Source organism: Mauremys mutica, chromosome 1, assembly GCF_020497125.1.
Source record: "Mauremys mutica isolate MM-2020 ecotype Southern chromosome 1, ASM2049712v1, whole genome shotgun sequence".
Lineage (NCBI taxonomy): Eukaryota > Metazoa > Chordata > Testudines > Geoemydidae > Mauremys > Mauremys mutica.
Genome location: NC_059072.1, coordinates 67702431 through 67959696, shown reverse-complemented (window position 1 = coordinate 67959696; position 257266 = coordinate 67702431). Strand labels below are relative to the sequence as shown.

The window sequence follows — 257266 nt, the reverse complement described above, 5'->3', positions numbered from 1 at the left end:
GTTTTTTTTGGAATAATATTTAGTTTCAGGGCTTATTTATAGCAAAAGTTAAAAACCATCCTGCCAAAGGGAAGAGAACAAACTTTAAAGGTAGGGCTACTTTTCCCAGAGAGCTGGATCTAAAGCTGTCCAAATCTCAGGGGTTTCCCTTTGTGCGGGTTTGCACAAACCATTGCATTATACATAGGTTCACACCTCCAAGCATAACTTTTGAATTAACTCAGTCATCTACAATTTTACTTAAACACACACGCTTCACTGAAACCCTTGACAAACCTAGAGTTTCAGTTTTGTAAGAAAACTGATATCCAATAAGGTGTTGCATAAGTTTTGAATGTGTGCGCAAACATTTCACACAGCCCAACCCTGAATCCTCCAAATTATTCTCCTATAGATACCAATAAAGCAATATCTAACAGCAGACTTCAGATAAAGTTATCAAACATTAACAGGATGCAATAGTCTAAATTTGATTTCAGTAACTGCATAACAAGTCTGAAATACAGGGGAACAAACCCTATTAAAATAGAAAATGGAGGGGAAAAAAAGTGTTGCCTGGGGACTTCTAGAGAACCTCAACCTACTTCCCATTTATGGAAAATAAAGTATCAAAGGAGAGAATGATCGAACGGAGATGGGAACAAAGTAATCAATATCAGATTAATAGGGTGGGAAAACCTGCAATATATTGCATTTAATTCTGAAGTACTATTCAAGTCCCATGAACTCTGGGCCCAACTTGGATCACAAGTTCCTACCGGTACTTTGTATGATCCCCAGCATGAGGAGGTGATTGTCACTTTTCAGCTCAGTAAAGCAGACTTGCCACCACAATCTGCTGCAAGCTGAAGCTGTCAGGAGTCAAAGAAGTCCCGGTTTGCCCTGCATAGGTTTCTCCATTTTGGAGGGATAGCTCAGTGATTTGAGCATTGGCCTGCTAAACCCAGGGTTGTGAGTTCAGTCCTTGAGGGGCCCACTTAGGGATCTGGGGCAAGAATCAGTACTTGGTCCTGCTAGTGGAGGCAGGGGGCTGGACTCGATGACCTTTCGAGGTCCCTTCCAGTTCTATGATATATATCTCTATATATAAAAATCTATGTTTAGAGTGAGTCACAATAGTATTTGTGCGCTGTTTCCCATTGGAAGTTACTATCTACACATATTTAGACTGGATAAAGGATGTGTTAGAAGTGATATGAGAACACAGGACATAAAATGGTTGTATCTCAAAACAAATCTAGACATAAAAGAAACCTTAGGTAAGTCTATGTTTAGATTTAGAACATGAAAATACAGTCATCTTGGGGAGCTTGGACTTTAAAGAGATACAACTAAAGCCAGCTGAACTCTCCAGAAAACTCTGCCCCCAAAGAAACCAAATTAAAAAGTACTTTTCCCACCAAAATTTCAGTCCCCTATAAACATTAGTCAGCAAGTCCCTTCTTCAAAAGCTCATGGAAAGAGATTGACCTCCAGGGAATACTGCAAAAAAACTTTACAGTTAAGTAGCTGGCATGCCCAGACCACAGCCTATCATGCTGACCAATATTAAGTCGCTGTTTCCTTGAGCTCCTTTGTCTGTCTGTATCCACCTTTGGCCTCTTGTCTTATAGTTAGATTTAGACTCATAGGGGTGTGAACAGTATGTGTGTGTGTTTATACAAATACCAAGCACAACATAATCCTGGCCCACGACTGGGGCCCTTGGTATTACCACAAGTTAAGATGTATCTAATGATAATCTGCTATATACATTAGTTATCTTTACATTTATCTCCTTTTCTGATGTGTGGAAGATCTGCTACTATTAAATTATGCAATTTGACAAACAAGTCTTGTCTTTATTGGAACTTGACATCCAAACATTATCAAGACTGAGATGTTATTCCACTGTTCACACCACTGATAAAGAGAGTCCTTATTAAGATCTGTAAAATACTAAATTTGCCATGATTTACATAATCAGCATTTGAAGTTGTGATTTGAATAAGTTGGTACCACTATTTTTAGAGCATTAATCTACCTCAAAAAGTAGGTTGAGGCAGGCTTTTTAAAATCAACTATTTTTGTGACTCAGTGTTCAAAGGAAAGAATGAGAGATACTCACCAAGTAGAATTAAAAACAAAACTTTGCTTCTGAGCAATACAAGCAGTTATGTGCCAAAAAAGAAAAAAGGGTAAGCACTATTAGCATGGGATATTTTGAAGAGAATAACTAAGTTCCCTTTTCTTCATGTGACAACTGCCATCTTCTAATTGGTGAAAAAGGGAAAGGGGGCGGGGCAGAAAAACACAACCTCCGGCCCCAGCTAACATGCTCCTCCTTCGTAAAAGGCAATATATAAATGTATTTATATATTGAACTAGCTTAAAATTTGAAAAAAGCTCAGGAGTACAGGTAGGGCATACTGCTTAGCCACTTCTTAAGTACTACTTTTTATATCCTTTACTTAAAAAAGCACTTGCCTTAAATAAAGGTACAGCAAAATGCCTGTAGTATATACTTTTATGAAACAGCTCCGAGATGGACAATACCTAAACATATAAGAAAAAAAGTACAAGAATTAAGTATATTTTTAAAGGAAATATTTCTTTTGAAGCTTTATTACTTATCTGTATGTACTCTCATCTAAAGATAATTTATGAATGATAAAAAAATCACTTTGGGATATTCACGATTTTCTCCTAATATAACAAACTATATATTTAGTTTTCATGACAAATCTCAAAGGGACATGGCTTCCTTGCAAATCAAGCACCACTGGATCAATCTCTGGGCAAGATGCTTAAGGAGGTCTAATTGTATATTCAGTTGATATCCATCACTGGCAATCTTGTTGCGCCATCAAAGTTCGAGATACTCATGTGCTCACCGGCCATGTAGTGAATTCCTTGGTACACACGCTTTGAAATTCATTACTCTTCCATTCTAATACCACCTCGGTATCAAGAAAGCGGCTGAAATCAAGCCAGTCCTGCTGGAGGTGACTGCTGGGTTTGGCTTGAAATATCTTCATTTTGAGTCTTATCCTGCCACTTGACATAAAGTAGTGTTCTTATGGCTTCCTCAGCACCCACAATTCATTTCTGTATAAGAGAGTTGCTTTAACTGTGGCTCTATAGATCCATAGCTTCCCCACAAGCCTGATGTCATAACCTTCCCACAGAGGTGCATATGTGCACATATACAGTACATATACATATATATGTGCATATATAGCAAATTTCTGTAACAACCTCTCATGGAACTTGCTCTCTACATTGTGGTCTGCCATTTTGGCAGAAGGACAGGTATCCACAGGATACCCAAGCTAAGGTCCTGTACCACCACAATGGCTGTGGTCTTCGGCATCACCCCAGGCAGCTGCAATGCTAGTTCCCGGGACAAGACAGAACTCAGTGGAAAAGTCTCATCTGTGGGACAGTGTTCACTAGTAAGACATTTCTATGTTTGATTGTTAGTAATACAAAGTGGTGATTATTATTCTTAAAGTAAAACTTACCTGAATAGTGTGTGTGTTCCATCAAAAACTGGTCCATTTCAATTACTCAGATGTTCTACAAAAATAGACCAATCAACATCAACCAAAACACAATCCTCAATTATTTAAAAATGAAAAGATGGTTAATTCACAGAACTAGTTCTTGCATAAGGCACTCTTATTAACTGATTGAAAACTTACCATCACAATTAAAAGACTTGTGGTGAAGTTTTCATTAGTAATAGATGGGTATTTGCAATTAATTAAGCAGCCATAAGAACCAGTGTTGTCCCTCACCACCACAAGAATGTCTTAGAAAAACATATTAATTAAGCTGGATACATTTTTTGGCATTATATTCAGTATAAATCTAAATTTTGAAGTCTAGTTTTAAAATTGGCAAAGCTTTTATAGATGGTCTTGCTGTTCTTGTAAAATATTTCTGAAATCTTCCAAGGGAAGGTTTCTTAAGGCATTTGGTAAAATGTGGTCCAGTGTGACTCCTGGCAAAATATTATTTGTTTCCAAGTTTTTGATGAGGCAAGTCATTTCTATCCATCTTTGTGTGGCTCTATGTTCTTTTTGAATGCAGTTCTTCATTCTTCTTCTCAAGCTTGCTATCTCCTTTTCTAACTTAATTATCCTTTTCTTGGCTTCCATGGGGCTTCTGAAAGCATAACTGTGTTCAAGTTGTACTTGTCTACAGCTAATGTTTGTTTTGAAGTTAGATACCCCTTCTGGGGTATAAACATCTTTCTTCTTCAGATTTCTTGACATAGGTTTCTGTAAATAAAATGACAGGAAAGGAAATAAAACCTACATTTATCATGGCATTATGCAAGTTTATAAAATGCCAAACTTCAAATTAATCTAATCTGTACTTACTACATTTCTAGAAATTAAAATATAAGGAGTCTGTACATTGTGTGTAAATATGTATTATTGCATTTGTAATACCTCCCCCTCCCCCATAAATGTTTAGAAGGTATCCCATTGCCTACTCCTGCTAATCTAATAAAGCAGGATGTTAGGGAAAGACAGATCCTGATCATTTACATAGATCCACAATGTGCAAGATGAGAATAGGAAAAACAGTTCTTTTGGAAATGGAGCGAATGGAAAAATTAAGAAAAAAGAATACAAAAGTTATACAATTTTTTCAGTTCCAAAATAGTTTATTGTAGCTTTTTTCCCTGTGTGAATAAATAACTGATTGCAATTAAACCTTTAAATAAATTTAGGCTGTGAAAAAGCAGTAAGCAAGAGTAACTAGTAATGCATAAATAAATCATATAATAGTTTTGATTTCTGAAAAATAAATTAAGCCTCACTTGACTAGATTTTAAGTTTTATTTGCTGATGTCAAGCAGCTATGACTAGGATTTATAAACAAACAAGAGAAAAAATGAGCCAGACTACTTTCCATTTAGGTGATGCTACAATACCAAATACCACACATCAGTTTTTATACTTGCAATACAAACCATAAGACCAGTCCTCACAACTGAAATGTTATGTTTCAGTAAGACTTAATTCTAGATTGCTTGTTTTCATTTAAGGAGTAAACAAATTATAATCATGTTTTCAGATGTAAGTATACAAAACTGATGGCAGTTTTATAATTTGAGGCATAGAAATGATGGACAAGCTATTTCAACCAAAAGTTCAAAGTATGCCACAAGTTTTGTGCTCCTTATTTCTGGGTACACAACCTGATACACTAAGGGCTTGTTCACATGGAGCCTTAGGCCTGATCTACACTGGGGGTGGGTGTGTAAATCAATCTAAGTTACGCAACTTCAGCTACATGAATAACGTAGCTGAAGTCGATGTACTTAGATCGACTTACCATGGTGTCTTCACCGCTGTGAGCTGACTGCTGCCACTCCCCCGTCGACTCCGCTTGCGCCTCTCGCGGCCGTGTAGTACAGAAGTTGACAGGAGAGCGCTCGGGGATTTATCACGTCTAGTCTAGAAGCGATAAATCAATCGACCCCTGCTGGATCAATTGCTGCCCGCCAATCCAGCAGGCAGTGTAGACCAGTGGTTGTCAAACTAGGGCTGCCGCTTGTTCAGGGAAAGCCCCTGGCGGGCAAGGCCAGTTTCTTTATCTGCCGCGTCCGCAGGTTCGACCGATCGCGGCTCCCACTGGCTGTGGTTTGCCGCTCCAGGCCAATGGGGGCTGCAGCAAGCTAGGATATAAATATACAGTGCATTAATGTGCCACACACTGAATGACTGTGTGGATCCCACTACAATGCACTAAAAATCCCATAGTGCTTTGACCCACTGCTGTGTTCACAGCTTAGTGGATAGAAGATTAGCATGCTGTAGTTTTATATATCAGCTTGCCATGCACCAAGTCTCTGTGTGGACAGCACTTACGGTCTAACTCTTCAGAAAGCATAATTCCAACTGAAGTCATGAAAACTGGAGATGCTTAACATCTCTGAAAAACTGCCCCCCCAAGTGTCTCAAGTAGGGCACTCAGTCACTGAAGCATTCAATATTAGTGGATATTTTGTAAATTTTGACCCTTAATCTCTTTGCCTCAGCTCTTCACCTGTGCTTTCACAATGCTTTCCTACATCACCTGGTGTTGTGAAATACCATTTGTGAGGCACAAGAACACTAAGTGAGGTGTGAAACAGGAGATTAAATTAAAAATTCCTATCTCAGTACACCATATGAAAGGTGTAAACAAAGCATGGGGCCCCACAATGCAAATGAAGAACGAACAGCTGCCTCATTCACAAAACCGTTATCCTGTGCACTGAATGAGGAAGAGGTCCTGGGGGGGGGGGGGGGTGGGGGAGGGAGAGGAGGGAGGGAGTATGTTATCACTTAAAGATATCATCATGCATATGCACAAATTGCATAGGAACTTTAATTCTGAAAAAATTTCTCAGCATCTCACCTTTCAACCTTAACAGTTCTTTTAATAGTTATTTTGTATGGAATTTATACTGCTTTGGTGCCCCAATCAAAACTGAGGCATAATATTTTAGCACTGTAATATCACAGAAGTGACATGATCTTTGTTTAAAAGAGCTTAGTCTAATCACAGACAAGATGCAGAAAATGAATAGGAACGAAGTGGGAGGCAGGAAGCAGGCAACAGTAAAAAGATAGTGAACCTTTGTAACTGCACAATGTTCCCCATTTTTATTCACAGTAATTGACAAACAGGTGCCATTTCTTACAAATTCATTTTTCAGAACAGAACTATACTAAGTCTGCAGTAACTAGGTACATTTAAAACACACAGTATTGTTATTAATTTTGAGCCAACTGTCCAATTTCTTCCATGCTAAGGCATTTTCCTCATGAACCTGAATATGACCTGTAATAATTGCTGTATCAGGAATACCTAAACCTTAACAGAAAAAAAAATATCACCAGGACTATGAGAGAAGCAATACTTTTCACAGTTTACATATTTTAAAAAATGTGGACAGGCCTCCATAGAATTCCTCCTATTATATGTTAATTTTAGGAATCTACACTGATTTTTTAAACAAATCTAGTGATCTCTGCTCATTAGTAAAATAAAGCAGATTTTTTAGGACAGTTTAGAGAGACTTTTCTACATAGTAGCTGTTGGCTGCAGATGTATGCAGATTTGTTGTCATCCCTTAATAAGAAAAATATTTCCACAAATGTGTGCTGCTGAAGTGGTATTTGCACAAATTTGAATATGTAGGCAACATTCAGGAAGCAGAACACAGAACAGCTCCTGGCTTCAGCACTCTAAGACCTGTGCTTTCTTATAGTTTAAACCATTCCATTTGCACTTCATTGAGAATTTCTTCAGTGTCAAAAACAAAAGGGATTTTGCAAAACAGAAAAACGTCCTTTACTTTTATATGCTTCAGCAGCAACCACAGTACTCTTTCAAAGGCACACAGCCAAATGCAGCTCAGAGAAGCTCTCTTACCCTGCAGCTTCAAATTTAAGCCACTAAGATGAGCTATAATAGCTACTATGAAACAGAGATTAGAGATGTTCTTCATCTGTTAGTTTCCCCTTTTTATGTATGAATTTCTCAATCAATTTCTCTCAGATGGAAAAAAAATACCACCAAAATAAAATACCGTATAATACAATTAAAAAAAACATTTCAATCCCTCCTGTACTTCACCACCTTTCTGTCATCAAATGCATGAGATCACATTTTGTTTTCAAAACTGATGTTAGTGTTTGTTACTTTTCAGAGTAGCAGCTCATTCTAAAGGCCAATTACTGATGAATAAACTGCGTCTTTGCTGAATAACACAGCAATAAGTAATTAGAACAGACCAAATAATCTGTTTTCGACAGTGCAAACAGCTCAGATACTGAGTGTAGCATCAACTGTAATCCCAACCTTTTATTGTCATTTCAATCTCCTACTTCTACAATCCCTCAGCCATGACCACAGCATCTAGTGTAGGGTGACCAGACAGCAAATGTGAAAAATCGGGACGGGGGTGGGAGGTAATAGGAGCCTATATAAGAAAGACCCAAAAACCGTGACTGTCCCTATAAAATTGGGACATCTGGTCACCCTAATCTAGTGCCATCTTTAAATTGCTAAGAAACAGCAGTTGTTCATGGTTTTCAAACACCATGGGCAAAAACATTGTAGACTGTCAGAGCAAAGGTGGATAAAACGAATTAATTAGTGTTTTAAATTAAACACAGGGCTTTATTTAAAATTCATTTGAAATTGACAACCTATTTTCAAGCCTACATGTACTTTAATCTATTAAAATAATTTAAAAACAAAAAAATTATATTAAGCAATCCATGTTTGCTGCTGAAGTTTTAAAGAAAGTCACACCACTGAAATGGTGGAAGCCACTGGCTAAGCACCTGGAACCACTGGTTGTTGAAGTGTTAAAACAACTTCTTACAGAAATAGCCTCTTTTGCAGGTGCAGAGAGAATATTTTCTTCAATTCAGTTTATTCAACTAGTTCAGTTCAATGTCTTGTGCACTCAAAGTTGAGACACTGACTAGGAGTTGAAAAAAGAAAGCAGGAAAGCTTGTTTTCCAATCTATAAATAAATACTAGGAGCACAGGTGCTGATTCCATAGGTGCTACAGGGCTCAAGTACCCACAGAAAAAATAGGGGGTGCTCAGCACCTGCCGGCCGAGCGGCTGTTTGGCATGGGGGGAGGGTGTCGGGAGTGGGAAGCAGCGGAGTGAGGGTAGGGCCTCAGGGAAATGGTAGAACAGGGGCAGGAGTGGAGCACCCACTGAGAAAAATAAGTCAGTGCCTCTGATTGGGAGAGAAAGAGAGATCTGCTAGTTCTAAAATCTTGAAGGACATAGTAACCAGAAACAATCAGTTCAATTGACTATCTACATATTACACTTCCATTGATTAATAACTCAATTTTAAATGCAAAATATTTCTATAAACTTCTTGATACACTTTTTGTCTTATGTATCCAGCACTTTTAAGGTAGGTTTTATTTAATATTAAAGAAGCCCTTATAATGCTGTTTTTTCACTTTTAATTAGATTTGAATTTCTATTCAAATAAAACTTGGCAAATCACAAGTAAAAAAATCATCATCTAGTAAATAAGAAATGCATCATTCACAATTTTATAACATAATAAAAAAAGTAAAACTTCAGAATCCAAATAAATGTAAGTTAAACTATCTCAAACATATCCACCTGGTTAGCAAAAAAAGTACCACCAAATTTAATATGAAGGCTATTTAGTTGCAAATCAATGTTTTAATGGTTCCAAACCAATGAGAATCAACCTTCCTTTAGAAAAATAACTAGAAAGCACAAATACAAAATATATTAAAATTGCTTATTTAAATCAAGGTTTCCTGCTTGCTGATTTAAATCATTATTAGTATAGATCATTTAAATAAAATCACCATGGTCTGTGCTAGTATAAGTTGCAAGTGAGAGAGTTACAAAACTGCTTGCCTGGTAACAATAGTAAAGCAAGTGATGCTGAAGGAAGGAAGGAAGAAAAGGACTGGGGCATACTAGTGAACATGCTGAATTGCCAATGGAAGAAACTTCTCTGGAATCACATTTCTTCAAAAGTTTAAATATTTCTATTCTAGTAATTTAGGAATATTTTGTACCACATACCACTGTTAAATGACTAAATTGAGGGCATCTCTGGGATGAGTTTTGGGCAGCAATACATTTATAGTTGTGTGTGTTTATAAAGGGACACAATCTCCATTTAAAAAAAACAACAAAAGATTAAAAAAAGTAATTTCACATACTAATCATACTCGTTACCCTACCAACACTGGTGATTTTATAAGCACATTTTTCCATTTAAAAATATCTGATGGGTGTAGAAGATATGCTATAGTGTTATGACTGTAAAATAAGAACAAACTGTTTAAGTAACCTTTTGTTTGAGTTTATTGTCTTTAAATTTATGTACAATTTTGTATGGGATGGTCACTTGTGTGTATGTTTTTTTTTTTTTAAACTGAAAAAATGCAGAAGACTTCAGAGAGTGACATACATTCCAATAACCTACCCTGAGTTTTAGATGAGCAGGGAAATCAAAAATTGTAGGAACAGCATCCATTCTAAGTCGTCTAGTTTGTCCAGTTAGGTCAAAACAGGAGGATTCAAAATGCTTTGAGCAAAGAAAAGTGTGTTTGCCTGGCACAAAATTATTGCGTTTTACAAGACGTATCCATTCCTTTCTTCTCTTGGGATCCAAAGGAAATCTAAGAGAAAAGACAAGAGAAATAATTAGCTAAGATATCATTAGTATTATTTATACAAGAATTATTTGGGGGAAGTTCTAGGCCTGTGTTATACAAGAAGTCAGAAAACAAGAAGTAGAGGGTGCAGCCCAGTTGGTGCAGTGGAAGTAAGTTGGTGCAGCGACAGCTGGGCCAGGAACCAGAGCTGGAGTCAAGAGAGGGGTTGGACCAAGCCAAGAATAGGGCTGGGAGCTAAGATGGAACAAGGGCAGGGCTGGAGCAGACTGAAGCCTGTAAAGTCTGTCACTCTATCAAGTAGTGGTGTTCCAAGCCATAAAGTCATGCTGGGCTGACCAAGCTGCTGTGTCTCCTGTGAGGCTGGTATATGCTGAGAGTCACCAGACCAGCTCCTGGCTTGTGGAATGGCTGCGCTGAGCAGAGGAATGACTCACCCCTGCATATGGCTTAATGAGGCTCTAGTTCACAGATGGCTCATTACCTCACCGTCAGTCCCTTCTGGTCTTAAAATCTATCAAGTCTTTTTTTACTTTGATTGCAGACAAATAATAATAATAAAGGGGGGAGGAGGAGGAACTTGGGCAAAAAACACAAACCAAATCCACTTTGGGGATTCCGAGTGCTATTGTAATATAAACATAAAATAATAAAGTAAATTAAGTTTGTGTTTTGTTCAAAGAAACCCACTGCAATTCATCTTTACAAGGAATATAAAATGACAATGTTTCCCTCAAGTTTTAGTGTGACCTGACAGGTCTGTGCATAGAAGTTAGCTTTCACATACTAAGTCCAAAAAACACAAGTGACTGAACTAAGATTTAAATATGACTGATAAAGGAGTTTTTAAAATGGGGTTTGTGCCCCCCCTTTTTTTGCTTCGATGTATAAAGTCTAAAAGGTTCGATTGTCAAATGTTCAAATTTGTGTTTTAGCACAAAATTACCAGAAATAATATCGGACCTTCCACAGTGTGGCTAAAGGGCTGCTTGAGAGTCTTAGAGGGGCATACTGAGAGTTCACCCCTTGTCTGAAGAGGTTAGGTTGCTGGTTCTTTAACAAAGGCAATCTTTCTCCCAGCTGTTAATTGGACATTAGAGTTTAGAAGATGTCAAAAGAAACAAATGGCAGCTTTAGACAGGACTGACTAACCATTTCTTCCCTTCTCAAATGCTCAACTTTCATTCTTGTTATAGGGCAGATCTGAATTTCAAGGACAAAAAACCTGACCAACCCTTTGAGATCTTGGTTCGAGGCTACGCGCCTATAACACTAGTTACCCGGAATTCGCTTCTTTGAAGGGGTCATTTGACTGGCTCGGAACTCCGTGAGCGCTCCACAGCGCAGGAGAAACTACACCAGCACCAGAGCGACGGCCCGGAAGGGGCTGAACCACGTCTACACGGGTGACTGGTGTGGGGAGTTCTTCGACCGCAGCTCACACCCCCTCGGCTCGCGCAGACAGGGGGCCGCCCCGCGCGGCAGCGGCGCGTTATAGCCCGCTCTCAGGGCGCCGGAAGGAGCGCTGGTTAGAAAGCCGAAGGCGCGAACACAAACCCGGCTTCCCCGGGGGCAGAGAACCGCCCGGAGAGCCGGGCCTAACCCTCCCCTAGCCCAGCCCAGCCCGGGCGGTACCGGTGGAAGCTGACGTTGACGCTCTTGTTGTAAACGGCGGCGCAGCCCGCCGCCGCGCAGCTGGTCGGCATCTCCTCCTGCGGGCGGCACACGGGGCGGTCTGGGGAGACTCGCTCTTTCCCTTTAATAAGATGGCGGCGTCCCGGCTGCTCCATCCAGCCCCTTCACCAACATGGCGGGAGACGCCGCCGCCCCTGGAGACCGTTATCCACCCCCGCCCCATTGCAGGACAGCCGGGCTCGACTCGCTGCCGGCTCGCCCCTCTGTAACGGACGCTCCTCGTCTGCTGGTCAGAACTACAGCTCCCATGACACAGCGCGCGGCCCTTCTCTATGACGCAACCTACCATGGCTTCCCTCCCCTCCAGAGGGGGGTTATTAGTTCTCGCGAGACTACAGCTGGCGGGGGGGATCCTGGAGACAGACGTGGTGGGGAAGTTTTGGGGCTGGGCTACTCTGGAATCGAAAGCGCCTGTACCGCTACGAGCCGCTCCCTGCTTCTCCGGAGCGCCTGGATCGGGCCCATGGCGGCGGCGGCCACAGCCCCTGCCGAGGCGGCGCCGCTGGAGCCTAGCGGTCTGTCCCCGAAGGAGGAGGGGGAGCTGGAGGACGGCGAGATCAGCGACGATGACAATAACGGCTCCGAGCCCGCCAGCGGCCTCATCAGCACCAGGCCCTACTCGAGGCGCAGGCCGCCTCCCGGCCTCCGCGGCGGCGCCTCCCTCTCCTCCTCGCGCCGCTTCCCCCGCTCGCGGCACCAACCGCCCCCGGAGCTCGGCCACCTGCACGGCCACGGCGGCTACCGGCCCAAGGAGTCGTTCCGCTCTCACCCGCCGCCGCCGCTGCCTTCGTCGCGGATGCCTCCGGGCTCCCACTCCCACTCCGACTCTGGCCCCAGGCTCTCGTTCTGGGAGCGCAGCCACAACGCGCTGGACCGGTTCCGCTTCCGAGGCAGGCCTTTCCGCGGCGGGGGCCGCTGGGGCAGGAGCCGGGGTGGGGGAGATCGGGGAAGCAACCCCCCCGGAAGGCCGCCGGGGGGCGGGAGCGGACCCGGATTCAGCTGCAGCCAGGGCTGGAGGGAGCCCTCCCCTCGGAAGTGTATCCTTGTGCGGGACAGCAAGTAGTGGTGGTGGGGGGAGAAAGGGCCTCTTCCCACTGCTCGGGACGGGCCTGGCCGTGTCCCTTGTTTCCCGACAGCGATGTGTGGCTGGGACCCGGCTGTGGGGAAGGGGAATGGCTCATCACTCAGGTCCTAGCTACAAGGCCTCTCATAAGAGCCTCGAACGGCATAACACCCTGAGCACGCTCCCATCCATATCTTGGGGTTGTGCCTCAGGGTCGCATTCCCCAGGGTGCATGAAGAGGGGTTGGTGTGAAGCTGGGTCACTGATCCTGATGGGTTGTGTTAGACGCGAAGCCTGAAAGCTGATGCAAAACTCAGTGGGCTAGGTTCCATGCATCCTTGTCCTCCCCAGACTGACAGGAGACCTGCAAAGCCCCAGGGAAGGGAGCCTTAACCTAAATACTTAGACTAATTATCTGAGCAGTAAAATTCTAAAGTTGCTAATTTTGCCTCTTGGGCAGTGATGAGTTCAGTACATCTCCCAGTCTGCTTTCAGCATTGTCAACTGTAGTGCAGACTTGTGACTTCTTCGAACTTGGTTGTTGCTGTGCTTTGCTTTAATTCTACTTTCATTGGGAGATGTATGCATAGCACATATATCAAGCCCAGTTTTGTCTGATATGGCCATTTGAAGCAGAGTCCTGTTCGCTCTAGAATACAAAGCCATACAAGCTGTGACTGTTGGATACAGTTGCATGATCAGATGTTAAATAGTGTTGGTCAGACAGTCTGGACAAAGCCTTAATGGTTCTTCCTATGGCAGGTGAAATGGTAAAACCAGTGAGGAAGGTTCTCTCACCTTAAGTTAGTTAGGTCTTTGTCCTGGTCTACAGTGGGAAAACCACGCATCGGTGGAGGGTCAGGAATGGGTGCATTGAATTGGTGTGCTTTCAAAAACTTTTACACTCTTTATGATGAAGAAACTAATGATACTTTATTTTTTGAAAGAAATAACAATTGAGAAGATCCTAGCCCTGCTTTACTGGATTTTAGACTGAATTTATTGGTAAACATTACACAGGAGGAGCTAATGTCACTGCTGCTTAATGAACTGAGATTTTTGAAATATCATTTATAGGCTCTAAACTAGAAATAGGATTTCAAAATGAAATGCTTAATCATTTTTTGCGCTTACCCCAACTTTTGTCACCTGCCACAGTTGATATTACAACACTCTAAAATAGTGCAGCTACCTGTACTACTGTTGGTATTAGTGGAGTGAGGACTTCTGGACACATGCCTTCAGCAGCACCCTTCACTTCCCTGCTAAGAGCATGATGTGATTGTCTACACTGCAAGTGGACAGATGCAAAAAATAGTTGTGTGGATGTTGCAGCCCTGGAATAGGCTTGGGCCAGCCACCTGAGCTCAGGACAGATGCAAAAAATAGTTGTGTGGATGTTGCAGCCCTGGAATAGGCTTGGGCCAGCCACCTGAGCTCAGACCCAGGTGTGAGCCTCTGCCCATGCCACAATGTCCACACAGCTATTTTTAGTATGCTAGTGTGAGTCTGCCTGTCTGGGAGGTTTGCTCCAAGGTTCAGGGTAGATATACACATATGGGCTCTGGAGCCCTCTTTGGAATTTCCAGTGGCAAGTAGCCCTTTGAGAAGTCTTTAATATGTGTGATCTCTGACAGGGAGAAGTGATATCCCCCACTTATGGAACCAGGACTTTGCATACATGGCTCCAGCAGCCCCTCCTTTTTGAATAGCACCAGGAAATATTTCTTAATGTCTCAAGAGCCTCAGTGATGTCAGTAGTCTGGATTGTGAACTCTTGTGTAGAGTATGGAGATTAATTGTTGGGTGTGGAAGAAATCCCCATCTGAGTTACACCTAACCTTTAGAGGGGAATACATGTGGGAGTCTAAATTCCTGTTACAGATAAGTACTTCAATTTTGTCTTCAGTACTCCTCCCATTTTTCTTTGGCTTTAACTTTTAGTTCAGCGTGTAAATGTTGTAACTGATGTTCAGTCACAGTATTTTTTATCAATTCCTTACATCTTTAACCAATTCTTGATTTAGTCCTAAGGGGAGCACAGGATCTGGTTCAAGAGGTGAATATAGCCAGACCACTCACTAATCATGACCATAATGTAGAGGGGAGGGATAGCTCCAGTGGTTTGAGCATGGGCCTGCTAAACCCAGGGTTGTGAGTTCAATTCTTGAAGGGGCCACCTAGAGTTCTGTGGCAAAATCAGTACTTGGTCTTGCTAGTGAAGGCAGGAGGCTGAACTTGACTCAATGACCTTTCAGGGTCCCTTCCAGTTCTATGAGATAGGTATATCTCCATATATTATATTAATGTAATTAAATTTAGCATCCTTTTAAGGGTAAAAATGCTAAAGAAACCCACCACAGTGGCATTTAACTTCAAAAGGGAAACTACACAAAAAGGAGGAGGATAGCTAAACAGAAATTTAAAATGAATAGTCTCAAGGGTGAAATGCCTGTAGACTAAATGGAGACTATTTAAAAAACACTGTAATAGAAGCTCAAACTAAATATATACCTCCAATAAAGAAAAGTAAGAGAATCCCCCCCCCAAAAGCCCCCATAGCTAAACAGCAGAGTAAAAGAGGTGATTAGAGTCAAAAAGGCATTCTTTAAAAGGTGGAAGTCAGATCCTAGTGAGGAAAATAGAAAGGAACATGAACTCTGTCAAGTGCAAAGGTATAATAAGGTTAGGCCAAGAAAGAATTATAAGAGCAACTAGCTAATGACACAAAAACTAACAGCAACTTTTTTTTTTTTAAGTACCTGAAGCAGGAAGCATGCCAACCCGTCACTGGGGCTGCTGGCCAGTCTGGTGCTAGAGGAGCACTCAAAGACAAATCATTGCGGAGAAGCTGAATGAAGTCTTTGCATCAGTCTTGGCTGTAGAGAATGTGGGGAAGATCCCCACACCTGAGCCATTCTTTTTAGATGACAAATCTGAGGAATTGTCTCGGATTGAGGCATCAGTAGAGGAGGTTTTGGAACAAACTGATAAAGAATAAGTAGTCACCAGGACTCAAATGGTATTAACCCAAGAGTGCTGAAGAAACTCAAATTTGAAATTGCACAAGTACTAACTGGTATGTAAACTATCATGTAAAGCAGCCTCTGTACACACAGATGACTGGAGAACAGCTAATGTAATGCTGATTTAAAAAAAGAAGGCTTCAGAGGTGATCTTGATAATTACAGGCTGGTAAGCCTAGCTATAGTAAAGAACAGAATTGTCGGGCGCATAGACAAACACAATATGTTGGGGGAAGTCAACACAGCTTTTGTAAAGAGAAATCATGCCTCCCCAAATCTATTAGAATTCTTGGAGGATATCAGCAAGCATGTGGATACAGTGTATTTGGACTTTCAGAAAGCCTTTGGCAAGGTCCCACACCAGAAGCTCTTAAGCACAATAAGCAGTCATGGGATAAGAGGAAGGTCCGCTCATGGATCAGTAATTGGTTAAAAGAAAAGAAACAAAGGGTAGGAATAAATGGCCAGTCTTCACCATGGAGAGAGGTGAACAATGGGGTACCCCAAAAATCTGTGCTGGAACCAGTGCTTTTGAACATATTCGTAAATGATCTGGAAAAGGAGATAAACAATGGGTTGGCAAAGTTTGCATATGATACAAAATTACTCAAGATGTTTAAGTCCAAAGCAGAATTACAGAGGGATCTTACTAAAGTGGGTGACTGGGCAACAAAATGTCAGATAAAATTCAATGTTGATAAGTGCAAATTAGGCACATTGGAAAAAACAGTCCCAACTGTACATACAAAATGATGGGGTCTAAATTAGCTGTTACCACTCAGAGATGTTGGAGTCACTGCGGATAGTTCTCTGAAAACATCCACTCAATTTACAGCAATAATTAAAGCTAACAATATTAGGAACTGCTAGGAAAGGGATAGAAAATATAATGCCACTTTATAAATCCATGCTACACCCACACCTCAAATACTGTGTGCAGTTCTGTCACCCCATCTCAACAAAGATATGTTAAATTGGAACTGATGCAGAGAAGGGCAACAAAAATGATTAGGAGTATGGAACAACTACCAAACGAGATATTAAAAAGACTGGGACCATTCATTTTAGAAAAGAGACTACTTAAGGGGGAATATGGAGACAGCTAAAAAATCATGAATCGTCTAGAGAAGTGTTATTTACCCCTTCACATAACACACGGACTTGGGGGTTACCCAATGAAATGAACAGGCAGCAGGTCTAAAACAAATAGAGTACGGTACTTAACTTAGCACACTGTCAACCTGTGGAGCTCACTGCCATGTGATGATGTGAAGGCCAAAAGTTTAACTGGGTTCAAAACTCAGATAAGTTCGTGGAGGATAGGCCCATTAGTGGGTATTAGCCAAGGTGGTCAGGGTCAGAATCCCATGCTCTCGGTGTCCCTAAATCTCCAACTGCTATAAGCTGGGAGTGGATGATGGAGTGTATCAGTCAAGATTGCCCTGTTTTTTTCATTCCTTCTGAAGCATCTGGTTCTGGTCGCTGACAGAAAACAAGATATTGGGCTAGATGGGCCATTGGTCCTACCCAGTATGATTGATCTTATATTTTGTACATTGTTTTTTTTTTTTGGCTGAAATTTCAAATCTGTAGGTTAAATGGGGAGATAAGTTTCAAACTCTTTCTGTTGTTTGTTTTTCATCAGTCTTTAGTTGCTGAATTGAGGATTTCTTTAACCTGCCTGGCTCTTCTGCTCTGAATGAAGGTTTTGCAAAATGTTTTGAAGGATAACAGCTGTAGCCTGTTTATTTTTTTTTATCTCCACGTATTTGTATCTGTGTTTCCTGTCCTTAATCTAGTCTCCTATATGATATTTGTGTAAATGTTTTAAATTGTATTTTTAAGAATTCCTCACCACTTCCACTCTTGAGACACATTAGGGCATTTCCACTACCATTTTTTACCTATTCTTCAAAAAAACAAAACAAAACATGCTCTCTAATCCTCTTAGTGTTCCTCACCTTTAGGCCATCCCACAGGAGAGAAGAGCAATAGATACAGAATAATACATTAAGCAGACTTAAAAAAAAAATACATAAAGATACTTTAGAAAAAAACCAAACTTTAGGATTGTCTGCTAATGCCCCCCCCCCCAATTACCAGTGTAAGGGGCATTTTTACTTTTTACCTTTGCAATGTTTATCAATTTGCAAATATCTCACCTATGGTGGTTTGGGATTATCCATTACAGAATTCTGAAGTAGTTCTGATTTCTTATTAATATATATTTACAGGGCTTCTACAAATCATAATAGGCACTTTTGAATATACTATCTTAGTTTTTTGGTTTTGTTTTGTACGCTGTTCATCCTGGTTGATCATTATGCTGAGGCTCGACATGTTATGGCAATAGTAAATATTTTGCTAGAATAATCTAAGCAGTTTTTGGAGGATGTTTTTTAAAGATATTCAAACCTCTCTCAGAGATGAACATACTGATATGTTCAGGTCACTCGTGCCCACATGGTCATGAGGGTGGCTTTGCTTTGAAATGCTGTGTGGATAATTATGGTTCTGTATCTGAATACACAGCATGTTTAAATTCACAGATTACAGAAATTTCATTGTGCTTTAATTTTAGCTCTGTTGTTAGTACACATCAGCCCTAGTGGAAAAGTATCTTAAATTATCATAATGTTCACCTGTTGCACAAGGAGCAAGGCTGACTTATTATCAGGTTAAAATAGTTTTTTTGCTGTATAAATATAACTTTTGGAGAATTGAGGTGTTTAGTCTAATGCAGAGTCCAACAGAAGAGTTATTAAATAGCTATGTTAGCATTCTAAAGTTTAGACTAGAGTAAAAGAAGTTCTAATATAGACGTTTTATTAAACTCAAAATGCTAGAGGGTCTTCTGCTGTCTTTGGTTCACGCTTAACTGTGCCAAAAAGTTTTGGTTTAAATTTAGAAGAACTCGTGTTTATTTGGATAAGAAACAATGATAGGCACTTAGTTTGGCTATAACCTGTCCAAAGAGATGTAATTTCTGGGTCCTGGTTTCATGTAAACAATAAAGCACAAGGAATATCTTGAGTGCCTTCAGCAGTCTGTAAATGTACCAATAGCGTGTATTACACGCTATTGGTACAACGGTGTATTAGAAGGCTGTTTAGATTATTAGTAGCAGTAATAATATAATCTGGTTCTCTATATCGGATTTCAAATAGCTTTTCAAAGAAGGCAAGTACTTTGATTTCTTAATAAATATATTTACATGACTTCTTCAAATCATAATAGGCACTTTTAGTATATACAATCTTAATGTTAATAATCATTACTATAAAAATCTTCCATGTGTCACTATGGCAGGAAATGCAGTCTTTAATAAGATAAGATAATTCTGCATTCTTGTAGAATTGTGTATGTGCACTCAAGGCCTGATCCATGAAAGTCAGCAGGAGTCTTTCCATTATCTGCTCTGGGCTGTGCGTCAGGCCCCTGTTGCCAAGCCATAACCCTAAAGAAAAGCGGTGTCCATTGGGAATGCATGCACAACCCCTTGTGAACCAAAAGGTTTGGTCCTGAGCAGTGGCTCCAAAGCACACTAGTGTATTCCTGACTGTTCTAATGATAGCTCCTGGAGTCCTTGGCTCCTTGTGCACTTTTCTTAGTTGTTGGTGGTAATTATCCGTGGCTTTAGCTCAGATGTTGGGACACGGTTGCTACAGATTTTAACTGTGCTGTGGCTTGGTCTCAGTATTTTATGGGTGGGTAAACTGTGTCAGAAGGAAGTTAAGTAACTTATTCAAGACCACATAGAGAGAGTCAGTGGCTGAGTCATACTTCTGTCAGAGAAGTCTGACGCTCACTAATTTGCTTTGAGCAAGTCTAACCACCAGGTGAGCTCCTCCCTATCAGCCTCCACCATTGCAGTTCCAGTGAGTTGGAAGTTGTCGGTGGAGAGGAAGGAGACTTGCTGAGCAATTCCTTGAGCTGTAAGAGTAAACAGAAGTCTTAAAAAATGAAACTCAAAGGGTGGGATTTTTCTACATTTGAGAACAGTTGTAAAGTATCCTATAAAAGAAATGTGAATTAATGAAATTGAGCAGGAAGATGCTACTTGACAGTGCGTAAGTGTGATTACTATGTAAACTTTATATTCTGTTCTTAAGACTAATGTATAAAATATGCATATTGTTACGTGTTTGACAAATTAAGTTCTGTTTCTGAAAATGGGGAGGAGAGTTCAATATGAAGTTATAATACAAAATTACTTTAGTGGGAGAATACATTTTAATTTGTTACATATTGTTGCTTAATCATCATTGATTGTATTTTCATATTAAGGGCAGAAATGGATTCAATTTAGTTTTCTTAATAAATAAATCAGCCAAAACTTTTGGAAGATCCCCATCTAGAAAACAGAACTACTCATCTAAAAATGAAAACTGTGTGGAAGAAAGCTTTGAGGATCTTCTTCTGAAATACAAGCAGATTCAGCTTGAGCTTGAATATATTAATAAAGATGAAAAACTGGCTCTGAATAACAGAGAAGAAACTGTGCACCAAGATGATGCTAAAACAGCAAACGCTGAGGACCAAATAGCTGTAGAAAATGTCAGTATTACAAAAGAAGCTATAAAAGAAGTGTCTCCTGAGGAGAAAAATCAGGTTATAGCCTTTCAGGCATTTGAACTGAAACCTCTCAGGCAAAAACTGTCTACTCCAGCTGAGAGGAACAGATTGAAAAAAACTAAAGATGGAACAAAACAGCTGTCACAAAAATCTGAACTCACAGAATCCAGTCAAGGTAACTATCGAACATTCCTGTCCGCATTAACCTGTTAAAGCAAGCATCTTTGTGATTCTACTAGATATTTGGGAAAGTTGTGCCTCTTTGAAACTTGATATTGTTAAAAGAGAGTGGTTTTGCATCAAGTAACTTATTTTAAATTTGGAACTTGTCTTGAAGTATAACATCTTCAACATTTAATTAAAAGATTGATCCAAAATATAAAATAAATTATAAATATTTTCACAACATTTTCTAACTTGAATGTAAATAACTTCTTTGTAGAGAGAGTAGGGCAGGAGAACAACATTAGAATATTTCCCTTCTGTTATATTTGGGTTTTCAACACTATATTAGTGCTTGAGACTCAGAAAGTGAAATTGATGAATCACTAGTTGTCTAATCAGCCTTCTTCCCCTATCCACATTAACTAACTATAGAAAGGAAACAAATAGCACATAAAACTGAAATTGTTTGGATTTTAATAACAATTTATTGTTATAATAGCCTAAGGAAACACTTTTTAAAAAAATATAGTTTTATTACTATGGTAACATCACCTGAAGGCCAAACATGGATGTCATACTTGGTGGCTCCTGACTGTGGCATCCTAAATAAAAGGCTCTGAGTGATTAAATTTATGCTATTTAGTGCTGGTCTTTTTAACTGAAAAATGGTAATTTAATTTTGACAAGCTCAAAATTGATTACTGTTGTAACATGTGCTATCTTTATTTAAAAAAACAAAAACAAAAAAAAGCCCTTTGAAAACGAGAGCTGTGGCAGCCTTAAATTTCACTGGAAGCATTGCTGTTAACAGTGTAAAAGAATAGGTGGAATAACTAGTGCGAAGAGCCAATTTACTGCTTTTGAAATGTAGTTCGTTTTCTTGAGGATTTTTTTTTTTTAATGCTAAATTGACAGCCTGAGGCATCATGCTCATAATTGGAATCTTGGGCTTTCATTTAATCATCTCCTCTTCTATTTTCCTTCTCTTTTCCTTATTGGCTTCCTTCTTGTGAGACTAGAATGTGCAATGGCAAAACTGTCTCTGTTAAAGCTAACAAATTTATTTGAGCATAAGCTTTCGTGGGCTACAGCCCACTTCATCGGATGCATAGATATCTTCTTGCTGTATGTTCCAGTCTATGCATCCGATGAAGTGGGCTGTAGCACACGAAAGCTTATGCTCAGATAAATTTGTTAGTCTCTAAAGTGCCACAAGTACTCCTGTTCTTTTTGTGGCTACAGACTAAGACGGCTGCTACTCTGAAATCTCTTAAAGCTGAAAGGGGAGGATTGAAATTTAGTGACAATCATATATACTCTAGGGTGAGAGGTTTTATCTCTTAAGTGTTTCTTGTAGTGTAATAAATGTTACTTGTTCCTGCCCGGAAGAACTTAAGTTGTAATATAAAACAAAACACACGGTAAGAGTTCAGGTAAGGAAAAGAAGTGGAGAAATCATTAGGGGAAAGAGGTAGGGAAGATTTGTATAAGAAGTGGGTTTGAAAGAGGGCCAGATAGAAGCATGATGAACAGAAGTGGGAGGATGTTCTAAACTGTAGACACAGCACAGAAGAAAGCATGAATCTGAGGAGATACAAAGCATCAGAGCATGAGAAATGTAAGACAAAGGCATTTAGAGTTAAGATGATTAGCTTGAGCATGATACAACAGGAGATAAGAAGCCAGTAAAGGAAGGGAATGAGAGAATAAGTGGTTAAGGAAAATGGTTTTACCTGTAGTACTTTAGATAATCTGGACAGGGGAAGGTGAAAGGTACGGAAGCCCAAAAGATTATTACAGTAATCAATGTAAAATGATAAAGGTGTGGATGTGACTTTAATACCAGGCTTACAGGAGCAGTCGTATATTCGTGATAGAGCAAGAACCAGTATAATATAGGACGAGTGAATAAGTAGAGAAAGGAATAAAACTGACACACCTGTGAGTCGGGGGAATAAAAAGGAGCTATTTAAAAACAAAACACCACCCCCAACCCCCAAATTCATAAAAATAAGAACTTAAACACAAGATGAATTAACTCTGTATTGCAGGACATAGGGCTGGAAGGGATCTCCTGCTTTGAGTCCAGTCCTCTGCGGTAACAGACAACTCCATATATCATTCGTTCATAAACTTACCAAGCTCCAGCTTAAAACTAAGTAGGTTGCTTGTCCACACTATTCCTATTGTAAGGTTGTTCCAGAATCTCTTCTGATGGTTAGAAGTGTTCTAACTTTCAGTTTAAATTTATTCCTGGCCAGTTTATACCCATTTGTTCTTGTGCCAACTTGTCCTTGAGCTTAAATAGCTCTTCTTCCTCCCTCATGTTTACCCCTCTGTTCTCCATAAATACACCAATCATATCCCCTCTTAGCCTTTTTTTGCTATTGGACATGCTAGTGGTAAAATGAATGCTGTAATCCTTGGATGCACAATTTATTTTTAATTCGTGTTTAGTACCTAACATGGTAGAAGCTAACCCCATTACATAAAAAATATTAAAAGTAGACAGTTTACATAAGCCACTGTTAAATTATACTTGCATGACCAGTACCACAAGTATCTCCAGTATGCCTTTGAAGGTCAAATGATAATACACAATCCAAATTAATAAGCACAATGCATAGTAATTAACCAGAAACAAAACAGAATAAATGGGCTTTGCACCACGCCCTGAGACTTATCAGAACTTGGATTCTGGTGGACACTCAAGGGAACACATTGTAAAAGCAGAGCGTTCAGCTAAGAGCCCTGTCACTAATCTTAGTTTTATCCCAGGATCTGATAGCAAGAGCATCCCAAGTGATTTCAACAACTGTAAATTGATCTCAAGTGAGGTAGGTATTTGTAAGATAAATGAGTGTATATTATTCAGGGCTGCATGCAGTGCATAGGGGATTATAAGAAAACGTCCTGTATCACAGGGTATTTATATCAAATGCGAATCCAAGGCCCTTATGGGTGCATTATAGCTGAAGAGCTATTTTAGGGCTTGTCTACACTTAAAACACCACTGGGGCACAGCTTCAGCCTTCAGTGTAGACAATACCTATGCCGATGGGAGGGCTTCAGTCAGTGTAGGTAACCTGTATCACCAAGAGCTAGTAACTAGGTTGACTGGAGAATTCTCTATCAACATGAGGGGGTTGGGTTGGTTTAACTGCATTGTGGATTTTTCATACTCCGAATAATGTAATTATACCGACCTAATTTCCTTGTGTAAATCAGGCCTTAATTCTAAAACAAAGTTTTAATGCTAATTTTAACTGTCCTCCTTTTACTCAGGTGAAGGCTCTATATCTTCCTCTCTGTGGAATACCCTAAGGTGCTGTTTGTAGCCCTATTCTGTTAACCATATATTTTTACCATATGACTGTTAGCTGTGTGATATGCGTTAGTCTTGGTCCATCTCTGGGGAAAAGCAGGTCTACACTACAGCGGGGATCGACGCTCTGAGATCGATCCACCGGCAGTCGATTTAGTGAGTCTAGTAAAGACTTAACAAATCGACTGCAGATCGCTCTCCGGTTGACCCCTATATTCTACCCCCGACAAGAAGAGTAAGGTAAATTGATGGGAGATTTTCTCCCGTCGACCCCTCCCCCCCCCCCGCAGCGTAGACCCTGCGGTAACTCGACCTAAGGTACATTGTCTCCAGCTACGTTATTCACATAGCTGGAGTTGCGTAGCATAGGTTGACTTACCGCAGTAGTGTAGACATAGCCTTAGGGAGCATGTGTTCCACATTGTAGAAACTCCTATCGCCACAACTAGCACTAGTTGCACCTTTTCTCACCTTGAATTCATGGATTGAAGGGGCATGGAGAGAAACTCTAAAGTTCAGTGTTGAGGCATGTGGTATTAGGAAAAATACTTGTACATGTTCTGTGGCTAACTAGGCTATAGTTTGGAGGTGAAAAGGATGGAAGTGCAGATTGAGAAATTTATTGGATTTATTAATAGCATCAGCTATATTTTAGTGGTGTCTACTGTTGCCTTTATGCTTCAGGGCTTATTAGCGTTTTAATGTAAAAGTTTATAACTCAGCTATGCTGTTAGCTTTCTTTGCATACCAAGCTTCACTTAGCATAAAGTTTTAACCCAAGAATCAGTACTGCAATCCTTTTGTGCTCTCACCCCCCACGACAAGAGAAGCTTGTTCAGTTAATTTTTTAAATCTTTAAAATGGTTTCAGATGCTTTTACAATGTCTTCCATGTGCTTTTATTTAACACTTTTATGGTCTGTTGGTCTGGCTTGTGTAACAAGCTTTTGAAATATTTAAGAAGAAAATGAAGGTAAAGCATTGCTGGCATCATCCCATTTCCCCTTGTTCTCATATGTTTGGTTTTTTTGTTGTTGTTGTTTTTGAAGCGCACGGCAAGCAGGGAGATCTCCAGGGTGAGCTATATACCATTTGTATCTTTTAAAATTTCTATTTTATGTTTTGAGATTGCATTTGCCTTGTATCTACTTTTCTTGATATTTAGGAAGAGTCTTCTGCTAGGACTTTGGGAACAGGGAGAAAAGTGGGTTGTCAGTTTCTCTTTTCCTAGTTTGGCATGTGGGCAGGGACACACTCTAAGAGGGTTTTTTATATGGAGAAGAGAGCATCTTGGACAGGGGTTCTCAAACTGGGGGTCGGGACCCCTCGGGTTGCAAGGTCATTATGGGGGGGCGGGGTTGTGAACTGTCAACCTCCATCCCAAACCCCACTTGCCACCAGCATTTATAATGGTGTTAAATTAAACACACTTTTAAATATATTTATTGGGAGGGGGGTCACACTCAGAGGCTTGTGATGTGAAAGGGATTGCCAGTAAAAAAGTTCGAGACCCACTGATCTTGGAGAATGATCCATCCGCTGTTGTTGTTTTTCCCCTCCCATTTGATGGCGATGTGACTGGTGGGCAGTCAAGCATATCTGCAGGGTAGAGTTCAGCTGGTGAGTTTTACTACATACCAGGCCAGTGATAACCTTAAAACTGGTTTCGCTGGAGGTGGAGAAGGTGCACCAGTGTTCTTCTCCAGCTTTGAGTTTTCAGCTTAATCCTGCAAGGTTCTGAGCAGCTACTGGGAGGTACTGAGCTTCTTTAATTCCAGTGGAGATGAGTGCTCAGTGATGTACTGAGCCGGTGGGCAGGTCTACACTACGGCAGGGATTGACGCTCTGAGATTGATCCACGGGCGGTCAATTTAGCTGGTCTAGTAAAGACTTGCCAAATCGACTGCAGATTGCTCTCCAGTTGACCCCTGTATTCTACCCCTGATGAGACGAGTAAGGTAAGTTGACGGGAGATTTTCTCCCAGTCACCCCCGCAGTGTAGAACCTGCGGTAACTTGACTTAAAGTACGTCGACTCCAGCTACGTTAATCATGTAGCTGGAGTTGCATAGGTCCAGCTAGGTCGACTTACAGCGGTAGTGTAGACATAGCCTGTCTTTTGGCAAACACTGCTTTCATCCTCTTTATGGGATAAACAGAGGGAAGACTGTTCCATAGAAGCAGAAAGAAAAACATAGGGGAAAAATACCTTAGATGGAAAACTATTAAAAGAGCGAAGATCCAGTCTGTACTGTCAGGGTGTTACTTCTCAAAGCAAGATCAAAGTACATATCTGCAGCAATTTTATTTTTAATATACTAATGTATTAACACCTCAATGATATTAATAAACTATCTTGGGTTCAGTTCTGCACATTGTTTTAGTGTAGTTCTGTTAAGTGAACTGAAGCTTTGCCATGTTTATAAAAATGGGTTATTTTGTTTTAAAGGAGTAGAAGAGAAAGAACAAACATTAGTACGAAAGCTTAGCACTTCAGATGCTACGTCTGAAAAGGTAAGAGTGTTCTGGCTGAAATCATCTTGTATTTTGTGGCATGATCTTCTGGTTCTTTTCTTCTCTGTTGTAAAGTCAAGCCACACGTTAGGAATAGGTAGCATAAATCCTCAAAGACCATGATGAAATCTGGAGTGGGATTTTAAGCTTGCCTCTATAGAAATCTAATTGCGCATTCAAGTCTTTTTGTGCGAAAAATGACTTTTGTGAACTTAATTAATGACAAATTTAATGACTTTTCAATTATGCTCTCCCCTCTTTTTCTCCCATCCTCAAAGAAGCTACTGGATGAGGAGGAAGAGATGTCTGAATTGCAGCTTAGACTTCTTGCACTTCAGTCTGCCAGTAAGAAATGGCAGCAGAAAGAACAGCAGGTGATGAAGGAAAGCAAGGAAAAACTAACAAAGACTAAAACTGTTCAGCAAAAAGTCAAAGCCAGTACAAAACCACATTCAACCAAAAAAACCAGCACTGCAGGTAATATGCTTAACATTATTAAAATGATTAGCAGTAGTCGTCCATCTGAAATCTAAAATGTAATCTGCTTTGTAAGGCTTATACTAATACCAAATCTTCACCACCATATTGCACTCACTAAGACCGTTCATTCTCAAAACTTTTAGGGTTTCTGCAAAATGTAACCTTTTGGGGACTTGTGTTGGATATGTATGGAGGTTTTTAAAGAAATGAGGTGCAATTACCTGTATATATTTTTATTTAAAGCTAAGCAAGCTTTGAGGAAACAGCAAACAAAGGCATGGAAAAAAATGCAGCAGCAAAAGGAACAAGAAAGACGTCAAAAAGAAGAGGAGCAGAGGAAACAGGAGGAGGAGGAGGAGAGAAGAAAAAGAGAAGAGGAAATCCGAAAAATCCGGGACCTTTCAAATCAAGAAGAGCAGTACAACCGGTTCATGAAGCTTGTTGGGGGAAAGAGGAGATCAAGAAGCAAGGTAGTGATTTGTATTCAGGTGTTATATTTGAGATCCTTGATTGATGCATACTTTCTTTTTCAAACTCTCAGAGAAACAGAATAGTTTAGTGGTTACAACATACAATTTGGAGCCAGAAGTTTGTGTTTTAATCCCAGATCTGACTGTTTTTCCTCTTCTTCTGTTTTTGGTTATGTCTCAATCTCTCTACATAGATTTATCCACCTGAAAATTAGTAATCAGTAATTGTTGTTCTCATAAGAGTGTTGTGAGCGTAAAATGCATGAAAGATGTTAAACACTCTGTAAAGAAGTATAAACCAATTAGTAGTCAGTCCTGTTCTAGGAGGTGTAAAGCCAGGATACTGCTTTTTACTAGGTTTTGCAGTGGTTCTGGAAATTAAGTTCAGTGCGGTAGCACTCCCCAAAAGTGCTCATTTTAAGACAAATCATGTTATACTGCAGAAGTGAACCAACAATATATATTGCCTATCAAGAAACAAAGTCTGTTCACTGGCAAAAAGCATCATTGATTTAGAGTTAGGATTGCTTAGTTTTGCTTTTCTAGAATGTGGAGTATCACTAAACTTAAATTTGAAAATCAGGAAATAATTATATTTTGCACCCAACCTTAATTCTGTCATCCTGGAGCTGGCAATAGGCACTGGCACCAAATCAAACTTGACCCTGTCACTAACAAAATTTGTGTGGCCTTGTCTCCAAACCAATTCTTTAGCCTCATTCCTCTCATTTAGGTGTAGCTGCAGTGCCCCAAGTAATAGTTGCAGCAAGCTGCCAGTTTTCTGAGAGGTGAAGCTGCAACTAGAGGAATGAGGGATCCCTGTGTTTTGAGCTTGTTGCACAGAAGGTCCTGTTAGATAGTCGCGAAGGCCATTCCTGGTTTTATAATGTAACAATGTTTGAAAGAGTTCTAGAAAGAACTTTAGAGTTTGAGGGCCACTAGAATGGCTACCGTTGTCCGACAGTCCACTAAGTCTGTCAAGAATATAGAGGGATAGTAATATTTCACCCCATTTTAACACACTTTTGCATATTCTTAGTGCTCACCAGCACTCCATATCTGCATTGGCATTCACACATCATGCATCCTCTCTGCCTTCTGTCCTGCACTGTTGCTCTAGGAGTTCTAGCACTGAGGTGTGCCAACAGGCTGCACTATGTGGCTCATTTTGGAGTAACCAAAGGTGATGTCCCACAGGGAATCCTTAAGACAAGGATAAACAGCTATCAACATCTGTCAAGTCTTTAGGGGCTTGCCTGGAATAGGCAAAGTGGTCAAGAATAGTAAGTCAGGCTTAGCCCATTCTAACCTCAGCCTTTATCCTAGTCAAGATAAGGCTTGGGAGTTCCCCATATGCTATCCTTGTTCATTTTTCCCCTGCTGTCCTGTATGTGCTCAGGAAGGATATAGTTATATGATCTTTAACTGGGACAGGTTAGCATATTGCTCATGGGGCAGAGATAAGATTTGGAGGGAGGGGGATGGGAAACAACCTTAACTCTGCATTTCCTTGTTTTCAGAAATTCAAATTTAGCTCTTCCCTCCATGTTCTGTGAGGCACAAGGCAGTGCTAGACAACTTTAGTTAATAAAGGTTTTGGCATTGAATTTCCCTTGTTTGAGGAAATGATGGTAAAGAGGGGGCATGACTGAGGGGCACCTCTGATGGGGGCCATAGATGGACTTCCTAAATACATCACACTGCTGCTCAGCTACTAGCTTTGCTTTCCTTCTTGCTCCTTCATGCCACTCGTAGGGCTGTGTCTGAGGAACCTCTTGAGCAAATGATTCCAAATTGGTACCACAAAGTACCCCATGTTGTGGTATACCACTGTTCATGACAACCTCCTTTATGTACATGGATTTTAGAGTACTTTGAAAAGCGGGCTTTTAAACACAGAGCTCTATTTAAGCAGACCTATGACCAGACCAGTCACTGCTGTTCCTCCTTAATGCTGCTAGCACTTGAAGCAGAACGTCCGAAAACAAGCCCTTGGGCACAAGCAGAAAGTAGTCTGAAATTTATCTCAGAAATCTACCAAAAGCAGCACTTGAACTCAGTTTTTGTGGGGAGAAAAAGGAGAATGTGTGCTCAGGTTCAAGATAGTCTGTTCCTGTAAGCAAGCAAGTGATTGATGTAGGCTGAGCTCCTCTGCATAGTTGGTCAAATGAGGCATCTGGTGTACCAGTCTCGTGCATATGCAAATCACTTTCTCTCATGTGCCTGTCACAGTTCTTTTTTTGTGGGAGTTCTGTCTCTGGAACCCTTTGGCTGAATGACCCAGAATTTACAAAACTAACTCTGGCTCTGCGGCTTAGCAATTTTCAAGACAAATTCAGTATGCATGTGGATTTTTTTTTTTAAGAGCTCTGTGAAGGTTGAAAGCTTTGTTGAACCTTTTACAATAAAGTTGCTGAGTGCTCTTCCATAATAACTGTGTATTTAGTTTTCTTAGTCATTACTTGGCTATTTTGAAAAAAGAGATTTGCTTTTCAGCAGAAACTTTAGTAATTACTGTGATGTATTGGCAGGAGCAATAGAGTTCTGAAATAGAAATTATTTATAACACCATTTCTTTCAGAAACGCTTTATTCAAGCGTGCCCAAACTTTTAACACTGGCTAATTGTCAGGAGCTTGATTGTCTGTTATAAGTTTATTTTGGGTTTGATAATTGGATGTTTGCTTGTGTAATCTCTTGTAGAATCTGCTGTTATATTCAGAGAAAACAGCATTCAAAACCTCTAGCTGATCTCAATCTCTTCTCTACATAGAGAAGAAAGCTGTAGTTTGACTTCTTAAGCCACAGTTGACCCCCCCCCCCCTTTTTTGCCTCCTTTCTTTGCTGGGTAGAACTTGATGGAAAAATGAGTGAGGGGACAGGTGGTGGCAGTGTTAAAACAACTTTTAAAAAATGCAAATGCTGTAAGACATGCTAAATTAAAGCACTTTTTTTGTATGCTTAGTCTTCAGATACAGACTTGAGACGGTCTTTAGATAAGCAATCTACTGAGAGCGGAGGAGGGATTTATCAATATGACAACTATGATGAAGTTGCCATGGATACAGACAGTGAAACTAACTCACCAGGTAAGATTAACTTTCAATTTCTGAAATGGTTGAAAAGTATAATGATGAAAAATGGTTGGAATATTACTTTAGTGATATAAGAAATATGAAACGGACAATCTCTGTCCTCTCTGTCTTCATTTTGTAGACTGAAGTTGAATGGGTAATAATTGAGGCTAAGGTGTTTTTTGTCACAGATATTTTTAGTAAAAGTCACAGGTCACAGGCAATAATGAAAAATTTAATGGAAATCCGTGACCTGTTCCTGACTTTTACTAAAAATCTCCATAACAAAATGGTGAGCCTGGGCATCTGCTGGTGAGCTGAGAGCTCCAGGAGCCTCCATCACCCGTGGGGGCTCGGAACTCCAGGGTCCCCCTTCTCTGATGGCTCAGAGCTGCAGGGATTGTCGTGTCGTTGTCGTCCCTCCTCCCTGGCCCCAGAGCAGCCAAGATTTCACCACCACCACCTGGGCCAGTCAGGAGCTGTGGGTGTGTGTGTGTCTGCATGCCATTCATGGGGACTGGAAGCTGTGGGGGGGGCGGCCAGAGTACCCCGCAGCTCCCTGCTTCCACGGGCGGCAGGCGACCCTGCAGCTCCCAGCTGGCGCTGGCTGAAGTAATTGAGGTCTTTTGGAAGTCACGGATTCCCTGACTAAATCACAGCCTTTGTAATAATGTCCTGTGGGTTTGAGAACCATGTCATTTAAGAGGAACTAATTCTGTCCTGTTTTAAATCTGATTCTTTTTTATATAGCTTTGTATTCCCTAGGGATCCTCAAAAGTGCTTACACTTTTTTCTTTTTTTCTTTTTTTTTCTCCTTCTCAGCAAACTTCCTTGCCCTCTGGCCTTTGTTCCCAAACTTTCTCACTAGCTGCCTCTTAATTATTTTGCTGCCTGGTTTTCAGAAGGACCATAGAACATACTGTTTCCAGGCATGCAAATTATGTGACTTCTTCATATGGAAGGGTGGGGCCTCTGAGGCTCTGGATCTACATGTCCCAGTATTCAATATTCCTTGAGTTTCTTCCCTATCTGGTGCTGAAGCCTTCATGCATGTTGCATCTCCTTACTGCTGGTTGCCAGATCAGTTGGAATCTCTGTCCTGGGGCATGTAGTTTCAGAAAGCATGCATTTGTGAGTTGAAATCAAACTGAACAGCAAAGATGGGTTTCACTTAGAGTAATGTTGTCTTTGAATATTTGAATACAAATTATAAAGTTAATACCCCGTTCCTACCTTTTTTTTTTTTTTTTTTTTTTAATTAAGTAGTTCTGTGTGCCTTTTGTTTGAGTATATACTCCTCTTTTGATCTGGTCTCACCTACCAAAGTTGAGATATAAATTAGCATCTTGCCTGTTTCCTCACTTTGCTTTATGGTCATGATTTCAAATGTGATTCAGTATTTTTAGTGGGTTAATTAAAGCATAACATGATTTAGAGTCATGTTTGGTAACTAGCAACAATAACTTACCATTCTTATTTCTTGAATTTAAATGTATCTCTCTTCATTGCAGCTTCTTCTCCAGTGCAGCCTCCTTTCTTTGAGTGTCCGGTGGAATATTTTCCTCCTCCAGCACCACCAATTTCCTTGCCTCTGCCACCCCAGGTTACAGTAAATAATTTTAATTCATTTATTTCTTTTAATTTTTTCAGTTTTAATATATATTTTAGTTCTGTGCCTTTAAAGAAACACTGTCTTGGAACCCTACATTTTATGTTGCATTAAAATATGTGAGAATTTCCTAATAACTTCTAAGAAGTTTGCATCAAGTAGTTCTTCCCAGGCCCTTCTGTGGTACCATTGTACCTCTGTATCTTTATGCTGATCTATTGTTCCCCCTCTTGTGTTGGGGTGACTATACAGAAGACCTCCCTTTCCAGAGATCAACAAAACCAGACCATTCTTTCAGTCTTTTTTGGGCTCACCTGTCTTTCCACCTTCTTTGCTGCTGGAGTTCTAATCAGTTCCTTCTCCTCTTGCATCACCACTTCCAAGTGTGTAGCTGAAGGGTAGGGCAACCTAGTCCCCATTTCCCTCTTGGGCTCCGGTACCCCGGCCCTATATACAAAATGTCTGTCCTCTCTAGCCTCAGTATTCCCCACCCAGGGGCTAACACCTATTTTTGCTGTGTTGTAGGCCCCTTATACACCCAGTACCAGTCTCAATTAGACTCTGGTTGCCTTCTCACCCAGGAATTTGCCAGCAGCCTGCTATTCTCTGTCTTCTCTCTTCCCACTGAACACTTGGAGCTTTCATATCCTTCTTTGTGCCTAGTTGGTGCTCCTTCTTGGGATTAAAAACTCTGAATTCTTAACCTTAAAGGGCATTGTAATAAAGCTGAAGGGACAAACCCTAAAAAGGCCACTGTTTTAGCACTTATTCTTGTCATTACCTACCGTATTTTCCGGCGTATAAGGCGACTGGGCGTATAAGATGACCCCCTAATTTTACAGTTAAAACATAGGTTTTGGCCTATACTCGCCGTATAAGACTACCCCCCCTTCCGAGGGGGGGAGCCCAGAGCCTTTTAAATCCCAGCTGCGGCCGGGAATCAGAGGGCTTTGGGCTGCCCGCTGTTTATACCCGGCGTATAAGACGACCCCCGATTTTTGGGGGTTGTTTTTTAGTATAAAAAGTCGTCTTATACACCGGAAAATACGGTACCTCCTTTTTTGTAAATAGGAGTGATTTAACTCCAGCCTTTGATGTCCCTGTCTAAATCACTGCTATTTGAATTGTAATATCAAACCATGACTTAATCAGTTTAGTTCATGTCCTTTGTGTCTTTGGAATAATTTAGCAATGAAAGGTTTAGTTAATGCTATTTAGTTTTCAAATTCTGTTTTTCTTTTTGTAATGCATCTCAGACCGTGCAGCCGTTGAGCCAACTTTATGTGGAGGACATTTCTTGTGTTTCTCTGGAGCCTCCTCCACCTCTCCCACCTCTTCCACCTGAGGAACCCGAACAGCCACCCAAACCTCCATTTGCAGATGAGGAAGAAGAAGAAGAAATGCTGCTACGAGAAGAGCTACTCAAGTCTCTAGCTAACAAACGAGCTTTCAAATCAGAGGTAGTCCTGTAGTTTTGTGAATATAGTCTCTAGATGGCAATCTTGAGCTAACTTAAAGGTGACCTCCAAAAGGTGGAAAATATAGGACAGGTTTTTTTGCTGCTTTATGGCTATATAAAACAATCCTGAATGAGTTTTAAATAAAATCTGCTTGGTTTACATTACAAATTACAGGTCTTGTCCAACCTGTTTTTGCTGGAGGACCGGTGGGGTTATAACATTTCAAGGGACTAAAGTTTGAACAGTTGAAAGGGATTTTATTCACTGTTAAACTGTTTGTTTGCTTAATACCTATTTAACAAACTATTGGAAGGAATTTCTTTTTGTTAAAGATTCAAACACTACTTACCCTGTCATTTGAAGGCTGAGAGAGCTCTTGCTTCACTTTAGTCCTCCAGCAAATATGAAATGGACAGGACTTGACATTTCTAGTATTTCTGAGGTAAAAAACAAACAGAACTTATCCCCACCCCTCCCCGTGTTTTGTAATGAAAATTAAATTAAACTACCTATATGACATCATAAAAGAGGCTACAAACATATTTCCTTTGCAGATCACCTGTAAACGAGAGCAGGACCATTCTTGCCTAATATACTTTTTGGTGTCACTGTAACTACACAAGTGGCGATAGGTATATAACTTTGATCAGAAAATTGAAATATGTTCTGGTGGCATAGCATCTCTGTTATAAAAGTTTAGAGAGATGGCATAGGCACTAACATGCAAATATTTTTCAGTTGTTTTTCACATACAGCTGTACACCTTTTGAAACACTTTTGATATAGTATACTGTTTTCCCCCTCTTCCCCCCTTTTTATTTCCTTATGTAGGAAACATCAAGTAATAGTGGTCCGCCTTCACCTCCAGTTCCAAATAATTCCCAGCCTGTGCCAAGAAGCAATCTATCAGCAGTCAGTATTAATACTGTATCCCAGCCTCGGGTACAGAACACAAAGTTTGTTAGAGTACCACGACCTCCACGAGCAGTAATCACAGTAAGGAAATAACTTCAGTTTTCTTTTAATAAGACCATCTTATGAACTAGTCTTAACTCATATGGTAAGTTAGAAGTAAAGAATCTTCTTTGTGTTAGAGCAGTGATTAGGAACCTGTGGCATGTTGGACCATTCTCTTTCCCTTCCTTGCAATGAAATATTTAATTCTCTTGTACATCTAAGAATTTATGGCTTCTCTGAGCTGGGAGAAGATGCAGTGGCCCATCTTAAATAACCTTTTAAAATGAGCTAAAGTTTTTCCCATTTTAGGTTGGGGGGGGGGGGGGAGAATCTTGAGAAGATAAGATGCATGAAGCAAGCAGCAAATGTAATTTCATACATTTTTAGCAGTCTAGTGCAAAATGGTTTAGCTGTCATTTAAACATTGTTTAAATTGCCTTAGGTTACCTTTCACTAGGAATTTCAGACACTGAAGATTACCCTTTCCCACTTTTAGCATTCAGCGTCTTATAGATTCAAAGCACTGTATGAGCATTTGAGGCATGGTCACAGTTCACTGAGTCTGTGAGACAGACTGTTTTAAATACAGTCCAGTTATTTGGTTTCGTATTATCTTACACGAAGTTGAAGATGAGGGGAGATTTTACAGGTAGAAGATGCTTGGAGGTAGAAAATTTAAAAAAACAAAACAGTGAAACCAGCATTTTTAAGATGGAGGGGAATTAATGAGGTATAAGATGATTAGCACTAAGTGGTCGAGGTAGTTCTATTCTGACAGTTGACTTATCTGGTATTTGATTATCAGACTCCATGCTAGATATATGGTGTTTTTTTAATCCTGTTTTAATGGCTCTGAGACGTGGGTTCAGATCAAGTCAGCATCTGATTTGTGGTGTCCATCATCTCTCTGAAGCACCGTTGAAGTGTTTCACTGCCTCCATATTGTTTTGTAAGGAGAAGAGAGGACAGTATGGTCGAAAGATAGAAGGGGGCTGACTACACTAATGTCATTTTGGTCAGAATTTATCAGAGCTTCTCAGTCTTCTGATGTAACCTCGCGTGTGCATCACTCTCGTTGTTAGCTGTATTTACTTAAAAAAATCTTATGATATCCTACTCTTTCTGATATCTTTAGAGGGGACAAGATCATATTTCCCCCCGTCTTCTGGCAAACGTTCTTTCCATCTCCTTAATCCTCGGTGTCAGCTGGCTACTTCTAACCTAATTTCAAACAATACAAGAGTAATTTGAGATACAAAGGACTCCTGGCCTTTGTGGCACATTATACTTGTGTTAATCAGTTGGCAGTTGCATGTGTTCTGTAAACTGTTCTTTTGGTAATTTTTTATTTAAATCTTGTCTGAATCACTTTATCAACTATTAGAGGATTTTGAAGGAGTTCTTTGTCCTATTGTCTTGAATTTCTCCTGGATCAGATTTAATTCAACTGTTATGGTACAGAAACACAAAGAAAAATTGTACTAGTTAATTGGAGATGAATTGCAATATTTAGCCTTTTTAATTGCAAGATCACTTTTATCAGCTGTGATGATGGGCAGTTTTTAAAGGGTTGAGCAAGTCCTGATAAGTTTTTCTGTATACTCTAGTTAATGATTATTAGCTTAGTTATTTTTTACATTAATTAAAAAATGATGGATGATATGTTTGTATATGATTAGCCTTGCTCATTTTTAACAACTTTTCATTTTGCATAGCCATTCTAATCAAGTGTTTTTGAGTTTTGAATCAGCATAGTGATAGAAAAGTCACTCAATTTTCAAGCTTGTTAAAAGCCATTACTTATTGTGAATGCGGTAGCTTAATGTCTAGAACAGGAATATTTTCCTGTGTGCATTAAAGGAGGTGTGGCCAGACTAAGGCCTCATCTACTCTTAAAACTTACACTGGCATAGCTATGTCAGTCAGAGTGTGGGGGGAAAAAAATACATAACTATGCTGACAAAACCCCCAGTGTAGCTGGAGCTATGATGACGAAGAATAGATAATGTCATTCAGGGAGGTGGTGGTCCTAAATCAGCAGAAAAACTCCTTCTGTTGGCGTACGCTATGGCTACAATAGGAGGCTGTGCCTGCATGGCATCTCCCAGTAGTGTAGATGTACTGTATATGGGATAGATGCTCTGTAGTGTAGACACAGCTGTAGATACCTGCAGCAGATCACTTGCATAGCTGCTTCTCTCCCCTCTACCCACAATAACTGTCAATTCTCGTCACTCTGTTAGGGCCAATTTGTGTGGTGTTTGTGTTTTAATTTTGGCTTGTGATATTCAGGATTTTTTTTTATTATTCTTTGAGTTCCTGAAATCATGAGACTGTTTTCTTTTTAAAAAGTAAGCTTCTAGCCCTCATGGTTGTAGAGAAAAGTTTGAAAATGTGTACACTGTGTTCCCTGAAGGTTCAAAACACAGAAGGAACTAAACATTTAATTTAAAAATAATAATCTAAATCATGATTTTTTTTGTGTGCCTGACTCATGGTTTTTGAACGCTTGCGGTTGGCAGTGCTGCACCATGTGCTGGAACAATGTGTACATGATCCTAACATTACTGCTGGGAGTGGTGGTGAAGGGAGAAGACAAACTGCTAATTTGTTCCACCCTCCTGCAGCCCTGGAAAGCTACATAAGATTACACTCCTCCCTATGCATGTTTCCACTTGCATTGAGAAGAATAGTAGAGTGAAAGTGACAAAGTTACCGTCTTTTGCTCAGCTGCTCAAATTCGTGTTATTGCAGAAGTGGTATATGTAGGAAAATGAAGTAATACAGGCTGCTTCTTTGGGATTTGTAAAATATTGAAGGGACACTGCCCTGAGGTAGAGGGTAAACATTGCTCTGTAGCTGTCTAGTCTTGACTGACATTTAATCATGCCTGTGTTAGGAGGAAGGGAGAGAATCCACTGGAGAGTGAAGTTGCCTATAACTGTACATGCGAAAGTCTTATAATTATTTGATCCACTCAGTCTTGAGTACCTTGTCTGAGTATGTGGGACTGGGACTAGAAAGATCACTGCATAGTGCCAGCACAGACTTCCTTTGTAGCTTGCTGTTTTCTTTGCCTCTATTCTCAATCTGTAAAATTAAGATACTTTCCACTTCACATAACTGTTGTGAGAATGAATCTTTTAAATACTCAGGCACTTGGAAGGGGCTCTCACTAGAAGGGCTCCCATTACCAGAACTTGCAAGTCCCTCAGTATTTAAAGGCTTTATTCTCACAGGTGTGTGTGTGTGTACATACATACTAGAACCGATCCAGAATATAACTGGAGCAGGGTTAAAAGTGTTCACATAAAGCCTATGCTATAATGCATCTGTTTTTACTTCTTTTGCTAGTAGGTATAAAAATAAATACTTTGTCTCTGCAGCTTCCCAAGCATAAGTCAGTAGTGGTGACACTGAACGATTCAGATGATAGCGAATCTGATGGAGAGCCATCTAATTCGACTAATAGTGTATTTGGAGGACTAGAATCCATGATCAAAGAAGCAAGAAGAACTGCAGAGGTAAATGATATATCTATCTATAAAGCTTAATTTTAGCACTTTTTAACCTCAGAATTCACAGCAAACCTTCAAGCAAGGGTCTAGAGATACAGGGCTGTGTCAAAAACAGAAGAATATTGAGTGCGTTTCTATGGTACTGTGCCTGGGCTAGTAATTGTTCATTGTGTTGCAAGAATGATGTAAACTCCCTTTTGTTTTAGTTAAAAATAACCTCAGGATAAAATTTGAAGGTGTACTAAAATGCTTGATTGAAAAATAAAACCCAAACACAGAACTCTAGGTTGTGGCAGGTAAGAAAGGGGGCCGCTAATTAACTATATTTGGCTTTAAAAACTTTTTACTCACTGTGTAATCTGTTAATGACCACATCTTAAAGCTTTAAACATAAAGAAAAAATGTAATTGCCCCTTAAATATAATATGGCTTCTGCAAACATTTGCATTTAATTTGGTGTTTGGGGAGGTGTAATATTGGCATATTTTGATTAAGCTGTCTTTATATAACAGGCCTCAAAACCCAAAGCACCTCCAAAATCAGAAAAAGAAAATGATCCTATGAGAACCCCAGAGGCCTTACCAGAAGATAAGAAGATTGAATATCGACTCTTAAAAGAAGAAATTGCCAGGTGCGTTGGAGTTTCAGTGTAACAGCACAGCTTTGAAGAACCTATATTTTGCTTTTAAGCCATATCAGTAACCAGTCCTTTTAATTTTGACAAAAAGATGTTAAATTAAAGATGAGTAGAATTAATGTGAAGTGCTTCCTTAGATTGTAAAAATAAATTGGCTTTTTTTAGATTCTATTTAGTAAGATTATTCAGTATGTGAAATGCTTGGAAACAATTCCAACTACAAAAATCTACCTCTTACTTGAAATATAGCCATATTACTTTCCGTAAAGTGCTGCTACTAATTTGTGTTCTGGGAGTATATGCAGTCAGAAGACATAATATGTAGCTAGTTGCAATTGCTGGATATTCCATATGTTTTTTGTTTTTTAATATGTCTGTTTTAGTCGAGAGAAGCAGCGCTTAATTAAATCTGATCCACTGAAGAACAATTCATCTCCTGCAAACTCTGATGGTGAACTTGATGGGGTTGGTAGAATAGCAATAGTTACAAAACAAGTTACAGAAGCAGAAGCAAAACTTAAGAAGCACAAGTAAGTTCTTCAGTATGATGTAAACCACACTGAACTTGTTGTTTAGGGGGAATGAAAGGTTAAAATGTTCAGGAATGTGTAACTTCAATACAATAGGGCTGGATTATCCACTGCTTTGCACCTTATGTTGTCACTTATTGCTTTATAAAATGAGTGTGATGATGTAATGCCACCATCAGGGTACCCTACTGCCCTCTTTCCTTCTCTCCCATCTTTGTCATTTGAAACTTTGGTTGTAGGCCCCCAACTGAATTGCTCTGGATTTAGAGTCAAGTTGTAGTACAAGTACTATTTTTCCCTTTCCTGCCCTTCCTGCCAGGTCTAAGTGCTGCTCTTTCTGAAGCAGCAGCTTCTTGTCTTTAGGCAACCTCTGTTGCCCAAGTGTGCATCTTCTTGCCCTCCACTAAAGTATACACCTGCCTGAGAAGAGGGCTATGCTGCGGAAACTGGAGCAGAATTTTTGGCACCCTTAAACATCTAAAATTACCCATAAAATATTTTTAAGATTTGCCATTTTCTCATCTGATTACCATATTTAAAGTGATGTCATTGACGGACTAAATCTGCCCATTCAGTGTATCCGTCCTAGATTACCCAGCTGTAATGCACATGCTTGCCTGTTTCATGGGATGTTATATACTTAATGTTTGCAGAATAGTTTGAGTTAATTTAATGAAAGGTGCTATGAAAGTGGTTGGTTGGCTGCTGCAACAGGTTAAGAAGTTTGGGGTTCAAAGTGGTAGTCTGTAATTCTGTGCCATCTTGGTCTTTGGAAAAATGTGATTTATTAAACCAACTTTTTAATTTTTAGACTTCTGTTAATGAAGGATGAATCTGTTTTGAAACATCTCCTGCAGCAAGAAGCAAAGAAGAGAGAATCGGTTCGAATTGCTGAAAATAAGATTGCTAAACTTGCTGAGCAACTGCAAGCAACTGAAAAGATTCTGGATGTTAATAGGGTGTTTTTGAAGAAGCTTCAGGAACAAGTAGGTTTGAACTGTCAGGAAAAAAAAATTGTTCAATTTATTTTCTATCACTATATGAACTTTCACATTTTTGGAGTTGTGTAAATTCAGTTCTTGGAAGTATGTGGCTTTATTTGTACTGTGCAACATATTAATTCACTTAGCTGTGTCTAAATTTTGTCAAATCAAACTTTTTATTGGTAATAAAAGGTAAAGGTAATAATTGGAGATATACCAATCTCCTAGAACTGGAAGGGACCTTGAAAGGTCATTGAGTCCAGCCACCTGCCTTCACTAGCAGGACCAATTTTTTGCCCCAGATCCCTAAGTGGCCTCCTCAAGGATTGAACTCACAACCCTGGGTTTAGCAGGCCAATGCTCAAACCACTGAGCTATCCCTCCCCCCATACCACTGAGCTATCCCTCCCCCCATAGAAAGTGCATGTTTTCTTGAAGAGCTAAAATATTTTTTTCTCTTCAGATTCACAAAGTCCAACAACGAGTTACAGTGAAGAAAGCTCTGGCATTAAAATATGGAGAAGAGCTTGCTCGAGCAAAAGCAGTGGCAAGTAAAGAAATTGGAAAACGAAAACTGGAACAAGATCACCTCAGAGTAAGTCAGTCGCATAAACTTGCACCTTTCTTTAGTCAAAAAGCAATAATAACTTTGTTTAGCTAACTTCAGTCCAGAATTTTCAAATAGAAGTTCAAGTGGGAAAGTATTTTAAAAGGTGAACTCTGAAGAAAAATCAAGTTTTTTCCATATACATCTCCTATGTTGTAATATATAAGCAGTCTGAAAGTTTGTTCCAGAAGTCTTCTCTGTTGGATTTTTACGTTGGAAGTGTTAGGGTTTTACTTCCATCTCTTTGCTGGAGAAAATGAATAGTGCTGTAATAAGACTCTGGCCTGAGCTCTATGGGGAAGGATTCCTGCATGTTGGTGACGTCACTATTCAGCTCCTTCAAAGATTTTGCCCAAGCCATCCAGCTGAGACAAGTAAGTGAGGATCTGATATTACTAATCTGAAAAACAAGCTGGGGAAGGCAATTTGGAAGAAAAACAAAGCTCTGAGACAATTTTGAGGCAGTTTTTTGTAAGTTATATTTTTTCTTTGTTTTCCCTTTTTTATATGTATTTGCTTTGCATTTTACATTTAAACTTTGGTAACCCAAATTTGTGTGCTAAAGATTTATAGAGTGGTGTAGACTAATTTAATAGAAAAACCAGCAAACATTCCAGTGGAATTGTGGCAAATTATGTTGTGGTTTTCCTGCTGTTTTTGTTTAAATTTTCAGGCAAGAGTTTAAAATATGTACTTCTAAGCTGAGTCAAATGTTTTACCCTGTTTCATTACCCTCCTGTCAATATTTCAGTAATGCAAAGAGATATTAAGGGATTTTTTTTCTTTGTAGCCAAACAAAATGTTGAAATTGGATCATTCCCCTGCATCAAGTCCAAAAAAACATTCAGCAGAATTGATTGCATTGGAGAAGAAACGACTACAGCAACTGGAGTATGAGTATGCCCTAAAGATTCAGAAACTTAAAGAGGCCCGTGCACTTCAAATCAGGGAACAACCAAATATTACTCCAAATGCAGAAGAGGAATCTGAATTTGTATTACCTCAGCCATCACTTCATGACCTTACACAAGACAAACTGACCCTAGACAGTGAAGAAAACTATTTTGATGATGAAATTTTGTCTAACTCAAACAGAGAACGAAGGAGATCTTTCAGAGAATCCAGTTCTTTTACTAAACCTAATCTTAAGCACATGGACACCCCCAAACAAGAAATAAACAAACTTTCTAAAAAAGCAGTGGAGGAACCTGAACTTTTTCTTGGGTTGAATATTGATGAACTGAAAAAACTTCATGCTAAAGCTGACAGCTTGAAAGAGCTGCTTATAAAAAGTACTGTCGTTATGACCTCTAAGGAAGAGTTTTTATGTGGTCAGGTAAACTTGTGCTTCAACTCCTTTTTTAATACTTAACTTGTAATTACATCATGGTTGTTTGCTTTTTTTTTATGAAGACTAGGTTTTTGCTATATTATAGTTCTTTAAATATATATTTGTTTCCTAGGAAATTTTGGTGGATATGGATATTGTTACGGCACAAAGTAAACAAACTGATGTGAGACCATTTCCATTTGGGCCATATCATAGTCCCCTTCTAGTTTTTAAATCCTACAGGTATGAAGACTATATTATCTGTATGTGTGGCTTCTTTGTTTATGGAATATTTTAATTGCTTTCAGTGCTGTCTCTATTTCTTCTTACAAGTTCTATAACACCAAAGGTAGATTTGGCTTAAGGACAGCTTTTGTAACCTTAGTTTGGGATTCTATTCTTTGGAAGATTTGACATTTTAAAGTTCTGTGTGTGATAGGTTTTACGTGTCATGCTTAAAAGTTTAACTTTCTTTAACCAAAATTCATCTTAAAATTTATTTTTCTGCTTCAAACAAACAGGAAATTTATCTCTAGAGACTTAATTATTCCTTCATTCATTACCTATAGGGCCCCATTTTGGTGCAGCAAGATAGACCTAAAAGTCATTGGACCTCAGTTCCATAAAGTGAATTCTGTGCTAGATTTAAGCAAATTCTAAAAATAGAGGATTACATTGAATTAAATACAAAAATTAACACCATCAGTGCAGTGCTCCTTGTATTTGTTTTATATTAGCTCTTATATTACACTGCCCCTAAATTTACAATGTGCTGTAGATTTTTTTGTATTACAGCATTGTAATACAGTGGGAAGGCAGAAGCTGAAGGATAACATTCTTACAGGAACAGCTTTGCTATGCTTTCAATATGGTACAGACTATCCTGATTCCCTTACCATACTAGAAATTGACAAACTTAAAATGCTGTCATAGTTTAGCATTAAATTTTATATTAAAGGAAAAACCACCAAAACCATCTGGCTATTAAGACTCAGCTCATACTGAGTTTCTGTGCACCTGTTCTTGAGGCTCTCTGATATTGAGCTTTTAGTACTATGACTTCTGAGGTTATTTAATCCTTAGCAATCTGCTTTACAGCGCTGCTTGATGCCAATTAAGTAAGTGCAAGAGCACAGGTCTCCAGGTTTGCATTAGATCTTAACTCTAATATGTAACTCTCCCTACAGTGTGTGCATTAATTCCCCATGTGCATGTAATGAGGTTTGGTGACTGAAGGGAGAGCAGGATATTGGAGTAGAAATCTATGTGGACTGAGAGAACTGTGCTTCTGTGTTGCCTTTAGTAGGTCAGCTGTATTTCTACTCTAGTCAGCCTTTCAGAAATGCAAGATACTTCCGGAAGCAAAATACAATTCCTTTTTAAAAAGTTATATTTAAAACCACTTTTCTGTTTGTCTACCAGGGATTCACATACTTTTTTTTTCCCTTTAGGTTTAGTCCCTATTTTCGAACCAAGGAAAAGCTTTACCTCAGTTCAGTATCCTATAGCAATATGATTGAGCCAAAACAGTGTTTCTGCCGTTTTGATTTAACAGGCACATGTAATGATGATGATTGTCAGTGGTGAGTCCTTTTCAACTTTGTGCATTTGTACCAAATCAGAGGTTGCAGAGGTTACTGCTGCCAAGAGATGAAAATAGACATGTCTGATTTTTAACGAAGTCTGTCTGCATGATGTACTATAGCCTTCCATTCTAAATCTTGTCTCATTAAATACTTGCCTGCGTAAGTTCACTTGGCAGGAAGAAAATCAGTGTGCCAATTCCAGTCCTGGAGGGAGATCTCTTATGTCTAAATTTGGAAAAAGAAAGATTGCTTGAGTTTTTGAGGATTTTGTTCACCATTATGTCAGATCCTGCAGGGTGTTTTTTAGGTTCTTTTGTATCGAGGTGGGAACTCTCTTATATCATAATTACAGCAGGGTTTTTTATTACCTGATGTAACAATGGATGAGGAAACATACATTTAGCACACTATAAATAAATTAGTAACATCTATAGCGTATAGGTGTATTATGGAATTATTTAATAAAAGATCCTATTGTAATGCAAGAGATCAGTTTAAAACTGCTTTGGAAGAACTGCATTAACATCTGTATAATTTGAAGGCATATCACTAACTGATGTTACCCGTTATATTAACAATGGCCTGTTCATTAGTGAGCTGTTACTTGCCTACCATGCCTCTTGAACCATTGCAACCTCTCAAATGATGAGGTTGATCTGACTTGACCAAAAAAAAAAAAAAAGGAAGTGAAGTATTGATTCACTGACTTGGGGTATATAATCTGTAACCAATAGCAACTAGATTATTTCTGAGAGGAACTCTCCTACCAATACACAAGGGCATGAGACACCCAACTCCCGTTATCTTTTGGAGGAACATCATATGAGCAAACCTAGCTATTTTATGTTAGATTTGTTCTCCTTTACCAGAAGTAGTGCACATCTATTTCTTGTACGGTGTGGTGAGACTATACCCAGGATACCTAAATTGGTCTACACAAACATGCACTGAAATAACAAAATCAGTTTTAATTGGCACCTTTTTGTTACGTCAGTGCAAGTGTGTATTTTGAAGTGTGGTCACACACAGACTTGTACTGAAATATCAAAAGAGGTGAATTAAAACCATGTTAATTATTTTATTGCAAGTTTGTGTTTAGGCAAGGCCTAAAAGCATACTTGTTGATTAGTAGAAATTTCAGGGCACCTTACACATTGTGCTCCATAGACATCTTTTAATTTTAATTTTTTTGTTTGTTTTGTCTGCTTTAGTGAGGTTTAAGTAATGCTTGCTGATTGTGGCCCTGATATTAAATATTTACTTTGGTGATATTTTGTTGTCTGAGAATCCTTTTTTCAGTCTAACTTTTCTCTTTTTTTAGGCAGCACATGAAAGACTGCACTCTTAACCGAAAGCAACTGTTTCAGGACATTCTTTCTTACAATTTAACTTTGATTGGCTGTTCAGAGAAAAGCACTGATGAGGAAATCGGCATTGCAACAGGTTTTTAAGTTTGTTTCCTACTGAATGTAAAACGGGGCATTTTTTTCCCCCAAAGGATAACTTTTATTTTCATTGGAAGTTCTAGAATTAAAGAATCATTACAGTCTTTCTAGTGGTCATTGTAAAATGTGGAAAGCCATTTTTGAGTCAGTCAGTCCATAGTAAATTTCTCAGTAGTAGACAGTAACTCCTGCATTCAGGAAAAACTCCTTCTTTATTCAGGAGAAAACGCTCCCTAATTTCACTGGGCATTTCACTCAAACAAGAAATGAAGGAGACAAGATCTCATGGGTGGGGAGCAGAAACCTTTACCTTCCTTGATGGGATGTTGTGCTTATTAATGGAACTAGGTATAGTGTGAATAGGCACCAGGAAAGCTTCTTCCACAATCAAGACACTTAATCATATTCTAATCTATTCTTGGGGCTAGATTTAATGATGATTATTTTGAGCCAAAGTGTACATATTCTCCTGGGATATAGGATGAGACAAACTCTTCTCTAGAGATCAGTCCTATTTAAGCCCAGATCTCTAGAGACAAGACTGATGATTATGTAACTTTGCCACTTACCCATCCAACTTTAACCTATTTAAAATATTCTAAATATTAATGTTTTTAAACTTAATGGTGTATTGATGTACACATTTTTTTAAATTGAAAAATGAAGCAAGATTTCTTAATTCCTGTACTATGCTCTCTATTGATACTTCTGTTTTGCCATGCCAAAAAGCTCGAGATAAACTGTTGGTTTTAAAAAGTCTATATGATCTATATCATTCTGCTACTAACAGACTGTTGAGCCTGATGCCATTTTTTAAAATCTAGATACGGTTTTGGAGAATGTCTTGTGAAATTATGCAAATTTGAGGAATGGTCTAGGGTTCAGTAGAGAAATTGATTTCTTAAACATCATTATGATTCTAAAAAAGTATCTTTTTTTACTACAACCATGTTGGATTGTTATAAATGAATTTTTAAAAACCTAATGTACTTTTCATCATATAGGATGACTATATTTCATTCATTTTGGATAGTGGATGTGTACTGTCAGTTTCATTTTTCCAGTTCTCTTAACCAAATGCAAGGGGAAGAGCTTAAATCAGGATCTAAAGACCTAGGGAAAGTGGTGAAGTTCCTTCCCCCTCCCTCAGATGTCTCTTCTGCATCTTTGAGGAGTAATGGGATGAAAGTAACACAAGAAAGTCAGACTAAAAAAATCAGAAAGAAATTTGTTTGAGAGATGTAATCCGTAGTAGTGGCTTAGAAAGCACATATGGAAACCCTCTTTTTTTAAGGATATTTACATGCAGATTAGGCCAAAGCACTAGAAAATGTACTGCAGGAATAATCTCGGGGGTGGATAAAATGGCCTGATATATCTTTTCCGAATTCTGACTTCTATATCCAGCCACACTTCATAAGCATATTAACTTGAAATGATCAGCTCTGAAATAGTGGTGGTGGTATTTATATTGTCATTATGCTTTCTGCTGAGATTATCTCTTATGTTTTAATATTTCATAAATGGCACACATCTATTTATAGCTCTATCTAGTTAAGTTATAATCTTGGTCTCATTTTAGAAAAATATGTCGAAAAACTTTTTGGTGTAAACAGAGATCGAATGTCAGTGGATCAGATGGCTGTTCTTCTTGTTAGCAATATCAATGAGAGTAAAGGTCACAGTAAGTAGCTTGTTTGATATTTTAAAAAAAACAGTCTGTATTATAGTGTTAACACTGTGTATGAGCTTGACAAATTTTTACGATAATATTGTAAAGAGAAGATCTGCTTACTCTATTTAAGTTCATTGCACTGAAACATATGGTTATGGTCTTCTGTCTTTAAGCGACTTTTGTTATAGGGTAAAAATTTCAAAAGTGACTTGTGCACTCAGGAACCGAAGTCTCATTGAAAGTCAATGGAATCTATACTTCTAAGTCACTTAAAATGCTTCTGACAATTTTACCTAAAATGACTAACTTTGAACAAAAATACATTGGTTTGTGGATGCAAAAGCAAACAGTTTCTGCGTTCTGGTTGGTTACAGCACCTCCATTTACAACTTGGAAAGACAAAAGGAAATGGAGACCTAAGTACTGGAGAAAACCTGTTTTAGATAGTAGTAGCAGCAGTGAGGAAGAACAATCTTTGGGACCTATTAAATACGGTAAGGCAAAATTGTGCTGTGCATTAGAAATAACTAATGGGGGCGGGAGGGAGGGAAGTTGCAAGCACTGATTCAGATAAAGCATACATTTGCTTCAATATATGACCCATTTATATACTCCATGCATAAGCTTCTTGACTACCTTCTCTTCATTTGCCTGTTCTTTATTCAAGGATGATTAAATCTATGTATGTCCATTTAAAAAATGAATAATTTAAAGGCTTAGTGGGAGCTCTTATTCCCTTCTCTTGAAAGGACCTTGCTAGAATGTTCTGGAGCATCTGAGATTGGAGAGATTTTCCCACATGATTTGTGCAGATGGCACAAACCCCCACAGAGTGAATCCTACAAGAAGGATCTTCAGAGAATCAGACTTGTTTTGTGATGAACTTTCTCCTATGAGCCCTGCCTCACTCACTGCTGCCCTATAAATTATTCCTAACCAGTCTGATCCTGCAAAAGCAGCCCTCTACACTTGCCTTTTTCCAGTTTTCACATTGGAACTAAAGCCAGTTTTCTGTGCCATACTTATTGCTTCTTTCCGTCTTTACGGAGACAGTACCTTTACCTTTCTCTATATGTGGTGGGTGGCTATTGTATTTGAAAGGTATCCTGACAATTACTTGGGAAGTCTGTTTGATGGTGTTTTCACTCATCTTAAATATACGATTAGTTAGTTCAATTTCCACTGTGAAAGGTAATCTGCATGCTGAACAGACACACTTTATTCTTGCAGCCAATCCTGTAGAACACAAAACAAATGTTCGAGCTCTGGATGCTGTTGTGACTCCAGATGATGTCAGATATTTCACAAATGAGACTGATGACATTTCTAATCTGGAGGCGAGTGTACTTGAAAACCCCTGTGATGTACAGCTTTGGATTAAACTTGCATACAAGTACTTGAGTCAAAGTGAAGGGTAGGTTCTTATCTATATGCAAACAAATCTGTTGCCCTTTTTTTTTTTTGTTTGATGCTTTTCACCTGTGCTACTGTAATCAGGTTTCCTTCCTGGTGTCAAAGGACCCTTTGTTTCTTTGACAAAGCCACAAATACCTTATTGCTTAAAAGCAGTTAGAAAAAACTTCAGATTAGATCTCTTGCTGTACACAGTCCCAGTGCATGAGTAATAAATTATATTTGCGTGTTAACTCCAGACAGGTTTTATTTCAGAGTGGAAGTAGTTGAAATGAGAATTAGTAAAGCAGTAATTGCTTTAAAAAACGAACAGTTTATAAGATAACAGTGGAATAAATTTGTCCAGTTCTGTGAATTTTTACATCAAGGTAAGTATAATAGAGGGAAACACTGATTTTAAGTCTGCCTTTTAGAATGTTTGGGATGGCATTCTAAGACAACTTGTACTCAAGGTGCCTTAAGATGATTCACTAGAGTAAGAACTGCCAGGTGTTTTGCAGTTTTTAATCTATGTGGGAAAATGGTAACCTAACTCCAGTGTGTATTTCATGTAGTAATTTTCTTGCCTTTGGAATTCTTAGTACAGTAGCTACTAGATCATAAGCCGGTTCGTTTATAAGCCAACATGCCCCCTTCCCCAAGATGGATAAGTAAAAATGGAAAATTTTTATAACCCGTTCATAAGCCAACCCTGTAATTCAGGGGTCAGCAAACTTTGGCTCCCGGGACATCAGGATAAGCCGCTGGTGGGCCGAGATGGTTTGTTTTACCTTGAGCGTCCGCAGACACGGAGGTAAACCTAAGTAAACAAAGTGTCCCGGCATGTCAGCTGCTTACCCTGACGGGCCAGGACAGCAACTGGTGGGGAAATTTTGGGGGCAGGGAGAAGCTGGGAGTCAGGGGAGTAACTTCTGTGACCAACCCCCACATGACCCCACCCCTAGCCCGGGACCCCCACACTCTCCCCATCCCATTCCTTCTCACCTTATCTGGGGAGGGCTGGGGGAGGATGTCTCTGGCCTGGCTGGAACTGTTTGGGCAGACCTGGTGGAGCGGCCGCAGCCTGCTCAGGCAGGTCAGACTGGGTGGCGTGGCTGCAGCTGCTTCGGAGGCTGAGGGGAGAGTATCGTGGCCAGAAGTGGAGAGACTCTGACCCCGTCTCTTCCCTTCTGGCTGTGCTGCCTCTCCTTGCTCTCTTTGTTGGGGGGAGGGGCTGTGTCCCACCACTCCCTCTCTATACCTGTTCGTAAGCTGACCCCCTTCTCTGGTGCTTCCCTTTTTTACTAAAAAAATTCGGCTTATGAACGAATATATACGGTAACTATGTTTTTCCGTTTTTTCCTTAACTGATTAGAATTAGAGAATCAACATATTTTTGTTTTATGGTCAAAGCATTCCAGTAGCAACTTGGTCACTTATGGTTGAGTAGGCTGTTTCATTCTAAATTTCTTAAATCATAAACTGTTCTGGAATGGGATTGTCTCTTCATGTGTGTTTGTGTAAGCCATAATAAAAGAGACCCTCATCCTGACTCTGGCCTCTGGCCACTACTGCACTATAAATATTTAATAAGCTTCCCTTCTCAGAAGCTTTTTCAGAAATATCCTTCAGGATGAAATGTTCTGTCTAAATGAGAATTATTTTGGCAATCATGGACAAAATTTAACTCTTCATTCCTTAGCATCAGCACATGAATATACCTCTTCCTCCACATTTAAAGAAAAATGTTGATTTTTGAGCTCAAAAATTTCAATTTTGGTATTTGTGTAATCTTCAGTGAGGAATTTATGCCTTATCAATTTGGGAGCCAGTAATTCCTTGTAATGAAGTGAAAATAGCATCATGTGCAATATGTAACTTAACAAATTAAGTAAGTAGTGTAATTATCAAGATATGTGCAAGCTTGCACATGTATGGATGTATATTTCAAATAGCATGCATATTCTAGTGTATGAACATTCGAGTTTTTGCATATTTCCTTGAAAAATCAAGTTGAAATTCAGCGCAAAAAAGTTAATTTAAACAAATCAAGAAATTTAGTCTTCTTCAAAAATTAACATTTAGATAATCACAACAACTGCAGTTCAGCCCCACCTACTGTATTGTGTGGGTTTGTGTTATATATACTTTGGCGTAACCTAACCACTCACTGAGTTCATTTAAAAACTCCCCAGGCACATCCCAGCAGTGGAGTTATTACTGTTGGAATCGTAACTTTTTGAATTTCGTTAACTTGTTAATGCTAAGATGGAGAATTTTAACAAGCTTCTGTATTGACTGTAATTGCAATATGAACAGTGGGTACAAAGATCCACAACCTTTGTATCAGTTGTTGCCAAACTGAGAGATTCATGGGGGAGCCATGAGCATTTGGGGAAATTTTTTTAATTAGTATGCTCCCTCCCCAATTCACTGACTATTAAACGAGGCTTTAAAAATCACCTTCATCTTATCTATTGGTGTACATTAGTGGTTTTCAACTTGTGATCCATGGACCACTAGGGGTCCGCAAACTGTCTAAGATTTCCAAATCAATAAAATCCCTGGCAGTGCTGCTTCCATTCGCTTCCAGTTATTTTTGTGATTCTGGGTTTTCAGGAATGATTTCTGTGAGAACTAAATATGGAAATCATTTAAATTTGGAAAACTACTTGTATCTGGTGTCTGTCTGACAGCAACACTGCACAGCCCCTATGCAGTTTTAAACAGGCCCATTCTTCTCACTAAAATCTTAGGCTATGTCCTAACATGCAAAAAATCCATATGTTCACATTATAGTTCTAAAAACCCGGATTGAATTAGATAATTTAAACAAACGTTATGAAATTGAGTAAAGTTGCACAACTGTCCAAATTCTAGTGTCCCTCTTGAATCTGGTGTCCTAAGTTGGTGGTGGTGGTTGTATTGTTTAAAGGAGGGGTATGTGGTTGAGGGAAAGCCGCTCCTCCCTCCCCCCAGTTCTTAAGTCTATGTAAGGGAACCACAGTACGAAGTTTGCGGACCACAGCTCTATACTACCAAGGATTCACTGATAACTTGCTAGGGCCAGAGAGCTGACCAAACTATCATATACATGGAATTTTAATCCGAAATTGTTTAGTTACATTGTAGAGCACTCTAAATATATGCTACATTCCTTAAAAACATGGACACAAGTTGTTTTGAGGGCTGCAGGGGAAGGAGTACCAGTGGGCGGGATGGAACTTCCTTCTCTGAAACAACTCTCCTGATGATCTGGCTGTTAAAAGGTGAACAGGCCCATTATGACTTGTGAATATATGTCCATTAGCTGATTTGCAACGTTTTTGATTTGTTGAGATACACAGTAGAAAGTCTGTTTGCATATAAGTAATTTCGGAGGTTTGTATACATGACCCAAAGCACACACAAGGTGTTTTAATCTTATTTTGAATCTCATGCATAAACGCAATCATTTAGATCTGTGTAAAATAATTCCTAAACACATCCTTCCCTCAAATAGAATAAATATGGCTAGCCTGAGAAGCTCTCTGTAGTTTTATGGAAGTTACTTGGTGTTTATAAACTGCGATCCACATATGCAGTCCATCACTTGATTGGCAGTTCTGCCCAGAACTACACTTTTGTGTTACTTAAATGTGGTGAGTACACCTCTACCCCGATATAACGTGACCCAATATAACACGAATGCGGATATAATGCGGTAAAGCAGTGCTCCGGGGGGTAGCAGGGGACATGGGCACTCAGGCGGATCAAAGCAAGTTGGATATAACGTGGTTTCACCTGTAACGTGGTAAGATTTTTTTTGGCTCCTGAGAACAGCGTTATAGAGGGGTAGAGGTGTAGTTAATTACCCCCAAAAGAGGGGGGGGGGAAGTTGCAGCCTAAAACTGGGCAAGAGTAAAAGAGTGAAATAACATGACATGCATTCTAGTCTGCAGTAAAGAGTAACATCCCACATGTGCTCTATGTAACAGGTAAAATCTTGCCAACGAGTGAAATCCAACTTCTTGCTTTAGAAACATTTCAAAAGTTAAATACTTTTTTTTCTTTAGCTGCTTTCTGGGTCAGAGGGTGGGAGACTTCAGGCCATGGCTACCCCCTGTTCAAGTTAACCACATCCTGTTAACTGGCACCTTCTTCCAGGGAGCTGATACTCCTGTCCTTTTGTAGATTATGTGATAATAGTATGCAGTTCATACTATTGAATATGAAATATGAAAAAAAAGTGTGGTCCTTCTGCAGCCCTCCATTTTATAATGACAAGAAGCATTTAAAACACTTTAAGAAATTCTTATTTCTGTTCAGTTGACATGCCTCCCTCTGAAATGATCCATTTCCATGTTCCATCTCAAATGGGCTCTAAAAGTTACTAAGTGCACTCTTCACTTTAAGAAACATTGAGATGTAATATATTGGCCCAATTTTTTCCTTCACAGTTCATCCTCTGAGTGCTTGGATTCTGCTTTAAATGTTCTGGCTCGAGCACTAGAAAACAACAAAGAGAACCCTGAAACCTGGTGTCATTACCTCAAGCTATTCTCAAAAAGAGGAACCAAGGAAGAAGTGCAGGAGATGTGCGAGACAGCAGTAGAGTATGCGCCTACTTACCAAATCTGGTGGACGGTAAGAAACAAAATAACACAATGTACTTCAAGCACCTATATATAATATAGTGCAAAAATATACAAATACTATACGTAAGCAGTGAATTTTAGTGTGCAACAGGGAGAATATATCTTTTTTTTTTTTTTTTTCACCTGTGCTAACCAAGCTGATATGTTAGCTTTTAAAAAAGATCTAATATACTAATAAAAAGCAAGGGAATTCACAGTTAAGTTTAAAGTGCTGTCCTTAGCAGGGTCCAATTCCTGTTACACTTGATTTGATGATCAAATTTATCTAAAGCAAGGTGTTACATTTCCCTAGGTACAAAGGTGTGGTGGTGGTGGGTTTTTTTTGTTTGTTTGGTTTTTTTAAAAGGTGTAAACCTCAATTTAACTTGAAATTTCTTTGCCTTTTGTGAATATTGATTTTCAATAACATTTGAATTGAGGTAATATCTAAAAACACCGTAAATAAAAAAGGAGCATTGCATTTGAACCCTAACAGTTTGCTAGTAGTTGTTCATGTGAATAAAATATAAGTGATTTATATAGCTTTTAGCCTTAGTAACTGTACTGAAGTTTTCCCCCTAATAATTATTTGTGTGAAATATTTCTATATAGTTTTTGAACCTGGAAAACTCTTTCGATGGAAAGGACTACGTATGTGGGAGAATGCTGCAGTTCCTAATGGAAAGTACAGAGGGTGAAGAAAACTCTGATCTCCTGTCCTTTCAGCTGCTGGAGACCCTGCTGTACAGAGTTCACTTAAGCATGTTTACAGGAAGACATCAAAATGCTCTTGCTCTACTTCAGGTGACTATCAAGTTACACACATTTTAAACCCTATTATACTGGATGCTTAAATACTAATTATGGTGGAGTTTTTTTGTTTTTTTTCATTTAAGTGCCCAAACAATTGCCTTTTTCCTTACTTCTTTGTGGTGTCTGGAATTGGAACTACTAGAATTCTAGGCGAGTTATCCCATTTATCGGCAGAAAGTTAATACAATTGGAGGGATGCTTTTGTGCATGTGTTAATAAGGCAGATTTTGAAAGTTTTAAAAATTTATCAAAAAGTTGTTGAGGAGAATTCCCTCTTGATTGCATGAATTGTTGCTAAAAGCCTGTCTTAAAAAAAAAAAAAGTTTATTGAATTTTTATCTTACAACTTGGAACATGTATTGCAAAGCAGCAACATTCCACAGCTTGTGAGATATCTCTATTCATTATCCTAATTTAATAGTCCAAGGCCCTTTCAAGGCAATCTAATGTTGGTGATTTCATATCAACTTTTACAAAACATTTTAAATACTGTGTTTAATATTTGAACCATTGTAAAATTTTGGGGGGTACTTTAATTTCTTGGGGTGGGGGAATTATTTATCTGTCCTTCGTTCCTTTTCCTTTACATCATCCTTTGAAAACATTATGCCTGCGTGTGATTTTTGTTTTCTTTTCACTTTTCATAAGCAATAGAGGAGTTAGTGGTCCTTTTCCATGGCTGCAAAAATCACAGCAATGACAGGGCTCTGCTACTTATTTGTGAAATGTAGAAAGATGTTCTGATCATTACTAGGTATGACCTGCTAGCAGTTGGAAGTGGGAAACAAAACTTTGATGTCTGCGCCTAGCAAAAGGAGCTATAATAGCTGCATACTTCAGTGTTTCATGCCTACCAGCAAGGGGATTATCTTAGTCATGTGGGCGTTTTAAATTTGTTTTGTAATGCTTTTTCCTAACCTACCAGTTTAGGTAAGTCTTTTATGTCTTGGGGCTAGTCTGCCCTAAATATTATTCTAAACATGATATTGTATGGCTCTATTTGTTGTGCGTCATTGATTCCAGAGCACGTGTACTGCATTCACACACACAAATTTTTGTCAAACTGCCAGTCATCACAAACTTTATTTCTGATGTGCCAGTCCTACTGGACTATTTTCAGTCTTGCATATAGCACTAGTAGCAGAGCCTGAAGGCGCACTACGGCTCTTAGTGACATCTGTGCAAATCTGTTTTCAGGAATATAGATAAGATAGAATACGTGCAGGGAGAAGAGATGCTGAGTATGAAGTCCATTTTGTGTGGTCACGTCTCTGAGTAAGACAGGTCTTTGTCATTGTCGTCCTCTAATCCCGTAGTATTATGCTATTCAAGGGCCATATCACGTTTGCTTTATGTGTACTTTGGCTGCTTGCATGAGTAAGGAGACTAGGTATTGGCTCCAGGTCTGTCTTTGGGATGCCTTTCTGTCATCATGAGAGCCTTTGAGAACATAGAAACTTCACATTTCCTCATTGTTTCACTCATTTTCAGATCTTAAAATATACTACTCTCCTATGTAGAGCATATCAGTTAAAAATATAATCCCGTTTGTCTTTTACCTTTACAGAATGCTTTAAAATCTGCTAATGAAAAGATAATAGCAGAACGCCTCACCATAAGTGACCGCTGCTTGGCTTGGCTAGCTTATATACATCTAATTGAATTCAGTGTTCTCCCTGTCAAGTTTTATGATCCTGCTAATGCCAACCCTTCGAGGATAATGAACAAAGAACCGTTTTTAATACCATGGCAAACAGTTGAAGATGTGAAGACCAATCCTGATATGTTGTTAGCTGTGTTTGAAGGTAAGTTGTGGGTTGTTTTTTTTTTTTTTTTTTAAGACAAGTGAGTTATTTAGTACATAACTTTGCAGATGCACTGCTGCTGTCCTCATTCAAATGGGCAATGCCTCTCATCTGTGGAACTCAGGATGGGAAGGAAAAGGTTTAAACTCTGATTAAACCACTTGCTCGTTAGTGGTACAAATTATTGACGTATGAAGGAGACACACTAGCTTTTGTCTTTTTGGGGGACACATCCTCTGGAGTTGGCAAGATTTAATTCTAGCAACCTGTTTTTAAAAAAACAAACACACAAAAAACAACCTCCTCCTCTCTTTGGGAATCCTGATGCTCCCAGTTAAGCCTCCTATGGTGAAGTCATGGCTTCAGGAGGAGTGGGAAGTGAAACCTCAGTTTGAGTCCAACTCAAAGCCCCATGGACTAATAGATCCAGGGTTGGTGGCTTGCAACAGGGTGCATAGATCACACTTTGAGGTTCTGGAAAAGCTGCCGATTGCTAGGCTAGGAAGGATTAGCTTTTTATTGGTAAATATCTGTAAACTTGATTTCACTGTACATACAGCAACACAAAAATGTTTCCATTGATAAAGAACAAAATTTATGGGGCAAAGTGAGAAAATGCTGCTTGAGAACTTATTGTAGTTGGATTTAAGGATTTTTATTTTTTTATTTTTAAAAATATTTTGATGTGATGACAATTTATGTTTTATGGTTATAAAGCTTTAACTTTTCGAATCTCAACATCTACTGTCATTAAATAATTCTGACCCCTCCCCATAACTTCCCACAACTGTGAACATTTAAATAAAAAATCCTTAAAAATAAGCATCAATTTTTTTTCCCCGGTCAAAATTATTTTTTTAAATAAAAGTCAAATTCTACCAAGGCTACCTATAGCGTGTCTTGGACTTGACTTGGTACTTGAAGGTCTTCTCGGCAATTGTGGTGGGGGTAGGGAGTGAGGGAGAGGAAGTCAGCTAGAGAGGTGCTGCACCAAGGGATTCGAGCCTCAATGCTCTAATGATTCTTCAGCTCGGGAGAGGTGGGAGGCCAGCCAAAAGTTGAAATGAAGTCCCTGTTGCATAAAAACTAATTAAAGAAAAAAGTTATAAAACAAAGTGTTTGGGAGAGATTGAACCACTTGCTTGTGCTGCTGCTGAATTTCTGGTATCCTGAAGTGCAGGGAGGGACTTAATCCTGGAGCCTCCACTAAGAACATGGCAGCCCATCTGAATTCCAGAGGTGGGAAAATTACCAGAAAATTATTAGGTACGAAAGTCTTCATTCTTGAATTACATGTTAACTGTCTGAAAACAACTTTTCCAAAGGTCACGTTTCCTTTTCCTAATTCATAGGTAAAAATCAACTTAAATATGTGTTGTATAGATTTGTGTAAAACTTAGCTTATTTAAATCTGTGTTTAAGCTTATATTTACAGGCTTGATTTTAAACTTTTTTTTTTTTTTGTCTTTTTAGATGCAGTACAAACATGTACTGATGAAAATCTTGGAGCTGATGAAAGAATAGCTATCTGCCTTCCACTTTATAGAAACATGATTGCTTTGCAGCAGCTACTGGAAAGGTAAGAACAGGTTACCAGACAGAACACTTGTATAAGGATGTTCAATTCAGCACTTCCTTTTTTTAAACTTCTAACTGTTTTATTTAAGGTGGGAGGCTGCTCTAGAACTGTGTAGCTCGTTGCTGGAGCTATGCCCTATCAACTGTCAGTTGCTGGAAGCGCTGGTTACTTTATACTTGCGGATGGAACAGAATGACAAAGCCTGTGCTGTGTGGCTTACAGCATTTGAGAAAAATCCTCAAAATGCACAGGTTTTTTATCATATGTGCAAATTCCTCATCTCCCAGGTAAAAAACACCCTCATTAGTTTTGTGGCTTGTGTGCTCTCTAAAATGAGTATATATGTACCTTGCAACATGTAGTTAGTAATAATACTTAGCACTCTTGTAGTACTTTCAATCTTCAAAGCACTTAACAAAATGTAACTAACACTTGCAAAATACCTGTGATGTGTCATCCTCATTTTATAGTTAGGGAAATAGGAGCCGGGAAATGGAGTAACTTGTGCAAGGCAATAGGAAGAATTGATGTGAGAATCGGGTTCAGAACTTGAGTAACTGACACCCAGTCCTGTGTCCAAACCACATCCTTGTGCAAGAAGAGTAGAAGATGTCACAATGTAAACACTTTAGTGCATTATTGCCTCTCTTCCTGCTACCCGCCCTTTGATATAATTTAATTATATTGCTCCTTGAAAGATTCAAGGGAAAGTACTCCTTTAAGAAATAGTTTAATGTATTTTTTAACTTTTATGTGCTGTAGGTTGCGAGAAGTCTTACATAATGTCTAATTTACTTTTAAAACAGAAAAGGGCAGACAGTATTCCTCCATTGTTGCAAGAATTTGTCGCAGCCTTCTTTGAGAATGTATGTCAGGAACACAGTCCCATGGATCTGTTACGGTAGGATTGGAGAAGGCATTATTTAGTTCATACTGGTATAATTATGGTGTCATAATAAATTGTAAAGCATCTGATTTTATTAAAATTGCAAAACTATCAGCAGGACTCCTTCCTACAAAAGTAAGGCAATCTAGAGTTGTTAAAACTCCATTTTTAATTTGCATTGTGTCTGTGTTTTGCAATCCATTAGATTGTGCACTGTTCTAAGGTTTGCACTCTCCTTATTTTGACCATGTCATTTCTGCTGATTTAATCTGAGCAGTGCAAGGCAGTTTACAGTTAAATTGGTCTTAGTTTATTTTAACACCTTGCTGGTGTTTTCATTTCCTTGCTTTTTGGGATGAGGAATAGAAATATGTTGAATATTTAGGCCAAAATTTTTTACGCCGTGTGCCTAAAATTACACTCCTAAATCTATATTTAGGTACCCGCATAAAGCCCTAATCCAGTTATGCATATAACTTTAAGCACAAGAGTAGCTCCATTCAAATCAGATAAACTTGAATTTCACTTTTTTATATACTGTCAGCTTAATGGTGGTAATGCAATTTTTATTTTTTCCGCAAGCTGATCAAAGGTAGATAATTTTCAGTTGTAAAGGGTTGATGTACATATAATGTGAAAAAGGAAACATATGTTTGCATCAAGAACAGATGTAAAAAAGCTCAGTGTTTGCAGTTTTTATATAGTCTAGTATCTTTCTTGGTGCAGAATAAAAAGAAAAAAGGAGGACTTTTTAAAATAGGCTTATCAAATCTAAACGGCTAAGTAATATTTTTAGAAAGCTGATGCTAGGTACACCTTATCTATTTTGAATGTGAGATGTTAACTGTATTTCTAAAGTATATCAGTAAATATTTGTCTGGCCAGGATTATTTCTATTTATAGAAGCAGTTCATGTTCAAGAATTTGCATATTTTTGTTTTAGGTATCTCTTGAATTTTCCAATGCCGATTGAATTTACATCACCTTTGTATAAAGGACATCTTACAGATGATATTTTAAACCAGCAAGTCCCATTTTTGTGGCAGATCTACTGGTGAGAATTTTTATAGCCTCTGAGAAATGAACACTGGGTCTGAGAAAACAGTGGATTTTCTAATTTGAGTACGTTTTAACATATTTAAGTGTGTATTACATTGGATTCTTTGTGAATGACTAATCCACCAGTCCTTCTAGATGCTTCCCTGGCTGCTGCAGAACAGAGATGGATTTATGGAGCTATAAATGAGGATGTCATCAAAGGCTCACGCTTGGCAAAAGTTCCAGAGGTTCTGTCCTTGCTGAGCCAGGACAGTGGCTGTGGCTTATCTCTACCCAAATTGCCAGTGGCTTTTTTTTCTTAAACTTTTCTTCTTTTCTCTCTTTCGTCTATCTCTACTTCTCTTTTCTAGGTTTTTCCCATTTCTCTATTTTGCCTTTGCTTAGTTCTTCAGCATTCCACCCTCGTTGGCCCAGTCTTCCTACAGTAAAGACATGCATGTTCTAAAAGCTGAGACTTCCCAGAGACGGACCTCTTCTCAACAAGGGAAAATGCCACAGTCATGATTTTCCTCAAGAAGAAAGCGATGTGTAAAGATGTACAGATCCCAGTCACGCACTTACTTTTTCTGCTGTTCCCTCTGAAAGCAAGGATATTCAAGATTTGCCAGGAGAAGATACTAGTTGTCAGAGTAACACCCAAAATGCCAAAGAGGACCCTTCTTTTAGTATAGGCAGTGTCATTGGGATATTATCTTGTGCTGTCATGTAAGAAGCCTACTTCATGGTCTGGTTTTATGCCATCTCCATGATTGACTGCATGGCTTTTTGAATAGAGAGGCTGAGCCAGGAATAACTCTCCAAATTAATGCTTACTTATTTGGTGGAAGGTTTCTTTGAAGACAGCAAAGCTAAAAACCCTCCTCTCGAAACGTACATCTGCTGTTTTACCTAGCTGCATTTGTTGCATTGTTTCAGATTAGATGGTAAACTGTTGGGAGAAGGAACTTTTCATCTCTCTCAGTATTTAGTACAATGAGGCCTCCATGATACAAATAATAAATAACGTGCAAAAAAAAACAGTGTGTCAGGTTACAACTAATATGCACCAGGATTCAATATATCCTGAAGTTTATTCAGGACAACACAGCCCCTTTGGCACTGGGAAAAAGTATACTGAAGATTCATCAAGCACCTATGGATAACTTGCTGTCTGGACAGCGAGCTTATTCTTGCATTCCACATGTATGTTTTTAGCTTCTTGAATCATAAAAACAATCCATGCCTGGCAAGATTAGGAAACACCCATTTTAGAAACCTTGTACATCATGTAGTCACAGACTATCCATTCATGAGTCTGTATCTTATTTCCTATCCATGATCGATGTTTCTGAGAATAATAATTTCAGCAAGGAGAATCATTGAGCTTTATCAGCCTTCTTGATAAAGTTGAGCAGTACAGCATCTTTAGCTATGCCCTGCTGAGCAGTGAAGACAAATCTTCAAAAGGATGGATGGACTCAGGAAGTCAGCAGGTGCCTCTCTTTCCTTTTCAGGTGCAAAGGACAGATATTTCAAAGTTCATCTTGCCGGGTTCATTGCTGTCTTATACAATCACACAAAATGGAAATACCAAAACCTGAAAGGATCAAGGAGCAACAACATTTACTTGGAAGGAGCATGTGACTTTTGTGACTAGTGACATGGTTGGGCATTTGTTCACACCTTCTCCAAGAACTATACACAGAGCCTTTGGTTATCCGCTGTGCTGCCTTTGACATCGGCAGTCTCCATGCAGTGGCAGAGGGCTCATTTAGCTATCTAGCTATATTTCATTTCTATACTTTTATTTTTATTTATTTATTTATTCAGAGTCTGGATGCATTTTTTTTCTTATAACCTACTTAGCCAAAGACTTCTTCTTTGCAAACTCCTAGCTAAACCCTTAAGTATAGATTGGTGGATGAGTGTCTGGCAGAAATGTCTCATCTGTTAATCTCTATTCTTGGAAAAGTTCTGTCCATCAGTCTAATCCTCCCCTTCTTCCGGGAGCAGAAAAACAATATTAAATGTTTATTGAGCCATTGTTTGTCATTATTTTTTTTTCTTGCTCTTCTTGGGGGAGGGTGTCAATATATTTGCTGTTTACCATTTCCCCCTCAGTTTTGTTTCTGAACCTTTAGTGTTTAACTAGCAATCATAGTCTGATATTCTCAAGTGTACATTTAATTATGCCTTTTGGAATTTTATTGTTCTGGAGCTTTCCAGAGGGAAGCTCTGGTCACCTGTCTCCAGTCTGCAGCAGTCAGAGAACACACTTGTGTAAGGATTGGCAGAAAGAAAGGTACTTTTCAAGAGTAGAAATGTACAGGTAAGAGAAACTTTTAATCTTTATTTAAATGCATTATAAATACCTATTTAGTTTACTCATTAACTGCTGTAAGATTAGTCATTTTATAAATTATGACTGATAAAATTGAAATTGGGCTTATTTTAGCAGCATTAATGATTTCACTTCTGCCTTTGTGAAATGTTAAACTCTGCATTGTCCTTATCTTCTTTTATTTAATATACAAGGTAAGAGCAAACCCACTAAGGCATAATGTTGTTTTTTAACTTTTAAAACAAACAGTTTATGCCAGTCTCTTCATGCAAGTGTTGGTGAAGCATTGGATGCTTATGAAGCAGCTCTAGGAGCAGTGATGCAACAGGAAACGGTGCAGAACATTTGGATGGAGTAAGTTTAAATGAAGGGGGGAAAGCCACCTAATTTCACAGTTGTAAAACTAAGGCCTTTGGAAGTGTCAATTTGGTTTTCTTTTGTTTTGTTTTTTTGCAGTTACCTTGTTTTTCTCAATAGCAAAGTTGTTGGATCCAACAATAAAGTTCAAGAATTCAAGCTTTTTACTGATCTAGTGAACAGATGTCTACTTACAGTCCCCACCCGATACCCTATTCCTTTTAGCACTGCTGATTACTGGACCAATTATGAGTTTCATAATAGGGTAAGAATTTTCAGTAACCAATTGTATGTTAAATGTGTATTGCTAATGACCTGTTAGTAAATTACTTAAGAACATTTGTTGCATTAGAGCATCCCAAGCTTATATTTTCTCATAGCATTTCCCAGTTTCTTTAAAAATGTGAATTTAGGGAGGACAGTGAATAAGCAGTGAACAAGGGAGACTGTTCTGAGCATAGAAGGCATAAAGATTAAATGGAAAAAAATGTTTGGAAGAGTAGTAGGAGAAGGAAGAAATTAGAACAGAAATATTGTTGGTAACAAGATTATATGCGTTCTTAAAGGTGAGGCTGAGCTGGAATTAAATGCAGTGAGACACAAAAAGTGAAGAGATTGAAGGAAGAAGTTGCTCTACACCAGCAAGACAGCAATATCACATCAGCAAAGAAATTTTTAAATAAATTGGGGAGATGAGAAGAGGATAAGACTAAAGAGAAAGTTATAGTAGTTAAGGCAAGATTTGATTGGAGTGGATATGTGTGTTTGCAGAGAGGAAAAAGGGTTTTTTTGTTTGTTTTGGTCATGAGAGGAAGGAGAGACTTCATGGTGTACAGTGGAAAAAGACAGCAAACCTCTTTGTAGAGATAGTGGGAGATGGGAAGGGTACTGGAGTTGGGCCTTTTTTTAAGAGGGTGGTTCAGCAAAATTAGGAGGTATAGAGCATTTTGGAGGGTGTGTGGAGTGGCAACAAGACATCCAAGATGGGATAAATGAGTGTGAAGAGGTAGTTTTGGGAATTATCTACGTAGAGGTGGTAGCTAAAATTTATGGGAGTGGATAAGGTCCAAGTGTAAAAGGAGGAACCAGTGCAAAATCTCAAGGGATAGCAACAAAAAAGGAGAGAGTAAGAGTCCCTGAAATATGCTTAAGGAATGATCAGCAAGATAGAAGAACCAGGAGCACTCAGATGGCAATTCTACCTAAGTAACTATCTGAAATGCTTCCTTCAGAACTGTTCCAGGACAGAACAAATGATTTAATGGTGTACTGCAGGGGTGGTCAGCCTGAGCCTGAGAAGGAGCCAGAATTTACCAGTGTACATTGCCAAAGAGCCACAGTAATACGTCAGCAGCCCCCCATCAGCTCTTTTTCTCTTCTCCCCCCCCCCTTCCAGCGCCTCCCTCCCACTCAGCGCTTCCTCTCCCTCCCCACACCTCCCGATCAGCTGTTTTGTGGCATGCAGGAGGCTCGGAGGGGGAGGGGGAGGAGCGAAGGCATGGCAGGGGAGGGGTCAGGAAGGGGTGGAGTGGGTGCAGGGCCTCTGGCAGAGCCAGGGGTTGAGCAGTGAGCACCCCCCAGCATATTGGAAAGTTGGCGCCTGTAGCTCCAGCCCTGGAGTCGGTGCCTATACAAGGAGCCTCATATTAACTTCTGAAGAGCCTCATGTGGCTCCAGAGCCACAGGTTGGCCACCCCTGGTGTACTGCATTAGGGCATGCATGTCTATGAAGTGAAAGTATACGGAATTTTTGGCTGACTAACACTATATACTAATGTATAACTTACTATCTAGTAATTAAACAATTCCATGCCATCTCCTTCCTCGTGCAGTAAGAGATTTCGTATGTTTACTTGGCTAGTGTAAATTGGCATAGTTCACTGACTTCAACAGGACTTTGACTAATTACACCAGCTGAGTATATGGCCTTAGTGTTTAGTTGTAGAACACCCTGTGCTGTTGCTGTGAAGGACATTGAGAAAATTGTTCAAAACTTGTATTTATACAAGTATCAGAGGGGTAGCCGTGTTAGTCTGGATCTGTAAAAGCAGCAAAGAATCCTGTGGCACCTTATAGACTAACAGATGTTTTGCAGCATGAGCTTTCGTGGGTGAATACCCACTTTGTCGGATGCATCCGACTTGCATCCGACGAAGTGGGTATTCACCCACGAAAGCTCATGCTGCAAAACGTCTGTTAGTCTATAAGGTGCCACAGGATTCTTTGCTGTATTTATACAGTTATGACAGAAGATGCTAAATTTGAATGGAAATCCTTCTGGATGGGTGTGTCTTTATCCTCTTTCCCAGTTAGTGTTATATACATATGGTAAAAATTTCAAAAATGCCAGAGTAATGTAGCTGCTTTTGAAAATTGTACCCATGAAGTTAAAGCTGAAAGAATCCTCATCTTGAGCATCAGCTATTTGAGTTTTATTAAGTTTTTACAATAGTAATTGTGACTTTGCTAATCTGAGGACCAAATTTCTTTCTGGAGGCTGGGTGAAGCTTTACTCTAATGGACTTGAAATTTTGTTCAGTTTAATTTTTAAATTTCTAGGCAAAATATAGTAATTGTATCTCTCAAATAAACAGTTACTTTTAAGATTAAACTTCATGCTTAAGATTCATGTTCCAATAATTATATTTCTTATCAAAATTACAGGCAACTAGAATTCATACCCTTTTAAATTGGATTCACTTTTATCTTGAAATTTTACAGGTAATTTTCTTTTATTTGAGCTGTGTTCCAAAGTCTCAACATTCCAAAACCTTGGAACGGTTTTGTTCTTCTATGCCTACCAATCCTGGACTTGCACTAAGGTAGGAAAATAAACTTAAGGGTGTATATTGCTAGCCAGTTCTATCTCTCTTAAGATTACTTCACATGGTTGTAGTTGGGAATTCAATGTATTTAAAAAACAAACAAAAAAACCCCAAAACTTGGAAAAAAGTTCTTTGTATAAAAGTCTAGCAAAAGCAGAGGTATATCCATGTATCGGCCAGAATACAAGTAAAACTTCTCTAAAATAAATCCTTGGTATGAACATCTTTTAATATAATAGAAGAGAGAGAATAAAGACAAGTGTTGTGGTGACCAGTGAATGTAGGAGTTTGAAAAGGGGACAAGTTGTTAAACTGCAAGTACTCCTTTGCTGCTTCCTACCGAAGAACACCCTGGCATTTTGGCATCTTACCAGTTGTTTCCCAATGCCCGACAGAATTCTGTTCCGTCTACAGAAGGGCTAAAAAGTGACTTGCAAGAATTATTGGTAACTTTCATAGTGCTATCTGGGGTGTGTGGTCAGAAGGCTAGAAGCTCCAGACTCTTTTGATTTGGGGTGAGTAGAGAAACACTAGGGAAGAGTTTAAAAAAAAATTTAAGGCATACAATCACTGTCTATTCAAAATATTCAACAGAGGACAAAGAATATGTAGATACACCTCTACCCCGATAGAACACGGTAAAGCAGCAGGGAGCCCCAGGCCTTTTAAAGTGCCACCCGAGCCCCACTGCTTTACTGCGTTTATATCCGAATTCGTGTGGAGCCCTGCGCCCTTTAAATCACCGCCTGAGCCCTGCGGCTAGAGCTCCAGCGGTGATTTAAAGTGCCTGGGGCTCCGGCCACTACAGGGAGCCCCAAGCCCTTTAAATCCCTGTCCGAGCCCCGCTGCCGGAGCTCCGGCAGTGATTTAAAGGGACCGGGGATCCCCGCAGCGGCTGGAGCCCTGGGCCCTTTAAATCGCCGCCGGTCCAGTCCAGACCAAACCCGATATAACGCGGTCTCACCTATAAGGCAGTGAGATTTTTTTGGCTCCCGAGGACTGCGTTATATCAGGGTAGAGGTGTATGTTAGTGCGCTAGGGCTAGTTTGAACCTTAACTTAAAATTTGTTCAGATTTTATTTTTTTTAAATAATTAAAGAATTTGTCTTTAATTTCTTCTTTCCTGTTTATAAGAATTTTCAGTTCATGCAACAGATGGGAATGATTCATATTTATAAAATGTTTCAAAATGCATATTTACTCAGACTGGGCATAGCTCTAAAGAAGACATTATTATTTGTCATGTACATCTATAGCTCAAATGGTCAGCTTCTTATTTTTATAGACTGAGAAATCCCAGAGATCTCCCTTTTCCTTGTTATGGATCAGTGGCCTGAAATCTTTTTTAATATTTTTTTAAATGACACACAAGATTGAATGGCTGTATTTATTTATTTTTTTCAGCGAAGAAATAAATTCCTCACCAAAACCTGTTTATAATGGTGCTGCTAGGTTGCACTTACTAGAAATGTTTGCTACCTATGTAGAACTTGTGTCCTCTGCTAGGAATATCTGTATTTACAGACTGGATATAGAGAGATCTGATTTCATGCTGTTAGTTCCTAGACATGTGAACATATAAAACTGTAGCACCATTTGGAGCTCTTTAGCATACCACTCTTCTTGGAGATGTATACCCACCTCACACATGCTGAAGAGTAGAATTTTGACCTCTGACCTCACAGTGCACCAAGAGCATGCTTTATGTATCTCTGACCACACACTTTGTTGTGATTCCCTAAACGTTTGCCTCCAATAACTTTTTTTCACCTGACCTAAAAATTGGTGGTGTCACTATGCACATAATTGCATCATACCTTATATCAACGTGGTTGTATCTTTAATATATTTTTTTTATTCCTTATGATCAGAGCTGTACTTATTTCCCTTGAATGTCCTTTACAGGCTGCTTCAACAACTTTGGGAAGAGAACAATGTTCAGATACTGAAACTGCAAGCCAAGATGTTTACATATAATATCCCAACATGCCTGGCCATCTGGAAAATGTAATGCAACAATCATAAACCTGTTTTCATAGATATTACTTTTGTTTATAAGGTTTGCATCACAAAGGTAAATCTGAAATGTCCTTCAAATTGGATTTATACTGGAAGGCTTTTTTTCATTATTTTTAAAATTCCAACATTTGGTTGAGACAAGCAGAGGTATTGATAGTTTGAATGTAAAATGAGTCATTTAGTTTCCATGTAGAAAAATATATAGGCAATTATTGTTTGGATAAATATAGAAAATGTATTTTAATTATTAAATTATTGACTTCTGTCTCCTCCTCCTCTCTACCCTCCCTTTTATATATCACAATAGCAATAATCTCCATTATCCAGTGATGCTCAACTGATCATTTTCTTCAGTGTTTGTTCATAATGGGGAACCACTGAAATGTCTTGCTCATGTAAGGTTGTTTTAAAAAATGGCTACTTTTTTTTTTTCCTTTTCACTATAGATTATCATCATTGGAAGTTAGTCTGTTACTTTCAGGGTGTTTGTAATCCCATCCCACAATCAATATTCTGCCAATAATGGCATTTAATTCCATGCATGGATAAACTATTTTTGTGTATTTCTTTTTCTCAGAGCCATTGCTGCTGAGTGCTTTCTAAAGGGACAGAGAGAGGTAAGTCAACATTGCCACTGATCATTTCAACAAAGTTTCATAGAATATTCTATCGGTGTACCTGGCTGCACCCAGAGCATAGTTCATTATATAAAATTAAGATTTTGGGGTAGTTGAAATGTTTTGGGCATAAACCAGAAACAGATACTTCAAATACAAGCAATCTTTTTGGCAGTTCATTTTGTCAACATATTATACTCTTGGGATGGGTGTGTATTGTTATGCCATCAACTGGTTCTTTGGTCTATAGACAGTTAGGGTATATCTACACTATAATTAAAAACCCACAGCTAGCCAGTGCCAGCTTACTGGGGCTTTGGCTAAGGGGCTGTTTAATTGCAATGTAGATGTTCAGGTTTGGGATGGAGCCTGGGCTCTAGGACCCTGGAAGATGGAAGGGTTTGAAAGCGAGCCCAAATGTCTACACTGGAATAAAACAGCCCCTTAGCCTGAGCCCTGCGAGCCAGAGTCAGCTGGCGTGGGCTAGCTACAGGTATCTAATTGCAGTGTAGACATACCCGTATAGACCTGGTTAAAGTTTCTGGGTCTGCTAACCAAAGGCCAGGAGGTCTGTGGTCCCCCTGCAGTTCCCTGTTTTTTTGATTTTCAATATCCCCTGTGGATGTAATGCCACATCTGATCAAAAAATTATCACATTACATCCAAACATACTGAGAAAGGCCATCAGCTTTTGTAGGCTTGCTATATGGTTTGCCAAAAATACTTTTTAATAGTCCAGTAGCACTGCTCATGCACCCTCCCCAGCATCTCATTACAGCAGCTCTCAAAGAGAATGGAACTTCAGATGGGACACAGACAGAATTGATCCTGCTGTCGTTGCTGTTGCCCCCAACAAAAAACTATTTGGCCATGGAAAGATGCACTGTGTTGGAGGACCAGGAAGCCATGAGTTCTAGACTTACGTTTCTTCTAACTGGTGCTAATTTTGTACTCTTCAGAACTTTTTATTGAGCAAGACCTCACAGGTTACACAAACTGGGAATAGAACTCAGATCTCTAATACTGCAGACTGAATCGCAGCCGCTTAGCAAGATTGGCACTCTTTCTGAAAGACAAATATTTCTCCTTGGGTATGCTGTCTGTAAAACAGAACTGCTTCTGCATATGTAAACCCAAGGTTTCATTCTGTTATGTCATAATCCTGAGTTTGTCCTCTGAGGATAACAGCAGTTTCCTACTTCCAGCTATCATGTTGGTATTTCTTTCATTGAAGTTGTTTGTGCAGCCTTGCCAAGGGTTTGGGGTTCAGCATAGGCATAGGGATTGAATGGCATAGGGATTGTTAATTGCACATAATAGAATTTGGTTTTGCCTCTTTTTAAAAAAAAAATACTGGGAAATATATAGGAAAAGCCTATGTTAAATAGTCATTTAGGCTGTAAAGTCAAGCACTTAATTCTGGTTTTTCCAAACTTTTAGGGTTGCTCAGGCAACTTTAATTCCTGCCTCCTTACACGCGTTATGATGCAGTCTTTAATGGCATGGTCACAGCCTATCTTTGTTCCACAGGACCCTGTCTCATTCAGTTTACAAGATGGACAGTTCTCAGGGCGTGAATCAAGGTTGCACAGTGAAATAAGACAGTAGGACTCCTGCCTCACTCACACTAGAACTTCAAAAATATGTAGGAAAGGAGGCAGGGTTCTGCAGGAAGAGCAAGGATAGGCTTGGAGTTAAGACAGTTGAATGCCACCTAGGTGAATGCTTTGTCCCACCTTTGCTTCTGCAACAAATTTCTGATTTGCCCAACATCACATAGACCGCTAAGTATTTGTTGCTTTCTGGGTGCTTGGCTTAAGACATTTGGCTCCTGAATTTCAGAAATGCTGAGCACTTGTAACTGCAACTGAAGTCATTGAGACCTGTGAATGCTCAGTACCTCTGGCAGTAAAACAGGATAGTCTAGACTAGAGGAATGAGCAGAGGGTTGGGAATTGGGAGGTACTGAATTCTAAATCTGGTTCTGACACTGATTTCCTCTGACATGGCACTTAGACAGACAAAGAATCCCTACCCATGAAATGGGAATGTTTATCCATCTGCCTCCCAGGGTTGTTCTGAGGATTAATGTCTGTACCGTGATTTGAAAATTGCCTGCTCTAAAAGTGCAACATAATCTCAAGAAATGGATTAGGTGTTTCAGTTTGAGGCTCAGTCACTCAGACACCCCAAATTGGTGGGGACTTTCATAAACGTTGCCTTAATCTCCCTGTTCCTCCATTTCCTATCTATAAAATGGGAATAATAATATTCTTTGTCACAGGGGAGTTGTGAAAGTGAATGCATTAATGTTTGAGACCGAGATAATATAATGATGAATGCCATACACAAAAGTCCATGAGGCAGTTAATTCTGTATGCAGTGCTGGATTTGGAGGGTATGTAGTAAGCAAGACACGGGGCCACACATTGAATGATGAGGAGAAAAAGATATTGAACATCTGCTTCATTCCCTGAGCATCATGCCTCCTGTGAAATGACAGGCAGGGGTTTTACGGAAAAAATAGCATTTAATCATGTAATTAATCATACTAATGCGCACTCAAGGGTCAGAATTAAAGCACAGGCAGGCTTAAATCTGGCATTTCCTAACTTCTGACTGCTTGAGTTTGCAACCTACGTTTTCTTATAAGATTGTTTTTTGTATGCAGAAATCTTATTAAGACAGTTCTATGTGCTTTAAATGTTTGTATTTTCTGAATACATTGAGTAGCATTATTTTGGTATTTGTTTTTATTTTACAGGTCCATCATTTATATCAGAGAGCCTTTCAGAAGTTACCTCTATGTGCAACACTGTGGAAAGATGTAATGTTTTCTCCTTATGTTTCACTTTGAGGTTTCATATAAATTTTCTGCATATCCCATATCCATAGATGTGGTGATGCTCAAGCTCTGGCTAAATCTTATATCTGCTTCCCCATCTCTTACAGCAACTCTTGTTTGAAGCATCAGGAGGAGGTAAAACTGATAACCTGAGAAAACTAGTTTCCAAGTGCCAAGAGGTTGGAGTCAGCCTAGATGAGCTTTTAAATTTAAACACTTACAGAACAGAAAGCAAGAATCACTGAACGCTGGGTGCAGTCAGTCCTAAGTCCTATTAAATGCCAAAATCATTTGAATGATTCTTCAGGCTGATCCATGCCTAAGCTCTGTGTCAGGCAGATGAGCATTGCTGAGCATATCAAGTCTCCAATCTGCTTTCCTTGAACCTGGAAACAATTAACATGACCCTCCTCTCTCTGGATAATTGAACTCCCTGCTTGGCCTGCTTCTGGGCCCTGCCAGAATCTCATAACATCATGTACGTAAGTATAGTTAATCAAAATGACAGACTTTTTTTTTATGTTTTCCTTTTATTTTCCTTTTTCTTTATCTTGTGCTGTTCCTGATTCACTTGACACTCTCGCTGATGCCTGAGAGATCTGTGTTTGGGGTTAAGTACTGGACTGTGTTTACAGTAAAAAGCAAGCAGTCCACTTTGGCTTTTTCCTTTTTTTAAACCTTTTTGAGATTTTTTTCATTACAGGATTTAAAACAAAAGCAGCCGCTCTTAAGGAAAGCGTAACTGCCAGGGCCACAAGTATGCTTCTTGCACTTGAAGGCTCTAAGAGGGTTGTTTACTGCCCTTTCTGCATTCTGGACTCATGGCAGAGACTATTAAACTTGAAGATTAAAGAAACTATTGCAAATGCCAGTGCATCAGAAATAAGAGTGGTCAATTATTATGTGCAATTTTTTTGTAAAGAAATTTTAATTTATAATAAAGTTTAACAGTTTAAAGAACAGTTAATATTGAACTGTTTTGTATTAAGATACTACTCTGTAGTATTAGTTGTTTATACAAAGATATTTTGAATATAAGTTAACTTTTAAGAAAGCTGTTGTCTTTATTATTTGTTCTCTATTAATCACGTGAAAATGGGATTGAGATAGTCACAGTTATTCTGACTCGGAAATATTTTTCATATCCACAAAAGGTCTTTCCTCCTTCTGCCACAAGTACAAACACTTTGTCATGTTTTGACAGTCACCACTGACAGCACTTACTCCAGCCTGGGAAAGTACAAGATATTGCGTATAGAAACTGGCATTTTAAAATTCCATCATTCTACCCTTCAATGATATGGGACATGGAGAAAGGGCCTCCTAACATACACTACAACATGGGATATTTTTGCCAGTCCAGTGAACTGACAAGCATTTGCTGGAACTGGTTGGTCATGTGGTACTAGCTCCCTCCCTTGTATCCATGTGCCAAATCAAATTACACAGCTCTATACTTTTATAGGTGTGTCTAAACTGTGGCTCGTGAGCTGCATGTGGCTCTTTCACAGTTAAAGTGCGCCTTGTGGAGCCCTGCTCACACCTCCCCATTCTTCCCCTACCAGACTGGGGGGAGGAGGGGACACACAACATGGGGGGGGGGGGGGAAAGGGAAAAGGAGTGTAATGGCTTTAGCCTCGTGGGGGTGCATTGTGGCAGAAGCCCCACACCCTGGCAGGTGCCAGCCCGTGGGGAAGGTTGTGAGTTCTTGCGACTCTCAAACTTCTGAAGATTATTTTATGTGGCTGAGGGTCAATAAGATTGGCTACTCCTGTACTATTACCTTTCCATATAAATAATTTATACAGGTGCCACAGAGATGATTTGATCGCAGATGGGAGGGTAGGTAATCCTCAAATTTGGAAATGAGGCGAGGTGGTTCATGACGTCAGTTCATTAACAATTATTTTTTCTTGAAATTTGTGATTCTTGGATCGCCGAGGTAATCTTGCCTTAAGTGGAAAAAATGCTGGTCCTAAGCCAGGGCAACAGGAAAAGATTGTGTTCCTTCACATACTTACACACCTGATTTGTAGAAACAAGTAAAACTTCAAATAATTGCCCATTCATAAACACTGGTTATTGCATTTATTATTTTGGCAAGGCAGCATCAGAAAAAAAATCTAACAATAAATCCAATCCAATCTATTTTCATTAGACACAGTCAGAAGTGCTCAAAACTTTTTAGTTTTGAATGAATCTGATGTAGACAACACAATATAGGAAATTAAAATACAATCAATATTTTGTTCTGTTCAAAATATAAAAAGCCTCAGTATGAAAGTTTAACGTGTGCTACATAAGTATTTTTCCAAAATGCATTTTAAACTTCATTAATGAATGATAGCATCCATGGCATTTCTATGTATGCCCTATTTCAGGGAAACACTACCAGTGGGGGAATTCTGCGCCAAAAATTAAATTCTGTGCACAATATTTTAAAATTCTGCCTAGTTTTTGTCAAAATAACACACTATAATCACGCTGGTTTCAATTATTTAGATAATTTTATTTAAACTACAATACAATGGATGGAGAATGGGAGTGGGGAACACTGGAGGATATCCCCAACCTCCCTTGCCTAATAGTAATGTAGCTAGGCTTGACCCTTTATTTCTAGTTATTAGTCAACAAATATATGCAGCCATATATATGCTTAGTGTTACATCAGAGGCAACTGAAGAGCAAACGAGGGCCGGCCGGGGAATCAAACTCACAATTTATATTGGCTATTGACCATCTCCAGAAAGGTCAGTAGCAAACAGTTCATGGAGCACATTTTGGTACATTTTTTCAGTCCAAAAATTTAGACCAGTTCTAATGACTAAAGCACCATAAGCATTTATAAGGCCATACTCTCCTTTACACCATTCTGGCCATGTAAAGGAGACTTAACATTTTTACACCCGTGTTGTACTCCTGGGGGAATTCACAAAGACAATGGGAACAATACATTAAGCAGGTAGGCTGCTACATTTGGCTCTGTCTGAGGGGACAACCTGCACCATGCCTACCTTCTCAGGCACGCCCTGAAGCCCTGCCCCTTCATGCCGAGTGTGCCACAATAGCAAGAGGGTTTGTGTGTGTGTGTGTGTGCGTGTGTGAGAGAGAGAGAGAGAGAGACACACACACACGACTGCCCACGCCTTCACATACTGGTGGTGGTGATTTACGTCTCTATTGGCTGCTCCGGGTGCCTGAGTCGACCTGCCTGTCCTGCTGGGGAGGGGCGTGACTGCTCTTGGGGGGCTTCCCTTTATTCCCCCCTCAGAAGTCATTTTTCTGTGGGGAAACAAAGAAATCTGTGGGGGACATGAACATTTGTATCAATACATAATTCAGCACAATGCCGCTACTCTCTAATCTTATTAAAAGTATTGTTCATTACTATGAAAGTTAGCGATTTTGGACTACCTGAGTGCTCATGTTCTTAGGCATGACAGATACTTATTGTCCGTGTTTTGTTACCTTTTTGATATCACTGTTCTGTATCTGTGTAGCAGAAAGCCATTTGGCTCACTCTGAGTCCAAAGACCCCTTTTTAAGTTTTAAATCTTCCTCAGGAAAGATGTACTCTGCCTTAAAGGTTTCTTTATATAGTTGGAGATAGGCTGCTTAAAGTTGACTGACTGTCTCCCTTCTGGTCGTCTGTAATTTTTATTATTTTAATTTATAGTGGTGGTGTATAAATTGCATCTTGGCCCAGTTCTAGTTGGCTGAACACACCTGTTACTTTAATTTTAATGAGAATTACTTGCTTAGAGAAGCAATGACAAGGAAGATGGATACCTTTTTAGAGCAGCACAAGCTCATGTGAATTTTCTCTGGCCAGGCTCAAAGAAAAATGCATTGGGTGGTGGTGGAGAATTTCTCTCACTCTTGAAGGCTGCAATGTTTTCATTAGAAATTGAAATTCTAATGTCTTGTCCTGCTATATACATTAGTGTACTAAATAAAAAGTACCATTCAAACAATCACATTTAAGATCTAGTACTAGCTGATTTTAGTACTGCATTTTTCTCTTTTATGCACTATTTCATATTTGTAAGGGAAATATGAAAGGGTTGGTTAACTTCATAAAAGGACATCCTCTTTGCAACATCTCCTCCTCCCCCCCCATTTTAAAACAATCACTTCAAATCATGGATTTATATGGCTGGATCATGAGAAAACCAAACTACTCAAAATACACATTTTATTTATAGAAGCAATTTAAATTGAATAGGTCTAGTGTGTGTCCTGCTTCTTCCAACACAGTATGTCTTATAGTGCCTGTACTATAGTTGAAGCTGTGTTAAAATAGCTTGTACTGGAGCAGTACTAACAGTTAGTGAAGCACAGTGTATGCTGTGATTTCAGTATAACAGAGGGTTTAGAGATGTTATACTGTTAGTGACCCCTTTATAATGTGGGTAAGCATGGTCTCTACTATGACTTCTGTAGCAAGGACTATTAAACATGATTCTAGCTAACATTGTTTTATCTCTGGTGTAAACAGGATCTAATTAGGCTCTTAAAATATACTACCTGAGTGAGTGAGATCTAATAACTACTGGGAATGGTCAAATGAATTAGAGAAACTTAATTTTACTTTAACAGGAATATATGTTGCTTAAGATGTCTACCCTTGCCTGCCAGCTGCATGGTCCATGTGTAAAAGTGACTGAAGGCTGATGGTGGTTGTACTAAGTGATTCCATTACATTTAGGCTGAAAAAGTTATAAAACAGCATTTCCTATGAAAGAACACGGTTCAGTCTGCCACCACTGGGAGAGCTGTTCTTCTATCAAAAACATATGCACCAATCACTGGACAGGACCTGCATCTCAGTCTCCTTCCTCTCCAAAAGGAAGGCTCCTGTCTGTCTTACCACTATTTTTATTGAAGACTTAAGGGAAGAGAGAGAAAACATTCTGGTTGTGGAGGTGGCATACTGCTCTACTTGCCTCCTTATACTAGGTAACCTTACCTGTGCTATACTGAAGGCTCCCAGCCAGGTTCTGCTAGAGCTAGGTTCTTCCTGCACCACCCAGAAAGGTAAAGCTTGTACCACATCAAAGAAACAGGAGGGGGGAGTGGAGGGTTCTTTAGATCAGACTATATAACTCTCTTGAGGTAGATTGCTCAATGGCCTTTGGAGGGGAAGAAGAGTCCAAGGCTACCTCCTAAATAGACCTTCAGCCAATATTTACACAGCTGCTCCTGACACAGTCTCTGTTCCATTAGATAATATCACACCTTTTTGAATCTGTTCCCTAAAGATAGGGCGATTAGCTAGTATGCTCTGCTGGAACAGTCTCAGGAACCTAGCAGCCACGGGGGGAAGCCTCTTAACTCCCCTTCCTGAAGCAGGCCAAGTTTCCCTCTTACACTTACACTGTTTATCATGAATGCTTTCCAAACTTTTGTAACGCACACAATTTATGCAGCATTTTACAAAATAGAATGAGACATGTTCCCTATCGAAGAAGTTACTATTTAGGATGAGATAAAGAACAAGTGCAGTGCTTGCTGGTGTCAAGGAGGGTGTGGATGTAGGAGACTATTTCAGGGATAAGGAGCAGTATAAGCAATGTTGGGAAGGTGAGAGGAGATGAAACTGATAGTGGGGGAGAAGCATAAAACAAATTGGAGCACAAAAGTGCAATCTGTTTTTGAACGAGGGAGGAGCTTGTATTCAACCTGGGGATATAGGAAGTGAAGGAGTGTAAGGGGCATGATGCTGATTGGGATAGATGGGAAAGCAGAGCATTACAGTAACTGAGGTGAAAATGGTTTTAACAATGAGCCCCTCTGGTTCCACTAGTGTAGTTTTCAAACTTTTTTTCTGGCAACTCAATTGAAAATTGTTGATGCCCGTGACCCAATGGAGCTGGGGATGAGGAGTTTGGGGTGTAGGAAGGGCTCAGGGCTGGGGCACAGAGTTGGGGTGAGGGCTGTGGGTGCAGGCTTGGGGGGGCAGAGATTAGGGGTTTGGGGTGCAGGAAAGGGCTCCAGGTTTGGGGAGGCTCAGGGCTGGGGCAGAATTTGGGGTGTGGGCTTACCTCAGGCAGCTCCCGGTCAGTGGCACAGCAGGGGTGCTAAGGCAGACTTCCTGCCTGTCTTGGTACTGCAGAGCTTGCTGTACCCCGGAAGCGGCCAGCAGCAGGTCTGGCTTCTAGCCGGAGGCGCACAAGTGGCTCTGCGTGGCTCTTGCCCGCAGGCACTACCCTCCCCAGCTCCTATTGGCCAGTTCCCGGCCAATGGGAGTGCAAAGCCAGTGCTTGGGGTGGGGGCAGTGTGTAGAGTCCTGTGGCCCCACCACCTAGGAGCCGGATGTGCTGCTGGCCACTTCCGGGATGCAGCGCAATGTCAGAACAGGTAGGGACTAGCCTGCCTTAGCCGGGCAGCACCGCCGACGGGACTTTTAACAGCCCGCTTGGTGGTGCTGACCAGAGCTGCTGTGACCCAGTGCCTTCCATTCCGTGACCCAGTACTGGGTTGTGACCCACAGTTTGAAAACCACTGCACTAGTGAGCTTCAAGGATGCTTATCAGGGCCTCCTATGGCCCCATGGGAGGCCTTAAGAGGCTTATGGCTGCTTCCTCTCCTTCAATTTCATCCCCATCCCTTTATGATTCTCATGCTGCCCCACCCCCTGTCCTTTTTTTAAGATGGGAGGAGGGGTCTTGAATCCACATGGCCCTGCTCACCTCACCTCCCCTTAACAGGACAAAACATGATTGTTAGGGGCTCACAAGCTTTTTAAGGCCTATGTTAGGTTGAGGACTCCTACTGACTTTGGGTCCTCAATGAGACCATGGCCCAGGAGAGTGGTGGTAGCCACCAGTTAGCAGCCCCCATGGTGAGTCTTAGGAGACTAAGTGTCACTGAGCATTTTGCCCTGATGTAGGCTTACAGGAAAGGGACAAAGGGAAACTTGATTGCCCCATGCCTTTTCTCTTGCTTCCCCGACCCCGTCCCCTGATGATCTCAGGTCTGCACAAAAAGGGCTACCTTTTCTGCAGCCCAGCATCTCCCACAGTTCTGACAGACAGGTTCTTCTTGCCTTTCCATTGCAGCATAGCCTGTGCTGGATACACACTCTTGTCTGTGTTCAACCTCAACGTTTGCTCTCATGGCAGCAATAAGTGTTGCCGTACTTAGTTACTTTCCTTTGCCAGATTTGTTTTCATTTGCATTTTTGGTAGTAGCCAAAGTTATGGCTGAGGGGTGAAAACATTATCTAAAGTTGTATCTATTTTTCTCTTCCAGCTTTGGATTGGATAACTGGCAGCATGCTGGCCTTAGCCACCCATATCTGCTCCTGCAGTACCTCTTGTCTGGGACTCCTCTGCCTGCCCTTTTCCCTAAGCAATGACAGAGCTGTCATGCAAGTACTGGGCTAAATCAAAGCAATATTCTGTAAGCAAGGCAGCATTTATAGGCTGTACAGGAGGCAAATTATGCCCTGCCTGTTCACAGCCTCATGACCCTTACCCTGCCACGGCAGGGCGCTCAGAAGCCACATCTAAAAGGGGAAAAGGCTGTCAATAAAAATGGCTGCAAGAGACCCTCCCCCACTTTGGCCACAACCATGCATGGACCTTGCAAAACAGCCAAAAAAGCACAGGAAACACAAAAGGGAAAGAAAATAAAAAGATATTTCTCCTTGGACTCAGAGTCCACATCCTCTGAGGATGGTGAGCTTTCTGCTTCAGACTCAGAGCAGAACAAAGACAAAAAGCAGCAAAAGTTTTCCCCCCTCCTGCCACATTTGATATTGTGGAGGAAACTGGCATCTACCTTGCAGCTCCATCCAGGTGGGGTCTTAGCCAACTCCCACCCTTCCTTTGAGGAAGAGAGTGGGGAGGAATGGGAATATCCTAACAAAGGAAAGTGTATAAATACACAGCTAAAATGCAAGGGGCAAAAAATGCCATCGCAGAAATTCCAAAGGTGGATTGTGTGGTGGGGTGTCATTAGCAAAGGGCATGATAATCTTATCAAAAAGAGCTTTCTTAAAGAGATAGCAGATAGAAAGGTGGAAGCCCTCAAAGATTTTGAAGCTTCCTCCGCCACTTTGTGTCCCTAGGTACTAGCTCCTTTTCATGAGTCACAATGTTATGGTTGGATGACCACAAGGCCCAGGATGACAAGGACCATCCAAGCCTCCAGTCTATCCTTTAGAAAATACCCTAATAACAGCTTTCGTTACAGATGCCTGAGGCTTTGGCTACACTTGCACTTCAAAGCGCTGCCGCAGCAGCGCTTTGAAGCGCTAAGTGTAGTCAAAGCACTAGTGCTGGGAGAGAGCTCTCCCAGCGCTGTCCGTACTCCACCTCCCTGTGGGGAATAACGTACAGCGCTGGGAGCCGCGCTCCCAGCGCTGGGGCTTTGACCACACTGGCGCTTTGCAGCGCCGCAATTTGCAGCGCTGGAGAGGGTGTGTTTTCACACCCTGCTGCAGCGCTGCAAATTTGCAAGTGTAGCCAAGGCCTCAGTGGAAATGATGAGATTCTTGGCCAGTGCAATGACATGCAGCTCAGCAGCCAGGCAGTGTATCTACCAATGCCCTTTGGGCATCGCTTTGGTTGCCCACTCCAAACCCTGTGCTGATCAATATTCAGAGGTGCTCTCCTGTTTGGAGAGTGCGATAAGATAGTGGCAGATAGTAGTGCACCCAGACCAAAGCAATCCTACCTGTCTCCAAACAGTGCCTCAAGAAGGGACTACTAGGCCAACAACAGGCAAAAACATAGGAACCTACTCTGTGGCTGCTCCAGAGCTCAAGCATTCACAGAGGCCAGATTAATCTTTTGTGGGCCCCAGCACCCAGATTGTGGCCCTATCCCCAGTTCTGCCCCAAGTCCCCACCCCTGCTCGGCCTCTTCCCCCAGAGGCCTTGCCTGCGCACTGCCCCAAGGCTTGCCTACCTGCCGCTCCGCCTCAAGGCCACACCGGCTTTTTGCACAGGGAATAGGGGGCAGAGAGGAACAAGCACCCACAGCCAGAAAAAAAATTATTTTGTCCATCCTCAACACAGAAGTACCAAAGGAAAGCAGACCAGTATGTCAGGGGAAATCCTGGATGTATGGATCAGGCAGCACCCCTCCTCCAGCACCCCTCCCTGCAGCCGGAGCCCTGAGACCTCTGCCCCCCGCCCCACCCGGAGGAGCCCCGAGCACATCCCCCTCTCAGCCAGAGACCAGAGACCCCCCAGAGACAAAGCCCTGAGCCTGGAGGAGCCCCAGTCCAGTTGAAGCCCTGAGACCCACCCCCCACAGACACACCTTCCTGGAGGAGCCCCAGGCCAGCGCACTGTGCCTTCCCTCACCAGACCCAAAACTTCCCTGGGGCAAGACACTTTTGCTATGCCCCATGCAGGTTCCGAGGTGGCTGAGGAGGTGGTATTTGCTACTCAGCCTCCTGGGTTCCTAAATAATCTCTCTGGAGTCCAGGGAGATTATTGATGAACCCGGGCAGCTGAATAGCACATAGCACCTCCTCAGCCACCCTGGAACCTGCATGGGGCATAATAAAACAAAACTTGCCCCCTAAACTCTGCAACCAGAGATCCGGTGGCTGCGGCAGGAGCCTCCCCGCAGTGAGCCTCCCCTGGCCTATTATACCTGTTGCTCATGGCTGGAAGGGACCTCGAGAAATCATGCAGTCCAGCCCCCTGCACTGAGGCAGGAACAAGCATAGGCGGCAGGTTTGTATAATTTTTGGTGGTGCCCAAAATGGTGGTGCCCCCCCACTCCTGCCCTGTAGGCCGGTATAAAATGAAGCTACAATGTGTCGGCACCACAAGATTACAAGGGTCAATTAAAAGTGGAAAGTCAGAAGCAGCACTTGCCTGCTTCAATATACGGTATTATATTTTGTTGCACCTGTTGTGACAAAGTGAGAATGTTCTTAATGATTTCTCTGAATACTGTGTGGATGCCTCAGTTTCCCCTGCAAGGTGCCAACTGAAGGTATTGGAGACAAAGAGATCAGGTGGCCTCCTTGTCCAGAAGAGACACAAAGGCCAGAGAAGGGAGTGTCAGTTTGGAGCTGGCTGGGAAATGGGGAGAGGCCCAGAACTTGGGTCTAGGCTCCCCACCCTCCAAGATGGTCCTGACTGAGGGGTCCTGTTTTCTGTACCTACAAGCTCTGTTTTAGACTGTGATCCTGTCGTCTAATAAACCTTCTGTTTTACCATCTGGCTGAGAGTCATGTCTAACTGCAGAGTTGGGGTGCAGGGACCTCTGGTTGCCCCAGGACCTGCCTGGGCAGACTCGCTGCGGAAAGTGCACCGTGTGGAGGGGCATGCTGAATGCACCGAGGTCAGACCCAGGAAGGTGTAAGCTTCTTGCCCTGGCGACAGTCTGCTCAGAGAGAGGAGGCTCCCCCAGAGTCCTGACTGGCTTTGTATGGAGTAGTTCCAAAGCATCCCAGCATCCCCTTCCACACCATGCGCTTCCCGGAAGTCCGCACAGGCACTGACACTCCCTCCTCTGGCCTTTGTCTCTTTTCCAGGCATTAGGAGGCCACCTGATCTCTTTGTTCTCCAACATCTTCAGTTGGCACCTTGCAGGAGAGCGGCCCAGGCCATCAGTTGCCCGGAGACAGGGTTTCGGCCATTCTCTGTGCAGACGGCATCACACTGGCACTCTAGGGCTCTACAACAATCACACACCCTTATCCCACCATCTAGATCCTTGAGAAATGCATAGGGGAAACTGAGGCACCCACACAGTATTCAGAGAAAACATTAAGAACATTCCCACTTTGTAACACCTATATACTTTAAAGGGTGTAAAATAATCAAGTATTGTGCTAAACACAATGATACTCCAAACTGACCACCAAATTTAAGTTGCACGTTTTTCCCCTCAAGTGAGGGCTCTGGGGTGGGGCTGGGGATGAGGGGTTCACAGTTCAGGAGGATGCTCAGGGTTGGGGTGCTGGAGGCGCAGGCTCTGGGGTGGGGCAGGGCTGGGGATAAGGAACTTGGGATGCAGACAGGCTACCCCAGGGCTAGGGCCAGAGAGGACCCCCCCACCTTACTGGCAGCAGCAAGCTCCAGGGGAGGGACCCCTCCTCTCCCCCCTCCCCCCGGCAGCACACTCACTCTGCACCACAGTCACTGCACATGCTCCTAGGGACTCTCTCAGGTCCAGAAAGCCCACTCGCCTCCCCTATGGTGGGTACCGGGGGGTGGAGGGGGTTGCCATCACTTGTGGCCTCCCCTGCTGCTGCCTGGGGGTGCCGGGATGGCGGGGGGAGAGAGCTCCCAAGCACATGTGTGCCTCCTTCCCCCTCCTCTCTCCCTCTTCCTCTCCCCCGGTGCTCCAAGAGGCTGCCTGCCACTGATCTCTATAGCCTTAGGCAGAAGCAGCACAAACAAGAGAGCGAGGCACTGGCTGTTTTCTTTCAGGCAGGGAAGTTCCAAGGCGGGGGGCAGGGCCAGCTCCAGGCAGGGCCAGGGGAGAAACCAAGCTCCAAATATTGGTGGAGCACAGCCCTCAGCCTTGAATATTCCTGGTGCTTGAGCACCTTGAGCCCATATAACCTGCCGCCCCTGGGAACAAGCATACCTAGACTATCCTTGACAGGTGTTTATCTGTGCTCTTCTTGATCGCCAATGATGGAGATTCCACAACCTATTCCAGTACTTAACCTTTCAAACTATAAGGACAGTTTTCCTCATGCCTAACCTAAATCTCCCTTGCTGCAGATTAAAACCATTACATCTTGTCCTACCTTCAATGAAGATGGAGAACAATTGTTCACCATCCTCTCTGTAACAGCCCTTGACATATATGAATTGTTGTTAGTCTCTCAGTGCTCTTTTCTGAAAACTAAAGATGCCCAGGTTTTTTAAGGTGAGATTTTTTATAAACCTTTTATCATTTTTGCTAAACCGCTTCTAAATTTTCTAAACCCTTTATCATTTTTTGCTATTTTTGCTGCTTTTCTCTGGACTCTCTTCAATTTGTCCATATCTTTCCTAAAGTATGGCACCCAAAACTGGACATGCTATTCCAGCTAAGGCCTTGCCAGTGCCAAGTAGAGTAACAATTATCTCCTCTATCTTACATATGACACTCCTGTTAATATACCCCAGAATAGCATTAGCCTTTTTTCCAGCCGAGCCACATTGTTGGCTCATATTCAATTTGTGGTCCACTGAATTCCCCCCCCCAGCTCTTTTTCAGAAGTATGATTGTCTAGCCAGTTATTTCCCATTTTGTAGATGTGCATTTGATTTTTCCTAAGTGCAGTACTTTGCACTCATCTTTATTGAATTTCATCTTAAATACAGATCAATTCTCCAGTGAATCAAGGTATTTTTGAATTCTAATCCTGACCTGCAAAGTGCTTGCAACCCCTCCCAGCTTGATGTAATCTGCAAATGCTTTGATCATACTCTCCACTCCATTAGCCAAATCTTTAATGAAAATATTGAATAGTACCAGACTCAGGACAAGCCCTAGGGGGACCCCACTCGATATATCCTCCCAGTTTGACCACAAGCTATTGATACCTACTCTGAGTTTTTCAACCAGTTATGCATCCACCTTATAGTAATTTCATCGCAATCACATAGCCCTCTGCTGATGAGACTGTCATGTGGGATGGTGTCAGTAGCCTTGCTAAAATCAAGATATGTCTACAGCAGAGGTCGGCAACCTTTCAGAAGTGGTGTGCCGAGTCTTCATTTATTCACTCTAATTTAAGGTTTCGTGTGCCAGTAATACATTTTAACGTTTTTAGAAGGTCTCTTTCTATAAGTCTATAATATATAACTAAACTATTGTTGTATGTAAAGTAAATAAGGTTTTTGAAACGTTTAAGAAGCTTCATTTAAAATTAAATTAAAATGCAGAGCCCTCTGGAGCGGTGGCCAGGACCCAGGCAGTGTGAGTGCCACCGAAAATCAGCTTGTGTGCCGCCTTCGGCACGCGTGCCATAGGTTTCCTACGCCTGGTCTATAGCTTCCCCCATATCCACTAGGTTGTAATCCTATCAAATAAGGTTGGTTTGGCATGATTTGTTCTTGGCAAATTTATGTTGGCTATTCTTTATCAATCTATTATCCTCTGGTTGCTTACAGATTGGTTGGTTGACAATTTGTTCCAGTATCTTTCCAGGAATTGAAATTAGGCTGACTGAGCTGTGATTCCCCGAGTCCTCTTTGTTCCCCCTTTTAAAGAGAAGTACTAATCTTACTCTTCTCTAGTCCTCTGAAACCTCACCTGTCTTCCATGAGTTCTCAAAGATTATTACTAATGGATTTGAGTGCGCTTCAGGTAATTCCTTACATACATCCGGGTGAATTTTGTCAGACCTTGCCAACTCGAATATATCTAACTTATTTAAATAATCTTTATGTTCTTCTGTCTTGTATTTCTTCCCCCTTGTTGCTAATACTAATTGTGTTGAGCATCTGGTCAGAATTTACGTTTTTAGTGAAGACTGAAGCAAAATAAGTATTAAATACCTCAGCCGTTGTAGTATTGTCTGTTATTACCTCCTCTTCCCTGCTAAGCAGTGCCTTTGTCTAATATGTGCCTTTGTCTTTCTCTTGCGCCTGACATAGTTATAGACCTTCTTTTTATTGCCTTCTATGTCCCTTGTTAGGTATAATTCATTTTGTGCCTCAGTGTAACAGGGTCAGCATCCACCTCTTGTGAGCATCCCCCTGGTCAAGTGCATGTACCTGCAGTTTCTCAGTTTGCAGTAATGGGGTAGCATCCACCTCTCGTGAGCCCCCCCTCAAACTGATGGCTTCTTCAATGGGTCTGCAGTGACTCAGCCTTTCGTCACACACACTGTCTGTACATAAAACAGAACAAACAAACCCGTCTCAGGGTATACAGTGTTTACCTTCCGCCAAGGCTTCCTCCCTGGAGACACTGCCTGCTATAACAGTCCAACAGGGCCTATTGCAGTACCCTCCATTGGTGTGTCCTTTTCAGTATCCCCCCACCTCCCCACGCCCCTGGGGTTCAATCTTTAACCAGACCAACAGGGCCCATCACAGGACCCTCACTTGATCTGGCTAGGTTCTGGGCTCAGCTCTTGCTCGGTCCCCTCAACCAGCCTGGAGATCCTTCTTAACTCCCCTGATCTTCAGCTGCCCTCCCTGGGCTCAGCCCTGCCCACACTGAGCTATCCATGGTCCTGCCGCTCTTCCAGCCAACCAGGAACCCAGTCCTCTCTCTTCCAGCTTCAGGCAGCAACTTACTGCTCTCTCGCTGCTGCGTCTTTTTATATAGCCCTCCTGGCCTCTCATTAGCTGCTCTAGCAGTCCATCTAGGCTGCCTGGAGGACTTCTCCTCTGCTCTTTTCTGAGGTCAGGTGAGGCTGGGCCACGAAGCCTCCTCTATGGGCCTTTACCTAGCAGTTCTCTGAGTGTCTTAAAGACTTCTTTTTTAAAGTCCATTGTCCTTATTTGTCTGCCCTCACTCCTTCCGTTCCTTAGAATCATGACATTTATCATTTCACAGTCACTTTTACCCAAGTAGTGAATTTCAGTTACTCCCTTGAACTTAGGGCTCCCCTCCTATTCCATCTTCATCCAATCACCCACCTCGAGCAACCCTATTAACCCCAAACTGATGCTCAATGAGATCTCACACCTCCGGGATGGAGAAGGAATAGAATGATTTCCTCATAAGAAAGGGCTAAACTCCATATTCTTCATCATCCATAAGCATACGGGAGGGGTGTGTGTGTCTATGTCAGAGCCATCCTGGACTTCACAACAAATGGATGAAGAAAACAAGATTTCAGATGGAGACCCTGGACTCTGTGTAGCCTCTGTATCCTAAGGGGATTTCCTTACCTCAGCCTTACCTCAGTGACCTAGCAGTTTTTATCTACATATTCCCATACATCCATGTCATCATCATCTACTGATATTTGCATATGGCACGATGTGCTACCAGTACAAAACTCCTGTTCTTTGGCCTTTCAATCAGCTCCCAGAATCTTTACAATGTTTTGATTAAAGTCCCCAACCAAGAAAAAAAACAAAACAAAACAAAAACCAACCTGCGCACAGTGTCACAATGCAGACACAGGGGTTGCTTCAAACATACAGGTTAGTAGTAAATACCAATAAAAACCTCCCTAAGCTAAAAGTATGGCCTGTGATGAACTATATAACTGACTAGGAGAACATGATCAGGCAGAGCAGGAATTTGAACCACCGCCTCTGGGCTGTTGGCTTTTTTGGGAGGGTGATTTCTCTCTGCTTTGCTGAAAAAAATTTCAAAAAGTGTCAGCTTCGTTCTAATGTTGAACAAAAACAATTGTCAAAACCTTGAATTTTTTCATGAAACGGACTTCCTGTTTTCTGGCCATCCCTAGTGACAAGCCTTCCTAGTAGCTGGCTTATACTTTGTTGTGTATATTGGTAAGAAATAACATTTGTTTACTGACTAAAGTATACCACCTACTGTCTAAGATTAGCAAGGCTGATATTTAAGTAGCAAATTCCTGTGTTTGTTTTCTAAACACCAATAGTCTGTATTTAACTATTTGAGGGCACCAAGCCCTATGGCCTTATTATTGGGCATCTGAACATGACCAGCTCGCCCAGCCACACCAGGTCACTGCATGAAATGAATGTTCCTGATATGATATACAGCAGTGAAATTGTTGCTATTGAAGACTTCATAATGGATTTCTCTGTGTTGGTGCTGGAAAGTCATGTCTTGCCTAGCAACTATTTTAGAAAGGACAACTTTCCCTGCTCTGTGGTGTGGCAGGAGTTGGGGGTGTCTAGGGCTAGGACTGAAGGAATTTGCAGGGGAAAAAGGCAGGATTCTTGAGGAGCAGAGAAGCCAATCAGCTGACTGGCCCCAGCAAAACTGGACTAGGAGAGCAATTTGGTCAGAGGGCATGGGTTGGAAAGATCACAAGAGTTGAGCCGATGGGCTGACCTGGTTGAAGGGAGCAGATTGGCAGGCCTGGAAAAGAATAAAGTGGACAAAAAGGCCTTTTTGTTATTTAATTCTGAGTACTGGAGACCTGACAAGATGGTAAAGTCTGATCAGCTTTGCTGGATGTAATGGCTGACTCACAAGGCTATGTAAATGCATTGCCACTGATTTCCAGAAATCCTCATGTCACTTTTAGGTGCGGAAGGGTCAGTTAGGCTTCCAAGTCAGGATTCAATTGAACTGAACGTAAGCACACTTGTCTTGGTAGTTTGCGCGGCAAAACAGCGCATTGGCTGTGTTATTTGTGTAATGAGGAGCACCAGATATGTCTCTTCCTTTAAATAATACTTAAATTCCAGACAACAAACATTGCAGAAAAATTCTAACTCCTCAGATTTTCTGTGCCAGAAGATCCTGTTGTCCCCAGTGACTAGATAAGCCAGCTGGCATTTCTCTAGCTATCTATAAGGTAACTTATCTAAAGTAATGATTCCAAGGAACCCAAGATCAAAATTTGGCCTTAACAGGGTTGTAGACTTTAACTGCTACTTTTTCATTACCTTATATAATAAATTCATATAATGAAATTTGTTGCTGCTGTAAGTCATTTTAACTGTCTTACCTGACTACTTGGTAATAAAGTGGTATGCGTCTTGTAACTGAAAATGAGCCTTGTTAAGTTGCTGGCAATGAATTATCTGTGAGACTGTTTGCTTTCAGTTAAAGGGAGCATAAAACCTAATCATGAAATTGTCAGTGCTGCACCTGGAGGCCTGGAAGAAGTAACTTCATTGTGGCCCTTGCAAAGAGTTGGCTTAGTACCAGCAAAATGTGAATTTATGGTAAGGATGGGTGCCTAGTGCAGCAGATGACAACATTCTTGAGTGAATTGCTCAGCTTCAAGGTGCGTGAGCTGAGCAAATTGCTACATTTTCCATGTGAAGGCCACTGCATCTAGGAGTAGAGCCCTGCATGGATACAAAATTTGTATCCATATCCGATCCGCAAACATGGTCCGTGGATATCCGCAGATTTGCAGGGCTCTATCTCTGAGGAGGGCAATCTCTCCACTTCGGCATGGAGTTCCCTGCTGACTTTTAGGCAGTATCCTCTTCCTCTGACACATGTAATGAGTTTGTCATGCCTTCATATTCTCTCTCTTGCCCTTTTGCAACCAGGCTGACATAATTTAGCTAATGAGAAAGCTGGGTGGGTGGACACTTGGGGAACTTCCAAGAGAACATCTCAAGGGAATAGCCAGTTTCTTCCCTTGGACTAGACCAGGAAACTGTGCAGGGTTGGTATTTTGGAGGAAGTGAGTTAGTTATGTAGGGGCCATACTTTCTTCAATCCCTTCCTCATCTCCAGCCACCAGAAGTCTCCTGCAGCATGTCTACCTTTCCTGTGAGCTCTCACCACTCCCACTACTGAGGCTCCTCTGCCACCCTGTTCAAGCTCTCAGCAAACTTCCTCTTCTAATTAAAAAGACAGCAATGTTAGTGCAGCCGTCACCATCCTGAGTGACTTGGCTACAGCAGGAATGTCATAGGCAAAGGGCCACCACCAGCACCCATATTGGTCACATGTCTGTAGGGGCAGCTCTGTAAGACAAAGCTCTTTGTCTTGGTGGCTCCTGTCAGGGCAGCTAGGAAGAGGAGATGAGAAGTCTTCACCAGCTGCTGAATTCCCCTGCTAGACAGCTTGTTATGGTTTTAAAGACACAGCATCAACAATTTGTACTACTGTAGGAATAATGCCATAGTCTCTTGGGCCTGGATGTGGTAGAGTCAGTGGACTAGACCACATAGCTGGACCCAGGAGGTGGAGGCTGTAGACCGAAAGAGCTACTCAACCCATAGAGAGAGAGTGCTAACACATTCTATGTCAAAAGAGCTCCCAGAACAGGGAAAAGCTAGGGCTAAGCACCCATTATATGGATTAGGGCCTTAGGTCCCATACATTAGGTTTGGAACAGCTTTTCATAACTGCTTTAGTGTAGCAGAGCACTGGGGTTGGCCAGCTAGTGTGGGCTTTCCCCAATGTGTTTTTTTCCCCCAGTTGGTAGCCTGCCATGGAGGGTCTCACATGGAGTTCTTGTACACCATTGCAGTTCAGTTCCCATCAATCCACCCAGGCTGTGATGTCAACACATATTGCATTAATGAGTATCTCCTGTACTGAAGGTGCCCCCCCCTTTCACTTCTTAATTATCCCTAAGGCTCTGGGTATAACTTTGCTCCATCTTTGGTTAAAGGCCACTTCAATTAGGCTTTTAAGTGATTGATTTCAATAAAGAGGGGAAAACAAACCAAAAGTTTTAAGATTGGGTTATTGAGATCCCTACAGTTTGGGTGTCTAATGGTAGCTGAAGGTCTTTCCTTGAATTATATGGTTCCTTCAGGACACTCCTGTGTAGGCTACTGAATGGCAGGATGCTCGTGAAGGCCGGTCTAGCTCACAAGGGAGGCAGTAGATTATATAAAATCCAACATAGACCCTACTGCTATAAATTCTCTCTAAAGGAGAGGTACAGTTATTTCTTCCAGCCATTTGTCTTTCTGCTTGATAGAAAGGCCTATTCACATTCATTAAAGCATTTTTCAACCATGCAGCTGGCCTTTCAGCTCCAGCAAAATGTCGTCAAATCTTCTGCTGAACTACCAGAGACATTTGTGACAAACTTTGGAAGTGGTGCAAAGCCAAACACTGACTATGGGTATGCAAATGTTTACTCAGTCCTGCAAAGGACGTCCATTTCCCATTTCGCATCAGCAGCAAAAATGCTGTTCTAGGGTCTGACTATTTTTCCCATTTGGTGGAAGGCAAAGGGTATCAGGCTGTTGCAATAAGGGCAGGGGGGAGTACAAGACAGTGCTCATACAGCATGCTCATACTAGCCCTATCAGTAGAGTAGCCTTGGCCGTAATACTAGAAAGATCCGGTCCAGTGTTTTTGTAGTTGTAATATGCCATTGTAACCTGATCAAAAAGCTGTCAAACTCTCTGGTGGTGGTGTGTGTGTGGGGGGAATGGGAGAATTGCAGTATAAATAGCATAACTTTGGATTTGTAATTACCTTACAGGAGCGGGAAAATGACTACTGGAATTAATCCAAAATGTAAACAGCCAACATATTTGTTTGCAGTTATCACAGGAGTGAGGCAATGACTATAAAATTCAAACAGACACATACAATGCATGTTTACATCCTTTATTCAGGAAACTTCTCTAAGAGCACTATGTTCAGTAGTTTTTGAAGGCCTTGTGCCAGGGCTTATCAGATCAACTGAGATCAAAGTTTAGGTTAGATTATTGTATTTGTACATCTTTCTGGTTTTTTCATCCCCTCGGATTAAATCTTCCACAGGCTTTACTTTGTGAACTAGAGTAGTGAAAAACATTTATTTCAGTTTGGTTTACTCTGACCAATTGGAAAGAGGGGTGGAGTGTGCAGAGAGGGGGCCTGATTCTGATCTAAATTACATAGGTGTAAATCCAAAGTAATTCCACTGAATTCAGTGAATAAGCAGTAAAGTTTCTTGGTTTACAACATAAATAAGATCAGAATTTGTGCACATGTATTTGGTTAGCGGATTGAGCATGGGATTTGGGGTCAGCAAACCTTGATTCTATTCCCACCGCTCCTGCTGACTTTCCATGTGACCTTGTACAAGTGATATTAGCCTCTCTGTGTTAACCCATCAGAAACCTAGGAATGAGAATATGTACTCACCAAAGTAAAATGCTTTGAGGTCTATGGGTGAAAAGTGCTAAGTGTTGTTATTGGATTTTAGCCTTCCTGACTCTTACCTCCTATTCAAAGCAACTGTCACCTCTTTTGCTCCAGGGACTCTGAAACTGTCAGATATCAAATTAAACTTCAGCCATTTCAGAACTGTATTGATCAAAGAAGAAATGCACAAGCAGCTTTGTGGAGTGAGGGAGAAGGTATTTACCTAGTGAACAATCTATTTTATCATGTGGCTAAGACAAACTGATGGAAACAGCAAATCCTCACCAAGGACCAGGTTCAACAGAGCACTTAACCATGTGCTTAACTTTCAGCATAGGCTTAAATCCTATTTACTTGAATGGACCATAAGCATGTGCTTAAGTGCTTTGATGAAGAGGGATGGTTTGCTGCGTTGGGCCCCAAAAAGGAAAGCCAAAAATGGTTCATAATAACATTAAAGTATAGAGGGCCAGGTGGCGGCTCATGACTGGTCAAATAATGACTTCTTCCAGCCCGCCTAATTGGCCATGACCTTAGAATTACCTCTGTGGATTTCAAAAGCATGGCCATTGCAATATAAAGACAAGGTAAGAATGCTACATTTCTAATCAGAAGTCTGGTAATACTCCCTCACAAGTGCCCTCTTATGTCTGTCATCTGTCTTGCAAATTCTGTTTCTGGTCATATTACACCCCAAAAGTCCCACATGGGCAAATTCTCTCTTAATGACACCTCCCCCAACCACCCCCCAAAACCAAACCAGAAAACCAAACAAAAATCCCATGTTCCCTTTCACTTATTATAAGGTCAGTAAACTACTTTTGTAAAAGTCTCATTTCATGTAAAAAGTTCTTTATTCATTAATTAAGTTGTGATGGTTTAATTTTAGAAAGGGTCCGTCTTCCAGATTCCACTGATCGCTGGCTAGGATCAGCATGGGCTGGGCTAAACTCTTGAGTCATAAATATGAAACTTTTAAATTTCTTCCTTATGACAAAGGTATTCAGGAGGGAAAACCTGAATGACATGAAAGTAGAAGTTTGCCAGGGAGCTCATGGGGTGAACTAGAGCTGAACAATCTTTTTCTAATTATCCTAATAAAGCGGCATTATCAGGCACTCTCAGTATTCCATTGGGAAAGAAAGTTATGTTAATAGAAAACAATGATATTTGATCTTCCGTACGTCAAAGCACTTTTATGACTCTGCTCTCTTTATGAAAGCTTTGTGGTGTAAAAATGTTAGTTTGTGGACAATGTATCTGTTGTTACTTATATCTTTTTAAAAAAAATCCTCTAGTGTATTTTATGAGGTTCTGGGTTTGACAAGATATGCTTTATTCTATCAAAATTTAACAGCTTTTTTAAACTTTATAGTTCATTTCTTTCTAGAAATACCAGAGATTCTGTGGGGGGAAAAGGCCTCTGTACCACTTTATCCCTTATGTGATGCGGGATGAAGGGCTTTGCACATGCCCTTTCCAGTGGAGTGAATTTCACCCTGTATGAATTCTATGTATTCTTCTTCTTCTTGTCTTTTAATTAGGATCAGTTGTCTTTTGTTTTATACTTAAATGGTAAGCTCTCTAGGGGCAGGGACTGTCTTTTTGTCCTGTGTTTGTACAGCAAGTAGCACAACCGTGTGCTGGAGAAGTGAGAGAGCCTTTAAAAATTGGAAGTCAAATCCTACTGAGGAAAACAGAAAAGAGCATAAACTCTGGCAAGTCAAGTGTAACAGCATAATTAGGCAGGCCAAAGAAGAATTTGAAGAGCAACTAGCAAAAGACAAAAACTAAACTACACAGCAATTTTTTTAAGTACATCAAAACCAGGAAGCCTGCCAATCAGTGGGACCACTGGATGATCAAGGTGCTAAAGGAGGACTCTAGGAAGATAAGGCCATAGCAGAGAAGCTAAATGAATTCTTTGCATTGGTCTTTGGCTCATGTGTGGGAATCTCCCTCACATCAACATTCTTTTTAGGATGGACCCATGCATCCGAAGAAGTGGGTATTCACCCACGAAAGCTCATGCTCCAAAACATCTGTTAGTTTATAAGGTGCCACAGGCCTCTGCCTCTTTTTAGGTGACAACTCTGAGGAACTGTCCCAGATTGAGGTGCCAATAAATGAGGTTAGGAACAAACTGATAAATTAAACACTAGTGAGTCACCAGGACCAGATGGTATTCAAATATGAAATTGCAGAATTACTAGCTTTGGCATGTAAGCTATTGCTTAACTCAGCCTCTGTACCAGTTGACTGGAGGATAACCAATGTAACATTGATTTTTGAAAAAGGCTCCAGGGGTAATTGCTGCAATTACAATACAGTAAACCTAACTTCAGTACTAGGCAAATTGGTTGAAACTATAGTAAAGAACAAGCTCATCAGATACATAGTTGAACACAATACATTGGGGAAGAGTCAACATGGTTTTTATAAAGGGAAATCATGTCTCACCAATTATAATTCTTTGAGGGGGGTCAGCAAACATGTGGACAAGGGTTATCCAGTGGATATAGTGTACTTGGACTTTCAGAAAGCCATTGATAAGGACCCACACCAAAAGCTCTGAAGCAAAGTAAGCAGTTATGGGATAAGAGGGAAGGTCCTCTTATGGATCAATAACTGGTTAAAAAGATAGGAAACAAAGGATCGGAATAATCAGTTTTCACAATGAAGAGGGAATAAATAATGGGTTTCCCCAAGGACCTCCTCTACTGGGACCAGTGCTGTTCAACAGAGTCATAAATGCTCTGGAAAAGGAAATAAACAGTGGTATGGCAAAGTATACTGACCATACAAAATTACTCAAAATAGGTAAGTTCAAAGTTGACTGCAAACAGTTACAAAGGGATCTCACAAAACTGGGTGACTTGGCAACAGAATGGCAGATTAAATTCATTGCTGATAATTAAAGCCTGGTCTACACTAGGCGTTTAAATCGGTTTTAGGAGCGTAAAACCGATTTAACGCCACAACTGTCCACACTAGGAGGCACCTTATATCGATTTTAATGACTCTTTAAACCGGTTTCTGTACTCCTCCCTAACGAGAGGAGTAATGCTAGTATTGGTATTACCATATAGGATTAGGGTTAGTGTGGCCGCTGATCGACGGTATTGGCCTCCGGGCGGTATCCCACAGTGCACCAGTGACCGCTCTGGACAGCATTCTGAACTCGGATGCACTGGCCAGGTAGACAGGAAAAGCCCCGCGAAGTTTTGAAATTCATTTCCTGCTTCCCCAGCGTGGAGATCTCATCAGCACAGATGACCACGCACAGCTCATCAGCACAGTTAACAATGCAGTCTCCTGAGAATCGTAAAAGAGCCCCAGCATGGACTGCATGGGAGGTAATGGATCTGATCGCTATCTGGGGAGAGGATTCAGTGCTAACAGAACTGCGTTCCAAAAGACGAAATGAAAAAGTATTTGAAAGAATTTCTAAGGCTATGACGGATAAAGGCCACAGCAGGGACTCAGTGCAGTGCAGAGTGAAAGTTAAGGAGCTCAGACAAGCCTACCAGAAAACCAAAGAAGCAAACGGAAGGTCCGGGGCAGGTTGAAAAACATGCCGCTTCTATGCTGAGCTGCATGCAATTTTAGGGGGCTGCGCCACAAGTACCCCACCCCTGATCGTGGATTCCGAGGTGGGGGTTGTAATCTCTGCCATGGCTGAGGATTATGCAGAAGGGGAAGATAAAGAAGAGGAGGAAGACCTAGCAGAGAGCACACAGCACTCCGTGAGCCCCAGCAGCCAGGAGCTTTTTCTCACCCTGACGGAATTACCGTCCTCCCAGCCCTCACAAGCCACTATCCCAGACAATGACGCCATGGAAGGGAGCTCTGGTGAGTGTACCTTTGCAAATAGCAAACATTGTTTTTTAAGCAAGCCTTTTTTAATGATTGATTTGCCCCCAGGACATTTGCCCTGGGATGCATTCGCAGACAGTATAGTTACTTAGAAAAGTTTGTTAACATGTCCGGGGATTGAGAGGAAATCCTCCAGGGACATCTCGATGAAGCGCTCCTGTAGGTACTCCAGAAGCCTTTGCAGAAGGTTTCTGGGCAAGGCAGCCTTGTTCCACCCACCATGGTAGGACACTTTACCACGCCATGCATGTAGCAAGTAATCAGGTATCATTGCGTGGCAAAGCATAGCAGCGTATGGTCCCGGTGACTGCTGGCATTCAAGAAGCATCCGTGGCCGAAAGACAGTGGCTTACCATGGCCGCATGCAAGCTGAATTCTGATGCCTGGACCTGTGTCTGTGAGATCTGTAACTCCAGAGCTGCAAGCACTCACTATTAAGATGAAAAATGCGACCTTGTAGGGAAATCACATGTGCTAGGTGAATAGTGCTGTTCACTGTGAAAGAGTATAACCATTGTTCTGTAAAATGTATCTTTCTAAATATTTATCTCCCTCATGCAGCTGCAAATTTTTCAACCATCCCTCCTCCATCCCAAAGGCTAGCACAGATAAGGCGGAGGAAAAAGAAGACGCGAGATGAGATGTTCTCGGATATTATGGAAGTTACACGCAATGAAAGAGCTCATCTGAATGAGTGGAAGGACGTGGTATCAAATTACAGGAAAGAGGCCAGTGAACGTGAGGACAGGAGGGATGAACGTGAGGACAGGAGGGACAACCGAGATGAGAGGTGGCGGCAGGAAGACCGGCAGGAAAATCAGCGGTGGCGGCAGGAAGATCAGCGGTGGCGGGATGCAACTCTGGGGCTGCTGCGTGATCAAACTGACATGCTCCGGCATCTTGTGGAGCTTCAGGAACGGCAGCAGGATCACAGAGTGCCGCTGCAGCCCCTGTATAACCACCCTCAACCCTCACCATGTTCCACATCCTCCTCACCCAGACGTGTAAGAACGCGTGGGGGGAGGCTCCGTGCACCCGCCCACTCCACCCCCGTGGACAGCCCAACCAGAAGGATGTCGTTACTGTGAATTTTTTTAAATGGCCTTCTCCATCCCTCCTATCCTCCTCCCAAACCACACCCTTACTTCTCTCCCTCTTTTTATAATGAATCAATAAAGAATTCATGCTTTTTAAATGAGAGTGACTTTATTTGCATAAGTAAGCTGTACTCGAAGGGGGAGGGGGAGTTGCTTACAGGGACTGAGTCAATCAAGGGGGTTGGGTGTTCATCAACAAACACAGCAGTCACACTGTACCCTGGCCATTGATGAAGCTCGTTTTCAAAGTTTCTCTGATGCACACCGCTTCCTGGTGTGCTCTTCTAATCTCCCTGGTGTCTGGCTGCGCGTAATCAGCAGCCAGGTGATTTGCCTCAGCCTCCCACCCCGCCATAAAGGTCTCCCCCTTACTCTCACAGAGATTGTGGAGAATACAGCAAGCAGTAATAACATAGGGGACATTGGTTTGGCTGAGGTCTGAGCGAGTCAGTAATGTCCGCCAGCGCGCCTTTAAACGGCCAAATGCACATTCCACCACCATTCTGCACTTGCTCAGCCTGTAATTGAACAGATCCTGACCACTGTCCAGGCTGCCTGTGTATGGCTTCATGAGCCATGGCATCAAGGGGTAGGCTGGGTCCCCCAGGATAACGACAGGCATTTCAACATCCCCAACTGTTATTTTCTGGTCTGGGAAGTAATTCCCTTGCTGCAGCCGTTTAAACAGAGTAGTGCTTCTGAAGACGCGAGCGTCATGAACCCTCCCTGGCCATCCCACGTGGATGTTTGTGAAACGTCCCTTGTGATCTACCAGTGCTTGCAGCACCATTGAAAAGTACCCCTTCCGGTTTACGTACTGAGTGCCCTGGCGCTGCGGTGCCAAGATAGGGATATGGGTTCCATCTATCGCCCACCCCCCACAGTTAGGGAATCCCAGTGCAGCAAAGCCATTCACTATGGCCTGCACGTTTCCCAGAGTCACAACCTTTCGTAGCAGCAGCTTAGTGATTGCTTTGGCTACTTGCATCACAGCAGCCCCCACAGTAGATTTTCCAACTCCAAATTGATTCCCGACTGACCGGTAGCTGTCTGGCGTTGCAAGCTTCCACAGGGCTATCGCCACTCGCTTCTCTACTGTGAGGGCTGCTCTCATCTTGGTATTATGGCGTTTCAGGGCAGGGGCAAGCAAGTCACAAAGTTCCATGAAAGTGCCCTTACGCATGCGAAAGTTTCGCAGCCACTGGGAATCGTCCCACACCTGCAACACAATGTGGTCCCACCAGTCAGTGCTTGTTTCCCGGGCCCAAAATCGGCATTCAATGGATAGAATCTGCCCCATTACCATCAGGATCTCCAAAGCGCAGGGGCCTGCGGTTTGAGAGAATTCTGTGTCTACGTCCTCATCACTGTCATCGCCGCGCTGCCGTATCCGCCTCCTCCTCGCCTCGGATTGAAGGTCCTGGTTCACCATAGACTGCACGAGAGTGCGCAAGGTGTTTAAAACATTCACGATTGCGGTATTGAGCTGAGCAGGGTCCATGCTTGCTGTGCTATGGCATCTGCACAGTTCACCAAGCAAAAAAGGCGCGAAACGGTTGTCTGCTGCTCAGGGAGGGAGGGGTGAGGCTGTACCCAGAACCACCCGCGACAATGATTTTTGCCCCATCAGGCACTGGGATCTCAACCCGGAAATGCCAAGGGGCGGGGGAGGCTGCGGGAACTATGGGATAGCTACGGGATAGCTACCCACAGTGCAACGCTCCAGAAATCGACGCTAGCCTCGGACCATGGACGCACACCACCGATTTAATGTGTTTAGTGTGGCCGCGCGCACTCGATTTTATAAAATCTGTTTTACAAAACCGGTTTATGCAAATTCGGAATAGTCCCGTAGTGTAGACGTACCCTAAGACTACAATTTGGTCATGGAGGTTGCAGAAGTTACAGAATTCGTGACTTCCGCAGACCTCCATGACTTCAGCCCTCAGCAGCTGGGAGCTGCACTGTACTCTCACCTCCCATGGTGGCCAGAAGCTGTGGGGGCCCTGCTACCCGGAGTGGTAGAGGTCCCCCGCAGCTCCCCAGTCCCCGTGTGTGCAGGGCGGAATCCCCTGGAGCTCCCCAGATGCCACCGCTGGTGGTGGAGGAGGAATCCCCCACAGCTTCCAGATTTCTAGCCTCCGTGGGGTGCGGAATCCCCTGGAGCTCCCCAGTCCCTGTGGGCATTGGGGGATACCTGGCAGCTCCCCAGCTGCTGTGGGCAGGGGGGAGAATCCCCCACAGTTCCCCAGTCCTTGTGGATGTGGAGGACCCCTGCAGCTCCCTAGCTGCTGCAAGCTTCACAGCAACCTCTGCAGCCCCCGGGTGAGGGATCCCCCACAGCTCCCCAGCCACCACAGGCGGGGGTCCCTCCCAGCTCCCAGCCACAGCAGGGCAGGGTGCTCGACCCTCCTCCTTCCCCATTTTGTCATGCACAGTTTTAGTAAAAGTCAGGGACAGATCACGGCTTTTGTGAATTTTTGTTAATTGCCTGTGACCCATCTGTGGCTTTTACTAAAAATAACCATGACAAAATTTTGTAGCCTTATTGATAAGTGAACAGTAATGCACAATGGAAAACAATCCCAGCTACACATACAGAATAATGTATTAGTTGTTACCACTCAAGGAGATCTTGGAGTCACTGTGGATAATTTGCTGAAAACAGAGTGTTAGGAACCATTAGGAAAGGGATAGATAATAAGACAGAAAATATCATAATGCCACTATATAAATCCATGGTACCTTGAATACTGGCTGCTCCCCTCAAAAAAAAGATATTAGAATTGGTAAAAGTACAGAGAAGGGCATGGGACAACTTCCAAATGAGGAGATTTAAAAAACTGGGACTGTTCAGCTTAGAAAAGATGACCCAGGGGCAAGTTCATGGTGGATTGGTCCATCAACTGCTGTTAGCCAAGATGGTCAGGGGTGCAACACCAGACTCTACGTATCGCTAATCCTCTGGTTACCAGAAGCTGGAACTGGTGACAGGCTACAGATGAAGCATCTGGCCCAGCCACTGCTGGAAGACAGGATACTGGGCTAGACAGATCGTTGTTCTGACCCAGTATGGTCATTCTTCTGGTACCAAGCTCATGGCAGACAAAGAGGAACTTGCTACTGTCATAAGGTCTTCAGAGCCTGGAACTAGTGGTTTTGTGTGTTTGTAAAGTGGTATACAAAGCAGTGGTGCTAAATAATAATTCTGTTTCAGTAGGACAGGGTTTAAGCTTGTTTCTGAACCAAATGTTAGCCAATTTATAGCAGTGAAAAGGAGGAGATTAGGGAAATCTATTTCTGTGTGCCCCAGATTTTATATTTTAGCTACTATATTGGTGTAGACTGAAGCTGAGAGAATAGCATGTGGAATTTATTTCTGAATTCTGAGTTGTTTTTCAGCTCATCCAGTTCCCATCCCTTCTCACTACATTTGTGTAAGGGGGATTCTCTTTGCATAAATTCTTCATGTCATAGAAGATTAGGGTTGGAAGGGACCTCAGAAGGTCTTCTAGTCCAACCCGCTGCTCAAAGCAGGACCAATCCCCAGACAGATTTTTACCCCAGTTCCCTAAATGGCCCCCTCAAGGATTGAACTCACAACCCTCGGTTTAGCAGGCCAATGCTCACACCACTGAGCTATCCCTCCCCTATGCTAACAAGAATATTGAAATGTGAATTTTCTTTGTGCTGGAAGTGCATGCCCTCTGTTCACAGAGCTTTGGTCATCCGGGCAGGGAGCAGAAACATATGATTTAGCGACCAATCACACACCAGGAATAAAGACTAATCAAAGATATAGTTAAAGCAAATACTTCCTGAAAAACCCAGAGACCGTAATATGGTTGCATAAAGTATTTGAACCTTTATGAATGATGAATACATTTGTAAAAAATCAAACTATGTTTGCACATGCAACTCAAACAGAAAAAAGGATACATTTTTCAGTGAGAGTTCTCTCAGTTCTAGTTCAAACATGTTACTTATTTTATCTGTTCTTTTGGACATGAATGTGTAAAATTACAGAAATTAGAGAAAAGCCAGACTAGATCATCCAACCTCACCACTTATCAATGCAGGACTGTTCCCTGCTGTCAGTCCAGTACAGCATTAGACAATGCATTGTCAGCTTAGTTTCAAATATGCTTAGCTTGGATACTTCCCTGGGAAAACTGTTTCACAGCCTAACAGATCTCATTATCAGAAAGTGATTCTGCTATTTAGATTGAATAGGCAATGGGTTAATTTCATCCTACTGCTCCTGTCACTTATGGTCTCTCCTTGCTGTTTACACCTTTAAAGCATTTGCAGAAGGTTATTGTGTTCCCTCTTAATCCATTGCTGATACATATTTAGTACATTTGATGTTTCTTCACAAGTTAGTCCCTCTGAACTCCTGATCCTGGTTGTTGCTGTTCTCTGAACTTCCACTAATTTGGCGCTCTCTTTCACATAATGAGGTGTCCCAAAACGAATGCAATATTGCAGAGGCACTCACAAAAGAGCCATATCATAGTCCCGCAATGAACAATTATCACTTAAGTTCCTATATGGTACCCAGTATTATAGAACAACTCATATCCAGAATGTAACTATGCCTGCAGCCTCAAAATTTCAAAGGCCCTTACTTTTTTGGCCAATACTTTAGTGCATTATGAATGAATGCATATCTAACTCGGTGTCTTCACTATCAGTTTTACCTCTTTCAGAGATACCGTTTCCAGGTTTCTCCATTCAACAGAGTGTCTGCGCTTTGCATTACTTTTCCCACCCCCGATGCATTTATTTGCATTTTCCTTAAAAGAATCTCTCTGTTATTTTCTGGCAATACTTGTAATCTTACTATGTTCTTTTGCATATCATTTCCCTTGCTGAAGTTCTCCAAGGCTACAAACTATGGACTGCTTAGCCTGCTTGTCAAATAATGAATGGAGATTTTAAATGAGAGGATGTAACCTGTATCCTTGCAATACTCCCTTAATTACCTCCCCTAATACATAGGGTGCTGGTGCTAGGGGTGCTGCCGTGCCCCTGGCTTGAAGTGGTTTCCATTCTATAGAAGGTTTACAATGGCTCTCAGCACCCCCCTATAAATTGTTCCAGCTCCCCTGTCCTAATAGGCATTTTAATATGGCTCAATGTAAATGTATACATCTAAGAACAAAGAACGCAGGCCATACTTACATGGTGGGGGACTATCTTGGCAAGCAGTGACTCTGAAAAAGAATTGAGTGTCGTGGTGGATATCGTCAGAACATGAGCTCCCAGTGACAAAAAGAGCTAATGGGATCCTCGGATTTGTAAACAGGGTATTCTCAAGCAGCAATAGAGAAGTTATTTTACCTCTGTATTTAGCACAGGGCTGGAAGATACAGTTCCGGTGATCATAATTCAAGGATGTTGGTAGATCGGAGAGGGTTCAGAGAAGAGCCACGAGAATGATTACTGGATTAGAAAACCTGTCTTCTAGTGGTAGACTCCGGGAGCTCCATCTGTTTAGTTTAACAAAGAGAAGGTTAAGGAGTGACTTGGTCACATTCTGTAAGTACCTACATGGTAAACACATTTGATAACGGGCTCTTTAATCTAGCAGAGACAAGAATAACATGGTCCAATGGCTGGAAGATGAAGCTAAATAAATTCAGAGTAGAAACAAGGCGTACATTCTTAACAGTGAGAGTAATTAACCATTGGCAGGGCTGGCTCCAGGCACCAGCATTCCAAGCAGGTGCTTGGGGCGGCAATCTGCAAGGGGTAGCAGTCTGTGTGTTTTTGCCCCCAAGCAGCATGCTGAATTGCTGCCACAGACGGTGGGGGCAGTCCATGTGCCGTTAGGGTGGCACGTGCGTTTCCGTGGCAGCAGCAATTCGGCTGCAGTTTCTATGTTCAGCTATCCCCGGTGGCGCAGCTTCTGTCTTCCGGCTGAAGACAGAAGCTGCTGCCGAATTGCCGCCACCGCGGAAACTCGCGTGCCGCCCTAACGGCGCATGGACTGCCCTCGCCATCTGCGGCAGCAATTCGGCGCGCTGCTTGGGGCAGCAAAAACAGTAGAGCCGGCCCTGACCATTGGAACAATTTACAAAGGGTGGTGGTGAATTCTACAGTGCTGGCAAGTTTTAAATTCAGATTGGATGTTTTTCTAAAAGATGTGCTGTAGAAATATAGGGGAAGTCCGATAGTCTGTGTTATACAGGGGGTCAGACTAGATAATCACAATGGTCCCTTCTAGCCTTGGAATCTATGCATTGGATAAGATGCTGTTCAGGGGCCCTTTTTATGGTCCTTCAGCCAGTTTTCAATCTATGTGATGGTTGTTATCCAATTTGATTAAATTCTGAAAGTCTGATTTTGTAAGATATTCCAACAAATGATTTGCTAACTGCCAATAATATAGCTACCACATTCCGCTCATCCACTACTTTGTAATTCTATCAAAAAACAAGCAAATTTCTCTAGTATAACTTGTCCTTTATAAGCTAATGATGATTACTGTTAATGGCTGTTATCCTCCTAGATGTGGAGTGATTTCTCCCCATATCTCTATTATGTGTTAGATTATGTTTCCATAAGTCTCATCTCTATGCCAGTAAAATAATTTCTGGGATCATGTTTGTTTCCTTGTCTATGAATTTGCCTTTCAAACCTCTTCCTGAGATCTATGTAAGGAGGGAAGCTTCTGGGAATTGATCTCATTCTTTGCTTGCAGAGGGAGGTCACCCTTCTCTGCAGTACCATCTCTTATGCTTGATCCCTATGGAAAGCCCTCTTAGGAGCTGAGGATTCAAAACTGTGCAGGAAATGGGCCAGTGGAAGAGTGGGGCAGAGGGAAAATGCACTATTCCTCCATCTCCCCCCCTGCCCCCAAAGATCTACAGGTACTTGGAACCAGCAGAAAATTAATTTGGCCTAAGCACATATGCTGGAAAAGTCAATGGGACTTTTCTTCAAAAGCACCTAAGTGATTTAGAAGATCCCAGGGGCAAATTCCAAAGGTACAAATGGCTATTGGGTTCCTAACTCCTACTGAGCGCCAATGGGAGTTAGATGCCTAACTGCCATTTATGCCTTTGGAAGTATCACTCACATCCATAGCACTTGATCTCTGTTAGCAGTTTCTCCTTCTCACAGTGCCTCTCTATTGCAAGAAATAGATCCAGGATGGCTTCTCCCAATTGGACACTCTACTCTGAAACATTGAATTGTCTCCCATGTAACTTTCATCTGATCCATGTTTGACTGTCTTTTGTAACCAATAGAGATCTGGGTAGTTAAGGGGGAATTAAAGTACGTATCCTACCTTTTCAAGTCAAGTGCCTCAAGAGTTGCTTCAGGAATATTTCCTGTTCACTCTTCTTTCACATCTAGTAGTCTGTAACAAATGTACACTGACAGTTTTCCCCCATTGTTTCCCTTTAATTGTATCCTTAAAGAATTTCCTTTTTACGCTCCCTATTGTCGTATTACTTATGACATGTAACATCACTTCCTCTATGTTTGTATTTTATACATTGCACCTATCTATATTATCATTCCAATTATGAGAATCATCCCAGCAGGTTTCAGTTGTGCCTATTAGATCACAGCCTCCATCAGTTAGTAATACCGTGCGTTCTTCTTGCTTGTTTCCTATACGTATGTTGGTAGACTCTTCTCATTCTTCATCCTATGTGTCAGAATAACTTTCCATCTTCTGTTTTATGTTGGAAGGATATGCTAGATACTTGAGCTAAGAAATTTCCCATTCTCCTCCTTCCTATCAAATTTAAATTACAACATTAGGAAAAAAGAGCAATAATAAACAGTAGAGTATCCACCGCCCTTACTCTTGCTGCAATGTAGTATTGTGCACAAACTACTCTTTGTACTCCACAAACCACCATCAGTTGAGAACCCCTGGAAAATGTGAACCATTTTCCACATCTTGGCAGCCACCTCTCCCCAACAGCCAGCATTGACACAGAAATTGAATACAGGATCTGCTGTGCCAGCACATCTTTTGGAAGACTACTGAAATGAGTCTTCAATGATAGGGATCTGCAAACAGGCACTAAGATCTTGACTTACAAGGCAGTTGTCATCCCTACCCTTCTCTATGGGTGAGAGAGCTGGGTAACCTACAGATGACATCTCAAGAGGCTAGAGTGGTTCTAGCAGCGCTGCCCCAGGAGGATTCTCAGGATCAGCTGGGAAGACCCAATGTACTAACATCAGCCTTCTCTCTGCAGCCAACATCAGCAGTATAGAAGCACAGGTCATGAAACACCACTCTGCTGGGCTGTGTACATATGCCTGACACTTGACGCCCAAAGCAAGTACTCTTCTCTCAGCTAAGTCAGGGAAGAAGGGATTGTGGAAGGCAGCAGAAGCACTTCAAAGACATACTGAAAGTACATCTTAAAAAGTGAGGCATTAACCCAACAAACTGGGAGGACTCAGTGTGGAACAGAACACAGCGGCACCACACCATACACCAAGCCACAGCTCACTTTGAGGAAAAAAAGACGTGCTCATGAGACAGAGAAACAACAAAGGAGGAAAGAAAGGGCACAACAGTCCAGCCAACAGCTGTGTGTCCTCCAAGATTACACCTGTCACTTCTGTGGGAAAATCTGCAGGGCAAGAATTGGGCTCCTCAGCCACTTAAAAACCCACCAATGAGAACGCCCTTGGCAGACATCATCCTCCCATTGAGGGATAGCCAAAAGAAGAAGATACCTGATACCTTTGAAGGCAATATAAATAAAGGTAAATTAACCAGGGTGTACTAGTGAAAAATAGTTTAATACATCAGAGCCAAGATTTTCAAAGCTGGGTGTCTAAAGTTATGCTATTAACTCTATTTAAGCACCTAAATAAGTGGCATGATTTTCAATAGTACTGAGCAACCCTGCATCCACTGAAGTCACTGATGCATTGTCGCTAGCGGTGTTATCTCCAAAGATGTTCATTTGAAGCACAAACTGAATGTGAAGAGCGAGTGCAAAGACGACTTGAGTGAAGTGAATATGGCTGAAGTGAGCCCCACCTGTTTATACAGCTCTCATTTTCCTTTGCTGACTTCCTAGATATTGAGGCAAAACGTAATGACAGTATTAAGCTCTCTTTAGCTCAGACCACAGACAACTCAAAACTGAAAGCAAACTTCTGGTTTTGATTGTTGTTACATGGATATAGCTGCTTTTTTCCTGTTTTGGGTAAACTATCTTAAAGGATGTTGCATTGTTTGTTGGTAGGCGCTACCTTTAATATAAAGTGCATTGGGTAGAGGAAGTGACCCTGGTTCTGCTGTACCTCTGAAAGCCTTCTGTTCTTGCTGCCATACTGATTAACATGAGGGGGGAAAGGACACAGCGCCAGGCATTCTGACAGAGAGTAAAGGGCATGCAGATAGTTAATTTCTCATCAAACAATACAGATGAAGCCTGTGAGATTCAAGTTCTTTGTGAAATTAATGTTGGACCACTGGGACCTTAATCCCAGTGTGCTGACTGGTTGGCTAGCCATCCTTAAAACTCTCAGCTTGGTGGTGTAAACAACAATAAAAAAGGCATCACCCTCAGAAACAGGAGAACAATTCTGTAAGGAATAGCTTACATGTATAGGGTTACGTTATATTAGCTGCATTAAATTACACGGAAGCTTGGTGATTAAGACTCCAATCGACTTTGCATAGGGGAACCCCACTGGCTGCAGTGGTGCTCTGTTTGGGCTCAGGGATCTGCAAGAGCAGAGCTTAATAGCTAGGGCCCTATCAAATTCATGGTCCATTTTTGTAAATTTCACCATCATAACATTTAAAAATTTTTGAATTTCATGGTTTCAGATATTTAAATCTTAAATTCCATAGCGTTTTAACAATGAATACATATTTTTAAAACAGCAAAATATAAACATGTAAAGTCCTTAAGACTCAGCATTTCTCAAACTGGGGGTCTCAACCAAAAAGGGGGGGTCACAAAGCTATTGTAGTGGGGGTCACGGTATTGCCACCCTTACTTCTATGCTGCCTTCAGAGCTGGGTGGCCGGATAGCTGCAGCTGCTGACCAGGCACCAAGCTCTGAAGGCTGCACCCCCACCAGCAGCAGTGCAGAGGTAAGGGTGGCATGGTATGGTGGCAACAATATTGTCACCCTTACTTCTGCATTGCTGCTCATGGTGGCGCCGCCTTCAGAGCTGGATGCCTGGCAAGCAGCCACTGTGCTCCAGCTGCCCAGCTCTGAAGGATAGGGTAAAAGTACACAAAAGACCAGATTTCATGGGGAGACTAGATTTCATGGTCCATGATGCATTTTTCAGGGCCATGAATTCGGTAGGGCCCTACTAATAGCTAAGCCATCATGAATGGTATCATTTGTACTATTATGCTGGGGATTTGGTGAAACCCTGTTAACCCTGGCGGATGTAATAGCTGCCCTTTATTCAGAATAAATGTAAAAAACAAACAATTAAGCCCCTTTATGAAATAGATAGCTGAAACAATAGAAGCCACCACGCAAAATACAGGGCACATGCAAGTCTACTCAGGAATTTGAGTGATGTGGGCAGAGGGATTTCACTGGGGACTGAGTATTGTTGGATGGAGCTATGTATGTGAGAGAGAAATGGCAAAAACCACAGAATCTCACAAAGAAGGCAGCAAGCAAGCAACAGAGGCAGCCAGAGAAGCACTTGTAACGTGATCCTGAGTGGAGTGGGGGGAGAGCTTTTAGGCAGAGTGCTGGCTGAAAAGAGGCTTGAATCTGTGAGCAAAGAAACTGTCTCTTGTTTGATTCCTTTTGTGTTGAGGGGAATAGGACTTTGTACATTAGCAGGACTAGAACAAAGAAAGAAATACCTGACTCCATTATCAATTTATCACCCTACTGGAAACAGCCAACATTCAGGTCTTGTGGGTTAACTGCTGAGGTCAAAAGGGGAAACAGCATCCTTTAAACCAAGTTTTGGCCAACAAGAAAGTTTGACAGTGTGTAAACTATTTTGGGGAAGTTCTATGGCTTATACAGGAGGTTGGACTAGATCAGAATGTTCTTGTCTGGCCTTTGAATCTATGAATGTATGTATAAAGCAGTGGCAGCAGCATCTCCATATTAAAGTTGTAACTGACCTCCATTAACAGAGCTATCTTTGCCTCCTTACAGCTTTAAGCTGGAAAATAGGTGGGGCCTCAAATTTGCTAGATTTACTCTCAAGGCTTTAGGGAATGTTCCTGCAAAGTTTGAAGAAAAAGAAGTATGACAGTTTGAGCCAGGGATTTTTAAAATTACCCTGATTTGAACTAAGCAGCAAAGAGTCCTGTGGCACTTTATAGACTAACAGATGTTTTGGAGCATGAGCTTTCGTGGGTGAATACCCACTTCGTCGGATGCATGATTTGAACTGTTGGCTTTATCTGTATTTTGGGGCAGGGACTGTCACTGTGTATATAGGGCCTAGCAGAATGGGACAATAACCTGTCTGAGGACTCCAGGTACTATCACAGTATAAATATTATTAATGTTTCCTTGTACTCCTCCATTGGCCTGTCTGTATTCATCTGTTAGAGTGAAAGTCCTTTGGGTGGGGGTGGGGGGCAGGGAGCATCTTTTTGTTCTGTGTTTGTCCAGCCCCAAGCTCAATAGGGCCTTAGTCCATGAGTAGGGCTCCTAGGTGCTGTGATAATAGAAATAATAAACAGGATAATCATTTCCACACTGAGTACCCGACCCTCTCCACCTTCAACAGTTTAGAGACAGACTGTTAAGACCAAAGCAGACTGAAGAACTTCAAAAAGATCTCACAAAACTAAGTGATTGGGCAACAAAATGGCAAATGAAATTTAATGTGGATAAATGTAAAGTAATGCACATTGGAAAAAATAACCCCATCTATACATACAATATGATGGGGGGCTAATGTAGCTACAATGAGTCAGGAAAAAGATCTTGGAGTCATTGTGGATAGTTCTCTGAAGATGTCCACGCAGTGTGCAGAGGCAGTCAAAAAAAGCAAACAGGATGTTAAGAATCATTAAAAAGGGGATAGAGAATAAGACTGAATATCTTATTGCCCTTATATAAAATCAATGGTACGCCCACATCTCAAATACTGCTTACAGATGTGGTCTCCTCATCTCAAAAAAGATATACTGGCACTAGAAAAGGTTCAGAAAAGGGCAACTAAAATGATTAGCAGTTTGGAGAGGGTCCCATATGAGGAAAAATTAAAGAGGCTAGGACTCTTCAGCTTGGAAAAGAGGAGACTAAGGGGGGACATGATAGAGGTATATAAATTCATGAGTGATGTGGAGAAAGTGGATGAGGAAAAGTTATTTACTTATTCCTATAATACAAGAACTAGGGGTCACCAAATGAAATTAATAGGCAGCAGGTTTAAAACAAAGAAAAGGAAGTAGTTCTTCATGCAGCGCACAGTTAACTTGTGAAACTCCTTACCTGAGGAGGTTGTGAAGGCTAGGACTATAACAGCGTTTAAAAGGGAACTGGATAAACTCATGGTGGTTAAGTCCATAAATGGCTATTAGCCAGGATGGGTAAGGAATGGTGTCCCTAGCCTCTGTTTGTCAGAGGGTGGAGATGGATGGCAGGAGAGAGATCACTTGATCATTGCCTGTTAGGTTCACTCCCTCTGGGGCACCTGGCATTTGCCACTGTCGGTAGACAGGATACTGGGCTAGATGGACCTTTGGTCTGACCTGGTACGGCCATTCTTACGTAGACTTAAGCTGAAATTAAAATGGGAGGAAACATCATATAAAAAATTTAACAGACTTTTTTTACACCACTTGTCTTTGAAATGCTAAACTTTTCAGTTTCCCAGCCAGCTGTAGCTGAAATACGATGTATAGCACATAATCTTCAGCAGATTTTCCCCTCATTTGGGAAATGATTTGGCTTGCCTTCCTTTTTGACTCTGCACACATCTTTCCCCATGATGACATTACATATTGGTTTATAAAAGTTCAGACATAGATGTCACGGCGGATCAGCTGTCCCCACAATGCTGTTGCTACCCTTGTGGTTTGCAGTGGGCAGTTTCTTTGTAGAATATTTAATTGAGAGAAATCTGTCAGTATAAAGAGTCTGGGGCCTGGATAGGTAGTTCTGATTAGTATCTGGGAGTCTCCTGAAATCCAATCAGTCCCAACATGTTGCCGTTTGGAGCCTCAAACCTACAAAGGGTTATGCGCCCTTAATATGGGCAGGGTCCTAGTGACACCTCCCCCCCTCCATGAGTAATCAGTTCTTTCCACAGGTATAACCCTTTGTAGATTTGAGGCATGGGACAGTTTCCTGTCACTGTGAAAGGGCCCACTCACCTCACATGGACACCCCTGCCAGCTGGGTGTGTCTCTGCACCTGCACTCCCTCTGCATTGCTGCATACAGTTAACTGTCTCAGACAGGTTTTTCAGAGACTCGGCCCTCTGTATGTGAAACAAACACAAACCAGACCCCTGCTGGAGTAAGTGATCTAATGGGGCCTATCACAGTACCTTGATGACAGTGCTTTCACCTACAGAATGTCCTTAGGCTCAGGTTCTCAATCAGTCCAACAGGACCTATCATAGTATCCTAGTTATTGCCCCTCCTGGGATAGCTTTCAAAGTGTCTCTTAACCCCTCCTGGGCTTGCTCAAGTATTGTTCCCTGCTCTGATATACAGCAGTGCCCTCAGAGTTTCCTCCCCAGAGACACTTCACTTGGTACCCCAGCTGGGACACTATTTAAAGGTCAGTCCCCTTCCATTGGCAACAATGTTCAACAATTACTGACCATCTTCCAGGTTGTCAGCCCACCTCCAGGCTACTCCCTTGCTCAGGGTTTTAGCCACTCCAACTGTACTGACAGTGGGCACACCCAAGTCCCCCCCATTTCAAGTCCCAAACCAGAAATCCTTAAGTAGCAGCCCCTTGCTGCTTCTCTTTAACTATTTGCTACTGTGTTTTCCTGGGCCACTTCCCCAGTACCTTCTTGATGGCCTGACTCCAGCCAGTACCAATCTGTCCAGCCCTACAGCCAGCCAGCCAGCCAGCCAGCAACACCATCCTTACTTCTCCAGTTCCAGCCAACAACTGAGCTATTTTGTCCAGCAGCCTCTTTTTATATGAACCTGCTTGTCACTGATTGGCTGCTTCCCTGTAGCCTCTCTAGGCAGCTTGGAGGATTCACCTCTATTGCTCTTTCCTAGGACAGGGTGTGGTAGGATCTTGAGGCCTTTAGTAAGGCCTCAGGGCCAGTTACAGGCAAATATATCAAAATTTTGAAGTCAACTGATAGTGATCTTGCTGTGTAAGATAACTTAATAAGTATACATCCACCCCAGCACCTTTGTTTGGGTTGGGGTGCTGTGGTTTAGGGGTACATCTACACTGCAGCTGGAGGGATAATTTCTAGCTTAGGTAGCTATATAGGCACTAGCTTTGATGGAGCTAGTGTCCTAAGAAAAGCAGTGTAGGTGCATGGCACTTGCAGCAGCACAGGCTAGCTGACTGAATACATACCTAGTGTCTTAGATGGGATTGTACTCAGGTAGCTAGCCTGTGCCACCATTCCTGATATTTTTAGTCCACTATCTTGATCAAAGCTAGTGTGTGTATACAGGGCCGGCTTTATTAACTGAGGGGCCCAATTCGAATACCCGGCGGTGGTCTGGGGCTTTGGCGGCACTTCGACGGTGGGGGATCCGCTCCGGGTCTTCCATGGCACTGAAGGACCCCCCGCCGCCGAAATGCCACTGAAGACCCCCAGAGCAGACCCCCCAGCCTCTGAAATGCCGCCAAAGACCCCAGAGTGGACCGCCGTCAGGTGAGTAAAGAAAAAAAATTAAAAAGGTGCCTAAGGCACGAGGCCCCGGCGCAGGGCCCTCTTAGGCACGTGGCCCAATTCCTGGGAATCGGGTGAATCGTCCTAAAGCCAGCCCTGTGTGTATAGCTACCCAAACTCAAAAGTACACCTCCTGGCTACAGTGTAGACATACCCTCAGATATGTTCTCACCATTCCAGCAGGGGGCATGAGCTCTTGATTGTCCTCTGTCCCTTTATGTGTTTGCCTACAGACTGATGGTTAAGTGCCAGGAGAAGAGTGGTGAAAGCTCCCTTTGGTTGCAGAGCTCTGCATTGAGCTGATTGATTCTTACCCTGGGATTGCTCACCCATATGAGACTTTGTGCATTTCTTTTACAAAGATGGTGGAAGGGAGAAGGCAGCCCATATCAAAGCTGAGAACACTGCCTTACTAACCAAGGCTACAGCTTAAGTAAGTGAAACTTCTGCTTTTATTAGTGAAACCTCCCCAGTCACTGTGTAACTCTGTTAGGTAGATGGGAGAGGTTCATTTCTAGGGAAAAAGGTCATTTAATTAAATGGAAACACTGCAGATTGTTGCAGGAAAATCTATAGCCAGTCTTGAGAAGGCTGCTGAGATGCAGGGGATCCAATTAAAAACCGTATGGGCAGCTGTCAAAACAATGATTACAGATAAATTCTGACTCCAGAGGAAAACTGAGAAGTTTGAAACTGCCTTCAAGTACTAATTATATAAGAGTCTTGAGAATTCCTAAACTGGTTGGAGAAGCTCCTCAGAACATGTATCCAAATTACATAGTGGAAGTCTTAATATTCACAGATGGACATTTTATCCCTTGTTAGTGAAGGCATATTTTTTGCTTGACAAGTGGAAAGTGTTGCCACCTGTGAAATGATTATATGGGGTTGTTAAGTGGACTCTTAGTCTGTTACTGAGATTTTTTTAGAAATTCTGGCTTTAGGCCAGCTCTCAAGAGGAATACTCTTAATGTTTGTTTTTTCCTGTGACCGAGATTGGATCCTTAGATTATTTTGACAGTGCCACAACAAATTGTTTTATGGGGGAGAAGTGCTCATGTTTCCTCGATCTCTGGAGCCACTGAACCAGAAGACTGTGATTCTCGTTATGTGAACAAGATGTTCTTGATGTTGATACTATGTTTTCTCCCATGTATGCTTCCATCTGTTGGGTACATGAATGCTTCGATTTTATTTATTTTTTTAGCATGGATACATTGGCCTTCTCCTTTAAAAGGAGAGCTAATCTAATGCAGTTTGAGACTGCATCAGTCATTACTATTAGAGATTTGGATCAAATTCCTGAGCTTAGTTTAGATAATATAGAACTAGAGCTGAATTAGCTATTTGTTTTTTGAGATGTACTTCGAGAATGGAGGATTTGTTTCTTGAACCTTTGTGCAGATGATATATGTGTATCACAGAAAGAACTCAGGGTGGTTGTTGCTGTTAGGAGAGATGTTGGCTCGGATCCTCAGCTGGAGTAAATGAGTGCACCTTTATTGAATTTAATGGAGCTATGTCCATTTACATCAGCTGAGGATCTGGGCCATCATTCAACCTGAATGAGGCTGGAAATAGGAACTTGTTTGTTATAGGCCTGGTTTCGTTTGGTTTTTTGTTCTGACTTTTCATGTCCTTTTCACTTTCCTGATCTGAAGACTATATGATTTCTTATAACTGTCAACTATTGATATATTTCTGGCAACATCTACCCTTCAATATAAAATCTTAAACTGATGATTATATGTATGTGCCATACAGCCTTTGTCAGATATTGTTGTCCCAATACGCCAGACAACACAGAGAATATCACTGAACTACTCTCTGACATGTCAAATATTGTAAAGCCAAATGTTCAAAAACAAAAGAGGGATTGTGGATGGTTATAATATTTAGCATTTGCATATGGTTAAGGGCTGTTTCACAGGATAATACATGTAGGCTACTTGGTTGCAGAATTCAGGATGGAAAGGTACTAGTAGGACAGTAGGAACAAAAATGTAACCAGAGCTTGAGATCAGGGCGGGCTGTAACACATCTTGATATGCCAGACTCAGCCTAGGTAAGAGCTATGACTGACTTGTGAGTCCTGTGTTTGGGTTTCAATATTGAATCCCACGGTACTTTTCATGCAACATCTTTCTTGGAGCTTCTCCTAACCCTTTTTGTCCTCTCTATCAATGTCCTTTAGGCTCAGTCCTTGTCCCTCTCCTCCTTTCCCGGCCATGGCTGACTACATCCTCTCTGATGGCTTTCCTTTCCATCTCTGTGCTGACTACCTCACTCTCCTTGTTCAGTCACACATTTGCAACTTTCTCTCAACTCTGCCTGGGTGTCCACCCACCAACTCAAACTTAATACAATCATATTGGGGCTTGAAGTGAGGGAGGCCTGTAGGGGCTACCACTGTATAAATGATTACTAATAATGTGATAAAACTGCAATTCCTCCCTATAATACCCTTTCCTTTGTTAAAACTTTCTTCCTCACTTGATGAGCTGACCATTTTCATCCCCTCTCTAAATCACTATATTGCCTTCCAATCTCCTACATCAAATTCAAACTCCTCAGCCTCACCTAGGGTGACCAGATGTCCCAATTTTATAGGGATAATCCTGATATTCGGGACTTTGTCTTATATGGGTACCTTTTACCCCACATCCTGTCCTGATTTTTTTTACACTTGCTACCTGGTCACCCTAGCCTCACCTTCATACTCTGCACAACTCTGCTTCCACCTATGTCTTGTCCCTCGACGCCCCCTCCTCCTTGGTTCATGCCCTTAGCTCTGCCACCTCAATCCACTTTGTCATGCCTCGGGTTTTTGTCTCCTACAAACAATTCTACCTTTTTCTTGTGCCCCCTCCTTCCTGATCCTGTCCCTCACACAACCTGACTCTCTGCCTTCAAAATCCTCCTCAAGCTTCATTTCTTTGTTAGCTTTCCTGGCCAAACTCACTGACATTATCAACACTAGAGTTACTTTTAATTTTTCTATCATTTATGCCTAGCACCTGCAATTCCAAAATCTGATCTTTGTAGCTGCCTTGCACACGGGCCAAGTGCCTGCCAGAATATTCTCAAGCTCCCTAATTCTATTACTCAGTGTTATGTCTCTTCTGGTATGTTGGCTTCTTCTGTTCCTTCTTGTCTGTCCTCTTTTCGCTCTTCTGTCATTCTCCTTGTATATCTCTTCTTGCTGCCTGTATTCCACTTTTATTCAGTCCAACATCAATACACCTGAGAAGCCAAGTGTACCCAACTATTTGTGAAGTGGTTCCTAGTTAGAGCTTGGTGAATCAATGTACTTTTTGATATCTGCTGGCAGGTCTGAAAAAAAATCATTCGGAGTTGAACTGAAAACAAAAGTTTTTTTTTCTGAATTTTCAGTGAACCAAAAAATTGAAAAAAATGTTGGAATAAATTGAAACTGACTATGAATTGCCACTATCATGAGAATGAACAGTCATTGAGGCAGGGAGGAGAAAAAGGAAGACTCTACAGTCTGGTAGTTAGGGCACTCACCTGGGATGTGGGTGACACAAGTTCAACTCCCTGCCTCACTGTTTGTTTATACAAAGTGGAACAGCTTCAATAGAAGAGACTGTGGGAGCCCCCCCTGCTTCTTATCAGACTATCCCATTGCTTAGGGCATGCTACTGAGAGGCAGGAGATTCCTGTCTCAGATCAGGCAGAGGGGGCAATTGAACCTGGGTCTCCCACATCCTAGGTGAGCACCCTACCCACTCGGCTAAAGGTTGTAAAGGAAGTTTCTACCACCTCCTTTCCCCTCAGCCATTTTGTGAATTCTCCTTGGCTTTTGACAAATGCCTGAAATAAGAATAAAACTCTGGGTCAAAACAAAATGTTTCCTTTTGATATTGCTGATGTTTTCATTTTTCAGTTCCGTCAAAACTTGAAGTTTTGGGCAGCTAAATTATTTGCCAATAATAATAATAAATAATCACCCAACACTGTTCCTAATCACTAGCGTGTGTCCCAGTGCTGGTACATCTTCTGGGGTCCTCCTCCTCCTCAATCAGCCTGACAGTGAATTCAGACGTGCTCTTTATACTGGGCTCTTAGTCCCTGCCACGGTCTCCCTCTTATTCAGTCTTCCGGGCTTTAACCTGCAATGTAACCTGGGCTGCTCAAACCTATGTTTTGTTATTGAAATAGGGGCGGGGTGTGTGTGCATAGTACAGAATAGCTTTGAGCTGTCCCATAGAGAAGAGAATGTAGATATAAGATAGTCAGGGTAAAAGGTTTCTGGCTTCAGCCTGATAGATAAGGGCAAATATTAGGTAAAGAGGCTCGGTCTGTGTTGAAATAAAATACTATTTTAGATTGGTGATGCTCTCCTGGACCCCTAACAAGATAGAAATACCTATAATTTAAGCTCTGGTTAGAACTTCAGGGTATGTCTACACTGCAGTTTTATAGCCCTACAGCCCGAGCCCCATAACCCTGAGACACAATGACACAGGCTAGCTGCGGGAGTTTTACTGCAGTGTAGCTGTACCTCAGAGATCTTATTCTGGTGAACTAGTGCAGACCCTGATTAAATGCCCTTTAGTTTAGTCACACATTTTATTACAAATTACATATATTTGGAACAACCAATAGAAAAGAAAGTACATAATCTATTTACAGTCGCTACACATTTACATATAATATATACAGATGGTGAATTTAGTAAAATATATGAGCAGACAATATAGAAAATATCAGTATGAAACTGTACATGGCTTATTTTCATGCCCTTTAGTGTGGTTGTATTTTATTGTAGCAATAAATACAGTTCTATATTTACAATTTTTTTTAAAAAGCAAATTAATTTTAACAAGTTAAAATATTTGATCAAAATATTTCAAAAATCGCTTATAAAAATAAAAGACCCATAGTAGCCTTTTGTTTTAGACTTTCTGCAAGCTATGAAAGTTCTGATAAAAGTAACTTGAACTAGTCTTTTGAATTATAACATTATTTTGCTTCTCAAACCATTTTACAAACTTTTTAAATATAGCAAGCCAAGGAGAAATTTCACTGACATTAAACAGTGCAGCATAGAGGGACCCCAGTTAAAATAAAGCTAAATAAACATGATAATAAGTATTGTGCAGTGGTTGACTGATACTCTGTTTAATCCAAAGTGGTTTCAGGAATCATTCTCCAGCTGTATACTGTGCTGCTTCAAAAGCCACAAGAGATAGAGGATTAAGATAAAGCTGGCTGCATAGTTACCAGACATAATTTCTGCATTTGTTCATTTTTTTTCCAGGATGCACATGTCAGCCAAAGTCAACCGATGCCATCTGTAACTTCAAAACTAAAAAATATTTTTTCTCCATTCACACTGGCATTTCTAGGTGTGTCCGCAGCTCGCAACAGATTTTCATCATGAAAATCCATCCTTTGGGTGCCAGGAAGGTACATATGTAACATGAAAATCAGAGACCATCTGTAATTGATCATCTTAATTATTTGGGCTCATCTAAACTAGGTAATGTTGTCAAAATGCAGTTTTATCCACCTGGAGAGCAGAGTGGCCTTTAAACTAAGAAGCAGGTACTGGACTATTAAACATTGTTGCTCAGAGAACATTAGAAAAAACCCAACAAAATCTGGATCCATGCATAGCAATGTCCTATTTGATCTGCTCATGAAAGGAAAAGTGACATCTATGAGAAAATGAGATTGAAAGAACTCCCAAATATAGTTAAGTCAAGGTAAGTGCTAGTCTCAGACGGAAACAATGGGAGCCCATTGCCTGGGACTCTTTAAAGTAGAGAGGGCAAATATCAGGGGGCTTTCCTCTCTAATTGTGATGGTTCTGAGATACACAACTTCATAGGCCTTGATTCAGCAAGGGATTCATAGATTCGCAGAATTTAAGACCAGAAGGGACCATTGTGGTCATTTAGTCTGACCTCCTCTGTAGTACATGCCACAAAACCTCCTGAATTAATTCCTGCTTTGAGTCCAATAATTGTAATTGAACTCAACCATCTCTTGTAGCAAATCATCCAATTATCATTTAATGATTTCCATTGATGGAGAATCCACCACAACCCTTGGTAAATTTTCAACACCCTTTTTGAACTGGACACAATATTCCAATATTGGTCACATCAGTGCCAAATACAGAGGTAAGCTAACGTCTCTACTCCTACTTGATCCTCCCTTATTTATACATCCAAGGATTGCATTAGCTCTTTTGGCCACAGATATTTTTATGGTTCTAGTTTCATAATCAATATGTTGTATAGTACCAAGTCAAATGCCTTAAAAGAGTAAGTATATTACATCAACACTATTGTCTTTATCAACCAAACTTGCAAACGCATCAAAAATGGTATCAAATGACTTTGACAAGATCTATCTTCCATAAACTTTGTTGGACTTCAATGGGATTGCTCATGTGCTTTAAGTCAGGCACATGCTTAAATACCTTGCTGAATCAAAGCCATAGACAGGCACTTTTAAAAAACAATCATAGCATTAAAAAAGCCCTGAGGGAACTTGACCAACTCCATCTGGGGAGCAACCTGTTCCTAACATTTTAAATTCTGTACCTCAACAAGCTCAATTAATTAAAACAATGGCGATGCCTCCAAGAAAATTCACCTCTTCAATATACTATTTTTGCTCTTGACTGTCAGATGCCTTTTCTGACTGGCATCTCTTTGAGAGAACAACCGAACCAACTGTATACATGCTAGCAGCTTTCAGGCTTCCTCTTCATCCCAAACAAGATTGGTTTTGAGATTTCCTAAACAGGCTGACAGGGTTCATGTGTTGGGACTTCAGCCTGCTGTGTGTTTTCTTTGTTATTAGCTGGTTTGTTTAGATGTGTGTAACAGTAATCAAGAGCACCTTTGACCCCACTCTCCAGCACGTGTACACACACCCACTCTTACATTTGGGCTTGAAAAATGTGTAAACATACATACAGTTGTTTTTGCCCCTGAAACTAGCGACATGGAACAAATGCTACTGATGAAAGATTACAGCTTTCTGTCGTTTGATAAGGTGATGGCATTAGTGAGTTGCTGGTAGGCACGTCATACGATATGCTGGCACTTGCAAAGGTTACCAGGGCTTGTGTTGAGTCACAGGACTGTTTCTCTACATCGTCTGAATTAACAGAGATCAGACTTGTATGTTTTGATCTGCTCCATAACAAAGTTTGCTTTCTGAGACTTCCCAGATCTTCCTTAAAATGTGGATTGAAGAGGATATAAAGAAGTGGGTTTAGACAGGCGGGCAGTGGGACAATCACTAGGAGTATTGATTTAATCACTTCTGGGCTAATAAAAGTGAGGTTTAGTAAGGAGGAAAAAGATAAGAAGGCCACAGGGCAATAGAGAATGCAATTAGTAAAAAGTAACAATGCTATGTGCTTGATCATAGAACAGTCCCAAATATTGTCTAGTTCGCTCTTCTCCAAACTACAGTACAGTTTTGTATAGGCAACAGTCATCACCAGAAAGCAAAGAGAGTTTAATAAGACCAATGCTACCATGAAGCCCATAGAGCTGAGTTCCCCAAATGGCAAAGGTAAACAGAGCGGAGACACCCCATATTTGCTCTCACTGAGAAATGGTAACACTGCAATTATCAAGGCCAACATAAAGCAAAAGGAAATGGCTATTTTCACACTAGCAAGAGAGGATTTTGTTTTAAACTTTGTAGCATACTTTACAGAGAACCCACGTTCGAGTGCTGCCAGGGTAAGGAGGAAAATGGAAGTCTCTGAAGCAAAAATGGACAGAAGGCCAGTGACTTGGCAACCAACTCCGCTTTCCCACCAAGCACCATATTGAGCAAAGCTGCCAAAGGTTAATGCATCCAGGCTGGCCAATACACCACTGGACAGACCCATTAGCATGTTTACAATGGCTATCAGTCCAATTAGAAGTTTTATAGAGGAAATATACAATGGAGATCTGAAGACTGTTGCAGTTAACAGTGCATTGCAAATAAATGCCAAACCCACTATGGTCCACACTCCAATTCTGATTAGCCAACTACCAAACAGATGGTCACATGGTTTGAAGGGGCCTGCAAGGACAAGAAAGAGAAATGGGAAGAGGAAATATGTGAGAGTGAACAAATAATTTGCAACATTTGAAACCCTGCCTAATTTTCATGTCTCTTCTCACCACAGGGAGAAGGAGCATTCACCTTCTCCAGCACCCACTGCTACGCAGTGGCTTCCAACTTTCTTTTGTTGGTGCTTCCCAACAGGGGCGGCTCCAGGCACCAGCGCTCCAAGCGCATGCCTGGGGTGGCAAGCCACGGGGGGCACCCTGCCGGTCTCTGCGAGGACGGCAGTTAGGCAGCTTTCGGCAGCATGCCTGCGGGAGGACTGCTGGTCCCGCGGATTCAAGGAAAGCTGCTGAATCCGTGGGACCATGGACCTCCCGCAGGCAAGCCACCGAAGGCTGCCTGACGGCCATGCTTGGGGCGGCAAAAAAGCTAGAGCCGCCCCGGCTTCTCAAAAAGACTGGAGGATGGCATTTCCTGTCTCCTCTGTCCATCATGACGCAGAACACTCCGTCCCTTTTTAATGTCCATTCTCTCTCTCTCCCCCTCCCCTGTTTTCTTGGTGTATTTTTTTTTCTTTTCAGTTTTTTTTGCTTTTATTTCCCCCCCACTTCATTTCCTCATGTGAAGAGGAGGCTTCCTGCTGTCTGGGGTGGGAGCTGTGGTGTTCACTAGGGGTCTGTGGGTTTAGGCTACATGTGCTCTTCCTATGAGCTGGGTGTTCTGAGAGTAGCTAGGCTCTGAGAGAAGATAAGCCTGGGGTGCTACCTGGGCCTCCCACTATGTAGAGATAAACTGTGTCCATGGCCAGATACGTTGGGTGCTGGCACTGGAGCAGGGAGAGACTTTCCAGGAGATACCTGCTGCTTTCTATGTAGCAAAGGAAGCATTTAATGGAAGTGTCATCATACAGTGTTTTTCTGTCTCCACTTCTCCTGTCTACAACACCTCAGGTTGGGAAACACTGTTCTAGAGAGGCAATGCTAATATTGAGGAATCATTTGGTAGAGAATGTCTATTCAGGGCAATATAAGTGATATTTGCCTCTGACGCAGACATTAGACCAAACTGCACTATTACAGTAGTTTAAAACTGGAGTAACTCAACTGACTTCAATGGAATTATTCAAGATTTACACTAGAGTGCCTAAGCACAGAACCTGGTCTATCATCATCTTTTTCTTGATGGACACAGAGACCAATGACTTGAGATCACAGATCTGTTATACCAAAGGGAGGGATAAAACTTATCTGAGGAAACAGAGAGAAACTCTTGGTTTAGCAGTCCCAGGAGCCAATGTATAATAGAGATACACTGTTATTGTAGTTAAACAGTTTCACGGGCTTCAATCTTATATTGTAGGCTAATGCAATTCTGTCCCACCAAAATTATTGCAAAATATGGTGCAATTTAATTGAAATGGATCTGAAGTTAATTCTAGGGACAGTTTAGCAGTTCTTTGTTTCAGACCTCAAGGGAAACTTTGTCAGGTCTCCTATTTGCCTGGCAGTTCCATACCTGGAGAGGGTGTGCATTGCACCGAATGATGAGCTTTCAAATCTTCTTCAAAGTCAAGCAGAAAATCCTCAAAGTCATGTTCATCTGTGGGAGAAAATCCCTGAGACTTTAGACTGAGACTAAGTTCCTTAGTGTGAATATAGGGAAATGGCTGTGATGAGTTACTTTAAGGCAGGGGTAGGCAACCTATCGATCGTGTGCCAAAGGCAGCACACGAGCTGATTTCCAGTGGCACTCACATTGCCCGGGTCCTGGTCACCAGTCTGGGCGGTTCTGCATTTTAATTTAATTTAAATGAAGTTTCTTAAACATTGTAAAAACCTTATTTACTTTACATACAACAATAGTTTAGTTATATATTATAGACTTATAGAAAGAGACCTTCTAAAAACGTTAAAATGTATGACTGGCACGCGAAACCTTAAATTAGAGTGAATAAATGAAGATTCGGCACACCACTTCTGAAAGGTTGCCGACCCCTGCTTTAAGGCCTGGTCTTGCTCTCTCTTTGCCTGCAAATTTCCAAGCAATAGCAGACATAGGCCCATTTGGTTTTGTATTACTTGGGGTGGATACATCAAATCACCACTTCTTTGAAAATTATTACAGTTAAAAAGGCATCCCCTTAATTACGTAATTTGCACTAGGATTGCCTGGAAAAATGTTAAATATCAGCTCCAGAGTTATGCCAATTCACTGACAAATAACCCTGGATGTTGTGTTTGTTGTGATCACCCCAACATGTGTCCAATTTGTGCCAGCTTCTGGCTCCATTCTTGTCAGTTTCAGTTCCTGCTGGCTCTAATCCTGGGGGCTTAGGCCTGGTCTACACTAGGACTTTAATTCGAATTTAGCAGCGTTAATTCGAATTAACCGCGCACCCGTCCACACCAGGAAGCCATTTAATTCGACCTAGAGGGCTCTTTAGTTCGAATTCGGTACTCCACCCCGATGAGGGGAGTAGCGCTAAATTCGACATGGCTATGTCGAATTAGGCTAGGTGTGGATGCAAATCGAACTTAGTAGCTCCGGGAGCTATCCCACAGTGCACCACTGTGTTGACGCTCTGGACAGCAGTCCGAGCTCAGATGTTCTGATCAGCCATACAGGAAAAGCCCTGGGAAAATTTGAATTCCTTTTCCTGTCTGCCCAGTTTGAATCTCAATTCCTGGTTGGACATCGGGGCGAGCTCAGCAGCACTGGCAGCGATGCAGAGCTCTCCAGCAGAGGAGTCCATGCAATCTCAGAGTAGAAAGAGGGCCCCAGCATGGACTGACCGGGAAGTCTTGGATCTGATCGCTGTGTGGGGCGATGAGTCTGTGCTTTCGGAGCTGCGCTCCAAAAAACGGAATGCAAAGACCTACGAGAAGGTCTCCAAAGCCATGGCACTCAGAGGATACAGCCGGGATGCAACGCAGTGCCGCGTGAAAATCAAGGACCTGAGACAAGGCTACCAAAAAATCAAAGCGGCAAACGGACGCTCCGGAGCCCAGCCCCAGACATGCCGCTTCTACGAGGCACTGCATGCCATTCTCAGTGGGTCTGCCACCACTGCCCCACCAGTGACCGTGGACTCTGAGGATGGGATAGTGTCGACGGGCAGTTTCTCGGCGATGTTCGCCGATGGGGAAGATGAGGAAGGGTTTGTGGAGGAAGAGGCAGGCGACTGCGCTTACAATACTGCTTTCCCCGACAGCCAGGATCTCTTCATCACCCTCACAGAGATCCCCTACCAACCCTCCCCGGCCGTTAACCCGGACTCTGAATCAGGGGAAGGATCAGTCAGTAAGTGCTATAAACATGTAAACATTTATTTTTTTAAAAACAGGAATAAAAACTATATGAAAAGAAGGTCAATGCATATAGGGATCGAACAGAAATCCTCTTGGGACAGTTCCACGAACCTCTCGGAGAGGTAATCGAAAAGCCTCCTCAGGAGGTTCCTGGGGAAAGGTGCCTTATTGGGTGCTCCGTGGAAGCACACTCTTCCGTGCCAGGCCATCCTGAGGTATAGTGGGAGCATTGCCTCGACCAGCATGGCAGCATAGGGCCCTGGTCTGTGCAGGGATTCACGCAGCATGCGCTCTCTGTTTCTCCTGGTGACCCGCCTCAGGGTGATCTCGCTCGGCGACTGCTGCATCTAATTAGGGGAATTACTTTAATGTTACTATTGTGAATGCTTGACTTTTCCTTTGCATAACAATGACCGTCGTTTAACAGCCACGTGTTGGAGGCTGCAGAGGAAAAGCATACAGGGATCTTTCCCGGGGGCAGCCGCGAGGGGCTGGAACAGGGTCAGACTTTATGCTTTCCAGATTGCCTGCAGCAGGAGGGCACTGCTATCCATTAACTGTTAAGCAGCCTAAAGTTTACGGCTTACCAGGCCTGGCTGCTACACGGATTCTGCTGTCCTGCCCCGCTTGTCCGATCTCCAGTGCAAGACCCCAGGCAATGAAAGCGAATGCCGAAAATTCGAACTTGTCCTGAGAGCACATGAGATTAGGTGCCCTGTATGGTCTTGTTCACAGAAACTGAGTAGACTGTGTTCAGTGTTCGCAAACATGTATCTTTGCAAGGAAATCACTTCCTTTTTCCCATCACACAGCTGCGGCTCTTTCACGAACTGCCCCGGCATCCCCCTCACAGAGGCTGGCGCAGATTAGGCGGCGAAAGAAAAAGACTCGGGACGAGATGTTCGCTGAACTGATGGCCTGCTCCAGAGCCGAGGCGGCCCAGCAGAGCCAGTGGAGGGAGACCCTCTCTCAGCAGCAGCGCTCACACAGCGAACGGGAGGACAGGTGGCGGCAGGAAGACCAGCAGGCGACTCAAACGCTGCTTGGACTAATGAGGGAGCAAACGGACACGCTCCGGCGCCTTGTGGATGTTCTGCAGGACCGCAGGCAGGAGCAGAGAGCCCCCCTGAACTGTATCTGCAACCGCCCTCCCCCGCCACAAAGTCCTGTCCCCCCCTCACCCAAAATCACAAGAAGGAGGGGCGCTAGGGGCTGTGAAAACTGTCACTCCACCCCAGCAGAGCGCTCATGTACCAAACAGCTCTCATTCCCTAAAGTATGAGAATTGCTTCCCTTCCTGGCTCACCCGATCCCAAATCCCAGTTTCATCCCCCAACTGTGTAGTTGAGTATTAAAAATAGTTTGCTGTTCATTACTGTTTCCGTCATGTTTCTTTGCAGAAGACTTTGTGTGAAGGGGGGGGAGGGGTTTGTTAATTGCATAGGACAGCCACCATTAACAGGGTACAGACATGGGGGCAGAATCAACAGCAGGTCACACACAGAGTGGAGTCACTAGGCACCCGGGTCACTCTGCGAGGTGTCTGCTGCCCCAGGTCAGTCTGGGAGGTGTATGTTGCCCCAGGGTCCGAGCGCCTGGCATCCACAAATGGCAAGGCAGGCTGCCCTTACCATGCCCTTCCACCCTAGCCATGAACCTCTCCGATGCCCTGAGCCCCAGCCAGAGCCATCATCCCCCCACACCTACTCACCCTTCCCACACACCCCTCACCCCTTCCTGCAAACCCTCCTGTAACCGTCCTCCCCCCAGAGACCGCTGTAGGAGCAGGAGCCTGTCAGTCCTCGAGTGTAGAAGCGGTCTGTACATCACTGCACACCGTACCCACCACAGTCTGCGTCCCTGTTGGAACCCTTGAACGCGAATTCGTTAGTAAAGAAAACTTTGTTAATTAAAAATGTTCCAATAACTTTATTTTTAAACGTCTGTTGGAAGAGGGGAAACCTGGTGAACGGGGTATGTAACCGCTGAAAAAAGTGAATAGTAACTGAAACAGGGGCAGGTTCAGCTTCTCTGTAAAGAGACTAGACAGTCATAGGTTACCCTGCTCTCTGAGGAACCTAGCTTTCAAAGCCTCCCGGATGCACAGCGCTTCCCGCTGGGCTCTTCTAATCGCACGGGTGTCTGGCTGAGCGTAATCAGCAGCCAGGCGATTTGCCTCAACCTCCCATCCCGCCATAAAGGTCTCCCCCTTGCTCTCACAGAGATTGTGGAGCACACAGCAAGCTGCAATAACAATGGGGATATTGGTTTCGCTGAGATCCGAGCGAGTCAGTAAGCTCCTCCATCTCCCCTTGAGACGTCCGAAAGCACACTCCACCACCATTCTGCACTTGCTCAGCCGGTAGTTGAAGAGCTCCTTGTCACTGTCCAGGGCGCCTGTATAGGGCTTCATGAGCCAGGGCATTAGCGGGTAGGCTGGGTCCCCGAGGATCACTGTAGGCATCTCCACATCCCCAACACTTACTTTGTGGTCCGGGAAGAAACTACCTTCCTGCAGGCGTCTAAACAGACCAGAGTTCCTGAAAACACGCGCGTCATGAACCTTGCCCGGCCACCCGACGTAGATGTTGGTATAACGTCCCCTATGGTCCACCAGTGCTTGCAGCACCATTGAAAAGTAGCCCTTTCGGTTAATATACTGGCTGGCCTGGTGGGCCGGTCCCAGGATAGGGATGTGAGTGCCATCTATAACCCCACCGCAGTTTGGGAATCCCATCGCGGCGAAGCCATCTATGACGACCTGGACGTTTCCCAGGGTCACGACCTTTGAGAGCAGTAGGTCAACGATTGCGTGGGCTACTTGCATCACAGCAACCCCCACGGTAGATTTTCCCACGCCAAAGTGGTTCGCTACTGACCGGTAGCTGTCTGGCGTGGCAAGTTTCCAGAGGGCTATGGCCACTCGCTTCTGCACAGTCAGGGCTGCTCGCATCCGGGTGTCCTGGCGCTTCAGGGCAGGGGCCAGCAAGTCACACAGTTCAAGGAAAGTGCCCTTACGCATCCTGAAGTTTCGCAGCCACTGTGATTCATCCCAGACCTGCAGCACTATGCGGTCCCACCAGTCCGTGCTTGTTTCCCGGGCCCAGAATCGCCGTCCCATAGCATGAACGTGACCCATTACCACCATGATCTCCGCAGCGTGGGATCCCGTGCTTTGTGAGAGGTCTGTGCCACTCTGACACTTCATGTCCTCACCGTGCTGCCGGAGCCTCCTCGCCCGATTTCTCAGCAGCTGACTATGGAAGAGGTGGACGATAAGGTGCGAGGAGTTGACAACGGCCATAAGTGCAGCGATGATCGCAGTGGGCTCCATGCTCGCAGTGCTGTGGCGTCTGCGCTGTCTCTGACCAGAAAAGTGCGGTAACAGATTTCCCGCCGGCGCTTTCAGGGAGAGAGGGCGGGAGTGACGGTTGAATGACGACAGTTACCCAAAACCACCCTCGACACATTTTTCCCCCAGCAGGCATTGGGGGCTCTACCCAGCATTCCAATGGGAAGCGGGGACTGCGGGAACTGTGGGATAGCTGCCCAGAATGCACCGCTTCCAATGTCGACGCTTGCCCCGTTAGTGTGGACTCACAAAGTCGAATTAGTGTCCTTAGTGTGGATACACAAATTCGAATTCATAAGGTCAAATCCACAAATTTGACCTAAGTTAAATCGAACTATTCTTGTAGTGTAGACATACCCTTAGATGAAAAAAGACCTTGTCAGATTTGAGCCTTTTGCTTGCTCACAGGAATGGAGATGGGATGGACATCAGCAGGAGGGTGTAATATGCACACGTGTGTCTGCAGTGACAAACCCAGTGCAGCAGGGGAAGAGGGTACAGTGAGTCTCTAACCCAGGGATTGGCAACCTTTGGCACGCGGCCCATCAGGGAAATCTGCTGGTGGGCCGGGACAGTTTGTTTACCTACAGCGTCCGCAGGTTCGGCCGATCGCAGCTCCCACTGGCCGCGGTTTGCCATTCCAGGCCAATGGGGGCTGCAGGAAGTGGCACGGGCTGAGGGATGTGCTGGCTTATAACAGCCATTTCCCATTTGAACCATGGCCAATGGAGCTGTGGGGGTGGTGCCTGTGGATGGAGGCCGTGCCTCTGCTTAGGAGCCAGAGGGACATATTGCAGCTTCCGGAAGCCGCCCGAAGTAAGTGCCGCCCGGAGACTGCACCTCCTCCCCAACTCCTTGCCTTAGCCTTGAGCCCCCTCCTGCACCCAAACTCCCTCCCAGAACCTGCATCCCATCCTGCATCCCAACCCCCAGCCCTGAGCCCCCCTGTACACAAAATCCCTCCCAGACTCTGCCCCCTCCCTTACCCCAACCACCTGCCCTAGCCCCCTGCTCCCTCCTGCACCTGAAACCCCTCATCCCTGGCCCCACCCCAGATCCCACACCCCCAGCCATGGCCCACACCCCAACCCCCTGCCCCAATCTCCTGCCCCAGCTCAGCCTCCCAGAGCCCACACCTTGACCCCCCTCCCATGCCCCAACTCTGAGCCCCTTCCTGCACCCCAAATTCCGCATTCCCAGCCCAGAGCCTGCACCCCAAGCTGGAGCCCTCACCCCCCTCACACACATCCCAACCCCTTTCCCCAGCCAGGAGCCCCCTCCCGCACCCTGAACCTCTCCTTTCTGGCCTCACTGCCTACCCTGCACCCCCAGCCCAGAGAGCAGACCTCTTCCCACATCCCAACCCCCTGCCTCAGCCCGGAGCCCCCTCCCACAATCCAAACCCCTCAGCCCCCCCCATTCCTGCACCTGAAACCCCTCATTTCTGGCCCCACCCAGGAGCCTGCACCCCCAGCTCCTCCCACACCCAAACTCTTGTCCCAGCCCAGTGAAAATGAGGGAGTGAGGGAGGGTGGGGGAGAGCGAGTGACAGGGGGATGGAGTGAGCGGGGGTCGGGATTCAGAGAAGGGGTGGGGCAAGGGCGTTTGGTTTTGTGCGATTAGAAAATTGGCAATGGCAACCCTTTCCCACTCCCAAGTATGTACTGCTGCTATGAGCAGGGCTTGGTAGCCCAGAACACATGTTGCTACTTTTAAGGCCAACAGCAACTTGTGACAGTCCAGCTCTGAACCATCTTGCTTTGCAAATGCAGGATATCTATTGTGTAGGATGACAGGCCAGCACCATGTCACCCCCTCTGAATTAAGAGGATGATTTTTGCCTCCAGTGTGAGGCTCCATCTTGACAGTGTCCCCTTAAAAGGATATTATAAACACATTCTTGTTTAGACTTTGAGAGCTACATCTCACCACCATCAAATTCAATGGCAAAATTCCCATTGATTTAAGGGAGGTGTCCTGGGTCCTAAAGTAGGTTCCAAAGCCAGAGTGACATTAAACTACTTACCTTGAATGTGTAACATTCCAGAATCTTTCTTATGCAAATCATCAGCACTGCTGTTCTCCTCTTTGTTCCACTGGCTGGAGATTTTGTAGTGGCTTTCACAAGTTCCAAATGCACAGCACTGGTAAGCATAAGGCATTTCTATGACCCTGCACATTAACAAACAAAATATGCAGTTACACTGGTTACGGTACTTTACTTAACGTATTATACCTCATCGCTAATGTTAATATTGAGAAAAATGAACTCAGATAACTGTAACTGAAAGGGAAAATAGTCACACATTTAAAAAAAACCAAAACCTTGTTAATGCAGAGTTTGGCATGCATAGTTAAAGTTACAAAATATTAGAAAATGCAAATGGTTCCGAGACCAATTTTAATTCAGACACATTGCACACATCCTATATATTTTGTTATGGAGATTTTACAACATATTCAGTAATATATTAAGCTGTAGATTTAATAAAGCAGGAACAGATGTGCAATGCAGTTGAATGAATGTTGCTGTCAGAACCATATTTTAATGTCCTGACTTCTAGTGATTTGAACTGTTTTAATTCACTGAGTTTTCTCCATGTAGTTTTCTTAGTTTTTTCTTTTAGAGAGAGAGAGATCCAAATACCAGAGCTGAATCCTACCTGCATAACAGGCAAAACCCATATCTCAGTGCACAACCCCCACAAATTTGGGGGAAGTTAAGAGACTGAATTTTGGATGCAGATTAAAATTTCTCCCATCTCCACTGTAAAATAGCTGAAGGGGGTTCCTCTCTGGGCGGAGACCAGGAATGAAGAATTCTAAACTGAATGGTTAATGATTTGGAAAGTTAAGAACATTGTACCATGGAAACTGTTTTGCTACCTTAATTATCATGCACACATCTGCACACTATCGAGGGGCACTGCCATCCATAACACCTTTCAGTGCACTGGTATTCCTGATATTTAACCAGGTTTTAGTCAATGGGTTTTTCATTCTTTTTACTGTTATACAAATTCCAGGTCTCTTGTACATTTTGAATTCTATTTTGTTTGGACATTCTAGGGCAAATTCTGAAAGGGGTTGAGAAAAACTGTAGGGCTTATACTGTATGGCCCACAAGTAGATGGATAATCTCTGCTAATTACACTGTTACCTTCTGATAGATAAATATTTGATCCAACTCAGTTTCCAGTTGTAACTGGTAATTAACGCCTAACAATTAATAACAATAAAAACGTATCACTAAAAATTACTCTAATTAAACATAACATAAATGGAAATAAAATGGGTTCATATCAAATTATCAGGTAAATCTTATCAGATTAATCAAACAACTCAACAGAGCAAACAATTCCTATACAAACTCTAAATAGCAATCTGGGGAGGTGGCCATTTACAAAGCGATCAGCCCAAATCATAGGCCTTATGCCAATCAGAGCTAAACTTTCACTCTAGCCAAAGGCTTGGCAAAAAGAGGGGAACAAACCAAACCCCAAGCTAAAGCTAATATTTAAATTACAAATTAAATGCCAACTAATGAGCTACTTGTTCAGATTTCCGTGGTGAGGTGGAAGCAATAGCAATCCTTAAGTCTGTCCCCAATATAAACATTTGCATAAGATATTTTAAAATACTCCGATAAAGTTCAGGATAATAAAGTTTTAATTGAGAACTTTATGTGAAGATAATGATTTCCTACGACTTAAACATAAAATCCCAACTCCATGAAATTTCCAAGTATGTGATCTTTTAAAAAGAGTGAGATTATCCAGTTAATGCTGCTATTAAATGTTTGAGAAATGACTTCCTAGGTGCTGTCCTCAACTAACCTCTGTGGGTTTGAACCACAGATACTTCTACGTGGGCTCATGCATGGGTGCCTGCACACACCCACGCTCTTTCGCTCACTAGCAATCAGTCACCTAGTGGGGTTAAAAAAAGATGCAAGGCTATTGAGTCAGCCCAGAAGTGTCCCTCTGCTGACAAAAAATAGATATGTAAAATAAAAACTCCATCCTTTTGCAAGATGGCTGTTGTGATTCTTGTGGCTTCGTGCAGCTTTGGAAGAGGTTGAGCCTGCTACGGAAAGGATCAGCAGCTGACTAGGACACTTCCTTTATATGCTTGGTGGTGACAAGTCTTCAGATGTTGCTGGATTCCTGCCCCTCTGATGGCCAGTCATGGGGGAAAGACACATAGACCTCAAGCATTGCAATGTTCCATGGCTTCTAAATAAGGTGGCCCAAGCTTTCTCAATTACCACTCTTTAAAGGCATGGCTTCTGTTTCTCATCCACTTTGTAGGTCTTCCCAGAATCCCTTTGGCAAATGTAAACAAGGCCCTATTTTCCAGAGTTACAATGAGTTTAGATTAACTAATCTCATAAAAATGAAGATCTTCCTCTTCCAATAAATGTTAGTCTGGAAAATCCTGTCCATTAAGCAATTTAAAAAGTACATGGCCAGACGGTCACTTAGTAGATCCAAAAATATTTTGTGACACAGCCAGGATCAATTTCTCCTGAGCTAATAGACAGCTTTTCCTGGTCACAAAGGAACCACTGACTTATCACCTTCTAATGAACCTTCTTCCAAAAACCGTCTAAAAAAATTTCAAAGATAACTCAAAAATGCAAAACAAACATAAACATTGGAACTGACCCACATCACACCACACCAAAGATTCAGCTTTATGCTTCACAACAAACACCTGGACCCACTTCCTTTCACTTTAAAGGCAGAATGACTGACTGCTACTTAATGGAGAACATAAATCTCTTTTACATCTTTGGGGTTTAGCTGCTGCTGGCAGTTTAACTTTAAACAGGTAAAAAGCTGGCTGAAGATTAGATTTAAACTGTCAAAATAAAATATTTGACTCTTAAAAATTCACAATTTTAGGTAGAATTTGTATACTGGGCCTATTTTGCTTACTGGATCCATGCCCATGGTAAGCCTCCTTTCCTCTGTGAATGGTTTAAGGAGCAGAGAGTCCTTGCAGGGAGAATTCGAGCTTTTCACATTATAAGGTGGGGGATGGTCCTGGTCAGTGAATAGGAATGGTAAATTGTGAGTAGTCCAGGGGGGATGGCCAGGGAGTTGTGGGTAATGCCAAACCACTGAACCAAACCCCACAGTGACAGAGGGAAGGAGAAGCGGGCAACGTTTGTTTTCTCCCTGCTATAGTGAACTTGGCTAGGTGATAATTGTTGTTGCCATTACTGGAAGTGGAGCTAAGGATTCCACCTCTCAGCCCCAAGATGTTTCTCTATATTCATGAGCAAATGGTCCATTTAGCTGAGCTGTGAGCTCTTTCCACGGATTTGGTCCTTAGCTTTGCAAATGATGTATAACACCGCCATTCAGGAAACTTTGTGCTAGTTCTCTGTTCATGTTCAGTGCTTTGAAGAGTCACTTTAAAGCTCTCTGGTGAAATCCTGGCCCCACTGAAGTCAATGGCAAAACTCCAATGGATTTGAATGGGGCCAGGATTTCACCTCTGTTCTTTACTGGCTGCATGCACCTAACTCCTGTTAATGTCAATCAGAGTTAGATATGTTCACTGAAGGAAGAATAGACCCTTCTGGAACTGTTTTTGCAAAAAAAGGGATTATTTGGCACTCCCTCGTGAGTTTATTTAATTTTCATAGATAATTTAGTTTGTATTTTCAGCAAAGTACTTGATTTTCATTTAGGAGGAGTGCATCATTTCTAATACACAAAACCATATTTAAAATGAATTAAGTACAGTTATGATTTCAATCAGTCCAGCAATCAGCTACATTAAGACCATTCCATGTCCTCTTTCTTATGTCAGCATGTCATGGCATATGCTGCATTTTCATAATAATCACAGGGTAATTCTGAATTAATGCTTCTATTATATTTAAGATATTTTTCAGAAGTTGGTCTGATCATTTTAGAGAGCTTACCTGTCCCTACATGGAGAAAGAGAGAGAATAAACACAAGGAGAGATGTGCATACACAGCACCCACAAAAGCCAGACTGTGGGCCTGCCCCTGCAAGATGCTGAGCACCTCTGTTGAGTTGAGAATAGTCCTGCAAGGTGCACACCCACTCCAGTGGATGTTGAGAGCACTCAGCATCTTTTTAGACCTTCATAGATTTTACAGCCAGAAGGGACCATTAGCTCATCTAGTCTGACCACAGCATAGAATTTCACTCAGTTACCCCTGCATTGAGCCTAATAACTTGTCTTTGACTAAAGCATCTCTTCCAGAAAGACATCTAGGCTTGATCTGAAGACTTCAGGAGATGGGGAATCTGTCATTTCCCTTGGTAGTTTATTCCAATAGTTAAACAGGCCTCACTGATAAAATTGAGCCTAATTTGAAATTTGAATCTCTCTGGTTTCAGCCTCCAGCCACTGGTTCTTGTTATGCCTTTCTCCCTTAGACTAAAAAGCCTTTTAGTACCCCATATTTTCCTCACTTACATATAGTAATCAAGTCACATCTCCATTTTCTTTTTGATAAAATGAAGAGATTGAGTTCAAGTCTCCCCATGTAAGGCATTTTCTCCAGCCCTGGGATCATTTTTGTGTTTCTCTTCTGCTCCCTCTTCAATTTTTAAACAATTTGTAAAATATGGACACCAGAATTGTACACAGTATTCTAGTATCAGTCTCACCAATGCCGTATACAGAGGTAAAATCACCTCCTTACTCCTACTGTCTTGTTTATATATCTAAGAATCACATTAGCCCTTTTTGCTATAGCATCATGCTAGGAGCCTATCTTGATCTGCTCATCCACTATGACCCCTAAATCCTTTCCAGAGTCCCTGCTTTCCAAGATATAGTCCCCCTCCTGGAGGATGAAAATTTTGAAGGATGAATATAGTGATGACCTAACAACATACATGCTATTCAATGATTTCATTAAAGAAGAAATGGGACTCTGTATTGCAAATATTCACAGGTGTATAAAATAATAATAATTTATACTTAGTACCATTCATCTGAGGATATCAAAAAACTTGAACATGAAGCAATTAGGCCTCAATCCTGCCAATACTTACATACATGCTTACATTTATTAAGTTCATTGAATAGTCCCAAATATAAGTACCCATGGTAGTAAAGTTAAGCAGGTGTGTAGGTTTTTTCAGGATCGAGCCATTGGCTTACAACATCCCTGTGTATATAATAATTATTACAGATGGGTAAACTGAGGCACAGAGTGAGTTAGGGCCTAATCCTAATCAAAATGAAGTCAGTGGCAAAATTCCCATTAACTTCAAAGGTACAGGATCACACTGTATGTGACTTACAGAGCTGTGAATAATCACTAAAAACCACTTATTTCCTATATCACACAGTGTCCAGTCGAAAATATTCTACCAGAATTAAGGGGCTGAACAACAACAACAAATTACTTATTTGAACTTTAAGATTTAACCAAATGATCTGGGAGCAAACTGTTTATTGTTGCTTTAAGTGAGTATTGTCAAGTATTTTGGTACATTACAGAGCATATTTTCTCCTTAGCATCTACTTAGTTCCTATTAAATTTAATGGGAGTTATGTAACCACAGTCAGTGGAAGACGAGCATTAAACTGCTAGCAATATAATTTTAACAGCTTTTGAAATGTATCACCAGGAAGCAGATGTGGATCATACTAAGCAGCTACTGGGGTTAATATTTCAAAGCCCATTGTAGTTTCTTCAGTTAAAAGTGAGTATAATAAAAGGAGTCTATCATATTTTTATCATATTTGTTTTAGTTTTAATACAGCAGATCAAAGTCTTCCAGTATGAAGCAATGTACATTACACAGTGACACACCTTATATTGCACATGAACACAAATGTGGCTTATTAGTCTTAATGACATACTCACTTGAGTTCTGGAAAATTTTCAGATGATATCAAACTTTGTAGGTCATGATTTCCTGTTAATTTTAAATGAGTTAAACCATGTAGCCCAGTCACAGGAAAAGAAGACAAAAGGTTGGATGACAGATCCCTGCATAATAGCAAATAAAAATCAGCTTACAGAGTTTTTTTTTCAGCACTAGAATTTTTTTTAAATCAATTAATTTAACCTCACCAAAGATTATTAAACCAAATAGGGCCACAGTCTGCAGAGAAAATCTGCAGCATTTTCACAAATATACACCCATTTTCCCAGCAGAATACGTGGCTGGACCATGGTAGCATTTTGCTCAGTAGTACCCGCTGTGGGTTAATTATTACCAAGATCTGACTCTGTGCACTCATGGCACCAGTTTTAAAGAACAGGTAATCAATTAAAAATGAATCAACTGTTCTCTGGAACTGTACATTGCCAAGTGAGAGCTAGTTCCCAACTAGAACTAAAGGGAACTCTTTTTAACCCCTTTGAACAGGACCGACTGGTTACTAGGGATTATGAGAACACACGTACTTTTTCTTTAAAACCAAACCAAGCCATCGGAGATTCTAGGTAGAAGCTCCACATGAAGCAGAGAGCGAGTATGAGCTTTAGCAAGAACACTATTTTCTTTCTTCTAATAAACTACCTTGTTCTGTGTTAGAAAGTGAACCTGTGATTATTTACCATTGTCACATGAAAGAAGCTGTCTGGCAGCGATACCATAGACACGGTGTAGTACAGCCATGCGATAGTGCTACTGCAAGGTGCAGTACCTGCTGGTGCCACGGGGGAACTCTTGGTGTGGCTGGAGGACTTAGTGGTTGTAGTACAACTGCTGGCCTGGGGAGATGGCTGTCAGCAAGGCTTCAGGCTGCAGAAAGGAGCCCATCAGTGTAGGGATTTCAACAGCTAATTCAGGTTATCCCCACAGAGGCAAGTTCTGTGGATTTCAGCACCTATACCAGCCCCATTCTGTCCCTGCTGCCTCTGCCCCTGCTTCTCCAGATCTAGCAATAGATGGGGATGGGTTTTGAGCGACAGTGAGTGAGACCAGTGAGATGGAGAGTGGTCTCTGTGGAGCCGGGGTGTGTATGTCTGTTGAGGCTGAGGCAAGTCGGGTGGGGGACAGGTTTGGAGCTACAGTGGGGAGTTCTGAGAGAGTGGTACGCCTGGGGAGGAGGAATGAGACCTGCAGGAGGTCTGAGTTGTGGGAAAGTTGGGGAGGACAGTGTGTGAATGTGAGGGAGTCTCAGCCGAGTGGGGTTAGGTGAGAGGATGGTGGAAGGGGGCTTCTGGGACGAGGGGGTGGGGTTAGAGAAAGAAACTGCGGGGCCTTGAAGAGAGGGGTTCTGAACTGAAGGGGGATGATTGGGGTTGGCAGAGTTGACTGTGGATAAGTGAAGTAATGTGGGGGTGAGTGGCTTGGGTAAGAAAGTAGGGAGGGTAGTAGCTGAACTGGAGTCAGAGAAGAGGCTGTGACTGCCCTTCATGGTACTGTGTCACAGATCTTCCTTTTTCTTCCCATTTTTCCACCATCCTCATTCATTCCCCCACAAATGTCCCTGTTTTTTTTAATTTGGACAACAGGCAGGAAGAAGAGTGGTGGGTCAGAAGCTCATGTAACTGCCGCCACTTTCAAGGATACACAGAATTGTTACTGTCCAGGTGGCTGTTTACTGGAATGTTAGTGGAGATGAGTGGCTCAGACAGAAGTACTGGGTACATGTTTAGCAATATGGGAGATGCCAGCAGCAACATATTTAAATACCAGGGGTGAAATCCTGGTTTTAGTCAAGTGAATGGCAAAACTTTAATTGACTTCAGTAGGGTCAGGATTTCGCGCCAAGTCTTCTGCTACTATTGAACCTCCATCTGACTGTGTTAAAGGACATTTTTCTCTAAGCCTCTCTGATTGTTTGGCAATGTACTGGCTAAAATTACTCAGTGGGATCCCTGATCCATTTCTCAGGCCTTGATCACGCTCTCTTGCCTGGGAAACCCTTAATTGCCAGTGAAAGAGATATATGTGGGATTCTCCTTCCAGAGACTTGTCTCCCAGTCATTCCATTGGGAAAGGAAGCTTTGTCCACCCACAAAAACGATGGAGGGGATTGCCTGTAAAAGCAGTGGATCCTGGGAAACCCATGTGAGGCAGCCTTACGGAGGTGCAAGCACTTTGTCCCCAGTGCCCCTCTTTATCTCGGCTCCTGGGCAGTGTGGCTCCAATGTGGCCATGCTACTAGCACTTCCCTGGCGACCCATTGCCCTGGGGAGTCTCCTCAAAGAAGTATTCCAGGTGCAGTGGGAGGCAGGTGAAAGTTAATAAAGACTTGGAACTAATTGTGAGCGAGGACTGCAATCTGATGCTTAGACCACTAAGCTATTCTGGTGACAGTTACTAATAAAGCATACTTTTGCATCACATTAATATTGCTGAAACAAAGTTAGAACAGTTAATAAGACAGTGCCCTGTTTAACTGTGATTCAAATTCCTTATTCCTGATGCTGCAAATATTCTAAAAATAACTGAAAACACTGCTGGTCTCAGCTACAAGGGATAAAACCACTAGCACACTGAAAAAAAAGAAAAGAAAAGTGGGGCATGCCGACATGCTCCAAACACCCAGCATCATTAGGGCTAGATAGTTTTCATGTACAGTCATGAGTGGAAGTTATTTCCTATAAGATTTATGTGAATGGGGGAGATGTGAAAAAGCAAAAATCTAGAGAGAGTGTTCAATAGCCCAGAACGATTAGGCCTAGAGTCACAGTCTGTAGAACCAGAATTTCTGCTGACCAGGCCCCCAAATTATAAATAGTGCATGCCTTTGCAACAAAAACTATGACAAAAATTACTTAAATAAGTAAATACTCACAGTTTGATCAGGGATGGTAAAGAGGAGAATGCGCTGGGGTGAATAACTGCAATTTTGTTCCAAGCTAAATCCCTACAAGAAAAGTGAGTAGAGAATTACATACCCGCTGGATGTATTTGAAAGATTTCAGGCACTTGATTAGGATTCCTAAATATCAAAAAGGTATATGTTACATCCAAATACTTTCAATAGGTTGCTATATTTATTGGGATCATGTATATCTTATAGCGAAATGTCTTTCATCCTGTTTTAAATGTGTTAGAGTCAATTAATTATGAAAATAACACCAGTTTCAAAATGGGCTAATTGCAATCTATATTATAAACAATCTATGGGCTTGATCTTGCAAACATTTACATGAATGATCTGTGCTCAGAACACCACTCCTAATGACTTCAGTGGGAGTGCTCATGTGAGGAAGGACTACTTATGTGACTGAGAATTTGCAGGATTGGGATCAATTTTTTAATACTGTCTTCCATAGGAAAAAAACCACACAGCTTTCTACAGTTGACTGTTGTGTATACATGCAAATAGGTACTAGACCTGACTCAGTACTTTCCCACATCTTCAGAAATGTTTAAGAGTAGCAGCTATTACAGCTATACATTTACAGCTGTGAATTCATTGCTGGAAATGCTCAACTTCAAAATGTTTATTTTACTTTGGCAAATATAACTTAGTGAGCTGAATGATCAAAGTAGAACAATGGAAACAAATGTTTAGGGGCAGGTACTGTGAAAGTGCAAGCTCCTATGTTTCTGAGAACCAAGGTAAATAGCTATGATGGCTGTACTCACAAAGAGCGCAGGGCAACCAGCTGCTGAAATGTGTCGGCCTTGATTTCATAGATTTCATTATGATGTAAGTCACTACAATGGAAATAAGACACTCATTGGCTTCAAAGAACATAACATTTGGAGAATTTTAGACAGTGTTTATGTGTGTTATGGATCCAGATTTTAAATCAGAAGACACACATGTTGAGGCTATGTCAGACATCACCAAATGTGTCAGCAGTAACTGAATTAATGACCTCCAAGCTACTTTGTGTATTTAGATTTACCTTTATAGGCATTTTATGGTTTTTTGCATACTTACATTTTCTGAAGTTTTTTGCAAGCAGTAAAACAGGGTAAATCTTGTAGCAGATTGTAAGACAGATCTCTGCAATAGAGAGGGTATTAAAGAGGTAAAGCTCTATGGTGCTGTGATAAAAAATTAGCATTTTTCCCATTTGCTATATTTGAGGATTCCCTGGCTCAAATGTAAACTTCTGAGTCTTTCAGAGTAGAGATATTGGAAGTACATTTATCTATATTACTGGATTTAGATCACAGACTGAAATGTTCACCAATATTTAACTCTTATACTTATTTTAATTAGTTAAAATAATCTACTAAATGAGACTATTTAGATTTTGACAGAGAAGACCCTAAACTTTCTAGTTATAATCATACTGAAATTTAATCAGCTTTCCAGACTACATTTTAAATTAAATAATCTTGCCTGTGACCCTTAGAGCTGCTATATCTTTAGCTGAGGGAAGTGGTTTAAAAAAAAAAAAAGAGAGAGAGAGAGAGAGAACTAACTTTGAAATCAATCACTACAAAGAAAAAAAAAGCTGAAAAAACTTGAGCCAAAACTCAACAAATTACAGAATAACTGAAACATCTGGACTGATTTATAGTATAATATAACTAATCAAAAACAAGCCAGGGTAATTTGCAGAAATTGTAAAAAGAAGAAAGAAAGAGTAATAGAGCCTCATCCTGTACTCCTTTGCTCAGGGGAAACACACATCAACCTCAGTAGCAGTTTCACCTGTGTAAAGAGTATGGGACTGGACCTATAGGTAGATACAAAACATGTCCTTTGTCTCTGTTTTCTAACCCCAACCCTAACAATTAATGCAGTAATACATTTTTATGTCTGAGTCTAATTTTTAAAAATTGGGTCATCTCTATGCAATTGCAAATCTGTTTTGCTTTCTTAAAAGACATTTTAATTCTGTTTGCACTTGTTTTGAAGATGGAATTTCAACTATTCATTCTACGCTTGCTTTGTAAAAACAAGTTAAGTATAATGACAGCATACTTTTGGTTTAGTATCTTACTCTTTACTTTGTGCAGAGGCTACCATAAGTGTATGCATTCTGTTCTTGCGGGGAAGACAGCCTGAACATGCCCTGTTGACAGATCCTTTATTGTGCTAGTCACATATGCCAGAGGATGATTCAGGTGGGTTGAAGGCTTCTAAACTAATGTGAAGAACAAATGTTGGTATGGAAAAGTAATCTGTGCTTATGTATGTAAACATTATGCCTATGCTACCATATATTCACTTCAGTTTTCTCCTCTTAGAAGGACACTTGTCCTCTTAAAAGAGCACTTGTCAACTTGAATTTTTAAAAATAACTGAAAACATTCCAGTTTTGGATGGAGCACCACAAAACTGTTTCTGAAAAGTCTTTTAAAATATTTATAAGGGTTTTTCTGTTCCTTTGCTGACATTTATAAGGGTCTTTTCAGCAAGGGAGAAACTGATGAAGGTCATGATCCTGCACAGGTTTAGGTGTATTTTTAATTTTCTGCACTGTGATTAGTCCTATTGAGGCCAATCCTCTCAGTGTGGTAAGTTAAAGACGTGCATACGTCTTTGCAGAATCAGGGCCTAACTGATTATACAGCAAAAATAATGAAACTGACTACACACAAATTGCTGTTGAATGCAAAATAAATAAAAGAAAAGAGTGTTCCCCCACCCTCAACACCTTTCAATTATAGTAATCTGAGTAATACTTCTAACTACAAAAGTCACACAATTTTCAGACAGAAATTTTAAAGCATTTTTTTCAATGATTATCAATTTAAATATCACAGTTGCATGAAATTTTGGGTTTTATTTTTTTTAATCTATTTAAATTGTCATAGTTACAGGAAATTATGGGAATCTCAGACAATAATTATTTAATGACAGCCTCTAAAAAATTCACAAGCAGCATTTTTCTCATTTTGCCTATCTGTAAATTTTGATCATCAGTGGAAATATTTTTTTTCAGTTGCATGAAAATTGATTTTTCCTGACACTTATTGATAAAAATTGAATCCTTTCAAGCTTATTTAGAGGTTAGTATGAGCCATACATTGACTGCAATCTATGTACAAAATTTCCATTATCATCAGTGCAAGCTCTGTGTTTGGGCCTTAATGTTCTGGAAATGAATTTTATAGTCCATTAACTGAAAGTAATTTTTCTGGAAATGTTCATGAAATCCACAGTGGTACTCAAATAATGTGTTATTATTAGTGCTAGTTCACTGTTGGCCAAAAGAACTAATACCAAATACATTCATAGTGATGTAATACTTAAAGTGCTGTTGGCCAATTCACAAAGAAGTAGACAGATTACTTTTGTTAGTGATTAAGCTTACTCTGTGGTATACTTGCATGATAAAATAACATATTGGTTTATTAGTATAAAAATTATGCCCCCACATAGCCCAAGAACAGACTGCTTCAAATTTCAGTCAAATAGATATGCCTGGTAGAGAAATAAACTCAAGAGATGTACGTAATAAAGACGCATATCTGCAGTCCTTACTCATGTATCTCTCTCTTTCACTTCAGTGGGATATCTGCTTGAGTAATGAATCCAAGATTGGACCATTCTAAAGGAATCTATCATAGAAGAAATAATAAATGCAAATCAAGTCTCAAATCTGTCCTGGATGTCCCCTCTTTTGATGTTTTTAAGGAGTATCATGAGTTGTTTTATGCTTTCCTAAAAATGTATGATATAAAAAATGTTTGTCTCTTTCCTTCATGTAAGGGAAATCCTGATTGACATGTAGATTGTGGGTTACCTGGGGAAGGGACTGTCATCTTTTTACATGTCTGTAGATTATCCAGCACAATTCTACCAGTGGTACCATGCAACTGCTAGTTAATCAAAAGTGGATTGTTCCAATATCACAAATCATTTAATTCAGCCCTTACACTCCTGCTTTAACATGGTGTTATCACCCTTACTGAAACGTACAGCACTTGAAGATTAGGTAGCTGATCACAAGCTACTTTGGGAAGAGAGGTGACTTGTGCTCCTGTAAGTGTCCTGTAAAAGTAAACAATACAAAGATTATTTTATTTTACTTAATGCTTACAAAATAAATACGTAATATAAGGATAGATCCTTAAAACAAGTCAAAATCTAAAAAGTATTACTGGGTTGAGTGGGGGTATTTGTCTAACACTTACAAACTTTCCAGACTTGTAGTTCCAGTCAGATCAGGAAACTCAGTTATTTGTGAAGCACTATTTAAAGTCCTAGAGTTAAAAACACAGTATCATTATTGAAAGGAAAGCACAGTACAATTTTAGAAGTGAAATAGTTATTCAAAGACAAAGAGATTTTAAAGAAGTAAAAACATACAGGGTTCTGAGTTCTGGTAAGTGTTGAAAAGCAGACCGTCCCACAAGCTGGATAGGGTTGTCATAGAAATGACTGCAAAAAAAGAAACAGGTATTTTAATATGCAAGATAATACTCTGAATAATTCTAAATAGGCAAAGCACACTACACATGTGGCGGTGAGTTCCATGTGATAAATTGTGTATTTCCTTCAGCTTTGAACATCTCATTTTCATTCTGCCCACTAATCCGTCTTCATCAAGACTATGTTCCAAATACCTAGGTATCTTCTAGCAGCCACCATTTTCTTGGTTTTAAAACTAACCTGCCACAAAAGTGTGTCCTTCTTTATCCCAAATGTAGCATTTGCCTCACAAATTTACACTGGCATGAGGTCCAAGATGACCACTATTCTGTTATGGACCATTGATAGGTTTAAGGTACTAGACTCCTAGAAAAGGGAATTTCATAGAATCGTAGAAATGCAGGGCTGGAAGGGACCTCAAGATGCCATCTAGTCCTTCTCTCCATGCTGAGGCAGGACCAAGTATATCTAGACCATCCCAGACAGGTGTTTGTCTAATCTGTTCTTAAAAACATGTAAATATCTTTTACATAGTCACTACAGAGTTGAGGATTTTCCCAATCATCAGCATCAATATCCTCTATGTTGTTAAGCAGCACCTCAGAGAAAACTTGGCATAGGTCCTCTTCTTTCATGGATTCATCTATAGGGGTTGGAGACCGAATCTTTGGAACAGTCTCTTCTTTGAGAGTTAAATTCAATGCAGCTGAAGGTTTAGGTTGTGCAGTTACATTTGCTGGTTTAGTAGCTCCTTTTGTAGTTTTTACAGGTACTTTGAAGTTCTCTGTTTTCTTGGCTGCATGTGTTCCTCTGGTTGTAACTTTCTTCCCAATCTTTTCCAAAGCAGCCCTTTTGTTAGTCACTTGACTTTTGGCTTTGTTGTTAAGTCCTGTCATAGCATTCTCCACCCCTCTAGTAATCGCAGCGCGCCAGACCAGCGCCATGAGGACGGTAGCTCTTGACTGGTGCTGCACCCCCTGGTTTGAAGTGGTTTCCATCATATACAAAGTTTACAGTTTGGTTCAATGACTCTCAGCACCCCACTGTACAAATTGGTCCAGCACTCCTAACAGGGACTCAGCAACCTCCCTCAGTAACCTGTTACAGGACTTAACTATCTTTACAGTTAGAAAGTTTTTCCTAATATCTAACCTAAATCTCCTTTGCTGCATATTAAGCCTACCTTCAGTGGACATGGAGAACAATTGATCATCGTCCTCTGTAAAACCACCCTTAACAAATTTGAAGACTGTTAGATTCTCCCTCACTCTTCTTTTCTCAAGAGTAAACATGCCCAGTTTTTTTAACCTGTCCTCATAGGTCAGGGTTTCCAAACTTTTTTATCATGTTTGTTACTTCCTTCTAGACTCTCTCCAATTTGTCTACATCTTTCTTAAGGTGCTGAGCCCCAAACTGGCTATAGTACTCCAGCTGAGGCCTCACCAGTACCAACTAGAGCAGAACAATTACCCACTGTCTTATGTACAAAACTCCTGTTACTACACCCTAGAATGATAGTAGCCTTTTTTGCAGCTGCATCACACTGGGGCTCATATTCATTTTGTGATCCACTATAACCTCCAGATCCTCTTCAGCAGTACCACCTCCTAGCCAGTTATTCCCCAGTGTAGTTGTCCACTTGATTTTTCCTTCCTAACTGTACTACTTTGCACTTGCATTTACTGAATTTCATCTTGTTGATTTCAGACCAGTTCTCCAGTTTATCAAGGTCTTTTTGAATTCTGATCCTGTCCCCCCAGGTGCTTGCACTATCTCCCCCCTCCCCAGATGGTGTCAACCACACATTTTATAAATTGGAGAATTGGTAACTATAAGGATAGGTAAGTTGTGGAAAAGGCTTTCAAGGGAGGCTGTGGAATCCCTTTCATTGGAGGTTTTTCAGAACAGATTGTACAAACACTTGTCAGGCATGCTCTGGGGTCCTGCCTTAGGAGAAGGGACTGGAGCTGATGACTTCAAGGTCCCTTCCAGCCCTACATTTCTATGACATTAGAGGCTTTACAAATATATATGATAGTTTTACTTTCCTTTGTGATCTGTGCCATTGGACTCCTGATGCTAAGGGAGCCTGACTTTGCATGTGGAGATGTGATAGACCAATGGCTGGTCTGCTCTCATATAGCAATGAACAGGTTTCCATATCTTTCTATTTCAGAAGTTATGAACTGAAAGAATAACATTCACCCTGTGGAAGTAGAGAAAGAACTGACAGGGATTTGAAGGGGATTTCAAATCCACACAGTCTCCTTATGTGAGCAAGAGTCAGGCTTGCTGCACCCAACCTGAGAGTGAGAACTCTGTTCTTCTCTGACAACCCGCTTCTTGTGTTTGATCTGTGATGGATAGCTGTGTCCAGCTGTAGAAGTTATGAGCCAATATGACCTTCAACTATTCCAGGTATCTTTCATCTTTATAGCTTGTTCAAAGAACTGTTTTAACTGTTGACAAAATTGTCATTTAAAAAAAAAGTACACATGGTCTCAAAAGCTCTGTCCAATAACTTACTAACAAAAGGCATCTCTTAAGATGGAAGGAGGAACCGTTTCTAGTAACAATGACTTAAATGATATTTGGGGCAAATGCAGATAGGTTTTTTCTGGCTTGGTTTTGGAAATGATGTATAGGCAAACACAGGGCGAGACTTCTTATAAATGAGGAAGTGTTTTTGTAAAAAAGTAGAGAGATCTGGGACTTAAATGACAGACTACAGGGCTTAGTGACCTCTTTCTGGTAGTTTGAGCTGTCAGATGAGAGAGGATTCTTTCTGCAATGCTATAATATATCAGTATTCTGCTGGTCCTGATAGAGCTTTCCTTAGTAAGCATCAAGGTGAGTATCTATTTTACTTTTTATTTCACAATTTCTTCTCTTTCTACAGTTGCTAATAAAATCTGTTTTATATTTATTTATCTTGGGTCTCCAGTAACTCCACAGAAGCTTTTTCTCCAGTCTGTCACAGTTTATTAACAAAATATAGTGCAAATAATCCCTAACTAAAGTCCCCAAACATACTCCATATCAACCCCAGTGCACATAGTTCTTATTCTCATCATACCCTAATATCTTCTAGCACAGACAAGCACCTTATCTGTTTTCTTCCAGCCCTCTACCAGGAACAGCCATCCCAGCCCTGCTTTCAGGGCAGAAGCCCTGCTCATCCCATCAAGAATTCCCATGGCCTCTCTACTGTGAATACCCTGGCCAGGGGAGTACCCCTTGCTCCCCTGAGCTCTCTCACATTTCCTTCAGGTTCAGTGCTCCAGCAATGAGATCTCAGTGGGTAAGCCCCTCTGCTACTCCCCCTTTCTTCAGCATTCTCTGGCCCTTGGCTCCAGCTTAGAGCCAGCAGACATTCTCCTCATCTGTCTCTCCTGCCTTCAGTCCTCCAGCCCCTCAGGGATGCTAGCCAACAAACCCATCTTGCTGCTCTCCTACCTTCAGCTTTCACCCAGGAATCATCTTCTATCTCTGGTAGTTCTCATCTCCTACCCTTACCCTGACTGACACCCAGAGTTTCTTTCTAACCAGGCCTCTTATAGCACCCAGGTGCTGACCCACCCTCTTAATTGGCCAGCTGGGAACACCTGGACTGGAAAAGGACACCTGATCCCAGTTTCATTTAATGGGTCAGCTACCCTGTTATAAGAAATAACAGCCTGAGTAGAAGGTCAAGGGCTATGGAAAGTTATGATTTCTCTCTTCAAGTAATGTGTGTGTACTAAGAGAACTGAAAGGTAGGAGATCTAATGCACTCATATTATGTTCCTTTACATTGTAGATGAGTTAGAAAACAACACAGAAATACTGTATTTAATTCCACAATTGATATAAAAAATACCAAAGTAAACTGCTTCCACTTACATGGTTATAAGTGATGGATTACCCACAAATGCATGCTCAGGTATTGATTTGATGTTATTACTATGAAATCCCCTGGGGGAAAAAAACCAATATTTTATACAATAACAAAAAGTGTGACTATAAGACCTGTGATACATTAAAAAAACATTTATTATTTTTGGGCTATTTTCCACAGTAACATAGAACTATTACAATTAATCAAAAACCTCTGTAGCTGCAAGCAACAGTGTCTTCAGCTTTCTAGTCAATGTGGACATCGCAATTAGTTGGATTAAGACTGAAAATGGAAAGCATTTCATTCCAATACTTGTCCCATAGTATCCTTGTTTCTGGGATGATTTAGATTTATGTGACTGTATAGTGTATATATAAATTTACATGTTGTGTTATGACATACCATGCATCAAACCTCCCACACTCCTTTCTTTATTGAAGTATGAGAAGAACAAGCTGTACAATGTACTTACTGCCTTCTAGAAAGGAGACAAATTCTTTGTCTCATAATTAATTATTACATTGTACTCATATGAGTAATTCTGCCATTGTCAAAAACAAACTAAGGTTTCAAAATGAACAATGATGATTTGTGTGAGAAACTTTAGTTCAATCATGAATTATGAAAAGGCTTCTCAGATTAAATTAAAACATTTAGAAAGCCTTGAATTGTTCACAGATGCAAGCACCCTCAGTCATTACTTGTACCAATACCAGATTATCAATTTCACTGAACTAATTGTCTTGCTTGTGTAAAATCTAGAAAATCAAGACTCTATACTCCTTTCTATATACCACATGCAATCAAAAATATGTGCCTGTAAACAGTTGGGCTCTAAGCAACAACCAAAACAAAAGACTATTTAATTCAAAACCAATATATAGGCTGAGTGACCTAGACTCTACCAAGCAGGATTCCCCAGATCAATCCTTTGCTCCCTGCATGGCAGAAGTAGCTGAGGAAATGGCATTACTACCTCCCAGGGAAAATACTAGTCCCTCATCAATATATAGGTATACTTGTGTCTACCTTAACTCGCAGGGAGAACTACAAGGCAACTTTTGAAGCCCCAGTCCTGCAAGCACTTATGTAGGTGCTTAACTTTACTCCTGTGAGTGGTCCCTTTGATGTCAATGGGGCTACTCATGTGCTTAAAGTTAAGTATGCGCATAAGTATTTGCAGGATTGAAGCCTCAATGTTTGATCCTGTTAGGTGCTGAGCACCTTTAAATCAATGGGAGTTGAGGGTATTCAGTAACCACTCAGAGATACGTTGCTGAGCTCTTGGGTCCCAATCCAGCAAAGCACCCAAACACATGCTTAAAGTGAATCAGAGCCTTGGTGCTGTACAATTTCATGCTCCAAACAGGCAGAGACTGAATTTAGGGGACTAAAACACCCTGGCTGAAGCCACACAGTGTGATATTAGGAGATCTGATGCAAAAGAGGCCAAAAATCTGAAGCAAAAAGATGCTACACAACACATATACAGTAAAACCGCCAAGAGCAACCACTCATGGGAGTTAGCAAAAGTGGTCTTTTATCAGAGGTGGTCTCTCTTTAAAGGTTTGCACACCAGATAGCGGTGTTCCATGGCCTCTGTAAGTAGTCACTTGTGACAGGTGGTCTCAGAGGTAGTCATTAAGGCAGGTTTTACTGAAGTTTGTTTCAAATACTTTCTAAGAAATTTATAATTTCAATTTTTTGATGTAGATTTTTATGCCCAGAGAATAATATATTGAAGGGACACCTTGATCATAAAAACTGTGCCCCAGATTCACAAGGCCAGCCAGGATTTGTTCACTGCACATCTGAGTATCACCTTTGTGGCTACCCCATCCTGAAGTCAGCAGATGCCACTCCCCCAGAGCTATTGTATTTTATGTCAAGGGGCCATTATGGCAGCTGGGAATAAGGTAGATTAGTAGCCCATAGCCACAATGCCTTCTCTCTGGCCACGTTCCCTATGCCAGAACTGGAGTGTTGGCATAGAAGCTGCAGCGCTGACCCTACATTGCCTAGGGATTCTGAAGGATTTTCCAAGCAGCTTGTTAAATTGGCTTTATATCTGCTTTGTATGGCAACAGCAACCTGAAGCATTCTAAGGGTATGTCTACACTGCAGTTAGACACCTGTGGCTGGCCCGTGCCAGCTGGCTTGGGCACAGGAGCTGTTTAATTGTGGTGTACATGTTAGGGCTCAGACTGGAGTCTGGATTCTAGGACCCTGCGACGTGGGAGAGTCCTAGCATACAGGCTCCAGCCTGAGCTGGAATGTCTACACCACAGTTAAACAGCCCCTTAGCCCATGCCCTGTGAGCTTCGGTCAGCTGGCACAGGCAAGCCGAGGGTTTTTAATTTCAGTGTAGACATACCCTTAGTGGCCCAGTGAATCTGTGATCATCTATGTTTTAAAAAATGCCTGCTGGTGCTATCTTTAACATCAAAGATCATTCAAACAGAAAGAATTTAAGAAATCTAATTGACTGGTAACTTTCTAGCTGTTTGCTTATTTTGCAATTCGACTAGCTTGCACAATTAATCTAGGCTGGTCAGTTTCACCTTTGATTTTAGTCTGTTTTACAAACCACGTCTACGCTTCCAGAAGTTTTCCAGTTTACAACACTGCACATGAATGTTTACACTGAAAAAAAAACCTGTTTAAAATATGGTTAAAAATGACTCCCCTATTTCCCCATAGTGCATATGAGTGAAAAGAAATTCCTGCTTCTTTTTCCTAGCCCAGGCATTGCGCCTTTTGAAACAAGTCTCACATTTGAAGCTGAAACAGAATTGATAGTGTCCTTTTATTATTATGATATATTGCATTACAAGGGTATAGTTCCAAAAAAGAATGCTCTCTCATAAACTCTTTTCCATACAAAAGAGCATTTGTAACAAGTAAAAGTTATCAAAGGTAAATGTTCTAAATGAAATGCTGAAAATTTCCTTTTATATATGTTGGCATGTTTGCTAACTTTTCCAGGATACAGAAAGTTTTAAAGAGTACTGATAGAAATCATCAGCTTTTCCCAAATAAAAAACATTGTCCAAAGAATCCTCTCTATAAGGTAGAGTTCAATACTTACAGTTCTTTTAAGTTTGTGAGTGTCCTGATAGCAGTGGGGAATTCATCCAGACTGTTGTAATTTAAATCTCTGCATAAAAACAGATCACATAATTTAGGTTATACAATGTTTAAGGGATAACAGAATTTGTTGGGATTTGTAAGGATGTATCACCTTTCATGCATTAAATAAAGAAATAGGTCCAAAGGCTAGGGAATCCTCAAAATGTGATATTTTCTAATAAATACCATCCAATGCGGATCATCATTTTTATTTTTGATCATGGTGCTATTTTTAATTCTTACCAATTTGGAAATGAGAAAATATGGACATTTACAAATGCTACTAAGCCACCTGCTATTTTGTGATCTCTCCTCCCCACCATTCATTTGTAAGCATGAAAGGAAAATCTATCCTTACCTAGGGACAATTTTGCAACTTTTACATATGAAAAATGCCCAAAATATTTCTCTTAAAACTGATTTTTAAAATAAATGCCTGTACTTGTACAGTGAATTGAATCTTACATAGTTCATATGTCGCATTATTTAGGTTCAGTTTGCCTCTTTTCCAACTCCCATGTTTATCATGCTTTCATTTTCTTTTCTGACCTGTTTCTTGGCACAGTATGTGAGAACAAGAAAGATAAATATTCAGGAATAGCAAAGGAGAAATATCAATGGAAAAATAGTTATTGGGCGAAACCCCAGCCCCAATGAAGTCAATGGTAAAACTTCTATTGATTTCAATGGGGCGAGGATTTGACCTATTCTGAGATTTTAAGATTGCAGTAAGGTTGACAATATCAATATGGAGTAAAGGAGAAAGAACAACTCCTTACCACACACAAGTCGTAAAAATAATATTTTATTTAGGTTAGCAACCTGGTACTCCATTTTAAGAACTGCTTGTTAGTGAGACATTTCCTCATTCCAGCACGTTCACTAGCCACATGCTTATTCCTGGCCTGGGAAACCCATCCACATCATCTGATAGAAGAATTTGGCCCAAGTATGCAGTTGAAACTAAAATGAAGAAAGGTCTGTTTTGTCAAACTATGCAGCTCCATGGAGCACCGTAGAAGCTTCTGCTTTGTAGAGAATATATTCTTAACAATTTAAATAAGAGATAATTTGACTAAATTAAATAAAAACAATGATTCACGTTGGACTTTAACAAAATATCATCATCCTTAATAACATAGGCAGGAAACTGCTGTTGGTAGTCAACAGGGCTTTTCTTCCTGTTTGTAAATCCCTTCAGGCCCTGTGCGTTGATTACACAGATAATGAGCATTTGTAATTTGGTTTGGCCCTCTAGCTGAGTTGGATCTGCCCAGACTGGAAAGAGGATAACCCTGTAACACCCAATGCAGCCCAGGCGATTGGCTATCTTGACGCTAGATTCCAAAACAGCCTCCCCACTGATGGTCGTGCCAACCAATGCAATAATAAACATGACTGTGGCAGGTACCATATTCTCCAAGTTCTCCTCCTCCTTTCCAGGGTCAAAGTTGACATTTATATCTTTTCCCTTTCACACCAGCTAGCCAGGGCTGGAAGGATAACTAAAATCTCTGCTTTTTCCCCCCATTTCAGGACAGTTGCATTCTGTTGTGTGTATGTCTTCTTAAAGAACAACCACATTTTCCCTCTTCTGTTCTGGTATTTTATTGAGGGGCTTTCTCTCTATGCACAGTGGGTAAAGGTCAAAGCTGTAACATTGCAGGGTGCTCTTGACAATAGAAGACTCAAGTTCTAGTAGAGAGGATTAGTTTATCTGATCAAAATTTAAACCCTCAATCCTAGTGGAACTGGAAAGTGAGCACTGCATGGTTTTGTGGATTAAAAAGCAAACCAACCACTAGGTTCTGATGATGTTTGTATGACATTTGGTTTATTCATTCTGCCTGTGGCACATAAAAGTCTAGTCTCCTGTGGGCAGGAATGCTTTGGTCCAATTTCAGTTGTTGGGTTTAGTGTGCTGGTGCTGTGTGGTTGTGGTGGCTTGTGATATATACCAGGTCAGATTAGATGATATATTGGTCCCTTCTGGCCTGAAACTCTATGACTTCTGCATCAGCACCAAAGCCGTTGGGCCTCTTGAAGTGCCCTGGTTGGGTAAAGTTGGTTATGATCTGTGGTTATGATCTTGGTTGTGGTATAGGAGAGGGAAGGGAATAGATATGCAAGGATTATTGTCCCTTAGGAATTAGTAGGCCAGGGCTCCAAAGCCAAACAGAGGTGGTGATATCTTTATTTGTGCATGTCTGGAGCAAATTACTTTCCTTTAAACTTTGGAGTTGTTTTCCTGTTTAGTCTTCTTTTCCCAGAATTCTTTTTTTCTTATGTTATTCAGAGAAGCCTTGTGTTCACCTCCTGCACTTTACTGAACTATTGTAGGTGCTAAGGTGACTTTATCCCTATAACACAGAAACTTTTCAAGCGAATCCTTTAAAGACTAACAACTGGAGCAATTTTTAAAAAAGAACATGTTTGTACTTGATGCTACCTGGAGCTTTTCCATTGTTCAAGAGGTCAAAGTATCTGACTGCTTCTGCAACCACACTATGTGGCAGATGCATTCTGCAAACTTAAAAGCTTTTTAGTTACAATGAATTTTTCCTTAACCTCTATGTCAATTAGCTTTGCTGATGAAAGATAAACAAACAAATAGCACTATCAAAGCAAGAATAACTATCCCTGAATAGTCATTTGTTATTTTGCGCCTGGTACAGTTTTAAAATGTCATTAAATAATTTATTAATAGATGCTGCCTACAAAAAAAGCAGTGTAGTTTTATAGTTGAGAAATAGGATCATTGTACGCAATCACTGTGTACTGCAGTCATTGTAAACAATCATCCAGAGCCCGTAGCAATTAAGCAAGCCAAAACGCATGTTTGGCTTTTAGCAATTAAACAAGCCAAAAAGCATGTTTGGTATTTTTATTCTTTCAGAATATTAATGAAAACACTGAAAAAAAGGGGAGGGGGAGGAAACAAATAAGAGGTCAACTCACAAAGTCTCTAGGCTGTGGAGCCCATCAAAGCATTTCTTTCCCAGGGAGTAGATTCTATTGTTATGGAGATGTCTGCAGGGGAACATTAAGAGCACAGTCAGGAAAGCACATTGCACACAGTGGAGTTAAGCAAAACATGTTGATGGTTAAATGAAAAGAAACTTATTTTCAGGCATGCACTGATTATATGCAAGTCATGCTTTTTGCAAGAGCATGTATAGGAGGGCATTTCCCCAACCTCTACCCCCCACTCGCCACCCACCCACCCACGCACCCAGGCTTTGATTTGGTTCCACAGAAAGGTTTTGCTTTTAAACTGCAGAGATTGTGATTCTTTCATTTAATGTATTTGTTTTCTGTCTTCATATTTGTTTTAAAAGTGCCTAGCCTGACGTTCTAATTTTAGACACATGGGGATTAAGTGTTCTGAAACTTTAAAAATAGGGTCAATGGTGATTTTAAAAATATATATTTAAATTAGATACAAGGTCTTAAAGTGTTGTGTGGGTTTTGTTTCTGGGTAGGAGGAGTGGGCAGGATGGGAAGCAGGGAAGTGACATGAGGCCTGAGGAAATGGAGTAAGAAACTGATAAATTCACATGACCAAAAGTCAGAATTTCAGTGTGAGTTAGTAAATATAATTGACCTCACTGATGCTACAGCTTGACTTCCTCTCTGTTAAACTAGAATAATCAACAAATAATTTCCAGTGGTATGTTATGTAATTTATAGGATTTTCAGTTTGACTTTTTTTGGTAGTGATTGGCTTGAAACAAACCTGCAGATCTGAAAGTTTGGGCCATTCAAAATTCGGCTTAGAATTTTGCTGCTTATGCCTATTTCTAAATTTTTAGATCTTAATAGAGAAATTGCTCTGTGTAGCTTATTAACATAGATGGATGTAACTTAGTGTAATTTAAATGCATTTTTTTAAGAGAATGCTTTTCCAGCTGACTTCTCTCTCCTATTTTACCTTCCTCACTCCTCCCTCATGGTATGAGAGAAACTGTGGGAGTTGTACATAAAAGAAGAGAAGGTCTGTGAATGTGAGAGTCAGACACTATTCTCATCCATGTCTTAACTAAAATACTTCTGTATAAAGCAATCAGAAGCTCTCAATAAATTTTTCAGAACCTACACAAACTGTATTCAGCTATTTATCAACTGACTCTAAAAGATAGATTCTGATGTACCAAAAAAAATGTTTTTTTTTCCTTCTCTAGGAAGAAACCTCAATCATTTTGATCTCAAATACTATATTGACCTTTTAGGCTATAGCAGTATGAAGAATTTGCCCCAAAACTCCAATTAGTTTTGCATCTTTAATGACCACAGGTCCAATCCTGCTCCCATTGAAGCCAATGTGAGTTCTCCCACTGACTTAAGATTTCCAGAACTGGAGAGAGGGTAGTAAAATGTGTACAGAACCACACTAAGTGATTTGGAGAGACTGGAACAATGGGTGCTGCAGATAGTTAGGGGTGATTAAATACTAGTAACTCTAAAGTCTTACACCCAGAAACAGGAGATAAACAGCAGATGCAAAATGAGGGGACCTAGCCAAGCAGCAGCACCTATTGCATCAAGTGAAGCTTATTTTCATCAGGTTTCAGAGTAGCAGCCGTGTTAGTCTGTATCCGCAAAAAAAAAACAGGAGTACTTGTGGCACCTTAAAGACTAACAAATTTATTTTAGCATGAGCTTTAGCTCACGAAAGCTCATGCTAAAATAAATTTGTTAGTCTTTAAGGTGCCACAAGTACTCCTGTTCTTATTTTCATCGTCTTCTTAATTGTCCTAATGTTACTGAAGTTTCAGCAGGGAGGTGGAGAAATGAGACTGGGAAGAGTGCTGGGGCATGAGAGCAACTCTACCTTAACAAGTGGTTGACAACATGATGAAAAATAACAGGGATCTGGAAGCTCAGCCAAATGACACATACCCATTCTTTTAAAGGTTAAAATCTAAAAAGGTTAAAGTCTCATACTGAAACTCAATCTGTACCCACCCAGGCAGAGAGCAAAGTCTGTCCACAAGGTGGTAGATGGAATTCCTTCTGCTTACCCTGTATGGCTTGTACCTTGTACAATTGTATTGCTCACGTTCTGCACTTGCTAGAGGTGACAGATCAGCTTTTATGGTTGTGACACTCTGCACTCCATATTTATCATAGTGGTAGGATTATGATGTGATTATGACATAATAATGATGCATCGTGTACCTAATGTGTTATGTGAGGTGTTAATGGAAAATTATGGTTTACTGAATATGATTATCCTATTTGTATGAATGTCTCATGGAGTTATGAATATTGATTGTATCTGTATTTCAGATGTGCTTGCACCTGGGTAACACCCACAAAACTTTACATAAAGCCTAGCCAGCACATCATGAATGGCCTATTCAAGTTGAAAGGCCCATCAAAAAAGACAATGGGACATGGAAGAGGCTTATCCTCACCTGGGGATGCTTCAGTCAGCCTATGGATAATGGCTGCCATGACTCATTGGCGCATGCAAGGGGTCGTGACTAGATCACATGATACTGAACTGCATTTTGGTATCTGTATTTTTCCACAAACTGGGCTGGGAATTTGGCTTGGAATAAGCTATAAAAGGGGGAAATGACATCACCAAGAGGCCTCACTCCCTACACAACAGAACACCTGGAAACACAGACTGAACTGCGGGGAGTGCTGGTCCCAGGCAGGAAAGAAGGAATCTTATCTGTGTATGGAAGCTTGGTGAACTGTTTGTACTAACAGGGTGAGACATTGCTTGATTCAAATCCTAACTAGTGTATAACACTTAGATTGTGTGTGGTTTGCTTGAAGTGTGTGGGGAATCTGCTCAGGAACAGGGGCTGGGGCATTGTTGTCTTCTCCACATCGACGGAGGGACGGACTTAGGGTTACCAGATAGCAATTGTGAAAAACAGGGTGGGGGTGGGGGGTAATAGGCGCCTATATAAGGAAAAGTCCCCCAAAATGGGACTGTCCCTTTAAAAATGGGACATCTGGTCACCCTAGGTGGACTGGGTAAAAAATTTATACTGGTCAGACTTTTGACCAGGGCAAGACGGTACAGCTCTGGGGTTGTAGGTTGTGGAGCTGGGAGGGTGGGGGAGCTCACTGGAGTTGTTCCATTGTCATTTTATGAGTGGCTGAGGAGAAGCCTTCATGTAACTGCAGCTGGGTGTGTCACTGTGAGTACAAGTCCTGGAGAGGACTGTAGCTTGTCACAGCATCACGGGGGGGAGGGGGGGGAGGGGGGAAGAGGGAGCCCAGGCTAGTGAGACAGAGGGCTCAGCGATACCCCAGTTCCAGGTTGTACCCCAGTGGGAGGAACCCATCACAATGGTAGCCTATAATAAAGGGCACTGAAATAATCCAATCATAGTGTCCCAAAGGCTTGCATCATGGCTATCGGATCAGCATGTTAGAATATGTTAAAATATATTTAATATCTTACATGCAATGGCTTCGTGCTGCCTACAAACCATGAATGTCTTTAATAATGACCATGTTTCAGCATATCCTGAAATAATTCCTGAATAATTTTTCTAATAATAGAGCAGAAGTTTTTTCAATTTGGGATAGTCCCAGAAGATCTGAAGATGATTCCTCAGAAACTGGAATTCCTTCCAGGATTTTCTGTGAATTTTGTATCTGTTTTGTTTAGTAATACTGGTAGGGGAACATATCTACTGTTATGTAGATATCTACACAAACTGTCTGTGAAGGGAACTTTCTCAGCTCATACTTGTTAGCATTCTATCCTTCTAGTCCTTTAGAGATTTGAGTTAATTTCCTTTTGCCGCCCTAGCCTCATGTTGTCAATATTGCCCTGTAATCTTAAGTAAAAATGTGTACACATGTAAACAGCCTTCCAGTACTATGATTTTATAAATAATATCTAAGATACAAAAGTCCCATTTTTTTCAACTTATCTCTTCACTGACATTCTGAAGAGAAGTTTATTTGCCACTAATTCTCTGCATCGTTATAAATAAACATATCTGCAAGTTAAATCTTTACATTATGTGGAGTGGAAAGGTCATTTAATAAGGTTGCAAAAATTATAGCTTTAAACACAGTGCAAGAATAAAGGGCAAACTTCAGGTTTATAGCCCAAAATATCAATTTAATGCTAAAACTATAACATAAAACAATAGCCCATATTAACCAACCTCAAGGTTTACAGATCATTTCACATTTTTGGGCAGTCTAGTTTTAAAGTATCTCTTACAAAGCTTAATTTAGACATTGCATCTTGAAATAATTTATTACAAAGAGGCCAAGGTCTTGCAAAAATAATTTTAAAAAATCAGTAAAACTTACAGAACTACCAAACTGGAGAGGTTTCCAAAAGCATAGTCTGGTATGTGATGTATTTTGTTCAGCGCCAGTGTCATTGCCTGAAGTGCTGATAAACTCCTAAAAGCTTGCACAGGAATTTCTGTCAAAGAGTTGTCATCCAGCCACAAGTGTCTAAGAGAGACCAAGCCACTGAAGCAGTTGGGTGGCACGTAGTTGATGTGGTTGGCATCCAGACGTCTAAAAAACCAGAAATTTAGAATACTGAGACTGAGAAAAATGTAATGAATCAACACAAGAGACCTAAAAGGATATTTTCAAGTACAGTATGCTCCAAAGTGGGGGTGGGGGGAGGGTTATCACATCCCCTGTTGGTGCTCTGGAGATATCCACATTTTCTTCTACTTTACGTTCTGGTCCTTGAGGCCCCACACCATGGTCAACAGTCTTATGTGACTCTTTTATGGACTGAAGGGGTCACTTTTGAATGGCGCAGGGCACTCCTCCATGGGCTGAGCAATGAGTTTATTTCTCCTTCTGAGCTCTGTCACCTTAAGGGATTAAAAACTAGGTAAGAAATTCATTCAGAGACTCTTTCGTTATTTTTATGTCTGTGGGTCATGGGATTGCTTCTGCATAACTGAAAGAAGCATTTGACTCTCCATCGTTTTCAGCACCATCTTAGAAGCCTGAAAAGAAAATTTTATTTCTGACTAATTGTATCTATTATATTTTGTGAAATATTGGTTCTTCCTGTGTTTCTAAGGAAGGCTGAAGTTAATGTGTCATTTGCAAGGCAGAGATGACTTCCTTTTATTTTGCACCAGCATTACCAATGAGCTGGTTTCATCCATAGGAAAAACTAAAGCAGTTTGGTTGCTGCAGAACCAACACAGGGAGAACAACTGCACAACAGACTATTTGTTTTTCTCTAGATTCTACAGGCCTCATTGTGATCTCACACTGGTGTAAATCAGGAATAATCAATGCAGTTTCAAGGGTATAAACAGGTCTGAGATAAGAATCAGGCCCTATATAATCAATGGTTTAAAATTATTTTTATTTTGTGCTCCTGGTAGAGCACAATTGAAAGAACACATCAATTTTCTGAAATGTCAGGGAACATATATGTGATCTGTATGCTTATCATAACTCTTCTATGCTTCTACTTACTTCTAATCTGCTTTAATGACTTTGCACACTTGTTTGCACTACAAAAGTAATTATTTAGCCCTTTTGTTCAGGCTGCCAGTTTACAGGATGTTATTAAAAGGAAGCAGTAGTGAATTTTCAAAAGCATGTTTGAAAACATTACAGAACAAACAGATGCACCCTGAGCGTAAGGAGGTAATCCTTCACAACCTGAACTGGGTCCATTTGAGAGAGGGGAATGAATACTCTTTGTGGCAAGCATACTAATCTCTTTAATAAAGTGCTTCCTCATTTACAGTCATGTAAAATGTCGGGTCCATTGTGTCTCCTAGTCCACAGTACTTCTACCTACTGCATGAGAACCAATAATGAATTCTAAGGCTCCGTGCCAGATTGGCAAATAACTGAGACAAGGTCAGTTGGAACAAATTTATAAAGTTCAGTGTCAAAGCCCTTATACAATTAAATTTTCACTATAATAACTGACATGGCAAGCAGCAGAGACAGAGCTTCCAAAATAACTCAAGGGTCTGTCAACAATGGGTGAGGCTGGAAATGTTTAGAAATACCCATGCTGTACCTCCCCCACTCCCGAGGCAACAACATACTTTGCCTGTGTTTTCAAATAAGGTATAATTTGAGTGAATAGGTGGTGTTTCTTTGTGTTGGTTAGAAGTAAATTTCTTGTCTGCATGATGTCTGTATGTAAACTAAGGAGTTATAGTTGCACTAGTTTGACAGTTACACTGATTAAAGAATGGAGGCTTTATTCAATTTAAATCTGTTACTGTATTGCAATTAACATCTTGTCTCATGTGGGGTCTCAGTTTGCAGCACATGTTGACTCCAAAGGGGCTACATGCACAAGGGTTGCAGGATAGAAGTTAGGTATAGTCAGTTGTTTTAGATGATACAGAAACTATGGATGAAATCCTGGCTGCACTGAAGTTAATGGCAATATTTTGATTGATTTCAGTGGGATCAGGATTTCATCTTCCACATATTTTACAGAAAATTTAGAAATTGAGTTAGTTGAAAGTGTAAATTCCCAAATTTAAATGGTATTGTCCCCTGTATGTGTGTGTATGCAGTCATATTTAATTGTGATTCAAAGCTAGGTGAATTTATTGTTTCAATATATGGCAAAGCAAGAAGCTACTATGACTTATACAGTATGTAATGTAGTTGCAGGACTTACAAGTGCTCTTAAAATGTATGACCAACAAATGTTTCTTTGTCATCTAATCATTTTTTTAAATAAATTCCTGAGTACCATTTTCCTACTTGCAGATAATAAAACATTTCATTATGGTTATGTTTCCTGGCATTATATAAATAATTTATACTGATGTATAAAACATTGAGCAAAATCATAGTTTTCAGCCAATTTTTTTACTCGTGTTGATCAAAGTTTTGGCACTTTCAAAACTAAACCCATTAACTCATAAACATGACCTTACTTATAATTTAAAATATATAGTTAACATGTGGGCAGTTTAAAAGATCTATTGTATTCCAAAGAAAGCCAACTTAGGGATACAAAAATATTTGATCTCTTCTGATAGGCAGCCTATAAAATGACATCTAGCATGATATTTATCATGAGCTCGCTTAAAATGTCCAAAGTAAATGCTTAAATTATGCAGAATGTAGTCCACTGTAGTTGTTTGTACTGTATATGCTCTGACCATATGTTTTGCAGCTCATGTAAAGATACTATTCATGAAGAATTCTAAAAGTGGATAAAGTAAAAGAGCTGACTCTCAGATTTAAGAATAAAACACTAATTCCTTCCATAACTATTACTGGTATTCTGGACTATGATCAGCGTATACAGGATCTGGGCTTAGGCATAGTTTGACTACTATATTTTGGGGTGGAAGCTCCAGTCAGGCCAATTGACTGGGGGGGCAAATTCTGTGCCTGCCCAAGGATTGCTGTGGGAGGGGCAATGACTCCCTGGACCCCCCAAACTATGCCCAAGGATCTGGGACAAGATTATAATGGTGTTGGTCCATCACTATAGTTAAGGTTGTGTCACAACTTCTGTTTAAAGGTTGACCTTTCTAAGTCCTCTAAAATAAATATGCTTAATTGGATTCCTTTGAAATTTGATATGCCTCAGAAGAGTGCAACTGAGGGGTAATGACCCAAATTTGGGGTAATTTGAGCTAGGGGTTGTAGAAATACAAGCCCCCCACAAAGTAGCCATTTTTTTCAAAAAGTTTGTGTGGTTTTTGTTTTGTTTTTGCACAGAGATAGAGATCACACTACTGATGTGATTTGGGTCAAAATGGTCTAATTCTGTCAAATTTTACCCAAGATAATGCATGGAACCTATAAATATTTGGGGGACCTAACCTGAGAATGGTATTTAAGAAAATGTACAGTTTTTACAATACACATGTGCCAATGCAGACAAATGGCTAGAGCAGTGTTTCTCAAACTGGGGTCCACAGGTCCCACTGATTAGCTCATTGAGAATGGTATCTAAGAACACGTTCACTTCTTCACTTGCATAAATGTAGAGTCTGGAAGAATCACTGTGCACTCGAGGGGGTTTCTCTGCAGTCACTTTATGGAATTGACAGTACACATACCTTGACCACTGAGGGAAAAGAAATGTGTGATGCCAGGATTGCCAGTGTGTGGACTGTGGGTGATTCTTGCATCACAAGGTTGCAGAAGTTTGTGGGAGAGCCAGGGTCAAACCATGACATGGGGATTGCTGACTATTGACTGATTTGGGTGGAGATAGGTGGCCTGTGTTGGCATCTGAGTTTGCCCACTCTGCAACATCTAACCAGGGATTTAAGCGGCTGTGATCTGCCAGTCATTGTGGTGATTCACTTGGACGGAAATGATCTGGGCCTTAGGCCTAGTGTGCGGCTCATACAATGTACGAGAGCAGATCTGGACCACGTCAGAGATTTGTGTCTAGAAGCTGTGATAGTTTTCTCTTCTTTGGCTGAGTGTCCAAAGAATTGCTACAGTGACAATATGAAAACTATTAATACGTGTTGGAAGAACATAAATTAGGGAATTGGAAGGCTCATAGCTGACCAGAAAATGTGTACTGTATGGCATAGAAACATTACAGGCTGTTCTCAGGGGTACAGCCATTGGACCAGGGTCAGAGGATATTTCTCTTAAACATAAAACTGTCGTTATTGTGGAACAAAAACCCTGTCTGTGATTCTTCTCACTGGCTGTGCCACAAACTGCACATTCCATGTACCCACTAAAGGGACCAACAAAATCAGTTGCTTAATGGAGGTGGTTTTCCACTAAGGTGAAGCAGAACTACATTCAATGCGCCTGGATCTCTGATGCAATGCAATCTGGTCCTACAGTTGGCTGAACCTGCCCAGGGAGCATCCCCTAGAGTAACAGTGATCTTCCCGTGGCATGTAGCCAGCCTAAGGGTGCTCACATCAGTCTCCCTCCCTTCCGCTAGTGCATCAAAGAAAGGAGGGCTGGTTGGGATGGCCCTGTGCTAAGCGGATCCCTGTTTTATTCCAACCTCTTGTGACTGTCTGCAGCCCAGTGTAAGACAGAGTGATCCTTAGGCTGCTCTAACATTGCACTGGGGGGGCCAACCCAGCACAGACATGTGGCAGAATGAGGGGAATGCAAAAGTGATCTTTAAGACAGCTTTGCACGTACACAAATAAGCTTCACCTCATAGACTCATAGACTTTAAGGTCAGAAGGGACTATTATGATCATCTAGTCTGACCTCCTGCACAATGCTGGCCACAGAATCTCACCCACCCACTCCTGTAACAAACCCCTAACCTATGTCTGAGTTATTGAAGTCCTCAAATTGCGGTTTGAAGACCTCAAGCTGCAGAGATTCCTCCAGCAAGTGACCCGTGCCCCACGCTGCAGAGGAAGGCAAAAAACCTCCAGGACCTCTGCCAATCTTCCCTGGAGGAAAATTCCTTCCCGACCCCAAATATGGCAATCAGTTAAACCCTGAGCATGTGGGCAAGACTCGCTAGCCAGCACCAAGGAAAGAATTCTCTGTAGTAACTCAGATCCCACCCATCTAACATCCCATCACAGGCCATTGGGCATATTTACCTGCTAATAATCAAAGATCAATTGCCAAAATTAGGCTATCCCATCATACCATCCCCTCCATAAACTTGTCAAGCTTAGTCTTCAATTCAGCTGCACGCCAGGATCAGGCTCAATGTGAATGTAGACAACTTTTAAGACTGCATGTTTCCTAGGAAGGATGATTACTTTACAAGTTTCACTGATTATTATATAGTGATAATGTGTCATGGTATGATGAGGAATAAAGTTTAATCATCATTAGATTGGGATCCCTCCTGAGTGGCAACATGGGTAGAGCTTTTCGCATGAAAATTTTTCTTGTAGGAAAATGTGGCTTCATCTAAATAAACATTTTCACAAGAAAATGTTTATTTTTGACTAAATTTTCCAGTTTTGCATTTGAAGGAATAAAAAATTGAGTTGATATTTCTAAACAAAATTTCATTTTTTTTCCATTTCAAAATGCCAAATCAAACCTCTTTGGATTTTTTCCGTCTTTAAAATATTTCATTTTTTTTGTTCCAATTCAGAATGGAAACTAATTCTGAAATGTCAAAATATCTGGGGGGATGAAAATTCCATTTCCCATCCAACTCTAGCCACAAATGAATTATAGAAAAAATCCCAGATAATTTCCACTTAAACTTTTATGTGACATCAAACCTGATAATAATGTACCCTGTATATACCAAATAGATAAAAGACAAATAAAAACTATTTAAGAAATGCTTTGGGCAACTTAAAAAAAATCTTATTGAAACCTTACTGGTACTATTTTCATATCCTGCGTCCTGTAAAGTCAGGATGACTTACAACAATAAATTCAGGAGAGAAGTTTGTTCTGTTTAGTATAGGAACTATCTTTTTATCTTGATCCTCCTCCCACTGAAGACAATAGAAAAACTCCTGTTGAATTTTAGGGGAGCAGGAGTAAATGATCCATATTACCGGGAATGTGTTTCTTTGCTTGTTAATGTCCTTTATGAATAGTGAGCTATGGGCAAGAAAGCACTGCCTACTATGTCATTGATTTTTGGCTATTTCCATGGTGGCTGAGCAACCGTAAAGTTACTCATTAATAATGGTGTATAAACATGAGACTAAACAGAGCGTAAAGTTTCATCAAAGTTTCAGAACTTTGTATACAATGCTAAAATAATCAAAAAGTTTCTTCATTATGAATGTAAGATTTTCTTTCCTTTTAATTAATAACATTCATATAAGGAGGTCTGCAAATTCTTTAGTTGCACGTAAACATGTATATTATATCTTGCATTAACATTTGCAGAAACAATTCTTTTCTATTAAAATTTTCCACATCTAAAAATCTCTGGGGCATTAGAACATCTATGCTTATTCAACCCTGTTGAATACCTTTTTGACATCAAGGCAGATGGCAAGAATGGGGATGCCAGAGTCCTGAGCAGTATGCAAACAACTAAGAGCACCAGCTGATGCTCTGTTCTAAAGAAACTTCAGGGTGAATAAGGTAAGATTGCCAGCGTCACTTGTGTGCTGTCTAACACTACAGACAAATATCTTAGTCCTGGCATATCAGTGATAATGTTAGTTACATTTAGCCATGATACTTGAAAACAGATTTTCCTTTCTTGGGTGTAACAGAAATGAATGGCAATCTTATTGTTGGGATTAGTATTTCACATTATTTCCCTTCACTTCATACAGTACTTCAGATGAAAATGATAGTACGCTATAAGGCATGATTCTGTAGAATTCAGATGTGAATCCATTATGACTTGGGCACTTCCAGAATGAAAGTGCTTTGATTAGTTCCTTCAAACCCTCATGTGATACAGAAACACTGTGTTTCACGTAATCATTTGGCTCAAACCTAGGGTAGTTGATGCCTTTAGGAACTGTTGAACTAGTACATCCTCATACTTGACAAGGGAGCTAGAGTCCCTTGTAAAATTGACGAGGATTTTAATATCCTGAGTTTTAAGGATTGTTTTATTTTTATCTTTAATTAAAGAAATAAGGTGTGCATTCTCCATGACAGGTTAACAGTCTTACATTTTTCTCCCCAGATTTTTGTTGTTTAAGGTGAAATAAAGCATATCCTAGTTCTTCAGTATGTACAAACTATTTTGTGCGCTATTGTCAACATCTTATTTTCTAGGATTTTGTATTTTGTAAATATCTTGTGATGCCTGCAAAAATATATATATTTTGCAGGCATCACAAGATATTTACAAAATACAAAATCCTAGAAAATAAGCTCTGTGTGTGTGTGTATAGCATAGCATTTGGGAAAAGTGAATATTATGATGTGAATATTTGTAACTCAAATTTCAAAAGAACTAAGGCTGCTTCCAATAAGAATGAGGCCAAGTAAGAGAGCAAAGCAATGACTCAGAGCTGAATTGGAACCTCAGTGAAATTACAGGAAAACCTTAGTGCTGGTTTGGGATAATCACAATTTAGGCCCTGATCCTGAAAGCTGCTCTGCAGGGACAGCCTTCTGTGCGTCAACAGAACCGCACTGATTTTAGTGAGGCTGCACATGAACAGAGGACTCTGCCTAACGGAGCAGTACTTTTTCCAGCAAAGTAAGTCATAATCAGTTAAAGAATTAATTCATACAGTATGCAAGTACTGTGGACTGTACATTTTTAATCACCTCACTAAATAAAAGTCTATGGTAACTGAAAGATAAAGTGCCACCACCAGCAGGAAAGAAGATCTGCAGACGGCAACCGAGGCAATTCAGAGTTTAAACAGTAACAAATGCCAGTACCATCAGAAGTTGGATGAAAGTGTGGAAGAAATTGTTGCTTGATTCTCCAATACATTCATTCAATTTTGGGGATTAAAACATATCTATACACCAGAGGATGGAGGAAAAGACTGTCCTATAATGTATATTTTTATGCATAAATAAATCAATTGCTATTAAACTGGTGCTATGAGTAAGCAGGGAAAAGTTGTAGCTTTTTGTACTAATAAAATGAATTTAGCATTGTCACATGATCAGCTACACATCCTTTAAGGCAGCAATAGAATTAGCTTGGCTACCCACCCCTAAACATAATATTTTTAGGGTTAAAAAAAAAAAGGGATGAGAGTTGGCACCAACATTCAGCAGTTCACAACTACTCTAGCCTAAGGACTGGGTTAATGAGGCTCACACAAATCATGCCAGACTATAAAGTTAAACATAAATAAATACTAAACCTGGCTATCCTAAAGAAAACTTTGCTTTGGTAAAAGGTTTCTAAGAGCTTTTAACCTTTTAATTACTCTTTTGATAGAACTTCTGTTATTCCAAGGGTTTCAAAAAGTAATTCCTATTGTAAATCAGAAACCAAAGCAAGAGTCACCTTCTGAACAGAAAATTACTACACTCTCTGAAACAAGAAACTGAATCTCCGCACACCTTTATCTGACAGGCACAACCCAGTTGGAACAAACAAAAGAATCATGGTTTTCTTTTCCTCAGAGTTCACTCTTGCCAATGATTTTCTTTCAGCTGATAGTAGCTTTTCTGTACAAGCCCTTATCACTCCATCTTCTGTCTGCTACACAGCTGTTTAAAGTTCTTACTGGCCTCTGTCATTCTTTTTTTATTTTAATTCTGTCACCAGATACCAGTCTTTTACACAGACCACATAACCCTATGGTTTTCTTCTTCAGCTTCTTCCTTCCCACCTCAGGGAAAGACATTCTCAACAAAGAATGAGAGATACTGTCATTTTACTTAGAAACAGTGCTGAAAATTCCACAGTCTCTCTCAAAGCAACAAAAAAACCCTTGTTTGCCTGCCTTATCGTGTTTTAGCCCCGAATACCTATAGAATAATGAGATTTAGCAAGATATGATTTTTATGTTTAGAAGGGGGAAAAATCAAATGTAGTCATTAGACCAGAGTTTTCTCATGACTCGCACGAAAATCAAAGGAAAGAAGAATAACCTTAAAAGCATATGCTTGAGATATTTTATGCTGTCTCTGGTCAATAAAGAAAAAGGTCGCTGAAGGAAGTAACAATTATTAGATAACCAATTCTGAAGATTGCTTTACACTAGCATCTGTAATAAACTTTTTGAAAATAACAGAAGCCAAATGTTGTCCAAGACAGACATAAGAATGCATGGGCAATAATATTGCCCAGGATTATGTATATATAATTGAAAGTCACAGAGATGTCATTTTATGTTTGAAATCATTACAAAAAATTTCAGTTTTTTAAATTTTTTTGTCTGAATTTAGTGTATGCAAAAGATATTAGCTACACTGGAGTCTTCTCTTTATACACAGAACAAGGCTATAGCATAATCTGAGAGAGTTCAAGTATCAGAGGGGTAGCCGTGTTAGTCTGGATCTGTAAAAGCAACAAAGAATCCTGTGGCACCTTATAGACTAACAGACGTTTTGCAGCATGAGCTTTCGTGGGTGAATACCCACTTCTTCAGATGCAAGAAGTGGGTATTCACCCACGAAAGCTCATGCTGCAAAACGTCTGTTAGTCTATAAGGTGCCACAGGATTCTTTGTTGCTTTGAGAGAGTTCAAGTTTTTCCACAATACCCCCATCAATATTCTCAACTCTGACCTAAGCCAGTCTATAGCATAGTCTATATGTCCTCTGAGTCCTCATCCTCTCTGCAGACTCCCAGGGAAGTTGCTAATTAGTGCAAACTGTGGTAATGGTTTTTGTGACACTAAATATTTGAATTTTTCTAGTGCCTTCCACACGAGGACCTAAAAATTTTACAAAGATTAATTATGCTTCCACCACCCTTGTGAAGAGGATGGGCTTTACACCAATTCTGCAGATGGGAAAAACTGAAGCACTGAGAAGTTGCTGTCCGAATTTTCACATGTCCCCATATGTAAGGCACCTAAGATTTTGAGTGCCCAGTTCTGGCTATCTTGATGTCTTAAGTTCAGCACCCAAAATTAGTCAATACTTTTGAAACTTTAGACTCCAGTTCCTTGCCCAGGTCACAATGGATGTTTGCAGCTAATCTGGAAATAGAATGTTTATCTACTGACCCCCACTCCTGTGTTACCCACAAGACTATCCTTTCTTACTTGTCTACTGGGAACTACCGTAAGACAACTCATATCACTTCACACAAGCCACTAAACAGCCAGCTAATGGTAACTTTTGGTCTCTGGACCTGGGCAATAGTTCTGATAAAATGGAGGCTCACAGACAAGGCTAATATGGTACAGACAAATCATATAAGTGTGGGGACCTGTTTGCCTTGTGTGATTCAAGCATATTACACAAAAGGGAATTAAGTGTTTTCAGTGTTGTAAAACAAAAATTAATTACAATGTCATTTAGAGATTTAAAAATATATTAAAGGTGTTCTTCAGGAAACCTTAATGATGAGAAAGATCAGCAGTGTTCATGAAAGCAATTTCTATTTCCAATTATACTTGACCGAACAGTAAGTATCACAGTGCAGTGCATCTTTGCTCAGACTTTGAACCATCTTAAGGTACTGTAAAGCAACTGTCACATGAAGTCACTTCTGATGTTTAATTGAAGTATTGGTAGCTGAAAATGAATTCAAAGGGAGTTGGGAAGAAAATGTTGACCAAATATACTATTTGATAACAACATTACCTTATAAATTATACTACACTATATTACGTTGTTAATGTAACTATCGAGTATACTTACAGAGACTGAAGACTGCGCAAGTTCTGGAGTGCTTCAGTGGGAACCTGCTTTAACTGATTGTTCTGCAGCATTCTTCATTAAAATCCGGAAACAATGTAAGAAAAGGAAATTATTTTACTTTACATACTTTAGGTCAAATTTTGCTCTCTTTCACCCATGAAACTCCAGGAATGGGATTGTATGGGTATTATGAGGTGCAGATTTTGACCGTATCAAATTAAGATGTAATTTACACATCTAGCTAAAAACTACTAAACCACCTTTAAAACTCACATTTTGCATTCTTTCATTAGTGGATTTGTCTTCTCAAGGTGAGCAAATACCTGCAGCATGAACTAACTGTATTAATAGCAGGGCCGGCTCCAGGCACCAGCTTAGCAAGCAGGTGCTTGGGGCGGTCACTCCGGAGAGGGGCGGCACGTTCAGGTATTCGGCGGCAATTCAGCGGAGGGTCCCTCACTCCTGCTAGGAGCGAAGGACCTCCCGCTGAATTGCCGCAGATCGCGATCACGGCTTTTTTTTTTTTGTGGGGCGGCAAAACCCCTGGAGCCGGCCCTGATTAATAGTAGCATGCTAGCTAAGGGCTGGATTTTCAAAAGCATCAGAGGCAGTTCAGAATACAAAGTCTCACTAGCTTTCAATGGGACTTGTGCTCCTAACTCTTTTCAGGTGCTTATGAACCTGGCTCCCCCAAAAAACTCAAGTCCCTTCCTATTTCTTACTCTGACAAAATTTCAAAGGTAATGGACCACCTCCTGAGATTCTTACTCAAGAAAACAGCTATTACAACTAATTGGAATTTTTCTCAGTAAAGACTTTAAAATTTGAAAAGAATCCTGTGGCACCTTATAGACTAACAGACATTTTGCAGCATGAGCTTTCGTGGGTGAATGCCCACTTCTTCAGATGCAAGACGTGGGTATTCACCCACGAAAGCTCATGCTGCAAAACGTCTGTTAGTCTATAAGGTGCCACAGGATTCTTTGCTGCTTTTACAGATCCAGACTAACACGGCTACCCCTCTGATACTTTAAAATTTGACACAGTTTTAAAAATTTAAAAGTTTTGCCTGAGAAAAGATTATAGAATTTGGCTTGGTGGGATTAGTTTTTTCAAGTCTACAGAGGAAGTTGCTCCTTGTTGCACAAAAAAAGGCAATGACCTGAAAAACAATCCATTCTATCTGTCACATCGCCTTCTTCTCAGGGGCTGAAATGCACTTTTCATTTCTTTTGAATTTGATGAAACATTTGGGGCTAGGGCAGGAACAGAGAACTTCCAGAAAAAACCAAGAAGTGCCAAAGCCAGAGGTCTATGCCTGGGTAAACTCCCACTGTGCAAAAGGGCTTTGCCTGAGTAAAAATGAAGGACTCTATTGTGCTGTTAATGCCCAGCCAACCAGTAAGGGAAAGTGCGGAGGGGAGTGTGACCCACTCTCCTCTATGTCCAGCCAGAAGCTGAGCTGGTCACTGCAGAAGGGGTAGTGCGGCTTTGGCCCTGTTCCTTCTCGGTCCCCACTATCCCTTGGTAGCCCCAGAGCTCCCTGAGCCAAAGACTGCTATTGTGCCAACTCCTGAGTGGAAAGCGGTGAGAGAGTCCTTGTTACCTTCTCCCCACTTACACATCTTGCAGTGGCTGGGCATCTTCCTGAAGTGAATAGGATCTCTGGATTTGGCTGATACTGAATAGGTGGTTGGCATTTTATTCAAGGGGTAAATTTTGACATCCTTACCCAGGCAAAACTTCCCCTGAAGTTGAGTTAAGTAAATAGAGTGGGATTTGGCTCATAATCCTACTTCTACAACTTTTATTACGTGCAGTATTATACTTCTCAAATGCACAAGTTTTTAATAAAAAATAAACACAAAAAAGGCAGATAATATTCTTTAACTGGGTTTTTAATAGACCCCAGCTTATCCTGAACTGATTACACTCATGAGGATACAAGATTTAGATACGAACGGAGAGCTGTATTTAAATTATGCCTAGTTTGCAGTAATTAATCTATCCAGCTTGCCCCTCAAAAAGCTAAAAGAAAAATTATCCTCAATTTTATCCAACCATTAAAAAAGCCTCTGAAGCTTTTACACGTGAAGTCGGAACTTTTGTGGACAGTTAAACAATTAACTGGAACAATTTTTGTCTTTGATATTGTACAGTGACATTTAGTTGATGAGCAGGCTGTTTTAGAACTATCTGTGTTTAGGACATTTTCCATATGATAAAGCAAAGATATACAAATGTTAATATGTATCTTCATTCCATCTGAATTGCACAAATGGACTGATCAAAATATGCAATTTACTTGATCAAATCTTTACATGTTAATTAGTTTCCTGGAGCATTTAGGAAATCAGAAATATATCAACCACCACACAGTTTACTTACAGCACTTTAAGACTGAAAAGGCCAGCAAATGCTCCCCTGGGAATGTATGTCAAGCCATTTCCTGCAAGACGTCTGCAGGGTTTAAAAAAAAAAAAAGAAAAAAAAAAGGGGGGGGGGTAAATACATTTCTCTTCATGTGGAATTAATTTGGTTGTTAAAAAGCAACATGAGTATGTTTGAACCACTGATGCCAAAGGCAGTTGTTTAGGAGCCTTGTTTTGTCATCATTAATATACTGTTAAAAAAAATCCTGTAACTGTGTATTCAATTTACTGGCAGCTGGCCTGCAGAGACAAATGCACTTTCACTATAAATCAAGTTTATGGTTTACAATGCATATCTAATTGTTCATACTGTTCTTTTTAAAGAATAAACAATGTCTAATACTAAAATATAAATAGGCTGACTACCAGAGGTATTATGGAACATTCTAGCTCATATTTTTAGAACTGTGCATGCATAATTTGTGTTCATTTTAATGCAATTGTGCACACAATCACAGTACATGCACACATTAATGATCATGGCTCATTTACAATTGTGCACACAATCACAGTACATGCACACATTAATGATCATGGCTCATTTACCATGACTGCACATGAAGTAATGGGACATGCATCTTTTCCCCAGGCACACGTTCATAAAAATGTGGCCCTCAATGTAATTGCTAAAATTTCTTACAATACTTTCCATTTCTATAGCACCTTCCCTTTTGTGTGTGTGTGTGTGTGTGTGTATGCTGTCTTACAAACTTAAATAAATAAACATCACAAATGCATTTGTTAGGTCTGCTATTTTTCCAGAAGGAGATGCATTCTTCAGGATGTGCAGAAGAAAGATATCCCATATTTGATGTGAAATAATGGATCTATCATTCATACATGGCCCCCTGCAATATGATGTCTGAGTATCTCATCATTTTTAAAGTATTTATCCCCACAACATCCCTGAGAGGTAAAAAGTACAGCTGGGCAACTGAGCCTTAAGATAGGCTAAGTATCTTGTCCGATATCACACACTGAGTTTTGGGGGGGAAGCAGGCATTTGAACACAGCTCTTCAAAGACTCAAGCTAGAGTCCTAACCCACTGGGCCACCCTTCCCCTCAACAGAGTAGGTAAAAGAGAACACTGTAACAAGGACTTGACCAATGTTGCAATAAAACTCCATACCAAAGACTCCCATCCAAAAAGGCTCTGCTGAGGTTCATACTTTCTGCGTGAAGTGGAATATTCCCTGTGGTAAAGCTTTAATTGGAAAACCACACCTGTTCAACAGCTCCTGAATAAGGATCCCAGCTGTTCAGAGGAGGGAGGGGACAGTTAGTGAAAGATGGGCCATGCCTATTTCATTGGAACACTATGCACCTTTACGGTTGCATTTCAGTAGGATAGTACTTATTTTTCCAGATTCAGACCCTCATTAGACCTTTTTGTGGCAAATTGTACATTTAGTGTCTTGCACTATTTTGAAGTGTAGTAGCTTAAAATCATTTTTTGAAACAAACAAAAACGTTTGGGATTATAATTCTATTAATATACATTTGTGCCTATTTGGAGGAAATTAAGGGTGAGTTTAGCTGCTTTTTGGAATATATTTGAGTTGATTCTAATTGGCCCAAGATTTTCTCGGTCAAAGTTCTTTTTTTGCAGAATTCTCTCTGGGAGAAAATGTACCAGAGTAATTTGTCATTTTTCATACAAAGACTTCACGGCCAGCAGAATGAATATTTTAGTCTAATTTGACTTCCTAAGACAACAAACTTCACCTAGTAATTTCTGCATCAGGACCATGATTTTTAGAAGAACATCTAGCCCTGACTTAAAAACAGCATGGGAGAAAGAATCTACCACATCCCTAGGTAATTTTTTTCAATGATTAATTATCCTCACAGTTAAAAATGTGTACCTGTTTCTAGTCTGAATTTGTCTAACTTCAGCTTCCAACCACGAGATCACATGATACTTTTGTTCTTTTAGCTCAGTGGTGGGCAGCCTGCGGGCCGCACACAGCCCGTCAGGGTAATCTACTGGTGGGCCGCGAGACCGTTTGTTTACATTGACCGTCTGCAGGCACGGCCACCTGCAGCTTCCAGTGGCTGCGGTTCACTGTTCGCCACCCCTGTGGCGCTTCCCGCAGCTCCCATTGGCCAGGAACAGTGAACTGTGGCCACTGGGAGCTGTGGGCAGCCGTGCCTGCGGACGGTCAATGTAAACCAGCTGTCTTGTGGCCCGCCAGTGGATTACCCTGACAGGCCGTGTGCAGCCCGCGAGGCACAGGTTGCCCACCACTGTTCTAGATTAAACAGCCCTCAGTATAGAAATATCTTCCTCATAAAGGAAGCTCCTTGTAGAGCCTGATCAAGTAACCTCTTAACTGTGATAAATTAAATAGATTGGGCTTCTTTAGGCTCTCACTGTACAGCAGGTTTTCCAATCATCAAATAATTTTTGTAGCTCTCTTCTGAACCATTTCCAGTTTGTCAACTTCCTTTCTGAAGTGTGGACACGAGAAGTGGACTCAGGATTGTATTAATGGTCTCACTAATGCTGTATACAGAGATAATACCACTTCCCTATTCCACCCCTGCTTCTGCAGCGAAGGATCACATTCATCTTATTTGCTATAACATCAGATGGGGAGCTCATATTCAACTGGTTATCTACCATAACCCCTAAATATTTTTCAAAGTCACTGCTTTCCAGAGGAGATACAGTCCTTCCTCTTATAATTGTGGTCTACATTCATTGTGCCTAAATGTGTATCCTTGCATTTGGTGGTGTTAAAATACATGTTTGTTCAAATGAGTATACCTTTCCAAGCAATCCAGATCAGTTTGCATAATTGTCCCCATCATTATTTACCATTCCACTAATTTTTGTGTCCTCTGCAAACTTTACCAGCAATTATTTTATATTTTCTTTCAGATTATTGTTACAGATGTAGAAAAGCATTGGGTCAAGAATAGATCCCTCCAGAATCCCAATAGAAAGATTCCCCCATTGCTTGAGGATTCTCCATTTAGAATTACTTTTTGAGATCTATCAGTTAACCAGTTTTAATCCATTTGATATGGGATGCACTGATTATGTATAGAGCTATTTTTAATCAGAATGTCACATGGGACCAACAGACGTGTTAAGATTATTATGTCAGCACAGTTACTTTTATCAAGCAAACCTGTGATCACAGCGGTATAGTATATCAAGGTTGTTGGACAGTACTTATTTTTCATAAAAAGATGTTGATTGGAATTAATTATATTACCATCTTCTAATTTTTTACTGATTGTGTCTATACCAGCCTTTCCATGATTTTGCCATGGACTGATGTCAGGCTAACCGACCTACAGTTTCCCAGGTCATCCCATTTATCCTTTTTAAATTTTGGCAAAACATTAGCTTTTTTTCCAGTCCTCTGGAACTTTCCCAGTGTTCCAAGATTTGTTTAAAATCAACAATACTGGTTTAGTGAGATCCTTGGCCAATTCTTTTAACACTCTTGGGTGAAAGTTATCTGGTCACTTCTGTAGGGCACACTGCAAATTTGGTTGCTCTATTCTTGACAAGTTTTTTTAATGCTATCATGTGTTTTTCTACCTGCTATTCCCATCTGTAGTGAGTCGGTGTGGCTCCCCTCTTGCCCAGCAGAGGGAGCACCGGTACAGACACCCAAGTGGGCGGAGCTACCGCCACCTGTTCCTGCCCCCCGGAAGTCAAGGGGCGGGACAGGAAGTATAAAAGCCGGCCGCCAAAGCTCAGTCAGAGCCCAGCCACCGCCGGGAGCAGACGTGCCGGCGGGAGCTCCTGACTGGGAACCCTCCAGGGCCTGAGGCAGCTGTCCTGACTGGCCAGAGCTTCCTCGCGCCTGGTACGACGAGGAGCCACCGGAGCTTCCCCGTGACCGGTACCCGGAGGAGCCACTGGAACTCCCCCATGCCCACTACGAAGAGGAGCCGCCGGGGCTTCCCTGCTGTTACCCGGAGGAGCCACCTGAGCACGCCTGGCTGGACTTCCCGGCAGAGCTACCGGACCTGCCACCAAGCCCTGGTCCCGAGGAGCCTATGCAGCTTGACTGGCCTGGATCCAGTGCAACCGACGAGGTAGGCCCTGACGGGGAAATGGAAAGTAGCCCGGGGGGAGCCGACCCCTGTCAGGCTACAGATGCAGAGGTCCCGATGTCAGTGTGTTGCGGTCAGGACCCCACTGACCAGCAGCAGTGATAGCCGCTGTTAGGGCCCCGGGCTGGGACACAGTGGAGTGGGCGGGCCTGTGTCCCCCCTGCCACCCCACTCACGGGTGGCAGTTTTCCCCCTCACCCAGGTAAGGACCAGGGCCTATACGCCTACTGTTTACTGCTCAGCCCTGCAACCAAGAGCCTGAGCCACCTTGTACTGCTTGCTGCTCAGCCCCTGACCGAAAGGGCCTGAGCCGCCTTGTACTGCTTGCTGCTCAGCCCCTGACCCAAAGGGCCTGAGCCGCCTTGTACTGCTTGCTGCTCAGCCCCTGCACCAGGGGACTGAGCCTTCTGACTGTGTCTTTGTCGCCAGGAACCCAGAAGGGGATCAGCCCCTGCGAGACAGAGGACCTGTAGTGAGTCGGTGTGGCTCCCCTCCGCCCTTGGGAGGGTTGAGCCCCGACCCACCCGGTCACACCATCCTACCCCAATCTGGGCACCAAAGGGAAATCAATTCTTTTGTTGCTATCACAGGTAGCTAATCTGTAGGATATTGGTTTTATTCTTCTCTCAGAATAATAAACATGGTCGTTCATGTTGTCTGTTTAAATTTGAAAGGTTGTATGGTTTTTGATGCATGCATACTTTGCAATTTTAAATAACATATTGACTGCATTTGCACACTTAGGATATGTTTCTCAGACAGTCCACAATGAATTTCCCTGTGTAGTTAGAATTTTTTTATGCTTCAGCACTGAAGCCAGTGAGTGCATTGTTTCTGGGGTTTTGTTTCCCATTACACTAAGTCATTCAAGTCATGACTTCAGTTGGACTTTGGATGGACTTTGATTAATGATCTGAAACTGGATGGGTAAATACCTCCCTCCCCTACAGAGCTGAGGATGGATGGATTGTCTGCCTCCATGGTGGTGCATTTAGTTAATGATTTCTGAAAGGGGGAATGAATGAGTTTGTTTATAGTCCTTACATAACCAAACATCTGGCCTCTGTTGTTTGTATGTGTTTTAAATTTAAATTTCAGAAAAGTTGAATTTTTTTTTAGTTCCCACAGTTCCATGATTTGTTGTTTCTGAAATATTACACTAAACAAAAAGAAGACTGAAATATATGACTTCTCCATAATAAAAAGGCAATTAAAAGGAAACAGAGTTACTGCATTTGTTTATTTTTGGAGGCTATTGGTTTAGAATCCCATTTCAGAATCTCACAAATAAAGAATCAGTACTACAATAACTTACACCTCTGTGGCATAATTTTACTCAGATGAGTAGTCTCATACATCTCAATGGGGCTACTCACATAAGTAACCTTCTGCACGTGCTTGAATTTTTGTAGAAGCACAGGTTGAGCTTGTACACTCAGGGTATGTCTACACTGCAATCCCAGGTAGAAATGCTCACACTAGCATGGCAAAATATAGCAGTGTAGATGTGGTGGCAGGGGCTTCATTGCAGGCTGTACAAGTGCACTGGGGACCTACTCGTATTGCTGGAACCAGTGTGTTGACTGTGCACTGCTATTTTTAGTCATGCTAGAGGAGTTATGTCTGTCCAAGCTGCAGTCACACCTCAGATTGCAGTGTACGTATACACCCTAAAATGCTGATTTAAAAAAAAAAAGTAAAAATTATGTTAAAAAAAAACGAAACACTAAGATGATAGAAATGTATATTCCTGCAATTCTGTACTGTTTCAGCACAGTTCTGCACAACTAGCAATCTCAGCTCAGGAAAGGAGTTATAGGGGAATAGGTGAGATAACGGCAGGTGAGGTTTAAGGTGTATTGTCAGAGCTACATAAAAAGACTTGTTTGGTATCTAATTGGACTATTCCTTGTAAATTTATCCTTTTGTACACTTCACTCTTTCTGCAGAGACACAGCCATGGGAGATGGTGGTTACTGATGCTGGAGTGAGAACGTTCCAGGTTCTGAAAAGTGGGTCTTTTTGCTTTTGTTTAATTGGTAACAGGGGCGGCTCTAGGAATTTTGCCGCCCCAAGCAGTCATGCCTGCGGGAGGTGCACCGGAGCCGCGGGACCAGCGGACCTCCCGCACGCATGACTGCGGAGGGTTCGCTGGTCTGTGGCTCCGGTGGAGCAGCCGCAGTCATGCCTGCGGGAGGTCCACCGGAGCCGCGGGACCAGCGATCCGTCCGCAGTCATGCCTGCGGGAGGTCCGGTGGACCTCCTGCAGGCATGACTGCGGAAGGTCCGCTGGAGCCGGCTGCCGCCCTGCCGGCAAAATGCCGCCCCAAGCGCGCACTTGGCACGCTGGGGTCTGGAGCCGGCCCTGATTGGTAAAACACTTCTGGAAACTTCAGTAAACAAATAGAAACATTTGCAGTTTTCTTCCTGTCTGTCACAGCTGATTGATGCTACAACTTTATTAAGAGCAAACAAAATTCAGTGTAATTATGCTGCTATGGCCAATATTTTGGCACAAGGTGGGGCCCTTTTATAGTTGAAGAATTTTGATCTCCCAGCACAAAAACTTCACTGTATGTGGAGTTTCACTATGATGGGTGAGGGCCTGCCTGGCAAAAATGCCACCCACTTGCATCAGTGGGTGGGGGAAATTGATGGGGCTGGTGGGGAAATGGGAATGGTCCCAGCGGTAAGGGAGGGAGACACTCATCAAGGGACAATAGGTCACTCCTTCCCCTGGAAGTCTCTGGCACCCATTGGCCAGCTGAGGGAGAGGGGGGGCGCACTGGCGAGCCTTCCCCTGCTCCCAGGATTTCATCCCATGCAGGAGCCATGTGGAGCCTCTTTCAGCTCCATTTCAGCTGCCCACCCAAACTAGAAATGGGAACCTGGCCTGACAGATGTGGTGGGTCTAGCTGATCACCTGTTTAGGGGGTCAGGAAGGAATTTTTTCTCCCATGGGTCAACTGGTGGAGGGCCAGGGAGGTTTTTATCTTCCTTGTAGCACTTTCAAGCCACAGTGGGTTAAGCAGGAACATGCTTAGTACCTGACTGAGGTACCAGGGTGGAGTTGTTTATTCATCACAACCTGTGGCCAGTTTCCAGTGCAGTTAAGAAAATAAAATGAATGGTTCCCAGAGATAAAAGATTTTGATGATGCGCTTGGGCTCAAGTGATAGGGTGAGACCTTGTGGCCCTCATGGGTTGAGATTCCCACCCTACTGCACCCTCTGTCTCCCTCAACGGCCGGAAGGGGATTGGATGGGGGGTGCTAGGACTCAGAGAGAGATGAGTCCTTCAGGGTAAGCTGAGGAGAGCCTATCTCGTGTTATGGGTTATATGGTATGGGGTCTTGTAACCCTTGCACTAGAACCCATTACATGCCTTGTATAGGAGAGGATACATGATAAGCAGGCAGTGCCCCTCCCTTGTGTTAAAGTTTTAATAAAAGTTGTGGCCTGCTACTCAATTCCATGCATGTCAGTCCTCATTTTGCTGTTGTGTCCACAACAATATCCCCTTCGCTTTTCCTCCTGGTTAAGCAGGTGACTTTGCATCATTCTGAGCAACCTTATGTCCACTCCTTGCAGCTTGTAGGAAAAACAGCTCCTCTTCACTCTCCACTGCGAGTGCTGCAGCAAGCACCCCAGCTCCTCATAACTTCCTGCTGGGAGTAGTAGAAGCGAGGTCAAAAGACAGCAAGCCATCCCTTTATGGGGACGGTGGCAGATTTTCTTCTCTTCTCAGGTAAGACCCAGTCCTGCAAAATGTTGAGCCCTTCTGAGAAGTGCTGATCATCCTCAACTCTCTTTAGAGACAATGGAAGTTGAGGATGCTCATCACCTCTTGGAAGAGCTCAGTGCCATGCAGGACCAAGCCTTTGGAACAGAAGTAGAAGGAAAGGCAATGATCTTTTTGTAAAGGAGCATTTACGCGACACTAATATGGTAGATGATAACTGTGCATTTTGATAGGATTAGCACAGTGGAATCTTCTTGTATTGGAATGAACTAAGAGGTTCTGAAGGTGCCAAAATCACTAGGAATTAAGGGCACATAGAATTTTGTTGGACGTGCTCAACGCGCCTCAGGATCAAGCATTGTAAAAAGTGTCACTATTAAAGGAGTGAAGGTCCACTGAAAGTCCAGTGGAGTGAAAGTCCACTGAAATGCACTGAAGTAATTCTGGACTTTCAACTTGCCTCAGTGGAAGTGGAGGTCATTATAAGTCTGTTGTGTTGTTATTTGGCTGTTAAAATATAAGAGCAACAGTCAGACTGGATGTGTTTGTTCAGAGAAATGCCAGTGCATGTTCTTTTATACAGACCAGGCTACAGCTATTTTCATGAAAGATTTCTAGTAGCTTGCTTTGTACTGTATTTATTCAGTCCAGATTGTATTTGCATATACCATATTGCAACATAGTGTGGTATGCAAGCATATTTGCAACTTGCAATCCTTCTCTGGCTTTCCAAATATACTAGGAGATGGCTATAAATTGTGTTCCTTGAACTACTAGCACTGCCTTTAGCTCTTTCCGACCCTGAATTTTAAATTCCATCTGCTAACTGATTTACTGACATCATCCAGGGGATAAGAGAGTAGGGAAGAACATGTGCCAAGGCTAGTGCTATCATGGATTAGGCCATATTTTTCTTTTAAAAAATGAAGAAGATGAACAGGTTACCAGAGTTAATGTCTCAGCTGAATCAGTTTTGAAAGCTATCCATCTTCTCTTGAGAAGGGTGGTTTGACTCCTTTGATGCTAAATTACATACTGTAACTAATACAATCTCCTGGATTGGTAACTGAGAGGAAATAGTAGAGAAGAACCTTAAGGCTTTTTGATTCTGTAAGCAAAAAGTATTAAATGCCCTGATTCGGCAAGGTATTTAAAACATGAACCTAACTTTAAGCATCGGAGCTGTTTCATGGATATCAGATACTGGCATGCCTAAGTAACATTAACAGTTATTCTAATTAATGGTAACTCCTTGCTGTATACAAATATAAAATCTACAAAACTTTACTAAAGCATTGATAATCAGCATATTGGTCTGTCTCTCTGGTGTTTGGGACCAAAGGTAATGGAGAGTGTATAGGTAATACTTAATAAAGGTGCAGGGTGAAATTCTGGCCCCACTGAATTCAGTGAAAAAACTCCAATTGACTTCAATAGGGTCAGGATTTTATCTTCCTTATTTAAATCAATCAATTAATTCTCTCTTCTATTGATACCAACACTGAAACATTTATATTCTCTTGTAATACAAAACAGATGTTACAGTGGGACTGGGGGGGGAGTGTAAATATTAGGTATTACAGCAAAATTGAGATTCTAATTTGTTTTCTAAAATGACTGATTCTAGATGTAAAAAAAAAATGTTCATACTTCAGGCAGAATTTGCTGATCTTGTTTTTTCTGCTTCTGTCTTGTTTCCTGCCAGCCTTAGGGTAATTAATCACCGAAGGCATTATATTTCTCTTTTTAACTATGATGATGCAAAACCATTTTTTGCTTCTCAAATCAAAGAAAGAAAGATAGCTCTGTCAATATGGATAACCCGTCTGATATTGATCGGACTATTAAATTGAGGCAGCTGCCTGTAATTTAATATCTATTTAATGATTATTCCTAGGCCAATCTCAGTAATAATATTTAATGTGTGAAATTAAAACCATATGGCTATTTGCTCTACATTTGCTTTCCTTCAAGATGTTTTTGAGGACTTATCTTTCTAGACAAAAAGTTATGAATTGTTGATAATCATTATCATCATCTCTCTTTATTTCATTTTGCCTCATTATGAATTAATCACCTAATTATTATGAAGTGATAGATAACATAAGAAAGGACAGTAATGTGGCCTGGAATTCTATGTCATCAAGAAGCTGATTTACACTGAGCTCCTGGAACATAATGTTTAAAACATGCTCCTTCCTTGCAAACAAGGGGCAAGAGTTAGTTGTGTTGCACACATATTTACAGCTACTGTGTTCTTTACTCCACTTACGTTTTAGTTGAAAATTCAAATACAGCATGTTTCACTGTAGCAAAGGCCCCAAATGGCTTTTAAAATACATGTGCCAAATTCACAGCTAGTGTAACTTGAGAAGATCCATTGACTTCAAGCAGTAGGGATGGGAGGAATACGTGATCAGAACGCTACATAATCTTTGATCTTGATCTGGCCTTGATCATTGATGTCTGCCAGTTAAGAAACTGGCTCAAAATGTACTATTACTCCCTCCTTCTACAGAGGGGAGGGCATTTCTCTGCACCTGCAATGATAAGACCACTGAAGATAATGGTCTCATGTTTTGCTAAGCTGACCAAGGCCAGTACTGAGGACAAACTCTATTTTGCTTTTAACACTATAAAGCCCTGCTCTTTTCAGATGGCTCTAACTATGGCACTCTGCTAGAACAGAAGCCATGTAGCTTCCTCCAGAGCAGACAGCAAGACCAATTGTGAGGAGTACTTGAGTACTCTCAAGTAAGCATCATAATTCTTTCTACCCCAGACTCTAAACTCATCTCCTACATAAGATCCCACAGACCTAGGAAACAAGAGATTCAAGTTTACTTTTATATTTGGACAGTATTATCACTAAACCCCCAGGCCAGCCAATAATCTCTTATGAAACTTCTTATTCTAAGTTTAACACTTACATGTAACTGGAACAATAAATGCTAGGTCAGACTGATCCAAATCCAGAGTTTTGGTTCTAATTTGTTGGGCTAGCCTTAAAGAGTGTACTTCAGATTTCTGAGCACCTATTGTTTTCATCCCAGGTGGCAGTATCACCAGTAACGGAATAATGTATAATGTCAACAGTAGCATAAGTACATTGAAATGTGGTGTACTGTTAAGAAGATAGCTGGACAGAAAAGTGTGGCAATTGTTTTTGTCATTTCCATGCTATGTGCTAAACATGGCGACTGTGTAGGGGAGGGATAGCTCAGAGGTTTGAGCAGTAGCCTGCTAAACTCAGAGTTGTGAGTTCAATCCTTGAGGGAGCTATTTGGGGATTGGCCCTGCTTTGAGCAGGGGGTTGGACTAGATGATCTCTTGAGGTACCTTCCAACCCTAATAATCTATGATTCTATGAAAATTCTGGTGCTATGTAGTTGCTATTGCACACTGATGAGTGGCAAAATGAAGCCACAGTGAGGGCATATTAGAGACCCTCCGCAGGCACGCTGCCAAAGGCAGCCTGCCTGCTGCCCTCACGGTGACCGGCAGAGCACCCCCAGTGGCTTGCCGCCTCAAGCATGTGCTTGGTGTGCTGATGCCTGGAGCTGCCCCTGGCACTGGCACTGCCTCCAGCAGGAATGGTGTGTATGCACTTGTGTTCTGAAGTTCAAAAAAAACTTGTGAAAAATGACTGTTTTTGGATGTCTTTTGCGAAATTTCCAGGCTTGTGAATGTGGGAGATATAAACATGATTTTGGCTGAATTAACAGATACACCTCTACCCCGATATAACACTGTCCTCAGGAGCCAAAAAATCTTACCACGTTATAGGTGAAACCGCATTATATCGAACTTGCTTTGATCCGTCGGAGTGCGCAGCCCCCCCCCCCCGAGCACTGCTTTACCGCATTATATCCAAATTCATTTTATATGAGGCCGCGTTATATCAGGGTAGCAGTGTAGTTGTTTTACAACTACAAGAAAGTAGAAAATTGCACTATTTAAGTATAAAAAATATTCACCTGCCACTGTGCATCCTAATCAGACAACAATCCTGCAGTCCACGTATCTAAACTCCCACTGACATAGAAGGAAGTTAGGTCTGTGAACACACTTAAGTACTGGGTCTGAAATGTGCAAGACTTTGGTTAATTAAATTCAGAGTGCCTCAGGATCTATAGCTGTATAGCTCAATTAACATTTTCCCCATTTATGCAGTGTTGTTGTAGCCATATTGGTCCCAGGATATGAGAGACAAGGTGGGTGAGATAATATCTGTTATTAGATATTATTGGACCAACTTCTGTTGGTGAGAGAGATAAGCTCTCAAACTTGCACAGAGCTCTTCTTTAGGTCTGTGAAATGTACTTGGAGTGTGACAACTAAATACAAGGTGAAGCAGATTGATTCCATTTGCTGTCAGTCCTCACTCTTTACCCATTCGGGTCCCCAGCCAACCCCCTGCTGGGACCTCATACTCCTTCCCTCAAATGAGGGTTGAAGGGGGAGGGGTTATAAAGGAGGGTGGGGTTGGCTCCCTGCTATACTCGTCATAGGAGCTCTGAACCCCTGCTGTTTCTGCTTCTTTAAAGAATACCTCCTGTAAATCTTTACCAATCCATTTAATCTGATCTCTGTATCCCTTCCATAGAGTACCTGCACTGGACACCTAACCCATGCTTACATAATGAGTTGCAACCTCATAGCCTCACCCCTCTTTCATATTCATACTAACTAAGCCCCAACCTGCTGTGGGGAAGGCAATTCCACCCCACTCCTCTTGTTGGCCAATCTGGTGGTGAGGGGAAAAAATGCTTCCCAGAAAGGAGCAATTAGCATAATGCCCACAGCAGAGCAGGTCATAACTTGGTATTTAACTATATCCATGGGGGGCAGGGTGGGTGCTGTTCTATCTGGTCCAGATAAAAGAGGGCTTTTCCTGCACCTGCATGGACCTAAATAGTCTCCCTTCTTTTCCGGTCATGGGGAGGAGGGGGAATGGGGGGAAGGGTTTCAGCAGTGGGTCATTGTTTCTCTCTGGGTATCTAGGCCTTAAAGGGCCACATCCCTTTTCCTAAAAGCCAGACAATGTCCCTCACCTTTTAAACTACAGGTAATTATCTCTGTTGGTTGCAACATCTAAAAAGGATTCCTTGTGGCTGATTACAGCCTCTATCTGTTAGTTCATATTGCAATCCACTTCTTTGTGACAATTTCTGGGTAACTGAAGCTGTTAAAGAAATCACATGTTCTGGATAGTAGTACTGACCGAATACCCAAAGTCTGACCGGTGCCAGTCCCTACTAAGCTGGGGCCACCTCCTACCTGCATTCTCAGATGAGTCCTTCCCTACTGGGGCAGAAGGGAGTGGGGAAAAGCAGCAAATGACAGAGGGTGGGGGGAGGAGTGAATGGGGGGGGCTTTGGGGGAAGAGGTGGGGAAGGAGTGGGGCGTTCGGGGGGTTTCTGGCACTCCTGTTGGAGTATCCGGTTTTTAAATATTACAAAGTTGGCAACCCCTAGTTCTAGAAACAGTTTACAAGCAAATATTTGAAACTACACTTTTGCATACGGAGAGGGAGAATATTGCTGCAGCACTAAAGTTGAAAAAAACCTGGAATTCCACGCTTGTACCCTAAAACACCCAAATTATTACTTGCATCTCTCATCATTTTCTTTCTTACATTCTTGTTCTCTTTTCTTTAGTTATGCTACAGGTGCACAGCAGTACTAGAGTTAATTCTGTGGAATGCTATTTTAATTAACATTCCAACAACAGTGGCTTGTCAGTGTAGACTACTCCTGGAACAGTATGAGCCATTCTGATTTAGTCAGGCACTTGCTCCATTGTTTCTCTTTTTGTTTCCCGGCTTGTCATTGTCAATAGAATAGCCGAAAGGGCAGTTCTGAAGGTTGCCAGTCTGGCATGTCTATATGGAAGAATTTCTTTTTTTTATTGTTAAATTTTGGTGGTGTCATAGTGACACAGTATTTAGAGTGTGCATCTTCAGTGGCATGATGCAGTTCTTCTAGGCCACTGCTGAACCTAGTCAGCAGGCATTCATCGACAATGTGCGTTATCATCTGTGTTGTGCCGCAGCTGCATGAAGGGCTGTCATATAGGCCCCACCAATACTGCTTGGCTGCACAGAGACCTTGCCCGGTCCGGAACCTGTTCAACAGGGACCATTGGCGATGGGGCAGGTCAAAACCAGGCGGGCAAATTGTGGGGGTGGCGATGAGGGACTGGTTGGGGATTATAACAAATATCCATTCCTCTCACCAGAGTGTTTCCACCTGAACATCCTGGTGTGGCAGATGAGATCATAATGGGCGACGTGACAGCAAACGTGCAGCTGGTGGTTTAAAAAGGTCATTGTGCAGCTGCAGGCCTGAGTTGGCACATACCATCTCCAGTAACTTGCCAGTGGCAACCTCTCATCTGATAGAAAAGGAACAATATTGCTCAGCACTGGAAGTCATGGGAGTGGAGTCGGACGCAGGATGCCAGAGATGATACGCATGACAACATGTAACTGTGTATCCACCAGTTTGGTGTGTGATGATGGACTCCATGCTGGTGCACAGTAGAATACAGAATCATAGAATATTAGGATTGGATGAGACCTCAGGAGGTCATCTAGTCCAATCCCCTGCTCAAAGCAGGACCAACACCAACTAAATCTCCCAGCCAGGGCTTTGTACTCCGCCACCGAATATGAGGTGGCAAGAGCCGACGTTCGCAGAGTTGGAGCACGGGCACCCCATGACGAGCCTGCAAGGTTGCTAAGAAGATTGTTACATATCTTAACTTTAGCTGCTGTCTTCTCCAGGTGGGCATGGTAACTCAGTGTGCGGTCTAAGGTCACGCCTAGATAGACCGGTTCTACTTCATGCTTCACCTTCTGACCATTGGGATAAACATTCAGTTCTCAGGCTGCGCTAGCGTGATGAAGATGGAACAAACTGGAGACTGTTTTTATGATGCTTGGCTGGAAGCGCCAAGTCTTACAGTAGTCAGCTAACTTCACCATGTCCCGGTTGAAAGTGGCATCAAGCTCATGAAACATCCATGACACAGTGGAAAATTACATCAATAGTAGGTTAGTTCTAGAATCATTAGGCCATCTTGATAGATTATGTGAATAGGAGTTAATATTTGCTTTTGTAGCTTTCATAATTATACTTTGATTGCATGATGTGAATCTTCATTTTATGGTTCATTATGAATAATGAACTAGCGCATTCATTTCTAGTGAGTCAGATTCAGTGCATGCATAAAAACTACCAAAAAAAAATCTACCTCAATTTCTGCCAATTAGTCCACATTATTATTTGAGCCAATACCTCTCTACTACTCTTATTGAAGTATGGTTAATTTCAAAATGACTGTTGTGCTCTCCTGGGCAAGGACTTTTAGTGCCTCTTTGTCTGTATTAAAACAAGGTTGTGGAGATATTGCCCTGTGTTATCAACAAAGTCTGTCTTATGGAATTTACGATGTGTCACTGGCTGTTTGCCTGCCTGGTGGCAGATATGTCTCATCAATAAACATTACAAATTAAACACAATATATTCTAAACTGTTCACATCTTTCTATGTAGGGTTATTAAAAGTGAAATCAAATTCCCAGACTGCAAGGAGTAGAGCATGTGATCATACATGCAGTGTTACAACTGTATATGAGACAATAAATTATTTGCAATGAAAATTACTGAGAAACATATAGGCTGATAGAAATTACTCCTGCTTTACAGCAGCATAAGTAAGTCCATTGAAATCAGTGCTGTAAAAGCTGTAAAACTGACACATATGGGAGATCAGAACCAGAACAATATGATTTGAGACCTGTAGACTATATTTGTTCATTTTTTTTCTCTTTTTGCTTGGCATATTGACTGCAGACTTTTTACACGTATGCCTGTAGTGTTTAAGTCTTCACAGATTCATATTGTGGAAAAGGTCTTTGGCATTTAGGGGCTTGTCCAAAGCTCACTGAAGTAAATGAAAAATAAACAGGGGTTACATGCACTGTACTTTTATCTGCCAGGTAGTCCCAGATGTCTAATAATACAGTCCTTCTTTTGGTATAGCTGGACAATGACCACCCTGCACTGAAAGCAGGGGAACTGCTGTCCAGGCTTGCTGGAGGAAGGCAGTAGTGCTTTATGCCAGGGACGGGGAACAAGGTCAGAAATTGCTGCAAAAAGGTGGTGTTGGTCAGGTTTGCAGCACTGACTCCCCACCCTTGGAATGTAAGGCTGGGAGGCTTTAAAGGTGAAACCTCTGGCATTGGAAACCCCATTCTGCATGCAGCAGGCAAGGCAGCATCCACCCTCCTTACCCCTGAAGTGTGATTAGCAGGTGGGTTTGAACCTGCTGTGGGCATTGTGCTAGTCGCTTCTTTATGGGGGGATGGGAAAGAATTTTTCCCCTCACCACCATATTGGTTTCGGTTGACTGTTTTTTTTCTGCCTTCCCCACAGTGGGTGTTAGGGAACACCTATTACAGTGAGCACAAAAAGTGTAGTAGTCTATATGTCACACCTTATTTGGTAAGTGTGGGGCGGATGCCTCCATAGGGAAGGCATCTAGTGACCAGATAAGTAGCCTTATAAAGGACTTAAAAAGGAGGTCCTGATCAATGGAATGGAACGGTGTGGGGTTTGGGACTCATATAATTGGAACAGTAGGGCGCCAACTCCCCTTTCTTATAGCCCACCTTACCCCTCCTACAAGGGGAGCGGGGATGCTAAGGTCCTAGCAATGGATTTGCTGCAGGGACCTGGATGGGAAAAAAAGCTGGTAAAAGCCCCCCAGATAATCATGGAATAAACATGGGGTTACCTGCAGTGTCCACTTTTATCTGCCGGGTAGTCCCAGACCATCTAATAATAAAGTTGCAGCCTGATTAAATCCATATCAAGTGTCTCCTGTCCGTCTTTCGGTATAACTGGACAATGATGCTTTCCAGTTATTTAAATACAAGTAATTCTCAGTAGTGCCCACAATGGGCTTGGTACTCTAATAGCAAGGGAAGGAAGCAGCATGGTGTAGTACAGTAGGCCCTACACTAGTAGTTAGGAGACCTGGGTTCTGTTCCTGGATCAGCTACTAATTTTTTTTCCTTCTTCCAAGAAGGATGTTGATAAATTGGAGAGAGTTCTCTGGAGAGCCACAAGAATGATTAAAGTGTTAGGAAACTTGCCTCATAATGATAGATTCAAGGAGCTCAATCTATTTAGTTTAACAAAGAGAAGGTTAAGGGGTGACTTGATTGCAGTCTGTAAGTACCTACATGGAGAACAAATATTTAATAATGGGCTTTTCAATCTAGCAGAGAAAGTTATAACACAATCCAATGGCTGAAAGTTGAAGCTATACAAATTCAGACTGGAAATAAGGCATACATATTTAATGGTGAGAGTAATTAACCACTGGAACAATTTACTAAGGGTCGTGGTGGGTTCTCCATCACTGACAATTTTAAAGTCAAGATTGGATATTTTTCTAAGAGATCCGCTCTCGGAATTATCTTGGGGAAGTTCTATGGCCTGTGCTATGCAGGAGGTCAGACTAGATGATCACAGTGGTCCCTTCTGGTCCTGGAATCTATGATTTTATGAAAAATTAAGCATGTCTGTCCCTACCCCAAAGAGTTTCTAATCCAGATTTTCAAAGGTATAAGGGTCAGGTAGGTGCCCAACTCCCACTCAAAGCCAATGGGAATTGGGCATCTAACTCCCATTTATACCTTTGAAAATCTCTCCCCCGAAAGACAAAACAAACAGAATGAGAGAAGAGAGGAAAGGGGAACAATAAACAAGATGAAGAAGTGGTGATTGGTCATGTCCTTATAATTTAGGGTGTAATTTTCGTTTACACAAAGGTCCCTTTGCACCGCTCTGGCAGTGTGAAGGAGCCTTAAAGTAAATGAGAATCAGGGTCCACATATGTTCCTGATTGTGTATTGTATTTGTGTAATTTTGTATTTCATTACAATATGTTTTTAAAGGCATTTGTGCCTGAAATCTCATGCTTTTCATTGTACATTTTGACTATCACGAAGACAAAATGTCTCAAAGCACACACAAAAGTCACACTCTAAATTCTTCAGTAATAGCTGTAATAATACAGTGGGCAACCTGAAAAACTTCAGAGATGATGGTAAGCCTCTTCAAGATTTTTTTTTTTAAGTAATACAGGCTTCAATAAATCACTTTGCACCTGCATGCAGGTTAGAATTAAATGTAAGGTGCCTTTGTCATGTAATTTTGCAAATGGATGTTATTTGAAACTGTCTTACTCTGAAATCATTTTGTAAAAAAAAAAAAAAAAATAGAACATCCCTTGGGGTTTGTTTTCTCCGCCCCTGCCTGTTGTTTTGCTAAAAGCAGCTGCCTTAAGTTGTACAATAATAGCAGTGTACTAAAAATCACTTGGACCTTTGCCTGTCTGCAGCTTACTTTGCTTAGGAAGAACAATTTTTTCAGTATATGAAAAGAAACTAGATAGGTCTCATTTAACAGTGTTCTATCTAGTTCTGCCATCACTACAGGCTTTCTTCCTTAGTCTTTATAGAGACATTCATTCAGTAAATAAAATAATTTCAGGCAGCATTTTGAAGTTTTGCTCACAATGTCCGTCTTTACATACAGTTGTCCATTTTATCCCTTTAAGACACCTGCCTAGGTGGTAATGCACCTAAAATTTCATGTTTTGGCCTAGCAACAGATATAATGTTCATACCTTTTTTACATCTTAAGGTAATGTATTGATACATTTATACTAATAGACATTCTGGAATAAATTTTGCCTCAGTTTACATTCTGTGCAACCCCACTGAGATCAGTAAGTGGGTTTCAGGTTACATCTACGCTACAAGTTTGAGGTGTGATTCCCAGTTTGCATACACATACTTGTGGTAACTTGATAAGAGTGAGTGCAAATATAAATACTAGCATAGCTGCAATAGCACAAGCAGCAATGGTACAGCTTAGCTGTGCCGAGTACATACCCAGGTAATTCAGGTGGGTTTGTGCTTGGCATGGCTAAGCAGTGCCGCCACTGCCTCTGCTGCTGGGTACTATTTGTACTCAGAATAGTTCTCATCGACTTGAGCTAGCATGAGTCTCGTCTACACAAGCAGGGAATCACCCTCCCCCAGATCACAGTGTAGATGTAGCCTCAGTTCTATAGGTGTAAATCCAGAGTGTTATTCTGAATTTACACTGGTGTATCTGACATCTGCCTCATACATTTAAGCAAAAAATTAGGCCCAAACAGGCCCATTGTATGTGCAAAGAAATGAACCTTCTCAAAACTCAGCTTTCTGGACAGCATTGTACAGATCGGTTTTCAGAGAAAAACAATGCTTACAAACATTTTGGGGCACATTTCCCCTCCAGAATTTTCACACTTTAGTTAATCAAAACTCTGGGTTAATGAAAGAACCAATTATGTCCCTTAGGGCTGCACTGAAAGAAGATCTGCTCCTGCGGAGTTTCTAAGGGCTTGTCTATACTTACTGGGGGATTGATGAGCAGCGATCAATGCATCGGCCATCAGGTTAGTGGGTCTAGTGAAGACCCACTAAATTGACTGCAGATCACTCTCCTGTCGACTGCTGTACTCCACTGGATTGAGAAGAGTAAGGGGAGTTGACATGAGAGCCTCTTCCATCGATGTCATGTAGTGTGGACCCTGTGGGAAGTAGATCTAAACTATGTCGATTTGAGTTACACTAGTCACGTAACTCAAATTGCATAGCTTAGATAGAATTTCCCCTGTAGTGTAGCAAAGGCCTAAGCTCTGCTTTAGTGGAGAGTCAGGATCCAGCCCTGATGGACAAGGTGAATAATTAATAATAGAATGTACATTCATTCATAGGTCTTGGTTTTGGTTCTAATACAGTTGGTTTAATTTTCTTATTGAACAAAATCTCAACATATTTTGGGTGGTGATGTGTGAGGCAGGACTGCTCAGAACAAGAAACGTTGCAGAGTGGTGTGTTGGGTACGTGACACATACACCCTACCTACCATAACCGTAGCTTGTTGCAGCTCCTTTCCCTCCTCTTATCCAACAGCACACAGCAGGCTCCTCCTCTGCTGTATCCCCTGTCAAACACCCCCCCCACACACACATCTCTGGCACCTACAAAATGCTGCTGCTGCCTTCCCTATATCCTCATCTCTTTTTCTGCTTCCTGCCCTGCTGCAATACAGGACAGGCTCCATAATTTTTCTCCTTTTATGTCCCTTCTCTATGCAGACTCCTGCAATCCCAACACACTGTAACTTTCCTAATGACCAATGTCCCTTGCAGAGATCCATACTGACACGTACGTAAAGAAAATCTCATTTGCTATCCCAGGCTGCAGATAAGAACTGCTTCTTTTTAATGCTATAAGGTCTACAGTAGCAGATGTCTCTGCTTTCTGCATCACTTCCTATGTGATGGGCAGCAGGGCTCTGTAAACATTCTTAGCTCTGTTTACAGGTTTCTCTAAAAAGACTCTTGTACTTATTTATTGAACAGTTGAAAGTGTTGAAAAGAACACTTTTTAAGCATAGTGAATTCCTATACATAGTGTCTAATCAAAAGCCTGCTGAAGTCAATGGAAAGACACCTACTGACTTCAATGAGCTTTGAATGAGGCTCATAATGAGGTATCCAGTATTAAAGTTTTCAGTGCCAAACAAATAATAAGTAAATACATTTGATGACATCAGTGCCACAATAGTAGGGTTTCAAACAGAGTGGGGCCATTATTGGGATATATTTTAATTTAATATAAATATTTAACTTTTTATAGCTTGGCTAAGAGAATCAGAAAATGATAATAGTATAAATAGCTGCACAGTGTTAGCAGCAAGGAGGAAGTAGAATTATTTAGTTTGGGACAAAGGGTAATAGTAAGAAATTAAGAAGGAAAATGTCAGAAAAGTCTCCTGACAGTGAGTGAAATGCATTAATATTGCAGAATAATCTCCCAAAGAGTAATGGAAGCCCCAGTGTTCAGAGCATTGAAATTTAGACTGGAGTGGGAATAATCCTGTATTAGTAAGGAGATAAACTAGATGAGCTAATATGCCATTTACGTGTCTAACTTCTTTGATTCAATATCCTTCATACTGAATTGTCTTCCTAACCAGATATATTACAAGATGTTATTTATTTTTATAACATGTTACTGTGAGAATCATGCAGGAGACTAGTTTTGCAAAGGATCCTTGAGAATTTTGATGTCCCAATGCTAATGAAAACTAGGGATATCTCAGAGGCAGTGTGCTTGGCCTCAGAAAAGGATAACAACTATGCCCCATATGCAGGGGCGGCTCCAGGCACCAGCATGCCAAGCGCATGCTTGGGGCAGCAAGCCGTGGGGGACGCTCTGCCAGTCGCCGCGAGGGTGGCAGGCAGGTTGCCTTCAGTGGCATGCCTGCGGAGGGTCTGCTGGTCCCACAGCTTCGGTGGACCTCCCGCAGGCATGCCGCCGAATCCACGGGAAAAAGAGAGGGCCCCAGAAAAACAAAGAGAATGGTCACCTTTCCACTGGAGTCGTATTCCTTGGTCTGTGATGGTATAAGTCAGTGAACACCCTAACTTGCTATATGGAGAGAATCAGCTTCTGTGTTTACAGGGAAAACTAAAACATTTATTTCTGAGGTGTCTTGGAAAAAAGGAAAGAGTTTGGGGCTGGGAACGGTTAGGAGGGTTATGACAGTTTAGAGGAAGTTTGACAAAAAGTAACTAAGACACAAAATCTTAAAACAGAGCTTTGGTGGCACAACCCACCTCCTATGTATTTGATATCATAATACTTTGCTGGTGACAGCACATATGTAGTGGCCACATTATAGTATCATAGTTGATTATTACTTAAAACGGGCAATAAGTAGAAGGAGCAGATGAAGCTGAAAAGATATACTTTGTTTCCATGCAAATGTTACTGGGAAAAAAGCAGAAAACTATTTGTAAATGGAATAGTTTTCAAAGTGATTTACGAGGCGTCTTCTGTTCTTCTGAGCTTTCAGAGGGCAATTCCATTGACCATTAATGCGCACATTGTTTTGCTTTTTGAAATGCCAGCCTGAAGGATGAGGTGGCAGCATATATCTGGCCATTAGTGAGGACACTAATAGTTCTGAAGTAACATTCTAGCTTAATGGAGTCTGAAAATAGGGTTACTACTATACATTTCCTTTACCTTTAAAATGAATTTTTCGTGTGGAGGTAACATCATAACTTCCCATTTGGATTTTGTGGTGTATTATCAATTAAAATCAGTGAAAAAGATGGGGCCCTGGCTTTAGGGACTAATAAAGGAAGATGTCGGGGTAGTTAAGCACTGGCTTACCTAGACAAGTTGTGGAATCTCCATCATTGGAAGTTTTTAAGACTTAATACTTAGTCTTGCCTCAGTGCAGGGGATTGGACTAGATGGCCTGTCAAGGTCCCTTCCACTCCTATATTTCTATGTTTCATCAGGGGCCGATGCCTAAATAGTTTCTTTAATCAACTTTTTAGAGAATTCCTGTAATTGCAAGTGTCAGCCTCTTCCCACAGGGCATATGGTACATTAGCCATTGATTCTCCATCACAGTATGGAATGAGAGGTTGACGACGACTTTTAAGCATAGATCATAATACCCAAGGACATTGCCACATCCAGGTCTCCCGCACACAGAGTGACTTTCACTTATGGTTAGTTATCATCACTTCCAATCCCATTCCTCCTTTGAAGCTGTGTTTGATTAGCTAGTTTTTGCATTGTACATTGTTTTTTTCTTTTACAAAAAGTACTGGATGGCATAACTCTAAGATCTTTGTAGGATTTGGTATTTTACAGTCAGCCTTGAGGGATGCTAAATTTAAGAGTAAGGAAACCGTAATTAAAAGTGATTAGGACAAGAAGCCTTGATGCTATGAAATGTGGACTCAATTGTCCTTGACATAGGCAGAACCAGGCAGCAGGTTTTGATTATAGCTTTACTTGCTATTTTAATAAACATGAGCCAGTATTCAAACTTTTAATATCCTGCTGCTTAACTATTTCCAAAAAGCTATCCAGCGCTTTTACACAGCCCTTGTTTAAAATTTTTAATTTGTTTGGCTCTGTCTCCGCTTAGAGAAGTTGTAGCCTCCTGGTAACTCTTTTATAAGTTCATTTCCAGAATCACAAGCAATTGGTTTTTTCAACTAAGTGTTTCCGCATGTGCCAAAAGTGTCAGAGCTGACAGCTTTCCTGCACTGTTTTATCTGGTTCCCACAGTACGTATGAGAGACAAACACAGGAATGTGTCTGGTGCTGATTATGCCCATCAAGGATACAATGATACTTACAGCTCTTCCAGGAAGCGGAGATTGTGCAGGGGGTTCGAGGGCAGCTTAGTGATGTTGTTCATACTGAGATCACTGTAGGGGAAAACAGACAGAGCCTTAGTATGGCATGCCACAAGTGTGGTATCCAGCTGCTCATTCCACACATTTTTAAGTAGTACATTAACAAAAATTAGTTCCTCTGCCATGACTGATGAATCATTATCTAGTTAGCATTTTAAACATTTTTCTTTTTTAAGAAGACAGTTTTGTCAAACAAAATATATGCTGTAGCACATCCACTTTCCAAAGATTCAGGAATGTTTCATTGTGCTCTATAAATAAGCTGGTGTGCTAAACAATCTTTTTAGTTGAAGTTACTTTAATAAACCACTATACCATATTACCATTTATTTGGAATAATAAAAGGAAAGGAAAGACATTTGTTTTAAGACTGTAGCATATTCTTGGGTTACTAAAAGTAGAAAAACTAAGCTGTACAAAAATAAGAAATTTGCATTTTTATTGACATTTCATGAATATGGAATATACTGCTTTTGTAATGTAACATGATGTACAGTGCTATTGATTTTGTCCTAAGTTACTTTAGGTATCTTGTAAAAATAAATATTTTGATTAAAAGAAATGGAATAAAAAATACATTCCTCTTTTTAACATGCTCCTTTTACAGGTTCTCAAATTGCATTAAATAAGTGAAATGAACCATAAAACAAGAGTGTAATGTGATCCTGCTATGTAGCACACTTCCTGGTGGGGTTCCACAGTAGTTCCTGGCACAGGAAACCACTAGCCTTCTAAACTCTGGTCAGAACTCAATCAATTTCTGTTTTAGGCTAAGTTCCATGTAATTAAATTTTATTCTGTTTTTATTTGTATAGGTTTCTATCAGTCTTTCCCATACTTCTACAGTATCATCAGAGTTGGCATACCACAAGAGTAAATGTAGTAAAACAGACTGCATGATAGAATACAGTAGACAAGATAGGATGACATCCTAAAATAGGAATAGCATGGTTAAAATCAAAACATATTTCAGACCTGTATATTATATGCAAGTATTTATGCTACCTATTAACCTCCCATTTTTAATAAGTTATTAAAAAGTGCCCCTAATAGTATCTAATCTCTTTATATGATTTTTCAATGACTGACTTTTCTTTTCCAGCATCTGGGAGATCCTGAGATAAGCAAATGATCTGAATTTATGTATGTGGACATTTAAAATTCCTATTAATCACCCCCTGTTTCACATTATGGAATAAATGTTTTCAGCCATCAATCTTTTTAATTCAGTATTTGATCTTCTACTGTATTGATGTTTCTCTGAAAATGTACAATTGAAAAATATAGTTGGAGTACAGAATCTAAAATAACAGGGAACTGTGTTAATATTTCACAACCATTATCAAATCACTCATAGAAGTAGGCCTCTGTGTATTCTCTTTAAAATCAAAGTGATTAATCAGGAAGCAGTTTAGTTATTAATTCACATTTTTACTGTAATATTTCATCACCTAATTCTTTCATGCCATTGGTAGGGGACTACCCTTTCATTCTGGCAAAGGAATAAAAGATTTATTTTGGCAAAGGAACAAAAATATAGATGCTGAAATCCCATCAGTTGAGTGAATTATAGGTTAACGAATAATAAAGTACAAAGCATTATGTTAAGCAAAATCAGTTGGTGCATGCATTTTCTACGTAGGTCTTAATGGGATTTTGTAAATAAATATTCTTGCTCATATTTTATATTTTAAAGGCCAAATGCTGATGACACCTGAAAACAGGAGTAATGCATCCTGAAACAGGAGTGTCTATTGGGTATACTACAAAAACAGCTTTAATGTGAGCTCTGGCTAATACAGACCAAACCTAGCTCTCTTGACTAACTGATTCCTCTTAATAGTAGGATTAATCTGCACAGCAGGGATGATACATGTACCACCCCAAGGACCTCACCTATCCTAACTCCTAGGGTGCAGCTAGTAATACCTGTCACAAGCACCCTACAGACTGGCTCGTCTGCAACATCTTAGAGGGTCAGAATATAGGCAAACAGCTTTCATTCCTTGCTCCTGCTGTGGACTGTGGACATGCACCAGAACAGTACAAGTTGCTCCCAATATACACAAACTTTTAGAAATTTCTTTAAAACTACCAGTTAAATAAACATTTTATTCTCTCTCTTTCTGTGTGTATACACACCGCACTGCCCCTTCCCTCTTTTCTTAGCTTCTTTGTTTTTACAATATAACACAAAACAAAAATATTTGTCTGCAACAGGACCACAAAATGTTATCCATAAAATAAGTTTACCCATAGTTAACAGAACAACAGAAATGCATGCCTCATGGAAGCACATTACTTACATGCTTGCCCAATAAAGCCTTACATGGCCAATTTTTCAATAGAATGGAAGTGCTGGTGCCCATCGAAGTCTAGGTCTCTACTGGCATATGCAATTACCCATTTGCACAGGCAGTTGTGTCTAGAAGCTGGTTACTCCTTTGGGACACTTATACCACTTGTCCAGCCATGCTGGAAGTCAGACAGGAGGCAATGGATGTGGTTTAACTAGGCCACAACTTTATTCACTTAAAATATCTGGGAGTATCTAGTAACAAATTGTACCCTGAAGGTCATCATCATTTCCACATAATCTCCAACCTGGTCCCTGCCATCCCATTCCTGTAATCCCTACTGTTCTGCCCTTGTATGAGGCGAAAGGGGGCTCAGCTCCCCACTGCTCCAGATGTAGAAGCCCCAAGACCCCCTTTCTTAGCTCCTTTAAAAAGGCTAAAGAAAAAAGAGGGGGTTGGCTCCCTGATGTACAGGATGTAAGAACCCAACCTCCCTTATTCAGCTCCCTTACAGGATGCTTTTCTTCAAATCCTTTTCCAGTCCATTTTATCAGATAACGATATCCCTTCCATATCAAGTACCCACACTGGACATCCACCATAAGTTTTACATACGAAGTTGTGACATTATAACCTAACCCCCCTGCCCACCCCACTGGGTCCCAGACTTACTGTGAAAAAATCCACCATGCCCAACCCAGCTGTTAGGGAAAAATTCCTTCCCAGCCTCCAAGAAAAAGGGCAATTACCATAATGCCCACAGTTGGTCATGAGGGAACTTGGTCCTTTTGCAAATTTCATGGGTGGGTGGGAGTTGCCAGCCTGATCCTGGTAAAAGAGGGCTTCTCTGGAGCTGCGTGGGGTATAAATGCTCCCCCACTCTTTTAGTCAGCAGGAAAGGCCAGTGACCCTCCCCTAAATTGAGCCCAGCTGCTTCCTGCCCTTCCTGTCCATCACTTTCCACTTCCTCCTCATCCCCTCCCCCCATTGTAAGGGATGGCCCTTAAAGGGGCAACAACTATTTTCCTCCAGCCAGCCGGACAAGGACTTCCATACATGGAGGCTGCGGTGAGCACATTTTGCGCATGCACCAGAGCCTCTACACACTAAAAATGTCCCATATAAAGTCCAATTAGCCTGCTTGCCATTTGGGCTAATTCCTGCCATTATGTGTAGTGATTCAGCAAGACTGCACAACCCTTACTCTTACTGGTGAGCACTTATGCATGAGAGAAGTCCTGTGAAGTCAAAGGGACTACTTATGTGAGTAACAGTTCCATAATTGGGCCTGTCGAGTTAACATAGGCAGCCACAGAAGGTCATATCAGCAATGCTGTAAACTCGTAGAGTTTGGGCAGCCAAACAGAAATTCTCGATAGTGCCCAAAGGGACGAATAAAGGAGGCTCCCAGTTAACCTGCCAGGCTTTGGATCATGTTCCAAGAGGAAATAGACTTCAGGACAAGGAGCATGTCTATCGGTTTAGATAACTGCATTCATGCTCCCTATCAGCACTAAGAGCTAGCTGGTGGACTGTGATCCTATGCATTGCTCCTATTGGGAAAAGTAGTAAAGAGTGTTTTGGATTGTCTTATGGAACTCTGGCCTACACCAGCAGGGTTCTTTTTTCAAAGTGTGCATTTTCTGCCCTCTTCTCCTACCAATCTCTATGCTAGCTTGTCAGCACCAGGGCAGAATCTGGCTTTTGCGTGAAGAGAAGAGGGAATGGAGGATGCTTGTAAAATAGTATTTTCAATGTCATGATGAAACAAAACTTCAAATTAAAGGACCAAATCCTCAATTGTCTTCAACAAAGCTATGGATCTGGCCCAAAATCTATAGCATTTTCCAATTCACACACTTGAAACAAAATAACTAAAGCCACAAGCATTTTTGTTCAAATTTAATAGGCTCTTGGTCGTCATAATGATAAATAAATCGCATAAAAACACACAGTTAAACTTACAATTATTAGAATCCCACAATCCTTTTAACATATTTTTACAATAGGGAAATATAATGCCATGTATTACCATTAAAACACATGTGCAACTCCCTCTGACATCAGTGGGAATTCTGCCATGAAAATAACTGCTGAAGGCAGTATATGGCTCATAATGTGAATAAATATAACATCAGACAGAAACATTTTTAAATTAACGCACCACTAAATTATGCTAGAGTACTGCAAACGGCAAGAGGTAATTTGAGAGAGATCGAGAAACAAACAAACAGCAGCAGCCCATCAGTCTGACTTCTCAAACCAGTTATCCAGGACTTGACTAGGAATAGTGACATGTCAGGGAACAAACAACGTCTTTGCAGAAAATACAAAGATTTGCATGAATAATTGCAGAGGCAATGGTACTCATTGCAATGATATCTTTCTTAATTATACCCTGTGCCAGTCTGCCACCAGTGTAGTAATTAAATTACTTCCAAACACATCTGATTTGCTAGGAGTCCCTATAGGCATTGAGTAACATTTTCTGTAGGAAATCCTTCTGAATACCAAGGGCTAAATTTTCAAAAAGAATAGCACTAGAAACCAAATTGTGGTGCAAATTTGGGCATTTGAGCCTATAACTACCTGATTTGCACATGCAGCCTGGTAGCTGAGAGGCACATGTGCTCAGATATGAACCCATTTTGCAACTACAAAGAGGGAGACTGAGCCTTAGCTCAGCTCAAAATAGACTGCTGAGGATCACCAGGAATGGTAGTCAAATCTCAATCTAATTAATCTAAACTCAAGGGTTTCTTGCCCAGCAGGTGCACTTAAAGTATGAATACATTTTCCTCTTAAATTTTTGAAGACTGTCAGCATTCAAAATGAGCACCAAATTTTCACATGCAATTTCTGTCGCTGAACACTATCAAACAGGATAACTGCATGCTCTGTCAGGATTATTTTGCATGCATTTTGTAATTCAACTGCACAAAGAAACCTTTAAAAAGCTTAATCACAAGTCTGTGATCGCATTCAAAGGCAAACTCTTTCACTGTCACTTCTTTCCAAACTTATGAATTTTCTTTCACTTTAAAAAACTTTTCAGCATTCTCCATATAGCCATCCAAGTATTTGAGAGAAAAGGAAATCCAAATCCTTCCTTCGACTGCTCAGGGTATATCTATACTTTTGAGCTGGGGGTGTGATCCCTAGCTCAAGGAACTATACTTGTGCTAACTTTCATTGAGCTAGAGAGCTAGAGCTTAAATACAGCAATGCAAGTGATAAAAGGGACTAGCTGCCCCAGCTACATGCCTGTCCAAGACCCTAGGGCCAGCTAGCTCATCCCACCACATGTGCTGCCACAGCTACAGTCTTTTTTAGCATGCTAGCTTGATGAGAGCTAGTATGAATGCATCTACTCAAGCTGGAAATTACACCTTCCAGCTCAAAGTGTAGGCATACCCTCTGTGTGTGAGTGCGTGCGTGCACACAGACACACACACACACACACAATATAAACTACATGATGCGGTAAAAAGGTTTCATTAGCATATGTTTGGGATGGGCACAGTACTCACAGGTAGTGAAGCCATTAGTGAGTTATGAAAGTCACTCACAATGAATGTGGATTAGAATGTTTCTAGTCTACCACACCATCACATTATTGTACATAGGCCACATACTTTACAGCAAAGTTATTCAAGGTCTATTTGTGGTGTCCTTCTAAATCCAAGTGTCTTAGCCATTATTATTAGGTATTTATAATTACAGTAGAGTCTAGAGGGTCTAGTGAAAAACAAAGTCCCATTGTGCTAGGCACTGTAGAAACACAAAGACATTCCTTGAGTTCAACTGAATGGCTCAGAAGCTGAGGAAAATCTACTATACATTTACAACATCTCTAACCATCATTTTTCTAGATATAAAAATGTCCTCAATTTATTGCCACTTTCAAAGATAGAAGCAAGTGCCATGTATCTTACTAGGAAGTTGAGAACCCACATATTCCATTAATATAAAGTTCCCATTTATAGCAGTGAAAGGCCCAGAGTTGTTATATGTTAGGCTGGTCACTGCTCCAGCACTGAATACATAGGTGCTGGAACTAGGGGTGCTGGGGGTGCTGCTGCATCTACTGGCTTGAAGGGGTTTCCATCATATACAGGGTTTACAGTTTGCTTCAATGGCTCTCAGCACCCCCACTATACAAATTGTTCCAGCGCCCCTGGCTGAATATTACCCATTCTGCATTTCTGGCTAGTAATTAGGGCTGCAGGGAGAGGAATTCCCTTTGTGGAAGGTTATTTTTGAAAAACAATAGGTATTTCAGACTGCACCATAGAAATGGTCAACTTGTCTGTTTAAAGATTCCAGCAGATCTTGAGTGTTCACCAAATCGTGCCATACCTGCAAACATTGCAAGAACAGGTATAGTCCAGGAGCATGGATAAAAATAAAAGATTTTTTCCCCCCAGATTTCTTTATTTATCATCCCCCTTTAGGCACAATGAAGAATCTCCAGTTACCATACTTAAAACAAGTCGTACCAGAGAATTTAACTTTTTTGCTGGAGTCTGGGAGTTTAACTAGCTTTCAACATATGCTAGAGAAGTCTTTAGTTGGAGGCCAAGCTACTAGTCTATTATTACCTGATATTACTGGGGACAATTAATCTCTGAAGATTGCATTTTAGAAAATAATTTACGTCTATTAAATGAGGGCAAAAATCTATCCTGGGATATATGCATGGCTTCCACTGACTTTTGGAAAACTGTTAATCTGCCATTAGAATATATTTTTAAATGCAGAACATTACAAACTCTTTTTATCCATCACCAGGCTAGTCTAGCGAAACTCAGTATTACAGAGAAAATTCATTTAGCAACTTACTGATTTTTTACATTTATATCCTGATAAACTTTTTAACAAGTTAAGCCAAAGCATAATTTATATAAATAGTCAAGAGGAAATACTGTTCTTGCTGTTAATTTTTTCCTTGGGCTTTCATTAGCTTAAGATAATGTACTAATGATTATTTTTATGGAAGTCTTTGAAAGATAAAACAGCCTCAGGTCAAAACACTGACAATAAGAGATGGAATACAAACAAGATACAACCCATTCTCAGTGACTAGGAACAGCTACCCAAGCAATCCACTCTCAATTAAATTGGACATTGCCTTATACATGGTAATGATGTTTCCAAGATATTCCCACCTTTTGAACACAGTATTGCTATACTTTTACTATGGGCAGACTATCTTAACAGCTACTTAATTCTATGATGGAGTACTTTAATTTCTCAAAATATGCTGGTCTTTAATTCAAATCCATCATCACAGATATTAAAAGTAAGATTAAATATTGTTGTCCAAAGTATTTATTTTTGGTTTGCCAACACTATGGTAATAATACTTAGCTCTTACACAGCACTTTTCATTCATTGACCTCAAAGTGCTTTAAAAGACAGGGTAAGTATAATTATCATCATTTTGCAGAAGGGGAAACTGAGGCACAGTGGCACCATGCAGGCAGGTTAAAGGCAGGGTAAGAACAAAAGACAAGTCTTCTGTCACCGAGTCCACTGCAGCACATTGCCTGCCCTATCATACTACACCTCTACCCTGATATAACGTGACCTGATATAACACGAATTCGGATACAACGTGGTAAAGCAGCGCTCTGGGGGGCGGGGCTGTGCGCTCCAGCGGATCAGTGCATCAGCGTGTCTGGCTCTGACACGCTGCTCTGAGCAGCATGTTAAGGGTGCTGGGCCGGGGCCGAGGGGTTGGATAAATGGCAGAGGGTCTCGGGGGGGCGGTCAGGGGACACGGAGCAGGGGGGAGTCACAGCCTGAGGAGGGGGGCTGCAGTGCAGGGGAATGTCACACAGGCTCCAGCCAGAGCCGAGAAATTGGGGAAGACTGGTCCATGCGGGAAGTTGTGGATCCAGGGCAGGGAGAACCGCCCGTCCTAGACGGCACCTTGTAGGTGCCCCTGTCCCAGCGCTGGAGGGCTTGGCACACAGCGGGTCCAGCTGGCAAGCTGCCCCCCGCTCACAGCAGCACCAGGCGGGCTCTCTGGGTCCATAACGCGCCGCACTACCTGCCCGCAGTCAGAGGCTCCATGCGCCCTGCCGGGCATCTAGCCGCGGCGTCCTTACCGGAGACAGGCGGCACGGGGCTCTGCAGAGGAGAAACGGGATGAGCGCGGGCACACACGGCAGGAGCCATCCGCTGATGGCTCACCCTCCCCTGGCACCACATGGGCACGGGGCAGGGACCAGACGCACACAGGCACCTTGGGTGAGGCTGCCCGCCCTGCTCCCCCTCGCGGGCTCAGCGGCCAGGCTGGGCTGGGCGCGCTCTGTGGACAGGGCAGTGGCTGCCAGGCCAGTTCCCTCTGCCCTACCCCCGCGGGGCTTGCCCCAGCTGATGTGGTAGAACAGGTGTGAGCGCTTCCGTGCACTGGCTCCTCGGGTCCTAGTGCCCGTCCCGGTGCGGCGCATGGCTCAGCATGGGAGTCCTGGGAGTGATTAGGGATGTGGGGGGGTTCTGAGTGGTCAGTCGGGGGAAGAAGTAGGTGGGGGTCAGATAGGGGCGGGGCTATTTGCTGACTATTAATAACGGAGATGCTCAAGGTCAAAGCAAGTTTGATATAACGCAGTTTCACCTATAACACGGTAAGATTTTTTGGCTCTCGAGGACTGCATTATATCGGGGTAGAGGTGTATTACCAACAGGCATTTAGAATGCAACCTCCCATCATCAATGATAGAGAATTTGGTAATAGTCTTATAGATTATTGACATAAATCTAGCATAACTCTTATTTTAATTACCTCTTTACAGTGTCTTCCAAAATGAGTATGCAAATAAGCAGTGATATTGTATTGCCAAATATTTAAGTACATAACCCTACAGAAGTATAGAAGCAGATCTGATCATATAAATAAGTGCTGTAAGAACTTCCTGACAATTAAATTATAGTATTTATTCTCACAGCTGACTTCACAGTACATCTGCAATGTTTACTGGGGTTCCATTGAAAATCTATGGTAAAAATGTGTTTTTCCACCAAAGGATTCAACCTTAGCATTTGGGAAAATCTTGTTCTAGAATTTAGCAGTTTTGCAGGGAGAAACATTTAATATAAAGATGCAGTACACATCTTGAATACATTGTCTACAGAGATTTTTAGAATAACTAGCAAATGGAAATAGCATAACTACTTCTGCCTTTCTCGACACTGGTAACAGAAACAATCTAAACAAAAAGCTAAATCTTTAAAAATTCAGCCACACTTGCAGTAACAACATTTCAGAATAACCAAAGATCGATAACTGAGCCCATTATATTAGTTTTTTTAATCAATGGAAGGAAGGATATGTAGCATAAGAAGTTGATTTTTTACAGAAGGCTGTTATTCAAGTATTTAAAATGCAAAGTTTGCACAAAAGTTTGCATTAAAATGTATGCTAAAAAGGTAAATGAGACTCGGTTGTTGCATTAGGACAGATCTCATAAGGAGGGATATATGTGTGCGCCTAACAGGTGAGGGGGGATCTCAGCCTTTCATAGATTTATAGATTCCAAGGCCAGAAGGGGACTACTGTGACCATACATTCTGACCTCTGTATAACACAGGCCATAGAACGTTCCCCAAATAATTCCTAGAGCAGATCTTTTAGAAAAATACTAAATGTTGATTTAAAAATTGCCACTGACCACAACCTGGGGTAAATTGTTCCAGTGGTTAATACCCCCACTGTTAAAAAATGATGCCTTATTTCTAGTCTGAATTTGCCTAGCTTCAACTTCTAAGGATAATTTAACACCTTTCTCTGCTAGATTGAAGAGTCTATTAGCAATTTTTTGTTTCCCAGGTAGGTACTTATAAGCTGTGATCAAGTCACTCCTTGTTTACCAATACTTTAATCATTATCATGGCTTTTCGCTGGACTCTCTCCAATTAATCAACATCCTTTTTGAACTGTGGACACCAGAACTGGACAAAGTATTCCAACAGCAGTTGCACCAGTGCCAAATACAGAGGTAAAATAACTTCTCTGATCCTACTTGAGATTGGCCTGTTAATGCATCCAAGGATCGCACTAGCACTTCTGGCCACACTGTTGCACACTGGGAGCTCATGGTTAGCTGATTATCCACCATGACCCCTAAATATTTTTCAGAATCACTGATTCCCATTCTGTCAGTACAGCCCACAATCTTTATTCCTAGATGTATACACTTATATTTAGCCATATTAAAATGAACAGTGTTTGCTTGTTCCCTGCTTACTAGGTGATCCAGATCACTAAGTATCAGAGACTTGTCCTCTTCACTATGTACCACTCCCCTAATTTTTGTGTCATCTGCAAACTTAATTAGTGATGATTTTATGTTTGCTTCCAGACCATTAGAAATATGTTAAATAGCATAGGGTCAAGAACTGATCCCTGAGGGACCCCATTGGAAACATAGCTGCTTAATGATGATTCTCCATTTACAATTCTATTTTTAGACTTATCGGTTTGCCAGTTTTTAATCCATTTAATGAGTGTTAGGTTAATTTAATATTGTTCTAATTTTTTAATCAAAATGTTGTGTGGTACAAATGAAATGCCTTACAGAAGTCTAAATATATTACCTCAACATTATTACCTTTATCAGCAAAATGTGTAATCTTATCTTATCAGGACAAGAGATCAAATTAGTTTGACAGGATCTATTTTCCATAACCCCATTAATTTGCATTAATTATATTACCTTCCTTTAATCCTTCATTAATAGAGGCCTGTATCAGCCGCTACATTATCATTCCTGGGATCAATGTCAGACTGACAGGCCTGTAATTACCTGGGTTATTCCATTTTTAGTATTCCAAAACTTATTGAAAATCAGCATTAATGATCCTGCAAACTCCTCAGCCAGCTCTTTTAAAACACTTGGGTGCAGGTTATTTGGACTTGCTGATTTATACATGTCTAACTTTAGTAGCTGCTGTTTAACACCATCCTTGGGAAGCAACATGTATTTCCCCACTACCTGTCCCTGTTCCCAGGACTGGCTCTAGGCACCAGCAAACCAAGCAGTTGCTTGGGGCAGCACAATTCCAGGGGCGGCACTTGCACTCTCAGAGGGTTTTTTTTTTTTTTTTGCTTGGGGCAGTAAAAAACCTAGAACCAGCCCTGCCTGTTCCCTCCAGAGATGCTATTTCCATCAACATCACTTGCCTGAAGTAGATCATGGGCCACATCCTCAGGTAATGTAAATCATTGTAGCTCCATTGAAGCCAATGAAAAGGATCTGGCCCATTGTGGAGATTCTTGGGGAGGGGAGAAGCTACACGAGAAATGCTCTTTACACACTTTCCCTTGCTTTGTGCCCTCACATAGGACTAGGCACAGTTGAACCTATCATGTGAATACCACATAACTGATCCAGATAAACCATTCCTATCAAATCAGAACTGAATTTAACACAAAAAAACCCAGAGACAACAATGAGGAGTCTTTGTGGCACCTTAGAGACTAACACATTTATTTGGGCATAAGCTTTCGTGGGCTAAAACCCTCTTCATCAGATGCATGGAGTGAAAAATACAGTAAGCCCAGTATATATATTACAGCACATGCAAAGATGGGAGTTGCCTTACCAAGTGAGGGGTCAGTGCTAACGAGGCCAATTAAATCAATGTGGAAGTGGCCTATTGAATTGAATAGGACTCGTTAGCACTGACCCCCCACTTGGTAAGGCAACTCCCATCTTTTCATATGCTGTAATATATATACTGCTTATTGTATTTTTCACCCCATGCATCTGATGAAGTGGGTTTTAGCCCACGAAAGCTTGTGCCCAAATAAATTTGTTAGTCTCTAAGGTGCCACAAGGACTCCTCGTTGTTTTTGCTGATACAGACGAACACGGCTACCATTCTAAAAACAGAGATATTATAAAACACTTTGATCCAAATTCTGCTTTTCATTACACTCGTCAACAGAGTCGCTGAGGTGCATCCAAGAGCAAACTCTAATTGCAGAAGCTTTGCAATATAGTCATTTTAAACAGTACATATTCTTATACATTGTAGGCATTTTTCTCATATAAATGGGTATCAAAGACTTACTTAAATCTGGACTGTGGAACATTTGTAAAGCAAACACTTCATGCTTGATTAATCTTTTCAGGAAACAATTTTGCCATTCAGTTTAGCCAAGACTCCAGTAGAGGGAGCAGAGCAGAACAAATAATTAGAGTAAAAAAGAAAGTAATGATCAAAGATCAGATAAAACACACAGAGTGCTGAATTGATTTGACAAGTACCCTGACATTTTATTTTAGGTGCCAAGATTCTAGCACTCTGCTTTTTCTAAGTATTGAATGCATGATGCTTACTGTCAAAAAAGCATCAGTTTCTTTCAGATCTGCTACATGGCTGTTCACTTGAAGTTGATAACTCAATGTGGTAAGCAATAATTATCAGGGTATGTTACAAAAATACCGTGGGGCGCAGGGGCGGCTCTATGTATTTTGCCGCCCCAAGCATGGCAGTCAGGTGGTTTTCGGTGGCATGCCTGCGGGAGGTCCGCTGGTAATGCAGATTTGGCGGCATGCCTGCAGGAAGTCTGCTGGTCCCGCGCCTTTGGTGTACCCGCCGCCGAATTGCTGCCGAAACCGCTAGACCAGCGGACCTCCTGCAGGCAGGCTGCCAAAGGCAGCCTGACTGCCGTCCTCATGGCGACCAGCAGGCCACCCCCCATGGTTTGCTGCCCCAAGCACGTGCTTGGTGTGCTGGTGCCTGGAGCCGCCCCTGGTGGGGTGTCAATCATTTATTGTACTTAGCTAATATATTAGAAACTTTAAACAAATAGTGGAATATTGTAACACACAGCAGCAGGCAGAGCTGATTAAGTGAGAAAACAATGAGATTGGTTCCCAAGTATAATGAATATATATTTTAAAAAAAAAATAATATTTATATAATTTGTGTTTCTGCCTTTCTAATTAAAATATACTTCTCAAGTAGCACAGAGTCCCTATTTCTCCTGTTCAAATGTATAAAGTGACCTCTAAGAACATAAGAGCATAAGAACAGCCATACTGGGTCAGACAAAAGGTCCATCTAACCCCGTATCCTGTCTTCCAACAGTGGCCAATGCCAGGTGCCCCAGAGGAAATGAACAGAACAGGTAATTATCAAGTGATCTATCCCCTGTTGCCCATTCCCAACTTCTGGCAAACAGAGGCTAGGGACACCATCCTGGCTAATAGCCATTGATGAACCTATCCTCCATGAATTTATCTAGTTCTTTTTGAACCCTGTTATAGTCTTGACCTTCACAACATCCTCTGGCAAGGAGTTCCACATTTTGACTATACATTGTGTGAAAAAAGATTTCCTTTTGTTTGTTTTAAACCTGCTGCCTATTGATTTCATTTGGTGGCCCCTAGTTCTTGTGTTATGTGAAGGAGTAAATAACACTTCCTTATTTACTTTCTCCACACCAGCCATGATTTTATAGACCTCTATCATATTCCCCCTTAGTCGTCTCTTTTCCAAGCTGAAAAGTCCCAATCTTATTACTCTCTCCTCATACAGAAGCTGTTCCATAACCCTAACAATTTTTGTTGCCGTTTTCTGAACTTTTTAAAGTCCGATATATCTTTTTTGAGATCGGGCAACCACATCTGCGTGTAATATTCAAGATGTGGGTGTACCATGGATTTATATACAGGCAATATGATATTTTCTCTCTTATTATCTATCCCTTTCTTAATGATGCCCAACATTCTGTTCGCTTTTTTGACTGCTGCTGCACATTGAGGGGATGATTTCAGAGAACTATCCACAATTACTCCAAGATCTCTTTCTTGAGTGGCAACAGTTAATTTATACCCCATCATTTTATATCTATAGTTGGGATTATGATTTTCAATGTGCATTACTTTGCATTTATCAACACTGAATTTCATCTGCTATTTTGTTGTCCAGTCACCCAGTTTTGAGACATCTCTTTGTAGCTCTTCTCAGTCTGCCTGGTTCTTAACTATCTTGAGTAGTTTTGTAACATCTGCTAATTTTGCCACCTCACTGTTTATCCCTTTTTCCAGATCATTTATGAATATGGTGAATAGGACTGGGCCCAGTACAAACCCCTGGGGGACACCACTATTTACCTCTCTCCATTCTGAAAACTGGCCATTTTATTCCTACCCTTTGTTTCCTATCTTTTAACCAGAACCAATCCATGGGCAGCGGGTGATGGATAGCTCAGTGGTTTGAGCATTGGCTTGCTAAACCCAGGGTTGTGAGCTCAATCCTTGAGGGAGCCATCTGGGGCAAAAATCAGTACTTAGTCCTGCTAGTGAAGGCAGGGGGCTGGACTCAATGACCATTCAGAGTCCCTTCCAGCTTTATGAGATAGGTATATCTCCATACATTTTTAATTATATTTTATTCCCTATTATCCCATGACTGCTTACTTTGCTTGAGAGTCTTTGGTGAGGGACCTTGTCAAAGGCTTTCTGAAAATCTTAGTACACTGTATCCACTGGATCCCCCTTGTCCTCATGCTTGTTGACCCACTCAAAGAATTCTAGCAGATTGATGATGCATCATTTCCCTTTACAAAAATCATGTTAACTCTTCCCCAACAAATTATACAGGAGTACTTGTGGCACCTTAAAGACTAACAAATTTATTTTAGCATGAGCTAAATGCTAAAATAAATTTGTTAGTCTTTAAGGTGCCACAAGTACTCCTGTTTTTTTTTGCGGATACAGACTAACACGGCTGCTACTCTGAAACCAACAAATTATGTTCATCTATGGGTCTGGCAATGTTCTTTACTATATTTTCAACCAGTTTACCCAGTACTGAAGTCAGGATTACTGGCCTGTAATTGCTAGGGTTACCTCTGGAGTCCTTTTTAAAAATTTTCATCACATTAGCTATCCTCCAGTCATTTGCTATGGAAGCTGATTACGGATGACAGTTAGTAGTTCTGCAATTTCACATTTGAGTTCCTTCAGAACTCTTGGTTGAATACCATCTGGTCCTGGTGACTTATTAATGTTTAGTTTATCATTTGTTCCAAAACCTCCTCTAATGACACCTCAATCTGGGACAGTTCCTCAGATTTGTCACCTAAAAAGAATGGCTCAGGTTTGGGAACCTTCCTCACATCCTCAACTGAGAAGACTGATGCAAATAATTCATTTAATTTCTCCACAATGGCCTTATCATCCTTAAGTGCTCCTTTAGCATCTTGATTGTCCAGTGGTCCCACTGGTTGTTTAGCAGGCTTCCTGCTTCTGATGAATGTAAAAAAATTTTTGCTATTAGTTTTTGGAGTCTTTGGCTAGCTGTTCTTCAAATTCTTTTTTGGCCTCCCTAATTATATTTTTACACTTCATTTGCCAGAGTTTATGCTCCTGTCTATTTTCCTCATTAGAATTTAACCTGCCTCTCACTTCTTCTTTTACTTTGTTGTTTAGCCAGGGTGGCTCTTTTTTGGTTCTCTCATTATATTTTTTAATTTGGGGTACACATTTAAGTTAAGCCTCTATTATGGGGTTTCCATGCGGCTTGCAGAGATTTTACTTTTGGCACTGTACCTTTTAATTTCTGTTTAACTAACCCCCTCATTTTTGTTAGGTCCCCTTTCTGAAATAAATGCTACAGTGTTGGTTTGCTGTGGTGTTTTCCCTGCCACAGGAATATTAAATTTAATTATATTATTGTCACTATTATCAAGCAGGAAAACAAATATCCTTTATTATAATGTATAAAGAAGGCTTGAATTTTTTGGTTTGTGTTTTGTGGCTGTTTTTGACATAAGAAATATCACGTCATATATACTGTATTTTTGACAGGACTGGAGAAATAATAGGCATTCATAAGTGATGAGACAGAGTAAAAATTTATAGATTCTAAAGCCAGAAGGATCACTGTGATGATCTAGTCTGACCTCCTGCATGATACGGGACATAGAATTGTCACAAAATAATTCCTGTTTGAACTGAAGCATAAGTTTTAGAGAAACATCAAACCTTGATTTACAAATTGCCAGTGATGGAGAATTCAGCCACAGCCCTCTGTAAATTGTTTGAAGATTAATTCCCCGCACTATTTAAAAAAGTATGCATTATTTCCAGTCTGAATTTGTCCAGCTTAAACTTCCAGCCATTGTATTGTGTTATACCTTTGTTTGCTAGACTGAAGAGCCCATTATCAAATATTTGTTCATCATGTATGTACTTATAAACTGTGACCAAGTCAACTCTTAACCTTCTCTTTATTAAGCTAAATAAACTGAGTCTCTCACTGTAAGACATGTTTTCCATTTCTGTAATCATTCTTGTAGCTCTTCTCTCAATCCTCTCCAAGTTGTCAATATCTTCTTGAATTATGAGCACCAGAACTGGACCCACTCTTTCTGAAGCAGTTGCACCAGTGCCAAATACAGAGATAATATTTCCTTCCGACTCCTACCTGAGTACGCTAAAATTCCTTCCCCTCACAATTTCTCAGGTTTTCAGAAAGTTTAAAACTCTTTGTGTTTTGTTTATTTTTGTTAACATCCATTTCACTCAAGCTCCTGGCAAAGATTTGGGGAAAAAAATTCTTGTGAAAGAACCAACATCTTTGTCCACTTTAGAATCTACGGGCCCAACTCTTGTCTCACATCAAGTTTACAGCAGGTTGAGTTCACTGAATTAATTGGAGCTACTCCTAGTTTCTGCTGCTTTAAATGAGGAGAGAATCCAGCAAGGACAGAATATCTCACAGAATACAAACACTATGAGCTACCCAGAAGAGAATCCAAGATTTGTCTACAAATACCGGAAGGATCAAAACAAAGATCTAAAAGTTGTAAATGACTTGTTTCCTAAATTGCACATTATTGGCCCAATTAACTCTGTCTTCAGTTACACTGGTGACTGGGCCAAATACCAACTGCAAATTATGCACAACACAACTGCATAATATGAGCCAGATTTTGGCTTCAGTTACACCGATACATCCCCAATGACTTCATTGTGGTTGTATGGGTGTAACTGAGAGTAGAATTTGTCCAGCTTGTCTTAAATTCAAAATTAAATTAAATTCTACCTATCTGGCTTTCATGTTGCTATTGCAGCACAATCTGGAAAGCTAAAGAGGGAAATAATTTGGATGGCATTCACTATAGACAAACTCATAAAAGTGACACTATCAGGTTTCCAAGCTGAAAGCGTTATCTACAACCTTTCCCCACTTCAGATCAGGAATTCTAAGTTGGATGAAATCCTGGTCCTTTTGAAGGCAATGGCAAAACTCTCATTGACTTCAATAGCTCAAGATTTCACCCCTTACATACATAATTCCTATTTTTCTATTTCAAAGGTGCTTTCAATATGATCTTGGCTAGTCTCATTTATATCCTTCCCTTCACCATACTTTCCCTTTTCTCTTATATTAAAACTTCATAATGGGTTTTGTTTAATTTTTAAGAGCAGTTTCTTATTATGTTTTTATTTTATTATATTGTACAGTGTCCTGTGAGTTTCAGCAGGGGGTAGGATGTTTTATATTGCAAACATTATCCTTGTATTCAGGATTATTCAATTGGCCATCTTTACATAGTGGCTTTGCTGGAATAATTCTTTACACATTCTTCTCTTTATTTTGTGGTCAACTGAACATTTGAAACTTGCCTTCAGACTTATGGCAGCTCAGTCTTGCCATCACACTGCCTGAACAATTTCCACTGATGTCAGTGGATGCTTGTTCTGCTAAATTATGGTAGGCTGTAAGGATCGTCTAGTCTTATGCTGGCCAAGAGCCTATTCGAGCACCTTGTATATAGGTCAGATGAATCAGAGGTTTTAATACACATCAGAACCAGATTCTTAATCTTACACTGAAAACATTTTAGGCCTTTTCTGCACAGTTTTTGTACCAGTATATCAGTTAGAGAGGTGAATTTTTTTTAACCAATATAGTGATACCAGATACTAGTATGGATGCAGTTATTTCAGTATAAGAAACCTTTATATCGACATTGCCATACGAGGAGGGGAATAAGCTATCAGCTATAAAGGTATAGTTGAAGTGATAGAACTTTTGAGTGCAACAAAATACTCCTTAAGTATTCCTATTGAGATCAACAGCCTTGTGGAGTAAGCTGCTATTCAGTGTGAGTGAGGGTGGCAGAATCTGACTCTAAGGGTATGTTTACACAGCAAAGAAAAAACAGCAGCTGGCCTGTGCCAGCTGACGTGGGCTCGTGAGGCTCAGGCTGCAGGGCTGTTCCATGGCTGTGTAGACTTCTGGGCTCAGGGTGAAGCCTGGGCTCTAGGACCCAGCTGGGTGGGAGGGTCTCTGAGCTTGGGTTCCAGCCCAAGCCTGAAAGTCTGCAGAGCAGTGAAACAGCGCTACAAGCCCGAGTCGGCTGGGACTGGGCAGCTGCTGGCTTTTTCTTTACTGTGTAGACATACCCCCCTAGGTCAATAGACTGTGTTTGTCTTCTCTTATGCACAGAGTTTATTTAACCCACTTTTTATCAACCTCATTCCTGTGGATGGCAAGCCACCACTTTTTGTGTGGTTCTTAAAATGATCAAAAGGAAAATCTTTCCAGACAGGTAATTAAATGCAGCTGTTCAGTCAAAGCCACCACTATGTCTTCGCTTCAGGTCATAAATATCAGTGTTGTGTCTAGAAACACCAATAGTTTGGTATTTAAGACAAACAAAAATATTTTGCAAATTAAAGCTGTCACTGCCAAATTTTCTATATACATTTACTACATGGCCTCTATGCATAAGCTTCAATTCCCTACTGCACCTGTCTGTTCCATTTCCTTGAACAAATAGTAAAGTGAAATTTCCAAGGCTCCTCCCTCTTCTTCATTTTAGCTGTTCAAAGTGCTTTAAAAATGTAGGTTAATCTCAATAGCCCCATTCTTTTGATGGGGAAACTGAGGCACAGAAACTTGCTACTTGTCACACAAGTCATTGTCAGAACTAGGAATAGAATGGAGGGTGAAATCCTGGCTCCTTTGAAGTCAATGTTAAAACTACCATTGACTGCATTACGGCCAAGATTTCACCTCAGGAGTCTTGACACTCCATGCCATGCATTATCTACTGGTTTATATTTCGTCATGCTAAAACAGCAGTTTACAATCTGAGAATTTGTGTCCTAATACTTGTGTGCATCTGCAGATAACGCTGTGTGACCTACTTAATGTAGCCTTGTAGAACTTTGTGGAGCCACTTTTTGACACATACTGGCAGCCCTTGTTGTTGTTTTAAATCACTGAGGGTACGTCTACACTACGGGACTATTCCGAATTTGCATAAACCGGTTTTGTAAAACAGATTTTATAAAATCGAGTGCGCGCGGCCACACTAAACACATTAATTCGGTGGTGTGCGTCCGCGGTCCGAGGCTAGCGTCGGATTCTGGAGCGTTGCACTGTGGGTAGCTATTCCCTAGCTATCCCATAGTTCCCGCAGCCTCCCCCGCCCCTTGGAACTTCCGGGTTGAGATCCCAGTGCCTGATGGGGCAAAAATCATTGTCGCGGGTGGTTCTGGGTAAATGTCGTTAGTCACTCCTTCCTCTGGGAAAGCAACGGCAGACAAGCATTTCGCGCCTTTTTCCCCTGGATTGCCCTGGCAGATGCCATAGCATGGCAATCATGGAGCTTGTTTTGCCTTTTGTGACTCTCACCGTATGTGTACTAGATGCCGCTCACAGAGGCGATTCAGCAGCGCTACACAGAAGCATGCTTTTGCTTTTGCATGACAGCAGAGATGGTTACCAGTCATACTGCACCATCCAAACCCTTCCATAAATTGGAACTGGTGAGGATGATTATGGCTACCAGTCCTTTTGTACCATTTGCTGCTGTCATAAGTGCCCCTGGCTGCTCTTAGCCAGGGGCGCAAAAGCCAAAATTGGGAATGACTCCCTGAGTCAATCCCTCCTTTTTGGTATCTAAAAATAGAATCAGTCCTGCCTAGAATATAGGTAAGTGTACTAGATAACCACTGTATCATAGAACCAGAGAGCACAGCTGCTCTGTGTCAGATCCTGCAGAAACTTGATATGTATGCTATTCACAGGGGGTGCTCCTGTAACAACCCCACCTGTTGATTCCGTTCTTCCCCCAGCCTTTCTGGGCTACCGTAGCATTGTCCCCCCACTTGTGTGATGAAGTAATAAAGAATGCAGGAATAAAAAGACATGGTGACTTGTTAGTGAGAAATGAGTGGAAGGCAGCCTCCAGCTGCTATGATAGTCCAGACAGGACATTAAGCAGTGTGTAGGAGAGAAGCCCAGCATCCCTCTGCTAGTCCAGGGGCAACTGAATCTGTTCTTTACACATGAAGGGTGGGGGCTGATGGAGCTCAGCCCCCTGTTGCTATGATGACGATGGTTACCAGCCATACTGCACCATCCACCATCCACCAGAAAAAATTAGAGCCAGGAGCCCTTGATCGACCTGACGGATGCTAGTCAGCATGGTTACTGCCCCATGTGCCAATAGGCTGATGACGAGGACGGTTACCAGTCCTTTTGTACCATCAGCCACCCATGGCATGGGGGGAGTGAGGATGTTGGTGTTGACGGCTGCAGCATCGTGTCTATCTGCAGCATTCAGTAAAGATAGGGTGACATGTAAAAGAGTAAGAGGATTGTTTTCCCTTTCGCTTCTGGGGGTGGGTGGGGGGGGTGAGTAGATTGCCAAGCTATGCCCTGACCCACCGCGGACACTGTGTTTGACCCTAGAAGCATTTGGAGCTCAGCCAAGAATGCAAATACTTTTCGGAGGCTGCAGGAACTGTGGGATAGCTTCAGTCCTCCAGTCCATGAGCGTCCATTTGATTCTTTGGCTTTCCGTTACGCTTGTCACGCAGCAGTGCGCTGAGTCCCTGCTATGGCGTCTGTCTGGAGATTTTTAAAAAAGGATTCTGAATTTCATCTTCTGTAACGGAGCGCTGATAGAACGGATTTGCCTGCCCTTACAGCGATCACATCCGCATGGTCCGTGCTGGAGCTCTTTTTTTATTTTGATTTCGGACTGCATCGCCACCCGTGTTGATCGGAGCTCCACGCTGGGCAAACAGGAAATATTCAAAAGTTCGCGGGGCTTTTCCTGTCTACCTGAGCACTGCATCCGAGTTCAGATTGCGGTCCAGAGCGGTCACTGCTGCACCGTGGGATACCTCCCGGAGGCCAATACCGTCGATCAGCGTCCACACTAACCCTAATCCGATATGTTAATACCGATACTAGCGTTACTCCTCTCGTTAGGGAGGAGTACAGAAACCGGTTTAAAGAGCCATAAAAATCGATATATGGTGCCTCCTAGTGTGGACGGTTGTGGCGTTAAATCGCTTTTACGCTCCTAAAACCGGTTTAAACGCCTAGTGTAGACCAGGCTTGAGTTAAAGAAGGAATTCAGTTTCATTTTGGTCAGCTGGAGAATGAAAGTCAGGTGGAGCTGACAACATCAACTATTTGAAACTGAAGGCTAAACTCTGGCATGATTTGTGCCACACTGGTAACTAATAAACGGCTTACCTATCCTTAGGTAAGGGCAGGTAGCACAAATGGGTGCACTAACACCTGACACAAATGCTGCTGACCCCAAAGTTGCCCAAATTAAAATTCTTTAATCAAAAGATAAAGTGATATTTAGTCCAGCAAATCTTTGTCTGAAACTTTTTCTAATTTAATCCGATAACACAGCCATTTTTGAAAGAAGGCTCTGGGGTTTGATGCTGAAATTCAATAATTCAGAGAAAGAGCCAAGGCATAAAAAAGTGTTCTAAAATGGGGTGTGGAAAGAAGAAGACAATTATTTTTAATTAAAAAAAATCTATTTTCAGATGTTTTTCTTTTTCACAAAACATAACATATCAGATAAGCAACCTTTTCACAGAAGCCAAAGTAAAAGAAGATGGATGCTTGCAATATAAGTAAATGGTAAACAAGTCAGGGAATATTTTCTGGTCAATTTTTCAAATTCAATAAAATCAACAAACTTTTATTTTGCCATTTCCAGCTCCCATATTAAAAATCTATTAGCAGAAAGGCTATTGAAAGGCTGACCATGAGCAAAAAGGCTTTTTCTGGAAACAGTTCTATTCAGTTCTCATGGCTGAACAAAAGCAGATTGGCACATTCAGTTATATTCAAAATGTCTTTTAAAGGGGCCCTTTTCCATAGCCACGCGTTTCAGGGTCCTATGTGCTGAAGAAAGCCAGTGAAAGATTTGAAGGGGGTAAAAAAAACAAAAACAAAACAACAACAACAGAGGCTACCATGGAGATCCTTCAAAGTCGTCTTCTTCTATAGTGGGAGGGTTTCCCTTTAAATCCTTTTCAATAGCATATTGATGGCTTTGAAAGCTTAAATGGCATTTGTCAACCATCTGTAAATCTTTAAAACTGTTTTTGCAAATAGCCCAGCTCTGAGTCTCAGCTTTTCCCATTAATCTGTACGTAAGGCAACTGAAGACTTTTTCAGAGCTTAGATAATGCGTGGATTAAAAGGTCCATTCAGAAGGGAAAGCTTTAGCATTCACCTTGTGTACATAGCCATTTCACCAGTAGTATTCATGGGTTGTTATTTCAACTCTGCATTTGTCCTGCAAACAAGACATTTTGCCATGAAGGCTTGGTAGAGACATTCTTTAGTGAATTGCTGAAACCTAGCTCCTCTATTTGTCATGGCTTGTTATTTTTATCAAGTGTAATCAGTTCAAATAGGAACCCTAGATTGACAACTTTACAATTATGTTATTATAAAAGAGAAAGGTACATTTCTTTTAATGCAACAATGATGCTGATTAAAGTACAACTTGATTGCTTTACATAATGAAACACTGTCTTACATTTCCCTTACTCAGATGCCAGTGGACTGTTCTGTTTTATATTGAATGTAATTAAAAAACCTTTACAATAATCATCATTCATCCACATTTTCTCTTCTTGGCTTATTAAAAGGCAAAAGTCCATAGTATAGTTTAGACATTTACCAGGCTTAATATTTTATAACAGGTTGCATGATTTTTCTATTTTCCAATTTTTACACATCAGAGAAATACATTTTTCTTAAATTCCCACAATCCAAACAAACAGACAAACAACCCCTCCTCCCTCTGCCACACACACTCTCTCTCTCTCTCTCACACACACACACACACACACACACACACACACACACACACACACACACACACACACACACACACACACACACACATTTGCATCTATTAGGGTAGTTCTTACATCCCTTTAATGTTTGTGTTCTCCCCCTTCTCCCTTTCAGGTATTCAGGATTGGTTTCTCCTTCACCATATCTGATTTATCAAAATATTGTCCAGCCAGAGTCCAAAGGATAATCCTTCAGTTTATTCTGGGGAACTCCATTCCTCTCCTACTCCGTGAACCCATTCTCATCTACAGACAGCCTCTGCCTTCACTGCAAGGGAGGGTGCGCAAGCCCAACTCCCCTTGCCCACAGAGGACACTGGATTTCCAGGCAGGAGGCAATCATATGAAAAAAGTAGCTCTGAAGTCAGAGATCTGAGCTATCCCACTTGGAACCTAACATTTTATTAAGTTATTAGTTATTATTAGTTAAATATTGTATTAGAAATATTTATTCATATGAGAAAAGGAGATGAGAGGATGAAAAAAGGAGGAAGTAGAAAATTAAGAAAATGTCAGTGACAATGGGGAAATGGCTAGTGAAAAATGCATCAAACGATCTGAATACGCCAATAGATGACGTCTTTGACGTCGTAAGTTCGGCACCGCTATCTAATAGTAACAATGAGAATTATACAACTTCAGAAATTATTGTTACTATCAACCAGCAATTGGATTGTGAGGTTACAACTTCACCTTCACTATTGATTACTGACAATGATGAGACACTCGACACCTTCGATATCATGACTAAAACTAATGTGAACGGCTGCAATCAGCAACATAATTCCTCTGCAAGGCAAATCATTGAATCAATTTTAATGATCCACCATCTTGGCCCTGTATAAATGATAAAATAAGATGCCATGAATCAACATCGTAAGATGGAAGAAAATTTTCAGGAGATTGGTTTTTTAAAAAGCTTTTTAATGGTGAAACCGTAGAGCGTAATTGGCTTATTTACTCGGAAACCAGTAAGTCTATTTTTTGTTTTCCATGCATGTTATTCGATCAGCGTTTTACCAAACCTAATATTGCAAATCAGAAAGTAGGATTTAATTATTGGAAAAATTTAAACCGTGTTGTGGAACATGAAAATTCAACCAATCATCGTGAAAATTTCTGTAAATGGAAATCCTTACAAAAGAGATTACTAAGCGGAGAATGTGTCGATGATGCACCACAAAAAGCTATTGAAATTGATAAACAAAAATGGAGACAAATTCTAAAAATAATTCTTGATGCCATGATGTTTTGCGCCAAAAACCACTTAGGGAATCATGTAGCAGTATAGAAAACCCTAATTCAGGAATATTTCTTAATCAATTGGAATTTATAAGTCTTATGATGTTCAACTAAAACAGCATATTGTAACTCACAAAAAAGGTTCAGTGAGTTATTTTTTACCAGCTATACAAAATGAATTTATTGGCTTACTAGCAAACCAAGTTTGTAATGAAATTATATCCAAAATAAAAAAGCTAAATATTATTCTATCCTTCTGGACTGCACATCAGACATATTTCATTGAGAGCAAATGTCCCAGATTGTGAGATATGTGAGAATTGATAACGGAATAGTATCTATAGAAGAAAGTTTCATAGACTTCATTGAAACCAAAGAAAAACCGGGAAGTGGATTAGCTGAAGAAAAAAAATAAAGAAGCTTGAAAATGATGGGCTTGATCTTCAAAATGCGAGAGGCCAAGGCTATGATAATGGCGCAAATATGTCAAGTGTGTACAAAGGCGTCAAAGCTGTCATTTTGCAAAAAAATAAATTAGCGAATTTTGTACCATGTTCAGCCCAATGTCTAAATTTAGTTGGAGTACGTGCAGCTTCCATAAATTCTACTATGGTTTCATTCTTTGCCACTGTACAAAAGTTATACACATTTTTTTCCTCATTCAACTAGTCGCTGGGATATTTTAATGAGTATGTTAAAAGTATCATTAAAAGGTCATGCTGATACTGGATGGTCATCAAGAGCTAATGCAATTGAAGCCTTAAATTTGCAGATTACAGAAGTGACCAAGGCTCTAAAAAATGTCGCTGTTGCATTGAAATGTCCAGAAGCAGTATCAACAGCTAATAGCCTTCTTAAAAAAATTAATTATGAATTTTTGCGCATGTTATCCATATGGCGCAATATCCTAACACATATTGACAGAGTGAATAAAGCCCTACAAGCAAAAGGCATCACTGTTTCTCAGGTTTCTAAAATGATCAACGGATTACCAAATATTTTACAGGAGATGCGTGAAAGCGATAACGATATGGTCAATATTTTTACAGATTGTAAAAAAAGGCTGAAAATATAGAAATACCAGCAGAATTTATTGAATCCAGAAAATGAAAAGTAAAAAGGCAGCAACTTTGAGTGTGCAGACAAATCTTCTAATTTAATCAGCTGAACAATCTTTCAAAGTACAAATAAAAAACCATATTTGATACCATAATAGTTGAGTTAAATTGGAGATATGAAACTTTAAATGAGATCTTCTGATTTCGATTTTCTTTCGGGTGATTCGCTTGTTAAAATGGACACTACTAATCTTCAGAAAGCAGCAGTATATTTAAGTCTCAAATATGACAGCGATTTGAATGCCTCAGAAATTTCGTCAGAGATTCAGAGTTTTAAACATCAGGCATTAGCGTTGTTTCCAAATGTTTCATGCGCAACTAGTTTGGACCTTCTCCAGTTAATTCATGAATATAATTTGGCCGAATCTTATCCAAATTTAGAAATTGCATTAAGAATATTTCTCTGCTTGCCAGTAACTGTGGCTTCTTGCGAAAGAAGCTTCAGTAAGCTCAAATTAATTAAAAACTACCTTCAAGAAACCATGGGTCAGGAGAGAATAACAAATATGCCCATCTTGTCAACAGAACATGAAGTAGCGAATAATATTAATTTTGATACAATTATCGATGAATTTGCCTCATTAAAAGCGTGAAAAGTACAATTTTGAAAAATAGTTAATCGTATCTGATATGGTTCTACAGCTAAATTTTATTTGTGATTATTTAAATAGTATGTTACATGCACTATGATGCACACCTTATATGTATTAGTTGATTTTGTACGTGGAACTTATGATTAAAATAAATAAATGTTCTATTATCATTATTATTCTTGTTGTTTACATATTTTTCTTTTTTCTTTTACAAAGTAACCACTATGAAATTATATGGAGGGGGAAGGGCACAATTTTATATTCTTGCCTCGGGCGCAAAAATAGCTAGTTAAGGCTCTGGTGGGAAGGTTTCTTAATGTCAACATGTCAGTTCACTTTATTTGTGGTATGTGTTAAGGAATATTTGATGTCAGTGAGCGGCGAACAGTGGAGGCTAACAGAGGGAGTTTGCCTGGGAGTTGGTCTGGGGAGAGCCCACTGAGGCTTTCATCTCGCGGGCTTCTGTGAGTTGCTGCAACAGCTGAGGAAGCTCTTAGAAGGAAGAAATTATGGAAGGTGAGCATTCAGCTGTTGTAACCTGCACAGGTTGTGCCATATTTGTCTTTCTTCCACAGGACAGAAGCGACTTTGTCTGTACAAAGTACAAGCTGGTCTCCATATTGGAAGAGAAGGTTCGAGGTCTGGAGAAACAAGTATCGACCCTGCGTTGCATACAAGAAAATGAAGATTTCCTGGACAGACGTCAGGATATGCTTCTACAGGCACAACGTTCTGAAGAATCGGAGCAGGCTGCGCAGAGGGGACTGAGGGACGGTGAAGAAATTTGGCAGCATGTGACCTCCAGAAGAAGAAAGAGGAGCGTCCATGTACCAGCAATGGAGATACAGATGAGCAACCATTTTCATGTTCTCTCCACAGGTACTAATGCGGAGAGTGGACTAGATGATACATCTGAGGGAAGGGAGCAGAAGTAGACTCCACCGATTGGAAGGCATGAGATGCACTGTCCTAGGGATGGGGGTTCCACGACCATCGCTCCCAAAAGGAGGAGGAGGGTGGTGGTGGTTGGGGACTCAGTCATCTATCTGCCACCCCGACCGAGAAAACCGAGAGGTCTTATGCTTGCCAGGAGCTAGGATTCACAATGTGACGAAGAGGCTGCCGAGACTCATCAAGCCCTCGGATCGCTACTCCTTCCTGCTTCTCCATGTGGGCACCAATGATACTGCCAAGAATGACCTTGAGCAGATCACTGCAGACTACGTGGCTCTAGGAAGAAGGATAAAGGAGTTTGAGGCACAAGTGGTGTTCTCGTCCATCTTCCCTGTGCAGGGAAAAGGCCTGAGTAGAGATTGAATTGTGGAAGTCAACGAATGGCTACGCAGGTGGTGTCGGAGAGAAGGCTGTGGAGTCTTCGACCATGGGATGGTGTTCCAAGAAGGAGGACTGCTAGGCAGAGACGAGCTCCACCTAACGAAGAGAGGGAAGAGCATCTTCGCAAGCAGGCTGGCTAACCTAGTGAGGAGGGCTTTAAACTAGGTTCACCGGGGGAAGGAGACCAAAGCCTTGAGGTAAGTGGGGAAATGGGATACCGAGAGGAAGCATGAGCAGGAGAGTGCAAGAGGGGAGGACTCCTGTCTCAGACTGAGAAAGCAGGACAATCAGCGAGTTATCTTAAGTGCCTATACACAAATGCAAGAAGTCTTGGAAACAAGCAGGGAGAACTGGAAGTCCTGGCACAGTCAAGAAACTATGATGTGATTGGAATAACAGAGACTTGGTGGGATAACTCACATGACTGGAGTACTGTCATGGATGGATATGAACTGTTCAGGAAGGACAGGCAGGGCAGAAAAGGTGGGGGAGTTCCACTGTATGTAAGAGAGGAGTATGACTGCTCAGAGCTCTGGTTTGAAAATGCAGAAAAACCCGAGAGTCTCTGGATTAAGTTTAGAAGTGTGAGCAACAAGGGTGATGTCGTGGTGGGAGTCTGCTATAGACCACCAGACCAGGGGGATAAGGTGGACAAGGCTTTCTTCCAGCAACTAGCAGAAGTTACTAGATCGCAGGCCCTGGTTCTCATGGGAGACTTTAATCACCCTGATATCTGCTGGGAGAGCAATACAGCGGTGCACAGACAATCCAGGAAGTTTTTGGAAAATGTAGGGGACAATTTCCTCGTGCAAGTGCTGGAGGAACCAACTAGGGGCAGAGCTCTTCTAGACCTGCTGCTCACAAACTGGGAAGAATTAGTAGGGGAAGCAAAAGTGGATGGGAACCTGGGAGGCAGTGACCATGAGATGGTCGAGTTCAGGATCTTGACACAAGGAAGAAAGGAGAGCAGCAGAATACGGACCCTGGACTTCAGAAAAGCAGACTTTGACTCCCTCAGGGAACTGATGGGCAGGATCCCCTGGGAGAATAACATGAGGGGGAAAGGAGTCCAGGAGAGCTGGCTGTATTTTAAGGAATCCTTATTGATGTTGCAGGAACAAACCATCCCGATGTGTAGAAAGAATAGTAAATATGGCAGGCGACCAGCTTGGCTTAACAGTGAAATCCTTGCTGATCTTAAATGCAAAAGAGAAGCTTACAAGAAGTGGAAGACTGAACAAATGACCAGGGAGGAGTATAAAAATATTGCTCAGGCATGCAGGAAATCAGGAAGGCCAAATCACACTTGGAGTTGCAGCTAGCAAGAGATGTTAGGAGTAACAAGAAGGGCTTCTTCAGGTATGTTAGCAACAAGAAGAAAGTCAAGGAAAGCATGGGCCCCTTACTGAATGAGGGAAGCAACCTAGTAACAGAGGATGTGGAAAAAGCTAATGTACTCAATGCTTTTTTTGCCTCTGTCTTCACAAACAAGGTCAGCTCCCAGACTGCTGCACTGGGCAGCACAGTATGGGGAGAAGGTGACCAGCCCTCTGTGGAGAAAGAAGTGGTTTGGGACTATTTAGAAAAACTGGACGAGCACAAGTCCCTGGGGCCAGATGCGTTGCCTCCAAGGGTGCTAAAGGAGTTGGCGGATGTGATTGCAGAGCCATTGGCCGTTATCTTTGAAAACTCATGGCGATCGGGGGAGGTCCCAGATGACTGGAAAAAGGCTAATGTGGTGTCCATCTTTAAAAAAGGGAAGAAGGAGGATCCGGGGAACTACAGGCCAGTCAGCCTCACCTCAGTCCCTGGAAAAATCATGGAGCAGGTCCTCAAGGAATCAATTCTGAAGCACTTAGAGGAGAGGAAAGTGATCAGGAACAGTCAGTATGGATTCGCCAAGGGCAAGTCATGCCTGACTAACCTAATTGCCTTCTATGAGGAGATAACTGGGTCTGTGGATGAGGGGAAAGCAGTGGATGTGTTATTCCTTGACTTTAGCAAAGCTTTTGATACGATCTCCCACAGTATTCTTGCTGGCAAGTAAAAGAAGTATGGGCTGGATGAATGGACTATAAGGTGGATAGAAAGCTGGCTAGATCGTCAGGCTCAATGGGTAGTGATCAATGGCTCCGTGTCTAGTTGGCAGCCGGTTTCAAGCGGAGTGCCCCAAGAGTCGGTCCTGGGGCCGGTTTTGTTCAATATCTTCATTAATGATCTGGAGAATGGCATGGACTGCACTCTCAGCAAGTTTGCAGATGACACTAAATTGGGAGGAGTGGTAGATATGCTGAAGGGTAGGGATAGGATACAGAGGGACCTAGACAAATTAGAGGATTGGGCCAAAAGAAACCTGATGAGGTTCAACAAGGACAAGTGCAGAGTCCTGCACTTAGGATGGAAGAATCCCATTCACTGTTACAGACTAGGGACCGAATGGCTAGGAAGCAGTTCTGCAGAAAAGGACCTAGGGGTTCCAGTGGACAAGAAGCTGGATATGAGTCAACAGTGTGCCCTTGTTGCCAAGAAGGCTAACGGCATTTTGGTCTGTATAAGCAGGGGCATTGCCAGCAGATCGAGGGATGTGAGGCCTATTCGACATTGGTGAGGCCTCATTTGGAGTACTGTGTCCAGTTTTGGGCCCCACACTACAAGAAGGATGTGGAAAAATTGGAAAGAGTCCAGCAGAGGGCAACAAAAGTGATTAGGGGGCTGGAGCACATGACTTATGAGGAGAGGCTGAGGGAACTGGGATTGTTTAGCCTGCAGAAGAGAAGAATGAGGGGAGATTTGATAGCTGCTTTCAACTACCTGAAAGGGAGTTCCAAAGAGGATGGATCTAGACTGTTCTCAGTGGTACCTGATGACAGAACAAGGAGTAATGGTCTCAAGTTGCTGTGGGGGTGGTTTAGGTTGGATATTAAGAAAAACTTTTTCACAAGGAGGGTGGTGAAGCACTGGAATGGGTTACCTAGCGAGGTGGTGGAATCTCCTTCCTTAGAGGTTTTTAAGGTCAGGCTTGAGAAAGCCCTGGCTGGGATGATTTAGTTGGGAATTGGTCCTGCTTTGAGCAGGGGGTTGGACTAGATGACCTCCTGAGGTCCCTTCCAACCCTGATATTCTATGATTCTAAGTTATTTTAGAGACACGGAATAGGCAGTAAGGACAAAAATTTCAAAAGTTCTTAAAATACCATTGAAAATTAATTGGATGTATGCATCTAAATCACTTAGACACGTTTTGAAAATTTTCCCCTCTGTACACTGGAAAAATGTAAGAGTCTCCTCTGTTGCAGATTATTTTCTAACATGCAACTGTCATTGTTCCAGGTTTAATCCCATTTTGTTGTCAGAAACCTGAGTGAGTGGTTAGTGGAAATCCTGATTCTCAGATTCTATTCCCAACTCACACACTCACACTCACTCTGTGATCCTGGGTTCGCCTACTTGGCAAGCAGAAACCTGCAGCTAAGTGTGTCAAAGTGTGGACCTACAGATTCGGGATCATGGGGCTCAAGGTATGGTGATAAAAATAGCTGTGTAAATGTTTGAGCTTGGACTGGAGCTTGGGCTTTGGACCGGAGCTCTAGCTGCCATGTAGATGTACCCATGGTGTCTTTCTTTACCCATCAAATCAAGAACACTGATCTAGTAATATTTATTTCTCAGTGGTGTTGTGAGATGTGTGTCAAACACTGAGATCCACAACGGAATAGCACTATAGAAGTATAAAATACCATTACTAAGGTTGCATTATTGCACAGCCATTACAGGACATGGATTTCTGGATTGACATGAGAGTGTTTTCCTTTCTTTTATATATCCATGGACTTTTAACATTTGGGATTTTTCTTTGTGGGTGGGTGATAGCAGCGGCTGAACCAGTTTTGCTGAAAGCGACAAAGAGTCCTGTGGCACCTTATAGACTAACAGACGTACTGGAGCATAAGCTTTCGTGGGTGAATACTCACTTCATCAGATGCATCTGACGAAGTGAGTATTCACCCACGAAAGCTTATGCTCCAGTACGTCTGTTAGCCTATAAGGTGCCATAGGACTCTTTGTCGCTTTTTACAGATCCAGACTAACACGGCTACCCCCCTGACAGTTTTGTTAAGAAACTTGAGAGCTGCTTGGTTGAAACTTGGGGCTGGATGGAAGGAGGCTAAAAGTAAATAGGAACTCTCATAATTAGGGCGAGTGTGTTGTTGTTGGGATAGTTACGAATCCTGTAATTTCTCTGTTTTCTAGAAGAAAAATCCTGGGTATAGAAAGCTGGTTTAAAAGGGGTCCATGCCACGCTGAAAGAGAGACAACTGAAGCTCTCTCCCTTCCCTCTTGGGTTTGAGTATCCACAGTTGTGGAGACCCAGGCCAGATCCTTGTCCTGTCTCCCAGTGCTATGGCAAATCGGGTGAAAAGTTAATTTTGCTCAAAGCTGCAGCATACAGCAGCTGTATCTTCCTCAGGGAATATCAGGGAACAATCTTGCACTCCCCAACAGAACAATTAGAAACTCTGTGAGGGGAAACTTGTGGAACTTTCTTCCCTTCCCATAGCTGGAGCTTTTGATCTGGCACAAAGTAATTACGCTCAAATCAACTCTTCTTTCTTTAATAATAATCATAATCATAATATTTTGCCCTTATATAGTGCTTTTTGTCCATAGATCTCAAAACACTTTTAAAAAGGAGGTAAGTATCATTATATAAGTGGAGAAACAGAGGCAAAGCGACTTGCCCAAGGATACCTAGCAGAGCAGAGGCAGAGCTAGAAACACAATCAGGTCTCTTGAGTCCCAGTCCAGTGTGCTCTCCACTAGGTTACACTTATTTATGATTAATGCAAACAATAAGTAAACCCAGGTTTAACACAGATCACTGTGGCATCCTAGTGGAGACTTCACCTTTCCTTTATAGCTTTTCAGTCAGTTTTCACCACCTGTGACCATGCTCTCATACTGAAGCTAACGTAGTTTTGGCAGCTGACATAAATGTGTGTATATATTAGGACTGTTGATTAATCACAGTTAACTCACGCGATTAACTCAAAAAATTAATCATGATTAAAAAAATTAATCTTAGTTTTAATCGCACTGTTAAGTAATAGAATACCAAGTGAAATGTATTAGATATTTTGGATGTTTTTCTACATTTTCAAATATATTTATTTTAATTACAACATATAAAACAGAGTACAGTGCCCACTTTATTATTATTTTTGATTATCATTTTTAGAGTGCAAATATTAGTAAACAAAAGAAATAGTATTTTTCAATTCACCTCATACAAGTACTGTAGTGCAATCTCTTTATCGTGAAAGTGGAATTTACAAAATAGATTTTTTTTGTTACATAACTGCACTCAAAAACAAAACAATGTAAAACTGTAGAACCTACAAATCCACTCAGTCCTACTTCTTGTTCAGCCAATCACGAAGACAAACAAGTTTGTTTACATTTACGGGACATAATGCTGCCTGTTTATTACTTACAATGTAACCTGAAAGTGAGAACAGGCTTTCACATGGCACTTTTGTATCCGGCATTATAGGATATTTATGTGCCAGATATGCTAAACATTCGTGCTTCGGCCATCATTCCAGAAGACATGCTTCCATCCAATGCTCATTTAAAAAAAACACAACACATGTTAATTAAATTTTTGACTGAACTCTTTCGGGGAGAACTATATGTCTTCTGCTCTGTTTTCCCACATTCTGCCATATATTTCATGTTATAACAGTCTCAGATGATGACCAGCACCTGTTTGTTTTAAGAACACATTCACTGCAGATTTGACAAAACTCAAAGAAGGTACCAATGTGAGATTTCTAAAGATAGCTACAATACTCGACCCAAGGGCTAAGAATCTGAAGTGTCTTCCAAAATCTGAGAAGGATGAGATGTGGAGCATGTTTTCAGAAGTCTTAAAAGAGCAACACTCCAATGCAGAAACTACAGAACCCGAACTATCAAAAAAGAAAATCAACCTTTTGCTGGTGGCATCTATCTCAGATGATGAAAATGAACATGTGGTCTGCACTGCTTTGGACCGTTATTGAGCAGAACCTGTCATCAGCATGGACACATGTCTTCTGGAATGGTGGTTGAAGCATGAAGGGACATATGAATCTTTAGGGCATTTGGCATGTAAATATCTTGTGACGCTGGCTACAACAGTGCCACGGGAATGCCTGTTCTCACTTTCAGGTGACATTGTAAACAAGAAGCTGGCAGCATTATGTCCCGTAAATGTAAACAAACTTGTTTGTCTTTGCGATTGGCTGAACAAGAAGTAGGACTGAGTGGACTTGTAGGTTCTAAAGTTTTACATTGTTTTGTTTTTGAGTGCAGGTTTCTTTACATAATTCTGCATTTGTAAATTCAACTTTCATGATAAAGAGATTGCACTACAGTACTTGCAGTGGGGGAATTGAAAAATACTATTTCTTTTGTTTTTTACAGTCCAAATATTGGTAATAAAAATTAATATAAACTGCACACTGTATACTTTGTTCTGTGTTGTAATTGACATCAATATATTTGAAAACGTAGAAAACATCCAAAAATATTTAAATAAATATAACAAATGTTAAAATCTCAAATCTCCATATCTGAGGAGATAGAAACAAGACTGGAGAATCTGTTGTCTGATAGACTTCAAGGTCAGAAAGGACCATCATGATCATCTAGTCAGACCTCCTGCACATTGCAGGCCCCAGAACCTTATCCAACCACTCCTGTAATAGACCCCTAACTAATCTTTGGCTGAGTTACTGAAGTCCTCCAGACAGAGGATGATATCATACTGGAACATATTTCTCCAATATGTCTTGCTAGCAGGGGAAATTTATTCTGCAAACTCTGTCAGTGCTTGAAAGTTTTTATTTTTGGAGAGCAATGTCTGTGATATAGAGCATATGCTCCTTTCTATGCATCCACACCATAAAATATTTTTCCACCTATCTATAATGGCTGCTTTTCCCCCCCCCCCCCACAGGGGCATTCTCTGTATAGTCTAGCTCTCGATTTTAACAGTTCCTAGGACAAGGTAACTCCAATCCTGATTAGAGCCCCCTGCTACAATATAACCACAGTATAAATAATGAATACAGCCCTTACAGTTATTTGATTTTTTAAATATGATCTTCTCTTTACAAAACTTGCCGAATGTCTATCTGCTTTTTTAAAAGCCAATTATATAACATTTTCTTATTTATGAATACTAGGTAAAAGAAAAAAACCCTACAAAAATACACTCTAGCAAATATTTTTATAACCAATTTCATACTACTCAGCTTTCAATATATATAGTTCAGATGTAATTATTTTCTGCACGTACACACACACACACACATTCACTTTGGTTGGCTCCTGTTGAAGTCACTGACCAAACTCCTGCTGATTTCAAACAGCATACTGGGCTTTGTGTGCATGTTCTTTTTTTTCCATTTTCAATAGCTGAGGAAAATTATTTAATTTTAATGAAACCCCCAATGAAGTCCATAAAAATTCCTGGTGAATTCCAAAAGAACCTCAGGTGCTGTAGGAAACGGTGACAGATAATCTTCCCTGGGCAGTAAAGTACTATTGGAAGAACTGTGTTTCAGAGGGGATGTAACTTTTGTTCAAAGTTCTCATGACCTTTATGAAAAGAATAGCGATGTTAAGCCTGTGTCCTGTGGAACATTTCAATTTGGCTACTTATATTCTACCTACTAAAAATGCTCTGTGTCCATTGTCCTAAAATGTTGGCGTAGTGTCTCAGATTTCATTCATTTTGTTTATTATTAGTAAATCAGTTTTTAAAGTGCTTTTGGATTCTTCTGGATGAAAGGTACTATCTAAAGCATAGTTTAAACTGGACATCAGTTTAAACTGATTCAAATGTATACATTAATTTACCAAGTATAGTGAGAATAAAGGTTGTGGAGTACGGAAGTTACCCTTGTTAAACATTTACCATTCAATTTCATGTCCTGATTGCATATTATTATTATTAGTAGTTTCACATTAATACCTAATAGTCCCCACTGATATCAGTACAGTATTACTGTACTGTATTATTAGTACTATTTACTATACAAAACAGTAAAAGACAGACCCTGCTCCAAAGAGCTTAGCTAAGTAGACAAAGGGAAGTGAAGTCACTCATCCAAAATCACACAGCAAATCAATGGCATGGCTGAGATTAAAACCAAGGTCTCCTGCGTCCCAGTCTAGTGCACCACTAGAGCACAGTACCTCACCTTTGAAATACCCTCTCTACAATGGGCCTTCATAAATCACGTTTAAGGAAATTATGGTTAAAAACCGTACCAACCAATACAGGAATTTCCACTAAAAGTACAAATCAGAGACTGCTTGCCTTTGATAACAGCTGTATAATCAGTGGCAGCATATGCTCAACATATCATTGACAGAGTACTAATCAATTGTGACCAAACATCAAAAATGACATGACCAAATATCTATTAAAGGCAAAATGTAAAAGCTACTTAATTTTAAACTGTTTAGGGAGGCAAATAAATAATTGCAAATACATTTATCTTTTAAATGCAAGCTTTTAAAAAAAAATTAGGGCCTGATCCTGCATCTTTTACTCAGGCTAGTTATGGGATTTATGTGAGAATTATTTGCATACTTATGGGTTGCAGGATTGTGCCCTAGCAATTTATCATATATCTACAATTTAATGAGTTTATAGTGAAATATCTTGTACTTCAAAACCTCTCACCCAAACCATATTAGCTCATGGCTAAATAGGCGGTTGGAGGGGTCAAGGAAAAAAGAAATAACTGTTTCCAAAGGGCATACTTGAGGCTTCATCCTATAGTGCAAACATTTGAGTGTTTTAAGTCAGATGTCTACTCAGATAGTTCATTATACAGCTTGTACACTATAGAGCAACAAGTTAGTTGTGTCCAACAATGATGGCCATGTACACTTACAACTTATGTATGTATGACTTATTGGCAAATTCCAATTAACAAATTAATTATCCAAAAGAAGCTATGATGAACGACATTGAACTACCATTAGGAAAATTAAACATAAAAAAAATACCTCTGCATGTTATAGTAAAGCTAAAGTATGCTTTCTCCATAAACAAGAACAGAACCTGAATACGCTAAAACAGATGATAAATTACTCTTCAGAAACTTTTTTTTATTTGCATAGTATTCTAGATCATGATTTACAATAGCAACCCAAACACATGGAACTACCTTTAGTCAGGGCCTCTCTTCTATGTCACCATCCTATTTTCAACTAACAATGCACTCAGATGAGTCAAAAACATGTACTTTGCTCCCACCATTACAATTCCAACTCTCCTTTTCTTTACCCTTTTCAAAAACATGAAAGCATTGGATTGCTAATTACTTTTATCCAGCCTATAGGAAAATTAGTTTATCTTCTTGATCAAAGCAAATTAGGCAGATCATGGCTGATTAGAATGCAACAGTAAAATCTCCATACTTTCTATTCCACCCCCTTTACTCTCAGAAATAGGGCCTGTGTCAAATATGTAGGTATTTCCCACGGCCAGTCTGGACTCTGTTTCCAACAGGCACTGGGGCTGGGACAATGGTTCTTATACAGACACTAAAGTTCTTTAGTTCAGTCATTGTGCAAGAAAAGAACTGGTAACCCCTTAGCTAGCATTTGATGAAACATCTAGATTTACATATTTTCCTAATTGCATTTTTTGAATGTGAGTGAGATTTATCTGACCAGAGTTAAATGCCTCCTTTATTCCACTATCCAAGGCAAAATACAAGTCCATGCGCTGAAAAAAAAATGCATGCAGAATGATCTCAGCATTACAATTTTGGTTTTCAATAATGTGGGGGAGGGGAGAGGTTAGAGTATGAAAGGAGGAAACATATACCTTCACTTCTCAAAGCATAAACATTGTTTTCCATAGAATGACTTGCTAAGCTGCTTCCAAGGTACTCTTTTGATTTTAATGCTGAAAACTGCTCTTTGTCATTAAGTTCTATAATCAACATTTCCTATTACCAAAGTGCTGCAAAATTAGTTCCTTGTCCCTCATAATTCATTTTCCCTAAAATTTGTGTCCTATGGCTATAACAGATTAAAGCTAGGCCATCCTACTACTTTATTTATAATCAATTACTATAAATTAACAGTAAATCTTACATTTAGCTCCATTTAAACTTCACTGTGCAGCTGCCCATTTGAAAATAAAATGGTTGCCTTCTTTCACTTCAGTGGGCACAATACAAAACATCCATTGAGCTTTTCCTTTATTGCAGCTGCCAATGCCCAGCCGACTTTTAACAAACCAACCAAGCGGAATAACAATGCAGCTGCAACATTTTATGGTATTTCAGTTAGTTCTCTTTTGAGACTGAAGGTGTTAATTAGGAATCAAAGAATACAACCCTGCCAGCTTTCTTTCACAAACTATACACTGGCCACTGCAGTTTTCAGAAAAAAAAATAAATCTAATAAAGGGACAAAAATGTTGTTTGTCACACCAGTAACATGTACTTAAGACCCTTTGATCATGAGCTTTTTATGTAGTCTTGTCAGACAGGCCGAAAATATTTTTTCCTCCCTTTTCTCCTTTCTGCAGACTTTTCTGAATACTGATTCTAAGGCTGTCTGAAAAGGTAAAAAACCCAATACCAGTGAAATGCTTTACAGGTGAAAAATAGCCTTCCTGAGCAACCCAGTTTTGTTAAAATCATATCAATAGTCCACATTTTCCATTAAAAATTAAGATATTCGGAAATACTTTGTATGTGTCTTTACTATATGATTTAATATTCCAAGTATTCCAACATTTGCAGGTATTTCAATATAAAGTATTATTTAAATTACAAAGCTGCTCATTATTGTGTGGAATCATATTTTGCATGAATGTAAAAATAATGATGTAGGAGTTTACTTTCTGTTGTATAATATTAATTACATATTCATAGTTACGTATATACTATCCAATGTATATTTGCTATTTTTATGTATACTTATTAAGCATGACCGTATTAGAGTGCCGTATATTCAAAGGTAACAGCATGAAGTCATTACCTTTAATCTTCAGTCAAAATTAAAAGCTTAAAATAAGTTTATGAAGTTAGCACTGCTGGGAATTAGTCAAGCTTGCTAGCTTTCCCAGCAAGAGCTTTTACTGCTAGATGCACAAATCATGCCAAAATCCATTAATCCTCCCACAGAAAGGCAGAAAGAAGCTCTGGTTGTTGATTTAATGTTAATGAATTGAATGGCCTTCTAAGACTACCTGCAGAGTTTTCTAAACTGTAAAACAAATAAAGTCATTTTAAGTAACAGTCCAGAAACATAAATAACTCTATTCATCTTAAAAAGAGAGTGTATGAACTATGAAGTTATGAGATATATTGGTAACCACTCCACTTACCTTATAATACTTTATAAGTAAAACCTAATAATTATATATTATACAAAGAAATTATGAAAATAATGGTACTTATAGTGGGGTTCAGTTATTTGGAAGCTCAGGTGTAGTAGACTTGATATTCAGGAGAATGTTAAAACACAGATCTTTGTGATGAGACTAGATTTTAATCAGCATTGACATTACGCACAGCACTATGTCTCATGAACAGTGAAATCTATCATTGGCTTTTATAGCAGATATAAGCATAACAAAATGGTTCATCAGAAAGGGTTCTATTTATACTAACAACATCATGATTTTTTCCCCTCAATGCCTTAAGCCTATTATTAGCATAATTTCATACACTACTAAAAATCAGTAAGCGTGATGGAGAAATGCTTAAACTTAAAAATCGCATCAAACATTTATGCACAGCATTAAATTCTCATAAAGTATTTTCTGGAGTCCTGGGACTCAGGGCTTCTGCACTGCGGTGGGGGAGGGGTGCTGGGACTCAGGACTTCTGCCCCGCAGGTTTGAAAATATTCAAACGAACTCTGCTCCGGACAGCTCCGGCTGAATTTAAGTCGTGTTTATGCATAATTGTTATTTTTAGTGAAGTTTAAATGGTTTATTATTATAAAGCTACTAAAGTATATTTTGGCCCGTTTCCCTTCTTTTTTTCCTAAAAGACATCTTAGGACCAAACTCTGGCTTTTAATACATTTGCACGGTTCCCTGTGACTTCACCGCGAGCTGGCCATGCATGTCAAAGATCAGAATTTGGCTTGATTAAAAAAAAAGATACACAAACAATTTTACAGGGATGTTGTCTCTGTAGATTAAACCTTTTTTATACATGGAATAAGGTTAAAACAGCACATACACTTTAAATTGGCTACTGTAGTTACTTGCCATAACTTTTATTCTGTTATAACATCATATTGGTGTTGCAATGTAAAAAATAAATGAAAATATACCTATGAAGGAGGCAAATGTATAAAGAATACATTACTGTATTAAGACATTCATAAAGTAAATTTAATTCAAGTCTTGGAGATAAAAATTTGTTGTGCTTTTATTTAGGATTATATATATGCAGTTATGTTAGTTATTCCATAACTAGCTGTACGACCTTTTCTATTATAAGCGCAAATTTGATGGGGCTCTCGTAAAAATGCTCTTGTGGATAGGCAGAAGATAAATTAAATTTTGTGGAAGTTTGGCATTAAATGGACAAAGTGTTTTTTACATGTGGTGCATTAAGGGGAGGGAGAGGTGTTTTTGCTTTTTTTTTCAGAAATACTTTTTAGTCATAGTTCAAAAATGGCTTGATGTTTAAAGTCAACTTTTCTTTGATTCACAAGTCTAAGAAGAACTAGTGAGTGGGATTATTTTTATAGCCATGGGTGGAAATCTTGCATTTACTTGTTATTAAAACTTAAACCCCCAAGAGTTGGCAGAATTTCTAAACTCCACTGTCATAGGCTGTGAAATTTACATGTAAGCACTTATTGTAAGCCCTTACGGTGGGATTTTTAAAAATGGGCAGTGGTGACCTAACTCTGCTCCCAGAGAAATCAATGGGAGTTTTACCATTGCCTTCAATAGAAGCTGAGTTAAGCCAACGTAGCGTGCTTTTGAAAACCCCATCTCCTAGGCTTAAGGGTCTCCAAGGTTATGTCTATGCTGAAATCAAACACCCACGGCTGGTCCATGTCATCTGACTTGGGCTCATGGGGCTTGGGCTACAAGGCTGTTAAACTGCAGTGTTGATATTCGGGCTTGGGCTAGAGCACAAGCTATGGGATCCCACAAGTAAGCGTGACTTCTACACTGCAATTTTATGTATTGCGAGCCCAAGTCAGCTGACACGGGTCAGTCACAGGTGTTTAACTGCAGTGTAGACATATCCCAAAGCTTCACATAAACACTTGACTGAATCTAAATGTTCTGAGAGCCAGGTAGTTCCAGTTCAGTGGAATGAGAAGCTCTGCTGGCAAAGATAACCCAAATAGCTCCTGCTCACAGAATTTAGCTACCTATCTTAGCTACATGAAACACCATCACTCTCCCTGTGTTGTGCCACGGCAGTTGAAATCAGTGGATGTGCTTGAGCCAAAACAAATGGTGGATTCTATCTTGGCACTTTCAATGGAGAGCCTCTGCTTCTAAATTCTATTCCCTCTTTGGTCTAGCAGGTTCCATATCTGTTTACTTTCAGGACAGGGTTTAAATGCCATTTGGTTTCGCAGGTTTTTGTCTAAGGATACAAAATCAGATACTCTGTTGATGGGGACCATACAAGAACCTGTGCAGATAGGACAGTATTAGTGCAAAAGTTGTCTCCAATTCTGGGGATTTTATTTATTTTCATTTAATGTTGGGTAACCAATTTTGCAGAGTTTTTTTTTAAATGTATGTGCTTCAGAGACAATTGTGATGGGCACAGTTTTACAAGTCAGAAAATAAATATACAGATCAGACTTGTCTCTCCCTTGACTCATTTTCTCACTAGGTTAACAGTTCACAATATTTCATGTCTTATCCTCCACATATAATCCACAAACAATACCCCGAAAACCAGAGCCCAATAGGAGCCAGCCACCCTCATTCTGCTGCTCTTTCAATCACATGCATCATTATAAAGTTTCTGCAGACCAAATTAGGCTAACACCTGTGCAATCCCACTGTGTTAAGCTTATGCCCTCAGTGATGCCCATGCAACTCCATTGACTTGAAGGATGTGCTCAGGTGCAATTGTACTTTAATAAACAATTCCATTGATGGAATGGAATCTGTCTCTCATTCAAGTTTCTCTGTATTGTCTCTGTGAAGGTAACACAAGAAAAAAGCATTAAAAACATTTTTGTCACTGTCATCAGTGTATATAAATGAATGCACACAGGCAGCAGGTTTAGGACTAAAATATGACACTGTGTCAACATGGCACATACAGCATATCATACTATTTTTGTAGCTGCTGACCAATAATTATATCTATATTCATTCTTTATAGAATCCTTTCAGATAACTATTATTGCTGCAAAGTTAGAGAAAGTATTGTACACAAGTCTTGACAAACCAAGAGTTTATATGTTGCATCTCCATTCCTAGCAAGACAAACGCAGTGAGGAGACAGATTCTACAGTCAACAAAGAAACTGTTAAATTTATCAAACTTCTTTTGCAGAATTAATTTCCATATGAAACTACACTCCAAGGAGTTTGCTATCTGTCTCTCTTCCTTCTCAGAGAGCAATCAACATCTTACTCATGTACTTATTTACAGAAGACTAATGTGACCATCATCTTAATGTAAAGTATGCATGTATAGTTCCAAAATATATTGTTCTTTTCAACAAAATTGTTAAAGATGAACATTTGACCTAAAACAGGTGAGCATATTTAAAATCTATATAGTTTCTTGAACAATGATCTTATTACAATAAAATTATTATTGGAAACAAAGCAGGTAAGATATTTCTCATTTTCACTGTATACATGAAACCCATCTCATATATATTATAGGTAATTAGTTCAATAAAATTTACAACCATTCACTGAGACTTTTGGGAGGCTCGCTAATAACTAATAATAAGATCTGATGACGCTTAGAAGGTCTGGTAATTTAAGAATAGCAACAGGAGTACAACCATTTTCAGGACTACCTGTATCCATTAAATTCTGCTCTCAGTTATCCTGGTAGTAAATCTATTGCTCTGAATTCATGCTTCTGTAAAGAAGAACAGAATTTGGCACTGTAAATTTCCTGAAACAAAATTAAGTTTCCAGTTACATGACTGCTTTAACATTATTAGTTCCAAATGGCTATTGTGTATTAACCTGATAGTTTGTCTCACAGATTCTAGAATTCTTAGCTTCTCTGGGCAACTCATCTCTAAAAAGATACACCAGAAATAAAAAGGCCCATAAAAGGGCTTTAAAAATGGAATAGAAAGGCTACCATGTAAGAAGAGACTAAAAAGATCAGGACTGAATAGAAGGAGGTGTGCCAGAGGTATATAAAACAATGCTACAGAGAATCTCAGTCGGGCATGTTTACTCCCTTCTCAGATTACTGGAACAAGGGGACACCCCTGGAAATTAAAATCAACAATTTAAAAACTGATAATTTACACTATGCATAATTAAGCTGTGGAATTCAATGTCACAAGATATTATTTGAGGTCAGTACCTTAGCAGGATTTTTAAAAAAGGTTTGGACATATATGAGTAATAATAGTTTCCACAGTTGCATTAAAATATAGCATGATACAAATTTCTGCTTTAGTGCATAAGCCTACAATTAAATATCCAGGTTTAGGAATAAACTTCCCCTGAAGCATTTGGTACTGGCAAATATTGGAATGGTATATTGTGTTAAATGAACCATTGGTCTGATCCAGTGTGGCAACTCCTATGTTCCCAGGCACAGCAGACTGCACTTGACAATTTAATTTTGATTTCTTCAAAAATCACTACTTTTTTGTATCCCTCCAGACCTTTTAAAAGATTGACCACAGTTGACCAGAGCTCAGATAGTGAATTGCAATAGACTGGACAGCCCAATCTCCACGGCAGTCTTCTTTGAATTTACCAAGTTCTAAGAGTTTTTGGAATAGTGTTGAATTAGGAACACTAGTGTAGAACCAGTCAGTGTTTTGAAGTAGACGTTAAGAAATGTAGTCAGTCAGCTGGTATCACCAGATATTACCAGGTCTTTGCACCATCTGGGGACTGCATACTTGCAGTCTTAAACCCTGTCTTTCAACCTTTGCAGTTATTTAGTTTTCTGATTTCAAAAGTGACTGTCAATCACAATTTTATATGGTTTGCTTAAAAAAAAAAGGCAAAGAAAATTGTTCACGAGGATCAAGCAACTTCAGAATCTTTTCCCCATCTTGCAATTACATTTTCTGTATCTCTCAAATTGTGACTTGCATAGGAAATGATCTTCTGATCTCCATTCTTCATCTCATCTCTTAAAATGGTACCGAAGATAACCAGACTACATAATGATTTTGGAATAGGGCATTAGAGCATAATATGAGATAGTGAAAGAGTCTTCTAATTCAGATTTGAGGTCTTTAAAGTCTTCCGAAAGACACATAGCCAAATAAATTTAGCACCTTGTCTTGTCAATGCCTGTAAAGGTTTACTTAAACTTGAAAACTCCTTTCTAAGTCTGGAACGATAACTTGCCATGCCTAGAAAACTTTTCAGTTTCCCAACATAACTTTTCCACTGACGGGCCAAATTTGTAAAGGTATTTAGGTGCCCAAAGATGCAGATAGGTGCCTACTAAGCACTGCCTAATGGGATTTTCAAAAGCACCTAGACGTCTAAACCCTTTTGAATGCAAACATCTAAATAGATTTTAAAATCTGGCTTGAAGAGCTTCTGAAGAAAGAAATATATCCATAAACTTATTTAAAAAATTTACCTTTATAAAGTCATATTGAAAAATTCAGACACTAAAAAAAAAAATATCCTTCAGGACTTTTGCTCTTTTCTATTTCATAATTTTAATAATTATAACTACAATATAAATAATATATATGACCATCACTGCAGTTGAAATAATCAGCTCTTGTCTGTTCTTATATTGAAAGACCTCAGCTGTTGAGATTTCAAGAGTCTGTCATGTGGAGGAGATCTAACCATGCATTTGGAGGCTTCATCTAGTTCAAGTTGATGGTTGTTTAAATCCTACTTTGAAACTGCCCTTTAAGAAGGAGCAGGGCCAGTGTACTTGTGCCACATCAGCTGTCCCTAATGAGCTTTAAAAGAGGGTACCTGGGCCTAGAAAAGGAGAGACCCAGAGTCCTCTCAAAGGGGAGTCAGTAACAGCCTGAGAAGTGAAGGTGTAAAATCCCCTGGGGATTATTGTTCAGGGTGAGCTGAAGAACTGTTGTTTGTTTGACCTCTCCTGAGAAATAAAAGTGCCTAAAAGAATTTGTGGGCATGACAGAAGGCCTTCTGCAGGTTGGGGAGAAGCCCTGCCATGTTACATTGTGTTTATCAGATATATCATGCTATCTATGGACAAGGCTACTTTGAAGCTGCAGCAGACTAGAAAATCTCTGCAGTAGCTTCAGGTATATTCAACAACTGAGGTTTTTACTGAATATGAAAATAAATATTGTCATATTAAATTCATTTTACTCTGCCCCTGAATTTTTGTACTACTCTGGCCAGCATGGTGTGACACTCTTTCTCCATCTGGTGGTGGCTAGGCCACATAAAGGTTGATGAGCGTGCTACAGCCTTGGGTGAAAGAGTGAGGTCTTTTTGCTCAGGAAGTAGAGGTTCATGCATTACAATCCATTGGTATATATTTTTGGACTGACAATATAAAATTGCATCAGGAAAGTTAACAGGGGAAGCTGGAGTTTTGGCAGCTGGGCAGAAAACATTTGGGACTTTCATCAGTTGAAAAGGCTTTGGACACATTTTGGGATTGTGGGATAAACATATTAACTGGATGGTTCTGTTCAAAAGATAAATGTACACTGCCAGGTCTGTATTAGGAGGAGTACTGGCTGCACCTGGTTAACAGGTACAGTACTTTTATGGGGATGGGTGTGACAGAAACCCAAAAATAAATAACAGTGTATGGAGACCCCAGCTTAACAAGCTTTCCTCTGAGTTTCTGATGGCATTATGTCTTGCAAAAGCCTCCAAGGAATGAGTGGTTCTCTACCGCCCTTTCAACAGTGTACCCTCTCCTCCCCAGGGCTGCTAAGCCTACACGAGGGCACAGCTGATACTTTGGCCCAGATTCTGGCTCCTGTGTGCCATTCCTGTGGTATAAAGGGGTCATAAAGAGGTTGGAATGATGTTCCCTCCCTCCTGAATGGCTAGAGTGTGCTCTGCTTGATGGTTCTGAGTAGTGGAACAGGCCATAGGAAGCCATGGGGAGGTCCACTGGCTGCTCTGACTTACTCAGGAGCTGTGCTGGCTTGTGAAGCAGCTCAGAATCTGGGAGTTTCAAATGGCTAAAAGCCACCTTTGCCCTCCTGATGCCCTAGCTTGCATATTAGGTACTGCACAGAATCTGGCCCCATGTTCCTTAGGAAATTGTTGTTTTTGATTGTGTACCTTTTAACTTACTTGCACATATGTTTTTTTCATGCCAATTTCCTTTCCTCCAAAGTGTACTTTGGCTATTTCACAATCTCATACCAATTTCAGAATATCAAGCAGTTTCATCTAAGACCTCACAGATGGTCATCTCAAAATAAGTGCATTGTCAGTGCATGTCTATCCTGAATTAAATTCTGTTATTTTTCACTTTCAAACTAAAATACTATGTCACTGCAGCTTGGCACATCCCTGGTCCTTACAGTTTTTGAAAACATAATTCAGTACTATCAGATCCATATTCCATTTACCTGGTTTGATAATTAGATGCTACAGTTTTCAGATCTTGCAAGAACAAAGTTATGCACCATTACTACATTTAGTGCAGTCTGAAACAGGTGCAGACTGCTACCTATATAGTTTATTAGTATCAGAAATAAAAATCCTGATTTTATTTGTGTTGTTGCATTAACTAATCTGATGCATTTTATGTTGACCACCAAGGCAAGACTGGAAAAAGTATTTAGTGAATGTTGTAATTTTTTTTCCAATCTTTGCATCTCCATGCTGAGATCAATCTTGGAATATAATCAAAAAATTATTTGGTGCCTTCCTTAGTATATGAATGGCTATGCTATAAAAACTGACATTTACAACCTTTTTTAACTAAAAGAGAAAAAGCACATGTTTATTATATTATACAGTTAAAACATTTATTCAAGAATATCATGGTCTGATCAACACTGCAAAACCATTTTAGCAGTGTGAAACTCCAAAATCTCTCTGTAACTCTCTTGAGAAACTCCACCTCACATTTCATCTTCATCAGTAACGATGCCATGGAGCATAAATGAGAATTTCCTGGACCCTTTGTTCCATAAGAACATAAGAACATAAGAAAGGCCGTACCGGGTCAGACCAAAGGTCCAGCTAGCCCAGTATTTGTCTACCGACAGTGGCCAATGCCAGGTGCCCCTGAGGGAGTGAACCTAACAGGCAATGATCAAGTGATCTCTCTCCTGCCATCCATCTCCATCCTCTGACGAACAGAGGCTAGGGACACCATTCTTACCCATCCTGGCTAATAGCCATTTATGGACTTAGCCACCATGAATTTATCCAGTCCCCTTTTAAACATTGTTATAGTCCTAGCCTTCACAACCTCCTCAGGTAAGGAGTTCCACAAGTTGACTGTGCGCTGCGTGAAGAAGAACTTCCTTTTATTTGTTTTAAACCTGCTGCCTATTAATTTCATTTGGTGACCCCTAGTTCTTGTGTTATGGGAATAAGTAAATAACTTTTCCTTATCCACTTTCTCAACATCACTCATGATTTTATATACCTCTATCATGTCCCCCCTTAGTCTTCTCTTTTCCAAACTGAAGAGTCCTAGCCTCTTTAATCTTTCCTCATATGGGACCCTCTCTAAACCCCTAATCATTTTAGTTGCTCTTTTCTGAACCTTTTCTAGTGCTAGAATATCTTTTTTGAGGTGAGGAGACCACATCTGTACACAGTATTCGAGATGTGGGCGTACCATGGATTTATATAATGGCAATAATATATTCTCAGTCTTATTCTCTATCCCCTTTTTAATGATTCCTAACATCCTGTTTGCTTTTTTGACCGCCTCTGCACACTGCGTGGACATCTTCAGAGAACTATCCACAATAACTCCAAGATCTTTTTCCTGACTCGTTGTAGCTAAATTAGCCCCCATCATGTTGTATGTATAGTTGGGGTTATTTTTTCCAATGTGCATTACTTTACATTTATCCACATTAAATTTCATTTGCCATTTTGTTGCCCAATCACTTAGTTTTGTGAGATCTTTTTGAAGTTCTTCACAATCTGCTTTGGTCTTAACTATCTTGAGTAGTTTAGTATCATCTGCAAACTTTGCCACCTCACTGTTTACCCCTTTCTCCAGATCATTTATGAATAAATTGAATAAATTGAATTGTTCTTATGTTCTTATGATGGATTCAGGAGTTTGGCTGTCTTACTGTTTGGAGGACTTAGTTTGACTAATAGGCTGGCAGCTGCTCACTGAGTTAGACAGTATACAAGTATATGAGTTACTTTGTCAGACCATTCTGTTCTAAGGATTCATACTAAACAGCATTGGTAGAAGGCATGTAGGCATCTATTGTTATCATTCCCTGTGATGGTTTTGCTGGCATAGAGGAGCACTAAGGTCAGCAGTTTGGCCTGGAAATAAATGTTAATTTGACAAATGCAGCTACTGGAACAGGGCCACCCAGAGGATTCCGGGGACCTGGGGTCTTCTGTGGTGGGGGGCCCTCGCTTCGGCGGTAATTCGGCGGCGGGGGGCCCTTCCGTTCCGGGACCCGCCGCCGAAGTGCCCCGAAGACCCGCTGAAGTGCAGCGGGTCTTCGGTGGTAATTCAGCGGCGGGGGGCTCCTGCCGCGGGTCTTCGGGTCACTTCGGCAGCAGGTCCCGGAACGGAAGGGCCCCCCACCGCCGAATTACCGCTGAAGACCAGGCTGCATTTCGGCGGCAGGTCCCACTTCGGCAGTAATTTGCCGGCGGGGGGGTCCTTCCGCCCCGGAGTGGAAGGACCCCCCCACCGGCGAAGACCAGGAGCGGAAGAAGCTCCGGGGGCCCGGGCCCCGCAAGAGTTTTCCGGGCCCCCCAGAGTGAGTGAAGGACCCCGCTCCAGGGGCCCCAAAAAACTCTCGTGGGGGCCCCGGTGGGACTCGGGGCCTGGGGCAAATTGCCCCTCTTGCCCCCCCCCTCTGGGCAGCCCTGTACTGGAATCCCACACAATAACACATTATGCTACCCTTAAAAGAGGGGTAGATGGATGAGGTATATTCTATACATAATTTTAACTTGGTTTCACTCTGTTATAGCTAAGAGATATATTCCATGTAACTGATGTAAAGAGTGCTCTTATAAGATGAGGGAATGGAGACATGATGTTTTGCTAGGAAAGAGGTTTTTCCTTTATGAGCCCTCATTATTATTCTCTTGTGTTTTCCATATATAACAGATACCTTATTTATCAAAATATTATTGTCACATGACAATACAAAGACTGGTTTAATATATTAACTTAAACAATTAAAGTATGTTTTGTACACATGCCTTAATGCCCTCTTTTAAAAACTCTGAACACTTTTAATGCAGGAGCTGTGTATTCTGAGATAATCAAAACTGTTAATGAATATTATTTATAATTACTGTCATCATGTACTTAAGCAATTACTCATTCACCAAATCTGTTTGTGTACTCAACAGATGGTGTTGTTTGGATAAAGAATGAATCATTTCCCCTAGAATAGGCACACAATGGCCCAACAACAAGCTCTGCAATGAAACTAATTGTGATGTATCAGGAGTCTGACCCTCCATGAATAAAGTCAATGGAGTTTTGTTCTTCATTTCACTGGAAGCTAAATTGGCTCTTAATCAATCAGTTACCATACTTTTATCAGAACAGATTAAACTAACAGTATGTTGAGAGCATAAAGTGTTTTACTATCTGTTATGTTTTTCATATAGGGATATGACATTGTGCATAATACCATCCAGTGAATCTCAATATTACAAAATCCTTGTGAAATCTGATGCTTTTGTAGCAGTACCCTATGGCCAGACATGTAGGAACATAGAACAACATGACTGTAAGATGAGATATTAATCGATCAACAATAAATGGAGACAACAGATTACATCTAACTCCAAGTTTACATGATTTGACACAGATTGTCTATAGACTGCCATGGAAGGCAAGACAACTGAGCCACTAATGTGAGAAGAAATGTGACTCTGATAATTCTATTGGGCTCAGTACACCAGTTTATGATGCTATGTATAGTGCACCTATCACAATGGTATTTAAGTGTCATCCATAAAAACCTGCTGACTTTTTCATTAACACCACCAAGAAAAAGTCACCATCAAATACAAAACAAAGTCCCATCTGCCTCCACTTAACTGATAATCTGCATAGATAGCCACAAACATTTGTGTTGATACAGCACAACAGTTTTATGGCAGAAGCCTGCATCCTGACACAAATAGCTTGAGGAGAGAAGACTGATACTTGGCTGTATGTTTAAGATCTTCTCAAGAATGAATCTGACTTTTGCATTGCCTCAGAAAAACATACATTCTGCACAGGAATGTATAAGTAGCTTACTCCCTCTTTAATGGCACATTTTACTCTATAAAGTAGCAGACGTTACTAACTTTATTTTTTATATTGTGTTTTAAAGCTTTTCTGTCATTCAGTATTCCAGGGCTGTACATAGACTGTACTAATTGTTGTGAGCTTTTTTTGTCTTTGTGTTTTAGCAATACCAATTTTGCGCAACAAAGTTTGTTCCTTTAGTATAAGCATAGAACAAAGGAACAAAGTCTGACCTGGTGTAACTCCACTGAATTCCATGGAGGCCACATCCCTCAGTGCCCCCAGCCACTGGATCTGTACCCCTCCATTAGTCTGCTCCCAAATCCTCCTTCTGCTGCAACTGTTTCAGGGCCAGTGCAATAGGTGCCGCCACAATGCACTAGGGGTGTGGCGTCACAAGCAGAACGAGGGTGGTCAGACCTAGTGGTCAGAGCAGGAGTTCGGAGTCAGGCCGCGTCTAAGGCAGGCCAGAGAGTGAACTGAGAGTCAGGTGTCAATCAGGTTATCAGGAGATGAGGGTTGTGCACCAGGTTACAGACAGCAATTGAATAGCAAAGTCAAGGATAAACCAGGATCAGAAGCCAGAGTCTAGAATCTCTCACAAGTAGGATCTGAAGCAGAGGAAGGTTATTGCTCAGACAGCATCCCTTCATGGCTTCCTGGTTTAAGGACTGGTATTGGCCAGTCAGCGGGTTGTGAGGTGCTGCAACTCAGGTCCTGCTGGGTGATACTTCTAGCCTATCTCCATGCCCCTCCCACTCCTGAAATGCTCCCTGGACCAGGAGCTGAAGGGAGGGAGGTGTAAGAGCTAGCTATGCTGATTCTAAATCCACTGGCTACTTGCGGATGGTTTCGAACTCCTTTGCAGTGCCTGAATAACACAAAGGGAGCAGAGACAGGTGGTGTCTCAGACTACTCTAATATTTGTTAAGGGATTAAATAGTAGGGGCCAAAGTTTAGACTCCGATTCCTCCATAATGCGGAACCATTTCATTGCCCACTTGCTTGCAGAAGTTACACAAATCCTGATGAAGAAGGTTCCCTTCTGAGGTGGCTTTATAATGGATGTAAGTGGAAGCCAGTCCCTAGGGGTGACATTCAGAGAGGTGCTACAGATGCTCAGTGTCCCCTTACTGCTTTCTCCTCCAGTCCAGTGCCAATGTTCCTCTCTGACAATCAGCCAGGTGGGATTTCAGAGGGGTCTTCAGGCCAAGAAAGGATCTCTTGGTTAACAGCTTACAGCAGAACTAAGAAATGGTCCTCCCAGGCAAACATGGGAGGAAGGCGAGAGAGAGAGAGAGAAGGAGGGTGGGGGAAATCAATAGGGAGATTTGGAGGCAATTATACTCACCCACTGATACAGAGTGTTTGCCTGCCATTTGTTACTATGAGTTGCAATTTAAGAGTGGTGAGACTACTAGCTTTCAGTATGACCTTTTTATTTTCAAGTGGTATATAGCTAGGAGATTGAAATTTTTTCTTTCCAATATGGAACACAGTGCTGTGATATTTGCCTTTGTCATCTCACAATTAGATTACCACAACATACTGTATCGGGGCTTCTTCTTAAATTCATTTGGAAGCTGATGGAGAAGGTGGCAAGTCACTTCTTAAATGGGTATCTAACTGCGTGCATATTATACCAATACTCTGTGATCTGTATTGGCTGCCTGTTCATCTCTGGGTGGAGTTCCAGGTGTTAGTTTTGACCTACAAAGCTCTAGCTGGCCTGGGACCTGACTGCTTGAGAGATTGCCCCTCTCTCTGTGCCAGACAGTCACTGCTACAATCAGTGGATGTGCTCAAGCGGAAGCTTTCTTAATATAAAAGGAAAGGGGGTTGTGACAGGGCATTCTCTATGAGAGCCCCATTGCTTTGGAACTTGCTCCCTGCTCTCTGGTCCAAAATCGTCCAGGTTTGTTGCCATTCTTTTTACTGGGCTTTCGGGAAGGGAGGTGTTGCTCGAGGAGGGTATTTAGGGAACGCGGGGTATTTGCTGGGAGAGCTAATTAGCTACTGTCACACATGTGGAAGTTGTTGCTGGTTTGTCTTTCTGTGGTTGAGTTTAAAAATAATTGTCAAGGAAAAACAGAGATTAGGATAGGTGTCTTTTGTCTGTGGTTATCATCCCGATTCATAAATAAATAATGTTAGGCCCCTTTGGCAAAGGGGGCATTTATTTCTATTCTAAACCCTATGGGCCTTATCTCCTACTGCCTGCTTAGTGGAATTGCACAGAGGTTACTCCTGCCTGGTATGTAAACTGGACAGAACATTTAATGTAAGGCTTTGTCCAGTGAGATGTTAATCCTCTAAGAGGGGATAAGAATGTTTTGAAGATGTCCCTTCGTTCTGAAGGAGCCATTATTTCTTCTATAGCTGAAGACTATGATTAATGAATTTGATAGGCCAAAAACATTGCGCCAAATTCTGGTCTCAGTTACATTAGTCAGAGCCAAAGGAGCAACTCTATATTTGCAATAATGTAACTGAGAAGAATCTGACCCACTGGAAGGAACAACCAACCTTAAATTGTATGTAAATGATCTGTAAAGAATTCAGAAAGCAGTGCATGTGAATGAAGAATTCTTTTTGGCGAATAGACAAGTAAAAAAGAAAGCATTTTGGCTGCAAAATTGGGTAGCGGTTTTAAGCATTTGAAAGACAAATGACATTGGAGAAAAGACTGGGTTAACAAGGGAACACTTGAAGAAAGTCTAATCTTAGCTGGCATGCTGACTAGGAAGGTCAGCCCAGTGCACGCGTTCTCAGCTGGAGTTGGGCTCCCTCTGCCAGGCCAATTGTCCTCTGCACTTCAGATACCAAACTAAACTGAAGGTGCCTTCACCCTGCCAGCTCCTTATATTCTAGCAGCTTAAAGAGAGTTTCCTTTTTCCTGTCAACTTATGTATAATTTCCTTACGCTACAAAGAAGGGAGGTTGTGTGTGTGAGTGCCTTTTTTTCCCCCTCTGAATAGCACAAGGCTCTTTAGAAAGCAGTGTAAAGACTCATTCTTTAATACTGTGTTCCCAGCCAGTAAGAGTGACAGTCAGTCACTTTTAAAAAGAAGCTTTAATTTGTATTTTGTTGATTTTCATACTCATCCTTCTGTAAACATGAAGAATGTAATTATGATCTACCGGTTTATATTTTAAAACTAAAAATATTCCTATTAGGACATATAAAACATTTGTGATTTAAAATACACCGTGAAAAATTCCAATTTGTACACACTTCTAATTTATATATGTACATATAAATGTCATGAGCAAAATTTACATAGGGGAAAAGAATTTGAACAATTTTCTTTTCAGAGTAGGTATTTAAGGCTAGATTCTAATCCTGATTTCATTGCTGTAAATCCAGAGTAACTCCAGAATCTGGTCCTCAGTCTATTGAAACAGTGAAATTATATTAGCCACCTTTCTGGGCCAACTTTCCAATTATCAGTTTAAATCATATAGTAGCCATTTATTTTATTTCAGCTAGAGGACAGCAAGAATTGTTTAGAATGTTTAAAATCTGTAAACAAGTATTTCCTAAAGATAAGGCAGGTATTTTACTAGCCATGCCACACCTGCACATTGTCAATTGATCTGGAGGTTGCAAGAAGACTTTTATAAAGGCTTGCTCTGGCCTGAGACACTACTCTGCTATTTGATCTCCTTGATAAACTGAAATCACTTCCAGGATATCTCAGACCATGAGGCACACAGGACTGAATTTGTATCATAGGGTGGGGAAAAGATAAACAGAAAAATGTGTAAGCTTATTCAAAGATTGTAGTGTGAGGAGGGGGTTTTAGGTATTCTTGCAGTAAATATTACCGTAGCTCTTTTCTTGTAAATGTCTCAGCAGTTCACTTTGTTTCTGGGAACAGAATTCTACTTTTTAAAATAATGAAATCTTTAACTTTCAAATATTCTAATTCAGTCCTTGAAAATTTTCCATGTGCTTAATAGCACATATTGAATATATTGTTGTGGAAAATGAAAGAAGGCGATCAGAATTTGTTTAAATGAGACTATGTTGTAACCATTGAAAAGATTTTGTGATCTGTTTTTCATATATTTTACCAGCACAAATAAATTTTATCTTAATTTCAAAATTAGTTTGCTTTAACATCAGATGGCACTTCTGTGAAACAGTATGCAAATCAAACTTCTAATTGACATATGCCTAAACAAATTTAAAATTTATTCACAGTTCAATCTTTATTTATGCAAATAAAACTTAACATAAATGAATTTATGAAGCAAATCATAAAGGAACAAAACAAACAAATCATACTGCTATCTATATCTAAAATACAAAGTTATGAAAACAGTAAAAGGCCTGTGCCTGCATTTCTCTTGCATTCACACCTCTCCACTGAACTAATTGAGAGTTTAGGTGTGCAAGAAATGCAGGATTTGTGCTGGTTGGGTAGAATTGCTATTTCTAATAATTTAATCTATCTCCACAGTGGAGACAGATTACCAAAAACATGTAACTTCTTATAATTTAAAATCGCATCACATACGTTTAAAAAGCAGCTCTTCAGTCAGCGTATTAATAAAACAATTCTAAAACTTTGAAGTTGGCCAGATTTTATTTTTTAGAATATCAGTTATTTTGGAGATGATGGGTGGTTGCATGATTGAAACATAGAACTGGGAATCAGGAGTTCTGGCTTCAGTTCCTAGCTCTTTCACAAACTTTCACCTTGATGTTGGGCAAACCACTTTCTGCCTCGATTTTCCTTTTCATCATAAAAATTCAGGATAATACTTCACTAGCTCACAGTATTGGAATGAGGCTTAATGGGAGTTCCACATGTGAAGGACTTACAGATCCTGGCTCTTTAGTGTTCACTGTAGTACATTGATAAGAAGTGACATACTGTATTCTTAACTTGCAACTGAAGTCCCTATGCTGCCCTCTATCAACACATGGAATTCACATTAATGTCAATAGGAATTGTGTACATGCATTTAGCAGATTATGTGGGCTTAAGTAAGAAAAATATAAATTGAACTTAAAAAAAATCAAATAGCATGTGATAGCAAATATACAACTTTGAACAACAACAACAAAATATTTTATAAGAGAGGGGAGAATTGCTATGTAAGTGGGAAATGCTGAATTTTCTAGCTGGGTCCTTCCGTAGACTTCATTAGCTATACGGCCATAGCACAGTGTGCTCTGACTTCAGTCACTACAATAGATCATGATAAACTAACTCATCTCCTGTATCTCAAAATACAAAGCTCAGGATATCTGAACAACCTTTTTCTGTCCATTTTTAATTTCCATTTTCCAATTTCTGATTCTCATCAGGAAGCCACTCTCTCTCTCTCTTTTTCTCCATCAGGCAAACTATTCAGATAAGATATGAGAGGGTGGAAATATGACAAAATAAAAACTTACAGTAGATAGTACTCCTGATTATGTCTATTACCAGGTCAAATAGGTACAGAAAAGGGTCTAATAATAACTCAGGTTTCATAGGAGGGGGAGTTAGTGTAAGGATTTGGACTCAAGCACTCAGCCTGTTTTGGGAGAAGAATTATTGTAATTAGTGAGAGTAAACATCTCTCTTTTTCAGCAAAAGAACTATGAAACATAAAATCTGGTTGGCAACTACCAAATGAAAAACACTTTTGTAGCAAATACACGTTTTAAAATTTGTCATTGCTTATCCAACTAAAGAAAATGAGACATGACAGTTCTTTGTTTACACAGGGCCGGAGGTACTCCACTGCATAGTTAGACAATGTTTTATCAATCAAATGATGATAGTCCTAAACAAATGATAAGGAATAGTGTCACATTCTCATTAATGACTTTCTACAGGACAACTGGAATAATGCATATAGATTGTCTTGGTCTTTTAAAATTCCTCCTTTCCTGCAGTGGATTTTCTACCCTTCAGGATGTATTCCATTAAATAACAGTGGATTCATGAAAAAAAATCTTAAGAGACCCTTTCTGCAAGACATGAGGAATTTTAGAGGGCCAGAACTGCATAAAGGGTAGCACCATTCTTCAAGAAACAGATCAGTAGAAGGATATTTCTTTTAAACAGCAGCAGTCCACAGTACCAGCATCATGCTCAGCTATACTTTCCTTTTTTACAAATTAGTTAAGAAACAGGCCCTCAAGAAATGGGACACTTTCCAGTTTTAGCATTTATCCCATCAAGTTAAGTATTTTATTTCTGTCTTTACTACATTCAGAATAGTTACTCCAATTATGACTCTTCAAAGCACACAGTAAGCATCAAAAGCTGTTTCTCGCTTATACTTCGAGCCCCAGCCTGCTCCTTTTGAAGTCAATGGCAAAATTCCCATTTGGCTTCAAGACTATACCCTTATTCAATATTTTATTGTGTATGTGAAAAGTTCTGTTTTATTATAGAGTATAAACTATCATTCATTAACAACTATCCTTGTTTCTTAGAGTAAGTTTAGACTTTTCAGAGTGAATTGCCATATTTTAAGTGGTATAATAAACTAAAATGAAATGATCATAATAAGTAATGATCTTAATAAATAAGAATCTTAATATAAGGCAACTTAACTGATGTAGTGAGCAACACTCTAATAGGCTAGCAAGCTTCAGCTGGTAGAAAATAGTAATATTCACATTTTCTAATTATTTCAATGTCAGAGCAATTTTAAAAACTTGTGTATTCCTGTCAAGTTACATTTAGGAAACACAATAATTGAACAAAATCTGTTTTACCATTACTTGAGAATATATCACCAAATTTAAATTATAGCCATAGCTCCGAACAACATACATTTAATATGCATATTCTTCTTGTCAAATAAACAATTTTGTTTATTTTATCAAAGCTATTTTCATTCAATTTAGCTCCTTCTCAATATATGTTTAGTACTTAGAGTTTATTATTCACACAGCAGCTCTACCTTTTTTGTGTTACCAAGCTTCATGACCATAGGTGAAGGGGAAAATGAATACAGAAGGGGTTTTTTCCCCACTTGAAATTTGGATTGGTAATCCTATCATAGCATCTTTATGGTAACTGTTGCAACAAGTATGTCAACAGAAAAAAAAAGCAGGGATAAACACATTCAGCATCAGATATACTGTATCTAGATGCAAAGAACTTGGACTCCTCTGTGAAAGTGTACACAATCAGAAATAAAGACAAGTTATAGTGTCAGTAAAATTAATGCCTGGTACTAATAGTTTCAAAAGAAAAACCAGGACAAGCAAATCAGTGACACACACACACACACACACACACGGTTTTTTCTTTCAGAATTTTCACTTGTACCAACTCCCATCCTCAAGCCCAACACAACTCAACACATACAACAGAAAGTGTACAGTCTTTGAATTAACTGCAAGCAATTCAACAGAGACTCAGCTGAAATGTTCAAATCACGCGAGTATCTCTGTCATAAGAAAAACCAGGCTAGAGGGGCTGACATAAAGTAACAATTATCTGACATATGAACAGCTCTTGTACTTCCAACCACCTGTTTCAGCACGGGGCTAGTTTGATCAGGAACACGTTTAAACTCCTGTTTTCTCCGCATGTTCTGGATGACGGATTTACGTGTTCTGAATGACAAAAAGCAGCAGCGCTGTATTTGACTGTTAGTGCTGCATTTTACCCGCTCTCGCTTCTTTATTCTATTCCCTTTCAAACCCCTAGACAGATCAGTTAAAGATTAAATCAGCAGCAGTTCAAAGCCTTGTCCGGGAAGCAAAGGTAAAGATAACGTACGTGTAGCTCTAATCCAGGTTTTGCTGTTGCCTCACTTTTAATTACCCAATAAATGGCTCATCATACAGCAATCCTGTAAATATATCAGCCCGTCTGCTTTGGGTAACGCCAGGGCAGCCCGACGTCTCTAAACGCTTTATAACCAATGTCTCCGATTAAAAGGCGATTAGGCACTTGCTGAAGTGGTGGATGTGGAAGTGGATTGAAACTAGTCAGCCCTTGAGCAAGATAGTGATCGGGCGCATTGCCTATGCAGGCGGCTGTCATCTGGGGTTAGCGCAGAGAGAGCAGGCACATCTGGCCTTTCGCAGCGCTCTCCCTTCGGCGCAGCTGGAGCGGAGCCCGCGCTCGGCAGTCTCCCCAGGTGCACGATCGGCCTCCACCTCGCGGGCAACTCCCGGGTGGTGCCTCGCTCCCCACCCTTGCAGCCAAGGGCCTAGCACCAGCTGCCGGTCCCCACCCCCCACTCCCCACTTACAGGTAGGAGGTGAAGAGGCTGAGGTTGGCGGGCACCGCTGTGAGCCCCCGGTCGGAGCAGTCCGCCCTGAGGAGCATCCCGTCCTGCTCACACTGGCACAGGGCCGGGCAGCCCCTCTGCCGCCTCCCGGCGGGGCTCGCCAAGCCCCCGCTGCTAGCCCCAGGCAGCCCGAGGAAGCAGAGCAGGAGCAGCGCGCCGGCCGGGCAGGAGGTGTCCATGGTGCCAGCGGGCGCTGGTAGCCGCGGGGCTCTGCACCGCTGTCCTGTAGGGCGCTGTTTTCACCCCGCCACCCGGCTCAGCCGGAGCCTGGGAAAGAAGCTGCCGCAGCCCCAGCTGCTGATGCTGCAAAGAAGCTGCCCGCCCTGGCGCGGGGAGCTGCTGCTGCTCTTGCAGCCGGAGCCTGGCCTGGAGCGCGAGCTGCTGGAGCCGGAGCCGGAGCCGGAGCCGGAGCGGGAGCCCGAGCTGCGGCCGGCGCGCTGCGCTCTGGAGCAGCATCTCAGTTTACAGGCTGTTTTAAAGAGCCGCAGCCTGCCCCGCGCGCCCACTGACGCCGCCCAAGCTTTGCCCGCGGCCGCGCTCCTGGGTCCTGCCAGCGCCTCTGGGAGTTCCAGGCGCGGGAGGGGGGAGGCCGGGAAGGGGGCGTTCTTGGCCGCTACCTGCAGCGCGTGCTGCCTGTGGAGCGCGGCGGGCGGTGCGCAGAGCAGGGCCAGCCCTGGGGCGAGGCGGCGGAGGCGGGCTGGGGCTTGGAGCGCCAAGGGGTGCGGGGCAGGCCCTGCCGGCTCGGCCCAAAGGCGAGAAAACGGAGCAGGGCAGGGAGCTGCTTGCAAACCAGGCGGTGCCGCCAGGTTCTTCCTGGGTGCCATGTGCCGCCTGTGCAGCAAGCTCCCCCAGCCTCAGCTGGAAGACACGGGCTGAGAGCACGGGGGCAGCACTGGGAGCCCATGTTCCCAAAGTGACTAAGCCGTTTTGGCTCCTTTGAAGTTTTTACCCTTAGGTTTTATCCAGTATTAAGATGAGATCACACAAGGGAGGCTTCTTGGGAAGTTTAATTTCACATGTAGTTGGCCTTGTAGTAAAAAGCACATTTGAGGACAGTTTGACTGGCCTCTGAAATGTTTTCAAGTCAAATGCCACCACATGGCTCCAGCTTCTGGCAGCACATGGGACCCTCCTGGTCAGAAGTCAGACAATCCTACACAACTGGGGACAAGTGGTGTCCTTAGGAGACAAGCAGCCTGTATGTATTATTATTATTGACTGATACCATTATACCTCTGCTTCATGGGTTAGCACTGCAGAGAGAAGTAATTTTCAAACAAAAATGATATAGTGTCTGGGCTGTGTAGAAATGTGGCACATATTGGGCTTGAAATGAAAGACATTTCTCATTCTGGGAGACAGTTTAGTGGCATGTCTGACCTGAACAGAGCAGCTGAAGTAACACTATACTTACAGATAGAACAGGCAGTTGGGCACTTTAGTATCTGATTAATTTGAGTGGCTACAGGCTTTGAGGGATGTTCATTTTCCAGTTGTCATAGGACAGGAAAGCTTGTTTCATCAGCCTGTAAACCAGCATCACCTTTACTCCGGTAAAATGCAACACCAAAGCTCTTTCTTTGCAAGAGTAGAAAATTCCTGTAACATTTGCTGCTTTCACATTTTGAAAAACAAGCTCTAACATGATATGCATAATGATTTTGTACTGATCTCACAGATATACAGTATTTATTTTATTTATTTAGGGTTAGAGCAATATAAAAAGGGATCATCGTTTTAAAATATATTTCAAAAGCTAAAGGAAATTGGGGCAAACTTCTATTGTCTTTCTATGAGAGCTGGGTGCGTGACTCCCATTTGTGCCTTTGGAAATCTCTATCTAAGTTAATAAGGGTTGGATTTGCAGCTGGTGTAAATTGGTGTAGTTCCATTGACTTCAGTGAAGTGGTGCCAATTTATATCAGCTATGAATCTGTTCCTAAATTTCTGTAAATCTTAATAGATCTTTAGGGGTGAGACTTTTATTTCTCAAACTCAATTAGACATGAGTTTAGGTAGTAAATGTGTCCTTATGGTACATTAGGCTGTATCTATTGGCATAAAGGAATTCAAAATTACATTTTCAGTTTTATGAGGCCAATCCTAAATTTTGACTGATGGTCAGGGATTCCTGTCATGAACAAGGAGAACCTTGCCCATGGTAGCAATCCCCAGCCTTTTTCTGCACCTTAGATGGAACAAAAGATGGATTTTGGCTGTGGGAGGCATACAGGCAACCTTGTAAGACAGATGATGAAGTTCATCCCTCATGCATCATAATGCATTGTGCACCAGTCACGAGCCTCATATTTGTGTCTGGTTGCCAGTTTACTAATCCAAGTCCCACTCCTGTCCCCACTGAAGTCACTAGCAAAACTTGCATTCACTACAATGGGAGTAGGATTGTGCTGTTTGTGACCAACTGGTAGATCAGACTACCTGGGTATTGGAGAGCATTCATGAAAGGGTTATGGGCCTGATGAATCCAGAGGATAGTCCAAAATAATGGCCTAATGAGAAGTCCAGGAAGATAGCATATAAATGGATATATCTAGCTTTTAATTATTGTTCCCCACCTCTGCACCATCATTTGATGTAATATGAGCTGCATAGGTGGCCTTACACTGGAGCAGAAATGCTTTATTTAAAATAAATAAAAATAGCTTCTACTTTCCTGTTGTGTAAATCCATGTCCACCAGAGCACTGAGAGACTCCTCTGCAAACATCCTTTCATGTGCTCATGATAACAATGTCTGGAAGTACAAGGGACACGTAAGGCATAAATGGATGGGGAGAAAAACTGTGCAGGATACAGTGTTTACTCTGTGCAACCACTGAGACACCTTGGCACCTGCCGTAGAGAGCAGTTTCCCTATTTGACCGCTTTGAGTACTGCTTACCCTGTGCAGGATCAATACCTTTGTTTCTGAATTATGTGATTTCAGAGTAATCCCTCACTGAATACCGTTGAATAGGTTCATGCTTGTGGGCTTGACAGATATCTGAATACTTTACTTTCATCTATGTCAAAATGGCCACTTCAAAAACATGCATTGCATGCCACTAGAATGTTTAATATACTTTGCCAAAAGATGCCAGAATAACTTTAGTTAATAAGTAAATATTTTTTCATAAGAATAGTGAAATCATATTTACACAACTTGGTGGGCTATTATAGACTTATGTAATTTGTTCTAAAAGGTAGAGTCCATTGTTTACCCTGCTCATTTCATGTTGAGGATATAATCAGTATTACGCTGGATATCTACTTCCTTCAGATAAACATAGTTTAATTAATTAGGAGGGGTAGAGAAAGGTTTAACTATATATTTAATTTAGGTATTATTTATTTTGCATGAATACTTTTGTTCAGCTAATACATGACTTTGAAATATTAAAAAATAAAACATACCTTTATTTAATTATACCTAATATAAACACAAACTTTTAAGAGAAGACTGTTTTTAAAAAACTCATTAAAAGCAGGATGTGGTGGGACGGGGGTGCTCTGTATGACTGAATTTAAGTCATACCATTATAGTATTTGTTTTAGTATTTCTTATATGTAAAGTCCCTTGTTTCCCCATAAGGAGGAAAAAACCCACAAAATTTGTCATTTGAAATAATGCATGAGTAAGGCCCTACCAAATTCATGGCCATGAAAAACACATCACAGACCATGAAATCTGGTCTTTTGTGTGCTTTTTACCCTATACTATACAGATTTCATGGGGGAGACCAGCATTTATTAAATTGGGGGTCCTGACCCAAAAGAGAGTTGCAGGGGAGTCACAAGGTTACTTCTGTGTTGCCTTCAGAGCCCGGGGCAGCTCTATGTATTTTGCTGCCCCAAGCACGGCAGTCAGGCAGCCTTGGGCAGCATGCCTGTGGGAGGTCTGCCGGTCCCGCACCTTCGGCATACCTGCCACCGAATTGCAGCCGAAACCACGGGACTGGCGGACCTCCCACAGGCATGCTGCCGAAGGCTGCCTGACTGCCACCCTCAGCGACCAGCAGGCCTCCCCCCGCGGCTTGCTGCCCCAGGCACGCGCTTGCTGCACTGGTGCCTGGAGCTGCCCCTGTTCAGAGCTGGGTGGCTGGAGAGCGATGGCTGTTGGCCAGGCGCCCAGTTCTGAAGGCAGCACCCCGCCAGAAGCAGTGCAGAAATAAGGGTGGCAATACCATACCATACCATACCACCCTTACTTCTGCACTGCTGCTTTCAGAGCTGGGCAGCTGGAGAGTGGCGGCTGCTGACTGAAGGTCCAGCTCTGCAGGCAGCAGTTCTGCCTTCAGAGCTGGGCTCCCATCCAGCAGCCACTGCTCTCCAGCTACCAGCTCCAAAGGCAGCATCGCCACCACCAGCAGCATAGAAATAAGGGTAGTAGTACCGCAACCCACACTCCTTTTTGAGTCAGGACCCCTACAATTACAATACTGAAATTTCAGATTTAAGTAGCTGAAATAATGAAATTTATTATTTTTAAAATCCCATGATCATGAAATTGACCAAAATGGACTGTGAATTTGGTAGGGCCCTATGCATGAGTTGCTGTTATTGGTCCAAAGGGATATAAATGGTACCCTTACAGTTCTTCAGAGGAGATTACAGTTTCTTCGGGAATGATCCTTCAGAGCAAATGTGTTTCTAACATCTAAGCATATTCTACTGTCACTACAATCCTGGCCCCATTGATATCAATGGCAAAGTTCTTATTGACTCCAGTGGAGCCAGAAATACACCCTTGTTTCACAGATGATAAACACAGCTGATAATTGCAGCTGATAAACAGCACTATCTCTTAGCTATTTTAATACATTGGGGAGTCTTTAATGTGATTTGCAAGTATAAAAGACTTCCAGCTCATTTAAAAATGATACATAAAACGATGTACCTATATTTATGGTTTATTGGTACAGTGCACCATGTTGATGGAATTTTGTGTATTTACAGTATTAAATGCTGGATTATATACATGTTATCAGTGCACACAAAAATATAACCATTCTTAATGTTAATTTAAGTAATTTATTAAACCTGGATATTTCAGACATATCATGGATTAACAGCCTGCAAAATTACAGGTTTACACAGAATATATAAAATTATGAGTGGTGTGGAGAAAGTGAATAAGGAAAAGTTATTTACTTGTTCCCATAATATAAGAAGTAGGGGCCACCAAATGAAATTAATGGGCAGCAGGTTTAAAACAAATAAAAGGAAGTTCTTTTTCACACAGCGCACAGTCAACCTGTGGAACTCCTTGCCTGAAGAGGTTGTGAAGGCTAAGACTATAACAGGGTTTAAAAGAGAACTAGATAAATTCATGGAGGTTAAGTCCATTAATGAGTATTTGCCAGGATGAGTAAGGAATGGTGTCCCTAGTCTCTGTTTGTCAGAGGGTGGAGATGGACGGCAGGAGAGAGATCACTTGATCATTACCTGTTAGGTTCACTCCCTCTGGGGCACCTGGCATTGGCCACTGTCAGCACACAGGATACTGGGCTGGATGGACATTTGATCTCACCCAGTATGGCCATTCTTATGTAGAAGCTGCTTTCTAAAATACAGGAGTATAAAAGAACATTGGGGACCACCAAACTTCTAATATTATTTCTCTTCTACAGCTTAGAATGATTGAAAAGATTTTAAAAATTGTGGCTAAAAACAGCTCCCAGGATGAGAATATAAGTTTCAGCCATATAAAATTCTAACATCACCATCTCACAACAGTTGCCACAGCCAAAATAGGGTTTAAAACAGAAGTATCAACAGAGTACAGCAGCCACTGCTTAAATGTTAAAGAATTTTCAATTCAGTGACAAACTAAAAAAATATGATAGCAAAGGAGGAAGTGGAATTTCAGATGCTTGGTGTACAGTACAGGGCCGCCCAGAGGGGGGGGGCAAAGGGGGCAATTTGCCCCAGGCCCTGGGCTCCGCAGGGGCCCCCAAGAGAACAGCGGCGGCTCCCGCCTCCACCCCTCTCCTGGAGCCTCAGCGCATCAAGCGCCGTGTCTCTGGCGGAGCCCCTGAGCCCCGCCCCGCTCAGAGCCGCGTGTTCAGGGGGCGGGGCTGGGAGCTCCAGGCTGAGCTCAGCTCCCTCCACTCGGCGTGGAGCTCCCAGCCCCGCCCCCTCACCACGCGGCTCTGAGCGGGACGGGGCTCAGGCCCCGCTGGCCACACGCTGCAGCTGTTCTGGCGAAGCGCTGAGACTCCGGGTGAGGAGGGAGCCGGGGGTAAGAGGCTGGGGCCAGGGCGGGGGGGAAGCGGGACCCGCGGCCGAAGCGCAGCCCGGTCTTCGGCGGCGGGGGGCCCTTCCGTTCCGGGACCCACCGCCGAAGTGCCCCGAAGACCCGCGGTGGGGACCCTCCCCCGCCGCTGAATTACCGCCGAAGACCGGGCTGCGCTTCAGCGGCGGGTCCCGCTTCGGCGGTAATTCGGTGGCGGGGGGCTCCCGCCGCAGGTCTTCGGGGCACTTCGGCGGCGGGTCCCGGAACGGAAGGGCCCCCCGCCTCCGAAGACCCCGGGCCCCCGAAATCCTCTGGGCGGCCCTGGTACAGTAGGGTTGCCAACCCTCCAGGATTGTCCTGGAGTCTCCAGGAATTAAAGATTAATCTTTAATTAAAGAGTATGTCATGTGATGAAACCTCCAGGAATTCGTCCAACCATAATTGGCGATCCTAGTGTGCAGTTTAATTATTTTAAGAGAAAACCTTCTTCCCTCCTCACCCAGATGGGTTGAGCACCCTGAATGCAACAAAACTGTGTGGTTAAACTGCAGGTGGCCTGCATCCTTTGCCCACCATGGAGCTGAGCTCTGCATGATTCTCCCAAGTTATCACGTGGTTTAATCAGAGAGAGGATTCAGTGGGACTGTGCAGTTCCATTAATACTTGGGCTGCCTAATGGCTGCAGAGCAATACTGCTACTGTCCTGTGACCCTAACAGGAAGATTTCTTTCCCTGTGATCCCTGCAGAACAACTCTACCCTGCCAGTGCTCTCTGAGATGGCCTCAGCACCAGGATTTGCCTTTTATTTTTATCTTGATTTAGGAGATTTGTCTTTACCTGAGAAAGTCAAATATCTATAACACAAATCTCTCTCTCTCCACTCACTAGCTGTATATCTTTCATCCCAGGATCTCAAACCCAGGGGCGGGGCTGGCAGATCACCCTCAGAAACGACGCCGAAGGCCGCCTGACTGCCATGCTTGGGGTGGCACAAAACATAGAGCCGCCCCTGCTCAAACCATTGTACAAAGATCAATTTATTTAGCTACACAACACACTTATGACCTAAGTAAGTAACATTGTGTCCATATTACATGTAAGCCCTGTTGCCTGAAGTCTTCGAGAGAAGAGAGCTCTGCTGTCTCCTGTTGGGTAAGGGAGCTTGGATCAAGCTAGAAAAGGGAAGGAAATAGGGGAAAACTCTTCTGTTTATTGCAGACAGTGTGTTTTTCTGGGTGTGTGTGTGAGGAATATCAAGGGTTCTGGATACTACTGATCTCTTTCCAAAACTGAGCTGAGATTGCTGAACAGGGAGTAGTACAGAGTGATGGCAGGTGGTACAGAGAAGCAGCAGCTTCAAGGTGATGGATGGCATAGAGTGGGGGCTGTAGCAGCTGCAGGTTCTCTACAATTATGGATGGCACAGTGATGGTGGCACCTTGAAGATGATGGACAGTGCAGAGTGGTAGCAGATCAAGGCAGCTTGAGCTGAAGCCATGGAGAGAGTGGCAGCCTTACCAAGGCATTCTGGTACAGGCCTGCTTACCCAGCAACTAAAGCTGAAATCACTCTAGCTGGGTTAGGTAGGAGAGTCCCCAAAGCAGCACAGGTGGCACCAACCTGCTAGAATCCTTGGACCTTTCCAGCCCACCACAGCTATCTGTGAGTGGGAAACTGGGGAGGAGGGAAGTGGCCAGAACACATCAGCCACTAACAACAGCCACAGGAGGACTGAGGTTGGGACTACTGTTGGGACACGATGGGGGAAGAGAGTCTGACATCATAGAATTTGTTAATTGATGGTCTTCACAAATTCATGCTGTTGTCTTCTTCCTCTCTTCCCCCTAGTAAAGTTTTCTTTGTTGCAACCCCTGGACTCAGTGCTTGTGAGTTGGGAAGAATTGCCCAGCATGGGTGCCAAGGGTCCTAGGCTTCCAGGTCGGGTTTTGGGCTTGTGTTATTTATATCTTTGAGGACACCCGTAGAAAATTGAACTGGGCTGTTTTGTTGCCATCAACATCTGACAAAAGGCTTACACACTTACACCTCTACCTCGATATAATGCTGTCCTCAGGAGCCGTGTTATAGGTGAAACCGTGTTATATCGAACTTGCTTTAATCCACTGGAGTGTGCAGCCCCAGCCCCCAAGAGCACTGCTTTACTGTGTTATATGCGAAT

General features: G+C 41.2%; 3 protein-coding genes across 9 annotated transcripts; 1 reads left to right on the top strand and 2 right to left on the bottom strand.

The window, feature by feature from the left end:
* Positions 1-2464: 2464 nt before the first annotated feature.
* THAP2 (THAP domain containing 2) lies at positions 2465-11974 on the bottom strand. 2 transcript variants are annotated; one of them, XM_044978796.1, is made up of 6 exons: positions 11820-11974; positions 9995-10190; positions 3684-4265; positions 3504-3558; positions 2874-3087; positions 2465-2535 (listed from the first exon to the last, which is right to left on the bottom strand). In XM_044978796.1, exons 1-3 carry the CDS (start codon positions 11972-11974, stop codon positions 3891-3893), a joined length of 726 nt encoding a protein of 241 aa, XP_044834731.1. In that variant the 3' UTR covers positions 2465-2535; positions 2874-3087; positions 3504-3558; positions 3684-3890. The 2 variants fall into 2 exon arrangements, with proteins under 2 accessions (XP_044834731.1, XP_044834738.1); XM_044978803.1 differs by lacking the exon at positions 2874-3087 and having other exon boundaries at positions 2466-2535.
* Positions 11914-71000, top strand: ZFC3H1 (zinc finger C3H1-type containing). Of its 4 annotated transcripts, none has more exons than XM_044978767.1 (35): positions 11914-12916; positions 20299-20718; positions 26481-26545; positions 26827-27022; positions 27269-27495; positions 30460-30583; positions 32080-32177; positions 33434-33637; positions 34469-34633; positions 37981-38118; positions 38625-38743; positions 39133-39279; positions 40091-40265; positions 40726-40857; positions 41660-42205; positions 42333-42442; positions 43651-43782; positions 45107-45228; positions 46813-46914; positions 47280-47399; positions 48136-48319; positions 52737-52923; positions 53526-53717; positions 55294-55531; positions 57005-57110; positions 57199-57397; positions 57917-58011; positions 58940-59050; positions 61625-61729; positions 61832-61997; positions 64454-64554; positions 66463-66564; positions 67154-67193; positions 69958-70020; positions 70146-71000. In XM_044978767.1, exons 1-35 carry the CDS (start codon positions 11992-11994, stop codon positions 70281-70283), a joined length of 6294 nt encoding a protein of 2097 aa, XP_044834702.1. In that variant the 5' UTR covers positions 11914-11991; the 3' UTR covers positions 70284-71000. The 4 variants fall into 4 exon arrangements, with proteins under 4 accessions (XP_044834702.1, XP_044834710.1, XP_044834720.1 ...); XM_044978775.1 differs by having other exon boundaries at positions 26824-27022; positions 32080-32171; XM_044978785.1 differs by having other exon boundaries at positions 26824-27022; positions 48148-48319.
* Positions 71001-114063: 43063 nt separating this feature from the next.
* On the bottom strand, positions 114064-249256 carry LGR5 (leucine rich repeat containing G protein-coupled receptor 5). Of its 3 annotated transcripts, none has more exons than XM_044978730.1 (18): positions 248814-249255; positions 190153-190224; positions 166988-167059; positions 164600-164671; positions 153755-153970; positions 149417-149488; positions 146418-146486; positions 143335-143406; positions 139390-139461; positions 139215-139283; positions 139000-139071; positions 136060-136125; positions 135759-135830; positions 134959-135030; positions 132068-132193; positions 126226-126371; positions 119055-119138; positions 114064-117551 (listed from the first exon to the last, which is right to left on the bottom strand). In XM_044978730.1, exons 1-18 carry the CDS (start codon positions 249029-249031, stop codon positions 116461-116463), a joined length of 2733 nt encoding a protein of 910 aa, XP_044834665.1. In that variant the 5' UTR covers positions 249032-249255; the 3' UTR covers positions 114064-116460. The 3 variants fall into 3 exon arrangements, with proteins under 3 accessions (XP_044834665.1, XP_044834681.1, XP_044834672.1); XM_044978746.1 differs by lacking the exon at positions 248814-249255 and adding an exon at positions 193259-193379; XM_044978737.1 differs by lacking the exon at positions 143335-143406 and having other exon boundaries at positions 248814-249256.
* Between the last annotated feature and the right edge of the window lie 8010 nt (positions 249257-257266).

What these genes read in the sequence shown, in the direction of transcription:
- THAP2 (XM_044978796.1), bottom strand. Translation starts at nt 11,974, where the DNA reads ATGGAGCAGCCGGGACGCCGCCATCTTATTAAAGGGAAAGAGCGAGTC. An exon ending in GTCAACGTCAGCTTCCACCG is followed by an intron (nt 10,191 to 11,819) that starts GTACCGCCCGGG and finishes CTTTTCTCTTAG; the next exon opens with ATTTCCTTTGGATCCCAAGA. An exon ending in CTGCTCATCTAAAACTCAGG is followed by an intron (nt 4,266 to 9,994) that starts GTAGGTTATTGG and finishes TTTTATTTACAG; the next exon opens with AAACCTATGTCAAGAAATCT.
- ZFC3H1 (XM_044978758.1), top strand. Translation starts at nt 11,992, where the DNA reads ATGGCGGGAGACGCCGCCGCCCCTGGAGACCGTTATCCACCCCCGCCC. An exon ending in AGAGGAGATCAAGAAGCAAG is followed by an intron (nt 27,496 to 30,459) that starts GTAGTGATTTGT and finishes TTGTATGCTTAG; the next exon opens with TCTTCAGATACAGACTTGAG. An exon ending in TTCTAAAGGGACAGAGAGAG is followed by an intron (nt 67,194 to 69,957) that starts GTAAGTCAACAT and finishes TTTATTTTACAG; the next exon opens with GTCCATCATTTATATCAGAG.
- LGR5 (XM_044978730.1), bottom strand. Translation starts at nt 249,031, where the DNA reads ATGGACACCTCCTGCCCGGCCGGCGCGCTGCTCCTGCTCTGCTTCCTC. An exon ending in CTTTTCAGTCTTAAAGTGCT is followed by an intron (nt 164,672 to 166,987) that starts GTAAGTAAACTG and finishes ATTTTAATGAAG; the next exon opens with AATGCTGCAGAACAATCAGT. An exon ending in AATCCATCACTTATAACCAT is followed by an intron (nt 139,462 to 143,334) that starts GTAAGTGGAAGC and finishes CTTTTTTTGCAG; the next exon opens with TCATTTCTATGACAACCCTA.